Source organism: Phasianus colchicus, chromosome 6 (assembly GCF_987193195.1).
Source record: "Phasianus colchicus chromosome 6, bPhaCol1.hap1.1, whole genome shotgun sequence".
In the NCBI taxonomy this organism is placed as follows: Eukaryota; Metazoa; Chordata; class Aves; order Galliformes; family Phasianidae; genus Phasianus; species Phasianus colchicus.
The window spans coordinates 4,630,841-4,865,287 of record NC_143441.1 but is presented as its reverse complement, the minus strand read 5'-3'; the positions used below and the strand labels follow the sequence as shown (position 1 = coordinate 4,865,287).

At 40.9% G+C, this 234,447-nt stretch overlaps 6 protein-coding genes, 1 long non-coding RNA gene, 1 pseudogene and 1 gene segment (V, D, J or C); 5 read left to right on the top strand and 4 right to left on the bottom strand.

The window, feature by feature from the left end:
- The first annotated feature begins 7,351 nt into the window (after positions 1-7,351).
- Positions 7,352-20,290, top strand: LOC149917374 (uncharacterized). Of its 3 annotated transcripts, XR_016467605.1 has the most exons (9): positions 7,352-7,589; positions 8,395-8,508; positions 8,873-8,961; positions 9,449-9,487; positions 11,479-11,637; positions 12,715-12,845; positions 13,790-13,873; positions 15,124-15,186; positions 18,888-20,290. It is a non-coding gene; the product is annotated as an uncharacterized LOC149917374 (long non-coding RNA). The 3 variants fall into 3 exon arrangements; XR_016467606.1 differs by lacking the exon at positions 8,873-8,961; XR_016467607.1 differs by lacking the exons at positions 8,873-8,961; positions 11,479-11,637.
- On the top strand, positions 15,193-18,080 carry LOC149917375 (uncharacterized; annotated as a pseudogene).
- LOC116241249 (rho GTPase-activating protein 32-like) lies at positions 15,901-24,747 on the top strand. Its single transcript, XM_090142238.1, has 6 exons — positions 15,901-15,971; positions 20,265-20,410; positions 22,568-22,811; positions 23,811-23,879; positions 24,021-24,092; positions 24,185-24,747. Exons 2-3 carry the CDS (start codon positions 20,323-20,325, stop codon positions 22,771-22,773), a joined length of 294 nt encoding a protein of 97 aa, XP_089998364.1. The 5' UTR covers positions 15,901-15,971; positions 20,265-20,322; the 3' UTR covers positions 22,774-22,811; positions 23,811-23,879; positions 24,021-24,092; positions 24,185-24,747.
- Positions 24,748-36,141: 11,394 nt separating this feature from the next.
- LOC149917373 (uncharacterized) lies at positions 36,142-38,432 on the top strand. The gene is made up of 3 exons (XM_090142124.1): positions 36,142-36,283; positions 36,377-38,248; positions 38,374-38,432. Exons 1-3 carry the CDS (start codon positions 36,166-36,168, stop codon positions 38,430-38,432), a joined length of 2,049 nt encoding a protein of 682 aa, XP_089998250.1. The 5' UTR covers positions 36,142-36,165.
- Positions 38,382-43,166, top strand: LOC149917372 (uncharacterized). Its single transcript, XM_090142236.1, has 6 exons — positions 38,382-40,112; positions 40,494-40,588; positions 40,919-40,995; positions 41,606-41,692; positions 42,163-42,247; positions 42,381-43,166. The coding sequence occupies exons 1-6, from the start codon at positions 38,443-38,445 to the stop codon at positions 42,890-42,892; spliced, it is 2,526 nt and encodes an 841-aa protein (XP_089998362.1). The 5' UTR covers positions 38,382-38,442; the 3' UTR covers positions 42,893-43,166.
- Positions 43,167-47,965: 4,799 nt separating this feature from the next.
- LOC149917371 (T cell receptor gamma variable 9-like) lies at positions 47,966-48,653 on the bottom strand. The segment is given in 1 exon segment: positions 47,966-48,653. A coding segment is annotated over 1 exon segment (621 nt).
- Positions 48,654-57,178: 8,525 nt separating this feature from the next.
- LOC116232797 (amphiphysin) lies at positions 57,179-160,699 on the bottom strand. 2 transcript variants are annotated; one of them, XM_031599409.2, is made up of 22 exons: positions 160,422-160,696; positions 118,780-118,860; positions 107,298-107,352; positions 100,898-100,992; positions 98,352-98,447; positions 96,937-97,044; positions 96,430-96,515; positions 94,546-94,621; positions 93,568-93,650; positions 90,641-90,779; positions 89,066-89,194; positions 84,944-85,051; positions 81,781-81,804; positions 80,212-80,235; positions 77,557-77,589; positions 76,127-76,177; positions 73,795-73,911; positions 68,057-68,113; positions 63,886-64,035; positions 62,639-62,896; positions 60,932-61,033; positions 57,182-58,350 (listed from the first exon to the last, which is right to left on the bottom strand). In XM_031599409.2, the coding sequence occupies exons 1-22, from the start codon at positions 160,488-160,490 to the stop codon at positions 58,243-58,245; spliced, it is 2,049 nt and encodes a 682-aa protein (XP_031455269.1). In that variant the 5' UTR covers positions 160,491-160,696; the 3' UTR covers positions 57,182-58,242. The 2 variants fall into 2 exon arrangements, with proteins under 2 accessions (XP_031455267.1, XP_031455269.1); XM_031599407.2 differs by lacking the exons at positions 68,057-68,113; positions 73,795-73,911 and having other exon boundaries at positions 57,179-58,350; positions 160,422-160,699.
- LOC149917370 (uncharacterized) lies at positions 77,813-80,201 on the bottom strand. The gene has a single exon (XM_090142234.1). The coding sequence runs from the start codon at positions 79,881-79,883 to the stop codon at positions 78,108-78,110; it is 1,776 nt and encodes a 591-aa protein (XP_089998360.1). The 5' UTR covers positions 79,884-80,201; the 3' UTR covers positions 77,813-78,107.
- A 26,773-nt stretch (positions 160,700-187,472) lies between the features above and the next one.
- VPS41 (VPS41 subunit of HOPS complex) overlaps positions 187,473-234,447 on the bottom strand; it is a 107,899-nt gene continuing 60,924 nt past the window's right edge. For both annotated transcript variants that reach the window (XM_031599405.2, XM_090142228.1), the window contains 21 exons: positions 234,282-234,428; positions 233,033-233,099; positions 225,218-225,315; positions 222,897-223,026; positions 221,079-221,194; positions 219,738-219,794; positions 217,888-217,949; positions 217,109-217,190; positions 210,160-210,252; positions 209,544-209,671; positions 208,552-208,696; positions 207,280-207,321; positions 207,102-207,152; positions 205,322-205,459; positions 202,622-202,676; positions 201,484-201,624; positions 199,738-199,874; positions 190,542-190,641; positions 189,747-189,791; positions 188,349-188,428; positions 187,473-187,834 (listed from right to left, as the gene is read on the bottom strand). In XM_031599405.2, the coding sequence (XP_031455265.1) occupies positions 187,754-187,834; positions 188,349-188,428; positions 189,747-189,791; positions 190,542-190,641; positions 199,738-199,874; positions 201,484-201,624; positions 202,622-202,676; positions 205,322-205,459; positions 207,102-207,152; positions 207,280-207,321; positions 208,552-208,696; positions 209,544-209,671; positions 210,160-210,252; positions 217,109-217,190; positions 217,888-217,949; positions 219,738-219,794; positions 221,079-221,194; positions 222,897-223,026; positions 225,218-225,315; positions 233,033-233,099; positions 234,282-234,428 (1,995 nt within the window). In that variant the 3' untranslated portion in view covers positions 187,473-187,753. The remainder of the gene's footprint in view (positions 187,835-188,348; positions 188,429-189,746; positions 189,792-190,541; positions 190,642-199,737; positions 199,875-201,483; positions 201,625-202,621; positions 202,677-205,321; positions 205,460-207,101; positions 207,153-207,279; positions 207,322-208,551; positions 208,697-209,543; positions 209,672-210,159; positions 210,253-217,108; positions 217,191-217,887; positions 217,950-219,737; positions 219,795-221,078; positions 221,195-222,896; positions 223,027-225,217; positions 225,316-233,032; positions 233,100-234,281; positions 234,429-234,447) is intronic.

The following is a 234,447-nucleotide window of genomic DNA, read 5'->3' as shown; positions in this document are numbered from 1 at the left end:
GAGTCAAGAGCGGCCACCTGAAGAGCAGTACCCACTCCTAGCCTGAAGCCTCCACACCAAAGGTCAGCTGTTTGAAATACTTACATAGTATCCAGTGTTCTCTCGTGCACTGCAGTTGTAATACCCCAGGCGCACCTCCTCAGGGGAGAACTCTGGAAAGCCTGCAGGGAGGCAACCAATCAGCATGCTCCAAAGGAAATACAACAAAAATACAAAATTGCCCTCTAGAGTTACACAAGAAACTGCCCTTGCTACACCATCTGGGACAAGCCAGGTCTACTTGGAGACACAAAAAGGACTCCTGGTGCAACTTCGGGGGTGCAAAACCACCAAGGAAATACCGTAATCCAATATCCCAGCCTGTTGCATCGCAAGGCAAGTCTTCACCTTGCAAGTGCTTCCATTGAGGCATAGCAGTGTGGACAAGTATAGAAATGCAGTCTAAACAATAGCAGCACTCTGCACTCAGCAAGGCTAAAAATGGTACCGACCTAAGACATTAGGCTTGCCCGTCACAGGAGAGTAACACGAAAACATCCACTGTCCAGAAGATTCCCAGCTTGCCATGTCTTTCGCTACACAGTCACTAGAAAACAGAACAGAACAGTCAGAAGCCAAACGGCGAAAAGCAAAGTCAAACTCAAACAGCCAAAGCCATCCCCATTAATTCCAAAGGACGCTGCTCAGAGGGAACAACTGAAGAATACTACAATTATCTGTGAAAGACACAACAGTCACTCTGCTGGACGCACAGATGTCCCAACAAAGCGTTTTACCGTATCATCGAACCGCAAGTAAATCACATCAGGTCTGTAAGAGAAACAAAACCCCAGTGCTTTCTATGGTTCCCCCCACACGTCCCAGCTTCCATCCTCCAGAACATGTCCTCTCCGTTATCCAGAGGAAGCCAGTAAGCACTTAAGCAGCTCCTTGCGAGCGCTTCCCAGGGGACAGGGTCATCACTTACGAAACTCTCCGCTGTCCATCTCTGTGGCCATCACCCGGGTCTGCACTGCTTAACGCAGAGCGCGCCTTCTGTTTCTGCGTGGAGACTGTGCTTTTCTTGCCTGCTGGTCCAATACCAGAGGCACCAGAGGGTCCTGCTCCATCACGGCTGCCACCTGATGTGCTCTTTGTAAGCACAGGAGGCTGGATAACGGCTGCGGGAGCGCCCCGTTCTCCTGCAGCTCCTCCCTTGTGCTGGAGCAAGTCTGGCCGGAGAAGGTTTATCTTTCTCAGGGCAGGAGCAACACGTCCTCCTCCATCACCTCCCATGTACTGGATCACGGGTGGCTGGCTAAGATTTGTGTCTATCTGGGTAGCAGCATTTGATCCTTCTACAGCTCCTTCCTTGTGCTGGATCACCAAAGGCTGGCTAAGATCTGTGTCTATCTCGGTAGCAGCATTTGATCCTTCTACAGCTCCTTCCGTGTGCTGGATCACCAAAGGCTGGCTAAGATTTGTGTCTATCTGGATTGCAGCATTTGATCCTTCTACAGCCCCTTCCGTGTGCTGGATCACCAAAGGCTGGCTAAGATTTGTGTCTGTCTGGGTAGCAGCATTTGATCTTCCTACAGCTCCTTCCTTGTGCTGGATCACTAGAGGCTGGCTAAGATTTGTGTCTGTCTGGGTAGCAGCATCTGATCTTCCTACAGCTCCTTCCTTGTGCTGGATCACTGGAGGCTGGCTAAGATTTGTGTCTGTCTGGGTAGCAGCATTTGATCTTCCCAAAGCTCCTTCTTTGTACTGGAACACAGCTGGCCCGATAAGATCTGTGTTTCTCTGGGTTGCAGCACCCAATCCTCCTTCAGCTCCATCCTTCTGCTGGAATACTGGTGGCTGGCTAAGGCTAATGGCACCCAATCTCCCTACAGCTCTTCCCATGTGCTGGATCATGGGTGTCTGGCTAAGGTTTCTGTCTATCTGGGTAGAAGCATTTGATCCTCCTACAGCTCCTCCCTTGTACTGGAACACGGCTGGCCGAATAAGATTTCTGTTCCTTGGGATACCAGCACCCCGTTCTGCTACAACTCCTCTCTTGTCCTGAATCACGGGTAGCTGGCTAAGATTTGTAGTTGTCTGAGTAGTGTCTCCCGATCCTGCTACAGCTCCTCCCATGTGTGGGAGCACAGGTGGATGGATAAGTATTGTATTTGTCTGAGTAGTGTCCCCTGATCCTCCTGCAGCTCCTCCCATGAGCTGGATCATGGGGGGCTGGCTAGCAATTGTGGTTGTCTGAGTTGTGGTAACCTGTCCTCCTACAGCTCCTCCCGTCTGCTGGAGCACAGCTGGATGGATCAGGTTTGTGTTTGTCTGACTAGTGTCTCCCCATCCTCCTACAGTTCCTCCCTTGTGCTGGATCATGGGGGGCTGTCTATGGTTTGTCTTTGTCTGAGGAGTATCTCCCCATCCTCCAACAGCTCCTCCCATCTGCTGGATCATGGGGGGCTGGCTAGCAATTGTGGTTGTCTGGGTAGTGGCTCCTGATCCCCCTACAGCTCCTTGCATGTGCTGTATCACAGCTGGATGTATGAGGATTGTATTTGTCTGACTAGTGTCTCCCCATCCTCCTACAGCTCCTCCCGTCTGCTGGATCATGGGGGGCTGGCTAAGGTTTCTATTTGTCTGACTAGTGTCTCCTGATCCTCCTACCGCCCCTCTCTTGTAATTGAACATGGCTCCTCTCTTGTACTTTAACGGGGCTGGCCGCATAATGTGTGTGTTTCTGAAGGTAGCAGAACCCCATCCTCCTACAGCTCCTCCCGTCTGCTGACACACAGGTGGCTGAATAAGGGTTGTATTTGTCTGACTAGTGTCTCCCCATCCTCCTACAGCTCCTCTCATGTGCTGATGCACAGGTGGCTGTCTAAGATTTTTATTTGTCTGAACGTGGGCTCCCCATCCTCCTACAGCTCCTCCCGTCTGCTGGATCATGGGCGGCTGGCTAGGGATTGTGTTTATCTGAGTAGTGTCTCCTGATCCTCCTACAGCTCCTCCTGTGTGCTGGACCATGGAGGGCTGGCTAGGGATTGTGTTTGTCAGGGTCCTGGTACTCCATCCTCCTACAGCTCCTCCCGTCTGCTGGATCATGGAGGGCTGGCTAAGGTTTGTATTTGTCTGACTAGTGTCTCCTGATCCTCCTACAGGTCCTCCTGTGTGCTGGAGCACAGGTGGATGAATAAGGGTTGTATTTGTCTGACTAGTGTCTCCCCATCCTCCTACAGCTCCTCTCATGTGCTGATGCACAGGTGGCTGGCTAAGATTTTTATTTGTCTGAACGTTGGCTCCCCATCCCCCTACAGCTCCTCCCGTCTGCTGGATCATGGGGGGCTGGCTAGGGATTGTGTTTATCTGGGTCCTGGTACTCCATCCTCCTACACCTCCTCCCGTCTGCTGGATCACGAAGGGCTGGCTAAGGTTTGTATTTGTCTGACTTGTGTCTCCTGATCCTCCTACAGCTCCTCCCGTCTGCTGGAGCACAGGTAGATGAATAAGGATTGTATTTGTCTGACTAGTGTCTCCCCATCCTCCTACAGCTCCTCTCTTGTAGTTGAACATGTCTCCTCTCTTGTTCTTAAACAGGGCTGGCCGCATAATGTGTGTGTTTCTGAAGGTAGAAGAACCCCATCCTCCTACAGCTCCTCCCATCTGTTGGATCATGGGGGGCTGGCTAGGGATTGTGTTTGTCTGGGTCCTGGTACTCCATCCTCCTACAGCTCCTCCCATCTGCTGGATCATGGGGGGCTGGCTTGCAATTGTGGTTGTCTGGGTAGTGGCAACCCATCCTCCTACAGCTCTTCCTATCTGCTGGATCATGGGGGGCTGGCTTGCAATTGTGGTTGTCTGGGTAGTGGCAACCCATCCTCCTACAGCTCCTCCCATCTGCTGGATCATGGGGGGCTGGCTAGCAATTGTGGTTGTCTGGGTAGTGGCAACCCATCCTCCTACAGCTCTTCCCATCTGCTGGATCATTGGGGGCTGGCTTGCAATTGTGGTTGTCTGGGTAGTGGCAACCCATCCTCCTACAGCTCTTCCCATCTGCTGGATCATGGGGGGCTGGCTTGCAATTGTGGTTGTCTGGGTAGTGGCAACCCATCCTCCTACAGCTCTTCCCATCTGCTGGATCATGGGGGGCTGGCTTGCAATTGTGGTTGTCTGGGTAGTGGCAACCCATCCTCCTACAGCTCTTCCCATCTGCTGGATCATGGGGGGCTGGCTTGCAATTGTGGTTGTCTGGGTATTGGCAACCCATCCTCCTACAGCTCCTCCCATCTGCTGGATCATGGGGGGCTGGCTTGCAATTGTGGTTGTCTGGGTAGTGGCAACCCATCCTCCTACAGCTCCTCCCATCTGCTGGATCATGGGGGGCTGGCTAGCAATTGTGGTTGTCTGGGTAGTGGCAACCCATCCTCCTACAGCTCCTCCCATCTGCTGGATCATGGGGGGCTGGCTTGCAATTGTGGTTGTCTGGGTAGTGGCAACCCATCCTCCTACAGCTCTTCCCATCTGCTGGATCATGGGGGGCTGGCTTGCAATTGTGGTTGTCTGGGTAGTGGCAACCCATCCTCCTACAGCTCTTCCCATCTGCTGGATCATGGGGGGCTGGCTTGCAATTGTGGTTGTCTGGGTATTGGCAACCCATCCTCCTACAGCTCCTCCCATCTGCTGGATCATGGGGGGCTGGCTTGCAATTGTGGTTGTCTGGGTAGTGGCAACCCATCCTCCTACAGCTCCTCCCATCTGCTGGATCATGGGGGGCTGGCTTGCAATTGTGGTTGTCTGGGTAGTGGCAACCCATCCTCCTACAGCTCCTCCCATCTGCTGGATCATGGGGGGCTGGCTAGCAATTGTGGTTGTCTGGGTAGTGGCAACCCATCCTCCTACAGCTCCTCCCATCTGCTGGATCATGGGGGGCTGGCTTGCAATTGTGGTTGTCTGGGTAGTAGCAACCCATCCTCCTACAGCTCCTCCCATCTGCTGGATCATGGGGGGCTGGCTACTGACTGTGTTTGTCTGGGTGCTGTTACCCTGTCTTCCTCCATGTCGTCTCAAGCGCTGGAGCACGGATGCCCGGGCAGCGTTTGCGTATCTCTGGGTAGCGGCACGCCGTCGTGCTGCGGCTCCTCTGATGGGACCTGCTAACGAAGAAGAAGGGACGCTAAGCATTGCAGACGGCACGCGATTCGCACAGCGCCGCCCGAGGCAGCAAGAAGTGGGAACAAAACATACTTGGGTAGGGGCGCCCCCAGCGGCCGCTGGCACGCACGTTCTGGCACCTGTCGGCGAAGTGGCAGCGACCCCGAAGGGTGGGCTGCGAAGCGGGCATGGCTGCACTGCCTGCCGGCATCAACCACCACCTGCAACTGACAGCCGCCAGGTGACGTCAAACCCCTCAGTGACGTCATCCCCTCAGTGTTCCAAATGCCTGCGGGAGCAAAGTGCTCGGTCCTTGTATTTCTGGACTTGTCAATTTTTCCGAGCGGATCTTGCTCCGCAGACATCACTCACCTCATCTCCTCATTCATCTTCTCAGGAGGCTTTGGGTAACAGAACTGCACCCAAAGCACTGTGTTACTGGCTGCTTTAGTGGGTTGTGTATGTCCTTCACTGCTTTTTTCCTTGCCACTTTGACTTGAAGGACTGAAGATGACTTGTTAGTCCTTAGTATAAGAAAACCATTACCAAAATTAACATGTAGAGGTATATTAACAGATAATCATCATCCAGCTACTCATCTGGAAAATTGAACTCGTTGTATTTTCTCACTTCAGAGAAATCCTAAGTACAAATGCATCAGTTTTACAAGTACCTTAAATATCAAAGTGATAATGAGCGTTGGAAGTTAATTGCATAGTCAATTAGCTTCTAGTTCAGTAAGTCACCTTACTGGCGGTGGACTGTTGGCAGCCAAAGAGCCAAAGCAGTTCCTAGCCATACTTGAAAACTTGCACTTTGCCAGCTGGGTCTTGCCTGGAACTTGCCACTGATCTACTCCTAAGATACAGAAACGTAATGTAGAATGCTGAACTTAGGTAGAGTTTATTCCAGCAATCCCCAGAAATCCTCGATGACTTTCTCTTCTTTTTACACTTTTATTTGCTTTTTATTAAAAACAAAACAAAACAAAAGCCTAAGGAAAAAAGGGAGAGGCTTTTTTTTTTTCTTGTCGTCTTTTAAGAATCCTTCCTGCAGTATAGACTTGGGAGAAGTTGCAGTTGTACCGCACAGTTCTCTGATAAATTGAAAGGAAGATGTCTACATTTTTATGTTCACAATTTCCTAAATCTTCTGTAATTAACATATGGTAATGAAACGCTTTCTGGTAATGCAGTGTCTGTGCTGTCCACTCCATGTTCCTGTGACTACTGAAAAGTGTATGTCAAAATCAGGAAGGAAGAAGAGCATCTGTAAATATTGCCGCAGGCACAGACATTGAGATTTGCTGGAGTATCTCACAGATACCATTTTAGGATGATATTGTTCTATGAAATGTGATGTTCTAGTCTTGAGTGCAGGGGCTGATTTCTACCCACTTCCACATTTAGCTCACAGATGCTGAAATAAAAGCAGGAACTGGTGCTGTGTGAGTGAGCTGGAGATCCTGGAATATGTCTTTCCCATTCTACAGAGACAGCAATCAAATGAACCCTGTTTTTCTAAAGCGTTGTGGAGTTACTGCTGTGTTACTGCTAAGCCCACAAAACAGGTTACAGTGTCTTAAATTCTGTTGTTTCATACTGCTCCTTAAGAACTTACCTCTCCAGTGATGTATACTAAGTCAAATCCAATACAAGAAATGTCAGCTCCTGCCCAGTCTTTTTTGTTTGGTGAAACACTCAAAGCATTTAAAAACCAAGGAGCCATTCTCTGTTGTTTGAATGACAATGCTCAGTTTGTAATGAAGTGCAAGGCCATGGACCTTTACTCATGGAAATCAGTTTCAGGTCCCCCCCAAAACATGAAAAGCAGAAGAAGCATTTTCTTTCAGCCCCAGCCTGGAATCTAAAGAGCATCACCAATTCTGAGGCCAGCTTTGTGCATAACCTTGAAAGCATGAGACTTCCCTGGTGTTTTGATTCGCTCCTCTTACAAAAAGGAGTACAGCACGTCCCCTCTTCCATCTTTCATTTTCACAATCAATTTACATTTGAATACGTGCATTTTGATTAAAAAGCGGCATCTTTTACACACGGGTATTTCCCAAAGTGCTTTTTTTTTTTTTTTTTTTTTTTTTAATATTTGCACCCGCGCTGCAAACAGCCGCCTCCGCCCGGCAGCGTTCCCACACCCAACATGGCTCCTCGACGGCTTCACCCGCTCTTCAGCGCCCCCCTGCCGCTCTGAACTTGCCGTGCCCTTTCTCAAAATGGCGGCCGCCAGCTTCACCCCGCGGCCGCCCTGCCCAGGGGGCGGCCGGGTCGCGCGGTCACGTGGCGGGCGGCGCGCCGTGATGGCGGCGCGGTGCCGGGCGGCGCGCCGGGTTTGTCCGTTCCTGCTGGCTGTGTCGTGCGGTCGGCTCCTGCGGGCTCCGGGCCTCCCGGGGTCGGTGCCGCTTACGGTGCCGGAGGGCCGGGATCGGCGGCAGCGGGGTGAGCGGGGCCGGTGGGCGCGGGCGGGGAGGGAGAGCTGTGGGGGGGGGGGAGGACGGAGTGGGGGGGGGAGAGCGAGCGTCCTCCGAACGGCGTTACGGCGTCCGTGTTCCCTTCACTGAGATGTGCAGCCTCACACAGCCACACGCGTGGCACAAGAGATATCGCGGCTGGTGTCTGCAGACTCGTGAAGGAAATTTACGCTCGCGTTCCGAAGGCGGTGCTCTCGTCCCCCCCCCCCCCCCATCCCGTGATGTAAAAGTGCGTCTGTGATCGCTGTGAGCAAAATCTGAGAAGGAACTGGATTTCAATTCATGCTGCTTTTTTTCTCCCTTACTCTCTCTGCCCCCGTACGTCACCACGTGGACGTTATCTGCTAATTATACTTTCAATGGTGATTATTTTTCTTATGGTCCTAATGCTGTGAATTTCTCAGTGGTTGCTGGGACAAAAACCTGTCATAAATACAGGTTTTAGCATTACTGTATTTAGGAATAGAAAATGCCCAACAGCTGATCACATTCTGCTGCAAAAAAAAGAAAGTGTAGTCCATTTTTAAAATAGCAAGGGACAGAGTTCTTCCCCTCCCCCAAAAAAGGGAAAAATCCCCAAACGTTTATGCTAAGTTAACACGCTGAGAATGAAGAGTGGCAGCTTTGCTTCTTCCCTTCGCTGCTCGTTTTGGTTTGAAGTACAGAGGAAAGGATGTGTGAGCCACCTGGAGCGGTGTGCCTGCCTGCATAGTGTGGCAGTGAGCAACACAGAGAATTTTATAATGTCTTTAAAAGGTCTGTCTCCTTCCTAGATGGCACTGAGTTCTCTGAGATGGGCTATGGAGATGATGAGAACGACTTCTGAGGCCGTGGGCAGTGGCTGATGAGAGAAGCTAAAGAGAGGAACCTCAAAATTGAACCGATTGGTAAATCGAAGCCTTAGGGTTTATATGCTCTTTGTTCTAACAAACACGTCTGACCCTTAATTACTTTAACGGACCGATGTTTTTATGTCGCACTAGACAAGGTAGGGAAGCTCTAGGACTTGGTATGCTTGCATTGATGCTTCTCGCAGACTGTTTGTGCTTTTCTGAAGTCGCATAGCATCCTAGGCAGTGGCTTTGCGATGATCTTCTCATGTCAAACGATGTTAATGCTTAGACCTGATCACAGTGGTGAATATAAATGATTTATTGTTAGGGCTGCATTTCTGAATTTTCACTGTCTGCAGTGAAGCTTCTCAAGTTACGGTTCCCATCCCACTGAGAAAGTCTGCCCTTTCTGTTGCAGAGTGGGAAGGTACATACAAAGTCCATCACTTCTGGAGTGTTTCCCTTCCTGTTGCTGACTGTTTCAGTCAGTGTCACTCTTGCTCTCTGGTAAGGCATGATGCTTGAGATGCTTGAGAAATGGACCTTGGAGGGGTGGGGTGGGAGGTGTGTGTCTGACACGAGTTTTTGCTTTGCTGTGCTTTTAGAGTAGAATATAAGTTCTGCATGTGAAGTATTGAAGTAATGTCTTGTTTTCATGTTGTTACTGACATTCTGTATGACCACGTCTTGAAGTGAAATTGTGGTGAAAAGCGTTGTCTGCCAAGCTGTAGAGACAATGTTAATAGCATACAACGTGTGACAAGCCAAGCGTTGTAGAGAGCTCTGACAGCATGAGTATTCTTTTCAGTAAGGCTGCAGGCTGTGGGCTGAAGGATGAGAGAAATAAGCACCTGCCTTGAATTTTCATACAGATTATTTCCCTGGAGGGCTGATAAAAAAGTTCAGTAGTGAAGGTGAAATATTTATTTATGTGTATGCACTACTACTTTGTATATCAGCAGATACTGACTTCTGTTTACTTTTTGCTTTATAGATATGGAATGAAGGGGCATTTCATAGCAAATGGATGAAGGTATGTCTGTTTTTCCTTCTTAAAAGTGAAATGTGCTTCTGAAGTTCCCTTGTCTGATTTTTCTCTAGAGAAGAAACCTTCATCCTGATGACTTCTTTGCTTCCTGACCTCTCATGGTAGCTGCAGGCATGAAGTGCTAACAGGAACACAGGATCCTTGGATTTTTTTTTTTCTGAAGCTTTTATTTTGAACTTTGTAAGTCAGTGTATGCTAAGGAGGGCATTTTAAAGGAAGCTGCAGTTGAACCGTATGAATTCATCTTCTTACTGTCTGGAAAGCAGCTTATTTTATAAGTCAGAGGTCCAGAATTCCTTCAGATTCTCAAGTGAAGTTCCAGTGGATATGATGCCCTTTAATTATTGATGTATGGCTCCAGGTTATCGTTTCATGGTCTGATTTACTTTTTCCATAAAGTAAGAGCTCTGTATTTTAACTGTGCAAAAGTCAATACCTCATTTAGAACATGAGTTGGAAAGAGACAGTACTTCACATCAGGTAACACTGTGCTGTCACTGTTTCCTTCCCTGCACACCCCTCTTTGGAAGCTCACTTCTCTTTGAGTTATGTTATGCTGAAGTGGAATCTTAATATAAGTTCTACTGTATTCATTATTCGTGTCCTTGTTGCTGCTGTGAGGCTAAGAAGGAAATGCATTTCTTCTCAAAAGAAAATAAGGGTTAAGCTGAGTGTGAAGAAAACTGCTGATTCTTTTTTTCCTCTCCACGCACAACTTTGCAGAAATTGGGTCCCTTCTGCTTAAAATCAGTCAGTCAGCGGCTATTAGAGAATTCTTTTAGGTTTTGAATGCTGTATAAGGTCAGCTGTGTTATTTGTCCTTGGCAGCATCTGTAACTATTTCATTCAGTGGTTAGTTGTAGCAGAATAATTCAGAAAATGGTGTACAAGAGTTAAATGTGATGTGACGCTAGGAGGGAAAAACCCTTTGTAACTGAAGTGTCTTTCACGAGGCTGGCATAGATAACATTCTGCCTGCTCCTGAAAAGTGGGAGTGCTCTCCTCTGAAACACTTTATCCTCATTTATATGTAAGGGTGTGTGATCAGTCTATTAAACTGATCTATGGTCAAAGTTTATAGCAGGACAGCTAAGCAGGAATTGTATAAAGAAACTTCCTTAGGCATTGAGCTCTCCGTTTTCAGAGAAACTGGTGAGATCCAGAAGCTCACTGGGGCTTTGATTACTTTTTTGTTATGATAATGTCTGGATTCTCAGTTCCCATTTAGTTATGATAGCAGTGCAGTGTTTGGGAAGTGTGCAGCCAGCTGACTTAATCTTCTTGTTGTGGGTTTTGTCACACAGCAGTCATGTTTTGCAGAGGTAGACTACATCTGATTACTGACTTCTGGATAGAAATGTGTACGATGTGCTCGTTACCTTTGTATTATCAGCGGTCTTCATTAGGGAGGAGGTCTTGTGAAGGAAATGAGCTTTGCTTCTGTGTTGGTTACTGTCAGTGAATTGTTCTGCAGCTCTTGCAGCCCACCCAGCGTGCCTTTTGCAGCTGAGCTTGTTGTCAAGGTGTGCAAAAGAGCTGAATTGGGTGCTGAGCCGTAAATGCAGCTGCATGTTTCAGTTGGGACCTTGTGCTGTATCTTGCTGTTGATAATAAATATTTAAAGCTTGGCCTAAGGCAGTACAAGACTGCGCTGCTTCACCTTTAGCACGTTAAGGTTGCTGCTACAGGTCACCAAGGTCAATATCAGAATGAAGCTTTGCTTTAGCAAGCTGTGGAGGTGGTGTGACGTACATAAAGCTAGGTTTACTTATGCTGCTGTGTTCTGAAGAAATAATCTTGTACTCCTGCGAATGCTGTAGTATATTACAGATTGATCTGTAATGCAAGCTTTTCTGTTCTACTGGTATTATTCTACAGCAAGCGTGCTTTTCACTTTCAGTTTGGAGGAATTACTGCAGCTGTTTGTACTTCTAGGCTTTGAGTTTTCTTTTTGTGATAAGTGCTCCTTTTAATAGGTAGGCCTCTCTATCCTGGGACAAAACCAATGCCAAAAGCCTGACTAATTCAGCAGGAACTGTGGGCTGTGGGATACTGCAGTACCTTCAGCGATGGAGCAGTGCAGGATGTTGGGCTCAGATCCAAAAGCAAACCAGCGTGAGCAGAAACGTGAGCTTGTAAGTGTTGTGCACTGCTGATAGCTTTTAAAGCTGTGTGCGTAAGGGATGTGTTGTACAGTACCTTAGACAGTCATCTGTTGCATCAGGACAAGAGAGGAACTGCAGCTCTCCTCTGTCAGTCTGAACTCAGAAATGCTGAAGTGTGAGGACAGCTGTCCTTAACTGCTATGAGAAAAAGGTTGTGGAAGTTGTAGGGCATTTTTAGTTACGTTTTCACCTTGGCATATGCAGCTGAGTTCAGATATCGTTCAGATTCTGAAGATATATTCAAAAAGGGGCTGTTCTTCAGAACTAGCATGAAAAACACAGGAGGAAAAGAACATAATAAAGTTAACCTAGCTGTATGTTTCTTAAGGTCTCTCTCAGGTTGTTTGTCTCCAGTTACAAAGAATAGGTGTGAAGGTTTTGTTATCTATACAACTTTCTGAGACTCCAGTCTAAAAAACAGACTAGCAAACAGACTTTTTTTTAACTTTTTCTTCCAGCTGCTTTGGTTAGGAGGTACAGCTGGAGGCTGTAACCCTCAGTTACTTGTTTCATCTAATGTGCAGCTTTTTGTGGTGATACAGGCAGAGAATGTATTGTTTTTTCTTTATTAAGTTCTCAACACTGGGAGTTGTTTCAGGAAGTGGATTTGCTGTCTTTTCCTTTCCTGTGGGTTTGTTCTGTCTGTTCTGTGGGGGGAAGGATGGTGGGTTGAGGGGAAGGAGGGAGGTTGCTTGTTGGATTGTTTTCCCTTGTTTTATCTGGGAAAATTCTTTTTGCATTGCAAGATATTTTTATTTTTAGCCAGAAAGCTGTTTGTTTCTCTACGGTGTGGTGGAGAGAAAGAGGTGTAGATAGTTGTACTAACTTGATGTAGTGCTATGCATATGAACAACAAACACAACAAACCATTTTCCCAGAATGACTGTGTAACACAGCAGCTGATTGCTATGAAGGATTCCCCTTTGTCAGTGTGTGCCAGTGACAGCACAAGAGCCTCAAGGTGGGCGCTGCACCTGTTTGTGTGACAGGTAGGAAGTTTGCATCCCTGTATTGTCACAGACCTTTATTGAGTCTTTTTTTTTCTAGGTGTGTTATTTTTTGTAAAACGTGAAAGCAGTTCTGTGGAAAGTCTGATGAATACCTTGAAGAAGAAGAAGAAGAAGGCTTAGTTCAATAGGAAGCAGAAAGATCTAATAGCAAGCAAATTTGACCACTAGGTATGTGCAGAAATAAGCTACTGCCTGCTATAGTTACTGCTATTAGAGCATTTTGATCTGAAGTGCCTGCCAAGGTTAGTGTGCTTTCCATGTTCTTTTTTGCTCATTTTATTTTATCCTTAAGCAGACATTTGATACCTTTCAGTTTGAGAAAATAGAATGAAGTACCTCCGTATTCTTATCCCTCTTGAGATTGTTGCCTGAGTCAGCATTTCTTTGTGCATGGGAAAAGGGAAATATTTCATCATGCTGTCTTCTGAAAACGTGGATTGGCAATTGTTCTTCAGTAGCCTTGTGCTGTTTGTGCCGCAGTTCTGCAGAGAGGTGGCACATACAGTGCCATTAAGATGAAGGCAAATGCCTTAATTTTCATTCTGCTCGTTACTGCATATGTAACAGCATTGAAGAAAATGGCTGCCACATCATCTGAACAGTTCAGAACACCTGGGCAGCTCTTCCCATTTCCGTGTTACTGAAGACTTTCCTGAGGTCACATCCCTCTTCTCTGCTCACTCACACTAAAAACCCCAACAAACAGCTCTACCTCCTGTAGTTAATTATTCCTCAGGGAGGAGCCCTTTTGTACTTTCTCTTTCTGGTCTCTTTACTCTGTCTGTCACAGAACTGATGTTTTAAAATGTGCTTTAGTATAATTCTGTAATCTTCCATGGGTAGAATTTGTTTTGGAAATGTGGTTACTTCATGTTGGAAATAATTTTTGTATGTGAAATTAATTTGCTCAGACTAGAAATCACAGATATTTTTACTAAGATGCAATTATTCTCTTCTGATTTCTGTTTATTTCATCTCAGCACACTCAGCCAGGCTGGTTATACTTGTGAGTGTAGAATGTTTTGTTGTGAGTACAGTATGTTTTTCAAATGAATATTGGTGTCTGATAGATTCTAACAACGTCTATTCCTTCTGTTCCTTTCTTTATTCAGACAATCACTCTCAATCTGTCAGGCTTCCCCTGCCTCATTTCTGATCTTCACCTCAGCAAGCAGCTTTCTACCTCAGAGTCTTTTGTAAGTATGCCTTGAATACACTTGGTTGCTCTTGTAAAGTGAGTTGCACTGTTTCTTGTGCATGCACACAAATTATGACAAGACACTGAGAATTCAGAATTGCTCACCTCCAGTGCTGGAGGTTCTGTGCCTGACAAAGTCTTAAACATCCTGCTTTTCTTCTTACCATAAGACACAATGGTATAATTGAATTTGTAGGATTAGTACCTCCCAGTCTATTCATGTATATTGAAGAAAAAAATTGCTGGAACAGAGATGCAATTTGGTTTATTCTTAGGGTTTATTCCAAGGCTGCATGCTCTGAAATGCTGGTATAGTTTGAGTGTTGGAAGTGGGCACGACCTTTCTACTGGCATCAGTTCATTCCTGGGGGAATAACTGCAGCTGACTGCAGTGTTGGTTTTGTTGTTCCATCCCCACAAAAGAGATTCTGAGCATCTGTTTTTTTTCTGTTCCTACTATTAGTATTACTGCATTATTAGGATGATGGCTCATTGATGTACGTAGATTGCTCTGAAAGGAATGACTCCTGTTTATTTCCACAGGAATGACAACAGATACATAGAGTGAATTCTCAGCTACAAAACTCTGTTATTCAACATGGTCCACCACCATTAGCTATGCTTTTTTTTCCAGTGTTGAACGAGAGCCTGCATGCTGTGCTTGTTTAAAAAGAAAACAAAGTTAAATCTGGCTGTTTGGGTGGCTTGTCTTTTGCATTGCTGTTGCCACTGCTGAAACGCACCACCCACCACCTCACTGTGCTCACATCCACGTGTTGGTCTTCATAAATGTTCTGCAGGAACTGATGAATGTCAGTGGGTGCAATTTTTTGCACTGTGGAGGAGTTCAGTGACACCCCTGTGCTTCATGTGCACTTCCATGTCAGGTGCTGTGCTGTCATTCTGGAAGTCTGCTGCCATCTGTCACATGGCTACGAAATGTAACTGAATGCTGGCAGGAAGGTTCAACCTCTGCTGTCATCCCACCAGTGCCCACCTGTGATGTTGTGGGCCCGCATTATAAAATAGGAGGCATTCCTTTTGGATCAGCCCTTGTATAGTTATGAAAAATTAAGGTTTATAATGGCTGGCTGAGTAAATTGGTGGCTGCTAAAGAGATCCACAAGTCTAAAATAACAGTAGTTAGACACTGATAGCTTTCAAGGTCAATTTAAATTATGTGACTGTGTTGGGTTATTTATTTATTAATGTTATCTTTTATTGTTGTATTTCCTGAAAACTCTTCAGGTGTGGCATTCGAGGCTTGATTTTGAATCTGCAAACTCTAGTATTCTTGAGCAACTCCATCCTGTAAGTGGATTAGTTTTCATACTCCATTGTAAAACTGCTTTTAAGAATTGGTATTGCAAGAAAAATGTTGTTCTTTGTTTTACAATACAGAATTACAAAGTAAGAAGTAGTGAATGTGAAAGTAATCTAAGGGACCTTGTACTCATCTCTTCAGAGAGGAACTTTGTGGTCTTTCATGTGTATTCATGCGTGCTGATTAGTCTGGTAGTGCAAATCGTTTTGTAGGTCTCAAACACTGCAGCTTTTTAGTTGATGCACGCTTTGAGAGTAATGACTGACATGGTTGCAGTGTGATATTGCAGTAGTGGATGTCCTTCTCTATCTCTGGGCCCACCTTGCTGCCTTTTCAACCTGGAGGTGTTCAAGTCCAGGTTGGATGGGCAGCCTGGGCTGGTATTAAATGTGGAGGTTGGTGGCCCTGCCTGTGGCAGGGGGCTTGGAGATTCATGATTCTTAAGGTTCCTTCCAACCTAGACCTTGATTCTGTGATTCCGTGACTAGGAAAGGCATTGCAAGAGAGGTGTGATGATGGAGCTGCCGCCTGTTATGTGTACGCCCTGCCCCCACGACCCTTCTTTCGGGAGAGTTCTGCCCGCCCGCCCCTTGGTCTCTGCGGAGCCAATTGGCTGCCCTGGCTGTCACTTAAAGCTTGGGAGGATGGATGATTGGACGACCGAGGCCACGCGGGGTGCCCGCTCCGCGCGTGCGCGGTCCGAGCGAGGGCGAGTCAGGGTACCGGGCGCGCGGAGGCGTGACGTCATCCGGCGCGACGCGCAGCGGCCGTGGTGAGCGTCACGTGAGGCGGGGAGCCGGCGGTGCGGGGCTGAGGAAACGCGGGTCCTCGCGGGGCTGGGCGGTGGGTCTGTCGTGTTATTGGGGCGTGGGGGGTCACGTAGGGCTGGGAAGGGAATCCGAGGCGTCCTCCTGGAGCTGCGGGTGCCGGGCCGTGTTCTGGGGGCTCCGTGGGGCTGGGAAGGGGGTGGGGAAGCGGGGCTCTCACGAGGCCCGGGGGGCACGGGCCTGTTGTGCGGGGTATTGCCCTGGGACTCGGGAGAAGGGGCCGGCGGTCTCCGTGCCCGGTGGGGCCGTTCTCCTCCCTTTTGTTCCCCTCTCGCAGACCGTGGCCGTGCCCCTTCCCCCCACGCTGGTGCTGGGCGCGGCCGCGGAGAGCGGCTCAGAGCCGGAGACGGGCGGGAGCGCGGCCGGGACCCCCGCAACGGGGCTGAAGGTCCCGGGGGAGGCGTCGGAGACCGAGGAGGAGGAGGAAGAGGACAGTGCGGCCCGAGTGCCGCTGCCAGGGGTGTCCCGGGGGGCCCCTCGCTGCTGCAGCAGCGGCTGGGGGCGGGCGAGGGGCGGCTGCGGGGCGCGATGGCTGAGGCACTGGGGCGCAGTTTCGGTGGGGCTGCGCGGCTGCTGGAAGGCCTGGGGGGCCTCTGGGCCAAGCCCAAGCTGAGGCAGCTGCCACCGTGCGCTGCCTGTGCCTGGTGTGCCGTGAGCTGCGTGCTGTGTCTGCCACCGTGGCCACCATCACCGCCTGCTGCCCGACATCCACGGGAGCTGTGAGAGTGGGAACACTGGTGGGGCAGTTCTGGCAGCCGTGGGGAGCTCCTGGCGTCGTTGTTGCAGTGTCACTGTCTCTAACCTCCAGCACTGCGTCCAATGGACTTGAGGGTTGTGGTTGTCGCTGATGGTGTTCTCACTGTTGCTGCATTTCCAGTGCTGTGTCCCCTTGAGCTGATGCTGCCATCAGCAGCGCTGCCACTGATCACTCGGTGTCTCAGCGGGGTCACCTGGCCTGTGGGGACCTTGGCCTCACAGTGACGTTGTCACCAAATGGAAGCTCCTGACAATTGCTTGGTCTGGAATTCTGTGGTTTTGCCCTGTTTAGGGGATCTGAGGTTTGTGGCACCAAATAAAGCCCTTTGGGGACACAGCTGCAGCAAGGACATGACTTTCACTAGGCGGGTGGCAGCGTGTTCACGCGTGGCACTGTTGTCCCAGTGGTCTGAGCAAAGTCCCTTTTGTTGCCGCTCGTATCCCCAGGCTGTGGTTGTGTCCTGCCATTTGAAAGTCTCCAGCACCTGGCCAGTGTCCCCAAGCTGTGGCTTCATTCTGTCACCCTGGGTGCCTCTTGGCCATGTCCACAGCCTGGGGGCTCCCAGTGTCTCCAGGAGGGTCCCACATATCCCCGGGACTGACCTGAGGGGTGGTGGAAAGCCAGGATGAAGGTTCCCTTTCCCCATTCCCCTGTGTTGTGGAAAGGGGAGAGGTTTTGTGAAGGGCACAGTGGTATTGGATTCCTTTCATAAAGAGTCTGGGCCTCAGTTCCCTGCCCGTATCCAAATTAGAATGAAAAACAGTGTTAAAAGTTCATCTTTTGAGGAAGAACCTCTGAGCACTTGTGACTGGCGGTGGTTTGATATTCTAGATAACCCGTTCCATAAGGAGTGCTGGGTGATGCTGACTGACAGCATCAGTTGTGAGGTTGCTCTATAGAAAGTTTCCCTGTGTGGGAGTGAGGAAACAAAATGTGATTCAATACTGTGGGGTTATTATGGGGTTAGTAGAGTCTAGGATTCTGGAGTTTGAGGATTGTATGAGGATGCTATGAGGATATTAGCTCCTGTGAGTGTAAGTTGTGTTATTTCAGATTCTGTGATTGTTTCCCAATTCTAGATTCTTTGATTCTGTGATGATTCTGGGCTTCAAATGTGTGGTGATTCTGTTTTCTCACTAAGAGTACAGACTCCCAGATTTGTAGCTACGCAATACGATGCATTTCCATATCCACCCCTGTGCACAGTGTGTGGCACAGTTCTGAGTGCCTGGCACAAACCCAAGCAAAATCAATATCTGTAGGTTATTAAAAAGAAGTAAATAAATCTTTGTTGTTGTTTCTGCTTCCTGTACCATTCATTTACGTTCTCCCTTACTTCATATGTAACAGATAATACCATTTTCCCTCTTTTATCCCTTGCTGGCTCCTGACGGTCCCTTGTTTCTTAATTATAATGGGCTCTCAGTCTCATGAGCCCATTCATGTAAGAATTTGGGAGTGGCATTCACTCCATGAATCTTATAATAGTTAGTGTCCCTAGTTGCTATCATGCAGCCTTCACCAATTGATAACAGATAGATACAGCTACAATATACACTCCTAAGGGGGAAGCAGGAATGTATTTATTGATGAACATAGACATGCTGTAGTAGATATAAAGTGACTTAACAAGAGTGGAGATGGCTGGATACACTTAGTTGTTTTCCATATAGTGGACAGGGTTACACACACACCTACAGGACGCTCTCCTGCTGTGTCATGGGGATCAGAGCAAACCCCATTGCTGTCTGAACTCTTCAAACCACAGAGGTAAGGTTCCTCAGCACAGCTGGATCCACTCCTAGTCCCAGACGCGTTCAGGAGTTTGTGTCTAAGGGATCCTATGTGCACAATCAAAGATATAACCTTAGTGAAGCTGATAAAGCTCAAACTTTTAGTCACTTACTGAGGATCTGTACCAGCAAGGTGTCTTGACATCAAGGTGGAAAGCATCTCTGTGCAGGCGTGATCTTAAGAGGCATCCCTGCTCAAGGGGAGAGCTCGTCCTGCAGCCTGCTGCTGTGCAGGAGAGCTTAAGAGGTGCTTGTGCTGCTCTCTATTTTGGTGGTAAGATGATTGACTCATTGCTGTACTTTGTTTTTAGGCATGTGCTCAGTTGACCCTCAGCTGTTGAGCCAGAGGTCTGCTGTGAGTTCTTTCAGACTCCCAGTGTGAGACAGTTTTGTGATCACTAATCTGAATTAACCAGGAGTGTTGCTCACTGTCTTCCTGTGCCAGACTGAGGGAGGAAGGAAGGAAGAAAGGGCGAGGGGGGAGTGCACCATAATCTGGCTTTGCTGGGAAGGAAGCCTGGTAAGAGCAGTGCTGCTGGTCTGAGTCCCAGCTGGCTTTTGCCCCGAGGCAATGCCCTGCAGGTGGGCTGGTGAGGGTGGGGGTTGGGCAGGGATTGCTGCATTCCCTCACACCTCTCCTGCCTATTGTTTCTCTTGTCCCAGCAGGCTCCAGTTTAACATCTGCCTGCAGCAGCGCAGAGCAGCAACTGGCCACAGCATGTCCATCTCAGGCAGGGGCTTGGGGAAGGAGCCAGGAGAGGGCAAGGAGCAGGAGATGGGAGAGCAGGGTGAGAGAGAGTGAGGTGTCCTCAGCCAGCATTTGTGTGCTGGGAAGAGAGAAGCCGCTGGGACGGGAGTTTCTCTCCTCTCCAAGCTGCCTTGGCTGTGCCCAGCAAGGAGCACTTGCAGGAGCCTGTGCCCTTTGCAGAGGTGGCCCTGTATGTCAGCAGGGAGGAAGGGGCGCTGCTGTACCGGGCTGTGATGCTGGAGATGTACCAGTGCGTGGCCTCAGTGGGTGGCCTTTGCTGCTGCTGCTTCTTGTTAGGGCAGCTCTGCCTGAATGAGCCTCTGCAAGCAGGGTGTAGAATAAATGCAGTGCAGTTACTTACTGACCAAGGCAACAGCAACAGAAGAAACACAGAGAAGCATGAGTTGCAAAATTAGTGTGCTCAGTCCCCTGTGAAAAGCCCCAGAGTCACTGCTGACACAGAGGCGTCAGCCTGGAGGGGTTGGATCAGCTCCCTGCAAACAGCCCTTGTGCTGCTGCTCTGCATGGTGCCACCAGCTCCAGCACCCAGATGTCACACAGATCACTCCCTTAGATTCTGTACTTTTCTGTTCATTACCCATAAACCTTGTTGAAGCGTTGGTAAACAAAGCATCCTTAAGGGAATGTTGAAGAAAATGTCCCTGCATCATTTTCAGAGACGCAAAAGGCGTGCTGGGCTCCAAAAGAAGTCAGTATGTGTTGGGCCAGTGTCATTCAGAATTGAAACAGGGGCACGCTGATGTGCACCAGAGTGGGCTCGTGCTTGATATCTTGTAAACAGTGCTGAAAAGAAACCTCAAAATAAACACATGCAGCCTTTGTAGACCCTCCCCTCCAAAATCAACACATTTTGCACAGCCAGAGGTGTTTTCCCAGTCTTCTGTCTGTTGTCAGTTTTACTTCATCTATTTTTTTTCAGGTCACAGCAGAGTGAGTCTGCCTGCATCAGCGGAAGAGCTGCCTTTGTGGAGGTGCAGATGCAGTCAGCTGTTGTGGAATTCATCTTGAACCACTCAGATGTCCTCTTCTGCTCCAAATCCAGCCCGCTCATTGGAGATGGAGCAGGTGAGTGTCTTCCTCCATTAGCTTTACCTTGATCAGACACCTTGATCAAATTCAGATCTCCACCAAGAGATCATACTTGACATATGCTTCTACTGTCGAGGAGACAACAGACTTCTGGGCTGATGTAAGAATATGGCAAATGTGGCTACCAGTATCTTTCTGGGAAGCCCTACGAGAATATACAGCTGAAAGTTTGGCTGCTGCTGTTATGTCCTCACACTGACAGTCTGTACAGAGTAACTTAATCTTTCTCCCTACTCTCTCTTTTCTTTCTAAAATCACTTTCTTCAATGCTTCTGTGTGCTTTCCCACTTGAGAGCTGTCTTGCAGTATGACTCAATGTTGATCCTTACAAGCATCTTAGAAGACAAATAGCAATCAGCAGATTTAAAGAAAGCTCTTGGTATTCATTAGCATTGATGCTGAGAAACAGAAGTCTTGCTCTTAATGTGAGATATTCTGACAGCTGCTTTCCTGGATGTTTCTTCTGCACAGTCTCTATCGGTTAATCAGCAGGGCTGTCCAGTTGCATGGCAACGACTGCACGGGCCGTGCAGCTGTTTCCCACTTCTCTGCCTGCACTGCAGAGTTGTGGCTTTCAGATGAGCCACAGCTTAGGTGCTAAGAGTGAGGAAATAACTGCAACATGTTTGTGCCCAGCCCCAGAACCTACAGCTTTCCTTGAGTAACTGCTAAGACCAGAAGTGCACATGGTCCAGTAGAAAGAAACAGATTTGCACCAGGAAGAAAGTTTCCTCTGTACGTTAGATGAGTAAGTGTGAAGAGCACAAGCAATTATTATTCCAAAGCAGTGCTAAGTTTGTTCCATCTACTTTGATACCCTGACCTTCCAATGAAATTTGCACAGTCACTGCAATTATTGCCACTGGTGGAGTCTAGATAGGTGCTTTTTGAGAATATTTGCTGCTTCCCATTTTATACAAGTGTTGCTCTTCTTTGGATAGCACAGTTGCTGTAAGTGCAGCTTTTGTTCCTACTGGAAGGCAGTTTTTATGTCAGCAGGATGTAGGGGTTAGCTTGGCTAAATAGGAACAGCCCACAGCAGGCTGAGCTCTGCCAGGGGAAAATTGACATGCAAAGCACCTGAGCCATACAATGATCCAGGCTGTAGAATGGAGCATATCAGCTTGACTAGTTGTTTAGTGATTCAGACATTCACATTGTCGGCTTCCCCACAAGCAGAAGGGTCAGGGAATGTCACAGTGTATCAGCTGAGCTTGGCAATACTGCTTTGGCAAGGCTGCTCTGAGCACAGCATCTCAACCTGGACCAGCCTTCAAGAGGGGACAGCATTCCCCAGCCTGCTTTAAGGCACCCCAAGTTAGTCTAGTTGGATGTCTGTATACCGTTTGGCCCAAAGCCTGGCTACTCAGGTACAGCTGACAAACACGTGAGGCTGTGCACACATTACCCAGGAGCTGTGATGTTAAAGAGAGAAGTGGTAGGAATGGATCCAACCAGGATATTGATGTGAGGGGGATGATACACTTCCCTCCCTCACCTCTTATCGCATGGGAATGGCCATATAAATGCTTGCTGTGTAAGCAGTAGCAAAGAAGGACAGCTCTTAGAGCAGACTCCTCATGCTCACCTGCACTGCCCTGCACTGAGAGGCTTCAGAGATCCTAGCAGCTGGCACTGTGAGCTACTTTGGTAGAAGTTTAAAAGTTTGTCTCCAAAAACAAGCAGGCCAAGAGCAAGACACAGCCAGATTCAGTTCTCTGTTCAGGTCTCCACCTGCACACTGGGTTGTAGCTGCTGCACTCGTTTGCAGTGTTTCCTGTTGCTGGATGCTGAGAGCGACCAAACCCAGACCTCATAAGAAGAAAACTGTCACTATCATGACAATATTTTGCATGCAGACAAAGCTTGATACAAGTAAGGCAGTGAAGGTTTCTGACTGACCTGTCCTCACTTCTTAGGAGTTTCGCTTGCTTGCTTAAATACAGTAAGTTGCTCTCAATTATGAGTATGTCCTTTGCCATAAACATACCTGTGACAAAATGGTTATTTTGACATCATCCTCCAGTGACTAGGATAACCAAGTCTTAGAAAAATATAGCACCTCCCCCAGAGCGGTGTTGGCCGTGCTGCTGCTTGCTGATCCTCCATCTTTTCTGTGGTTTTCCTTTACAGGACACAGTTCTGAATTGTGGCCCAAGTCCCTGTGGGTTTCTTCTCCTCCCACCAAGCTGCTCACCCTGGAGGAGGCACAGGCACGGACACGAGGCCACAGCAGCTCTCCCGTTGTGTCAGACAGCAGAGACATTGAAGTGGAAGAAGGCCCTGCAGCTTTCCAGGGGAAATTCCACACAGTCATTGACTTTCCATCCAAAAGATGAAGAGGAGTTTCTTTTGCAGCACCTATCATAATTGTTTGGTGGGTTTTTTTCCGTTGTTACTAATGCAAAACTTGCTGAAACTAAGTTACCTTAACCAGGCATGAAGTGTTGTAGCAAACTTCCACTCACTTTGGACTCTGAGGACTCCACTAACTTATGACTGCCTGATGGGCTCAGTTTAGCCACACAATGGCACCGTTCCTTTCCTGTCAGGCAGGTCACGAGGTGTATAGAGCCATCTGATGTCTCTGCTTGCCAGTACTACCTGCACCTGGAAACATCAGGGTTTTCCAGATTTCAGGACCACGTGCCTGAAATAAATTCTGGTTCTACTCTAAGCAGAGCTGTTGGACTGACTTGCTGTTTGCTAAGACTGGGAAGAGGCAGGCCTGCTGCAGCCCCAGCCCCACCTGACAGGGGTCTCTGAAGGGACAGGCTGCTGGCTTTGTTCCGCACACTGCAGTGCTCTGTGACCAAAAATTACCAACAGGAGCTGTTCTACTGGCTGTGCCCACACCTTGCTGGCATCTGTGGCTGAGAAGCCCCTGCACGTGGCCACCAGGAGCTGCTGCCCTTCTGACCACCTCACTCAGTAACTGCTCTCTGCTTGGGTGCACGTGCTGGAAGCTATTACTCAACAAATAATACAAATATAAGAAATAAACACTAAACAGGGCTTATTGTCACAAGGTAGCCAGACAAAAGGAGTGAGAAGATGCATAAGCATTGGGCATGTAAGTTGTGTCTGTTTCCTTGGAGGCAGAAGTGCTCATGCTCTCCCAGTTTACTTGGATGCAATTTTACTTAAGATCCTCTCAAGACCTTCTGAGCCTGTTTGAGCCTTGAAGGGCATGCACAGTCGAGCCATGAGTATTTCTTTACTGGGAGAGCTGCCACATTTCAGTGGGAAGGTTACCTTCCTGTGTGGAAGGGAGAGAATAGTGTTGTGAAGGAATCCCTGGCTTTAATTGCATCCTCTGTCATTCTGCCTGGAAGGATGTTTAATGGGGGTTGCTCTGTCCTGCGTTTGTTTGCAGATGTGACTGGAGCAGGTGATCCAGGATCCGCTCTGAGCTCTGGGACCAAAACTCTGGCGGAAGGCATGGGTAAGTCATGGCTTTGTAATTCCTGCGAGAGCTTTCACTGCCCATTTCAGTGCCATTTCATGGCACAATTCCCTCTAATGCTCTCCTCTTCAGTGATGCTGTGGTGTATAAGTGAAACTTTTCATGGGTCTTTGGTTGCAGAAGTGCCCCCGTGGCTGTCTTTGCCCAGTCGTTCGTTTCCTCCTGTGCTGGAGCCCAGCTGGAATCCCAGCAGTGAGTAGTTTGTCTTTACTGACTCCGCTGACTCACCACTGGTCTCCAAAACTTCATGCACGTTGATATTTGACTTCATACATTCTGTACAGGTCAGGAAAGAGGAAAGGATGAACCCAAAGGAGGAAGAAACTCCCAGGCTCGTCCCATCTCCTAAAGGAACTGCTGAAGGAAATGGAGAAGGCAGCGTGTGGTAGGCATACTTCAGTCTGTTCACCGTGAGACATGGGAAGCTGAGGTCTGATGTTCATGTGTGGACAAGCCGTAGCCTGCACAGCAGGAAGGGGTCACTCAGAGCCGTGCTGCGGTGGTTCCATGTAACGCCTGGCAGGCACCCAAGTATTTGACAGACTGCACATCCTTATCACCGACTACTGGGAGACGCTGCTGGGGTACAGCAGATGTGAGATGAGGCTGACAGAGCCGTGCCTCAGTCCAACACTCACAACAACACAGACTGGGTGCCGTGGAATGGCACCAGAGGGACGAGCCCAGCTCCCGTGCCATCTACATCAGGGCAGGAAGGAAGATCCAGCACTGCCAAATATGGCGAGAGGGTCACGTTTCATAAGGCACTTGACCAAGTACACATTGTTAAAGTTCATCACCCGCAATAAAAGGTCTTTTTTTGTTCTGCACCAACAACAGAGTCCATGTCTAATTGCCACAGTTAAGCCTTCCTCATATTTGTCTTCCTCAACCTGTATGAGGACCTTTGGACAGGATTTCAAAAGGGCATAGAGGGGCTTTAGCAGTATTCCATGGCTGTAGGCAGCACCACCTTGTCATCCTTAGGAAAATCTGTAGCTCCTCAGCTGTTTGAGGTTCCAGTCTGGCTGTTTCCTTTCTTGCTGTTTCCTAGGGTTGGGGATCCCGCAGCGATTCCATACTGCAAATCGGTTACTTGTGGCTGTGCCACTTGGGCTTTCTGTGGAGAAAGTCAATAGCCATTAAGCCTGAGGAAGTTTAGTAAGCTAATTGTCCATGTTACACATTACCTCCTTTGTTTTGGTAGCTATCAGGTCATCCATGTCTTTGGATTTGAGAGAGTACTGCTTGATCCGAACCAGCTGAGCTCCCTGCTTTATTCTGAATCCTTTTGGTGCTGCATTCTTGGTCCAACCTGGGGATTCTACTACCCACAGCCCAGGATAAACTTCATCCCTTACTTCTTCTGTGTTCTGGTCCCAGCAGGGGTAATGATTAATGCTAAACTAAGCACCTTCATTAACTGCTCTTTTTTACCTCAAATTCCAGTTTTCCTTTAAACTTTATTTCAGTTTGCAGTTCTTTTAGTAAATCATGCCCTAGTAAAGGTTTTGATGAATTTGGCACGTGCAAAGATTTGTGTATGCCTACCTGTTTACCTAGACTAGATTGTAAACCCATTAAGAAAAGGCTCTTAGGCACCCAGAAGCATGGAATGACACTTTCACTCTAAATTACAGCAGGCTGACATTCCACTTTGCACGCTGGTTGGAGGTGCCCTGTAGTAAGGGAATGTAGGGAGACTCTATGACTGCCCTACTGCTGTTGGAGAAACAGGTCTGAGAGGGCTGCGTCATTCGTAGCTTTTGTTTGGAGGTGGTAGAAAAAGAGGCCATGGGTTTTGCTTTATTTGCAGGCATACAGGATTAATTTGTCTCATAAATGCCGATGTCAACTGCTCTCACAAAGAGTGTTGAGCATGCTGAGGCAGGCAGTTCCCTCAGCTGCATTATAGGCACCTGGATTGCCAATGTGCTGGGCACTGAGCTGGGTGCTCAGTGAATGTGCAAGGAAGAAATCCTGTTTTCTGGAGTAACCAACCCAGTAGTGTCCACACACAGGGCCCATAGTAACAACAGTGTTCCCTGTCAGTGTGTGGGTCATAGCACTGGCTGCAGATCCCCCACTATAGGTGGATTCAGGGAAATCCATGAGCATTATGTGCCTTCACTTTCTCGCACAGTGAGAGATGCTGGGAGCCTGATATTATCAAGGTCCTCTGAAATACTGAACACCTAGGTGAGCTCTTGCCATCTGGAGGCATCGTGGTAGTGACTGTTTCTGTGTTTCTTGCACAGTCTTTCTCTGATGGCCACAAGATAAGTTCAGATGCAGAGCAGGTGTTCTTGGATTTCTGAGAGCTGTGATTCACAGCAGCTTCTCTCATGTCCAAGGACACTACAGCTAACCAGTGAACTAAGCACCTCGAGTAGTAGCTATTATCACAGTATCAATCAGAGTTTTATGTAGGACTGGGAATAGGAGTGATCTCTCTTGCAGTGCCCTGGGGAGTAAACAGCTTCTGATAGCTCCCTGTCTGTCTCCGTCAGCTAATCACAAGTGCTGTGTGTGATGCTGCCTTTATTTACCGAGATTAAATGTCAGCCTCCTAATTCATCAGGATATTGTCACCTCCCTGGGAGATGGAGGACACCTGCACTGAGTCATCTGCATCCTGGCTGGGCGAGGAGAGCTTGTTCTCCCCACCTCTGCAGGCAACGTGCTTCTGACATCAAATTCAATTGCTCTGCCTCCCTTCCCTCTCCTTCCTGTTCCTGCCCTAATGAAGGAGATTAGGTACTGCCTGTATTCTCTAAACCCAAAAGACAACTCATTTGCCAGGTCTTTTAGCAGCCTGGCTTAGGAGGAAGTGAGCTCCTCCTTAGCTCCTTTTAGGCAGTGTCCTCCTTTACTTCGTTTCTGTGCAGGAGGGCTGTGTATATCACTGCATACATCAGTGCCTAAGGTGGGATCCCGTCAGTCATAGGAGGGCAGAGACAAGGTCAGAAGGCAAGTCAGAGGTCTGAGTAAAACTCCTTCGCTGAACCACCTCATGCATTTTATTTGCTGGTGATGAAGGGAGATCCCTAACTTCAGCATCTGCCCCAGCTGCCAGCTGCATGCTTTTTTTCCATACTTACCAAGAACAATTACATTGCTGTACTTGATGGCTTTCACTTTAGCTCTGGATATGAACTCAGAACTGGTGCCTAGTGATGCTGAGGGTGAGCAGGAAACTGTGAGACAGGAAACACTGTGGTGGGCTTGTGCTCAAGTGCTGAGCAGTTTTAATTGCTGCAGCAGCCAGCAGCTAGGAGATTCTGCCAGGCTGCCTGGTGAAGAATGGCAGTTCAAGGATCAAGAATAGGAGCTCAAGCAAATTTGTGTTCCTGCTTACACCTGGCTTATGGGCTCCTCGACAGACAGGGAGAGCTGGTCTTTTATTTAAGCAGTACTGTTGACTGCTGTTGGTCAGTTGGCACACTGGTCATACACATCTTCTCAAAATGGTGAAATATTTATGTATTGCCTTCTGTTGTAACTTCTCAGCTTCTTCTCTTTGAGCTTGCAATCTTCACATTTTTTAATGATTTGGTTGGTTGGTGCCTCATAGAGCAGAAGTGCTGGGATTAAAAAGTATATATAGTAGATGAAGTTCTTCTCCATCTTGCAATTTCTGTGGTCAATTATGTATTTGCAAAGTGAGTATGAAATATTTAACTGTCCCAGTTTATCTTGTTAGAAGCCTTTAAGAATGCAGCTTCTTTCAAATGTTTTTTTAATATAACTCGTGGTTAGGAATTAAGCATATAATTAAAAAAATGAAGTACAAATTGTTTGACATTTTCTAAAGAACATGTTTGACCTTATTTTTTTTTTCCAAAATAATATTTTCAAGGCCACAGGTGAACGTAATGTTTGAAACTCGAGACTCACCAGGGGAGATTCAGGCTGGACGTTAGGAAATACTACTTCTCTGAAGAGTGGTCAGGCACTGGAATGGGCTGCCCAGGGAGGTGGTGGAGTCACCGACCCTGGAGGTGTTCAAAGAACGTTTGGATTTTGTGCAGAGGGACATGATTTAGTGAGTACTGTTGGTGATAGGTGGATGGTTGGACTGGGTGATCCCGTGGGTCTTTTCCAACCTTGGTGATTCTGTGATTCTGTGAAAAGGGTAAATAACTCATTTGTTTCTTGACTGAATGGTTTTGGGGGATGAGCATTGCACTCTGAAAAGAAACAACACGTGCTACTTGCCACTGATTCACTCAGAGCTGTTTTGACAGTTTCTGGGTCATCACCAGTGACAAAGTTTTGTAAATCATTTTGTTCTTCTACAAGATTCCTATGAGCTGCACACAGGAAAGCTCTGCCAGGAACAGCTAAGTGCAAAAGGTTGATGTATGCATGTATGTATTCCAGGAAGTTTCTGTGATGAACACGCCTTCTTAGGCATTCTTATGAATTTACCACTGCCTCCTTTTTCCATTGAACATACACAACTGGTTACACGATTTTGGCTCCATGAAAGACATCTGTCCATGGCACCAGCCCTGCTGGAAGCAGGTGGTGCTCACCAGGGTGCTCATCAAGATGAGCATGCCAGTCTTAGAAAAGCATCCTGAACCACTTGGGCTTCAGTAAATGTGATGAGGGGAAACAGATGTAGTCCTTCAGCCATCCCAGACTCCTTATACCTGTGTTATACAATGAACTGCAGCTCAGCGTCTGGCCATCCTGTGTTGAGTGGTGGAGGAATGCTGTGCTTCTGCACACTGTAGGACAGATGAGGGCTAACATGCATTGCGGTGGAGAAGGATGAGTACTGAGATCTCTTAGGACTGAGATATTCTGCACCCCACCAAGTGCAGGAAGAGTTTAAAGGAGCCTGCATCACATAAAAGAAAACACTCTTCCCGTGAGAATAAAAAAAATATTGCATACAATTTGTTCTTAAACTAGCAAATTTTCCATGGCAACAAAAAAAGAAAAGCACTTATAGAGTTGTTGTTGTTGTTGTTGTTGTTACAACCTCTTTGCTAAGCCCAGGAGGTGCTGTAAAGAAGAAATGCCATTGGGCTGCTTGGCTCCAGGTGGTTTGGGAACCCCAGGCTGGTGGGAGCTGCAGCATGCAATGCACACCCAAAAGCCTGCTCATAAAAGCTTGGTAGCAATCCTCCCACTCTGAAGAAGCCAGCCTGCATGCTGGGGGATGTTGGGCTGAACCTCACACAATCATTTGAAGCTTTCAGGCTTTAACATCTGTCAAGGGTGCAACACTGCCTGGGTTGTGATGGATTCACAGATTTTAAGGCCAAAGTTGGTATTGAGGATCAGCTTAGCTGATATATTACCCTAAACCCCAGCATCCTGATTAATGCTAGTGTCTTCAGTTCTCCCCACTGAGCTGGGGGCTTGCATGTTAGGTTCCAGTGTTCTTTCACTGATGTTTTGTTTCCAGGCCAAATGACACCAACCTCTTTCCTGAAAACACCACTTATCAACCTTTGTTCATAACCACACCCTAGCTTGTCATTGCCTTTGATATTTTAATACCTTTTTAACCAGGATGTATTCTGTGTGCTGCATTTCTTCACCTGTATTGCTAGGCAACTGTGTGACTACAGGTTCATTTAATTCTTCAGAAAGAATAGTAGAAAAATCAATTAATTACTTACATTCATTTTTGATAGAAAATTTAAAAAATAAATGCAATCATGTGATTGCGTGATCCAATAGTACACTCAGCAATGATACAAAAAATCATTCTTGGTTAAGGAGAAGACAGAAGCACTAATATGATAGGAGCACTAACAGTTTGCTTTTTTGTTGTTTCAGGGGTCGGCCCACCAGCAGCAGGTTGAATTCACAATCTCAGCGCAAAGTGACCCCTAGCATGCTAAAAACATACAGGTAATAGTCTTTTCCCAACATCCTGCTTCTCTTCCTGACCAAAGTGGTCTGAGTGTGATGGAGATGAATATCCAGAAAGTTGGGTTCTCCCTGCAGGTCATTCAATGAGACTGACGAGCACAGAGAGTGTAAACCAACAACACAATTCAAAAGCAAAATCAGTTTACTTGTGCCTTTTCCACATCTTCCTAGTGCCATCCTGGAAAAGTTCCACTGGAATCTGAATGATTTCTGCAGTAGTGAATATAATTTGAACTTTCATATTTAGCTACAATTCACAGAATTGTATGGTCAACCAAGGAGAGATGTGAACATTGTTAGGCACCTACTAAAAGTAAAAAGACATAACATAAGCAACAGAGCGTATCAGTTCAGCAAGCCAGTGAATTTATAAAGTCACTCTCTTTTTGAAAAACTTTTCTGCAAAGTATGAAAAGGGTTGTGGATGCATCACCTGCTGAAAGTGACGTTAACCTGAGAAAGTACTGATTTGAAAATGCAATGGTGTATTAATGAGTGAGTGTTTAAGAATTTGGAAATATGATTGAAAATACACAATGGTATCTTGCAAGAGCAGGCAGTCCATTTGTTTGTGACATTTCAGGGTGATCAACTTAGTCCTGAGCAAGAGGGAAATTGTTTTTAATGTTGCTCACACATACTGAGGTCCAATAAAAGAACTCATAAATGTTTCCTTTTGCAGATCCTTTCACATTTATGGCGACATTATAAAGCAAATAAGAGTTAGTTATTAGCATACCTTCAAGGGGTATTGTTTCGGAAGCATTGCTTTGGGACAAGGCTCTTTTGTTTTATTTCTGTTTTGATGGATCCTGTTGAATCGATTTTTTCCAGCCTATTTGTATTGGCTGTGCAGATTGTTCACAGAAATGCAATTGTGTGTTGTAAATTCACTTTGATCACAGTCATTTTCTCCCTTGCATTGTCCAAGCAGTCTTCTAAGAAATACAGCAGCAGTGGTATGCAGCGGTGGATACTGAACTGCTTGCAAATCACTCAGGCAGCTCATAAAAACATTATTAAAAGGCAAATGCCCTTTGTGCTCCTAAACTACGCACACTGAGGTGCTGTAATACATCTGACGCACTGTAATATATTGAGACGTGCTCTGCTGGAGTCAGCATCACTGCTTTCCAGCTGACAGCTTGTCTGCACCTGTCAGTCACCAGCTTGATCTGATTCTCACTCCGGTTCACAGTCAGATGTCTGAGCATGGTTTGCTGGGGACTTTGGTGCCAGGCAGGTGGCACACAGAGTCTTACCCACCAACTGGGCACATCACTTTAACACATGGATGTGTTGAAGAGCCGTTCTCCCACCTTCCACGGTTACTGTTTGTTCAGCAGTGCCCACAAACACGATGTTCAAACCTTGTTTGAGTTTAATCCTTTAGCTGAAGAACTGGGATTAGGTCTGAGGACTTGCATTCTCCCCAGTCCAGACCCTGTGCAGGTGGCGTGTAGCTTTCCCCACGTAAAGGAGAGCAGCAATAATTTATTGCCGTAGCTTGTTGTCTGAATGAGCTTTGCCAGACATCATAGCATGCTGGAGACCCTTTCCATCTGCCATGGGTTCAGTGTAGTTGTTTCCTTTTGTGTGCTTGTAGGGAGTGAGGAAGCTTCTCCTTGTCTGAAGGACTTCATATTTCTTCCCCTAAAGATCCTGCTTGCTGGGCATATAGTGCTTCCTCAGAATATGAAGTTGACATCATTTTTCAGGCTGATGTTGATATCCAAGGGGGCTGTCAATACCTATGTGAAAGAGCTGAGCGCATTTCTTAAACCACACAGCTTTCCAAAGCAAGCAGCTTTTTATCTGGAAGGTCACAGCACTGAATGAAAGCATGCTGGAAATTTCAGTAACAACCCTAATTCCCAACCCTAATTTCACCTTTTTTTGTCTTGCCTACTTCTGTTCCAAGCTAAGAAAAAGATTTATACTGTCTATAGGGTGCAGGTTTTGTAGCCTAAGAAGTTTGCATTTGTAAAGGTTGCAGAAGACATCCTAGTTTAGGCTGGATATCAGGAAAAACTTCTTTACACAAAGGGTTGTTAAGCACTGGAATAGGCTCCCCAGGGAGGTGGTTGAGTCACCATCCCTGGGTGTGTTTACAAACCATTTGTGGTGCTCAGGGGCATGATTTAGCAGTGGGTTGTTAGAGTTAGGGTAGGGTGGTTAGCCTGTGGTTGGACTTGATGATCTTTTCCAATCTGAGCAATTCTATGACTCTTTGATTCAGAATATGGTGAAGATCTAAGACTGTAAGGACTAATCTAGCTAGTATCAAATTATCAACTTTTTTTTTTTTTTCCCATTTAGCCTCAAGAGCTTCATCCCAAATAATAATTTCTCTATTTACATATCATTTCTCCTCACTGGCAAATCATTTTTTTTTCTTTTGCTTTCGTTTTTTTTTAGTGGAAAACACTTTCGCTTTTGTAATGAGTAAATTGTACCTGCCTTTAGATATGGTAAATGCACTTACAGAAGACTAGTCCCTGGAGCAATACGTGTTTGTCATGCTGCTGCTGACAGAAAATCCACACTTGAAGTAGCACGCTCTTACACTGCACCCTAGACACCGTGCAGAACAATTTCATGTTGATTACTGTCAACCACCCGTGTATTCCAAGGCCTCAGAAGATGACTGGTGACACTGACCCACCCACTCACATCCAGATCCTTGGTACATAATGAGCTTCGTACCCACACGACTCAAAACTTCTGTTCTAACAAGTGTTCAGCACTTTGGGAAATACCTGACTGTAAATTAAGTGAACATTAAAAACCCAGAGGATAATAAGCTGTCCTAGCACATCCAGTGATGGCTTCTAATTTTTGCTTTGACCTTTATTTCCTAATTCATTAATGGCAATTAAGTCATAAATGGCTTCATAAAAATACTTTCACACACCTGCAAAATAATGATTTTCAATATCTATATATATATTTGCACTTTTGTCTTTGTCGTGTTTCTTCAGGTTCAGAGAGCTACAAAGCAATTCCCATGTGTTGATCCCCTCCTAGTAAACTATTCTAGTCTACAGGCTTTGGTCATGCTTGGATAATAGCTTGTCCATTGCTCTCTTTTGCTACTTTACAAAAAAAGTACAAATATCTGTGAAGGAAAACCTGTATCATTATCAGTAACCTCCTCAGCTAAGAAATCAGTATGATCAACCAATCACTTCTGCTTCTTAGTGCTGTTAGCCTTGTTTCTTAAGAAGCAGCAAAAATTCTGTTGTGAAAGTGAAAACTTGGGGGGTTTGTCCAGGTGTAATTTCCATCCAGTTCTGAACATCCCTGTTCTTGTTAAGCAGATCTTCACCCTTTTCTCTCTCTAGCTACCACCTGCCTAGTTATGCCCTCATACTGAAGAAGTCAAGTAGATGTGGATAAATAAAAAATACATGACCTACGTGCAAGTTTCTTCTACATTTTGAATTTTGTACTGTGAGCCTCAGTTGAACGCTGTCAGGTTTGTTTGTTTGTTTGTTTTCCTCTTGGTGTGCATTAATGTGTGCAGAAATAGGCTGAGCTGCTAAAATATGTCCATATCCACATCGCAGCCTTTAGTAATTCCATGTGTTCTTACTGCTTAGTGCACCAGAGCACAGCAGCTGTTTTCTGCATCTGTCTGTCTGCAGACAGGTTAGTTGTGCAGCCACAACGTTAAATTGCCCTTTGGTAAGAGGTCAGAAAAGTCTGGAAAAATTCCAGGTGGCTATTTAGAAATACAGATCAGCTGAAAATGATGTGTTTTCCTCCAGATAACATGTTGATATGCATTTCTGTGCATTAAAAAAAGAAAAAAAAAAAAAAAGATGACAAAAATACTTTCTCTTGAAAGCTTTATATTTGCTGATGGGGTTTGAATGAATGAATTTTCCCTACCTGTATCTGTATCTATGTCTAGATCTATATCCATATCTATCTTTCCCTGCATAATTCCTTGCCCATGTATGTAGAAGGCAAATGCAATCCAGCTGTCTTGCACATCAGGATTACTGTGAGTTCTCCAAGACTACAGCCAGTCCACCAAGATTAATGTCAGCTCTCCAAAGCCACATTTTCTCCTGCAGCCCAAGCCATGTGAGAGCACAGCTTTACCTTTTCAGGGGGAAAAGTTTTCATTCTGCATCAAAGGCAGATTCTTTACAGCTGCAAGGAAGCTGTGTAACTAGCCTTTCATGTGCATTTCTCCATTTCATTGTTTTTCTGATACTAGATTAGAGCCACAAGTTTTCAGGATGCCAGGCTCTCTCCGTTACATCTCCAGTGTCACAATTTCACCTGTGAAACATGAAATCATCTTGATTTTCCTTGACCATTTTCCTTTGGTTGTGTGACCAAGCACTGTGGAATGGAGGTCCATATCCCCCCAAAGAGACAATGTTCCTCCTTCACACAAAGCTGCTTTCTGTCTCTCAGCATTGGTGTTAAAGATCACTCTTGGTTTCCTCTCCCAGCTTCTACGTGTATTCCACTTTTTACCTCATCTAAATCAGGTTTGGAGACATCAGAATAGATGCACCTCAGAAACGTTGCTGGCTGTCCACGCAAGATCTGATAGTATAGTAAAACTGGAATTATATCACATCAGTGCCTGAGTGATTTATGATGATCTGGGGTACTGTGACTCATCTTGGACGAGAGTGAGAGTTCAAAGGAGAATTTTGGATTTTACAAGGTGGCATTAAATGGCCAGGAATGGCAATGGGTATCAAATCTGGCTTGCCATGTGCTACCATGAGGTAATGCAGATGGTGACATCACCACATTTATCTTGTCCTGACTTATGTCTCAGTCTGGGAGAGTTACTCTAAGTCAGTCTCTCGTAGCTTTCCACTTACTGAATTAGTCCTCTTGGCAGCATCAGGATGGAAAACGATTGCTTCTTCTCCAGGCATCTACTGCAACCATGCAATGAATTTTCTTATTCACTCCCAGTCCAGAAAACTCAACACGGTTCCACAGGATGCACTGAATAAATAATATTAATATTGCTGTTCTTATTCCCTGAGATCGTTTTTGCTCTTGGTTAATTGATTCTCGTTTGCTCTGTGAATACAACACGAGTAGTTCTGTTCAACCTCATAGTTGCTCTAATCTGCAGAGAAAAGGTTGGTGTAACCCATTTCTTTCCCTGTTTTTCGAGACGCACACAGATGATTTGCAGAGTCACTGGACTTCAAACTAGGTGTCTGATAAACAATCTGCTTCTGAACTGGTGGAATTCAGCTGCTTTTGCATACTCCAGCAAATCTCAATGTCAGTGCCCGTGGCAATATTTACAGATGCTCTTCTTCCTTCCTGATTTTGACATACACTTTTCAGTAGTCACAGCAACATGGAGTGGAGAACACAGACACTGCATTACCAGAAAGCGTTTCATTACCATATGTTAATTACAGAAGATTTAGGAAATTGTGAACATAAAAATGTAGACACCTTCCTTTCAATTTATCAGAGAACTGTGCGGTACAACTGCAACTTCTCCCAAGTCTATACTGCAGGAAGGATTCTTAAAAGAAGACAAAAAAAAAAAAAGCCTCTCCATTTTTTTCCTTAGGCTTTTGTTTTGTTTTGTTTTGTTTTGTTTTGTTTTAAATAAAAAGCAAATAAAAGTGTAAAAAGAAGAGAAAGTCATCGAGGATTTCTGGGGATTGCTGGAATAAACTCTACCTAAGTTCAGCATTCTACATTACGTTTCTGTATCTTAGGAGTAAATCAGTGGCAAGTTCCAGGCAAGACCCAGCTGGCAAAGTGCAAGTTTTCAAGTATGGCTAGGAACTGCTTTGGCTCTTTGGCTGCCAACAGTCCACCGCCAGTAAGGTGACTTACTGAACTAGAAGCTAATTGACTATGCAATTAACTTCCAACGCTCATTATCACTTTGATATTTAAGGTACTTGTAAAACTGATGCATTTGTACTTAGGATTTCTCTGAAGTGAGAAAATACAACGAGTTCAATTTTCCAGATGAGTAGCTGGATGATGATTATCTGTTAATATAGTTCTACATGTTAATTTTGGTAATGGTTTTCTTATACTAAGGACTAACAAGTCATCTTCAGTCCTTCAAGTCAAAGTGGCAAGGAAAAAAGCAGTGAAGGACATACACGACCCACTAAAGCAGCCAGTAACACAGTGCTTTGGGTGCAGTTCTGTTACCCAAAGCCTCCTGAGAAGATGAATCAGGAGATGAGGTGAGTGATGTCTGCGGAGCAAGATCCGCTCGGAAAAATTAACAAGTCCAGAAATACAAGGACCGAGCACTTTGCTCCCGCAGGCATTTGGAACACTGAGGGGATGACGTCACTGAGGGGTTTGACGTCACCTGGCGGCTGTCAGTTGCAGGTGGTGGTTGATGCCGGCAGGCAGTGCAGCCATGCCCGCTTCGCAGCCCGCCCTTCGGGGTCGCTGCCACTTCACCGACAGGCGCCAGAACGTGCGTGCCAGCGGCCGCTGGGGGCGCCCCTACCCAAGTATGTTTTTTGTTCCCACTTCTTGCTGCCTCGGGCGGCGCTGTGCGAATCGCGTGCCGTCTGCAATGCTTAGCGTCCCTTCCTCTTCGTTAGCAGGGCCCATCAGAGGAGCCGCAGCACGACGGCGTGCCGCTACCCAGAGATACGCAAACGCTGCCCGGGCATCCGTGCTCCAGCGCTTGAGACGACATGGAGGAAGACAGGGTAACAGCACCCAGACAAACACAGTCAGTAGCCAGCCCCCCATGATCCAGCAGATGGGAGGAGCTGTAGGAGGATGGGTTGCCACTACCCAGACAACCACAATTGCTAGACAGCCCCCCATGATCCAGCAGATGGGAGGAGCTGTAGGACGATGGGTTGCTACTACCCAGACAACCACAATTGCTAGCCAGCCCCCCATGATCCAGCAGATGGGAGGAGCTGTAGGAGGATGGGTTGCCACTACCCAGACAATCACAATTGCTAGCCAGCCCCCCATGATCCAGCAGATGGGAGGAGCTGTAGGAGGATGGGTTGCCACTACCCAGAGAACCACAATTGCTAGCCAGCCCCCCACGATCCAGCAGATGGGAGGAGCTGTAGGAGGATGGGTTGCCACTAACCAGACAACCACAATTGCTAGCCAGCCCCCCACGATCCAGCAGATGGGAGGAGCTGTAGGAGGATGGGGTGCAGCTTCCGTGAGAAACACATACATTATGTGGCGATCATTGTCAAAAAACAGGAGAGGAGCCATGTTCAACTACAAGAGGGGAGCTGTGTTCAAGTATAAGAGAGGAGCTGTAGGAGGATGGGTTGCCACTACCCAGACAATCACAATTGCTAGCCAGCCCCCCACGATCCAGCAGATGGGAAGAGCTGTAGGAGGATGGGTTGCCACTACCCAGAGAACCACAATTGCAAGCCAGCCCCCCATGATCCAGCAGATGGGAGGAGCTGTAGGAGGATGGGTTGCCACTACCCAGACAACCACAATTGCTAGCCAGCCCCCTACGATCCAGCAGATGGGAGGAGCTGTAAGAGGATGGGGTGCTGCTTCTGCGAGAAACACATACATTATGCGGCAATCCTTGTTAAAAAACAAGAGAGGAGCCATGTTCAAGTACAAGAGAGGAGCTGTAGGAGGATGGGGTACCAGCACACAGACAAACACAATCCCTAGCCGGCCACCCATGATCCAGCAGGCGGGAGGAGCTGTAGGAGGATGGGGTACCACTACCCATACAAACACAAACTCTAGCCAGCCCCCCATGATCCAGCAGACAGGAGGAGCTGTAGGAGGATGCGGAGCCAACGCTCAGACAAATACAATCCATGGCCATCCACCTGTGCTCCAGCACACGGGAGGAGCTGTAGGAGCATCAGGATCCACTAGTCAGACAAATACAAACCTTAGCCAGCCCCCCATGATCCAGCAGACGGGAGGAGCTGTAGGAGGATGGGGTGCTGCTACCTTCAGAAACACACACATTATGCGGCCAGCCCTGTTTAAGTACAAGCGAGGAGACATATTCAACTACAAGAGAGGAGCTGTAGGAGGATGGGGAGCCACTGGTCAGACAAATACAAATCTTAGCCAGCCACCTGTGCATCAGCAGACGGGAGGAGCTGTAGGAGGATGGGGAGGTACTACTCAGACATATGCAAACCTTAGCCATCCACCTGTGCTCCAGCACACGGGAGGAGCTGTAGGAGCATCAGGATCCACTAGTCAGACAAATACAAACCTTAGCCAGCCCCCCATGATCCAGCAGACGGGAGGAGCTGTAGGAGGATGGGGTGCTGCTACCTTCAGAAACACACACATTATGCGGCCAGCCCTGTTTAAGTACAAGCGAGGAGACATATTCAACTACAAGAGAGGAGCTGTAGGAGGATGGGGAGCCACTGGTCAGACAAATACAAATCTTAGCCAGCCACCTGTGCATCAGCAGACGGGAGGAGCTGTAGGAGGATGGGGAGGTACTACTCAGACAAATGCAAACCATGGCCTCCCACCTGTGCTCCAGCACACGGGAGGAGCTGTAGGAGGATCAGGATCCACTAGTCAGACAAATACAAACCTTAGCCAGCCCCCCATGATCCAGCAGACGGGAGGAGCTGTAGGAGGATGGGGTACCAGCACCCAGGCAAACACAATCCCTAGCCAGTCCCCCATGATCCAGCAGACGGGAGGAGCTGTAGGAGGATGGAGTGCTGCTACCTTCAGAAACACACACATTATGCGGCCAGCCCTGTTTAAGTACAAGAGAGGCGACATGTTCAACTACAAGAGAGGAGCTGTAGGAGGATCAGGAGGTACTACTCAGACAAATACAAATCTTAGCCAGCCACCTGTGCTCCAGCACAGAGGAGGACCTGTAGGAGGATCAGGAGCCACTAGTCAGAGAAATACAAACCTTAGCCAGACACCCATGACCCAGCAGACGGGAGGAGCTGTAGGAGGATGGGGAGCCACTGGTCAGACAAATACAAATCTTAGCCAGCCACCTGTGCTCCCACATACGGGAGGAGCTGTAGCAGGATTGGGAGACGGTACTCAAACAAATACAAACCTTAGCCCGCTACCCGTGATCCAGGACAAGAGAGGAGCTGTAGCAGCACGGGGTGCTGGTATCCCAAGGAACAGAAATCTTATTCGACCAGCCGTGCTCCAGCACACGGGAGGAGCTGTAGGAGGATCGAATGCTTCTACCCAGATAGACAGAAACCTTAGCCAGACACCCATGATCCAGCACATGGGAGGAGCTGTAGGGAGATTGGGTGCCATTAGCCAGATAAATGAAAACCTTAGCCAGCCACGAGTATTCCAGGAGAAGGGTGGAGCTGGAGGAGGATTGGGTGTTGCAACCCAGACAGACACAAATCTTAGCCAGCCTCCAGTGATCCAGCACAAGGAAGGAGCTGTAGGAAGATCAGATGCTGCTACCCAGACAGACACAAATCTTAGCCAGCCTCCAGTGATCCAGCACAAGGAAGGAGCTGTAGGAAGATCAGATGCTGCTACCCAGACAGACACAAATCTTAGCCAGCCTTTGGTGATCCAGCACACGGAAGGGGCTGTAGAAGGATCAAATGCTGCTACCGAGATAGACACAGATCTTAGCCAGCCTCCGGTGATCCAGCACACGGAAGGGGCCGTAGAAGGATCAAATGCTGCAATCCAGATGGACACAAATCTTAGCCAGTCTCCAGTGATCCAGCACAAGGAAGGAGCTGTAGAGGGATCAAATGCTGCTACCGAGATAGACACAAATCTTAGCCAGCCTCCGGTGATCCAGCACACGGAAGGGGCCGTAGAAGGATCAAATGCTGCAATCCAGATGGACACAAATCTTAGCCAGCCTCCGGTGATCCAGCACACGGAAGAGGCTGTAGAAGGATCAAATGCTGCATCCGAGATGGACACAAATCTTAGCCAGCCACCCGTGATCCAGCACACAGGAGGAGCTGTAGAAGAATCAAATGCTGCTACTCAGGGAAACATAAACCTTAGTCAGCCACCCGTGATCGAGCACACAGGAGGTGATGGAGGAGGACGTGTTGCTCCTGCCCTGAGAAAGATAAACCTTCTCCAGCCAGACTTGCTCCAGCGCAAGGGAGGAGCTGCAGGAGAACGGGGCGCTCCCGCAGCCGTTATCCAGCCTCCTGTGCTTACAAAGAGCACATCAGGTGGCAGCCGTGATGGAGCAGGACCCTCTGGTGCCTCTGGTATTGGACCAGCAGGCAAGAAAAGCACAGTCTCCACGCAGAAACAGAAGGCGCGCTCTGCGTTAAGCAGTGCAGACCCGGGTGATGGCCACAGAGATGGACAGCGGAGAGTTTCGTAAGTGATGACCCTGTCCCCTGGGAAGCGCTCGCAAGGAGCTGCTTAAGTGCTTACTGGCTTCCTCTGGATAACGGAGAGGACATGTTCTGGAGGATGGAAGCTGGGACGTGTGGGGGGAACCATAGAAAGCACTGGGGTTTTGTTTCTCTTACAGACCTGATGTGATTTACTTGCGGTTCGATGATACGGTAAAATGCTTTGTTGGGACATCTGTGCGTCCAGCAGAGTGACTGTTGTGTCTTTCACAGATAATTGTAGTATTCTTCTGTTGTTCCCTCTGAGCAGCGTCCTTTGGAATTAATGGGGATGGCTTTGGCTGTTTGAGTTTGACTTTGCTTTTCGCCGTTTGGCTTCTGACTGTTCTGTTCTGTTTTCTAGTGACTGTGTAGCGAAAGACATGGCAAGCTGGGAATCTTCTGGACAGTGGATGTTTTCGTGTTACTCTCCTGTGACGGGCAAGCCTAATGTCTTAGGTCAGTACCATTTTTAGCCTTGCTGAGTGCAGAGTGCTGCTATTGTTTAGACTGCATTTCTATACTTGTCCACACTGCTATGCCTCAATGGAAGCACTTGCAAGGTGAAGACTTGCCTTGCGATGCAACAGGCTGGGATATTGGATTACGGTATTTCCTTGGTGGTTTTGCACCCCCGAAGTTGCACCAGGAGTCCTTTTTGTGTCTCCAAGTAGACCTGGCTTGTCCCAGATGGTGTAGCAAGGGCAGTTTCTTGTGTAACTCTAGAGGGCAATTTTGTATTTTTGTTGTATTTCCTTTGGAGCATGCTGATTGGTTGCCTCCCTGCAGGCTTTCCAGAGTTCTCCCCTGAGGAGGTGCGCCTGGGGTATTACAACTGCAGTGCACAAGAGAACACTGGATACTATGTAAGTATTTCAAACAGCTGAGCTTTGGTGTGGAGGCTTCAGGCTAGGAGTGGGTACTGCTCTTCAGGTGGCCGCTCTTGACTCAGCGAATACCAAACTCGAGGGGAACGTAAGAATGCCCTCATACGTTCAGTTTTCTGTGCACTGAGTAGAAAACAACAGGAGCTGCTGGCCTGAAGGTTTTGCCGTAACTGAGCAACCTGACCTGGCTGTAGGTGTCCCTGTTCATTGCGGGGCAGTTGGGTCAGATGGCTTTACAGTGCCTTCTGACTCAAACAGGTCTATGATTCTCCCTTCTTCTTTTTGATAACTGCATGACACAGGCCTCACCAATTATGCAGGTACAAAATGTATTATCCAAAGCATGAGTTTCTGTTCATAAAGTGGGCAAAACCTGAATTGCCCAATCTGAAATTTCCTTTCCGTAGGTCAGATCACTCTTGTTCCCTCTTTAAAACAAAACAAAACAAAACAAAACAAAACAAAAAAACAAAAACAAAAAAAAAGAAAGAAAGAAAAAAGGAAGAAAGAAAGAAAGAAAGAAAAAGACAAAAAGAAAAACCCAAAAGCCATGCCTCTTAAAAGCATGTTTGTGTCTTCCCACATTTAGATAAATACTTTCAGTCAGCACATGCGAGAATGGAGAAGCAGGCTGAAGGAGCTGAAGGCTTCAAATGCCTTGAAAAAAGCGCCGAAGGTAAGTGTTAAGAAAAGGTAAAATATTTCTGTTCCTGATATTTGCTTTTCTCTTAACTCTTGAGTGAAGGTTTTTCTTAGGATTCACATTTAGACAGAGCTCAGGGTTCAGGCTTCAGCACAGGCAATGATTGTTCCTCGCTCAGAGAGCAGACTGAGCCATAGCAGTGATACAGATAGAGTCATGCAACAAACCAGAACAAGTGAGAGGAGAATGAGAGCTCCAAGAGGATTTGGGGATTGCAATTACTTTTTGCCCGTCACTCAGCAGATTTCTGCTTCTAGGGTGCTTGCAGACAGTAGCCTGGGAGCGTTTTGTTTAAAGCTGCAACTGCTTGTGGCCAGCGTTTAAGTTCCTCAGAGTTGCGTTCAGCTGGGTGGCACACATAGGTTTTTGCTTTAAGTGTGCATTGAAAGATACTTGCCTGTGTTGGAATGTAGTTCTCATGGATGTATTTGGAACTTTTTCAGCTGTCTCGGAGCAAGAATGCGGTCACTCAGCCATTGCCTTCTCTTGGATCGGGAGGACAGCAAGCCCCAAGCACTGGGTCCCCAAGTAAGTTTCTACATAAAGAACCAGCCATTAAACAGGCGTTGATAAGTGTTCTTCTGCAGTACTGAAATGCAGCAGTGTTTCAGTATGGCAGGTGTACCCATTCTGAGCGTTCTGACCCATTTCCTCACTGCAGGCTTTCCAGAGAGCAGCAGCAGTGGTGCTGCCGGTTCGTCCTCGAACGCAAATCCCAGCGTCCCATCTGGAAGCGCTGCAGCTGTGGGGAGCTCTGCTGCTGCCTCCAGTCCTCCTGCACTCGGGGTGACGTCCTCCCACAGCGTTCCCCATCCCGTTGGGACTGGCGCCTCTTCAGCTCCATCTGCAGCCCCCTTCTCACTTAACGCTTCTGCAACGACCAGTGGTTCTGGAACTTCTGGGCTTCCCGGCCCTGAACGTTCTGCTGCTGCAAACTCTTCCAGCACCGCTCCGCTGACAGCTGCTGGAACTCCCCAGGCAGCGACAGGAACTTCTCACTCGGGTGCAAGCAGTGCTTCTGCTGCACAGACTGCCGGTGCCTCTGGACACAACATCACGTCCGCGCCTTCTGCATTCCCAAACGATATCAGACCAGGACAGTTAAATACACCGAGGAGTGAATTAACAGCCAAAGGGTCGAAGAAGATTAAAGCCAAAAAGTTCAATCCATGAAGGGTCCCTCTGAAACCACCACCTTCAGGCCATTTACATGATAAGGATTTAAGATAATTCTGAAGTTACATGTCTTAGTTGTTATTCTGTGATTCTTCCAATAAACAACATTGTGATGGAGCAATGAGTTGGAATGCTTTCTTCTGACTTACGTTTTCATTTAATCTCTTCAGTCTTCTGTATAATCAACGATTATACAGGTGTTATAATTAAGAAATCTACAAGAGAGTTTGGCTAAGCAGGTTATTACACCAAAAAGAATAATAAAGGGCTTACCCTTGCCCTGGGCTCACTGGAAAACTCCAAAAGGAGGTATCTCCAGAAAGAGATCCTTCCTTCCCCACTGGTAGTCAGCTCTTAAATGGGACCAAGCTCCATCCCTTCCTGCAGCACAGGTGAATTGCCTTCCCTTGTGCTCCCAGGGCTGACCCATTGCTCACCTCAAGTGGTCAATCAGAGGTTCAGGCCGTGATTCAGCAGTTCCCATACAGTCTTCACAGTAAGATACCTTGTGGTATCAGCTTTCCACTACAACAGTCTAGGCTCATAGATCCTTGTGTACTGGCCAACCAGGTGGCTTCTGCCAAATGCTTCTCCCACTGCTTAAACGTTCCACCCCCCATTGCCTTCCACATAGTTTTCAACAACCCACTGTACTGTTTGATTTTACCAGAAGTTGGTGCATGCAAGGGAATATGATAAGTCCACTCGATGCCAAGATCTTTGGCCCAAGTGTTTGCAAGGGAATTTTCAAAATGTGTCCCGCCATCTGACCCAATTCTTTCTGGGGTGCCATGTCGCCACAGGACTTGTTTCTCCAGACCCAATATGGTGTTTTGGGTTGTAGCATGGAGTACTGCATATGTTTCAAGGCACCCAGTGGTTACCTCCAGCATGGTGAGCACATAATGCTTACTATCGTGAGTTCGTGGCAAGCTGATTTAATCAACCTGCCACACCTCCCCATATTTCAACTTTTGCCATCACCATTCCTCCCAGCGAGTTTTCGTCCTTTGACATGGTCCCCCACCACATCCGTACCTCCAAATTGGAGGGATGTGAAATTGATGGGTGGACCACTCGATGGATAAGAAACTGGTTGAAAGGCCACAGACAGAGGGTGGTCGTCAATGTCTCCATGTCCAGGAGGAGGCCGGTAACGAGCTGAGTCCCCCAGGGGTCTGTCTTGGGACCGGTGATTAGGGGAATGGAGCACCTGCCTTATGAGGAAAGGCTGAAGGACCTGGGACTACTCAGCCTGGAGGAGACGGAGAGGGGATCTTATCAACGCTTGTAAATATCTTAAGGGTGGGAGTCAGATGGGTGGGCCAGGCTCCTTCAGTGTTGCCCAGCAACAGGACAAGGGGCAAGATGTGCTACAAACTGGAACACGGGTGGCTCCATCTGAACTTGAGGAAAAACTTCTTTTCTTTGAAGGTGTCAGAGCAAAGGAGCTGGCTGCCCAGAGACGGTGGGAGTGTCCTCTGGTGACACTCAGGACCTTCTTGGACTCTTTGGTGTGTAACCTGCTCTAGGGAATCTGCTTTAGCAGGGAGGATGGACTGGATGATGTCCAGAGGTCCCTTCCAGCCCTTTATTGTTTGTGATTCTCTGCATCCATGCAGTATTTGCTCTGGGTAGCAGCTGATAGCAGATGGAGTGAGAAGGCTGGGGCAGTGAGGCAGTAACAGTCCTGTGGTTCAGACTGAAGGTGAAGTTGAGTGGTTGAAGGAGTTTTGTGGCTTGATGGTCTCTGAGCATCTATCCAGGTGTGGGTCCCAGTAGGCACAGTAGTATGTAGCAGCATACTGTAGCAGCATCTGGACTTACATCGTTTATTGTAAGAATGAACAGTTTCTGACTAGAAACTTCATTAACCACGTACTTGTTTCCTTGAAAGCCACTTTCAACTGCAGTTTTCCCTGATGCAAAGAAGACTAGCCTCTCTGGAGGTTTATTCTCCTTTTGTTGATACCAGTGTATGACGGTGTCATCAAAATGTCCAAACAAGTCTCCAAAATGACATTGCAGACGCACAATTCCTTGTGACTTGGTGATGGATAGAGGGCTCTGAATGGGAACTTTCCATGCAAATTCATTTAGGAAATAAGAAAAAAAGAGGAGAAATTGTTATTCAGTGACAGTCAGGGATGTGGAAAGATATCTTTGAACTCATCCATGGGTTGCTGTGAGGAAAAGGAAGCTTAAGAAAGCAGAATGTACAAGACAGAGTGGTTGTGGTCATAAGAGCTGCCAGCAGCTGCATGTTTGCTGCTTCCACTTTGCTGCTGTGGAGGAGCAGAATGAATGGGGCCTTGGATGGAGACAGCACCAAGTGGGAGTCTGTGGTGATGGAAGTTCTGCGGGGGAAAAAACAAACAAATAAGAAAAAGAAAGGTAAAAGAAGTAATCATGTAATTCAGTGGCAACATTGCACTTGGGAAGATATCTGTTATGTCACCCATGGGAACCCGTGAGGAAAAAGAAGCTGAAGCACTTACAAGACCATGCAGTTGCAAGCATCAGAGCTGCCAGCAGCAGCATGTCTGCTGCTCCTGCTCAGCTGCTGTTGAGACTGAGAGATGTGTGAGTGGGGCCCCAGGTGGGGACACACTGAGTGGGAGGAGAAGTCTCCAGTGATGTTTTTTCTGTGCCTAACAACATGGGGCTGCGGTAACATATCACCTTGGGATCAGCAAACATTCATTCTGTTTGGTGAGAAGTTTATCATCACATCTGCTTCTCAGAGAAATGCAAGAGCTATTGCTCAAGCCAAGGACTTGAATTTGCATAAGAGCTACTGAGAAAGGACTGCACGTCCGGCAGGAGCAGTGTTCTGAGCCACACGAAAACACCACTGTCCAAATCTTTGTGGGTGAAGTTCCAGATGCTGTAGTGGAATATCTCACAGGATATTGGGCATGTGTATGCTGTTTGAATTTGATACACAGGTTTTGGAGCTAAGTGGCAAATGCCAGCATTCCTAGCATGGTGAAAAAAGGCTGAAATGTAAAGGAAGGCAGCAGAAAATAATATGAAGGAGGATTTGAAGATCATGTAGTTTTTTCTCATTGTTTCACATGTGTGCCCCCTTTCAACTGAGAGCCTCCAGGAGATAGAGATATGTTTCTCCGAATGCTCCACGGATTTTAATAAAGAAGGGAAATCTACAACTACTCGTTGTCCACAGGCACAGACAGTCTGTGCTCACTGTCAGGTGAGTGCTCTGAGTACAGTCAGTTCTTGGCCATAACTGCCTATTTTTATCTTTAAGTGACTGAGACTGTTCAGTTTCTGCATGGTACAGGTATGTGTAAGTACAGAAGAAATATTCTGAGAATTAGTTGAGATAATTCATTTAGCATTTGCCATGTTAATCTTTTGCTCTCCTGCTGCAGAAAATCACCAGAGAAAGGTGGCATAAAGAAGAATCTGCATCTGGCAGGAGTTGAGAGCTTGAGGTTCACAGTGCCAAGTGCCTTTTTGTACAGCTTACCTTTGCCCATCTAATGCTGTGAAGCCTTGATAATACCAATATGCACAGTAGTAAGTTCCAGTATCCCTCCGGGTTGCTTTCCTTATTGTCAGAACACTGTTGGAAGGATTTTTCTGCACTTGAAACTTCGCTCTGTCATTGTTGTCATCGAAAGTAGGTGCAGATCCAGACATGTACAGTATCCTCTTGGGTGGCTCCCCGGGAAGCTGCCTGTACCAGTGCACAACGTTTTCACTGCTCAGGCATGTCATGGTGACTGAGCTGCCCTCCAACAGCCCGCGCTCTGCCGGGCTTTGCACCGGTACAGCCTGTGCATCTCCACCTGCAAGGGAACAGGGAGGAGCTGCATGTAGGCCAGGACCCACCAAGCTTGGAGCAGGGACTGTGTTCTCCATGCACAGGATGCAGAGGAGAAAGGAAACGGCACTTACGGGACCAAAATGAAGTCACAGCGAGTAAGGGAAGCAAGAACATGCTGTGTGCAAGAATGAAATGTAGAGCTGAGGCAGTGGAGAAGTGTTATAAAGCCATCCAGGTGGAGAAAGCATCAGCAGCTGGGAGGAGGAGATGACTCATGGCTCATCCAATGGAAGCTCTTCAGCTCATTGCCAGGGAGGGCGTATTTGTGTGCGGGAAATTCACCAGCAAATGAAACCCCATCAGTAACACTGTAGAGAGGACCTAAAATGTTCAATCCAGTAACTGTTTTGTGTGCACCTATCTATCTATCTATCTGCTACGTTCCATTTAATCTTACCCACAAATCTTGTTAAGCACACGCGTAGAAAGCAGGGTTGTTCAGTTGTGCACTTCCCCAGGTCTCTCTACTCCCCTCAGACCCCCAGGGCTGTCCAAGAAGCATCTTTCATCAGCCCTTCCTAGAAAGTGCTGCCTGCTTTTGTAGCACAAACTGACTAGTTCATGGTGAACTCCTGACTTCTTCATGCTTGGGAAAACTCAGTGGGCTTCCTCAGCTGTCTGCACCAACCCTGGATGTTGTTTGTCTCCAGGAACAGCACCCCAACCACTGCATGTTCTTTCCAGGGTTATGTTTCCCCTTCTCTGACTAAGAGAGTGAATCTGCTCTGGATCTCCTCCAGGTCTTTGTCAACTGCAGCATGCACTACAAACCTCATTGCAGGGCTTGTATTGTAAACTCCTACTGTCATTTTTCTTGTGAGAGATCCATCATTTTTTTATGATGGATTCTTTTTTATTGTTGCCATGCCTGTGGTGAATATGAGAAAAAAAGATGGTAAGTACACAGTTTTCTTTCTTGAGGACACCCTTACTGATACGAGTTTTAATGTTAGTCCACTAAGAGTGTTGAAGTTTTAAATAAAAAAGTGTCTTGCAAGGCCAGCAGGAAGAACCAGCAGAAATGTTGGTTTCAGCCTGTCCACCAGCCTGAGCCTGGAGGAATTTAGGCAGTGAACATTAGATAGAGGACAGCTGTCACTGGGGAGCAGTAACAAAAGACTCAGGCTGCACAGAAGAGTCACATGGACAGTGAGTTGTGACTATAATTGCTATGGTTTTTGTGTCTTGGTTTTCGTCGTCTATTTCCTTCCTCTGCTTCAGCTTGTGGGGATGTCTAGAAGGCTGAGAGATGGGAGCAGGAAGGCAGCTGTGGCTCTCGACACTTGTATGAAAGTGTGCTGCTCAGGTTGCAGCCAGCTTTCTGTAAGGGCTGCCTGCAGGCTGCTCCTGCTGTGGGACACCCAGTAGGCACAGTAGTAGGTACCTTCATCTCTATCCTCTATGTTCTTAACCGACAGAGTGCAGATTTTATTCTCACTTTTATACGACAAATATTTGTTCCTATAGGATTCCAAATCATAGGAAACTTGTGATTTTGCTGTCACAGAAAGGAGCCATTCAGGAGCTCTGGCAGGCAGTTGTCGGTACCAGTGGATGTAGGCCTCCTGAAAGTCATCTATGCCCTCGGCTTTGCACTTAATAGTCACAGTTCTGGATCTCGGTTTGGTAACAGATGGTGGACTCTGTTGCAGCAGCACTTGTGCATGTCCCTGTATCAGAAGGAGAGAAAAGGCAGCAAGCACTGCCAGCCTGCTGCCCGCAGGCGTACGCAGGACAGCCTTCTGCTGCTGCTGCAAGTGGAGCCTCCACAGGGAGGGGAATGGATGCAAGCAGGCTTCAGCCAGGGCCAGCAGTGGCAGCAGCAGCAGCAGCAGCATTCTTCTCGTGGTGCCTGCTTGCCTGTGCCCCAGAGAAAGCCCCCAGCTCTGTGGCAGGGACAGGGGCTGTGCCTGAGGGCAGGATGTGACTCACTAGTGGCCACCCAGAGAGGGGCCCTGCGCAGCCAGCAGGTGATGCTGTGAGAAAGCAGCCATCCATAACCTTCAGATTTTTGTAAACCTTGGTGTTGGTGTCCTGTCTTAATGGCAGAACAGTCAGAAGTGAAAGACCACTTCTGTTGGCCAAAATGCATGTGGTTTGCTGGGGGGGGGGGGAAATACGTAAGTTTAATTTAACGGTGTCCAAAGAGCTGGAAGATGAACAGGAGTGCTGTGCTGGCCTTGGGCCTGCCCATTGCTGCTTCAGGGCATACAGGCACCAGGAGCTTGGAGGAAGTTGGACTGCTGCAGTGCAGGTTCAGGTTTTCCTTCCTGCTGTGTCTGGAAGGTGCAGACAAACACAGGGTAAACCTGGAGTAGTTGCTATTCCAAGTCTTAACAATATCCGCCTTCTGACACAAAGAGTGTTACCTGGAAGAGTAAGTAACTTCACTGTTAGTAGCCCTTTCTGGTAAATCATACTGGGGCTGTTAATCAAGATCGTGTCCTGATCTTGAAATAAACCAAGCCTGTCATTTCTACTTCAAGATTGTTACTGTTCCATCTTGAGAATTGCTAAATATAAATTATCACAGAAACATATAAGAAATTGTCCTACATGGAGAAGTTGGATTGCACTTCTGACAGATGTCTGGAAGTTTCCCTTCTCTTGACAAAACCTTTGACATAACTTCAGAAACTCTGCTGAGAGTGTACATTTAAATACCACGTTTCTGTAATTATCTCCTGTTTGAGCTTGAGTTTTACCTGATAAATATATGACAGCTTAGCAGCACCTCCCAGCTGCTCATGAGCAGCATGACACAGCTTACATCACCCAGGAGCCCAGGGAGGAAGAGTCTGTGGCTGAGAAAGGAAGGGCAAAGATCTGTGTGTCATGCACAGGGAGCTACTTCTCATTAGTTCTCCTGAGGACTGCACTTATGTCCATTTTCTCCGGAGTAACAAGAGAGAGCTGCAGCAAACAGTGCTGCGTGGCTCCTATGGTGGCCCCTCAGAAAGCACAGGCTGCCCTTCCTGTTGCCTCCCCGGATCTTTAGCTGATAGACGAGGAGGGCATGAAGATGGACATTTTTTCATCCTGTAACAATTCCCCAGTCTTGAATGAGCCTTTTCATCATTCGGGATTTTGTCTCCTGAGGTGAAACTTGAAAATCATTCAAGATGCAAACTCAGTGACTTAATTCTTTATGCCCTTCTGTGTCCTAGCTACCTACCATGCCACTTCTCCCTTCCTTGCTCTCTTTCTCTTGGACAACTCTAGTTCCCTATCAAGCATCTCCTAGACATTCTTTGTTTCGTAACACCATCACTAATTCTATACTAAAGGCAAAGACCCTGCGTCTGGCAGTCAGTGTGGGCAGCCCCCTGACCGCCTCTCAGAAGATTGGCTGAACTGGAGAAGGAGCTGGGAGGGAACAAAATCAGGACAGCCGTCTAAAAGTGGCCAAAGGGCTATTCCATACCATATGACATCATACAGAAGGAGAGTTTTGAAGGGGGAGTGAGTAGTTCTGCTTGTTCTTTTCCACTGCTCAGGGAGCTAGCTGGACATTCATTGGTGGGTGGCGAGCAACTGCTTGTGCATCACTTGTTATATACATTTGTATACATATAGTCGTTACTGTAACTCTTTGTATACATATAGTCATAACTGTAACTCTTTTCCTTTTCTCTATCATAGTAAATAGTTTTATCTCAAGGAAAAAAGGGAGAGGAGACAGCAGCTAGAGACATGCCCCTGTGCTCAGACATCAGTGCCTGCTGGGTCTGGAAGCCTGATGTGCCTCTGCTGCGGCTGCTCCTCAGGAGACAGAAGCAGTGCTCCCAGCAATACGTACTCTGGGACTGAAAGAGCAAGAGGAGACAGGCTCCAAAGGCCTCTGATACAAATAGGTGATTTACCAGCTGTTGATGCTTCAGACCTCTTTGAAAGTTTCAGGTTTTGACAGTGAGAGAAAGGGGACGCAGAGGTACATACAAGTGCGGAGAGGGGAACGTGACATACCATGTCATCATGGCATGAAACCTGTGGAGTACATGAAACCTACATAAGCACATCCCCACACCCACTCTTTACCTCCTTTTCTGTTTTCACAGAACCACAGAATCACAGAATGGCCAGGGTTGGAAGTGACCTCAAGGATCATGAACCTCCAACCCTCCTGCCACATGCAGGGCCACCAAAACCTCTCCATTTAATGCTAGACCAGGCTGCCCAGGGCCCCATCCAACCTGGCCTTGAACACCTCCAGGGATGGATGGTGCATCCACAGCCTCTCTGGGCAGCTGTTCCAGCACCTCACCACTCTCTCTGCAAAGAACTTCCCCCTGACGTCCAACCTAAACCTTCCCTCCCTCAACTTAAAACCATTTCCCCTTGTCCTGCAGTTATCTACCCTTTCAAAGAGTTGATTCCCCTCCTGTTTGTAGGCTCCCTTTAGGTACTGGAAGGCTGCAATGAGGTCACCCCGCAGCCTTCTTTTCTCCCTCAGCCTGTCTACATAGGGAAGGTGCTCCAGTCCCCTGATCATCTTTGTGGCTCTCCTCTGGAGCCTCTCCAACAGGTCTCTGTCTTTCTTGTACTGGGGGATCTTGTGCTCTCAGGAAGGCAACCTTGAAGAGTAACCAGCTCTCCTCAACATCTTTGTCTTTAAAGACAGCATCCCAGTGGCCAGCAGTCCATTGAACAACTTAAAGTTCACTCTTCCAAAGTTCAGGGTCCTGACACCACTCTTTGCCAGACCCACATCCCTCAAGATCATGAACTCAGCCAGGGCTGAGTTTTGAGGACTTTGCTTAAGAGGAAAGGGGCAGGATTTTTGGAGTCTCAAGAGCCAAGGGCAGCAACTGAGCACAGTCCCCTAAAGGAACTGGCTTGTTGGCTATGGGCACTCAGCATGAAAAGACTGCTAACGTTCATTTAGTTCTGGTGTTTTAGCTGAAATGAAATACCAAGGTACTGCAAATGCAGAGGAACAACACTTATCCCAGTGAAACCTGAGCTAAGCACAGGTAAGTGAACTGAGAGAGATGGAGGCAGAGGATCACAGAATCATAGAATGGCTTGAGTTGGAAAGGACCTTGAGGATCACCAAGTTCCAACCCCCCTGCCACCAGCCTCCATATCTAATACTAGTCCAGGTTGCCCACAGGAATAGATATGTAAGAAAATTGTGAGGGATGTTGGCTTGATAGGATCAAAGTAGTGCCAAGGAGCTAGAACATGAGACCACTTAAAGGTTTTCAAATCTTCTCATTTTTAGTAATTTAGCTGTTTATTTAAACACAGATGAACTATCAAGTTGCTTTAAGCAGAGGCAGCATAGAAAATTACTTTCTTCTCTTAACTCAACATTGTCTTTTTGAATTGAATCAGCCAAATATCTCATTACATGGTGCAGATTTCCCATGAGCAGCTGCTCCAGTTTGATCTATATTGTAAGTTTTAACATGCGTGAAACACAAAGATGTGTTGCAGCAATGAGAGAACAGCTCGGCAATGTGCTGCTCTATCTTCATTTGCCAGCATGCTGAAGTAGCCAGTTACAACTGTAACTGTATGTAAGACTCATTTCATTTGCCCTGTGTGTCTGTAGCTGTGAGCCAACTTTAGATGCTAAGAGGTCATTGCAAAAAAAAAAATCGTATCTGAAGGCTGAATCAAGTGGTATCTCCAATCCCTTAAATACAAATTCTAGTCTCTACCACCCTCTGCTGGGAGAAAAGGAGTAAACTTTTTGAGCAGCTGTGTAATGAGTGCGGGCGGATGCTGAGAATTCCCATAGCATGCTGACATTTTCAAGCAGAACAATAGTGCACCAATCCCTTTTATTTTGAAGAGTACTTTTCTAAATGGACGGGAGTATGATGTTCACTCCTGCACCAGGAGATACTCAAAGACTCAGAATTTTTAATAGCTTCTCCAGTAAAACGTTTATCACACATAGACTTTATTTTAAGTGTTCTGAATCCCTGTGAATGACTACAGGCAGTTTCTACTTTCAGTTATTTCTCTACCAGACCTGTGGGGTCACAGCATTTTCTCAGGTCTGGGGTCTGTCTGATTTTGGCCAGTGAGAGAATTTTGTATCACCTTCACATTCAGCAATGTTACCTTGACACACAGATCATTCTTCAAGATTACATGGTTGTGATGGTTTCCTGTTTTGTTTTTCTTTCTTTCTTTCTTTCTTTCTTTTTTTTTCACTCACTGATACACAGCTTCCTTCCATTGCAGCTCAACATGTTTAAATTAAAGAAAAGAAACAAACAAAACTTGTATATAGAATCTGTCCTGAAATGCACACAGTACAGGAAGTCTGAAAAACGCTCACCTCCTCCTCTGAAGCATGTATCTTGGAAATTTAATAATCTAAACTTACAAAGACACTGTTCTGGGGTTTTGATGTCCTGTTACGTGGTGTGTTAGGAACAGTCCACCTACCAACCACACAGGCACAATTAGACACCTATGGTTAGCCTGTGCCACAGCAAACTGAGTGCCACAGCAGCACCAAAAGGGAGAGACTCCAGTTTGTTTTCTGGTCTAAAGCCATGCTTGGGATATACCCAGGACTTTTGTGCTTGTTATTAGCTACAAAGGGGCAGTGCTTTATTCCAGAAGAGCCACCCAGCTTCAAGTTGTGCCTACTTTTCTGACAGCTCATGGAGAACCTTTGAACCCTGGGCTATTAGGACCAGCAGTGCCCAGCAGTGTAGATGCATGCCTTGCTCGAGTGCATGGCAGATGGTGGCCTTGCACAATGGTACTTCAGCACACACCCACCAGGGTGGAGGAGGCCGATGCTCTTTGGCACATGTGAGTCTCTGACTCCTGCAGACCATATTTCCAATGGCTACATGCTGCTTTGCTCTTCTCTGCGTTGCATTTATTGTCTGTGGCTGGGCAGAAGTCCTGTCTGTACATGGAGTGGTACTTCCACTATTTTCTAAGCGTTTTCTTTCAGCAAAGTTTCTGTTAACTGCTACTAAGCACACTGTGCTACGAAGCACAGTTCCCTTTCAGCTTTGATTGATTTCAGCTTTGCTAGAATAATGTTAATTATGAAGTCTTCCTGTCGATTTACAGGAGGAGGTGTTTGGAAAGTGCTGTGGTTTTCCCCATGTGATGCTGATGGATCAGAGTGAAGACGTCCACACAAGAGTAACACAGGTGTGTTTGAAATGTTGCTGGAGGCAGCTACATGCAAAGACAGCATCAGAGCTGAAATCAGTGGGTGGAGATATGAGAGAGGAATGCTTGAAAAGTGGCTATCTTATCGTGTATCTATACATTTGGGGAGATGCTCAGTTTAAAACCACACCCCACTTTGTATTCTCTGATTCTATACATGGACTAAGATCACATTACCTCAAATTCCTCCCCCTGAATAGTGACAAACCTTTACTCTCACAAAGCAGCTGGCTCTCAGCCCCATGGAATCCGATCTGCAGCAAACTTTCTGCTGCCAGAGAACACATCAGAGCCGGCTCTGCTCATTACAGCAGACAGAAAAACATCTCCATGCTCTTTTGCACTGCTTTAAGAAATGTGACCTTAATTAACTGGGCTAACTACTTTTCGTAGACAGGAATTGGCTTATCAAATGGTGAGTCATCACCTGTGACGTATTGTTTCAAATAAAAAAGATCTTTTACATCTGTTTTGCAAACTAACAATAAAATCCTGTTTGAGCTTTTGTACAGTGCTTGTGCTCTGCCTGCCCACTCTTGCAAACTGCACCTACACCCACCACCTCATCCACTTACCTTACCCACCATAGCAACATTGTTCAATGCCTTTTTCCCTCGAGTCAGAAAGATACTTAAAGACGTTCATTAAGCATGAGCTTAATGAGACTGTGGTTTACTTTGTGTTTTCCTGGTGCTAGGGCATCAGTAACCAGAGCACCGTGCAAACAAGTCCCACGCAGTTCGAGCAAAATGGTACCCACAGCACACTTTCTCTCCTGGTGGCAGGGACAGATGCACCCAGGTGGGAGACAGGGGAGGGATGGAACAAGGGGCAGGGGGAGGGAGAGGAGGAGGAAAAGGAGGAATGGGACAAAAGTGCCATTCATCTTGCACACTTGCCATTATTCATGAAAGGCTGTAAACTGGATAGACAAGCTGCAAATACACAATTTATCAGCTCACTCTCATGAAACACTCCTCCATTTCAGTCACTCTGTCTTACTTCCAAGGCCACACCGTCCACAACCCACAGGAACAGGACATCGGGGCCCTAAATATTCTGAGTGTTCATTCAGTGTAGAAATAGAAATGATAGCTGCTGTATGTCAGCAGTGTGTGCTGTCCTAGGCATAAATAAATCTCTAGAGAAATCAAGACACAATGGGCTATTGCTTTACAATCACCTGGAAAGCATAACATTTGGTAATTCACCAAGTCCAATATAGTGTGTTAAACAGAGAAATGCAAGAGTGGGAAATAGTTCTGGGCTAATACAGGTCTGGAGAGGAGGGTATCACTTGAATGCAACAGAAAAAACAAACAAACAAACAAACAAAAGAATAAAATAGAAAAATTTCCCTTGCTTGCCCATGAATAAGCTTATATAAATCACCAAGAAATACATTTATTTTATACCATGCATCTCAGGAGCTGCAGAAATAAATGTGTCTGAGAGAGAAGTATGATTGTCTTATGAAACACGAGTAAGAAGAAATCAAATCTGAGAAACAGCTCTAAATTCCAAATGATAAATCCTTCTATTCACCAGCTCCATATTTCAGAGGGAAAATTAGGACAAATAATATTTTGGCTAGTCTATCAACATCCTTCCTTTTGCATCTATCATCTTGTTATACGAATTTTTGCAAGGACTTTTAAGGATAACATTAATAATTCTCCTCATCCTTCCCACAAGAAGCCTATTTGCTTTGTGGATCTGAGGTGTGGATGTGAGATGCAAGATGTACTTCATGCCAGCACGGTGTCGTGTCCACGGGAACCTGCAGCACATCAATCACACATGCATCATGTGCAATAGCATGGCTGCTTGGACATTATCTGTACATCTTTGTACTTTCAGCAAATCATGACAGTGCTTGCAGCGAGAGGCAGACATTAGATGGTTCTTGAAATTATATTTTTCTTTATGCTGAGGAGATTTTTAGAAACACAGAACAGGAGTAAGAAGTATTGCTGAAGAGCATTTCAGAGGAAGGCATGACAATTCTTTGCTGTAGATTAGGCACCTTTCCCATCCAAGTACACATCACATGTGTACCTCAAACCCCCTGTCAGTGAATTTGGCACATACACCTATACCAAGGTTTTAGGAGTAGCAAGGTCAAGAGTGTTAAATTTGACTTGGGTACTTCTAGCAAGAAGAGGGCACAAAGATAACTGCACACAGACATCACTGGGTAAAGAGATTTCCTGGGGATCTCACACCATTCCTTGCTTCTTTAGCAATATGGCTGTAACGATGGTCCTGCTTGACTGTCTGAGAAGTGACAACACAGACTGCACAGGGAAATGGAGGCTCCCTTGTGGGTCATCTGCAGTGATCTGCAGAACAGCTATTGCTGAAAAGCAAATGTTGAGATCTAGGTAAGCAGGAAACTGTGGCCTGGAGGTTATCAGAGTTGCACCATAGATGAGGTTTAACAGGACATTACAACAACCCAGTGCACGGGAGTCTGGAATTTACTGTAATATCAAAAACAAATGAAAATGGAGAAACTGTTGGTGCTGGATCACTATCAATTTCCAAGCCTGTTAAAGGTTTGAAAAGAAAACCAAAGAGCTTTCCACGACATCCCAAGACTCCAGTTGCTCACTGTAACATTTTAAAGCCAAAATCCCAGCTACCCAGTCGAGCTACTCCACTTCTCCACAAAATACAGCTACCATCAAAGTTCCTTTTGAAAGCTACTGAATTCAGTAGATACCAAGAAAGCAACTTCCCTTCTCTTTCAGAGGAACAATGAAATTCTATTTCTTCAACTGAAGTCTGACAAATTAGAGTAGAAAGAACTTATACACACACACAAAAAAAGCTTACGACCAAAATATCACAAAAAATAACTGAACTGCTAGGAAAATGTGGGTGTTCCTAAATATTTGTAGCTTCCATGCATCAGCAAACAGAACAGAGCAGTCTGACAGAGAGTTTTCTTTTCACACAAGATAAATGGACAAGCAAGAAACGAATAAGAGGTAGCAGTCTGAGTGACAGTTGGGCACAGACAAGTTCCCTTGTTGCTGCTGGTGGCCAGAGCCCATTTCCAGGAGGAGCAGTCAGGAGATGTGCTGAGCTGGGAATCAGACCTGTTGGAATCCTGAGGTTGAAAGCAAGAGTTTAGATGGTGCACCAGTTGCGCTGTGCTTCTTTGGAAAAAGAGTTATTAAATTAAAATTACATTCCCTAATAGAACACATGAACCACGTGAAATTCATTGTAACAAAACTTCAAAAGCATCACAGATTAAACGTCTTTGGATCAAAGGTTTATTTTTAATGACACAGCACTGGAAAACATAAGTTACAGATGACTTTTTGATACAGGATACATTACATATCTTAATTTAAAAGGATTTGTGAAGGTATGCTGCATAAATACTTATTGTGAAAATATATTAAGTTTATTTCTCAGAGATTAATTTTGTTGTGTTTTTTTTTTTTTTTATTCAGCCAATTAAATAAAAAAGTATAGATGAGCATCATAACAGTTCCCCTTCCAGATTATCTCACTGTAACTACTGCAGCTGGAAGAGGAAACTGAGCCATGCCTTCTCAAAAGTTTAGCAGCTTTGAAAATGATGTTATTCATCATCTCAGAATGAAAATTTCACATTACTAACACGGATACTGTTCAATGTTTTGGCAATGGAGCAGCTAGTTTTGCTTTGGAACAAAACTGTTTCCTGTAATGCCAGACAGTGAGAGAGCAATGCATGTACTGATGACACTACACAGTCAAAGAACTACAATGAAATTGTTAAAATGCATATATACCCATATGCACTTATATATACACATTCAAGTTCCTGTGTATATATATTATGCATGTCCAAAAGTAACACTGAAAAACGTTGCAGCAGTTAATTATATCTTTTAAACACATGAAACTTATAATAGTTTGACCTCATTACTACAGGATTACTAATTAAATTTTCTGCAGTGCAACTCAATACAATACACTTAGTGCAGAGAAGTTAAGGTTTTGGTATCAAGGAGGCTAATTTTGGATTTCATGGGAAAGGACCAAATACAGGATCACCATAGCTCTGACAAAGCACAAACAAACCTGTTGCCACGTACATGTGAACAAATAAGGACATTTCTGTTTTTATTTGATTTTTTTTTTCACGCACTGCTTCAGAAATTGCTAGCTTAACTGTTTGCACTCATGCTCATTTTGATATGCTTCAGCAAGCTTTGTCTGGCACCAATCTGTAAACCATTAGCAGCCTGAACTACAAAAAAGTGGGCTCCTGTGTTTCAAAGAGGTTAAAAACCTACTGACTGAGCTTCATACCACATTCGTGTGCCTGAGAGAAGAACTATTCCAGATGGCGTGTGAAGTTCTCTGGGAAAAGTCCTTTATAACTATTTGCATCTCTGTACTGAAGCCACTCAGATTCCTTAATGCCTGTCAACCAGCCAGCCTCCTGAAAGAAAAAAGACAGAGCATCTTCAGTTTCAGGTCTCTCCCATTCCTTTCTGCATACTCCAGGCCCGGAGAAGTTTTAGAGTCATATGACTAAAAGAAGTGGTGATTTGGTTAAATAGTGTACTATGATTTTGCACAGATTGTTTTCTCTGTTCTGCCAGACCATGGTTTTGTGAGACTGACTGTGAGCATATTATATGGCCTTTATCCCACCTAACCTCCAACTGAATCAGTAATCAGCCTCTGGAGTCATCCAGTATTATAGCAAACCTGCACTTGTGCAAATGCATGTGGAGATGTTTTCAAAGTTCTCACAGTAATATTGGGATACTTACATAGTAAGAGCATAGCAGTGTGCTAGAATCATTATAGAATGTCACAGATGAGGGGAAAAAAATCAATCTTTTTATCTGATTATTTTTTTCCGAGCATTCTTTTCTCTCATTCCTCTATTGACAGTCAGAAGAAATAACAATTCTTGTTTTCTCTGCTGTCATAATTTCTAGAAACTAAAACTCAGTTGATATTCAACTACCTTTTTCAAAAATTCCTGGAAACTTTAGCCTAAGCCAGATCTTGACATGCAATACTGCAATCCAAATCCTCAGCAGCACAATCAATCAGAAGGAAGATTTCTTATTGGAAAATGCTGGGTTCTCTTAAGTGCTATCCATTTTACCTGGAATAAAATCCATTCAGTATTTTTTGCAGTGATCAGCCTATTTTCATCTCACAAATGACTAACTCTGTGCTTTGTTCCTTTTAAGAACAGGAGTCAGAGTAAAGTGATGATTAACAGGGAATTTCTAATGCTGATTCATTATTGTTCTACAGAAAGTACAAAAAGAGATGGAGTAACTGGCAGCATGTTTTTGAAGCTCGTGTTTTGGAAAAGCTGAGATGGGGGAACTGAAGTTTTCTACTATGGACAGAGTAGATTCTACTAAGGACTGAAGTTTTAATGGATAATAACTTCAACTCAATAATTATGGAAAAAAATTGAAGTCACTGGGTGGGATTAGTTGGCTTTGAACAGTGAACGCAGGCTGACAGCACTAGGTATAGCAGAATGATGGATTTAGATCAATTTTGCAGGAGAAAAAAGAACCAAGAAAAATACTCTCTATAAATCAACAAAGTATCTGGTAAAAGAGAAAAATTAAGTTTTACGGTGATGTTAAACATGAAAGGCAAATATGCACTGAGTGATAAAGATATGAGCAGAATGATCTCAGAAATATGAATACATGAAGCTTTATTTTCTCCATCACTGCACACAATTTACTCCAATTAATGCTAATGGGATTTGGATGCACAGCACAAGAGAAAAGTAATTAATTGATTCACCAAGTGAAGGTTATATATATTTAATATAAAACATTGTAAGAAAAAATAACTGAAGACAACCTCTTTTTATATCCTTAGAGTAGTATTCTGCAAATACTGACAATAAAATCACTTGAACAGCCCAAGAGGTATGACGCAGCACAGTTTGAGTAAGTATAGGAGAATCTGTCCCTACAAAAATAATGAAGTGTCCTAGTGAAAAGGAAAATAAAAATAATCTTTTATTCAGAAATAATAATAAAAAAGAATCAAAAACCAAAATAATTACATGTCTCTTGTATTAAGAGAGAATTCAGCTTAGATAGTGAACAGTCTCTGGCTCTCCAAATATGCACTACACAGTATCTGGGCATATTTTAAGAAATGTTCTTCATTCAGAGCAGAGCACCTGGCTATCTCACTGTGTAGGATCCAGACCCCAACCTCCCAGCCCCTAGTTCAGTGGGATACTTTTCATCAACACTTTCTGCCACTACAGCCACAAAGTGGCTCGTAGTAATTGTACAAGATGGTCTTCTCTTAAAGAAGTAGTCAAAAATTAATTCACTTGACGGCAATTCAATATAACGTGTGGAATTAAATTGTTTAAAAATTAACCTGAAACACGCTGTTAAAACAAAATAAAATATCTTAAGTGACATTGGACTGTTGGGTCCTCGCATCAAAGACGAAGTGATTGCTGGTGCAGTTCAAGAGCTCTGCTGTGTGAGGCTCAGGTTCCCAGAGGCACACAGAACATGTAGAAATACCTCTGTGACATTTAGCTGCAGGACAGAACTGTTTGTGTGTAGTCTCAGTGCTCCCTCTGGGCAAATGTATATTTCTCCAGATCTCCATGTAGAACTCTGAAGACGTGGGGAACATACAATCAGTTCTGACTCAATGTTACAACAAAATGATAGCAACAGGATGCACAATTTGTAAGCCATCATCTTCTGTATTAAGCCTGTGTATGTATGTAAGCCTGTATAAAATTCACTACAAAGTAACATAAAAGTGCCCTAGAAAAATGTACTGAAGCTGGATCCTGTTGGTAGTGTATACCTGGGACTTCAGCTTAGTTAACTGTGCTGTTTGGTCACAAATTAAACCAAGTAAAAGGACAAATTAAGAATGTTGGTGTTTTCTAACAGTAAAGACGTTTTGAATCAACATTTCAAATTAATTATAAACAGTGAGAAGAAAACTGAGACAAAGGGAAACATTAACAAAAGAAATAATCATGTTGTTACCTGATCAGCTGTGGTCTCAGAAGGAATTACTAGTACAATATCCCCTCGTTTTAAATTAAGCTCATCACTGTTAGCTGCCTCAAAATCATGCAGAACTTCAACCTAAAGGAAATACCAAATATACAGAAATGATCAAAACAGAGACATTGTGAAAAAAGAAAAACATACTTTTTCACTTCTTTCTTTATGGAAATATATGGCCATACATACGTACATTCAAGTTGTTAATGCTCACATCAAAGCTTCTATTTATAGTTTATGAAACAGGTATAGTTTTAGTAAATCTTCCTGAAACTACTGAAAGAAACCAGACATCCTTTCCCAAGGTTGCAGAATCCCACAAGTGCTGCCTCTTGGACAAGTCCTGTTACATTATTCCTACCGTGCAAGGAACTTGCTTTCATTTCACACTATCATTACTAGACCTGAGGAGAGGGATGGCAGGATTTTGCTAATAAGCTTGGAAAAGAATCACAGGAAATGTGACCCTTATGCTGTCTGCTAGATACTATTATTGGTGTAGACATCTCTGGAAATCAGAGTGAGAGGTACAGCACCAGTTTCAATATAAGATAAAAGAAGTTAATAATGGGAACCATAGCTCCTGTTTGTCCTGGAAAGAACTCCCATTTACTGGCAGATAGGAATGCCAAAAACATCCCCCTTTCAAAAAGGTGATTATTCAAACATTTGTGGGGTTAGTACATTGTCATGATCAGATCATTTTAACTAAATAGCTCTTCCTCCTTAAGAGAGATACTATCCTAGCTTTCTCAAAGGCACAGACAGTTCCATGGTAACTGCAATAATGAAAAAATACAGCATCAGGAACCAGATGGCAGTCATATATTCTGCTGCTTCTTATTTATGTTCAACTCAAGGAAGCGTGACAAAAAACAAAAGATGAACCGTGGCAGCATGTCTGCATCAAAACTGCACAATACTGGTCATTCTAACCTTAATGTTATTCTCACTGTTTGCTGAAAATATTGACCAATGAAAATGGATCAGAAAGAATGGCATATTTATGGAGTGCTATGGGACTAATTAGTCTGAAGTATGCAAATTAAAGTAGGAAGCATATAAAGTTCATCTATCCTCAAGGAGCGTTTCTCCTGCTCAGTGATTCTGAAGTGAAAAGAACCTTGTGAACCAGGAATCTCTGTGGGTCTTAGCAGCCAAGGAGAGAATTTCCCTCAAGCTTCATTAAACTTTTCTGTCTGAATTCCCTAACAGTTTGTAAGTATAGTAATACTAAGGACACAAAATGACACTTTAACTTCATTACAGTGAATTGTTGAAGTCCCATAGATTTCAATAGGGCTGGAACTTCCTCTACAGACTCTCAGGCCAGAAAAATGCCTTTTTGATATTGTTAGCAAACAATCGTACAATAGTGCTGACTAAATCGCTGGCAATGGAATTTTACTTAAAAGATTCACTGTCAGTACTGATTTGGTGAGATGAAAGGAGAACTTTAAGGATTCTTACAGCTACAACGGGATATAACCAACAAAATCCAAGTGCAGAAAACATATTCCTCAAAATTCATGTATGGAGAAAAAACACAACCAAAGGTTGGGTGAGTGTATGATGTGAAACTAGGCATCCTTTGGCCTCAAGAAACCATCATAATGACTCTATTTTCAGACACATTCACAGAAGCTAGATCTGAAAAGATGTCTAAAAAAGCCCAAACAAGCAGACCTTAAAGAGAAAGCCCGGTGGCATGTCAGAAGCTGTGTCTCCTGCTGATGCAGGCTGATCTTGAGAAGGTGCAGTCTGGATTTCTTCAGTGGGTTTCTGCTCACTTCCAACTTGGGAAGTTTCAATGTCAGAGCCCTGAGTGCCCACCTCTGCTGCAGCATCTTTGGACTCATTCACGATGACATCATGTTCTTCTCCTTCCCCTTCGTTGTTCGATGCTGGCTCTATTACTACTGAAGGGATGCTGCTGACTTTTTCCTAGGAAAAGAAATAAAATACAACAAAAGCACCACAAGAGCATTTAGTACTTTATTTCAAGTTGAAAAACACGTTTCTTTACTTCTGCTGAAGGTGGGATTCTTATATCAAGACAGAGAACAATAATTGTGCAGAAAAGTAAAAGTTCTAAGAGCTTAGAGGAACACAAGGTGTGAAAGCAGAAGTGACCTGGACCTCTTTCAGAGCTGTCCCAGTGTCCAGGTGTGAAATCCATCATGCCCTACAGCACTTTCAGGACTGAGGGAGGTTGTTGCCAAGAGCCATGGGACACGTTATTGTACAAGACTTAATATGGGATGTTTAAGGGAGAAACCAAAAGCAGTGGGTGGATTGAGGCAATTTGGGGAGGAACAAGTGTGGGACAACAAAGGCATAGATAAGGATAAATGGACTGGTTGCATGTAAGTAGAGGATAGTTCAAGTGATTATCTGGCCATGTCCTGCACCTGATGAGTGTGGTCTGTCCTATCTTCTCATTAAATTGTTTGCTAACTCATCTCCAGGGTGAGGGCTGTCTATTGTTCTTGCCCATGTATGTACTAGGGGCAGGTCATGGATTGGAGGGCCCGTGTGCCCATCTGCCAGCCACATGAGAGATCCAGGTCCAGCCACTGGAGACACTCAGGTGAGTGGACTTGAGTGACATCAGCATGTATATAAGAATATATATATTGTCACTAGTAGATCTCTACCCTGCTCAGCCAGAGAGGAGAACGTGATGAGGCTGCTGGTAATGCCTGTGTTTGTGCGAGTACCCCGTGTGTCCGTCTATGATTTCCATGGCTGTCTGTGTATGTACAAATATCATGTCTATGTGTGCTCTGTGTGTGCATTAACTGAGAATACATGCTCATCCTCACTGCTTGTTAGACCCTGGGGTACGGAGCTGCATCAGCCTTGCCTGTGCTGGGAACTGCTGGATCTGACTGGACTCCTCTAATGCTCCCCCACACAACAACATGAGGTACCTGAGAAACATCAACCTCCTTTTCTTCTCCCTGAGGTTTGTCACCTTCAGCAGCAGCCTCCTGTTCAGTGGGAGCAGCACCCTCACCAGCTCCTGCTGCCACCACCACGCTGTCCTCCACTGTCACTGCCCCATCTGCAGCACTCACCACCTACAGAACAAAAGGAAAAACTTTTCAGGACATGAGCTGTGAATATCAGCTGGAGATATCCTGTGCTCTGTGATCTCCTTAGGTGCTGCCAGCCCCTGGCTTTGTTTCATTGGGGTTTCTCCTGACCCAAGGGGGAAAGCAGCACAGAGGCTGCCATCCTATGCCTGAAGCACCATGTAGGGAACACATGGGTAGGCTTGGACAACAAAGCTGATTAACAGGCAGGAGAGGGACATTTACTTCCTGTGAACATGTAGTAGAGTTTCAGATGGGTATTGCTGGTGTAGGAAAAATTTCTCAAGGCTCATGTGTTTTTCATTGTCTCTTCTTTCTCACGCATATACAATGGCATCCTCCCACTGCTCTCTGAAACAGTTATGTGACTGATTCTCAGGGCTGATTTGCCTCCAAACTGTTTGGTGTGAGAAATTCCCTGCAGGTCCATGGTGAGTTGAAGCTTGGCAAACTGTCCTGAGGTCCACTGTGCTGGTGAAAGTCTGTTCTTGGGAACAGGCTACAAGTCTTCTCCATCTGCTGTCTCCAATCTCTAGACCTGGACTGCCTTCAAGAGCATTGCCTTAATTAAACTCCTTATGAACAGAGATGTGCAACTTGGGCTATATTAGCTGAAGCAAATATACTCTACAGCTAGATAAAGGTTAGAAATATTCAGATGTCATCAGGTATCAGAAAATGTTAGCCTATAGCTAGGCCAATTTTGAAAGAAACATAAATAAAGACCCAAGTACATTTGATATGACTGAATCATTTGTCATTAGTCTGTGTTGAAAAGTCAGTATGCACTTTATTTCAGTTATTGAAAGGCAGATAGAAAAGTACCTTCCTAAAGGCCATTGTTAAATCCTTCCTCCAGCAGAGATAATTTACGTATCACTCTAACATTTGTGTTGGTATTACTGGTATTTGTTTACAGTAATATACTTGATTTAAGTTTACTGTAGATTCATCTTAAGGCTTGATGGTGAAGGCAAATAAAAAAATTCAATTAACTTTGGGAAGTTTCTAACACTAAAGAAAAGCTATTTTCTAGGTACCAACATCAAGCTAAGTTTAGCAGAAATTCAGTTAACAGCCTGATGCTCTGTTTTCTCAGATTGATTTTCCATCCATGAATGAGACTAATTCAGCTATCTGAGCTCAACTTGAACTACCTGCATTTCTTCATGATCATTCTTCAGTCATTGTTTTTTGGCTGTATCTATCCCTAGTGACTGATATTAACTGATGTGATAAATAAATTCTTCTGCAATCCTTGAAAGCAAAAAATACTCTAGTGTTTTGCAGAAATCACTGGAGAAGTTTTAGCTTGAACTGAAAATTCTGCTAGGGAAGGATACTCTGTCACAAATAGAAGTAATATCAAAAGACATGGATGAATGCTGAAATCTTCTCCTGTGACTTGTAAGGCACGCAAACCTGTCTCTCACAGTATTACCAATTTAGCAGTCTTGACCCAGGTTAGCATTCAAATAAATGGTGGATGAAAAAGCCTTGGAAGAGACCAGTATGAAAGGAGGGGAACAGAATGCATATCAGATTGATTTTATAACATGTGCTTCTAACAGCATGCTGCAGAAATTGATCTTGCTGTCTGTTGTGATTAGGATCAACATTTATTTTCTATTTATTGGATTTGTATAGCCAATTTTCTTTTACTGTGGAGGAGAATTTTAATTTACATGAGTCAGCTCTCAAATAGTCAGCACTGAAAGGGTGATGCTCTCTCAGCCTGTAGCTGTAACTCACTGAATGTACAGCACAGATTACAACTGTATATTTTCCATGTCTTAGAATACAAAACCAAAGCAAGATAGATAATTAAAAAATGGCTTTTACAAAAGCATGTGTGCTAGTGCTGAATGAATTTCACTATTAGTATAAAAAAAAACCCTAAACTAAATTAAAAAGAGGGAGGCTCAATTCCACTGGAATCAGAACAGCAAGAATCCCGCACCTAGCTATAACGGGCCACGTACCTGCAGGTATTTCCTGTCTTCATTTTGAGAACCAATTCTACAGACCTGTTTTCCATAACATTACACAGACTAAGAGTATCCTAAACTAGCTATCTACAGAAGTGTTACTGAAATTTGCACAGCCACACAGGAGAAAAAACAAGGGCCATCCAATATAATGCAGGCTGTGATAAAAGAGCCATGTGACTTTTAGTTGCAGTTAAAGTGAATGCTTCTTTACCCAGGATGCAGCCGATCCACACGGTTGGATTATCCTCTAATTAACACCACTGTCAGCTCAGTGCAACGCCACAGATTCAGCAGCAGCAAGAATGAGGACATGAAGAGGAGGAGAGCTACCAAGTCTGCAGCTGGGGGTCTGGGAGGAGCTCACTCAACTCTCCCCATTTTCCAGAGCTGAAGATCTTGCTCCACGGCTTAATTTAGAAAAGGACTGGGTAATTTTTATGACAGTTAGTCATAATTACAGCTAAACTGTCTAATACAAGATCAAGAACTAATTATCATGCTTTAGTGAGCACACCAATTGCTTGCAAAGTCTTGGAAGGCTTTTGGATAATACTGAAAGTACTGGTTATGAAAATTGCATCAGAAGGACAATCCTCCACTGGAGCCAGGATATCATCTTAGCAAACAGCTTGATGCCTGACAGCATCTCTTCTGCATGCAGTAATACTGCTCCTCTACACAGGTTAAACTTACCAGAGAGTAACTTTACAAGGGCAGGTAGTTTGGAAAACAGAGGAAAGATGCATTTCAAAGGCCTAGCCTTTGTGCTCAGCAGATAGCAAGGTGTTTCTTGGCCCAGACTTGGTAGTGGTAAGACAATGCCAGAGAAGCAGTGCAACTCACATTTGCAGCGCATCAACACCAGCAGCTATAGAAACTGGGTTTGATCTACCTCTCCCATTCTGTAAATTCTTTTTAGTATAATTCCCCTGGCTTCTACACAGTGAGGAGTATGGCACCAGTGAGTCAGGGCTACAGGTCACAGGAAGAAAGCAGCCCATGGTAGTGGGACCATATCCTGGCTCAGCCATGCTGCCCAGCAAGGACAACTGCTGGCTGCAAATCTTGCTTCCATGCAACACGGGATACCCTGTGCAGCCATAGAGCATAGACATATCCCAGATTCCAGGAGGGCTAATGCATGTTTACATCAGTGTAACAAAACCAAGCCTGGACAGCTGAGCCAAAACCAAAGCAAGTAGAAAGCAGTTTATAATCTGTTCGTATATGCTGTGGCACTAAGATAAATAACATAACTAAACAGTTCATCAGCTCTTCAAGATACAGATTCTAAGCAATTAGCAATGAGGAATAACAATTTCTTTCTCATTCCCTACTTCTCTTCCCGCATTTAATAGGTAGCTCTTCTTCCTGTGCTGCTCTCCATGCACACTCGAAAACATTGCAGTTTCAATTCTGTACAAAAGGATTCATAGTGTCTTGCTTTCTATAAGCAAAATACAACCATACCACCCTTAGATTTCAACATGCCCACCTAAAGAGAAATTAAGTATGTCACTGAGTTTTTCAGTTGCTTTGTAATTTACCTAATTCAATGCCAGATTTGTATTTTAAAAAATGAACTTGTAGCATGATTATTTTCAGCTGTGCTGGGAAAAACAAATGATGAATCAAAATTCCTTTTCTTTTTTTAAAGATGTTTAGAGGAAGGCTAGACAAACAAATTCAAGGAAAATGTAAAAGCTACTGTGAATCTATGCAGCATATTCTCTCTTTACCACAAAATGTCAATAGAAACAGCATTATACCACTTTCTGTTTGTGGATCTGTATTGTTTTTTGTCCCAAAATATTTATCAGTCTGTACTGCTGCAACAGTCAGTTTCTAAGGTAGGTCTTTCATTGAATGAGAAATGTTCTGGTACCACAGCTGGGTCACAGTCATATTGTATTGTCTGCATATTGATAACATGCAAATGACATATATATATATTTGCCACGCTCCTCTTGAAGATGTTAAAGCAAAATCATATTCCTGAGGCTGTTCATATGTACCTCGCTCTCTTTCTCAGCAATTCCAGTTGTCTCCTTATCCCCTGCCTCGATACTCTCCTGTATAAAGAGGAAATATGGTCATCATCTTACTCATGCTGAGGGAATGACTGCAGAGAAATTGGCATTAATCAAGCTTAGTGGAAGGATGGCATGAATGGGATGCAATGAAATGCACGGTGGGAATTAATGGGATAGTATACAGTGAGTGGACAGATTCTCGCTGCTATATGTCTGAAATAAAAGCAGCTATAAGATAAAAACAAAACAAAAACACAACAAAAAACCACGAGAAATAAAGCCTGTTAATTATATAATGATCACCACACTGGAAGTGCTAATGTCAATTTCATTTACTTTTGCTATCAGCATTCTCATTATAGCACCATACCGGATGAATTTTTTATTAAGCAACAACCCAGAACACTGCTGACCTTACAGTTTTCCAGCTACCTCAAATTTCTCCCACCCAAGGCTCAGAACGTTCCCATTATAACCTGCTGCTGCCCCTGTAACTCACCAGTTTCCAGGAAAACTTTCTAAAACACTTCTTCCACACACGTTGGGCTGAAACACATTTAAGGGGATTGTTCAAAGAGGTGGGTCACAAAGTTCATCAGTTTTTGCAGAATCACTTTTCTCTAGATCCATACTCAGTTGTACATGCAGTGGGTGCCTGACATTTAAAACATTAGACATGTGTCAGTGGCTTTCTAAATCTGGCACCCATGAAGATGTTCAAGGGATCAATTGCTCTGAACAGAAATGGGCTCACCCCAAACAATACTTTTTACATCACAGATGATATCTAACACAAGATCCTTTTTTACACAAGCTGTAAAACTGCATGAGTTCCAGGTTTTGGAAGAGGAAAAAACGTACAATTTCCTAAACTCTGTGGGACAGTTGTGCCCCTGCTGGTTTCCAATTCACTGCAGCATTTTGGGATTCAGTCAGCAACATCCCTTCTGCTTGAGCTTGGATTCAGTTTTGGCTATTGCTCAGCCTAGATCAAGAGGTTCAGGTCTAGCTTAGTTCAAAAAACAGTCAAAATGGCTATAATTCATGTCTTGTTTGGAATACTTGGAAGTGCTTTTCTCTTCTGTTCAGTCTTGGCTTCCTGCAGATTGCAGGATATTTCTAAAGATGCTTTTCAGAGGAAAAGTAAATCTAAGTCCCCTAATAGAAATCTCTTTCACTAATGTTGAGGCTGCTTTGCAAACATACACACGTCAGATTTTTCAAAAGTCCTGTAAGGGTGAAGACAAGTCATGCAAATCTATCTGAGTGCATGGGAGATCAGATTGCCATCTTTAGCAATCGTGATAAGACCTCAAGTCTCCAGCTAACTGCCTCCACACACCTGCCACACCAAAATTTCTACAGATTTCATCTGAAATGCTTGCATGTTATTTTTTTAATAAAAGGATGCTGAATTATATCCAAACTTCACATCACTCATGTGTTTTCTAATCTAATCTTCCAGTATTGCCTGCAGTCACCTCATAAGACCCAGACGTGTCCAGATGCCAGGGCAAGGCAGTTGCTGACAGCAGTGTTACCATGGAAACCCCTCATAGCTTTATCCTGTTAAAACTGCAATGTTACATAACCTTTTCTTTTACATATATAGGATTAATTCTTATTTCAAGCTGCCAAACCATGCTGTGAAGTCCTGATTTTTACGTTAATTTTAAAAGAGACTGTAGAGGATCTTAAAAATCCCACGAGCTTCAACTGCAAAATATAATAATTTCTTACTCTAGCAAAGCATGCATGCTTGCTACAGCATGTTGCACTTTTTTTTTTAACAGGAGAGGTAAACAAATATTTCTATTGCCTCATAAAAGCTATGTGTCTAATGGCAATGGCAAGTTGCTACACAAACACTTTTCTGACTTTTAATATTAAAAAGTGCTGAATTTCTTCAATAAGCTGTATTTAGAAGACAATTTGCCTTCAGAAATGAGCACTGTTCTATGTTGGGAATGTGTTTGTCCCTACCCTTCTCTTATCAGTAACCTGGAAATTCTCTCCCATAAGAATTCCATCAATCAAGCTTACAGCTTGGGACTCATTACAAAATTTGATGCATTCATACATATACTTTTAAATGAGGGCTCTTTTCAAGTAACTGGAAGCAGATTTTGTGGGAAAGAGAAAAGTAAGGAGAGTTGCCCTTTCTTCTTAAGGATTATTTTGTACTAATAACATTAGCAGCACTGATCTTTTGATTAGTTAGGAGTTGGGATGGTAAGGATGACTGAGTTTTAGAAGGGAAGCATGGCAGTGCAATTTTTATTTTTATGCCATATTAGGCATAAACATCTAGTAAATAGGATTACTAAAATAATGCCTAAGTAATGCTGCAATTCCATGAACAGAGTGAAATCTGCTTCTGCTGACATAGAACAGAAGAACACTATTCTACACTAGTTCTCTCCCATCTTTGAAAGAAATATTTCAGTCTTTAAATGGCCTCATACTCCAATGTTGTACCTATACTTGGCTCCATGCTCAGCTTTTGGACACAGCTGACCACTCTTCTATACCTGACCATTGGACTGCTCTCCCAGATTATATTATCTGCAGTTTGGGTGCCATGAATTGTACCTACAGTGGGATTCAACCATAATTAGACGCCTCTAAGCTGAAGGCTCTTTCTTGGCCTCTGTCATTGTTCAGTGTCTGAAAGAGCTTCCAGCTGGTAGTTTCATATGTGCCTACACAAAGCTTTGAAAGTCACTGTGTTTAGCTGAGTGTCTGGCTGATTTAATGAGAGAATATGAAAGTCCAGGCAAGCATCAGACTCAAAGCACAAAAAGGCTCTTTCCAAACCAATGAGCATACTGGAAGCCAAAAAAGCTGATCTCTGAGTAATGCTGTGAACTCTGGGTGCAGCATTTCACAGATAGGAGAACAAAATAACAAGACTTCCTAAGATTTCTCTTTGTTCTGTACACTTGTCATCTTTGCCTGAATTTGAAAAATTGATGTGGTAAGAGGGGTATTATTATTTGAAACTGAAATCAATCAGTGGTTAATAAAGTATATCTTTTAGACTGCATCCTTTGGATTTTACATACTACGGAAATAAGGAAACAAAACAGTTTCTGTGGGTGACAGTCCATGCAAGAAGGACTTTTTACCATGGTTCGCTTCAGCTCTTCAGGTGCATGTGGTAATTCTGTCCCTTTGATTGTGAAAAATTTTGTTCCCTGCAACCAAAATAAGAATCAGTGGCTGCCAGCATCTGATAGAAATTTTATTTGTTCTGTGGCACCGATGGATCTAGACAAGAACATGTAATAAGATTCCATGTAGAAAACTAAGATGAGCTCTTGGAATGAAGTGCTTGGCAATACACTTCAGGCAGATTATGAATCTATAAGTAACAGAACCCAAAACTCCTGAGCAGGGAATTGTACCCTATCCTCTGGATTACCCTCTCCTCAGTTTAAATGAAGGCCCCACCAGAAAATGTACTCAAAGCTCCTGCAACAACTAATGAATGCCATACATTCTACGAATTAATGTGGTTTGACAGTAAATTCACCGCAGAAAAACTGTGCTGATTAGTGGCTGTCACCACAAACTTGAAATTACTAAAATCAATGAAAGATTCCTATCAGAAAGATATTATTAATATTTTACCACTCCGCTTTTAAGTAACTCATCACTCATAAAGTGAATGAATGCTGAACTGCTGCTGAGAAATGACATGCTTTCGTATTTTGCATCTCAGTGAAATCTTCCTTAGCTTTGATCACGGTTGTTGTTAATCCTGATGCTCGAGACTCTCCTTTGCAAGTCCTGGAAAGCAATTCCTGAAATAATAGCCCCCTCAGAGCCAAATGAAGAATAATTCTACTTCTGAATTTTTAAGAAATCAACACTTAGCTTATTTTCCTAGACATCTCTTCCAAATTGGTGAAGACAACTTTGTATTCTAAAGGTAATAAAAAATAAAAATAAACCTAGTCAGAACCATCTAACTTCTATGTAATGCCTATGATCTTCCTCCTGGATTGCCACTAACTTGCCCATCTCTCACACTGTCTTTCTCTCCCTGCTCCCAATAGCTCTGCAGCCATTTGGAGCATGAAATAACATGGACTGAGAATGCCTCAGTGACGGTCAGGCAGCAAAACAGGTCACAGGAAAGGGCCAATGAACGGATGAGTGGTGCTGCACCCCAGCCCGTCATCTAATTAGCATCTCAGACACTGAAGATTTTAGAACTTTGTCTTAGCACAAGAAAAGGAGTTGGCTTCCTTTTAGAAAAAAATATTTCCACCACAATTTTTCTTTCCTTCATGAAATCCTTACGGAAAAAAACAAACTCAAACCATACAGAAACAACCTTTTAAGCTTCTTTGATATCTTCACTTTATCTACTGCCACTCAGTTACTAGAAGAGACCTCCTGACCAATGACTGATGTCCCATCCTTCCTCTACTCACCATCCTTTCTTTCTTCTTTATTCCAAACCAACAAATTTATTCTGCCTAGCCATGAAGGATTTTCGACAACAGTCTGTCGGAACAACGTGCTTCAGATAGACAGTTTCATTGCTTGCTTTACTATAGAGTTGACAAGTTATTACAGTGATTTATATCAACTCAAAAGAAAACATGCATAGGGGAAAAGCCTGATCTCTGCAGACCATGGCACCTTTGTTTGTGTATGTTATTATAAGAGAATGATGCTGAGGTCACTCGCTCTAGTGTTTACTACAGACGTGAACAAGAAGTAAATTATAATTAAATATACTCAATATTCACGTTTTAATTAGAATCAAGTCCAATCCATAATTCTAGGGAACACATTGGGATTGCTTTCTTCTACTGTTATGATGCTGCTCATGCAGGTAGGAATCCACAGCAAATAGCAAGGATTAGACAGAGACAGGGATCATCCTCCCTCTCCCTCAAAGTCCTCCAGAACAGCACACCAAAAACTATCCCCATTTCCACTGCAACATATTCTTTTTACTTTGTTAGGACGATAGGAGCAAGGGAGAAATGATAACTAGGCAGGTGCTGCAACTAAAACTCAGCCTGCCTTTTCATTTCATTTCATTCATATTTGATACCTGTTTTTAATCCAGTGACATAGTTGGAACTATTCAGGCAACATCATCTATCTGTCTTTGAGAAGTTCTTTAAACTACAGCTGTACTCCAGAGCCTTCTGCTGAAGACAGTTTGCGTGGTATCATGAATGGCTTTTGCAGTGGTCCAACAGCACCAGCAAACACCCAACCTGACACTGGTTGAGTAGAGCTTCACACCATTTTCAAGCCACTCCTTGGTTCTGTTTGTATGCTTTCCTAATGCTGTTCCCCTATGTTAATAAATGTCACAATCAGGCTTGTAGAGCCTGAGCCATTGCCACTAGCAGGAATGTGAAACACAATCAGCTCCACAGACAGATCCACGCAATGCTATAGTATCTGCATATCTGATAAGCCTTTTGTTGATGCTCTGCACTGACCTCTGACTGCCTGTAAGACCATTCAGGTGAACTTCCAGCTAAAATGCCAGTCTTAAAAGGAATGACATTTTAGGACCAAAAGGAGCAAACGTTGCTGGAGAGGCATGCTGTGACACAGCTGGATGCTGAAAAAACTAGCCATGATGAGGAACGGAGAGGATGGCTGAAATACAGCAGGCACATTCACTGTGATGAGAGATGGCTCAGATGAGGCTAGGAGATGGACATGGGGGACAGATCACTCACCGCAGCCTGCTCTGTTGGCTCATCTGGCTCAGCAGGGATGGCCTCCTTTTCCACAACAGCAGCAGTAGGGGTTTCCTCGACCTTGAGTTCCCCAGGTGGAGCTTCTTCAGCATCAGTCTTTTGTTTTATTGATTTTTAAGTAAACAGTGGAAAATTTGTTGAGGAGCACATGATAGTGGGGAGGGAAGAAGGGAATGGGAGCTCTGACTGGCATTACAGTGCTGCTTCACTCCTAGCAGACTCAGTCCCACATGGCTTTGCCGGGAAGAGGGCAGCCTTACATTACTAATTAACATCTACAGAGCATCTTCATTCTCAGTGTCCTGTATACAAACTGAGTCAGTCCTACATCCCTCCCTTGCAAGGAAAGAGAGTGCTAGCTTCCTGAGTTATTGAAAGCAGCAGCAAAAATGGGGGAGAAGTAATCAGGTTGCTCAGAAATGCTCTAGAAAGTGACAGCAAAGTGAGGAGTGTCCCAAATTATGATTTCAAATATGATTTTTTAAAATTATCCCCAATCTCCCTAATTTCACTAGTTCTCAGACAAAATGGCTCCTTCTCTGTTGAAAGTAAGAAACATTCTGCAGACTCTGTTTTCACATAGGCAAGTACTAACTGCATGAATTCCGACATTGAAAATCATAGAATCATAGAATGGCTTGAATTGGAAGGGACCTTAAAGACCGTTCAGTTCTAATCCGCCTGCTATGAGCCACCCTTTAGACCCAGAGGCATCCAGAACTTCTCTGGGCAGCCTGTTCCAGTACCTCACCACCTTCTGAGTAAAAAAAAAGTTATCCCTAGTTTCTTTTTAATGCTTATTTCATCCTGAGATCTCAATCACCTACAAAGCTTCCATTTATCAGCCATGCTTCTGGAATTCCTACCCTCTAAAATTCTGGCCTATGCTTCCTCTTTAGGAAGTGCATCTAGTAAACATCACCAGTCCTGCAAGATGTTTGGTCCTGTAGCAAAACAGCTCCCAGCAAAAGTACTATTTCTGCTAGGGACAAAACCTTGCAAACACATACATGCTGAAGGAGAGAGCTGCAAGCTGTGCTCAGCATATTCCATTTATAAAGATGGCTGACTCAACCAGATAAAATAACCCCAGTAGATTAATTTGCCATGAACAAATTGCTCAGCATAATATGAACCTCAAAAGCTATTTAGCTGCTTTGCAGTTGATAAGATGCAGCTGGTTAGAAGGTCTTCTGTAACGAAGAGACATCTTCCATGAAATTCTTAAAAATACTAAAATCTTCTCCCTGATGTTTTTCAGAAAACAACAAAACAAAACCAAACAGAAAAACCAACCACCAAACCAAACATATCCTTTCAATTCTTTTCTCATATATTCCTTTAGCAGGCTTATTTTTAATGAGGTATAGAGAAGTCTGCCTAAGCAACACTTTTAGGATTTGGCAAAGAATAAAGAAACATTCATTATATTATTCCACACTGTGCAGAAGTCTGTCTTGTGTGATAATACCAGTTCCAAGGAATTTCACAAAGAAAAAACATGATTGTAATGAGAAACAAAAGACAGATTTATCCCAGGTAAGATGGCTAATGAGTTTCCTGGGGTTTAATACTGGAAGAAACTTTCAGGCTTAAAATCAGAGGTAATATGTTATAATGCAGATTGTGCTGATGTGCTTTTGAATCACTTATGGACAAGCAGTCTTTAGACTACTTGCCACATTTGAACTACAAATAAAAATACTAAAAATGCTCTCATGGTATTCAGTAACCGAAGTCACACTAAAAAATAGTATCACTCTTCTGTCCTTAAGTAATGGTAGCATTCACCCAACAATGCTGCTATTCCATATCCTTAATTCAGGCTAACTGAAGACAGTAAGAGGAACTAAGAAACCACCAAAGTATGATTACTTTCAACAATATTCCTGTCCCTTAAAAGATGGTACCTACTAAAATGTGGAAGATAAAGCTATACTAATATTAGAGGTATGTATACCGACATTACACGTAAGCACTTTCTTGCCGTACACTGGACCATAGTGCCCATTCTTGCTGTTTCTTAAGTGCAATAAATAAGTACACTGACTACACCTTCAAAAATTAAAAGTATCTAGGGCATCCTGTTTTTCTTTTTTTGCAGTGCTATCCTTGTGAAAGACTTTCGGAAAGTAAAGATTTACAGCTGCAATAGTACACCCACCTATTCTTTCAGGTTAAGATTTAATGAATTAGAGGATGGAAAACACCCATGTTTTTGTACAAAGGAGCAAATATTTTCGTACAAAGAAAAAAACAGTACCCTTTTTTTTACACAACATTTAGAAAAGAAGCAAAATCCACCACTTACCAGAGTCTCTGTCACATTCTCATTTGATTGCACTGTAAATGCAGCGGTATCCTGCATATAGAAAATAAAAAAAACGAAGCAACAATATTTGACATGGGATGTATCAATTAAAGATCTGATTTTTTATGGCTTACTCAGGCATAACCATCAATAACTGAGCTTAGATGGAAAAACGATAATCTAAATAGGTATGGATATTAATATTAAAGACCTTCCTTTTTCAAACGTGTTCCATGATTCTAAAATGTTTGAAGTTATTCAAATCAGTGAAGAATCCTTCGCTGAAAGTGAATTGCAAGGACTTTGCTTCAGGCACACTGCACTTTTTAGTGAATGGCAAAATTTTATTTTGCCAGACTGACTGCATGTGCATAGGGAGTACACTAGCTCTAAGTTACTTACACATCCTCTGGATTCTGGGCTTTTATTTGAATAGCACATACACTACTAAGTAATTAGAGATGTGAAACTTCATATGAATTAATAAGGCACAGAAGCTGAGAACAAATTTTCCAACGTCTTACTCAGAAACAATCCATTTGGAAAATGCTAATGTTTGTTCCTACTGTGAGGGTGAGAAGGATCAAATTTTTATTTCAACCCCAGGTGAACATTTTCCCTTAGAGAAAGTGGTGGCAGCTTTGTATTTTAGCCCTTCCTTCCTTTTAGCCCTTCCTGAATACTTTACTAATGTAAAAGGCCTGTAGCAAAATTAATAAGCACTGAAAGACTCATTTTCAGCCTTGCAGATGCCCAGCTTTTTTTGTGTGCAAATCTAAAAAATAGTGTGCAGAGTATGCTGTGGGTAAGCCAGACTCTGAAAGGCTGCTGGAATTTAAGAAGGCCCCAAATTATCTGCATTATCCCTTGGGATGGTGGCCCTGGAATTTGAGAGCATGAACGTGTACTGCCCTGCTGCAGTGCCTCATGCAGATTCTCAGCATTAGGACAGCAGTAAATAAACAGCTCAGATTTAATTCCCAGACTAAAACGTATTTTAAATGAAAACAAAATTGCAGAAAGAAATAAAACTCATTTCATAAATACATAAATACATAGAGTCACTGAACATGTGTGAAAGCTGTGAGGAAGCCATGCTTTACAGGATTTTGAGATTGTTAGAAAAACCCAAAAAAGAGAGCAATAAAAATACTAATCCAGTTCTTTCATATGGAAAATAAGAAGACAGTTCTGCTAAGCTAGTGGGAGTCTTCCAATTAAATTCAGTTGGGCCAAGAGTGCCAAGAATATTAGCAACTTCTAGGAACATCCAGGAATACTTTCTGAGGCCAGACAAGTTCAGGATTTGTGTCAGCATGACATTATTGTGCAGCTGGTCTGTAAAGCAGAGTTTTCAAAACTGTGCAGCTAGTCTTAATCTCTTCCCAACAAAACAGAAAAAAACTTCTCAAAATTTGCTTGTTTCTCACCTGTGCAAATCCATTAAATGCTGTGCTGGATGCCTAAGTAGAAGTGAAGATCAGGACAAATTATCATTTGTTTACCAAATGAGAACATGGATAAAACATTTCTATTTGCAAAATAAAAATAGGCCAGACATAAAACAAAGTAAATAAATAACAAAAGGAAGGGCAAGGCAGAAAGATACTTGATGACAGTGCTATTCGATAACAGATTTCACGGGCTTACAGAGAGCACCAAAACGAATAAAAAAAGCAGAGTGACTCAAGTATTTTTATAAAAACAAAAAGAAAAGACTGGAGATACATTTAAAATTATACATATAAAGTACAAAAGCTGTGAGACACCACGTGCCTTCACAGTGTGAAGCTTCATTCACCTTTCTGAAATGCATTTTTGTCAGCCTGCTTCATTACATGGCTGAAGGGCACCACACTATGAACAGTTGCGTGACAATTTTTCGAAAAAGAATTGCAAGGGTTTAGGAGGGGTAGCAGGAAACACACAGATGGATTGGTTTTAAACGACAAGGTTATGCATGACCTAAGGAACTCTTTGTCTAGACTAGGCTACACACTGGGGTAGGTACCTCTTCTTTATCAGCCTCAATTTCCTGGTACAACAATCCATATCTCCGGTTAGCAATTTCATCTTCAGATAAATCTGAGTTGTTGGTCTCATTGTCTTTAGGACTAGTTGAACTCTCGGTGCTAGCATTTCGGGAATTTCCCATTTGAAACAGAGCCAAGGGTCTAACTGCCTCATTGCTAAGTCCAGTATTGCTAACACTTGCCTGCTCCCCAGGCAAACCTTGTTTTATTGGTTCCTCCTGACTTTTATTGCTTGTGCTTACACTTACTTCTCCCCAGATGCTATCAGTCCCTCCCAGGTCCTGTGTAGACCACTTATCACTAATGCCTAACCAAGGATTTTCCATGTTACCTTCCTCTGAGTCTTGCTGCCTGGGGAAAAAGGGCCAATTATCCAGTCCATTGGCTTGGCCATCTGACATATTTGAAAACCCCCAGGAATCATTAGTAACTGTTGGATCCCAGTTTGCCAGCCAGGGGTCCATTTCCAAGGTTTCAGAAACACCACTGCTATGAGGATGCTCTTCAGTGGCTGCTGCTGCTGCCCTACCTGTCATTTGGTCTTCTCTATTATCTAGGCAAGGATTACCACAGATTGTGCTAGCAGCATGAGGAGTTTCAGGCATCAATTCTTGTGGACACTCTTTGCCAGCAGCAGCTTGACTTCCATTGGTAGCACTACCATTTGGGAGGATGCTGATGCTACTGTCTTCAGCTTCTTTACCAGACTCTTCTGCACTGAGTAATTCAGCATCACAAAGAATGTTTCCAGTATTTGTATGGCTCTTTTCTGCGTGGTCAGTGACCATCACATTTATACCCTCTGTGGATGTATTCTGTCCAGTAACACTGTCAGCTTGGTTTAAACCATCCTCAAATATTGTTTCATGGTCCTGATTCCAGATACCAAAGACTCTCTCAGGCTCATTGCCAGTGCTTTCTGTATTTTCACAGCTGTCCACTACTACTTTGTTCCCATCTTCCAACCCTGTGCTCAGTAATGTTTTTTCTGAATTTGTCTCCTCAATTACATTTACTCCTTTGAATTCTTTTTCCCAAGGGATATCTAGGATATCAACACTAGCTCTTCCAGCTTCCCCACTAGTAACTTCCAACTCATGTAAATTCTCTACTTCAGTGCTGACTGAAGTTTCACACTCTGACTTAGCTAAGCACCTACGAAGCTCTGCCTCACTATTTCCTTCCATTTCACCACCTCTCTCTTCCATTTCCTCTGTACCTTCTACCTCCTTGTAGTTAACAGCTCCATTCTCTACCTTTTCACTTGGCTTGACACCTGCCCACAGAGATTCTTCTTCCTCATGCTTTTCCTCTTCCTTTTGCACATCACATGGGAGGGGTTTATCCAATAAGCTATCAGTTCCCAGGATGGGGGTCTCAAAACCAGTTATGTTCTCTAAACGCTGACTGGTTGCCACATCTTCCCATGGCACATTCTTAGTATCCAACAGGTTCTCCAGCGAAGTCCTCTGGTTTTCATTTTCTGAAGCAGACCCTGGTGCAGCATCCTCCTGCTGACCTACAGCAGGCCAAACACTAGCAGGTAGAGTACCCATGGATTCGCTTGAGGTTTGCTCTGCCCCAGGGAAAAGCAAAGAACCGCCTGTAGTAATTTCCTGGCTGACACTGGGTGTGCTAACATCTAGGCCCCAGTTGAGTGAACCTAGATCAGTTTGGGATCTGTTAACATCTTCTGATGACCCACTGTTTGGGATTTCCTCCATGACCAGGTTACACAGGGAAAGACTTTTTGAAGAATCAGGCTTTAAGCAGACAGAAAAGCAAAGAAAAAACACAAGATGAAAAAGATAAAGGCGGACTTGATGAGAAAACACAAGATTTATATTTTACTAGAGCAATTTTAATCTAAAGAATGAAAGTGACTAAATTAAGCAGTTTAAGGAAAAGCTATGTGGCTTGCAACATTTGGAGGCAGTAGACTGCAATCTAGAAGAGCAGCACTGATAGACAGAACAAAAAACTATATATTAAATCACGTTGATTAAAGCATGCATATAGAGCAGCTGCAATGTTGGGTGGAAGTTTGCTTACCGGCTGCACCAATTCGCTTGTTGTCTGTATAGAAAAAAAAAAACATTTAAAACACAGAAAACAAGAATACAAGTTTTGTTGTTGTTGTTACTAGAGCAACAGTTCATTAATTATCTCTAACTAGCAGCAGTTAGCAAATTGCTGTAGGGAAGCAGCAAAGGGTTCTTTCCTGCCACTCCAATGAAGGCTAAAGACAGCCTCCTGAATTTAAGCCTTCTAGCCTTCTAGACTGGACTACATCAGAAAAGAAGTTCAACAGATACTGAAAATTTATCACACCTTGCTTTCCTGAGACCCACTGACTTTTTTATCACAGGTACTCTCAATAGAAAGGAGGAATCATTCCATTACACAATGAAGAACTAAGGAGGCAACACAAGTGGTGTCAGTGGACAGCTTTGATACTCCATCACTGTGCCGTGAAGAAGAATTTACAGTCTCACACACACTGTGGAATCAAACTATACAGCCAGCTATCTACAGCACCACTTTGAAGAGATACAAATACTGCAAGGAAGATCAACAACTATTCTGCATTCAAAATTATGAGAAAAACTGTAAAGGTTGAGTAGCCTTAACTTCAAATATTTAGCTGTGAAGCTTGATAGTTCCTTTTTTGGTTTTAACTAGAGGAAATATGAAAATAATTATAACATAGAATACATATATAATATTAACATACTATAGGTAAATCTGTGAAAGGAAGAAATTGACAGAGATATGTAATATTAATTTAAAGTTATACATTTGAAACACTTCTGGGTTATTTTAGCTGGTCTAGATTTTGGCAACCTTGAAATTCTGGCTAGACTGCACACATGACTCTTTTTTTCAGACTTCTTTTAAACCATCCCAATAGAAAGAGATGAGTGCTTAATACACATCACATATGCTGTATGTTCACAAGACAGTGCTGCAAATCTGAATGCATGAGAAGCATCCACAGATTTCTGTGCTAGATGAATTTGCAAAAGGTCAAAAAAGAGTCTTGAAGGCTTTCTGTCAGGTCAACCCAACTACCTTCACGACACAAAGGCAGAAGAAAGCTCACAAAAATTAGCTGTTTTCTTCCTGCTGATTATTGTATTTGATTAGACACCAGGAGGTGGAAGGAAGTATTTCTGCAGTTTCCTAAAGCAGCAGCTGCTTTTGTGAGCAACTCCACTGTAGGCAAACTATGAAAAGAACAAGTCAAATTCTCTCTTCACTCCCAAACTGTGAAAAAAATAGTTGCCCACTGGGTTAAAATCCTACTGTTAAAGGAATTATGTCTTCAGATAATTAAGAGAGGTAGCTAGCACACATTCCTACACCTTAAAAACTATATAAGAATTTTGTTAGCCTAGATTTCAAACATGATTTAGGTTTTGTAGACCAAGCAACAGTGATTCTTTTTTTCTGCTTGTTTTAATAGATCCCAGGTGGCTTCATATACTTTAAAGTACTTGTTATAGTCTGTAAATTCTTTATCTTGGCTTTTGGGAGAAGCGTTATAAATCTGAGTTCAGAGTATTACAAAATCAGATGCACAAAAATATCCCAGTTCACAGTGATAAATGTCAGTCTTACCGTCCACAGATCCCATGGCAATGTCTGAAACAAGGAGAAGAAAAAAGATACTTTTAGAAAAATACTGTTCATATATTGTGTGTTTGATATGCTACATAACTAACATGAGAGAAGAACATATAAGTACACATATTTATAATATATATATTTTAGATTTGAGTGCATGTTTGCAGAATATGATTTTTGGCTAAGTAGGATGAGCAGTATGTGGTGGATTGTGGTATTTTCCACTTCAAAGCAGTAGTTGTTTTCCAGTAGACTCATACCACTGGGTATTTGAATAATAAATGCATTCTGAATGATTCTGTATGACGTTCAACAGGTACAGGAGTGCCCACAAGGTATAAGCTTTAAGAAGCTTACATAGATCAGCATTTTTAGCCAGTAAAGAAAAGATTCTGCTATCCACTGAGAACAATTTATTCAAGTTCTTATATTCAAACACAAGGAAGGAAAACCGCAAACTTTTTGGGGAAAGAAAACAAGAGTGTTGATCAATCCTTTCATTTTCTTGTCCAGTCTGTTAAATATTCAGTATTAATGACTTTTCAACAGAAGAGCTGAATGGACAGACGAAAGCAGAAAATAGGTGAAAGGTCTGTTTTTTGAATGGTCCGAGATACTTTGAAACACATCTATTACATTCATATCTAAGTTAAAGTCCATGAAAGATAAAAACTAGTAATATTCATAAAGTAAAATGTAAAATTGTTCCTGAAACATTTCCATATGTTAAATATTACACCTATCACTCATTAAGAGAAAGGATTGCTGCATATACCTTCTTTTTTTTCTTTTAATGACTACAGAATGGCTCTCTGAACAACCTCTGCTTTCACTTCCACAAATAAAAGACACAGTAATAAATCATTACTCAGATTTACAACAAATTAACATCAACATCCATTTCTCATTCCCTTTAAGTCCAGGTGTGTGCTTCCTCTGTGTTGGTGTAATTCATAAGTGTACCTGCTTACTCTGGCATAACCTTGTTAGATGAACATTCAAACTTTAAGGCAAAAGAACAGCTCTTTTCTAATAGCCTTAACTGTTGCAAACCTCAGACATCCTACTGACTCTCAGGGAAGGATACTGCTCATTTTCATTTCTTCATTTTCTTTCAGAGCTCACAAGACAAGAGGGAGGGAATATACTGAAGGAAAGGTGAAACAGACCACAGCTAGCAAAAGGAGGTGAGTGTCAGCCACGTTTACAAAGGACACTTCTGAAGCATACACAGAACCAGAAAGCAAGTGAGGAAGGGCAGGCTAAGGCTCTCTTACTGTGATCTGATCACAGTAGCAGAGTAGAGGAGGGAAGTAGTTAAATGATCAGTAGGGAAGTCAAGCTTGTCCTCCAAAGGCATCATGGCACAGACAACTCCTGCCTTCAGTTCACTGCTTCAGCACAGTTTTCTGAAGGGAAAATAACCACAACTGAGGCAAAACCAGTATACATATAGAAAGAACACTTCAGGCTGACTTAATCTCCCTGCACAGGGTTCTCCAAACACTGCAGTCATAGACGTCAATCTGTCTGTGATCCCACTGCAATGATGCTGTCATATCCAGTAGGACTGATATTAGACAGTAGGGCTATCCTCTCTTTGCTTAAAGATGTGGTGCTCTGACTCATCCACGCGTGCTTGTGGTTGTTAACCACTTTTTCTCGTGTGTATTTGTAGAGATGAAAGGTGAAAGAAGAGATGGAAGGTGCTCAGTGAATGCTTCCTGTGTACCCAGATAAAACCTTATAATGTACTTTTCTACATTTAATTATATTCAGTATTTCAAGGCACAGACGAACTTAAAACAATTTTTTTTTTCATTAAAACAATAAACTGCAATCTATATAGTATGATGTCAAGACAAACTGTCACAACAGTTAATTTTCTGGGAGGTTTAATTATTCAATTATTATTCAAGACAAGCTGAAATGGCAGAGTTAGCAAAGGCAAAGCTAGAATTTTCTGTCACTGCTGAGTGCCAAGAGATCATTTCCTTTCTTTTCTTGTTTCCAAAAAGCAAGAAAAATAACAAGATGCACAAAGCCTCTATTACAATTAAATACTCATAGCAAAGAACAATGAGAAACTTCCATTGATGTTTGCAGTGCTGACAGAGCACTGTTTTTCTAACAGTGCATAACCCATTAGAGATCAGTACAGATCTCATTATATAACTAGGACTGTATACCAAATAAGAAATTAATTAACCGAGATCAAGGGCTTCCTCAGCCTTAAAGCTCCTTGTCTGCTCACTCCTTTCCTAGTGCTGCATTACTGAACAGCTTATTAGTCTTCCCATGTCTTGGAGTACAAGCTAGGTTAGTGATAGCCACAGGGATAATAGGTTTTGCTAACAGTGTGTTAAAATTGCTTCCTTGTCTGTGTACAATGCAGAGCTCCAGCTCTGCTGGCCAGGGAAACTACCATAACACCAGCCCTAAGGATAGTGATTGTGAGTTCTAGATTGTAAAATAGCAGATGCCAGGTGCTTTAGGGCAAATCAAAGCAACTTTCATATGTTCTTTTTTTTTTTTTTTTTTTTTAATATATTGCAGAGAGAAACTACCATGGCAAATATTATTGTAGAACAAAGAATTCTTTAACACAGCATCCTTCAATGGAACATGCTATTTCATTCTTTCACTTTCCATGAGATTAGGTCTGAAAAAGATTTATGGAAGCAAAACACTTAGATCATACCCCTTGCTTGGTAAAGAAACTCCATCACAGCAAGCAATTGCATGTTGACTCCATAAGACCTAGGTCCCTGACATCTCTCTTTCCAGACATGAAATGTCAAAGCTGGGTCAGACAAAATCTCAGGAAAAAAGGCATCAGAGGGTTATAATATTAGCATTAATAGTTGTTCTAAAGATGGAGAGTAACAGCATGCCAAATGCTGTTGTACCAGCAACCATTCTCACTGGCAGAAATCTCATTTTATCACTTGACTATTTCTTCTTCTTTCAGTACATTATCACGTACAGGGTTAGTGAAGGAGAAAGATATATGGCTGACGAGAGCTTCTCAGGAAGGTCAAGTGTTTCAGACACTATAGACGTATATACTGCTCTTTAGTACATCACGCAAACCTTTGCTAACAAACACAGGGCTCTGCATTTTTATGCTGTGCCTGTCTCAAAAGCAAAGAGATACCTGAGACATGGGTGAATGAGTTACTCCCGTTGATACAGCCTCTGGCTTGAAAGGGTCGAAGTCCAGATCTAGCAAAGATTCTTCTTTCTTAGTTTCAGGAATTTCATTCTGTTAGAAGAGAAAAATAACCCTTGAAAAAAAAAAAACCCTCTCCAAAGTGGTCCCAGGAAATACAATATTGAATGGTCAAAGAAAAACAAAAAACAAAAAGCAAAAAAACAAACAAACAAATTTTCAAGCTGCAAGCAAGGATGGGAGGAAGCTCTGAACACTTTCCTGAACTTTTAACCTTATTTTTATGAGCTTCATTTTTATGATGCCTTTGTTTTCTGCATAGTGAACCCTTGCCTTTTCAGCCCAAACAAATTTTAGCCCTCTTGAAAAAGTGCCTAGTGTTCACTGTTTGACTGTGAAGGCCATTTTAAGTGCCCTGAGTCAGACACCAAAATTAAGAAGCTGCATAAATTGTATCCAGTGTCCTTACATTTTAACACGTGAATGTCTTCGCAATTACAAATACTACTCATAAGTCAATACAGGAGGACATAAATGCATTTGAATTAAATTTCAGTTCTGAACATAAATAAGAATTCGAATCTATTGGTGCACTTAGCAATAAACTATAGGAAACATCTTACGTAACTAAATAAATCTTGGTACCTTGATCTGCTCTTACAAAACTGGATTACACAATAGAACCTTTTTTTTGTTTACAATTAATGAATTAACCAAGGCCTCTGAGGTCAGTGTAAATACTTATATTGGTTCCATGGACTACAGATCTTTCCCTCTGAAAATTAACATAAGCAAATAATTACCACGCATCAATGCAAAATATTATTTTTCATCAGTCTGAAACGATAGCTGAGATGAAATTATCACTAATGATCAATATTCTGGGCACACATCTTAGTAACAAGGCTAATTCTGCCTGCTGATAGTTGTTCAGTGTTTATTCAGTTCAGTTATTATTATTGCTCTCTCACAAGCAGTGAGAGAAGCTTGCCTTCGATGTATAGAATACGTAGGCCATAATGAGTTAGAGTGCTATTATGAAAAAATTGGAAATGGTATCAGTGGATATAATTTGTACACATGCATTCATATGTAATCTCACAAGAGAAAGGTAAACAGTCAGACCAAAAGGGCACACAGTCCAAACTTCTGCCCCTGAAGGAGGAGAAGGCTGCAAGAATAGACCAGTCATAAGAACAGCAATGCCAAGAAATAATTGGACTCCAATTACTCCATTCTGAGCTGAAAATGGCTGTAGGGTGGGAAATTTGGGATTAAGGCAGGAGAGCAGCCCCATGGAAAGGGATCTGGGGGTGCTGTTGATGGCAAATGGAATCTGAGCCAGCAGCGTGCCCTGGCAGCCCAAAGGGCCAACCGTACCCAGGGGCTGTGCATCAGGGCTACTGCCAGCCCAGCGAGGGAAGGGCCTCACCTCCAGCAATGTGGGCAGTTTGGTGTCACAATATGAGAAGGACAAGAAACTGTTAAGAGAGCATCCAAAGGAGGGCTACAAAGATGGAGATGGGTCTGGAGGACAGAGTGTGTGAGGAGGAGCTGAGGGGAGGCCTGATGGCGGCTGCAGCTCCTCACAGGGAGCGGAGGGCAGCGCTGAGCTCTGCTCTGTGTGACAGCGACAGGGCTGAGGGAACGGCATGGAGCTGTGTCAGGGGAGGGCAGCTGGGAGTGAGGGAAAGGTTCTTTACTGAGATAGTGGTTGGGCACTGGAACAGGCTTATCAGGGCAGTGATAATGGCACCACGTTGCCAAAGATAAAGGAGCTTTTGAACTGTGCTCTTAGACACAGAGTTTGAATTTTGGGTGATGCTGTGTGGAGCCAGGAGCTGGACTCCAGAATATCCCTCCACCTCAGGATATTCTATGATTCTATGAGACTTTAGGAGAAGGGAATATAACTTTGCATGCATTATTTTATATTCTTCCCTTGGCCTCTGTCCTTGTATACTGGCGATGACAGAAAACTGGTATGACCCCATTGATGCTGGTGCTATGTTCTCACACTTTGAAAGGTCAAAACCAAAACAACCCTCCCCACCAGTAGCCTGTGCTGTATTCATTCTCCTATGTCTTTCATCCAATGTGTTCAGATTTCATCACAACCGTCCTTGAGGCATTAGAATCATAGAATTGTTAGGGAACCTAAATCGTAGAATTGTTTTAGGGACCCCTTAAAGATCACCCAGTCCAACTCCCCTGCAATGAACAGAGACATCTACAACTAGATTATGTTGCTTACAGCCCCATCCAGCCTGGCCTTGAATGTATCCAAGGACAAGGCATCCACCACATGTCTGGGCAACCTGTTCCAGTGCCTCACCACCCTTACCATTACAACCTTTTTCCTTATATTCAATCTAAATCTTGAAAGGAAGAAGTCAAACTTGATTTTATTTACTTTGTGGCTGCTCTCAGCTGAGCATTTAAGGACAAACTGAAGTACATTTTGTTTACAAACAGCTTTCAGTCAACTCTGCTGTTTCTCAGTACTGTCACACTACTAGCATAAGGCTTCAATATTTGGTTTGCAGATAGCATGGTAAGAACGTTTCTTTAAGGTAACTTTTGCCTCTTGATTATACCAAGATAACTCAGAACATGCGAAATTTCATGTGTTTTTCTAATTAAAATTTCTAATTAAAATTTCTAATTGAAATTAAAACTTCAAATCATTCTCCATTTATTATGAGCTACATTCTCCTTAAAAATAAATCTTTTATTTTGAAGCCATTTCCCGTTGTCCTGTCACAACAGACCCCGCTGAAGAATCTGCCCCCTTCATTCTTCTAGCCACCCTTTAGATACTGAAAAGCTGCTTTCATGTCTCCCCAGAGCTTCTCTTCTCCAGAAAGAACAGCTCCAACTCTCTCAGCCTGTCCTCACAGGGGAGGTGTTCCATCCCCTGGGTCATTTTCATGGCCCCAGTGATGTTGAGGCTTACGCTGCCAACACTGTAACTCCTAAGATAATGATGAAACCAGACTGCAGCCCCCTTCCACAAGGGCCCAGCAGTGGCTGGGTACGTGCTTCCCAGTATGGGAGCTGCCCATTAATTTGTTAATTGCGTGGGAACTAACTCGTAAATAACTCTTTGTTCTTCCAAATATATACCTGTGGAATAGATGGCAGTGACTTTTTGTCCTCTCAAAATCAAACGCTCAAATTCTCTGAAATTTTTCTTTCATTGCTATGCCTATATTTTTGTGTGCTGTACAAAGAATTTGTACAAAAACCATAATTCCTGGGAAAATAAAAATTTGTAAACATTCAGCATAAGTTCTAGATCTGCATATTTCTTCACAGTCTGTCAGACATAGGCTAGGATTTCTAGTTGTAATTACCAAAATATAAATGGTCCATTATTAAACAACCATCAGTTACCATAACTGCATGAAGGCTGAATAACTAAATGCAGATTATACAGACTTATTTTACACAACTCTGGGTTTTGTTTGTTCTATGCAATTATTTTAAATTTCCTAGTTTAAAAATAATAAAATAAAAGTAATTCTGATCACTTTTTAGTTGCGTAGCTAATGTTCCTATTAATCAAAACCAAACAAATGATATATGTAGTTGGCATAGCCTTTTACACCTGCAAAGAGTTGATTAAAAGAGCAAAGCTCTTTCTTTAAAAAAAAGCACACCCCAAGTAGGTATATATTTAATAATTTTTATGGAAGAAACAGAAACAGACAAAAGCAAGATGTTTGGGATTTAAAAAAAAAGGCATCTTAGGTTAACTTTCCCTTTGTGATGAAACCTGAATTTAGTTAAATATCAACTGTAGTTGCAATTCATAACATTTTAGTCAAATATCTCATCAGGAAATATCATTTCTCATTTGAAAAATCTTTTTTTTTTTCCATACACTAGCAATTCTATGCCTTTAGAATGGTTATTCAAGACCTGTTCAAAGATAAAATACTATGTTTGTGAACCTTCAAAGACAGTACTAAAGGATCATTGTGTCCCTGCCTTCTACCCGAACTCTTTGCCTCCATCTCTGCTGAGGTCAGCCATACATCCTTAGTGTTTGAGAACTTCAGGTGATTGCAAGGTTGGACCCATAAACCATCCTCTGAAGCTTACCTGTGATGGAGTTGTCACGTTGATTTCTGGGACAAAGTTGTCATCAAAGAGGTTAATGATGTTCTCCTGTTGCAACTCCTTTGTGGGTGTGAGCTTAGGCAGTGGTGGAACTGGAGGACCTTTCCTCAGCTAGACAGACAACAAAAATATCACAGACTAGTTCAGGGATAAATGAGAGATTTAAGATAAATCTAAACAGCTTGAGTTAGATTTTTGTCTCTGCTACTTCCCCTTAAATGTAGTAAAAAAACACATGGAATCAAATGAACCTTTTGGCTGCTCATCATCAAGTGCCTTGAAGGAAACACTGCATGAAAAGAAAACCAACTCTATTTTTCAAACTCAAGTTTTAAGAATTCACACAAAAGCATTTATTAGATTAAATTTTTCTGCTCTGACGGGAATACAATGCTGTGCACTTTATTTCCTATGCAGCAGACCATTGGATGAGCAATACTGCACAGAACCAGGTCTTTTCAGCTTTTTTGCTTCTTAAAATCATTTCAGTATATCTTTGGGATTTCTCCCTGCCTACCTGTTGCTATCTTGTAAAGCCTACTTAATGCTAAGAATATATCACCCCTGTGAACCACTGCACCTCAAAGTGCTTAGGTCACTAATTCCCTCTGCTCTCCAGAGATTCATGTAACTATGACAAATGTATTGCTTGGATTAATATTGATCACTGGATATTTTTAAAATTATGTTAAAAAAAAAAAAAAAAGAAAATCCAAAAAAATTCCTCAGATGATGCAACATCAGTAAGAATAAATTGAGTTTTATTCAATAAATGTTCAGCAATTACAACATCACAGTTTACAAGACGAAAGAAAACAGGTGTGCTCACATGTTTTCTAAATGCATAAAAATCAACACAGAAACTATGCCCAATTTTGAAAACATCAGCAACATCAAGTCTTGTCTTTGATGTTTTCATAAAGTATCACATACAATTCTCATGGTACAGAGGATGCCCTTCATGAAATTGACAATTTCACTGATACTGGGAATAACAGACTCCTGCATCATAAAACTTCTCAATTTAGTATTGGTAACAACTAATAAGCCTCTAATTATCAGTAATTATATCACAGCAGTATTTAAACTAGCTCTGTTATTTACTGTTTCAGAGGGAAATCCATGTTGGCAGACCAGCAATACTCCCTGGCTAGGTGTTTTTTTTTTTTAAGTATGAATTTGAACAAGACTGATGGGGTATGTATTGAAATGTATTGAAATTCATGGGAGTTCTAGAAATGGATTTTTCAAGTTATGATTGCTGGGTCTTCAGAGACTATGCAAGTTTTTGAAATGTGTATTGCTTAGGCACAGCAAATGCCTCCAGTTCACCAGCTACCTTAAATTGTCCTCATTCTCCTTTATTAAAAAAACCCATTTTCTACCCATGCTTGAGGCACAGAGATGAACACCCACCCGATGACCCATATAGAGCACAATGGAGCCAGTGGTCTCCCCACTGTTTCTCAGTCTATGCCTAGACTGAAAACACCACTTTATACATTATCTCAGCTTACTTCACAACAGGCCAGTCTCTTCTGTTGAGTTTCCACTTACCTGTGTGGGTGATTTAGGCCGGGCTGGTGCTGGAGATGCTGGTGCCAGCATGTGATTGGGACTAGCAGTAGGGCTAGGAAGGGGAGAGACCTCCTCTGGTGGTGATGGTGTTTTTGCAATGCGGAGTGGACCTGAATCACTGGGCAAGAATCAAAGTAATGGTCAGGACATACACATCATGCTACTTTATTACCTTGACAATTTGAATGGTTGAAAGCCAGTGACCACAAAAGGCGATACACAGTGGAGATGAACCAAATCATTATATAATCACTAAAATTAAAACTGCAATTATATATAATCAAAATTCGGTGATCTATAGTTTCAAACAATGTTTTAATTTTTGAGTGACCTTTATTTTTGGAACATCTGCTGCATCTGTTTACCTGATCATTATAACTTGATGGAAACTCGATTCCTGTTTTTTTTTTTTTTTCTTTTTTTTTTCTAAATTTGAAATGATGTTTTACATATAAGTTTGTAACCATCATAAAATGGGAGCTGGAATTACTGCCTTCATTTTACACAGTTCTCAAAATAAAAGGCTTTAAAGATAAAAAATTCCAGAAGATGATATGCCAATGAATAATGCAAATAACATTAAAAGCTCAGCAACTTCAGGAAGCTTTCAATAAACCAAAACACAAACAAGATTACTATATAGCTGTAACTATTTAGATGGGCAACTCACCACAACTATAAACAAGCAGTAGTCAAGAGACTTCAGCAGAGCTCTGCTGATACTAAGAAAAGATCTGATGAAGTCCTGTCCTGTAAAAGGATTTGTTCTTTCTGTGAAAGGACCTGGTGCAAACACTGGGACATAGTCAGCTACTTAGAAATGCTGAAAGCTTACAACTCAGGGAGGCTATAATCTACAGCATTCAACAGTCACAGTACTTGGTAAGAGAAGAGCGAGTCCTACACATATTTAGCAAGAACAGAAGCACTACATGATGGAGGGAACCACACCATAAACATGTTCCTAACACAGGTGCAAGAAAAAATAATTCCTTGGAAAGGGCAAAGTTCACACTCACCACCTCTTTCTGTGGAAATATTAAAGAAGAAAAAATAAGCAGTTATTAAGAAATTTCTTTCCTAAGTACAATATTTGTCTTCAGTAGCATACAAATTTTTAAGATGGTACTCTATTTTTATATTTTATCCTTTCTAAAGGAAAGATAATGTACTTGTCTAGTATCTATTTCTCACATATTTAAAAAGGAAAACTGTTTCATCTCAAAAAGGCTCATTCCTGAGTAATGTTGTAGAGCACTATAAAAATAATAAAATTCAAAATTTGTCTTGAACTTCACGTAAGGCTCTGTGAACAGTGTACCAAAAAGACTACACTGTGTTGATGAGCTGTTAATCTTACAGAAGTCTGAAGCAAAAAAAGCAAACACAACAAACCACCACTTAGAGCTGATGACCTGTAACTAAAACTTTCTCACTTGGGATGCAGCAGAGCTCAAATAAAAGAGTAACACAGTAAGGAAAAATATTTGTAAAAAGCATTTTTAAATAAGGATATCACAAAGCATTAATCTATGCCTAGTCATTTGCAGCTAGAATTGTACTATTTTTCTCTCACTGATAGGAAGAAAAATTCAGTGGTAACAAGAATGTGTGCATGCTGGGCGCAGCCTAAGAGACACATGTGGCCAAATACTTGTTTATTACAAAAACTACTTTAAGTTTTCCAATATTGTATTATTTTTTTATCCAATAACAGTATTTTACAAATGCTCTATAGGAAATGTAGCCATCCTACAGGGACTGGAAATGGTGCTAAATGAGCTGTCAGCTCAGGGAGTAAGTGTGTATGATCACAGCTTAACACTGAACTAATCCAATACAAAAATTTTGGACACATCCTTAATATCATAGTTCTAAATTCTGCAGTGGGTTGGAAGCTCAAATATTTTCCGTCCTTTTAAAATGAGATCAAAAGAAATATAGAAATGTCAGCCATATGTATGAGGCAGATGTTGTACTCTTGGACAGTCTTAATTGTTGCTAATGTGAGCCTGGCTTGAGGGCAAATTAACAGTAGCCATAACATTGTTCTGACTGCTTCTGGATGAGCTAGGATTGGCTTGAAATTTGGGACTTATGCATCCACTCTAATTATCATTATGTTTTGACAAGCACCACTTTTATAATTACAATCTTTTCTGCCTATCATTATTACGGTACTGAGATCAAATTCTGGCAGAAAGGCTTTGTTCTTTGCAAGTAAAAAAATCAGAAATAGTGCACTGGCTTCCAATGACCTCAAAAAAGCAATATCTGATTTTAAGCTTTCTTGGTTTTGCTTTTATTTTAAGGCAAGATTGCTCTTGGAAGTCATTAAAAATACGGCATTTCGTGACATTCATTTTACTTTGGCTTTTCAGCTTTCATGATATACTCAGATCACATTTCCTGACTTTTCTCCATGAGCAGAGGAGATAAAGCATCACATAGAAAGGTCAAGATTCTCACCTAATCACATGCCTTTAGGTGCTAAAAACACATCTAATATTTCAAGGCTTTAAAAGTATTCTGAGACTTGAACTCAGAGTATTACTCAGAATAAACTCACTGAAGACTAAACACTTAAGAGTAAATGGTCTACCTACTAAGCTGGTGCAAACTGGTATTCTGTGCTACAGTGAAATAGGGTAAATTGCAACAGCAGAAAATATTGCCCTTTTTCTTTTTTAGAATGGAAAATAAGTAGGTAATGAAGAAAGTTCTGCAGCTTTACTTATGTTGAAAACAGTTTCAACTAAAGGTACCTTCATCTACCCTCTTGAATGAAGAAACCCAGTAACTGGGTTGTATGGCAAACACTATATATTATGTAGGTGCTTACTTCACGTGCTGAAATCCACAAATCTTATTGCAATGCAATTCACTAAAATAAGAAACAAAGTCACCTTGGTGCCCCTTGAATGGTGAAGGCCTTGTCTGCATGCTGATCTCCCAGCTTCGTCATCACTTCATACAGTTTGTGACATAGCTGAGAGAATAAAACACTTGTCTGAGTTTAGATGAAGCATTATAGCCTGTGATTTAAAACATAGCTGATAAATCTGGTCTGGTTACCGCTCTGAATTCTTTAAAATTGTAAATAGTTCCTTCCAAAAAATAAGCAGTGCTATACATAACAAAAGTCTAAGTGGAAACCTATTGAAATGCATAGAAATGTTCTCAAAGATAACAGTTTTTCAAAAAAGCTGATTTTCAGAGAACAAGTTTATAAATGTGACTTAGTGCTGTCAGCTTTCTGGTAGAGAAATGTGTAGCAGAGATGATTCCTGCTCTCCCCTCAAAAGTCTGATCTCAACTCGCGTGGGACTTTGGTCAAACAAGTTTTCCATGCCACTTGGCTTCCTGTAAGCTAATAGGTTATTACAGATAATACGCTACCAATGAGTAAGGTATTTAATGCATTCAAAAGACCCTTACTGAAATTGTTGCATTTGCCTGATAGTGACAGATCTAATGTTGCATATGTGACAATGTATGTAATGGTCCTGAAGGGTATAACTGACACATTCCTCCTGCACTGATTAAAGCAATGAGATGCTTAGCAATTGGGAAAAATGCTGTAGGCAAAGTGTGCTCGGAAGAATGGAGAAGATATTACAATAAAAATGTATTTAAATGTTGCAGTAATAGCATTATCATTGCTACTATATTATGGACCATTTTCTAAGATTGCATGGGTTATCTTTTTCTTAAGGAGAGTACAAAAAAGGCAAGTAGGAACCAATACGAAGATGATAGTACAAATCTGGATCTAGGGCAACTTTTGATCTGTGCTGCTGCTAGTTTTTTATTGCTGTGTTACATTTGTTTGCTGTTATGCATAGCACATACTCCATTATACATGAGGCATTCATTTTACTTACTAAAGCTATTTCCTTGTGAAACTTGGCTTCAAGGCTGGATACATTTTTGAAGGTGTTCACATAAAAGCCAACTCGCCTATAGAGGATGGCACAGGGAAAAGAGAAAGAGAATAAAGGATGGGGATAGCAGAGACACAAAAGAAAGTGAATTATTTTTTTCCAGACCACAAGCAGAATCCTTGATTACTATTCTCAGCAAAGCATAACACTGGGTTGAATATCAAGACTTCAAACTTATTTGTTCCTTACTATTTCTGTTTGTGTTTCACACTGCATAGAGCAATCAAGTCGCAAGTAGCCCACAGCAGGGGACTTCAGCTTGCTTAAGTGCATCTATGTGATGCTGGGTGTGTTTTGGGACAGCTATAAGGAATACTGCCCAGGGGTAAATGTCTCATGCTCAGTCCACCCTAATGAAACCAATCCAGAAATATATGCAGATGAAAGAAATTACTTTCTAATACAGACATTTTTCCACGTGCATTCAAAAATCTGCCTTCTCATGGTGTTTGCATGTCCCCCATACATTTTAAAAGTAAGGGGCGCTGTCTTAGGGTATGGATATTCTTTCTCCTATTTAAAACCTTCAAGCACAATTTCTCCAAGCTTTTTAGTAGCCAAAATTGTCTTTGGCATAAGAATAAGCTTGCAGTACGTCAACACAGTGAATCTTTTTCTTCCTGAATTAAGTGTGATATCTAAAAATAGGACCATGAAAGCATTTGCTACCTAAAGCACGGTTTCTAAACTATGCATATTACTCAAGTAAAATTTTATCTTTCTGAGACAAGTCAGTGAGCAACATATATTGAAATAAGAGGGCCCTTACTAAATAAATAATAATAATAGTAATTACTAAATAATATGCAGTTTTATCTTTCACAAGCCCATAAAACAAGTATCTCAAAGTACAAAGAAGTTTTTCAGCCTGAACTAGACAGAAACACAGCAGGAGAACTCTCTAGTGATCTCAAATTTACCAGGAATTAATTTAGAAGGCACAGAAGACAAAGTATACTTCAGTAATTCACAACATACTTTCACTCCAGACTGCCATTTGTTAAAGAACGCAGTGCATTAATGAGATGCTTATTTCCATATTGTCTTTGTTCTCCTGCTCATTTTGTGTGCATTTTCTGTATAAATACAGTCCATAGTTACACATCCCAAACGAATGATCAATCCCATCAGGTGCCTTTCTATCAAGAACATAGTCAGAGTCAAACTATCAAACTATGAAATGAGTATTCTAAAGTAATTATATTTAAATATTATTTTTCCTTTCTTATACTGCTTCGGTAGTATTTTATAGAAGACTGAAAACAACAACTGCCATTAAATCTTTATACCTTTGTAAATGTCTTTGCTTTGACACATTTTACAGAAAAAAATGACCTATGAATAAACCAATTGCAAATCTTCTGGAACAGTGCATGACTGCTCTATATGGTTGCTCTTAACAGTGGATATATTTGATCCTTTATCAACAAGTGGCTCTTTTTTGTTTGTTTGTTTCTTGAAGGGATCAGGTATCTAGCATCACAGTTTCTGAGAAGGGTGATGGAAGCAGTGGATTTGAGTCATGATCTGCCATTTTGTGCTCTGCCACAGTTCTTTATCCAGAAAAAATGAAATACATTTGCACCTTATAACAAAACTGTATAACAAAGAATTTTAAGTGCTGAGATATACTGAAAGAAATAAGCATAAATACTTTTACAATAAATGTAGTAATTTTCAATCATTATAAAGCATTTTCCCTGTAACGATTTCAAAAGATGACAGACAGGATTTCAAGGACTTTCTATCAGCTTGTTAAAATCCCCCTATTCCCTTTCCTTAGTCTCCCTTTAGGCCTCTAAGGCAATATCTGCCTAGGCTTACCGTGACCACAGAGATGGCAATTCTTCTTGCAAATCAGTGTTAAACTCTTCAAACACTTTCTGTGCTTTTTGAAACTCTTCTTCTGCCTAAAACAAAAAAAGGGTGACTTCTCCTATCACTATAATACAGAGTAAAACCTGGAAAAACTGTTTCTGTCACAAGGTGGGATATTTCTTTTAATTTATTCTTTTTTTTTTTGGTGACTCGATTTGAATTTTTATTGACAAAGTATGTGACTTAGTCATAAACAGCAAAGGCCAACACAGGGCTTGCTGTCTCCTAAATCGCATCAAAAGATAAAGTTAGAGCACAAACAGGACTCACTCCTAAAATTGCCTGTGTTCCCTCCCCATCCACCAAAATACTTAAAATGCTTCTATCCTTAAGGATAATCTCTCACTAGTTCTAATTCTGAAAGAGGGAAAAAGAAGAGAAACTTTGTGATAAGTCTCTGCACAGAACTGGAGCTCTCAAAGTCATCAGCCAGCATCCTTTCCAGTGCATTACCTTGGTAATCCTGCCTTCATCTTTTCTTTTGGAGCTCTGCAGGGCTTCTAGATGATGCCTTGCACTGTCGTAGTCCACTAGCTTTCTGCTTCGTTTTGCAATACGTGTCTGTACAGAGGTAAAAATGAAAGTCAGTACAATTCACTTCTTTTTTAAGTTATTTTACCTATGTAGTCATTTAAACATGTTTGCATTCTCCTTCATCTGCCATTCAATACCAGCTTACTATAATGTCACTAAAGAACACCGGCATGCAAAAAGAGAGAAACTAACAATCTTATTTTAAATAAGAGATATGTATACAGATGGTTTGAAAGGCTGTTCTGTGGGTGTGGTGAGGTAACAATGTTATGCAAGACTCATCTCATTCTCCAGAATAAGTGGACCTGTTAAACTCATGGTAACACTGTCCTTTTACCTTATATATAGTGTGCAAATTTAATGAATAGTTAACATAGTGTTTTTAGAGTAGGAAAGATGCTTAAAATGTAGTTCTCAATACAGTTGCTCTGATACAGAAGTTGGACATAACATAGAAGGAACTTTTAACATATAATAGGAATTTTAATTTAACTGCTGTAATTCTCTTGCAACTAAGCAAATGTCCTCCATTATAAGCTGACTTTACAAAGTTCCACATTACAAGTGAATTCTACAGGCTGAGAAGACGTATAAGCACAGTTTGATGTAACAGCAAGTCTGAAACTGAGTATTGGTAATATAGGGATTTTTTTTCCTGATGTAAATGGCAAAAGAGAAGGCTGTAGGATAACTGATTCTAAATCCCCATAAAGAATTTCCAGTTTTGTCCATATAGTGACATGAAAATACAAACGCTTCTACCTCACACTTTTAATGACTCTTTATCCTCATTTAACAACCATCTCCTTGATGGGAATGATCGGTGAGAAGCTAGAATCTGCATTAACAGTCTCTCCTCACATGTACCACAAAATCTTACTGCAACTAATTACAAGCCAAGAACCATAATTTAGTTAAGAGAAAGATATTTAGATACCTACAGGTGCATCTAGTCAATAACAAAAGGCCTACTTTTCATGTTATAATTTGTCTTTTTAACATTTTAACAGCTGAAGAGCTTGATTTGTCCCTGTGAAAGTCAGTGAGAATTGTCTCATACCAAATAAAAATGGAACAGGAAAAAACATCATAAATTTTTGTTTGTATAAAGGTTAATTTACATACAAGTACTACAGCATGAAAATTATTTTGGAAAATCAGTACAGCCTGATGCCAAAGATAGCATACATAACAAGACTGTGTTCACTGCTGAAACGAATGACCCTCCCCATTTTTTGTGTGTGTGTGTGAAATCTAATTTTATGTTTAGTTTATGACCCAACAGTGACTGGTGGTATTTACAAATTCTCCTTTGAAGGTAAGCATTACTGTACTTTGATATCAGGAAATTGTCCTAGATATGTATCCAAAGTCAACAACGACCCATCCACAAGTTTTTGATGGAAGTCCTCCCAAAGTTCATCACATTTCTGTAAAGACATATTGAAAGAGAAAAAAAAAAATGCACTTAATAGTTTAATTCCATTTCAAAAGTAGGGGAAATACACACATAAATGGTAAATATTAATATTTCTGAAGTTTTAAAGTGTTCTTTTTATGGCAATTCTTCAGAATGCAGCTATAAAGTAAATAAAAAATTGCACCTCGGTGTTGCAAGCTTTAATTAATAACAAAAAAGAAGTTTTAGTTCAAAAATTAGGGTGTTTTATCCCCATTTTTTTCAGATAGTAAATGTTTTATGAAAATAAGGGTATCATGTATTCAAGGTCTTCCTCAGGATTTCAGATTCCTGAGGATTAACACTGCCGAATCTGAAATGGCCGTAGCATTGACTATGCTCACTGATGATAAACTTTCCTTACAGAGAAAGGAAGGACAACAAAAAAATTAAAAAGTAAATAAAAGAAAAAGAAAAAAGTGAGATTCTGATCAACAAGTTTTTGTAAGCTTAGTTTGGGGTTTGAAATTTGGGTTGTTCTGTGTGGAGCAGGGAGACGGACTCAATGATCCTTGTGGGTCCCTTCCAACTTGGGATATGATTTTTTTAATGATTTTTAAAATAAAACTTGTGGAGATTCACCCTAAGAAAGGTCCATTCTTCTACCCCATAACTTTTGTGCCATTAAAGTACATCTGATGAAATGTCTGGTTTACAGACTGAACTCTACCTCCCACTGCTAGAAAACTGGGATTACAGATCTGAAACTTGCCAATAAGCAAAACAAACAAATCAATCCCAGAAGCTATAGCAATTTTTCCCAGTCCTCTCTACAGCTTCTGGGCAGCTCCCCTTGGTAGCTTTCAGTTTTTTGAGAACATGTTAGTGCAGCTGATGTGACAAGGAACCCAGGGATAGTTGGGTGCAATTCCTTGCCAAAAGCAAAATCCTATTACATAATTACATAGGTCTCCAGGTCCTGGATTCTCAGTTAAGCAAGTCATTAGCATGTGTGAAACATCTTGTTCCCCTTCTCTCTTTGCACATTTCAAAATGACTGAATTTCCCTTTGGTGGGAGGGAGGCTAAAGGGGGGCTATTATCCTCAAGTCAAGTCCTAAATCTATTCCCTGGTGTTTACTTTATCGTGAGCCACCACAGGGCACATTGCAAATGCTGTGTGATGTCAGCATTTCGTTCATTCATTTTCTACCCTAATAAAGACTCTAAGGGATTATCACAATCTATTAATCATACTTATAAAATACCTCATTTATTAAGGCAACATTTAATCATGGTGGTCTGCAGAGCAGCACAGCATTAGGTGGTAGAAAGCAACCGCGAGTTCTGTGCGTTTGCATCTTGTTGATACTTATGTTAGACAAATTAGGATCATGGAGGTTTTCTGAAAGCTAATGGGACCAAAAACATTGCTCAAGAGTCCTTTTGGCCATCATCTTTCCTGCCAGGCAGAACTAGATCATTTTGATGGACCCCTCTTTGAATAATCATTTATATCTCGGACTGCATAAATAAACCATTCATATTCCAGGTTGAGAGATGCATAAATTTACACTTGTGATCATACTGGGAGAAAACTAGAAGTAACAATTTCGTAACACTGCCCACATGAGTCCCTTATTAAGATGATAGATTCGTCATTTATCCTTATACTTAATAGAGACAATACAAAATTTTGGTCCTTGCATGTGCAATTACAAATTTCCAAGTGTAAAATCTAATAGTCTGCAGACACACAGTGAAGTGCTACAGCAAGATGCAGCAGCAAATCATCCAGCCATTTAACCTAAGAGGATGTAAATGGCGTGGTATCTCTTCTTACATGTTTGGACATTGATGCTTTTAAAATCAAAAATATGTCATGCCTTCAGCAGCAGGGAAAGGTAGAAGAGGGCAGCCACAAAGAAGAAAGCAATCATTCAGCTGATTTAGGAAGACTGCTTTATCTTCCAGTTTCTTGATTATTATATTATCCAGGAGGCCTTGCACACTGAACATTACATGATTTAAAGTTACTTTGGTAATGTTTAGCACTTTCTTGTCACCACCAGCACTTCTGCTGACAGAATTCCCTCAGAACTAAGGATTTTCACTTAAGCAATTGAGAGTACCTCAAGTTAGACTCCCCCATGTCTTCTAGAAAAGCCTGTATTTCTGTAATCACTGGATTAGACAAGGCTGTAAAGAGTAGCACAAACTGGTCCATCAGATGCAATGAGGACCAATTCTGATCTGGCTGACCTCAGAAGGAGCTTATGCCAACTACTTTGTAAAACTGACAATGCAAATAGGGCTCCTAGTCAGGTGCAGGTACGCTTCACAAGACCTATAATTTCTATGCTCAGAAAATTTGATTTCTCACACAATATAGAAGTAAGGGAAATTTCAGATGTACTTGATAGCTCAGATGAATGAATTTGCAGCCAAAATACTATTTATTTCATCTTTCTACATGTCTTACCTCACCAATCATTTTCACATCTTCTCGTCCATACCAGTCTGGCTCATACACTTCGTGGAGAGACTCTGTAAGCTTCTTTGAGGCATCTTGCATCCCTGTAATCAAACAGAAAAAGGAATATGGAGGTGCAAACTATATGAAATAGCTGATAAATAGCTTCATTTTAAACTATGTGCACTCACTATACTATTCCCTCTGGCATGTTTAGAATGCAATTTTCAAGAGCTGAAACAAAACCTGTATGATCAACCAGCTTACCCAGGCTAAGGAGAGAAATTTCCTTCATATCAGAATTATCCCATATTTATGAATGAAAAAAAATCCTGTTAGATTAGGAATTTCATTTGCTGTTCTGAAGTAAATCTATTGGAAGATGAAAACAAGATGGAGGGTTGTCCTGCCCCCTGAAGACATTTAATACCTACTTGAAAGTCCATCACAGAGAAGCCAAACAAATAGCAGCATGTCTGACTATTCTCAGCTCTTCCATCCTATAGGATAGTTTCCAAGCTTGTCCACTACAAGTCCATGCCTGCCTGCATGCAAGGTGAAGCATTTCCAGGGTTGGGTGATTAAATGGCAGAGATTTATGGGAACTGCTGTACCTGATCTCATATAAGACACTAAGTTCAGGATCAGTAACTTTAAAATGACAATTTTATTTCAACTTCTTTGCAAAATCTAAACAGTGACTACTGAATATTTTTCACAGAATCACAGAATGTCAGGGTTTGGAAGGGACCTCAAAAGATCATCTAGTCCAATCCCCCTGCTGAAGCAGGAACACCAAGATTAGGTCATCCAGCAACGTGTCCAGCTCAGCTGGGTTTTAAATGTTTCCAGAACCCCTTTGGGCAGCCTGTAAATTTTTCTCTTACCTTTAAACAAAAACTAAAAATTACTCAAAGTCTGTTTGGTGCAGCACATCTGTGCTTTCTTGAAAATATCTCAACTGTGATTCATAGAATTGCTCGCTCAGGTTGGAGAAGAACTTAAAGATCATCAAGTCCAACTGCAACAGCAGTTTTTTAATCCGATTTTCAGATTAAACTGCTAAGTGGCAAGATTTAGCATCAATAGCTCTGTTTGCTTCATGAATAAATATTTAGGAGCAGAAGATAGTTCACTTGGAACTTGTATGTCTAGAGGAGCAGTTTTGACGTTGTCTGTTGCTATTCCAACAAGCACTCCAAAACACACATTCAGGATATGAGAGGAAAGTAAATGCAAGACTGCACACTTGCTAATGTAGAAATAGTAGGAAAAAAAAGTATGGAAAAAGTTGCAAGTAAATGGCTGTCCCTCAAGAGAGAAAAGGGGGGAGAATACTTACAAAAAAAAAGAACCATGAGTTCAGATGGTACAGGTTTTCGCCCCTTAAACAAAAGTTGCTCTGCCAAAGTGGAGTACTTAATTTTTTTCAGGGGTTTTGGTGAATGACAGAACTCAGCTTGAAGAATTTGTGTAGCATAAGGATTTAAGACACATTTCTTCCTCCTCTTCTTTGTGGTAAATATTAAGAATAATTTGTCACGAGCTCAGAAAGAATTACTGAATAGAGGTTTTTTGTTTGTTTGTTTGTTTTGTTTTTTCTCTTTTGTATGGCAGATTACACTAAAATACAGATGATATATATTTTTTTCCAGGGAGCACTCATAAAAAAATCTTTTTTAATGTCACTATGAATTAACAAACTCAGGAGATGAGGCAAAACCAGCACAGTCTTGCCATGCTTAGGAGGGCTGTGCTCCGTCCACTCAGGGCAAACACACACTAGGAAGGTCTGCACATCCCTGCTCACACCTGATCCTTTCTGATACCTGAACTTCTGCCCTTCAGGACGCTGCACTCTAAATCTGCAGCTTACGTTCTGGTGGCAGCCTGCTGGCACAGCTTTCCCCTAATCTCTCCTGCAATCTGCATTCAGCTCAGACATGGGCTTGCCTTGCGCAGAGCACCTGTACAAACACAGACTTTGTTAAATACTTCGTTATTTGTTAAATATTACAGAACTGGAGCATGTATCTCTTAAGAGAGCAAGTAAAAGACACTTCACAGCCCTTTCTTGAGGGACATCAGCTTACACCAACTTCTACATTTCCTTCACTTCTGCAGTCTTTCAGTCAAGCATATTCCCTGCAAAAAGCATCAAGCAAATCCAGCTGCAGAGTGAAGCAGATGCACATAATAACATTTGGCTCTCTTGGTCAGAAAGCTTCAGTATGAAATTCCCAAAGGACAAGATCACCCAGGCTACTATTTTCCTTCCTGTGCTTACTGCAATATCTCAAAGGAATGCAGAGGTAAGTACTAACTCAGTGCCTTCTCATTCTTTTTTTTGTGCCTACAGGTATAAACTTACAATGTTCAAAGATTTTTTTCATTTTGGCTGAATTTCACACTGAATATTTCTTACGCACAGATACCTTTCATGTATTAATCACCACTAAAGTTAAGAGGATTAGTGTCATCCATAGACTGCAGGCTGTCTCTGTCTGCTGTTTTCAGCTGCTGTCACTGAGAAAGATAATTGTTTAGAGCAAGTCATGAAGGCACTATGAAATGTGAAAATGTTTTTTACTGCTGGTGAACATTTAGAATTTTATATTTAATATCAACTGTTTCATTAAGTACCACTTCTTGATAATTAAATCGCTTAATAACCAGAAATAATTGAATCATTCAGGAAAAATGATGCTAAATAATTCCGTTACTGAAGTTTGAGACACTCGCATGAAATATTCTCTTTTTCTTTGGGAAAGAGCCTCTGTCCCTAGACTCCTAGAGGCACAGTATTCAGTAGGGATTCTCATAGGATGTATGTACAGATGTTCCCATCACAGTGCCCTAGGGATGGCAGAGGGCAGGTGACTCTTTCCTATCACAGTTTCAGTGTACTCGAGCTCCCATGGAGACTGAGATAGGTCCTGAAATTAGCAGGGGTTCCCAGGCCAATATACTGTGGCATCTCCTCATGTCCTGGCAGGGAAATCTAGGCAGAATTAAGGAGAAAATTCCATTTTCCTAACTAAACAAAGCACCTTAGTCTGGCTTTATATTTTAATATGTTATTATTTGAGTGGAGAAGAGAACTTTATGTAAGGTTCTCCAAGGAAATGGTCTTGCCACATAAGTTGCATTCATTTTTGCCCATTTCTCATTAGAATTTTCACTAGAACAACTCAATCACTTCATAATTCATTGCTAAACTTCGCAGAAAGATGATGAATAGTTTTATTGCTTCGCAGGAAAAAAAAATGATTGATTTTAAGATTTATTTGTCTGAAGGATATCTGTAATTCTGTCAGCTACAGACTGACAACTAGGCAGAAAAACTGCTTACAGTCCTTCAGAATCTCCACTTCTCTCCCTATAAACCAGTTTCTACTTTACACTACATCAAGCTACTTGAAAAATACTCTGTTTTATGAAGCAGGTTTCCTTTCCACCTCCGTCAGCTTGTTACCTTCAGGCAAATCACAGGATGTATCTACTCATCTGCACTTGTACTTGCAAAGAGCTTATGGTAGAAACTGGGAGGCTGATTTAGGGTTTCTTTGACTACAAGCCCATAAAACCTTTGAAATCTCCTACAGCTCTAAAAAGCACAAAAAAGTATCATGGAGTAGAGATCCAGATGCACGTTGCCAAGGAGATGGGAAGAGGCAGAGACTGAGGCATGAGATGACTACAGCTATGGGAGGTAGCACACAGCTTTGTCAGTACAAACACAACTGATGCGTAGCAGACATGAAACTACCATGCAGGTTAAATAAAGTAGCACATATAAACCATTCAGATTTACAACAGCTTCATTATATGCTTCCACTGGGTCCTTAAGTAACTAGTAGTAAAGGCAAGACTGAGCTGAGACTAAGAAGCACATCTGATTTAGGGATGGAGTCCCTTTAAGAATGTGCGCTAATAAACCTCAGAAAATGTGAGATAAATTAGAACAAAGGGGTAAAGGGCTCTAAGAAGGCTCCTTTGCTTAAATTTTTGACAGATCTTATACTTTCAGTTTCCAATATTCAGTCACTCAAAACTCACGCTGCAAAATGGCAATTTCTACTAGAGCTGACAACATTCCAGCTTCATAAAAAGCATTTAATTGGAGAATGGTTAGCTATTTTGCCATTCCTTGAAACACTCTAAAATGAACCCTATAAAGTGAACTGCTTTTCTTCCACCTGTAAGAATGCAAAGATATCAAATGCATTTATATGATCAACCTTCTTCCTGCAAATGTCCTTTATACTGAAATACAACTCAGCACCTGAATATCTGTAGTGGAGGTTCCTATGCTTTCCTGAGTAGACACCTCAAATTTTTTGATGGTGTCTGTTCTTGAAAGAATAACAATTGTAGATATTTTCTGATGATTTCTGCCACCCAAAATCTGGAGGGGTTTTCACCACTGCTGACCTCATCAGCTTTGAGGATGCCCCAGAGCTGTGCGTCAAGGAGTGCTGCCCTGGGCTGTTGTCCCACTTTCCAGCAGAAATGTGTTCCAGCATATGTGCCAAGGATGATCACCAGTGGCTTGTTGGCTTTGGAGAATAACATTTTTAGGCTGTTATGAGCTGCTTATGACTGGGTCTTTTTTAGGACAGAAAGATAACAAGGTGTTAGCAAACACTTTGCATTCCCAGGAAGAAAGCCATTCCAAGTTATTTTCACATATGGACTTAGAGGCTGTGAGAAGAGAAAGATGGGGAACAGAAAAGCACAGCTAAAAAGGCAAAACTTGCACAGTGAAAAAATTCACATGAAGTTAAAAGTAAAACTCAGTGGAAAGAATAGCCTACTAGATAGTAAGCCAGCAAAAGGATCACTAATGCACAAAGTGCGAGGACAAGAAGAGAGTCAGAGAGAAAGAAAATGAAACATGGGGAGGAGGGTTGTCACCAACACGGAAATCAAAGCAGCATGTAAACAGTCAGCCTACATGACAGAGAAGCCATCTGGCCCAACAGCCTCATCACACTGCTTCTGGCTATGCATACATCTGATATGTGTGTGGGGAATGGAATGACAGAAAAATCAGAATATAAAATCAGTGTCCAATGGATCCCAAATAAATGAAGAATGTTGAAATTCCTTACAACCTCCTATATGCTTCCACTGGGTCCTTAAGTAACTAGTAGTAAAGGCAAGACTGATCTGAGACTAAGAAGACACATCTGAGTTAGGAATGGAGTCTGAATAGAGCAAAAATTCCCTTTAAGAATGTGTGCTAATAAACCTCAGAAAATGTGAGATAAATTAGAACAAAGGGGTAAAGGGCTCTAAGAAGGCTCCTTTGCTTAAATTTTTGACAGATCTTATACTTTGTTTCCAATATTCAGTCACTCAAAAATCACGCTGCAAAATGGCAATAAAGAAAAAAAAAAATAACCCAAACACTGTGCAAATCCCTAGAAGGAGAATTACCTCTTGTCTGGTATAGGATTTCCCTTTTCCAGCCCATTCAGCAAATAATAGAAAATCAAAGATAGTAAGCTACTGCTTTGCTCTCCATCCTACACTTCCCATTGAAAGGAGCTTTTCTGCTTGTTAATGGCTTCCAGAGATGTCAGAATTGGTTTATAACATTTTTCCTGCAGGACTGGAGTCAGGTTAAAAATATGTATGCGTACAGATTTTCTTTATTTATCTCAAGAAGTTATTAATGAATCTACAAATGTCACAAACTCTTATTCCCTTTCATTTAGGACCTTGCCTCCATCTCCTCTGAAAATTAGTGGGATGACAGAGAATAATTGCTGTATATAGTTCTAAATTGAGTATGCTGGATTTATGAGCAACCACTAAGATTTAAACAGCTCTTTACTTATTCTCTGATATTTAATCACTGAGCTTCTGCTACTTGGATCTTTATTATTAAGGGATCACATCCTATTTTCAATTTAAAAAAATAATTTTGAAAAAAAAAAAAAATAGATCCATCAGTCAGAAGCTAACAGGAAATCACAACATCTTAGGGAACACGATTTCAGAAGGAGAAGACCTATCATCCAAATAGTAACACCAGGAAACCTGGAAACCCGGAAACCTGTGAGGGATCTCTTGCCTTGCATGGAGTATTTTGTATTATAGCATTTAAAAGATGAGTAATGCACAGATTTTGTTGGTGCTCTGGGCAGCACATTTGCACACAAAGGGCAGTTGAGAATAAGCCATGCATGCAAGACTATGTATGCACATGAGTTGTCATCAGAAGAAGCAGAAACTCTATCACCAGATTAAAGACCCATGCCAGATCCAAAACAGAAAAGTATATTATTAATGACTGAAGCAGCTGTACTGGTCCTTCTCTTTGTACATCTTAAATAAGAAAATTTATCTCACTTTTTATCAAATTTGCTTTTTGAAAGCAACTTAAAACATAAAAAATCACCTTTGATGGCTGCTAAATATCCTCTCAGCTCTCTCTGGAGCCTGGAACCCTCTGCCTGGAAAAGAAAACAAACAGACAAGAAAGACAACTAGTAAGTAAAAAAAGACATAGTTATGTTATTGCAAACAAGTTTCAATTACATTTTACATTATGCCAGACTTACCAAAAAAGAGCAATTCCACGAGCTTCCTGATGAATAGTGTTACATGATGTAAACATGTAAGATGAACTAATAGGCCACAAAATGTACTCTCTATGCTAAAATTTCTGGTTTTGTTTTATCAGTTACTTGGATGGAGAAGAAATCCAGTCAAAGAACAACAGATATATTTTACAGCTACAGTCTAGTTCAAGTCAACCTGGCTAATGTCCTCAGAAGGACAAAGAAGTATAGCCAAGAACACTGTCCTCCCTTTTGAAACCAATCAAAATGAGGCCACACTAGACTTACAGAAAGTCCATGCCCTTACATACATGGCTTATTATTTTTTGAACAGTATTCCAAATGTCATAATGCTTTGCAAGCATATAGTTCTTAAAAAACCCAGTAGTATTAGTAATTACATTTAGTTTGGCTACAGCAGTTTGCTGTGAAGTCTCAACTGTTTCTTTGGCAAATGCAAAAAAGGCTTTTACTTTATCTTATACCAATAGTCTTTTAAAAACCCAAGACTAAAGAGGAGAAAGCAGACTGCTTTACTTTATCTCTGACTGTATCACAATTTGGACTTCACAACTCGTAGGATTTACAGTAAAATCTGTACTAAACTATAGCACATAACTTCATTGCCACAAAGCTGCTCTCCAGGACACTCTCAATAGCCTGAAGTTTTGGAAACCCTCTGTGTTTATTACCTACCAATATCCTTAAAAGAGCTCATTGAAGTGCTTGGAATCTATAAGCACATCATCCACAGTCACATTTTCTCACATACAGCTACGCCATATGGAATCAGCTGCAAAATATGAGTGATGGTTTGGGAATTTTTCTCATGTTTTTTATGTGAGAGTTAGACCTCAAAAGCATGTGTGTGTGAATACATCAGGAGGCAGAATCTCAACTGGTATGAACTGTTGTAACTGTACTGAAGCCAAATCTGATGACAGTAAAGGACTTACCATTAGTGCCAGCAATGGTCAGGGCATTCAGAGGCAGAGAATCATAAAAAACTCAGATTGAAAGGGATCATCTTGGTCTTTCTCAAAAAATATTCACTTGCACAGACTGCACACACATTGCAACACACAGCTTATATGTGCCAAACTCACTTGCCCGTCCCTGTTTACAGGGAATTGAAGGCCTTTATATCTGAGAATCAAATGTCCCTAGCTTCCAATGTACCAGAAGAAGTGAGCACATGATTTACAGCCTTGGAAATACTAGATCAGAAAAAGGCACTTATGGATTTTACAAAATGAAGGTGGCTTTCACACTAATTTTAAAGTTTTTAGCAAAACTTTTTGAACCTAAATTCATTAATCAGTTAAATTCCGAACACAGGAAAAGACCCATCAGGATGATGTTAGAGAAGATGTAGAGTGATGGTAAAAGCAAGGAGTGCCTAGCCCACTCATCTGCCTTTGGTTTAGGACTACTTTTGGTGCTCTAAGGAAAGGCAAACCCTTCCCTTGCTTCAGGGCTGGAGTTGCACATCAAGGAAGGGGTCAGACAGGTACCGGTTGCAGTAATCAGGGAATTAAACTTCAGATTTAATGGTTTACAACACAACAAAGAGTAAGTTTTAAGAGCAGTGGTATCTTGATATTGTGTCCCTCATGAAAATATACAGACATACATCTTCATATCGGTTAGTAAAAAGTACCATCCAAACAAGCAGCAGCACATTTTGTTGCCCTATGTAACACTGTCCTAACGCACTGCAGAGGCAATCTTTTCTCTGCTTCTTTCCATGCCAGAGACAGAAGTCGAACAACGCTGAGAGGGAGGAAAGGAGATAACTGAGTTTCTCACTGGAAGCTCTGAAGATGCGTATCTGTAAGCACACAACAGAAGGAAGAGGGAAGCTCTCCTTTCCTACACGTCGTTCTCCTTCTGGGAAGATACCTTGTGTTTTGAAGTCATGCAAAGGTACAGAAATTATCTTTCTAATTTGTATGTTCTCTAGCATGAATGCTTTTATAGCCTCTTAGCTTGTGAAGAGAATGGGAAGTAGGTTCAGATTCTTCATCGTGGTTCACCTGAACATGTACACTGATGGTAACAATTTCTTAGTTATTAAAGATTTCTGATGCTTTGGAACAAGTAAACAGCAGCTAGAACATTCTGAACTCTGTTATCAGCCTCTAATTCTGTTATCTGCCTTTAATTCCACTAAAAGCCCTGCACTTACTCATACACATGACATTGTGTCACTAAGAGTTATTCTATAGTAAGCTAGTTAGTTTACAACAAATGGCATGCAATGGCCACAGATTACTCAAATACTGTTTATAACTGGACTGCAGTAGCATTCTACTCCTGCTGTCCTAAATTACTGTGAGATCTTTTGGGCTTCGTTAGTGTTAGGAGTCATCAGCAACCACTGCTTAGGAGAATGTTGAAGAAGAAGTCAAGAAGCAGTAAAACATGATGCAAATATTGTTCAATAAGTGCTGCTGCAAATTCTGGCAATTCATTCAAAAGAACAGTTTTGAACATGGGTCTCCATAAGCCTATCTTATTAATAAGTCACAAAGCTGTTCAAATATACAGGCTAGACAGAGCCACATGAAATTTCCTTCATCAGCAAATATTGTATGACACGTGACATTGAAGCACCCACAGGCAAGGGCCAGCTTTCATTGAATTTGAAAGCAAACCTCTCAATTGCAGTGGTAACAAAATTATACCTTCCTATTAAAAAAAAAAACAAACAACCAATAAACAAATATAAGTTTGCATAAGAAATCCTCGGCCCTGAGAATCCTGCAAAATGTGTTTCTGTTCTACACATTCTGCAACAGTAAGCTCCCTGTTAGTAAAGGTCATGTACTTTTATCACCTAACAGAATAATTATTGATCACAGAATGAAAATACTGCATTGATGGCTTTGCATCCCTTGCAAACCATCATATACAGATCATAAAAAACACTGATTTTAAGACTGTGCATATGCAATGCAATTTCTAAGTTTCCTACATATTCAATTTTCCCCCTTATGATACAATCTTTCTCCTTGTTTTTGGTCTATCAGATGAAGGCATGTGGTGGCTCTGAAACCACAGCCTGAAATTTCTTCATTAAAGCCATCACTTTCATTAATGGAGATGAAGCATTGTGAAGGAGAATGAAAAATAGATGTCATTCTGCAGATGTTGTATTCCTCTGAAATGAGATTTCCCAAGACAGCACTGTAGCTTCACTTATTATTTTAAAATTTGTTTTATTTGTTTTACATGATGAAGCAAAATGAGTCAGCGTATCATAATATGCAAGAAAAGTCCAGGGAGGTATCTTGATAGTGTACATAATAGCAAATTTCTCATGTTTGAGAACAGCAGACATTTCTCACCAGATGCCAGCAACATAAATCAAGAGTTCCTAGCTCACCTGGTCAAATTCAATATGCAGATTCCCAAAAGTCTGTCAAGCAATCCAGGAAGTCTTTATAAATGAGTGGTGGGGTGTGCTGACCACCCAAAGACATCTCTTACTAGAAAAATCAGCAGAGCTCTCTCCAGGCAACAATTTCTTATTTTCAACATTATAGCACAGAGTCAGATGCTCTTTTCTACTGTCTGCTCTTACTCTGTGGTCAGTACTATGTAGCTGGTAGAGACATGGGTACCCAGTGAGATAAGGAGGCTCAGCATTTCAGAAGCATCTGTTGTCTGCAGTCACAGCCCTTACAGACTTTTACAGAAGCATTAAGCATTTTCAGCAACACTGATTTCTCAGAATATATATTTTTGGTGTTATTTTATTAAAGAACAGTATTTAGGTATGTCTTAGTACTGGAATTAAGACATTTATAGCACAGTCACCATAGGTTGAAAGAGTTAAAAGACCTGTTAAAACTTTGAAATACTAACACCATTAAAACAAGGTTTGTGTCTTTACTAGCTTATGCATCAGAAAAATTGTTTCCACTCAGAAATTAATGGCCATGTTGTCTGCACATAAGCTGGAATCAGACAACCTATTGGGAGGCTCATTCATTCACAGCTTTCCAGGCAGAACAGAAGGGTATGATTTTTCCATCATGTCACGTACAGGATGTAAACACAATACATCTTTAATGGAAAGGTCAAAACAGTGTGTGCTTGATACCAAAATCAAATAAATCCCTACACTTTAGCTGAAAGCTGATGCTGAGGCTGAAGCACTAACTTGTCCCATAGAAATGCAGAACAGGTAATTATTAATGCAGCTCAGAGTCTAGTACTGGAATTTCAGCACTAACACACCAGGGAAACTGTTCATATGGAAGCATTATCTGTATCACCTGTCAGAAACCCTCTAGTGTAATGTGCAGTTATTAGCTGCAATGTACAGCATGGCTGTCACTCTGTCTGCAAATAGATATGTAGTATACACTTGATGGGCCCTATAAGGAAAAGTATAAATGCAAAGGTCTGTGTAATTAAGTGAAGCTTGACAATAAAAGAGACAACTCAGATGCTTCCATAATTCAGTATGAAATAGAACTGCGTACCACTGTACCCAATTTAATTGTTTTTCTCCCCTCTATAGTTCCTAGAACTGTCTTCCAAATTTAACCTTTTTTTTTTTCTCTCAAGTAAATATATTTCTTCTTTTCTCTTTCTACCAGCTGAGAAAGAACTGGCATTTGAACTGCTGGTCTAGTGCATTGAAAATGGAGTTTTTTTGGTATACCAGGACAGCATCAAATTTGTGGTCACCCACCACAAAGGTTCAAGATAAGAATTTAATCATTCTAGTAATGAAGTGACAACATGAATCGAAGGAAACTGCATCAAATCAATCAAGCTCCTCAAAGAGCTTGGACTAATCCAAAAAGTATCAACTTTGCAGATAAACGTCAACATCCCCTGCCTCACAACAGCAGTGGTACCCAACAGACCAAGTAAGAAAGCTTACTACCTGCTGCAATGCTCTAACTACCATTTTAATTTTGACTCCTGCTGCTAAAACCAATTCTCACTGCTTCAGATGAAGACAGAGCAGAGAATTCCTGGTGCCCTCCCTAAACAAATGCCCAAACCTTTTGCTTTCTATTTCCAGTGCCTCACAACTAAGCATCTCCTTTCCCGAGCTAGGATTCTGTCTTCATATCTATTACATCACCCTACAATCATACTCACGTTCCCTAATTAGAGCTCAAACTAATGTTTTCAATGGATATTTCAGGCATTAGGGTCAGCAGGTGTAGTCTACAAGAATATGGGTAAAAGTATTGTATTCATACAGACTTTCTGTTTACAGATTTTCTATACATACGCATATTTTCTGAAAACAGCACTTTCAGCATAGATCGCAGCCTACAGAAGCATATTAATAACTGTATTTACAAATGACATATATATAAGCTATGTATTAACAGGTCTAGTAGAAAACTGTTCAGAACCAGTTGACTGGATCGTGCTCTGTTGGTGCACTGAATTACAGAGCTCAGCTGTGTCAACTTTCTCCAGGGCCAGTTATTTCAAAGGGTTCCATCTACCAGTCTGCTTCAAAAATACTCAGAAAGAACTTGATCATTCAACCTCACATCCTGGGAGAAAACAATTGTCACATTTACCACAGCTGCAGAGGCATAATTGATTAAATCCAAGGGGCAATCGGAAGCAGCCCAGCGTGACTGCAGTTTAGACTTTAGATTTGGAGCAATCAATAGGCAGAATTTAAGAAGCATAACATCAGATCAGCCACTCTGTCCTTTCAAGTGAAGAATTACTTGGAAGAGATCTGGGCTGCTCCTGCAGAGATAATTTGGTAGCATAGAACAGAGTGTTTCACCTTCCTGAGAATCCTGTCTGACTGGAAATTAGTGAGGTTGAGATTTAACTGCATGCTATCTCTCTTTTTGTTCTGGGAAAAATACCCTTTCATTTGTAAGATAATTATTAAACATTATTAAACTATTAAATGCATTTCAGAATGAAATAGTAATCAGTGTAGAACATCCTCCCACAGACCCAGAATAATCTGCACATTGTTTTGATGGTATTTGGCTTTGTGGTCATCTAGTATCTGAAGTGGACCTTAGGATGGCCCCTGAAAAGAAGTCAGTCAGATGAAGTCCCTCAAAATACAGTTTGCAAATACTTCTAGGCCTACAGAAATAAAAGCTCCTTTCCACTAGTCCAGATGGAGTTTTCACGTGTCCAGTTTATTTTGGGGCATCAGGGACATCATTTGGCATCAATTCTGTTTAGCAATGGAGCCTTCCAGGGAGAGAGGTGAATTGATCCACCTTAAGTTGTAGATAAGCGATTATTAAAAATCCCCTACAGTTTAGTGTGGGACTCCACAGACAACTAACAAAACCTGCATATGAGCTAAGGGAAAACAGACTCTTCCAGTGAGAGTAATTTTAAAACTTGCACTTTTCATTTATTGCCCAGATTAATTTTTCTAAAGCCTATGCACAAGATCAGTAAAACGAGGGGTTTGAATGAGGGGTAGACATGAAGTGCATAAGATGATTAATAGATATATGGGATGCATATAGCTTCCAAAAGAAAGAAGGGTTTGCAGAACAGGTTGAATTTCTTGTGAAATGTTTTCATCGTGCTGTTCATTCAACCCCAGATCAAGACACCTGTGACTGCCTACACATGAGTTGAGTGCCTCTCCTCCTCTTAGAGCTAATACAGATCTCTTTGCTGCAGTCTATGGAGTCAGAAGGACAATTAAATCCTAAAGTCAAGACCACTCACTCAGCACAGCTGCCTAGTGTCTTTTGGGACACCTTGCAACACATCCACAAACACAACTGATCCTAAAGGAGACTCTTAGCTTTGTGGGATGGTGTTGAGGAGCCAGGGAGGGACCTCACAGATGGCAGTGGGTGCTGACATTTAGAGAACTGACTCACACTCCTTATGGCAACCACGAAGAGGGCTATGTCAGGAGCCACAAGTGACAGGAGGGTTCACTAATGTACCTCCAACCAAGAAGGGGATGAGTCAGATCCAGATGCTGCCCAGGAGATCCAGCTGGCAGCAGCAGGAGACACAGCTGGGATGTATGTCCACAGTCCTTGTGGGAAGCAGGACTGGGGACTGCATTTCTACAATATGGCTCAGGGGTATGAGCTAAAATAGGACTTCTGGGCCCAAGTGAAGGGCTGTGTGTCCTGAGTGGGACTGATCAGGGCCATTAAGGCTATGGTTGCCCCCAGAAACATGATGGGTTGCTATCTTGACCATTCTGATGACACTGCCTGGTTCAACACAAATGAAGTCAAATACAGATACTTACATTCAAGTATTGCAATCTGAGAATGGGTGAGCCTCCAGTGACAGAGTTCAGCTACCAAAACATGTCCCTGGAGATGCCAAGATGTGCTTGAGAGGATCGCAGAGGCACGTCTGGTGCCTGTGTGTAGGCCATGAATGTCATCTTTGCTGTCTTAGGTCATTAATGAATTATCAAAAGTTAGTGATATGTCTGACATGAAAAGAATACTTCAGCATCTGTTAACTGCCCCACCAAAGAGCTTTAAGTCAATGTCATGCCATAGCTATTAGGCAGCTAAGCACGCTTTCATGAAATGAAGGACACAGCATTGGAATTGTTACCAATTCCACCCACAGAGCAGCTCCTACTGTGAGGTGCACATTAAGTAAAGCAGGCTACACTTCTGCTCAAACAAAAAAAACTCTTCATTTTCACCAAATTCCATAAACCACTAAAAGCAGCACTCGACATTTTGCTTTATTCTGACAATATTTCATGGGCAGATGCCTTTTTTTATAGCAGCAACTGGTGTATCTCTGTGTGTACATATACAATATATAATGTTAATAGTTTAAACACTAAAACATTTTAAACTGTAGTCTATAAAATAAAAGAAATCTCATAACTATGTAGGGAAAAATGATGAGAGTAAATATTCACAGATACGAAAGAGAATATTGATGCTTTACAAGTGCTGAGTCATTAAAATATAGCAGGAAATAAGAAAATTCCTACTGAACTTCCTGACAAAAAAAAAAAGTGTAAGATGCAGTTGCTTGAATGATGATATCTATAGTTATACATAGAGAGAAATTTTGGACTTGATGATATTTTCACAGAGTAGAGAATTTTGCAGGAACTGTCTTTTTTTTTTTTTTCTCCCTGAACTTCAAGGTCAGTTAAGGGGCTGAGAACATCCACAATTAGCTGTGGAGAAAAAAACACAGAAGTCTCAAGTAAATTCTTGCAATATACTGAAAATCTGTGCCACACAAGTTGATATAAGGCCCACGAGTTTTGTTTTAAAGTGACAATTTCCTGTTCACAAGTTAAGTGGAAGGTGAATCGCGGTTTTACTCACTGCTAAAAATCAAATCTTGTTGGTGTTTTTTTTTTTAGTTGCAGTAGCTTACTGCTTCTGACAGGAAAATCTGGAGGCTCTCTAGAGCCACTGTTCTCTCCAGACATGGGATGACTCAGTTTCTCCATGGTGATTCATCTGGTAATTCAGCTCTGAGTTTCACGCCGAAAGGGGGCCTCTTATCCAGCTGTACTCAAATAGAGGTGGGAATGGACCACAGGGCAGCTTAAATGATGCTATCCTAAATAAAGTTATATTGATCTTCTGGATGTACCCTTATATTGAGCATCCTGCTGAGTATGGTAAACACTTATCATCCAACCTGCTCTTCAGGCAAGGAATTGCTTATTAAGATCTCAGTTTTTGCATTATCTGTTTCCTGGATAATAAGTGCTTTGCTCTTTTTCTGTCCTTTCCCTGAGCTAAACTGGGAGTCCTTATTTATTATCCTTGGAGAGTATCAAAACAGGATAATTCTACCCATAAAACCAGTTGACCTCCCAAGTGACATCAGGTCAATGAGGTGGAGAAATAAGACAAATAGACCATTTTAAAACCTTTCAATTTACCCACAGCCCACATGTCACTAGCTGTGACAGCCTTCCTCAAAACCAAATGTAAGAAAGTGATATAGCCAGGAAATTGAGCCAAATCACTGTTAAATGAGATTGCAAGAAATGAAGTTAAGCCCGAACTTTCTCTCAAGCTGCCTCTGTCACAGGAAGGACTACTATAACAAGCAACCATCATAGAGAAAAATAATCCTGGAGGGAACTGGAAAAGATGGTGCAGTCTCTAGTAGGAGGTGGTTCTGCTTGGAAGCCCACACCAACTATTCTGTGGATCTCAACACAATGATCCATCACCCCATCTGCCTTTTAACTCTTTAACACTTTGAGTATGATTTTTCTTTTTCTAAGGGCTCTAGAATTGCAGAGGTAACCTTGAAAGCAGGACTGAATGTAAAGCAAGAAGAGATGGCTGCTTGAACCCACAGAAGACAGCAGTTCTGCAAAGTGCTGATCACTAGGAGTGATAATTCAGGTGCACAATGTAATCCTTTGAATCTTTGCATTGGAAATCAAAGCATAGGTAGAACTATGAAAACTTAAGCAATTTATTTGGTGTACCTGGTAGAAACAGTGTTCTTACAGCATTTTTCCCCCTTTGTATTGGAGGAATTGAGCAAAACAGGATTATTTGAGAGCAAGACAAGCAGAACACAGCAGCATGCATGATTTGGTTAATAAATGTACACATAATCTTTCATTTGTTATGCTGCTGAATCTAACCTTTACTGCATGTTTCACTCAAATGAGTCGTAGTATTTCCTTCAGCACTCATTCCTTGCCCATTTCCTCCCGTGGCCCAAAGTCATATCTGCATTCAAATTTAACATCAATTCAGTTCCTGTGGAGTCCTTGACTGCTTATTACTGTCTCTCAGTACATCAAAGAAGGAAGAAATAAAAATGAAGAAATGCTAAGTTCCTCCTTAGCCCTTGGCAAGAGTTTCAGCTGAAAAACAACATTACAGAAAATTCTTGGTAGAGAACAGAAGAAACACACACTTGAAACATAATTATGCTGATAACGATTTTTTTTCTCTTTCATCTCTTCTTTTTTAATTGACTCATAAGCTGCATCTAAAAATACATCCCACAGAATTCTATTTTTTTCATGGGGATACTCCAGCTGCTCCTCTCCTATCCAATAAGAGCCTTACAGATGCACCTTATTTCTAGTAACAGAGTTACTAGCTGTGCAAACATCTGTGTTATTGAAAACAGTGATAAGCTACAAGATAAGAAAAATCAGAAAGAAAGAAAGAAATCCTCTATTGACATCTCAGCAGATTTGGAAAAGAAGAAAGTGAAGAAAAGGGAAAATATGACATCTCTACAGGGCTTCAAAGCTTCTGAATGCTTTTTCAGCCTTATTAAATCCCAGTATCTACCGGACCTTGGCAAAACTGAGGAAAGAATGACTCTCCTCAGAGAAACAGCTTCTTTTCCTTCCCATTATCATCATTTCAGAGAAAGAAAGAGCTACATAGCCCAGTTACTCCTAGAGCCTCCCCGTCTTTCTAGAGATTGGAAAATAACTGTAAGTCACTGTAAGATGCAGAAGACTTAATCAGAGTCTGAGCAGTGAGATTTCAGGATTTGTGTTTATATAAAAAGGACAGAAAGGCATGTGGAAAATAGGACTGAGTCAGTGTAGGTATTGCAAACACTAATAGGAACCAACTTTTATGTCATGTAATTTTTGTGGGAGTAGTTCTCTCGCCCTTCAATGGCTTTTACATGTGAGCTCTGAAAGATAGCTCTTGAAAGCTATTGATACCTCTGTATATACTTGCTTAGCAAGATTATTCTCTTGGTGACATTAACACCTTGGAACTAAAAACCCCATCCAAAAAAAGTGAGGAATAATTGAAGTTAGACTTCAGGACTGCATTGGGAGCAAATTATCAACTATTCAGGGAAACTCAATTAGTATGTATGCATTTACAACATTAAGAGCAATCTTGCTGCCCTGTAGTGCATCATCAACACTGCCACCACAGCTCTCATCATCCCTGCAGTAGTGGGGAGTATGACAACACACAGCAGTCTAAAACTGTTCAGCTATTCGCTTAATATAAAACCAGTTTTACTACATACCACTGATTAAAATAATCCACAACACGAAACCAAGGAAACAAATCACTTCCTTTGTCAGAAGCTGTATCAAGTTGAGGTTGGGTTCCGTTCTAAATTACACTGTTGAAAACATGCTGACACTCCAATGATCCCGACGGCGTGATGGGATTATGAATTATTAGAATACGCCTATTTAATATGAATGTATTACATGTTTGTATGCACAAAATTTCAAATTTCAAAACAAAATCTTACACTCATACGATTGAAAGCATTTTCTTTCACCTGTTATCCTTCACCATCTTCTTCAAAATCAGCACGTTAAAATACACTGCATCCTTCTTAACAGAAACCAAAGAAGCAACTGACCTCTTGCCGTTTGAAGTTTTGAACGTATTCTTCAAACTGTTCATCCTTTGTTTCATCTGCTTTTCCTAGTTTTTGAAGTACCTATGTTGGGAAAGACAAAAACAGGTCAATATTAGTGTCCCAAAACAGAAATGCTGTTACATTCAACACTTTTGTTCTTTCTGTGAGGCTGAAATGGCGTTTCGTTTTGTTGAAGTGCTACATGCACCACTGTTTACAAAGTTCACCTGGGAGACCACAGTCAAAAATCAAAAACGGTGACTACAGACAAAGCAAAATATTTTGTGTGCACGAGCAGAAATATACTTCGTGAGGGCAGGTATGTGTTAATGTTGGAAATGTCCAAATAATTTTTGTCAGGACGGTAAAAAAAAGTATTATCCAATTCTAATGCAGAAACAACATTTAATTCCCACATTAATATACTTCAAAGTATGGAGTTTCTTGGAGGAGGGTATGTGTTGTTTTTGTTTCTTTCCTTTTCCTTTATTATTTTGTATAATAAACCTACTTTTCCTTCAGCAAAAAATCCCAGGGTCTCAAAGCAAGGAAGAATTAGACAAATTTGCTGGCACTGCAAGTTCTCTTCCCCTCCAGTTAGACTAAAAAATCAAGTCATATTTTTCAGCTGTTTATGGCTCATTATGTCCAGTGGTATTAGTGCTGTCCTTAGCTGCAGGATTTTCAGCATTAAATGAGAATAAAGAATTGCAAGGCATGTTTAAAACTTCTTTGTTTTATATTTACCATCCTCATTTATTCAGGTTATTATTTGACTGTCATCTGTTAAATAATAAATATATTGCAGTATGTCAGCAACAAAGGTTATTCATGTGATAGCAATCTCAAAAATAAATTGAACTGCTAAACTTTGTATTGTGTTAAACTACAAAAAATATGTTATTAAATCACACCATTGCAAAGCCATTTTAACACTGAGGATTTGCATATAAAAGAAAATAGATTTTACTCTTGTAAAAAAAACCAAACAACATCCAAGCTTCATAGAACACTGCTAGAGGAATAAACCATCTCAGAGAGTGATATTGAGTTTGCTCTCCCACGACAAAGCAACCAACTTTTCTATTTTCACAGAAAAAGCAAGCAAACAAACAAACAAACCAAAACAAACAACAAAAATCAACATAAAAAATCCACACTAGCTGATACCATGAATAAACACATAAACAGCCCCAGTCCTGGCATACTTTGTCTCATTTCATTTGAATTGAAACTCCAGTCTGCCTGGAGCCATCAAAGCCAGAATGCACAAAGGTGCAGAGAGCATTGCTACAATGGAAACCAGAGCTGAAGATGATCAAACAACTGATGCAATGTGACCTGTGCACCTGGCATGTGGGAAGTTTTGATGTATTTACAGCAGAAAGAAAGAATGACATCATAAAAAGAAAAAAAACAAAGACTTTTTTTGACCATAGTCATGTTTTCGACCATAGTCATGTTTTAAGTTTTCATTCCCATGGCTCATTTGGGCATTTTGGTTTGCTTTTAAGTCCCCAAGATCTCATGTGTGCTCATCACCAATCTTTTTATAAAACATTAACAAGTATAACAGACGGCTTTACAGAGGAATCATTTAATTTAACATTTCAGATAATCACAGGAGTACCCATAGCTCGCTGTCACCAATGAGTCCAACACCATGCCCCCAGCTGCGGCGTGGCTTTGATCTGCACCAAATGGCTCCCTGAAAATTGCATGTTTTCTTACAAAGTGCTGGCTGCCAGGTAAACCCCCTCACTGAACCCAGACGTTCAAGCTGTGCACGCAGGAACAAGTAGCAGGCACATTAATTAGAGTCAGAGAGATTCATAACATATGTAACAAACCAGGGCAAAAAAACTTGTCGTGATAAATTCTTTTATCTTTCCCAAAATATTCACAGCACACATTTATGTCTCTAAATGGATTCTCAGGTCCAATAGCACAAGGCTTAGAGGAAACAACCGACCTCTTACAGAATTTCTACGTTGTTTTAATCTCATCTCCGACTTTTAAATTCTTCCTATTTTCAGCTATAGCTGAACTGGGAGAGGTGATGCTAGAAGCTGGCTTCTGCAAACAAGCAGAAGAACCAAACCTGTTGCTGAGAATCTCATGGCCCAGAAGGGCTAGAATGAGACATGGAGTCAGAGAGTCCAGGGATGATAGCTAATGCACTTTTTTTATTAGCATGCCCACACAGAGAAATAATGTTTAGGACTAGGTTTCAGAATATCCATCAATGAACAGCCTATATTATTGAAGAATTTTACAGATTGTATGGAAAAAAATAAAAGTTGAAGAAGCAGACATGAACTGGAGATGTTCAAGAAACACTGAGATGTTGTACCGAGGGACATGGGTTAGTGGGAAATGTTGGTGACAGGTGGGTGGTTGGACTGGATGATCTTAGAGGTCTTTTCCAATCTTGGTGGTTCTATGATTCTATGAATCTCATGAAACATTCTACAGTCAACTATTCTACGGTTTTCTGAAGAATGCATAAAATATTTGGTAAACTTTACCCTATCTAAAAAGAAATTAGGCAAAAATGTTCCATGTATTTCATTTAATTAGCAGAACTTGAAACAGTTGCTCTATTTTTTTCCTGGTTTAAATGCAATTTCCAAATGTGATACTATACGGTCCACATAATGCACTGAATTATGCTAAGGATCTAGAATGTATTAGTATTGGTATTGAGAATGAAGGTAAAAACTAAATTTGGTCTGATGGCAAACCTTGATTCTGTTGAATGAATACATGTACTGATTAATGGTCTGGTAATACAGTATTGAGATAGATAAATGATAGATTCAAAACACACACAAAATTTGTGTAAGTACATCAATCATATCTGATATCATTTATTAATATTTTCATCTGCATATCTCCATGTGAGGATGTTGCATCTTCAGTTACCATTTTGGAAAACATGAGATTCAACAGTTCCCCTTTTAGGTCATTTAAGCACCTCCATTACCAAAATTAATACATTTCAGAACTATGAAGATCTGAACTGCTAGAAAGAAAGCATCAATAATTGGCTGATTTGAATTAAAGAGATGAGTTGTGTAAGGACCGTGAAGTAAATATTGCTAAATGTCTCCAACATGTCAAAGAAAGGAAATGAATATAATAAAAAACTTACAAATAGGGTTGAGTACACTTGATTATATTGAAAAGTCATATTGTGTGGCAAGGATGACAGTGTTATAATAGCTGCTGAGAAAGTCATCCTGAAGGACTTATCCATCCTTCTTTACAGAAGTTTCCCAAACTATGGTACTTCAGAGAGAGGGGCAGGGAGGGAAATAGTGATTTTCAGATCTGAACCTGAACAGCTAATAAGGAGCTGTGATATTCTTAAAGAACAAGCAACATGTTCCAAACCACTTAAGGCATAAAGACAGGTTTGCTCAGATAGGAATACCCAGGATAGGTCTTTATCAGAAATTCACAGGCCTTCTAAGCTTGAAAACATTAAGATAATCTAACTTGCCATAAGTACTATTAAGTAAGGATATCACAGAACAGCCCCAGTATGAATACCAAGTAATTGTTCAATATAAAAACCAAAATTTTGAAGGAAGTGTCTAATGAGTCACATGATAAGAACACTTGTCTGAAGTGGAATAAAAAAAGAAATGCAAAAGTTTGAAGTAAACGTGACCATATTTCAACTTACTCAACAACAAACAGAGAATTATAGAATGGCTTATGTTGGAAGGGAACTTAAAGACTGTCCAGTTTCCAATACCTGCCATAGGCAGGGACACCTCCCACCAGATCATGCTGCCCAGGACCCCATCTATGCTGGTCTTGAACATCTCTAGCAATGAGGCATCCATAGCTTCTATGGGCAGCCAGTTCTAGTGCCTCACTGTGCTCATAGTGAAGAATTTCTTCCTAATATCTGAGTTAAATCTTCTCTCTTTCAGTTTAAACCCAATGCCCCTTGCCCTATTTCTACCCTCTTTGATAAAGAATCTTTCCTTTAGGCCCCTTTGGGTACTAGCAGGCCACAACGAGCTCTCCCCTGAGCCTTTTCTTCTCCATACAGAACAATCCTCACCCTTCTTTGATCACTCTCTTTCCTTCCTCCGTTACCTGCAGTCTGGATCATTATCGTTACTTACTGTAAGAAATGATGACACTTAGTTCAGGTTTTCAGGTCAATGCTAGCTGATCTGTAGTTATCACTCTATTTGTCCATGCACGCTTGCAGTATTTATGATGCAGAGAATTCCTGATCATTCAACATTCTGCAGTCAATTCTCATTGCTATGCAATGTATGTTGTATCTCTATATTGTATCTCTATATAAATATATTCCCAGTCTCCCGTTCAGGGCTTATCTTATACTGGGTATAATAACCCTTATTTACCCACCAGCTCCAGTTGAATTTTACTGCTGAAGTCTGGACGTGGTGGATCACATACTAGAAGATAAGCCTCAAAGCAAACTGCAATTTGGGAAAATATATTTAGTGGAGGAATGCAACTTCACCGCTGCTGTCCTAATAGATGACAATTTCTGCTGCGTGGAGACAAAAAGAAAAGACATATACTGAACATGATTAATACATGAGATATGGCCTAAGAGATGGAAGTGGAACCTAGTCCTCACCAGGATGCAAGAGCACAAGAAGTGCTGTACAGGTCAGACTAAGTACCTGTATGACCTACCAACCTCTCTCCGGCCTTCCCAGGAGAAGATACTTAGGGAGGATACAAAGCATTTGTGCAGTGGCAATTCTGAGCATCCTTGTAGAACCTAGCAAACTGTTCCAATGATATCCTGGTGTGGTGTCTTCAGGTTTTAAATCCCTGCTGGATTTTTCCTGATGACAGTCCTGCCCTTGTTAAAGTCAGGTTAGGTATTTGCTGTTTGCACGAATATTCACTTTCTCAAAGCTGTTTTGCTAATTTTATCTCAGATTTTGTTTGCTGGTGCTTTGAGTGATGTAAAATACTACGATATATAGAAGTAATTATGTAACAAATGGGAAGAGTCCTAAATAATAACCAGACAAGCATAAAATACTATGATAAGATACATTCTCTTAAATGAAATTGAAAGAGGGAAGTGTGATCTTTCTACACAGCCTAAATGACAAACGTGAACATTATGCTATGAGAGATGATTATAACAATTTTTCTGCAAGTTCCAGAATCTAACTGTACATCATTGACCAGATGATGTTAAAAAGCTCTAGGGAGGGCTGCAAAATAAACATTATAATTCTTTTCACAGTAACACCACAGACAGACTTCTACATCAGCCCTGGGTCATTATGTTTAAAGCCAGAAAGTGCCTTACAGAGAGCAAAGACCTGCACATTGCAGTGCAGCACAATGCTAGACCATTTCTCACTGCTCTTTCCTTCTTGCACTCAGAAAACTGGACTGTAACTAGGCACCTTTGCAACATTTAACATGATAGGTGGCTATTGCTCTGCCTCAGTGGATTCTGTGAGGTTGAGCAGTACAGCTTTGCTGGTGAGTAGGAATTTAAGGAGACTTAACGACAAACTTTGGAGTTCTGGAGGCTTATTTTGCTGCTGAGAAAAGAAGAAATGTTAAGAGCAGTGGCAAAGTGTTGCTAAGGACTTTTTCCTGCTTGCCTCTGGGGACTTGCATGGAGTTTAATGCTATAAGACCTTCCCACCTGGAAAGGTGGGTCATCACTTTCCACATCTGTTCTGAAAGGTATGCATACCTATTAAAAGTGAAAGCCTAGCACAGCTTCAAAGACCTGCAGTGTACTTCAAAAGTTAAACTCTGGTGAGGCAAGCCATGGAACTAGTTTTCCCCAGTGTGCTCCATGCAACCAGCCTGTATAACAGAGAAGGGCATCCAGGTAGAGAACCTAGGAAGGGGCATGGTTGATGACCTTCATGGGAGGCAGTTTAAAGAGAAAAACAAAATGGAAAGAAAGGTTAAAAATGACATGGGGAGAAAAAAAAGCGAGAAACTAAATGAAGAATTAAAAGGAAAGCATTACATTAAAAGTAACCTAAAACAAAAAAACAAATGTTGAGAAGCTGTGAGTTTGGTATTTCATTTAGTGCTCACTTTACCACTGAGGGACCAAAGTACAGTAACAGCAAGTAACTTCTTCACCAACTTCAGAGAAAGTTAGTTAGAGCAGGGTACCAAATTCAGACTAGCATCTTAACTTCTGGGCATTCCTCCTGTGGAAAGGAGTTTCTTACTACAGAAATTTGCTGTGTTTAGACCTATACAGAATAAAAAAAGGAAGAGAGAACAAAAAGACAATATGTTTGCCCTTCTCTAGCTATTGATGTTTGTATTTCTTGAAAAGATTGATCCCTTCTTTGGTTGAACGGGAGCTAAATTTACCTGTCTGCACAATTAGCAATAATATCCTTGGCTGAATTTCCACATCCTTTACTGAATCCCAAATAAATAAAAGTACTGCTCTGCTGAATTAATAAAAAATCCTGTCAGTTGCTATTACTTCTGCCTAAACTTACTTGTCCTAGCTGAAAGTACTTGGTCCAATATTTCAGACTTGTAGGTCCTATTTGTACATCCAACTCATCACATTTTATTTCCCTCTTCCTTACCAGCTCCTTCTCTTCCCTATTCCCTTATCCTCTACACTTTCTATTGAGCAGATATTTTCCTTTAGTGCACACACTACAATAAGTACTAACAAGAGACTTCCCACTCTGACAACTATTCACATCAGTTTATGTTATAACTTCATTTTGTCAGTCCTCTATTCACTTTTTCCCCCTTTTGGACTGCAAACTTTTCAAAGCAGAGTATCTGATACTTTCCTTTCACTGTATTGAAGACAAAGCAGTTACTTATCTTGATTTGCTTGAAAATCCTACCCAAAAACACATGATTTTACAACTTATCTTCTAATTTAAATTTACCCAGTGACCAGCTAGTTATTTCACTATTTACTTGAAAATCCTGGTCCTCAGAAACTGTAAAAGAAAAGTTAAAGCAGCCATTCAACACCTCTTTTCATCGTATTTTCAAAGCACAAGAAGTAGCACCAAACCAATTGTGGAAGAATTACTATTCACAACAATGTAATGATCCAAATATGTTAAAAAAAGGAGTTGATTTTTTTTTTTTCCCCCAAAAACTAATTTTTGAGCTCCTGGAAATAGAACATTGAAATCAACTACAGTGACATTGAGTGAAAAATTATTTAATCTGGAAAAAGCTGCAATACGATTATAAAAACTGTCTTCTGTACAACAGTGCTACTGAAGCTCACCCTTGCACATGGAAATTTATTTACCCTACTGCAGCCCTCAGCAGCAGCATTCTGTTATCTCTAAATTAAGCTTTTCCTGGGTCAAGAAGAAAGATTTCAAAGATAAAATTGCAATTTATCTGTGGTTAGCTTAGTTCTGCTTTCATATTTATGCATTTAAATTCTACCTTGAAAAAGACAACTTTGTTCTTTACAGACTCGGAACTGTTGTTCTGGATTCACTGTAGCAAGGATTCAATGATGTTTCATCTGTCTGTCTGATGGCAGTCAAATAAAAAATAATCAAGCAAAAAGCTTTTCAGTAACAAAGCCAAAATAGAGGTCACATTCAATATAACAGACCTTGAATTTAAAAATGCACAGGCATTCTTCCCCTGTCTAGTTCAACAGGATATATATATAGCAGATCCCTATTTTATTCTTTTTAGCTCTGATGGTGTGCTTTCAGTGAGGCAAAGAATTCATAAAGAAACTTGCCTTTCACTTTAAGTAATGATGCTTTTCAGGTTATTTCCCATTCTATTTGCATTGCAGTACCTGATTTTCTGTACTTATTTCCAAGATTCAGGGACAACAATTTCTACTGGTTTTGATTAAACTTGCCAAACAGAACCAATTTATAACAAGAGAAATGGATAAAAAGTTAGTATTAAAATATAATGTCTCCACAGCAGGTAGATTAAGTCAGTAAATTCCATTCAGTAACTTTATAGGCATCTCTAGGTTAATTATAATTAAAAAAAAAAAAAAGGCAAATAAAGGTCAATTTACAAAAGAATGCAACTTCTAAAATCTGAACAAAGGGCCAGAGAAAAAAATTCAAAAATTAATAAATTTTCTGCAAAGGGAAAGGAAAAAAATATATATTTAAAAGAGATACTTCAATTTGACATAATGTGCTTTTCTATCCGCTGCCTGTGAGATCAGGAGAAATGGCTCCATTTCCTACTCTGCAGTAAGACTGCAATCCACATTCCTAGGCCTCGAATGACAAAAACATCCCTAACCACAGCAATGATGGCAGAAGCAAATTCCTCACATGGGTAATAATGGAGCTCACACATTTCTCATTGTGCAGCCTCAGCTAGTTAACAGGTGAACTTACTTTCCTTTCACATATGCAAGGCTAGTAATGTTTTTGTGTCTTAACCATTTGGCTGCTAAATTAATCCATATGCTGAACGCAGCAATACAGCTGCCTAATCTTGACTGCCTCCTCCAGTCTGAGCTGTGACATTTCCACAGGTATTCTTACTCCTTGATAAATAAGTTGTCTGAGGCTAAACAGAATGCTACCATTTGGTCCAGCACCGAGGTGCAGTTATTGTCTACCCAGAGGCTCCTTGATGCCCAGTCAAGACAGGATTTCCTTGTTGAAGGCTCAGGGCAATCTTCATTACAGAATAAAACCCTTTGGAAGCAAAATCAAGAGTTTTCACTGTGGTTTGGTGGCTTGCCAACAGAATATCTCACCACCTGTTAGACAGTTTCGTGTCATGCCACACGTAGCAATGAAGAACATGGAGAACATTTCACCTCATGCTTTGCAAAACATTTGCCAGGTTGATGTTCATCTGTGGAGGAATTTACTGTTTCTTCAGGAAGCATGAATATATTGCAAGCTAAATGCCAGTGAAGTGCCTGAGATGGCAGCATTTGCTAATGAGTTACTTTTCATCCATGTGCCAAAGCTTTCTCCTCTACCCTCATCCAAAGGAAGAGGAACTGACCTGACACTTCCAAGTGAATTTACTCCCCTGTAGGTGGAATGATAATTAGGTCTCCATTTCCAATAATTGAGAAAATTACATCCCAGATATATGAAAAATTAGGTAGATCCCATATACTTATTCAACTAACTTGAACACTCAGGAAATCATTTATGTTTCCCAGGCATTTCTTTCATTCTTTCTTTTTTTTCAAAATAGCTTTTTCTAAAACTCACTGATTCATGAGAGAATTATTTTACTTATTGGAAAAATCTGAGGGCATTACATAACAATCACAAATTCCCCAAGACAAGCTTTAGAAATGAACAACTAGCATAACACAGTAGCTTTGACTAGCACGTAGTACTAGTCAATACTTCTGAAAAGTTACCAGCTTCCCATCTCATGGTTTTTTAGAATTACCCAACATTTTTGCATTACTCGTGGTCAAAAACCTAAAGTATTCTGAAGAAGCTCATCTTACATAGCATATTTCTACATTTCTCATTGATAGCTGCTAAGGATAAGCTTGTTCTCAGGAGTTTATGTGCATCATTTCTTCACACTCACCCCAGGTCATGGTCAGCGGGTACTTGAAATGATTTAGACATTATTTCAGTACCAAGGAAGAAAATAACCACACTGATGCAGATAACTGAGGTTGGAGAAATAATACAAATTAAACAGGACTTTAAAATGACAGGCAAAAGCTAAAGAAGGCTCTAAATTAATGCCAGTGTTAGCAAGGTCTATCAGCCACGGTAGCATCAAATGCCCGCATTTTGACATCTAGATTTTGCTTGAGATGCTGCAAGCAAACACGGCCCCACTCTCTCCTGCAAGGTTTAGGGATGAGACCTCAGAATTAACCTGTTCCCTGGCAACTGCCCTGGACATAGCTCAGAGCTGCTGAGTGTGGAAATTGGTGTGTTTTGCTTGGATCCACAGCACCCAGAGCACAGCTAGGGCCCACTTTGCAATGATGTTCTTTCTTTGCCAAGCAAACAGCAGTCCTGTGCTATTCTACTTCACAAAATCAACACATTTAAGAGCTCTCTAATAGATACAGTTTCCACACAAAAAGCTGTCAGGAAAAGTGAGCATATCCCCTAATGACAGAAAAGAACTGGCAGAAAATAACACTATTTTTCCAAAGCCCTCACAGTGAGAGATGCTATGTCCTCCTGAAGTCCCCACTCAACAGGAGTCACATTCTTTTATCTTTTAGTGGTCTTTATTTGTATAAACAACGAGTCAGAGGAAAATGCCAGCATGATCAACATGAATGAACTCAAGATTTGGTAAAAATAAATTTTTGATAAATTGAGAGGGATTTAAAAAAATATCACAAAGTGATAGGAAATACAGAAAAATACACTTCCAGAGCTCCAGAGCTCCCATGTATACTATTCTCCCTCAGCAACAACAACTGAACAACACAAAGAGCTGGAAAAGCACGTGTGAGAGTCTACAGATACATAAAAAGGGCCAATCTTGATTATTTCACTGACGTGATTAGACTTGGGAATATGAATATGTGAGAGAAAGAGGTAGGATTAGTTTCTCTATCACTTCCAAAAATATAATGATGCATATGGCAGTGACTGCTTAATACTGTCTATCATAGCTACTCAAGCTGTCATAGTTCTTATAGCAAGAAATTAAAATTCAGTTTAAAGATCCTGGAGCAAAATAAGGAAATCAGAACTTGCTGTGGATAATTCTGTAAGTGTTTGCCATGATTAGATTTATTGACTCATTTCTTAATCAAATACTATCCTTGAAATTTTCAGCTGTGTAAAATAGCTTCTGCAGTATGTAATTTCTTAACAAAGACATTTTTTAAATGATTTTTCTTACATTCTTCCATGAGGAATGCTTTTCACAAATTGAACCATAATGGCAAGCAGAACTATAGGCATTTATAAAAATAGATGTAACCTCTGGCTGAAGCTAACAGATGAGAAATGCACCACATCTGTAACATTTTGTTCAGGTGTATAAAGAGTATGTCTAGGAATACAGATGTATTTATCACCCAAAGGTAATGAAAGAGGTTAGAAGTACTTCAAGAAACACATAATACTCTTGGGTGTCTTTAAAAAAAAAAAAATCCTGTTACTTAATTTAAATGTATAGAAACATTGTTTATGACTAAGGAAGATCAGGCCATGCATAGTAATAGCAGAGGAGCTTGTTTAATGGAATAACTGAAATTATAAGGCCAAATATCTCACAGGCTGCTGGGATATATATTTCAGATAACTTCAAGATTCACCTGACTGAGCAAGATCATAGGTTTAATCATACAATACCCTTCAGTGTCTGTGGGATTTAACAGTAGAAGATACTGACTACTGGCTACCAAACTACACAGAAGAGATGGCTATAAAAAGACAAAAGAGAGAGGACATGCACCTGTCCTATGTTGGGCAAATTCTTCTTCTGCACATGATGCTAAATTATTATAATAAAGGAGCATGATAGACCTCCTCCAGATCCAAAATACCTATGAAAGCACCTGTGTTTCCATCCATGTCTCAGCTCTTTCTCGCAGCTGAATTCTACTGTCCAGCTCATTTCATACAAGATGGTACTTGAAGAGAGCAGCTCCCAGAAAGACTACGGTTTCCAGGGAAATAAATGATCATGTTAAGAACCTTCTCATCTATCATTGCAGTAAAAAAAATATGCTAACTGAAAGATTTAATACACTCCACAGCACAAGGTCCAAAACGGCTGACAATTAGAAGCTGTAAAAGTTGTTCAATTGTTTTCCTCTTTTATAATTTACCTGAGTAAAATTATAAAATTTATATTATATTATGACTTACTATATTGTAAGATTCAGTCTATTAAATTTTTCCTAATGCTCCTCTCAGAGTACAGACAGTGAGATTGCTAAAACTGTTTTAAAAAAAACAGTTTGTTGTGGGGATTAGGGGGAGGGGGGAAGAAAATAAAGAAAATAATGCTATCAGTCAATGGGATCATCACATACCCTTTATCCAATTGTGTTTAAGGGGCAAAGTCCCTTCATGTACTTGGAAACTTGCAAGTTGCTTATTCTGCAGCTGGTTTGTATCCTTAAACTGTGGAGAAGAGATTTTAAGAAGTTGTCAGTTGAGCTTTTTCTCCATGAGGGAAAATGTACTCAATCGTTAGTGTTATAATTAGTTTGGGCTTCACCAAATTAACTAATCCTGACCTTGTTCATGAATTGTAACTACTGCTGCAGTACTCTGGCTCCCACTTTCCTTCTAAATAAGCAGCATCTGCTGCCTTTCGGCAGGGAATGTCTTTTCCACTCAGAAGAACAACAAGTATTCTAGCAATAATAAAATGTTTGTCCTTGCAAATATTGGAGTGGAGCCACTGCACTGACTTTCAGTCACAGGAAAAGTTTATCATTAAACAGCTTACTTTTACAAGATTAAACTTTACTGTAAGTCATCATTCTAGAGCAAGCTATTTGTATCACCACTTTTCTGACCTCGCGTGTATGTGATGCTCACTTGAACTGCAGTGCTCCAAGCCTGCAAGGAATGCAGGAAATGAGGCATCCACGGACAATATACGTACACAGACACAAAAATATGTGTATATATTTGGGTGTGTATATGTATTTTTGTAAAGATACAAATACATGTACATGCATGATATATATGTAGCTGAGATGAGGATGGAATTTCTGCAGTAGATCTCCTATCAACTTCACTGATGGTGCTTATGGATGAAACAAAACTGTGAGAGTGCTCTGGGAGCACAACTCCCAGCCTCACACAGGTGTTCAGTTCATGGGGTTAGAGTTAATCTAAATTTAAAACAAACAAAAACTCCAGACCTCTTCCTCCCCACTGCCTTAAAAAACTCAAACCAAACCAAAAAAACACAAAACAAACAGAGCGGAGAGTTTTTCAGTCTGAAAACATGAAAAGCTTAATTAGTCAGCTTAATCTGTATGGATTCAACCCGTACTGCCCCAATTGCACCTGCAGTTCTCACCAGACACATGCAGGGGATGGACCAGCACCCTAGAATGGGACGCACTGCAGAGAAAGCAGGGACAGCAGCACCAGTTACAGGTTAATAAACTGAAAGGTCATAGATAGATAGTCTGCAAAGATGTTTGAGTAATAAACATTTTCTGTTGTTGTCAGGTCCTTTTATTTATTTAACAATTCTGCAAATAAAGTGTTTGAATAATAAACTAGGCAGATTTTATGTAATGTGGAGTGATAAAGTTTTAGTAAAAAGAAGACATCTGTATCAGTGTTCTTGGTCTTTCAATGCCCCCTCCCTTGTAATGTCAATATGACTCATACTAATTCATCCACATGATGTTCATCACTGTTATGATTCCTACAGCACTGCAGGAAAGCTGAGGAAAATGAAAGGAGGTGGTTTTTTGAGGCATTCCCAGGCTGTGAAACAGTGCTAAGGCAAAGAAAGCTCATAAAATGAACCTAAATGAAAGGTTGCCTAAATAATGATGCTACTCCTACAAGGATAGCTCTTTTGTTAGGTAACCCCCTTGCTTCTGTTTATGAAGACTATAGGCTCTACAAGAAAATTTCATAATACGCAAATTAGTAACAGGACAGAGGAAATATTAAAAGGAACAAAGCTAAGAATAAAAATTATATATATATATATATATATTTGTCTTTGAATGTTGAATTTTATGCACTACACATCTACCATGATTGATAACTGCAATGGAAATCCTGGATGCTGCAAGAAATTATATTAGCTATTCAGTAGATACCATTGTTTCCTCAAATTTAAATTAATCCTAGTACTTCAGCTGGTTGCTAGGAGCCCATTCGAGATGCTACATTTTCATAGAAGTACCAAAGCTAAATCTTGTTAGTCTCAGGCATTGATCACAGCATGTTTTTTCCTAGGAAGAAGAACAATTTCAAGTTCTTACATTCTACCTTTCCTAACTTTCTTCTCCATTTACCAGTTGATATATTCTTCTCTCCCCGTTCTCAGCTGTTGTCAGTGTTGCTGTGCATTGGGAAACCCTTGCTACATCCCTCAAAAGGAAACTGCATTTCAGTGGTGCCTGAAATGCATGAAACATAGTGGTCCTCACGGATGATAAAACAATATAAACGCAGAGTTACGTGATTAATGCAAAACTGTGTGATTAAGTGCAAGGCAGTGTGATTAACAGAGCTGCAGCACATTAGTCCTCTGCTTTCTCTTTCCATAATTAACTTAATTGATTCTAAATTTGTTTCAAAATATGGATGACACTATTTAAAGCCTTTTTCAGACTCAAAGTACCATGTTGGTACAGCATTTCTTTTTCTAATCTCCAGCTATTTACTATTTTGCTTCAAAATAAATGTGCACCCATGAATGCTTAAAGATCTCTCACAGTGACACAACAGCTGATTCCAGGGGAAAACATTGTGTATGGGTTACAACATTTGGCTAAATATAAATGTTTCAGAGATCCTGGGTCACGTTAAGAGAAAAATTAGATTTAGCAGAGTGATACAACATCCCTTATGAATATGGACGAGGAAGGATTTTTATTATCAAGTATGACAGTGGCATTTCTAAGCACATGAAATGCATTAAAAATCTGCAAAACAGATGAAAAAAATTCTCAAACCCTGGAGCCAGATGGGAGAGAATCCAGCTTGGTTGTTCAGAAATCAAGTAGTTAGACATGTTCTGCTCAGAGAAAAAAAACCTCTAAAAATCACTTATCCCAAGGAGGACTCAGGCTCGGTTGCCCAAAGCACTGTTGTTTCTTATGGCCACCTTCCTCTGTTCATCAGTGGGAAAACATGGACAGGTCACAAAAAGGTTACAAAAAGCCAGGCTACTGCAGGCAATAGAGAGCACAGCCCTGCCTTCCTTACTCACGTAGCTTGAGTCAGAGCTCGCTCTGTTTCTCAAAACCGCTGCAGGCTCCAGACATTGTATAACAGCCCCAGCAACCTTCCTGTGCTGCAACCCGCTCCTCTGAATGGCAGCACCTGATGATGAATATTAATAGCCTGAAATAACACATAGGTTCTGTGGAGATAACACCAGAAATAAAAGGGAGATCCCAAGAGCTGTCTTTTTTCTTTTCTTTCTTTTTTTTTTTTTTAAACACTGTCAGACTACTGAAAAAATGAAGAACTCACGACTGTGCAACTGCACAGCATCTCAACAAATAAATCACAGTAATGAAAGACATGCAGGTGAGAATGATATACTGCAGAATGCAAGAACCTTGCTTCCTTGGCAGCATCAAGAAGCATTAAATGCATGAGGAGTCACAGTAAGATTTTGCAAAAATACAGGCTTTACCACAAGAATGTGTACTTCAAATAAAGTAGAATTAATGCAAAGATTTTCATAATTATAGATAGTCTTTGCATTTGGGTACACAATAGCTGCAGATTGAAGCCTGTCCCCAGAGGATCCCTTTTTGGAAGAAACAGCTCCCATGCTGTCCTACCTGCAGGCTAGCTGCTGGCCATGAGCTGCTGTGAAGTGCACTACATGTGCAAGGATGTGCTGAATAACCCTTGGGAAATCTGCTAGGCTTTGCCCAGGGCGGATTCCCCACGACTCCCACATCTCCACATGCCATGAAATAAACATATTTGGATTTTCGTAGCTTTAAGTCCATTGGTTCTTTTAAAGAACAAGATCAACAATAATAATCTCAAAAATAATTGTGTGTAAACTTGAATGAAAAAAATACAAACACTTAATTTCTGGCATAGATTGGAGGCTGGAAAAATCAGGAACAACTGACTGTAAGTCAGGACAACTTGAAAAGCCAGCACAGTAAAATCAAATGGTTATCAGAAAAGAATCAATCAAGTAATCAAGAAATAAAAATGCAGCATCTAACTCCCCTGCCAGGATAACTTAGATGAGAATTTGAATCAGGCATAGGGGAATTTTTCCTGTTGCCTAGTTCAAGACAAAAAAAAAAAAAAAGGAAGCACAGGGAGAAGTCTTACACAAATTCAAGAGAAGCATGTCACGTAGTTTCCATTACGTGCCATATACATAGCCATTAACTTAACAACATTGTACCCATAAACCTAAGAAATATAATTTCTACCCACGCAATCATACAATTACTACCCATTAATTGCATTGAAATTATTTCTCTTCTGAGCAGATATTACTTTCCAAAAAGATGTCAGTAAAGATGACAAAAGAGATGAACTCTGAAAGACAAACAGATGCTCACAGAGCCAAAGCTTAATGGCTCTGAAGTTAAGTTACAGTAACAAATATTTAGGAATGAAATTGAGCATCACATGGATGAAAGTACCTAGGTATAGGCAGAAAAATCTCACCTTTGGATAAGCTGGAATCCTTTATCAGATCCAAAACCTATAAAACCTTTTGCCAGTTTCCTAGGTCATGAGACAAATTACCCTCAAAAGGATCTCAGAATCTGCTGCATTAAAATTTACTGGAGATAACCAGTAACAAAAGTAAATAAATAAATAGCCCATGAGCACAGGTTTTTTAAAAAGATCACCCAGCAAACCCATTATGTCCATTTAAACACTTTCTTCTGAAAAGAAAACCACCAAGCATTTTACTGTGAGAAACCACCTTCCCTCTGCGCCGTATCACTCAACATAACAAGCTTTTCACTGTGTATGAGATTCAGCTTTAGATAAAGAGCCTTAGCAACCTCTGTGATACGAAAGGTAATGAGTATTCAGCTTTTCCAAGTTAATGCTTTGTACCCTGCATAACTTGAAGGATTAGGTATTCCTAAATATTGCAGATAAGCTCTATATCAGGAGAGGTGCTGCATTTGTGTGGCAAGGGACACACCACCAGAAGCTCTAGCTCCCACTTTCTGCGTGCACAGTGCTGAGATTTCTTACTTGCTTGCAGGTCCTAGTTTTCCTTTTGCAGTCATAATTCCCCATTTCTCATTTTGTGAAGGACTACTGAGCACCACAGATCAACTATAAATACACTAGCACTCATTAAGGAAATAATAGCAAAAAAAAATTCCCCTGTCCCTAAAACACAAGGATGAAACAATTATCATTAAGTGCAAGAGACACGATGGACGTGGTTCTGCCCTGCAGTTCCAACCCACACTGCTTCAGTGCAGTTATTACTCATCTTTCTTCTGCAGGATCCAGAGAGTCTGATCACTGGATGCTGCACAAAGAGGTCATTACATTGACACCTTCAAATTTTAGCTGGAAATTGAGGTGAGAGCTGAGTAATTCCAGGATGAACATTTTCTGAGAAGAACTAATCTGCTCAACTCACCTTTTTATGCAAGAAACTGAGCAAAAAGTTTCTACCATCAAGGAAAAATCAAAATTCACCAATCAAACCCAGGGATTGCTTTTTCTTGTTTGTCTGAAATGATTGCTCTTTTGAAGAGCAATTCTCTGTCAGCTGACCTTCTATTCAGTAAATCTTGCTACCATGTGATTAAAACCCATTATAAAAATATCTCCTTACTTAGCAGAACAATTTCCGATGCATTTCAAGAAGTGTGTCTATTTACATCGAGCTTTAGAACACAATTATTACACCTACCTTTGTTAGATCTGCTGTGCCAAGAGAATTGGGTTATATTTTACATTAAAGTTACCCATAGACCTTAAGAAAAAGATCCTGTTTTATCATCAATGACAGCAAGAACTTGTTTTAATTCTTACTTTTTGGGTTGTGTATGCCAAGCTATCAGACCAGGGTGGGTTGTTTTTTTTTTTTTTTGATTGTAAATTGAAAAGCTTTATTCGTGAGAAGTCTGGCAAACAACTGTGCATCTGTTCAGTTGTTTTTTCCCTCTTGAACAAAAAGGGCTTTTAGTAAATGAATATTTTTCACAAGCACGGGTTTGCAGCTTTGCTTCTGTTCCTCTGCAAGACGCTTTGCTGACTCACCAAGTCCCTGAGCAAGGTGAGTCCTGCCAGTGCCAGCTCAAGGAATGGCTGAGCATGAGAATGAAAATGCTTGTTTATTGTCATCGCCTGAGGAAACTGTGGGAAGGAGCAGGCTGCCAGAAAGTAAATGTATGAGCAGCTGGGCTTAGCTGGATGTCCCCACTGGAGGTTACCTGCTTCTTAGTTTTAGTATTGCCCAGGGGAGCACTAGGAAGCACATTTATGCAGAGCCTCCACACACATATGTACACCAGTGACCTACAGGGTGGAACAAGTACACTGGTTTTTGGCAAGAACACAGAGTATTTTCTTCCTGGGGGGGTGAAAAAAAAAAAAAAAAAAAAGTACAGACAGTACTGTTGGCATATGCAGCGTTCAATTTATGCTCACCCATTATCTGAGTGCTGGGTCTTCATGTTTAAAAAAATAATAAAATAAATTCATTTTTGCTATTGCAAGGCCAGATTGGTGCAGAAAATTACAGTCCAAGAATATCTCAATTCTGAAAAACCTTCATATAGTTTGATATTTTAATTATCATGCTGTCAAATGTCTAAAGTTGTTTGACTTAAAGGATCTGGAAGCTGTTGTAGCAAAGGAAGGAGGCAGATACAAAAGCTAAATGAATACCAGATGGTTTATCACAAAACATAAGTGTAGGGGTGTGCAGAGACACCAGGCTGGGTGGGTTTGCATAGCTTTGCAAGAGCAGCAGCTCCATCCTAGTTAAATCTCAGCTCTGGGCATGCTCCCATGGCCTCATAGGTCTTGGAGCTGTAGCTTTGGTATCTCTACATAGTGCTGTGTCTTTTTTCCCCACACAATTGATAACCAATTTTGTTGAATTTGCTATAGAAGCACTTGAAGAAATGAAGGGCGACTTTGAAAACAGAGGTAACCTTAGCCAGATACAAACTATGTGGGGAAACTCATGGTGGTTTGAGGAAATAATGATGGGCTTTTAGCTAAGTAACCTTTGCTAACCCAGGAAGTCATCTTTCAGAAAGCCCTTCAGAGTAAAACGCAGTCAGATTTCTTCTGCGCATCATGCTTTTAGTGCTGGAAATCCCACTGACAACAAACAGGCAGTGTGCAGGGTTACATCAGGATTTTCCATCCTATTATAAATCCTCCTGAGCAAAACTGCATCAAGTCCCCAAGGTATATCATGAGAGAAAACAAGATTAGTCAGCGCTTTTGAGAGAAAACAACAGAGTTTCAGTCTCTTTTGTTTGTCTGTTATTCTGTTACAGCATCTCCATGATTTTTGGTCCTTAGTCCAACTCTTTCTTTCCTGTCTCTCTCGAGGACTTTTCTCCCTAGATCACCATCTCAGCCATCTTTTCTGACCTCCAACTAAAACCTTACCACACAGTCTGTCTTAACACTATGCTCAGGACTAGATGCTCCATTTTTTACCTCTTAGACTTGGTTTAAATTCTAAGGAAAATTTCATCAATACGAATATATAAAGATCTGCTTTTTACTAATAATTTATTTAAATTACATGATAATTATAACTGTGTGACTAGTTCAAATACATGAAAACAAACAAGTAAATCGGTTTTAAAGATCTGGTTATGGACAAGCTAGTAAGTGACCATGTAATAAATAACTTGAAGAAATTGAAATCTGTTCAAAATTGCAATACAAGAAGATAACCAGATTACATTCAGAAACACGACTGCCACCAGAATAGTTAATTTCACTGCAATGAGACACCTGCTCACATTTTGGTGTTGCCTTTCCCACCTACTCAGAGGGCTGCTCACAGTCACAGCAGTGCTGACCAGCCTCTTAGAACAGAGAATTGCTCCTGTGCTTACACAGCAGAGGTAGGTTGGTTCATATTCATAAGCCTTTCCAGCAAATAAATACCAGGAAGCTCTTATTTTTGCAAGAATAATGTTCAATCTGGTTTTCTTTCAGAAGGAAGATCGAGTTTTACTGCTTTTCTTGCAGTGCATCTCTTGCCATAGGGCCAAACAACCCCTATATTTTTGGACAGGATGACTATACAACTATAAAAGAAAATGGCTTCAAATGCCTCCACACTGTACACAGTATTGTTGATATTGCTACCAGCAGCAAATAATAGTAACAAATCCGGAAATCGCTTTAAAAACTGCGATGAAAAATTTCAACAAAAATTTATTTGCATTATTTTTTTATATTTCATACATCATTCCTTTTTTTTCCCCCAGCTCGGATTAAATAAGATCATATCTCAGAGCTCTTTATCTGAACTAATCAGACCTCAAAAGGTCAAGTCTGCCTGTTTATTGCACTTCCAAATCCTCAGTAGCAAGATACAGCTTCTACTCTTCATTAACAAGTTATGAAGCACTAATTGCTAGTTAACCATGTGAAATGCTTATTAGCAGTGTACAAATCAGTAGCAGCTAGGAAAAAAAACACTCATTATTTAAAAATGCTTTAATTTAGTGGTATCAGTTCTCCTTGTCTGTCTCAAGATTTTATGCTATTAAACGGGGAGGCAGTAAATTGGTCCTCAAAAAATATTTTTTCCTTAAATGTAACCGCAACCTAAATACATAAGAACATCTAAGCCTATTTAGAATAACATATAAAAATACTGCTGTTCTTTTAAGTTTGTACTATGAACAGTTTGTATACTATATTTTAACGAACATTTAACATATAATTACATTTACAATATGAGAAATGAATCTTTTATGAGGAATTTATATGCAGTGCCTTGACATGCTTACTCCACGTAAGCAAAAATTATTCAACAGGAGCACAGCAAGGTGAGAAGAATGCATCTCTCAACTCTGAAGATGTGAGGTAGCATGGAGAAGAGGGTACAGAAAGCAATCCAACCTATCATTCACATTTATGTATTTTCAGATGATTGCTTTTCTCTCTGAGAATTTATACACAGTGTGAGCCAACAGTATAGAAATGCAAGCTTTTTCTCAGTAGAGAAGGATTATACTAACCAGAATCATCAAAAACCAATGCAACTCAGGACTGATCTGCTCAGTCCCAAACAGGAAGAAGTTTTCAAAAAGAGGAATTTCAGTTTGTGTTTTCTTATTTGCCTAACAGTGTTTTTCCTCTGTGTGAACAAAGGGTACAGCTGTCACTGAATCACAGAATGGCCAGGGTTGGAAGGGACCTCAAGGATCATGAATCTCCAACCCCCTGCCACATGCAGGGCCACCAACCTCCACATCTAATACTACACCAGGCTGCCCAGGGCCCCATCCAACCTGGCCCTGAACTCCTCCAGGGGTGGTCAGGGTATCCACAACCTCTCTGGGCAGCTGATCCAGCACCTCACCACTCTCTCTGTGAAGAACTTCCCCCTGACATCCAGTCAGGCACAATGCAGAGGCATGCAGATCTACTTCAGCATACCCATAGACGAGAAGCATGGAGCCCCATCACCACCGCTTATGGCCAACTCAAATATCACCCCTTTTGGAATGAGAAACAAAACAAAAGTGAAATGCAAACCCAAGTAGATAGTAGGAAGGTGTTCCTGGAAATACCACCCTTGGACTCCTGTGCTTGGTGTGCACCAAGAACCACCCGTTCTTCTGAAAACAAGTAAGAACAAGAGTACTGAACATTAAATTATGCCATGAACTTATCTCAAGACAGTTACAAAAAATGTATTTATAATGTAAACCTGCTAGGGATTCTTCCATGCATGCAGAACCTTGGATGCTTGAAAGCACTTGGAAAAACACTGATGGCAAGGGGCCAGATGTTTCAGTGTTGTGATGCCAGGTGGAGAGAGCATATGACATGGAGAAGGCTTGGAAGGTGACCCTCCCCTCTTCTGTTTGTCTCCACAGACAACCAGCTGGTGTTTTTATACCCCTGGTTTCAGACACCAGAGAGCCACAACAACACAGGTAGAGAACACCTGAGATAGCACTCACTGAACGGCTGTGCTGATACAATATCTGTACCTTAAAAAGGATCTACTACTCCTGTTTCTATTGACATCTGAATAGTTTTGATTAAGAATGGAAAGAAAACACAGATGAACCAGATCAATAAATATCTGAAACATTTGAACAGACATACAGCATTCCCCAAACTTCTGGCATATTCTCACGACTTAGCAGAGAAAGAATTCCATTGTGCTATTCTGATGATAACAAATCTTAATTTGAAAATATCCATATAGATGGTTGTTTCAAGATTTCAATTATTCATCTTGTTTAAATTCCTTTTGATATTAAGAAGAAAAGAGCTGAAGAGAAAGCAAGAAGTGCTGCATTCTATGCTGTAAATTAACACTTCTGATTATGTTTCACTCCACAGCAACACAAGACTCAGTGTTTCCATACAAACCATTGCTTTATACCTACACTACTCAGAGTGATTTTTCTAGTTATGCTAACTATTTCCATCTGATTTTTATCATGGCATTTTTATTCAATCTCATTTCCCATTCGGGAAGATGTCAGTAGAATTACAGGAACGCCAGAAGGATTTCATAATAGGTATGTGAGAATTGAGCCTCACTCGGAGGGTGCGTGAATTAGCAAGACCATAAGGCAGCAGTTAGCATACCAAGCCCATATGCAAGCTGGAACTGGGAAAACATTTTAGTTCAGTGCTGGAGCAGTTTTGCTAGTGGAGATCACAATTGCTTACCATCTTCCAGCATGAAGTTTGCCAGGCTGATCACCTGTAACCACATAACTCCACTCTGGTTCAACAAAGAGGTGTAGGTACTTCAGAGGCTCATTGCAGGCATGTGTTTAGTTATCCATCACAGCTTTCCTCGGTTTGTTTCATGGCCTTTACAACACAGGAAGTATTTGATCAATAGATGTCTCACTCAGCTGTCTGTGTCTACAGCTCACACTAGTAGGTGCATCCTGTTCCTGATGACTACACATCTGGATTCATCAAAACTAAAACATGTTCCCTGGGTTCCTAACTTCACAACTGAAGATTAAGGACAACACTGTGAGCAATCAACACATTAATTCATTCCAGCCTTGGCAGAAGATGATAGTTTTCAGTACTGAAAGTCAAGAAAAATAAATAATTAAGAACTCTCTTGGGCTTTTGAGATGGAGCCTGACTCTAGGAGTAATTCCTGGATGCACCACCAAGCCTGGTGCCTTCTGCACATTCAAAAGACTGTTAGAGCAGGGCAGTACAACATCAGGCTTGAGGTAATTTCTTTGCATTTTTCTCCCCTTGCAATTAAGCCACAGCTAGAATCTGACTCACAGTCCAGATACTGCAAACAGATTGCTACTAGCAGAGCAACACTTGCTTTGCTTTGTGAAAAAGGAACCCAACTGCGTGACACCTACAAACTCCTCAGCCTGGTTTGTAAGTGGAGAAATTGCTTCTGGCATATAACATCTTCAGGTTGAAAATTTCCTTTTGGAACCTCCCAGTGCCCTGAAGAGGTCCTGAAAGTCAAACCTTGAGACCAATATTTTTTGCTGTGCCACAACAGATCAACTTCTCTAGCTTGCATAGCGACAAGTACTGAGACACATTAATACTGTTAGCAGAGCAAAATCTAGAAAGAAATACATGTTTCTACACTGTCTCTAAATGACAGAGATCCTAAATGACAGAATATTTTATGTTGTATTTTTTCCTTTTTTATTTTTTTCATAGAAGTGAAAGCTACCCGTATTTGTTCACAAATCTTCTCTAACAGGAGACAACAAAAGAAATACTGTAAGCTCAGGAAAAGCCAGAGAAGTTAAAAAATATTTAACTAAGTTTCCAGTAGGCATTAATGATTCCAATGGCTCACATTTTATCTAAAATAGCAAAAATTATAAATATATAAATATTTATAGACTAGCTTTCGCAACTTGTCATGTTCTAGTGCAGACCTTCATTAACAAACCACAACAGAGGTTTAAGGAAAGAAAATAAACAAAGATGCAGAAACACAGAAGATACTGTCCTCCTTCCATGCTCTATTTTGCATTTTAAATATGCCCAACTAGCAGGATTTTATTTCTTCCCTTATAAAACCATCTTAATGAACTCAAATCATATCTAGATACCCTTCAAGTCAAATCACATCTCATAAACGAAAATTTTAAAGTTGTGTGACAGTGAAATTTCACATATATGCTCTTAATGAATTGACAGTCTAGAAAAGAGTTCCCATTAGTTAAACAGACCCCAGTCTGGTAATGGTAAATAGTTTCACATAGAAGACATCACCTCTGCACTTAGTGTTTTCTGTTCTAGACTAAGGAAAGTCAACTTCTTCAACACTTTGTTGCATTTCATTTTTTCCTCCTTGATCTCTGTATATTTTTTACTCATCTCTCAAGTAATTCTTGCCCCAAACTACACAAGTCATCAACTGAACTGTTAACATTTAACTGATAACATTATTATTATTATTATTATTATTATTATTATTATTATTATTATTATTATTATTTTACCTTTTGCCTTTTCATAAATGTTACTCCACTAGCTCTGATCACTCCTAAGTGAAATTTTGGACTGGCCTTATACTGTTGACATTTGTTCATTTTTACCAAATTTCAGCTTGTTGGTTCTGTTTGTCACATTAATGTGGATTATCATTTCATTTGTCATTCTGCCTAGGGCTTGCTGCACAGTCTGAAGTCAGTCAAATGCATCATCCATTCCATCAATTAGCAATATTTGCAGGGCCAACATTGTGTGACGATGGGGACATTCGCCAGAATCTCTTCTACCTGCACCTTATCAGAAGTGATAATTTTAAGGGCAAACAATCCTTTCTGTATATACATGTGTGTATATATTTATACATGCATAAAGATGCCCTCCTTGATTCTGCTTAACCTGTCTCCACTAAAAAAAAAGGATCTGCTGACATCCCTGGATTTAGTCTCCTTCCTCTAACACATTTGATGTCTTCTCTACAAGTATTTACACAAACTCAAATTCTTAGTAAGCTGTTTTGATAAGTTTTCAACACTTCTATGCACATATGGACTTTAGAGATGCTGGGCAGATTATTTTAAATATTGTTCCCTACCACCATCCCACCTGTCTTTACAGTAACTCAAACTTGAAGTCATTCAAGCTATCTTCTGCTCATTCATGATGACATCCTCTAGAAATACGTGTATTTGCCCTAGGTACCTTATCTAAGATATATGCCATTCAATCCAGCACATGTTAAATCATTTATCTAATTTTCGATGCATTTGGTTATCATCTTTTTTTTTTTTTTTCTGCTTGAAACATTTGCATCATATCTACAATTTTTATGAACTTTCCTGGATGTTCAAGCTGCACCCGTCCATAGGACATCTGAACAAGTTTTCTGTCTGAACACAATTATATATAATCATCTCCAAAGCTAAGCACTCCACGCTACCATCTCTTCTCTCCCTCTCCTCCCCCTAAAAAAAGAGCAAGAAAAATAATGACATCTGTAGGTTCAGAATTGCAGACCAACTTCACAGTATCATCTGAGATTGCAAAGAAGGTAGAAAAGATCTGCTTATGTTCTGAAGCAGTCAGATGTTGTGCTTCTACTAATATTTATCTTATTAAAATTAAAAAAAAAAAAAAAAGCTTTTCCCAAAAATTAACTTAATAAGGAAAGATAGTCTTTTCATCAGTTTTGAATACAGCAGTTTTTCTGGTTGTATGGCAATGAACACTGCCAAAGTATTTTGCTTAGCTCACACAAGTTAAATGGAAAATGAACTTCTGACAGGAAAGTTTTATAACAGTGAAGAAAACTAGATGACCTGACTTCATGCTGAAGTCTCTAACATTTTAATAAGAGGCTTTTGGAACAGTAATAGCAAGAAGTAATTGTTTTGTTTTGTTATGAATTAAGTGAAAATAATTTAAAGGCATAATGAAAGTAATCAACAAACATGACACACTCAATTGTTTAACACACTATGGGGCATTTTTCAGTAGAAACTTCTGTTCTCAGCTCAGAGAAGAATTTCAGTGGGAAAACTCTTACCAGCTGTAATAAGTGTATTCATTTTCTTCACAATTTATACCAGAGGAATCACTTGTACTATATTCAAATTGCTTTGTCACTGTGCTTTGATTTGCAGATGCAATTAAAAATAATAAACAGGTAAGTTTCCCACACTCCCAAAGATGACCTAACAGAACACTGCAACAAAAAGCTCAGTACTAGAAAAATCTGAGAAGTGTTACGATGAAAATCTTTTTAAAGTTGATGAGATTTAAAAGGATTTCTTGACATCATTCCACTGTGAGGGCAAAACTGCTGGCATGAGCTTTTTATCATCTGGGCTCTTTCAGGTTAATTGATTTCTGTAGCCCCTTTTGTTCTGTCCACAGAGAAAAACAATGACCTCTAATGAAAAATGCATGCATGCACTCAATATCAGAGGTATTTTCTAACTGTCACTGGACTCAACCTGAGCTTATCAAATCAAGTTTCAGTGAAGTATTGATGGCGTTATATAACAGGAGAGATGAAAGAAATCTGAAACATTGTGTTCTGAGCTGCCCAGGCATTAACAGTCTTCTGCCCACACCTTTCCCATTCTCTCCCATCTCTACCTAATTCAAGGGTGAGAGGTGGGGGATGTTTCTTAAAAGTAGAAAACTTTTTTGTTGTTGTTGTTTAAAGAATATGACCTATCAGGAAAAAGGAAAACGGATGCTACATTCTGTTTTGTGCTTTAATCAAAGGAGGGACAAAAGACAAGTCAAATCCATTTAATATGGCAAAATACACCAGCACTTCAAAAATCTTTGGAAGGGCTTCAGAGATGACGCAGATGTTTTATTTGTCCATTTCCAAAAGATGAAAGGATGCTACAGAGCGCAAAACATAGATTTCTAGATCTCTAGTCTCCAACAAAACAGAGTTTTATCACTGGATTTACATTTGCTCTGCATTTTAGCTTTCAGTATGCCAACTGCACGTTAAACACAGACTGGAAACTAAACACTGCCTGCAAAATCAGGTAGCAAAAAAAAAAAAAAATCAGGTGTTAGGAATAGGATATTAGAGGTCTAACCCCTTCTCCAAAGCTTCTGCTTTATCAGAAAAATTAAAATAAAGGAATACGACAGAACTGAGAGCAAAACAGGTTGCAGAAGTATGAATATATTCAAAATCTAAATATATATGTAGTTGAAAATCTATGAAGAGCTATTAAAAATGAAGTTATAGTTTTTGGCAAAGGGGAACCGTGGAAATAATATTGCAGGTTCTACTGCCCTTAGCAAACCCTCCAAAAACACAAATACTACCATACAGTCTCGATCCAGACAAAGACTGAGGGTGGCACAAAGTTTTCCATAGCAAGGACATTAAAATTAATGTAGGTAGAATCACCAGATGTCAGCCAGATTTGCATCTGGCCTTAAAGTCAGTCAGGTCAACAGGCTGATGTGAGCTGATACAGCACCTGAGAATACAGCCCTGTATTTTCACTGCAGAGAACAATAAGTTATCTTCAAATTACTTGTTTTGATATATATATATCAAACACAAGATGTTTCCATACCACAGATACGGCATCACAAGAGGTAATGTGAAAATCTGAAGGAACACTCCTATGCCTTCCAGGACTACCATACCAAGTTCCAGTTTCAAGGCAGAAAGATGTATATACTCCTGCAGTGACTGCATTGTGTACACTTACGAAACAACCATACAGCACACATGCAAAACACACTAGCCTGAGACTACTTCTAAACAGTAAATGCATTCAGGAAACATTAAATGAAATGCAAACTCAAACTCTCTACATGAAGCATATCTGCATGGCAAAATGTGAGGGTCTTTCCTCTCTGCTATGAGAAATAAGAACAATCCCACCTGGTGCATCATGTGCAGAAGGATGATATTTATTGTTTTCGGACTCCACAGAGGAACATGTTAGAAGCAAAGCACAGATACTGCAAAGCTGTTAGGTACTGCAGTTATGATTCTGATGAAGTTATGATATTTTGGATGCTGCTGTACACATGAAGTTTACTGAAACATAATGGAACTCTAAGATTATTGCATAGATAGTTTGGAGTTAAATATCTATAAGGTAGGGCTTCTACATTTACCCACTCCCTGTGGTCCCTGCCATCAGGGATTTCATTCATAGGCTAACTAACAGGCCATCTGAGCCTGAATCTTGAACTTCTGCACAGAGACATTGCCATTCTTTTTCAAGGCCATGAAGTAAAGCGATAGGGAGCACTCCAAGTCTTGATTAAGCAAAAGCATTTGTGGAGATGAATCAACATGTTTTTTTGTTTGTTTGTTTGTTTGTTTGTTTTTTAAATGCTCTCAGCTACGCCAGATACATTTCCATTGATTCCAGAGAACTCAACCTACACGAGCCAAAGGTTGGCTGTGATCCAGAGTCTAACTTATCCACGTGGCAGAAGCTGGTTTCCACTTCAGGGTAGGCAGTACCTTGCTCCTGCCACACTCAACGCAACTCCCTGTCTCTGTACAGGCTGACAAAACACTAGAGTGGCAAAAGAGGATGAATACTTGTTTAATTTCATCAGCTCATTCCAGTAAGTCTCACAAAACCATCATGAAAAGCATGAATGACAGGAGTTATCAGGGACCACAGGGATGCACAGGGGTCTGGAGCATTCAGGGTAAGAAAAAGAGCTGGACCTGTTCAACCAGGAGAAGACTAAAGGAAGGAAATCTGTTTTCAGTCTCTGAATATTTAACTGGCCATTATAAAAAAGAGACAGGCTTCTCAGTGGTGTTTTTAAAGGAAAAAGAAAAATGAAAGTTCATCATGAGATGGTGCAGCACTCTGGGCAATCTCTGTCCTTGAAGAGATGCTACACACAAGTGCACACAGCACTGAGCATCCCGACCCAGCTTTGAGGGTGTCTCTGTCTTGAGCTGGAGATGGACTATATGGCACCCACAGGTCTCTTCCAACCTCAATTATTCTACACTTCTAAATTCAAACTTACATGAAGTCTTACACACTGATTTTCCTGATGGAAATAGAGAGAGAAGCAGTGATGGGTACTGAAAGGGTTGTGCATGTGATTAAAAATTAAAGTGAAAAATGCTAATCAAAGGGAATGAGGGGAATAATTATTTGCTCTCATTTTCAGTAAATTCATGCCACGTCCTAAATAAGATGAAAGGGAAAACAGAAATTCCTATTATTCTTTCAAATATGAAGAAACCAGCCTGTCACTGTCCTTCCCTGTTTCTTGGAACAGTGTTGGCTTATTTCTTTTTTCACTATTTTAAACAGAACAACAAAACGTTGGAATTTACTCTGCAAAAGCAAAGGAGGTGATGAAAAAAACATCTTTCAGGTCAATAATTCTTTGGGTTCAGATTAAACATTTTGCACCTTCAGGCCTCAAACGAAGTGAAACAAAATACATTGTTGGTGTGTACAAAACGAAAAGGGAGCAATCAAACTGCATGTACATTCCAACTGATGGGTACAAATAGGCAAGGAAAAATTAGCAGGATTAAAAACAGTGACAGACGGTCCCAGACTCTTCTGTTAAGTCCTCTGTATTTGTGTGTAGGCGTTTGTTGCAAAGGTAGCAAGCAAAAGGCTTGAGGGAATGAACGTGCACATTCCCTTGCTAAATCTTAGCACAATGTCAGTGTCAGGCACTTGCTCTGTTGGACACTGTAGGTAGTACAATATATAAATATATATATATATATATATATATATATATATATATATATATAATATAAATAGTTACAATTAGCCACAAAACTTGCAGTATCAGCAAAACAGAAGTATCAGCTTGTGCAGACGACAGCTAGGTCAAGCCAGGAATTTTATAGAATCATAGAATCTAGGAATTTTATGATCACAGGTCAGATTTGTTGCCGGATTCCCTCAAAACAAGAAGAAAAATAGCTTCTGATACTGAAGTAAAAGTTCCTCTTACATCAGAATACACATATACAGACAACCAGCTGTCATTTGCAGAAAACCATGCAACTAGATACGGCTAAATTCAGCCCCATGTTGAACTGGGTCACATTAAACCAGCAGAGCCACATTCTGCTGCCAGTAAAATCAACACAAGCAGGAAAGCCTATGTATGACAAGCGTTAAGAGTCATTTGATAACAAGTTCATCACAATTTGTAATAGAAATGAAGGTTAAATGCTGTGATGGATGTAATCTCTGTTTCTCAATGTGCGGCTCCGATCTGAATTCTTTTATACAGACTGAACTCCTACACGATTCAACTCAGGATCAGGTTTTGTATTAAAACAACTCAAAACGTTTAGAAGAAATAAATAAAAAAGACAATGGGAGGAAGCGTAACCCAGGTGGGAAGCTGGCTGACACTGATTTGTGTGCATTTCTTCCTGCTATATGGCAGTCCACTCCATGTCAGTGAGATTAATAATAGAGTAAAATAACTCTTGGTGTGTGTATGAATCACATAAATGCTTGTGCTGGGGAAGGACCTTTCTTCTGGTTTATCCAACACATATAAATCACTGGCTTTTTTGATGCAGGCAGTGAGAAAGGAAGAGTTCTGTTATTCCTACGCTTGTCAAAGACTAAAGGATCAGTAAGATCCCAAGTGGGAGTACAGGCATTTTCATGTGTCTCTGGTAAAATTAGCTACTGCAGATTTTATGGACCAAGCAACAATACGCGTTTACGTGTCCTGAGTTAGAAAACAACCCATTGTTTTGAAACTAAGCTCTTTACTACAAGTCAGGTTTACATGACGCAAATAGCAACTGGATTTTATATTTGACAGCACATACACTCTTCTAGCAGATATAAAATATTAACTGTAAATCCTAGACATTTGTCATTTTTGTAACACTTCTATAAAAACATTGTATAACTGAGTGTTGATTTTTCTCCGTATTTGAACCCTTATTCTTTTCTTATTTTTCAGTATATGCAAAGAAATTAAGAAATTATTGATTTCCCCTTTAATCCTAAATAGGTAGCCCCATTAAGGTCAGCTCCTCTAGATGAGAATTTGACTCTCAATCAACCGTAGCATCACTTTAGTCCTATACCAGCATTATCTCATGGGTACTGGACCCAGCTACTTTCTTGTTTACTAAAATGCCAGTGCTTTAAGACTGAGCTATTTAATTTTCATGGAATCATAGATTATATAAAAGTAACGCAGCCATCTGTTTGGGTTCAATTTATATTAACATGGGTGTGTTTTCTCGCCTTATTGACATGAAGTTATGACAAAATTCTCTTCAGACTGCATATGTGAAAGACTTTTTTTTTTTAATCTTACTTCCTAACTAACACAGAAAAGGACATTGCAGAGAAGACGTGACGTTTTCCTAACATTTGCATTTCATTGTGAGAAAACATCTACAAAGAAAATCTACATGTACTCCATTTTGGACAGATAGACTCCTACAGCAAATGTAGTACAGCAAAGGAACTTAGCTAGCGCTTTTTTTATTTTGAACAAACACTGGTTGTCTATCAGATTTCCATTTTTACCAGCATCCCATTGCATTTAGATGTTCAATTAAGTGAATGCAAGGTTTCCCACTGGTTATTCTCATTCACTGCAATGGATGTTCCATCTGAGTGTGTGTCACTGTCAAAGTGAATGTCTTATACATGTCTCTATTTTAAAACTGTTCAGCAACTCTGCTGATGCGCAGAAAGTATTAGGATAGGGATAAAAAAAACCCAGCGTGTTCTCCCTATTTATTTTGCTAACATTGTAAGAACCAGACAAACCGTGTTTAGGATGCAGACCCCATTTTTTCCTGGGCCACTGTAAACACAAATGCAATCTTTCTTTTCTGCAATGCACAGAGATACGCCCCTGCCCAGGTGGAAGGCTTTACACTTTGCATTGTGCATCACTGAGTAAGGGCTTGGAGAGTTCTTATTTTACTAGGGCTGACACTGGATGAGGATGCAGACAACACAATACGTCTTCATGGAGTAATCTAAAAGGTTACTCTCAGGTCCTGCCTGGAGTCTCATATCTAGGCAGCTGGGGAATGCAGAGCAGAAACCTGCACCGCAGTCAGCCAAGCATTAGCTGCACAAAAGGGTACTTCAGGAGTAAGGAATTCAGAACCAACAACCCTAAATTAAATGAGGAAGGTAAGTGAGAGCCAAGCTCTTTTGGAAATCCCAGGGGTAAAGACCTTGAATGAAATATGGTCTTTATTTAACACTTCTCAGTAGTACAGCAGCTAATTTTGACTCCATAGGATAGCATTTGTTCACTACTGCTACAGATAAAGCTGGTTTTAATGAAGGTGTAACCTGTTAGTATTTAGAAAACATTTAGTTTTACTGATACTCTACACTGCAGAACACAAAAGACTTTGTGACACTTTCCAAAAAGCCTTTCCTCACTTTTCTGCTATTTCCACTTATTTTCCTTTTGCAGATTTGTAAAAACTAATTTAAAAAAAAAAAAAATGCAGAAATTCATCACAGCTCCCCAGAAGTGTTTCTTTTTTTTTTTTTTTTGTCAACACTTAATGATAATATCTTGCCAGAAGTGGAACTGAAAATACACTGAATTGCAGAGAGAGAAAAGGAGGAAATTAAGTGATCTGCATGTGAGACTGATTTTTTAATGCCTTTTTTCCAGATCCATTAAACGTGCAAATATTTCAAGACCCATTAATCTGTAATAAAGTTTGCTTGATTGGTGACTGTTTTCGTGCAAGTAAAGAATCTTTCTATATCAAGTGTAAAAAAATAAATAAATGAAATCCTTTTAGCAGGTGGAGGGAGAAAGTCTGTGCTGGGTTTATATTACAATTTCAATCCTACAAACACTTCTGGTACCACATATTAAAGAGCAATCCAACAACATTATTAGGCAGCAGATGTCAGCATAAGCCTTTGACAGGATGGGCATGTACCAATGGACATTAACAAACAGATATTGGTACAACAGCTTTGAGTCAAACTTGAAATTGGATTGTAGTGGGGGAAAGACACCCTAAATTTACTGCTCATGGAAATAGATCCTTCTGAAAAGCAACTTAGCAGCCTTGGTACTGCATAGGGACTCCTTTCAAATATACTTTTCAGTGGGGTACAATTTCTTAAATTATCCTTCAGAGCGGCCCTCTCAGTAGAAGCCAGATCTAAACGTCACAATTCAAGTTGAAACATCAATAAAAATACTCCATACTCAAGTTTGCCATACATTCTGCAGTCTGTAAACATGTGCACTTGACTCCAAATATTTCTCAGAGTTTCCCCCCCTCTGTACTGCCATATTGCTCTTCTGACTCCTGGAGATGTGACTAGGTGAGACAACACACGAATGGCAGGAGTTTGTCAGCTCACAGTTGCTTTCATGCCCTCCCAGTTTGTTTTTCAGTTTGGATGTCAAATCAACCCCTATTTTTGACCAATTTGTGAATTACCATTTATTTTTACCTTAAGGTGCAACTTTGCACAAAAGATGCTGGCTCTGCTTCAAACAAATATAATCTTGGATTGGTGCTACAAGCAAACAACACCAGGGTGGTGTTAAGAATAAAACCCTCTTCAGCTCTGCAAAACATCAGCAAGGCTTGCCTTCTCTGAAACATGCTTTTCAGATCCTTCAGGTGCAGATATCATAGGAACTTTTTCTGTTGTTTTTTGTTTGTTTTTAATATAAGCAGGAGCAGAGAGCAGAAGTAAGTGCAAAAGTTCTAGGGTACACACAGCACCTTGACTTCACTGCACTGGGAGTAGCAGCACTGCTGGGCTACGTTCTAAGGCAATCATTTGGGTGAAATTTCTCTGGATCGAGCTGGAGCTTCCTACAAAAGTAATGCTTGTGAACGTAGCCCACCACAGAATGCTTCAGCTTACACATTTGGTTTTTATGCACTGGCATCTTTAACTACTAGATAAATGTACTGCCTATGCGGTATTGTGTCACTCTATTCTCAGCTTCCCATCAATGGGAAGGCCTTGCTCTGCCCATCAGACCCTAAATTTATAGCCCGGTTCCACCTGACCCACCTCTAATGCAGAACAGAAGGCAAATTAAAAGCAAGGAAAGGATGATGGGAGAAGAAAACAAAAAAGGAAGATGGGAGGTGAGCAAACGTGAAAGATAAAGCAACTGATAGGATGAATTCTGTCCATATTTTAACTGAGAATTAAGTAGGGCAACTCTTAGAGATGAGCTATCAACCAGGCACTTTTTAGCAGTCTGCAAGACTGTCACATCATAAGGAATACGTTCACTTCTTTACTAATTAACCCAACAGACATTTCACAGAACAGAGAGGGAAGAGCGTAGTATTTTTTTAAATCCAAAGGAACTTCCTTGCACTGTTATACACTGCTATCCAAATTCCATACTTTGAATTCCTATCACAAAACGCCAGATTCATTTTTGGATCTCATCCAGACATCTCACCTGAAAACTGACCTCATTCTCTTGTGGTTGTTTCTCCCTTGCTGTTTCCTCATAGAATGAATCTGCTCCTTTAATGCTTCCTAAATGTGACAGTGCTGTGGCTGCAGCATCTTGCTGTGCCTGCTCTGGAGTTCCTTTTGTCTTGCATCGCATGCTCTTCTCCCTGTGTGCTTCTCCCCTTAGCAAGGTCAGCTTTGGAGACCACTGCCCCAACCTGCTTCTGAACTGAGCCTTTTCTCTCTTCAGACCTGAGTATACCACTAATTTTTTTTTTCCTTTGTTCTGCCTTTGATCCTAGTATTTCTGTTGTTCTTGTGATACCAGTGTGTTTAGTAGAGATTTGAGCAACGTGAAACAATCAGTTAATTTTGTCTTCAATTAGGCCTATTTTTACATATGGAAAGGTTAATGAGGCTAATATTTGTCCTGTACCTAAAGTTACTGATAATTTTATTTTGACAAAATGATTTCATGCTCTCAGCATACGCCTCATGTATTTAAAAAATCATCCATAGTGTGTAGATCAGTGTGAAAGAAACTGTTTCATCCACATAAAACTATCTGGAAGGTTATTTACCTGATAATGGCACCCACACCGAGCTCTACAAGTGCAACAAACATACCACATTTTTATTTACTCCTCTACATGCCCTACATGGAAACAAAATATTAACTCTCTGAATCTAAACCTATCATATGCATTTGATGTCAAGTCTTCTCAGATCTCAAGTACTGATTATTTTTCCACAGAAAATGCATCATCTTTACTCAGTTAAACTTATCTGAATGAAGCTTTTTATCTGGCTGTACTTTGTGCTTCTGCATACTAATCCTCATGCAGGTGGACCACTTCTGATACAGCTGTGCTCCTCTAGCACCACACACCATCACCTACCTCTGCCACACACCACCAAACCCTTCTACTTCTGTAAAAGCAAGTGTTTGCTGATGCTCACGCCCTAGAAAAGAAATTCAGATTCTGTGTTCCTTAGGCAATTTTTATTTCTTCAAATAGAATTTTGTTAAAAAGCAAAAACAAACCCCACAGAGTGACATCAGGCTATTTTTACAGTGTTCTTCAATTTGAAACCTGGAAAAATAGGACTGCAACTCTTCTCATCCTCTGTGTGTAGATGTGTGTGTGTGAGTGCTGTAACGATGGCATTTTTTGAGATGTTTCTGGAAAAATGAGGGTTTCTGTTTGTTAACTTAGACTATAAATTATTTTTCAAATGGCTTGTTTTAGTGACAACCCAAGACTTTGGCAAGCCTCCTCTCCTCTGTTGTATCATAGATAAAGAGAATTGATTGCAGCTCATGGACTGCATCACTGGGCTCTGTATCACTATAAACGACAGATTTAAGTCTTCTAGGTGGAAAAAAAAGAAAGAATGAGGTGATAGAGACTCCAAGCTGAGAACTCAAGTAAGCATCAAAAGAATTAATCAGCTACAGAGGCAAGGAGAATGAAACAGGAGAACCTATCTGAGAGGACTAGGAGTAAGCAGGAGCTTTTTAATCAGAAAAAAATAGAAGGTGGTTTGAAAACAAGAGAAACAACTGAGAAGTAGTAGCAGGGTGCTGGGAATTAGAGACTTGAGCCCCTTACTTCTCTCTGTCTCTGCCCAAAGAAAGGCCTCTGAACTCTCCCATTGCCCTACCACCATTCTTAGTTGGTACAGTGCTGTTTAGATGTTTTCAAAGTGCTTGTCCTCACCAGTCCTCAATTTCACAGCATCTTAAAGATGCTCCTCTGCTACAGATACAGAAGAATATTACTGAGAAAACAAAGGTAGAGCAGCCAAGAAGAGGGACAGGCTACTTCCCACATTAGCTTTCTTGTTGCACAAATGGAACTCGAGAAATATGCCACATGTATCTTTATCATAGGACCATGTTTTACGCAACTCTCAGATGGATAAACTCCAATTAGCATTACAAAACTATTCATCTGCTTTTCCAAGTCAGCCATTGGTTTAAGATTCTGGCAACTATTGACTAACCAGCTATTCATCAGGTCAGGATCAAACAAGCTCATATTCAAGAACAGCACAGGCTCAGCACCACACAGCATGGATGCTGGAGAATTTTCCCTAACCTCTCCAGAACCCCAATGTTTGAAACATTCAGGACTGGAAACTCCACACAGCTGACCTTGCAGCTGAGCCCAATGAACTAAACCAGGAAAAAGTTCCCCAGGGAAAACACTCTCCATCCTGAAGCAGTAGAGCCATCTGCTACCTTTCTCCCCCACTACTCTTCAATTCCTGAAGCGAGTAGGACTGGCATTGTAATCAGTGACTTCTGCCATAGGTTTTGGTAGGGATGAACTCTACTGTGCATGTTTTAGGCAGGTGGAAGAATCCAGTTGCTATCTCTAAGTGAGTTCAGAGAGCCACAGCTGTCTTCCTGGAGGAAGCTGCATGGGTGAATTGGAGGCTTCAAATCTATTTGGTGCTTGGAAACATGGCAAAACATTCCCTCATTTCTTTGCAAGATTAGTTAAGCAGAAGGAGATGCCAAAGCTACTTGGGACGGTTGCTGATACCCCAACATCTCTCCTATACACACCGTTTAAGTCTCACTTTCAGTTTGTCACAGTATGAAGGCAGCACTGTGCTGCAGAGCAGCTGTGGACCACTCATGGTAGCCCCACCAAACACCAGTCATGGGCAGACCTTGGTTCAGGAGCATTAGTTCTTTGATGATACAAAAAGGCAAGAGAAAGGATCTGTTGGAGGGCAAGACACAGCAAAGAAAGAGTTGAGTTCCAAGCCCAAGAAGTAGCAACAGATACTTTTCTCTTTTTTACTTCTCAGTGAAAGCTCTGAAGAGACAGACAGTTCTCAGGAAACCACTTTCACAGATAATAGTTGAGGAACAGGCATGTACCCAAGAACTAAAAAAAGGAGATGGGCAAAAAATAAAAGTGAGAAGATGAAACTGTCAAGCAAGAATAGAGGAACAGGTCACCTTGGTATTGATGATACTTTGGTCAGTGAATGTGGCAATATTGATTCCCATAAAACTGAGGAAACAGCACTTTTATGCTGTTTCTGATGATCCGATGGAAGCTAAAGGGGAAGACATGGTGACTTACAGCATCATGGCTGTTATTGCATATGGGGAGAAAACTGGAAATGAGGATTTCCTTGCTTCACGTAACAAGAAAATCTTCAAAAGGAATATAAAAGGAAAGAGCTTTGGCCATTTCCTCTTCCATTTCTTACACATTTGGCAGCCAGACTACTGCAGTCTACCTCTATGTTTTACACTTCGTATTAGAAACCAAAAGGATCAAAAGCAATTAACATTTTAAAAACAGCTACTCTTTGGGCTGGTTGGAAGGGTCATGCAGTAGCTTCAGTCAGATCAAAGGGCACACAGACAGTATATGTCTGAAAATCACTTGTAAATTTTGAGACAAAAAGGGAACACACCCTCGATATCAAGGAAAGATGGGGAATAAGGGGCTTAAATTGCAAATAAAGATTTTATTAAGTGAGAATAGAACTTTCTGACTGGAGTTACCCTAAAATGAGCTGTACAATTTCTTAGGTAAGTGCAAAATCTCCAACATTAGCTATTTTCAAAAGCAGGCAAGAAAAGCATTGCTATGGAATAATTTAAGTACAGCTGATTCTGCTTTGCTTTAGAAAAATGGGCCAGATGACCACTTGTGCTCCCTCTTTTCTGCAATTTCTGTGACAGAGAGAAAAAAAGAAAGGTAAGTAAGTTCAAGTTTATATACTACACCCTGAAGCTAGAAACAAATCAGGTCTGCAGAGTTTAAACCATTGCATTCACATAAGAATTTAGTGACTTCTGACTGGTTTTGTTTGCCAACAAACAAACAGCTTAGCAAACAGCTCTTCACAAATGGAAGTGCCTCTTCCAATAAAGACTCAGATGTTGGAGTCTGTCATAACACTTTAATGGGTTCAGTGTGCTACATTTGAGCATAACATATGAGGGGCCAAAGTTTTAAACCACTGGACAGTGATTTTCTTTCAAGAGCCTGAGGTTTCTAGAGCTACATCATCACACTTGCAGGCAGGCGGAGTACACATGACATGTCTTTCATGAATGCATTCCAATTCCCCATTCAGTTCTTCAGAGCCATTGTTTCAGTTACAGCAGAGCACATGGTGGGCCTAGAATTGTCAAATTGCCTTCTTGGGAGTTATCTTCCAATTTATGGCAACTCCTCCCTTGCAATAACTTTAATCACTAGTTACTCCTCCAAAGGTCCTAAAGCATTTACTACTTGAACTTCTGGTGTAACCATGTAGTCAGCTAACAGAAAGCTGAACATCTAGTAGCACACCAGTTGGAATTTCAAAAGCTACTTCAGCTCCCAGGAGCGGGCCTTACTGAATTCAGATGTGTTGTGACAACTCTCAGTCTGTGCAGCTAAAGGTGTTAGGTTATGATGGGGAGGTATGAGTGGTAACCAGTGTTTCAAATTGGGTTGGCAGTTTTAGTTCAAGCTTTCAGAGGAATCCAGGGACACAAACTCAGTGTTTTCATCCAAGTCAACTTGTCCTCAGGATTGACTGAGCCAGCTTCAGTTACAAACACATCTGCTCAGTTTTCAGTATAAGCAGACGTTGAAACACATCAGTGTTTCATTTACTTTTATGACTAGCATGTAGGCTCCTGAATTGCTCTGATGCTTTTAAAACTCTAAACCAGATCCTTCAGCTGACTGTTGGCAGCAGCCAGCAGATGCTGCAAGCTCAGCACATCTATGCTTCCCAAACAGTGGGGGAAAAGTCATTGAAGAAATGCAGGGCAGAACAGTGTAGTGTAGAACTACTAAAGTCTGTGGGGCATTCTTGCATAAAAATAAGGCTGCCATGGCACACATGCTACTGAAAGTACTGCATTCCAGTTGTCATGAAAAAAATGGAGTGACCAATAATTATTTCTGGTTGTTCAAATCCTGTCTCTTTTTGAGAAATGGCTTGGTCCAGCCCAGTATGAACAATCACCTTCTTCCTCTCATTAGCACTCTAAGCTCATGATTTCATCCTTTCTTTAATTTAGGCTATTTTGTAATGTCACTAACATATCAAGACATCGCTACACTTATCTCACTCATTTCCACAGTGTAAAGGAATCTACAAATTTTGTGGAATCCTACAAGGAAAAAAGAACATTACTGACATTACCAAGTCTAACATGAAAAATACCAGAAGTCTACTGTATCACAGATGAATAGCACTTGTTTTTGTAACTAGGAAAATAACATCAAATGACACAATTGTGGAACTGTCAGATTAAGCACTTCTAATGCAAGACAGCTAGACATGTCCAATAGGATCTGTTTCTCCATCAGTTACTCAGCTTTTTTCATATAAATAGTAAGCAGTCAGGTATACAGATGTGTACACTACCTAGACCACACAACTAAAATTTCTCCTAGATGACAAAGAAATGAAGATAACGGGTGCATCATTACAAAAACAGTTACCATAGATAAAGGCTCACATATCGTAGCCATTCCATATTTTTAATATAGCTACCACGCAATAACAAATAATAGAAACTATTTATAAATGCGTTATAAACCCAGTTGACTGTAAGAACACACTAAGAAAACTGCAGGTGCTCAAATCCAATATAAGTAACAAGATAAAACAACTCAGAATGTGTCTGAAATCTCTTTAAGCCAGCACGGTATTACGTACTCGTCACAGAGCCATCCTGTTCACACCATCAAATAGCAGACTTTTAATTCCTAGACTTCTAAGTCCTGAAATTTAATCTATCCAATAACAAGTTACTCTCTATATAAACAAATATATATATATATATATATATATATATATATATATTTAAAGGGGGAAGGGGGTAATGGAAGGCAACATAATACGAGCTGAATTTGCCCCCAACACCAGAACCTCAGGTATTCAAGTCAAGGTGTGCTTTGTGTGTTTCTACAGATGTCCTGTAGCTGAACACCCGGGAGCAGTACATATGATTTTAAGACCTAAACCTATGATTTACCAGATACAGCAACAATACCAGCAAACGACACCGACAAAGCCTGCAGGAAACAAATGGCATTTGCAGATCTCTGCTCCAACTACTGTCCCAGCTGAGCTTACATAATAAAATCTCCAGATCTGATAAAAAAAAAAAATAAAGAATTTGTGTTTTATCTGAAAACAGACACAATTGATACCCTCAAGAAAGACAATGCATCACAACTTCGGTATTGAAAAGTCCAGTACTTTATGACCTTGTAATCTAGGCAGGAGCATTGGAAAGAGAAAGTCCATCACCTGACTGTAACAGTCTCAACAATTAGATTCATAAATAACGGTATGACTACATAGGAGTGTTTTTAACATATAAATTGTGATTTTTATTCCCTAAGAGCACCTCAGAGCTCAGCGCACAGCACGGAGGCAGCAAGCGATTTCTGGTCAGGGAGATCTGAAAAACACTGGTCATAAAGTCATCTCTTCTAATTCTGCAGAGCCCTGTGACAGCAACACACAACAACAACGACACAGAATGCCGGCTAGAGGGGCACCGAGGCTTCATCAGCCCACAGAAAGGCTGGCAGGCCACTCGCTGGCTGCTTTGAGGCCGAGAACAGCTTCGTAACATAACAACCTTGCTGGTACAGATGCTGCACGCAGTCACATGCGGATGCTTTCCTGCGTGGTTTGATGCCTGTGTCCATGGTCCTGTCTGAGGCACACAGCAGCTGAGCAAGCATTGAAGCGGAACGCTTACAGCTATTGCCTTCCATTAGCAAAGATCTTTCCTCAGAAACTTGGAAAACCCTCCCGACTTCGCTTCTCGCTCGGCTCCTAGAGAGAGCGCTGCAAGAAGAACCGGCACCGAGCTTCCTAAGCAATAAACCCGGTCTGGCTAACCGACGCTTCGGCCAACGCCAGGGCGTTCAGAAGAGATGTCCACAACTCCAGCAATCGCTGCGGAAGGCTGCGGGCCGCCCCAGCCCTTCTCCGCTTCCCACGGCGTGCCACCGGAGGGGCGGCCAGGCCGGGAGAGCGGGGTTTTAACCCGAGATGAGCCGGCGTGGATATTAAAGGAAAGGCAATCCTCTTAGGCGGCGTGTCTGCGGCGGAGAGAGGAGGCGAACCTTTCGTGTAACAGCGGAGGGCTGCAGCCCTGAGCCCGCTCGGCCTGTACCCGCGGGGAGCCCCGATGGACGCGGAGGGGACGCACGGACGGCGGTGCGGGCCGGACCGAGCCGGGCAGCCGCTACCTGGACCCGGTTCGGTGCCCGGGCTCCGAGCGTTGCTGCGGCGCGGTGGGAACAGGGCCGGTTATGTAACCGCGGTTCCGGCCGCCCGTTGCAGGGGGACACCGGAGCTGCTCCGCTCCGCTCCGCCCGCCCCTCGCTCAGGCTGCCTCTCCCCGGCACCCCCCTCCCTCCCCGCCCCGCACCTTCTCCTGGGCGCGGTTGAGGCGTTTCTGGACGTTTTTGGCGAAGATGCCCGTCTTCATGTCGGCCATGGCTGGCGGCGGGGGGAGCGGGGTGGGGGAAGGCGGGCGAGGCAGAGCCCGGCGGCGGAGAGCGGCGGAGAGCGGGGATGGATGGAGGGAGGGAGGGCGAGGAAGAGGAGGAGGAGGAGGAGGAGGAGGGCCTTAAAGACGGGGCCGGGAGAGGCGGGGCTGCCGGCGCCTCAGGTGAGCGCTGGCCCCGGGAGGCGGCCGTTGGCCCCTCGGGACGGGCGGCATCCCGTCGTTGGGGTTTTTCCGCAACGTAACAAAAAATACAGAAAGGAAAGGTCCGAGGACACGCAGCGGTTTTCAGAAGCCGACCGGTGCCGCCCTGCTGGGGGACTGCCGGCCTCCAAGCATTCCAGCATCCGTCTGGGGGACGAGAGGAAATGGTTTCAAACTAACAGGGGAGATTTAGACTGGATATACAGGGATGTATATATATGATAAAGGTGGTGAGGCACTAGAACGGGTTGCCACAGAGATGTGGTGGATGCCCTGGAGATACTCATGGTCAGGCTGGAGGGGGCTGTGAGCAACCTGAGCTGGCTGTAAGTGTCCCTGCCCATGGAAAGGGAGTTGAACTAAATGGCCTTCCAACTCAAATGGTTCTATGATTCTATGATAGTGGGGTGACCCACACCCAGGGCTGGGCCACACGCAGATGAAAACAGCTCAAAATCAGCCTTACTTGCTACTGTGGTGCCAAATTCCCTGCTGGCATTTATTGCTGTTGTCTGGCCAGGCACGGGAGTTCCCTGAACCAGAGAGCAGAATGCAGTGACAAACACTGCAAATCAAAACACTGAGGAGCTCCAGGCTCCGAGTCTGTGCCTGTTTTCTTCTGTAGAGCTGTTCTATATTTGCAATACTTCCCATTGATTTTTCAGATAGGTGCAAAACACAAGCCAGGAGGTCATTCCCTGTGCCCACCAAAAGACAACATCTCCTATAGCCAGAAAGTCAAACTATATTTAATGAAACCTTGTCCTTCTGACTCTGGTCCAGTCACAGACCTGCATCACACATTTTCCTGCAATATTAGGAAGGAGAATTAACATACCAACTGCAGCAGTAAAAACATTTAGTACAAACTTGTGACCCAAGGTACTTCATTCTTATGTAAGAAACTTTTAAAAACAGAAAACATTCACAAAACAAAAGCAGAAATGCAAGGAAAACGCATCATTGCAACCAAGGAAAGCTTTTTTTTTTTTTTTTTTTCCTAAAAAGTCTCTTACAACATTGTTAGACTGGTGAAAGATCAGAACAAAACCCCAGCATACCTGTGGCTCTCCAGTTCTTTGTAGTAATGTTTGACATTTTCTTTAGTGTTTGTCTTTCTGGCCGGTATAAACTCCAAAAGGATCATACCACTTTAATGCTAAAAAGCCCTTCAGAAGAAGTGCCCTAACTTTGTGTACTCATGCATTTTCCTCAACAAAAGATGGTTAACATGATACATATCACCAGCAGAGTATATCTGGTTGTGGGGCTGCATGCAGGCTACTGGGGGAATAAAGACATTCTCCCATGCCTTTTAGTCCCCAGATGTCTGATCTAGCAATAGTAGATCCCACAGTGCCAAGCCCAAAAATGCTTTTTCATGCTGGCAAACGAGGAGCATGGAGATATCAGCTGTACTCTGTCATAGATCCAGTCTTTTCCTACTTAGTCAGTCGACCTGCACTGGCTTTGCCCATTTAATGGGTTTGGACAAAAGCCAGGAATGGCTTTTTCACTGCTGTGTTTATGAATGTGCGTGGTGCTCTAGATTTTGGAAAGCAATTATCTGCAGATGATCAGGCTGATAGATCCGTATTCCCTGTGCTAGCAAAATCTCTGCCTGCCATGTATGATGTTTATCATAAATCTCTCTTAAGAGAAAACTTCCTGTTAAGATATGTGCGAAAGCATTTTTTTTTCCTCTGTGTTACTTATAGCTCAGTCTGAAAGAGATAATGTTTAAAAATGAGAATCACTTCCTACAACACACCCTGCTTGTTTTTTTTCCTTATAGTTGTTACAGTACTGTTTATTATTGGTGTTACTTGAAAATGAGATCTGTTGTTTCAGTTTCGCCCTTGAATAGCAAAGATGATAATCATTCACAGGAAAGTGGGGTGGCTATTTTTAAACAGAAAATTTCTGAGGTGAATGGAGGAGATGCATGTTTTGCATCTCTTTTGCCAGGTGACAACCCCACTTCATGTTAGGGGAAAAAAACCCATGTCTTCACCTCTCCTGGCTCATCCACAATGGTTTTAATTGGTTTTAATTACGTCTATTTTTCTGAGCGCTCTTTGTTCATCTAAAACAATAAAATGAGAAGATGCTGGTCCATAGCAGTCAATTCTACGGTGTCACTAAGAGAAAAAAGTTGGCAAGTGTCTTGCAACCATCTCCATTGGAATGATAATTACAGTATAAGTATCAATAGCTTTGGAATAACAGAGCTGTTCCTCAGATATTGTAGGTAAAAGACATCACCATCATAAGCAAATCACTTAACAGGTCAGAGCAGTGGGGAAATAATGAAGATTTTCCAGCTAAAAGTACAGGACAGCCTGAGAGCCAAAATCATTCTGTAATTGGGGATTTCAGAGAGCAGAAGTCCTGTACCCAAGTTCATCACCAGTCAGGACATACAGATTAGAATTCATGGGAAAGCAACGTGAGAAATTCAATGACTTAAAATGTGGTGGGCCTGCATTTAAAACATTTTTTTTACAAACAGCATCTCCTTTATAGTATGCCAGCAGCATAATCAGGATACAATGGGCAGAAAAAGACCCACAAAGTCATCAGGGCAGTTTCTGTATGTCTTACTGCTCTTGGGATGTGGATCACAGTGAGGAGAATTGTCTGACAGAATCATAAGAACAGGAAGGAAAGGAACACTGTCAAAAGAAAAGACAAATGCCATGCCAAACTCTAAAAATCCATGGGAAGATTTTAATAAAAGTATGAATTTAAAAAAAAAGAAATATGTTCTACATTTAATGACTTAACCATTTGCTTTTAATTACAGTTGTTATCATTCAAGCTAAATGCAAGGTGGTTTTTTCCCCCCGCATTTTTTTTCACTGCCATAACTTCAGATTAACACTTGTCTCTGAGCCATTAGCATGCTAACATGCATTGAACCTGCACTTGCATTTTGGCACAGAACAGCAGTTCATCACTTGAAAGCATTTATCTGAGAGGTGCAAAAGTGCCCTTTGGCTTCAGCTAGATTGAATCTACCTCGCTTCACAGAGCTACACACAGGTAGGCTGTGCCTGGCAATCACCTCACTTTGTTCCCCTGGAGCAAAGTCCAATCCTGACCCTAATTTCTGTCAGCAAACAGCTGGGTGCCTCCTCAGCCTTCCAAACCTCTGCACATGATCTGGACAACAGCGCTAACGAGGGGCCTGCAGAGATCCCTCTCAAACTGAGCACCTGTAAGATTCCTGCACAGCACCCATGGTACACAGATGCTCATGCTATACTTTAGGATGCGAGCGTTCCTTGCCCCTTCCAAGTCCTCTTCCTGGGAAAAAAAGGTATTAGAGAAATGAGTCTCAAAAAAAGCACTTAATACAGTGATACTGAGTGAATACTGATGCCTTGAGGAGAATCTTTCCAGGTTTGAGACTGCTTTTGGACAAGACATCCAAAATCCTTTTGGTTTAGGAGGTGGGGGTAGGAATAAGGAATAATCACTCATTTAGTGTTAGGCATTGTTTCTTTGTACACAGTGTCAATAATATACACATTTCAAGAAAAAAGTAGGATGGTGAGAAGGAAAATCCTTGAGATCCATGATGAATTTCTCCATTGCTAGAGCTCCTGGGATCCACAGCTCCCTCCCCTACCCAGGGTTACGGTCAATATGGATTCCATTGCAGAAGGGGCTGCATGACAAAATTGGCTTTATATTTTCTTATTTAGATGGGAAGAGTATCTTGATCAGCTGTAAGTACATTGTCAATTCAAGCATTAGGAACTAATCGTGAGAAAGATATTCATGGTTTAGTAAGCCTTATCCTGGCATGTCAGGTTTTAAATGAAAAATGGAGTCGTACAGAAAAAGGATTTTGGAAAATAGTGAGTACAACTTATGAGCTCCCACACCTAAGCAGAAGAGATTCCAGAACAGAAAGAAAGAAAGAAAGAAAGAAAGAAAGAAAGAAAGAAAGAAAGAAAGAAAGAAAGAAAGAAAGAAAGAAAGAAGCTGCCAAACTAAGGAGTCTTTAGATGTGTGTGATTTTATTGAAAATACCAACCCCCCATGCCCTAAATTCAGGCTCCCTTAGTCTGTGAGCTCAGCATTCAGAAATCATTCAAAACTGCTTTTGAAAAATCTTGGCATAGATGTGCTTGACACATTTCATCTTCTCATTCATAAGGTCACAGGCCAGAACCAGAAATATCTGCCTTTTAACTGGCAGCTGAAAAGGACAGATAGGCTTTCTGTCAAGACACCCTTCGTATGTCTCCTGAAAGATAAAAACAACCTTTTTGCTTAAATAGTGTGCTCCCCCATTACACAGTTTCCCTTAGACCTCCTGTTCTCTTTTCCATCAAATATATTTCTGATATTCCTTTATCTTTAAAGTGAAAATCTAGAAAAATCACACTTTCATTTGCAGCAGCAATGAATATTGTGAAGTTTAATGTCTCTGTTGTTTAAAATCACTTTCACCACAGATCTTACTTTCTCTGGTGAATCCTTCATTGGTGGGAAGTTCCTCACTTAAACTAGGCACTTGGAAAGGGGACAGCTGCACAACATCAGTTTGATTCCCTAAATGACTCTTTGCTCATGAACTGGAGGATAATTACATCAGGAACACACGATAGGATCACCTATCCATTTTGTATTCCTAGCACTAATGCACATTTACACAGTGCCATCACTTCCACCATTCACACTGTCTAAGGGGAGGAATGGCCTGAAAGATTTATAATCCTAATCCAGAAAAGTTTAAAATTCGATATGAGGAGAAAGACAACGAAAGAGACGTAACTATTCTGATTGCATCTGCCTTTATTTGAAAAGGCCGTGAAATGTAAGGGACAAGTTCATTTTATTATAAAGATCACAGGACTTTTTTTTTCCTGATGAAAAACACATGTATGTAAACAACTGTGGGGTAATCGTTCTGGTTCAGCATCTCACACAGCGTTCTGTAAACATCAGAATATTGTTCCTCCTAGTCCCCTGCAGCCACGCTATGGAGGCTGATAATCTTCTCTCAAGCATCAGTTCTTGTTTGGACTCTCAGTGATTTCAAGGAAACAGTTAAGGAGGAGATGCCTTTCCATTGCTACTAGGGTGAGACCACGTCCCCCCCAAAAAACCCCACATCTGGGCACAAAGAAGGCACTCTGGCAGTGAAATTCATAGAACACAACAAAAGATTAACCCAAATTTCAGAAAACCATATCCCTTCCCAGGACTCAGTCAAATTCTAGCATCTGTTGCTTTTAACTGTGCAGTCATATTTCAGGTCGAAGGAACCATGGACTCTGAAGATCACACTGCCAGCTTTTGGTTAAAAAGGATCCTTATTCACATCTTCATTCTTCTTTCTTTTTGCATAACTTGTTCTTGATTGAGCTCGACTGGTCCTCGCTTCTCTTTAGTTTCTTACAGTGCGTTGTTCCAAGGAATCCCAAATTGAACGTCATGCCTGCATACTGCATCAGAGCTTCAGGAATGTCAGCAGTTTTCCCATCGAAATTAGTAATAGCAGCATGCTGGGAAGTTACAACATACATTTCTATTTGCACGAGGAAAATCTTTCATTCACAATGGCTTCCATTACCATTATTCCTCCCAAAGTTCTCCTGGACAGGCTCAGGGGAAAGCAGTCCCTGGAGTGAGTTAAAGCAGTCCTAAGCCTGACTGACTTAAGAGACAATTATTTAACTGTGGCCCATGTGTTCTTCAGCATATTTGAAAATATGAGATCCAAGTTTATTTTCTATTTTTTTTTTTTTATTATTATTATTTTTTCCCCCACACTGTGATGTATCTGTGCAGCATTTAGAAGAGCTATAAGCAAAGAACAGGGACTGGAAAACAGCCTATATCCAGACCAACAGCAAAACTTTCTTGGACCTTTCCCTGAAAGTCATTTCTGATCTGTGTCACCTTGTTATGGACGTGTACAAGATAATGAAAGCTGCACTCTAAGTCTCTGGAAGGAGATTTTCTGAAGTATTTCAAAAACTAGATGAAAAGATAATTTATGTGCTAGGAGTTGCTGTAACAGTCACTATAGGAACCAAACTGCGACTGTTGCAGGCTTCCTAGTCCTTGGCATGCCAGACAGTGATTTTTCTCACACCGTGGGGAAGTAAAAAAGTAGAAGCCTCTAGCTAATAATGTTATGCTAGTTTTATTTTAGAAGCATATTTTTGCAGTTTTTTTTTGCATCTTTCATCTGCGGCAGCCTTGGTAAAAGTTTAAGTTATACATCATCCAATTAAATTTTAACACCTTCTCCCTTCCTTTCCCCCTCCTCAGAACGGTATTGAGAAATGTTCACACATTGCTACTGTTCTCCCTGTTGTGAAGTGACACAGTGAGAGAACAGTGCTAACTATGCAGAGATATTTTATAGCTTTACGTCTGTTAAAAGCAGTGTTTGTATTTTATTGTAAAAGAAAAAAAAACCTATAGTAATGAATTACTATTACATATCAATTAACTAAAAAACAAGAAGCAAAAAAAAAACAAACAAACACAAACTGCAAATGCCTTTAGACCAGCACACCCTGTATAATCAATAATGAATGCTTTGCTCTGTAGAGAGAGGTCGTGGACTTATTATACTGCTCTGTATTCCCAGTACACCTGTAAAACAGGCAGATAAAATACAATCTGCCATGATAAGGAAATTGAAGAACAGGGTCAGAGAGCAGCGTTGTGGCAGGCTGATGGTTCAGGCCCCTTGGTGCAACACCAGAATAAAAAATTTTCCTTTTATGGGGCTTTGCAGAAAAGGAGTGAGTAGAATCTCGTGAGTGTTCTTCACTGTGCACTTATTTCTCATCACCTGAATACAGCGTTGTTAAGAAAAAAAAAAACAGTATTTTCAGTTACCCCACTATTTTTGTTTAAATCTGGCGAAGGGTAGTGAAATATAAGTTGAACATCAGATAAATTTAAGTGTTGGTATCATAAGTGCTAGTGTCGAAAGTTTCACACTGCCAGAGAACAAACAGGATGCTAACCAGCCAATACTCAGCTTAACAAGGAGCTCAACAGGGCAGCTAGGAAATGGTACAGAGGCATGAGTTGGAACAGTGATATGCACAACACTAATTATCAGTGTAGCTGATATCCACCCATGAACAAGTCTGTGAAGCTTACACTGCTTCCACACATCAAGTGCAAAAAATGATTTTTCTGATCCTTCCCTTCGTGTCTCTCAAAAAGACTTTTTTCCCCATAAGTCAGTATCTTCTAACGTGGTTCTAAAATCCAAAACCGAGATGAAAATATTTGGGCATTTTAAGGGAGGAAGGAGAGGAGAATCTTTTTTTCCTGTTGCAATACCTGAGACACAGGGAGAAATTGACATAGTCTCACCCTGCCTCACTGGCATTAGGGAAAGCTGAAGTGAGGCATCTTGAGCTCCACCTCGCAAGTGGGAGCACAGTTCTGCATATTAAACTGCCCTGACACCCATATTAGAGGCACTCATGGGATGGTCCCTCAAACAAGGGCAGGCATATGGCTTTTCCCCTTGAGTTTAACTCCCACAGCAGGAATAGGATGAAAAATCAAAAGGAGATGTCATGATATGTGCAGAATTCCTGGAGAAATTAAAGATAAGCTGGTTTTGTTTCATGAGGATCAGATCTATTAATCATTCACATCAAGTTCCCCCTCAAATGATATCTCCATCCCTTATCAAAAAGTCTGGGCTGCCAACAGAATCAGATCTCTCAGGCAGACCATGATATCTGAGTGAATCCAGTGTGGCCACATATCTTTGGTCCATTTTTAGGATTCTACTGGGAGTGGAGGGAATTAAGGAACATCTCATGCCAGGAGACTCCTTTGTAGCTTCCATGGTAGCCTCATGCATAGGTCTCACCCTGCGTTGCTGCAGAGCCATTCCCAAACACTACTTGGAGCAGCCCCATATGGGCAGGTGCCCATCAGAGCAGCTGCTATCTCTGAGCACATGATCTCTGGCCCCAGGGTCACAGCACTCTCATGGAGAGAGAGAGGTGAATCTTTTTGTAAAGTGCAAAAAATCCCCAGCATCTCCCTTTGCAGAGTAGATGCTCTGAACGACAGATTCTTACTAGACAAGAGGATGGTAACAATCTCACCTCCTACCCTTCCTATCCGTAGAAGAAAACTCATGATTTAAGGCACTTAACATCATCAGGTGCTGAGTCTCACTTTCACAAACATGCCTCGTTACACCTACATTCACATGAGAAAAATATCCTCATCTTCGGTATTTCATCGCTGCTGGCAGAGGCATCCCTGCAGTCGGTGATGTGAGCCAAGGGCTGGTTTGGATACACACACAGCCCAGCTCAGGCTCCTGAGACAGTGGCTAAGATGTGAGGAGAAGCTGTGAGGAGGCACAGCCATGTGAAGCGTGGAAAGAAAAACTGCAGGCTGTTTGTTGAGGCTGAGATAGTCAGCAAATGGAGGATTTCAGAGGAAGAGCAGTAACATGGAAAGGTGTTAACATGTAAGGGAAGAACAAGCAGACAGAAGAGCAATGAGAAGGTTCAGCTCTGTAGCAAAGAGGAATGAAGGGCAGATATTGGTCTGTCAAGACTCACTCAGCGCCTTGCTGCGATGGTGGTGTATTAGCCTAGTGTATCACCAGCCTTAGCAAGAGAGGCAGTGTGTACGGTGATACACTGTGCAAACCCTGCTTTTAGCTTCCATCTGCACACACACATGGTAAATGTTATCTGAACAAAGTGACAGAGCCTGGATCAGACAGTCAAGGAGACCTTGCTCCCTCTCCCTCCCCTCAGAGCTCAAGAAACTTTGGAAACTGTCTAGATGCACTTTGCAGTGCAGTTTAGGCATCTGCAGGACTGAGTTGCTGAGCTCAGTATTTGCATGTATGTCTCATGACCCAGGTAGGAGAGGAGAAGCAACAGCAACATATGGGGTGAATAGATCAGCAGAAGCAGACTGAACCAGATTGTTGTAGTGGAGATGTGAAATGATATTTGAAGGCACGATTTATATTACATGACTCATCAAAATATTGCTTAACACGAAGAGTTTACATGACAAGTTTCCCACATGCATTGAGATAAAATTCAAAACATCGATTCAAAAGAGCAGTGATACCAATTCCTGGGCTCCAAAATTAGTCTGCAGGAGTCAGAAGGGCAATTACATGGGATCACTCAACAGTACAAGCCAACAAGACCCTTCTGTCTTAACTGCTTTTTAAAACTCCTTTATATAAAGACTTTGGAAGTGGTAAACAGCACTAAGTAAGAGAGAGGAAAAGGTTGTCTATGCTCTTACTGAAATGTATCACGATGCAAATGAACAGAATTTGCTTTCCATACTGATTACCATCTTTGACACTATGATATAACATATCTAACTTAGGTGTACCATGAAAATAGAATTATGGAATTGCTCAGGTTGGAAAAGACCTTTAAGATCATCGAGTCCAACCACAATCTAACCATCCTACCCTAACTCTAACATCCCAACACTGAATCAAGTCCCTGAGCACCACATCCAAATGGTTTTTAAACACATCCAGGGATGGTGACTCAACCACCTCCCTGGGGAGCCTATTCCAGTGCTTAACAGCCCTTTCTGTAAAGAAGTGTTTCCTGATATCCAACCTAATCCTCCCCTGGTGCAACTTGAGGCCATTTCCCCTCATCCTGTCACCAGTGAGAAGAGACCAACCCCACTCTCACTGCAATCAGCTTTCAGGTATTGGAAGAGAGCAGTAAGGTCTCCCCTCAACCTCCTTTTCCCCAGACTAAACAGCCCCAGTTCCTTCAGTCTCTCCTCATAGGCCATATTCTCCAAGCCCTTCACCAGCCTTGTTGCCCTTCTCTGGACCTGCTCCAGCACCTCCATGTCCTTTCTGTACTGAGGTGCCCAAAGCTGAGCACAGCACTCGAGGTGAGGCCTCACCAGTGCCGAGTACAGGGCAGGATGACTTCCCTGGTCCTGCTCACCACACCATTCCTGATCCAAGCCAGGATGCCATTGGCCTTCTTGGCCACCTGGGCACACTGCTGGCTCACATTCAGCCCACTGTCCATCAGTACACCAAGGTCCTTTTCCACCAGGCAGCTTCCCAGCCACTCCTCCCCAAGCCTGCAGGGTTGCCTGGGGTTGTTGTGACCAAAATGCAGGACCTGACACTTGGCCCTATTGAAACTCACTCAGTTAACCTTGGCCCATTGATCCAGTCTATCCAGGTCCCTCTGTAGTGCCTTTCTGCCCTCTGGCAGATCAATACTCCCTCCCAACCTGGTGTCATGTACAAACTTACTGAGGGTGCACTCAATCCCCTCATCAGGATGGTTAATAAAGATGTTAAATAGAAGTGGCCCCAGGATGGAGCCCTGGGGGACACCACTTGTGACTGGTTGCCAACTGGATTTAACTCCACTTAACTGACAACTCTTTGGGCCCAGCCATCCGTCCAGCATTTCACCCAGTGAAGCATATGTCCTTCCAAACCATGGGCAGCCACCTTTTCCACAGGTATGTTGTGGGAGACAGCGTCAAAGGCTTTACTGAAGTCCAGATAGACCACATCAACAGTCTTACCTTCATCCACTAAGCAGGTCACCTTGTCATAGAATGAAACCAGGTTTGTCAAACAATATCTACCATTTGTAAACCCATGCTGACTGGGCCTGATCCCCTGGTTGACCTTTAATTGGTCCATGATGGCTCCCCAGATTATCTGTTTCATAACCTTCCCTGGCACCAAGGTGAGACCAATAGGTCTGTAGCTACCAGGATCATCTTTCTGGCCCTTTCTGAAGATGGGTGTCACATTTGCCAGTCTACCATCCACCAGGACATCCCTAGTTAGCCAGGATTGCCAAAGGATGATGGATAATGGCTTGGCAACCACATCTGCCAAGTCCCTCAGCACTCTAGGGTGCAATCCATCTGGCCCCATGAACTTGTGAGCATCCAGCTTTCAGAGCAGGTTCAAAACCATCTCATCATGGATCATGCAGAGCCTATTCTGCTCCCCATCCCTACCTACCAGTGCACGGGGCTGTGTGCCCAGGGAGTAACAAGTCTTACTATTAAAAAATGAGGCAAAGAAGGCATTAAGTACCTCAGCCTTATCCAGTTCCTTGGTCACCAAGTTGCCCTCAGTGTCCAACAAGGGATGATGATTCTCCCTAGCCCTCCTCTTGCTGTTGCTATATTTTTAGAAATATTTATTGTTGTCCTTTGCCTTACTGGCCAAGTTCAGTTCTAGCTTTGGCTTTTCTAATTTTCTCCCTGCACAGCATCACTATATACCTGTAATCATCATAAGTAGCTCACCCACTCTTTCAGATATCATAAACTTTCCTTTTGTTCTTGAGTTTCAGCCAAAGGTCTCTTTCAGGCTGGACTACACCTTTAAAATAACTTCTTTAAAGCATTCCCAGCCTTCCTGGGCTCCCATGCCCTCCAAAACTACCTCCCAAGGGATCCTCTCAATCATGGCTCTGAAGTCCTTTTTCATAGTCTTTAGGGAAGTTCTTCTTATATCATCACTGCCTACCTGAAACAACAATTGGGGATTTATGCTCCTCAGCCTCTCCACCTCCTCCTTCTGGTCAACCACAAGGCTGAGTAAGTCATTTAGCTATAGTTATAGAAGAAGCTTTAGTTATAGAAGAAAGCAAAAAAATGGGAAGAAGAACTTGGACAAAAGCTTTCAGTCTTCTACTGGGAGTGAGAAATAAAAGTCTACAGAAATGTATGTAATTGTGTCAAGCCCATTGCCCAGTTCCCTCAAGCTGATCAGTGCCAAATTAATGTCATCTGATGTGATGAAGAAACAACCCTTAGTAGAAGACCAGGTGGAATTCCTTGCATTTTTCATGGATTTTTAGTTACAGTTATAGAGAACTACAAAGATCCTTTGAAGTACTAGGCCTTCAAGGCTTGTCCTATCAAAGTCAATTAAAAAAATTCTGTTTGACTTTAATAAGTTTGGTTTAGGATTTCTTACTCCAAGGCAGAGGATGCATACATCCACATATTTTGCCTTTGCACAACACAGTACAACATTAATTGCAACATAGGCTTTGGTAATACCCAAGTTTAATATGCAGTTGCCTATTAGGCTCTATTTAGAAAAATGTATGGAAGCACTCTCCTCATAAGGCAGACGACAGCAATTACTTATAGCCCACACACTACGAACTTTAGAGTTAACATTTTAACATGGATAAAGTTTGGATTGATGAACCAAAGTCATCATCAAAAAAGAGAGAAGGAAAATTAAAATAAAGGTCTAACCAAATAGATAAGAGATTAGTGCCCGAGAGGCCAGAGCCTGGAAAAGGGGAAAGGAGAATAGGTCAGGATGCATATCAAATGATGCTGAGGTATCTAGTTCAGCCAGCCTGGTTCAGACAGAAGGCTGCAATAAATATTTAAAGACGTGGCAGACAAATTGTAATGGAAGAAGAAGTGATGCTGGTGTCATCAAGAAACCATACAAAGGTTGGTAAAAGCCATCAGCTGAGAAGTTTACATTTTCTTATAATGTATTTTTCCTGTCCCACCTAACCAGATCACGATGTTATTTTGTTGCCATAATTTTTACATCAGTGATTTATCATGTACAGGACATTTACACTGCTACATGCATAAATTCCAGATGTGCATCCCTTGTGAGGCATTCATAGAAGCATTCACAATATTTTACTGTAATATCTTAATAAATCAGGCCATACACTTTACGACTCTATGGGAACGTTTGTCATGAGAGGAACATATTAGGAACAGTCATTTATTAATCCTAAGAGATGCTGTGCATAACTCATCACAGAGCATGGAAAGGCAGCTGCCTGAGAGCTGACATAACCTGAAACCAGACAAGACAACAAAGGGCAGCAAGCAGAACAGCAATACTTTTTCCTACACCTACAGAAATCCTTCTAAAGCACATAATTAACTTCATTAGGAAAATCTTCTTACTGGTCTTTGCTAATGCATCTGCCTATGCAAGAAATTGAAAAGCTGAACCATCACACAGGTTTTATGTCAGCTATCTAGAACTGTGTGAATTTGGTCTAATTCAAATTTATTGAGGGCAGAGAGACTCTTTCAACTGCATTGTAGGAGCTGTGCATCAAAGTCCATAATCCAGTGAGTTTTTTGAGTAATGAGCAGATAAGGACACAGTGCATGTGGTGAGAAGGGCTAGTGATGAAAATATCCATAGTGCAGTTGCCCTCAGCCTCTGGTAGCAGAGAAGGAACGGCTAACGACAGGATAAGCTCAAGAAAGCAGGCCCAGCTGGTAACAAACAGAGTTATCTTAAAAGAGCATGTTGCACACTCATCAATGCTAGCAGCTAAAACTGCAGAAGCTGGAAGTGTCACTTCAGAGGGGTTCTGTTTGGTGTGATGCTGGAGGATCGGGGTGTCTGGGCAAGGAAATAAGGATCGTGACGTGCCATGGATTGTTTCCTCACATATTCCTGCTTCCCTGGAGAGGTTAGAAATTGATTAAATGCAAAATGGATTTATGTGCAAATCAAAGCGCATCATGCGAAAGAAGTCTAACTGAAACATTTTTCCTTCGACTCTTTTCCTCCGAGGTTCTCTCTAAAAATGCAAGTGAAACTCATTCAGTTTGCAAAGCAGGAAGATTGCCACAGTCTGAGAGTGCTTACCAGCAACCCGAGTCTACTGCTGACATAAAGAAGAAATCTTATTTACAAACTAATGCAACAGTAAGAGGAGGTGCGTAGCTGATTATATAGCACTCTTGTTTCTTAAAACACGTGATTGAAAACAATCAGAATACCGGTTAAATAAGATATGACACCATTTTTTGGTGTTGTTCTTCACAGTTTACTTAGACTTAAATGCCACATTGCAAAGAATGGTGAATGCTTGAGGTATTTAAAATCACTGCAGTGATTTTGACTGTCATTGTACCGTGATTCTGCCTTTATAATTCTTGCTTTACACAGTTGATCCCAATGTAGTCCAAAATAACAAAAGATCGTGGACATAAAAATGAATATGTCAGAGAGACAGTGTCTGTGAAAGCCAGATGAACTATGTTGTCCCATATAAGGTAAGAACAACTCCTACTTTTTTGCTCATGAATGCTATCAAGAATCCGACGGAGCAAATTTGCATGCAACTCATTAGGGTATTGTTACTCTGTTCTCACAAACAGATAACAGCCCCAGAGTACCAGCTACCTGCATTAGCCTTGTCGTTTGGACTACTCCTGACTCATCCCCACTTGCTGGGCTTTTATTTACACCCAGAGCAGCCACTATGCTGGAAACATCCCAGCAGAATAGATGGCAGCAGCAGGTGTCAGGACCAAACTGGCTCTGTCTGAAGCAGAGCAGTGTAATCACACGATAGAAATATCCACAACAAATAAAAGATGCAAAGAGCTACGCTTGCTTCTTTGCAAAAACCTTGTGAAAATGACATGAAGAGGGAAAAGAAGAAATTCTATGAGGACCAATTGAACCTTTGCATGGAGCCATTCCTGGCACGATTGTTTTCTGCAGCTTGTATTAAAGGCAGCAGAAGGTTTTTTGTGGGAAGCAGCAGTGGAGAGAAGTGCTGGGATAAAATTGGTTACAGTTGGAAGCAATAAACCCTGTCCACAGCAATTCCAGCATGCACAGCTCAACCTTTGGAACAACTATTTCTGTAGTGGGCAAGAAGTAAAAGGAGGTAGAAGAAATTCACAGGCTCAGTGCAGTTTGTAGTGGCAGATTCTACTCAATCTTACAAGGACCTGGAGAATGTGGTGTTACTTGGAAATACATAAAGCTGGATTGGACAGACCCATAGACAGCATCCTATCCTGTGGGGAGCAAGTGGCAGGAGGAGGTATTAAGTGACAGTGCTTCTTCATCTCTAAATTGCTGTAAGTTTTGGTAAATAAACACAATCTATTTGGAAAGATGCTTCCCACATCTCACAAAATGCCATTACAAATAGCAAAAACGAGTTTGGAAGCTGTCATATGCTTTCCCAAAAGTATTGGCCATATTCCAATTTAGTCTGCAAGTATTTGTTTGTGAGTTCCCCAAATACTTTTTATTTCTTTCCCTTTCCTTCATAAGCTAACTTAGAACACTGAATGGAGCCTGAGGTCCGTGAAGCCTCGTTAGAATTTGTTAAGGCCTTTTGAGATGAAAGTGCTGGTTATTGGGATTTCTCATGGAATTAAGAAGTGAAGAAGCCAAGGAAACGCAGACCTTTTTGCTAATGCAGTCGGCTATTCCTAATAATCCCCACAAGCTGCTTGACTTTTGACTGCCACCAGTTGTGGTGACATGTTTGTAGGGTTAAACATAGTGGCTCCTGGGTCTCTATCCTCAGTCACAATCTCTAATTTAAAATTCTTCATTGTCCTTGCACTTTTATTTTCTCTTGTGTTAAAGAACTCAGGTGATAATTAACTAAAAAATTGCCCAGTCAAGATCTGGTAGGACATGTTCTCAGTCAGCGTTAAGTTTTCATTCTGGATTGCTAACAAATACTTTTCTTTTCCCCTTTTCCAGACTGTCTTGCTCCAATTTATAGGAGGGAGATGAGGTTCTTTTAATATCCATATACCCGGTGTGAGCTTAAAAAACGACATTTCAAATGTTGGTCCAACCAGTTTATCATAAATCCTACTCAGGGAGACGGGGAAGGGAAGGAGGGCGATAGAAAAGACAGGAAAGAAGCAAGAGTTGTGTAAAGCAGGGATAGTCACCACCAGAATCCAGCAGCGGTCCAGTTTGGAAGGTCCAAAGCAAAAGCAGCAAGGGGGAGAGCAGCAGCGTGGCCGGCCTTGGGCAGCAAACAGATGGCAGCAAGAAGTCGCAGAGCCAATTGGGGGAAGCAGCAGGACTCAGGTAGCGGGCCAGGAGAGTCCGTCAGCATGCAGGAAATCTGTAGTGAGGAATCTGCTGGCAGGCACCTTTGCTCTTCTTCAGCATCGTGGTAGAGCGCAGAGCAAGTCCAGCAGGGAGAGAGGCAGGTTGTGAGGCTTCTCATGGCAGAAACCTCTGCTTCTTGAGGAATCTGTTGCCAGAAAAACCTAGACCTCGTGATTGTAGGTCCCCATTTTATCCTTCTTCTTTTCCTGCCTACGTGACATCCCTGGGTGCTTGAGCAAGAGTCATGTGTACCCCTTGAGATGGCCATCTTCCTCGAGATAAGCCCACACAAAAGACCAATTCACAGCCATATCTCTCTCTTGTTGCCCTTGTCCATCTGTGTCCCTCAAACAAAAGATTTCACAACCCTTGCCCAGGACTTGTCCATCAAAGTTCTCCAGACAAAGGATTTCTCAACTCTTGCCCAGGACTTGCTTGGAGTTGTTCATCTGTGTCCTCAGCAAGCTTTGAGACAACGATGTAAAAGAATAATCTCTTACACAGACCACCACTAATTATGTTGAAAAGATGGAGTCCTGGTGCTTATCCCTGTGGATAAAGATCATCCGACAGCATTTCTCAGTTTTAAACAGATATCAAGCCATTAGAAACCCTTTGGTTCTTATCTCTTTCTTTTTTTTCTTTTTGTAAGTACCTGCAGAAAGACTTTAACATGAGCTTGATTTGTCTATTTCTCAAATCGAAAATCACAATTACCATCTGAATCAATTACTGACAGCTTAATCACATGCTTCCAGAAACTCAGATAAACATGAGGTGTAACTTCCATCTCCATAGTCTGTGCTCATTTTTTCCCAATATGTGATACAAAATAGACACCTTCATGTTTCTCTGTTTTAATAGCACTTGTACTGATTTATCCACTAAAGAAGTGAGATTTACTGGTCTGTTTTCCTATGGATTTCTCTTGAAGCCTTTTAGAAAATGTTAGCAGCATATTTACTGCTTTCCATTCACCTAGCACTAGGACTTAGTTTGAAGACAGCTTACACAGAGCAGTAGCAATATCCTGTCTTAAGATCCATCAGTTTTTGGTGAATACATACTGATGCTCATGGTTTCATACTACTCATTGATTTTTTTCCTACCTATTTTATAGCTTAATTTCAGAAGTTGCCCTGTTAATAAACGCTTGAGTATTCTGACAATAAATAATACTTGAAATAACTCCTTTGATTTTTCCTAGTGGGGTCTGTCTTTGCTGAAATCCTTCTTTGCACCAGTTTTCTATATGTCGCCTCATCCCTCTGCAGCTTGCTGATGAGGTTTACATTGCAGGCTCTTAGTTTCAGCATGGTTTGGGGGGTTGGAGATTCGTGATCCTTGAGGTCCCTTCCAACCCTGGCCATTCTGTGATTCTGTGATAAGGTGCTTCTCGCTGACCCTTGGCCCATGTAATTGTGGTTAGGTACAAGTGAGCTGCCAGAATGCAGTGCTCCTTCCCTGTGTCCCTTGACACTGCACACGTATTTTGAAGGAGATCTGTTAATGTCTAAAATGTCTCTTCACTTGGCTGCCTATCTGAACTTGCTTTGGGAAGACAGGATTCTTTTAAAAGCCCACTATGATGAATTCAGCATTTTTTTGTATCACTTATGTATACTTTACAGCTTTTAATTTACTACTTTATTTATTTATTTGTTTGTTTGTTTGATTATTTAGCATTTACTGTGACAGATTACTATTTTCCTTCCACACCTCACAAGGATATTGACTTTTTTCCTATTAAGGACTCTCTTACCAAGTGTCTCTTCAGTTGTAACGTTCAGGTGCTGTGCAGTTCCCGGGGCTAAAATCAAGGCTCAGTTCCCCTTTCGTGCTCTCTGATCAGGTGTTTTGAGAGGCAGTCATTCGTAGCACAGAAGATGTAGTTATCTCACAATACCTAAGCCTGACTTTCACAGAGTCAACTTGGGGATGGAAAGCTCTCTGGGCAATCTACATTATAAGTAGGCATTATATATACCTATATTATATATATATATACACACACACACCTATACCTATATATACCTATACCTATATATACCTATACCTATATATACCTATACCTATATATACCTATAGGTATATAGGTATATATAGGTATAGGTGTGTGTGTGTGTATATATATATATATGTATATATATGTATATATAGGGGTATAGGGGGGGGTATAGGGGGGGGTATAGGGGGGGGGTATAGGGGGGGGGTATAGGGGGGGGTATAGGGGGGGGGTATAGGGGGGGGGTATAGGGGGGGGGTATAGGGGGGGGGTATAGGGGGGGGGTATAGGGGGGGGGTATAGGGGGGGGGTATAGGGGGGGGGTATAGGGGGGGGGTAGGGGGGGGGTAGGGGGGGGTAGGGGGGGGTGGGGGGGGGATAGGGGGGGGGATAGGGGGGGGGATAGGGGGGGGGATAGGGGGGGGGGTAGGGGGGGGGGTAGGGGGGGGGTAGGGGGGGGGTAGGGGGGGGGTAGGGGGGGGGTAGGGGGGGGGGTGGGGGGGGGGGTAGGGGGGGGGTAGGGGGGGGGGTAGGGGGGGGGGTAGGGGGGGGGGTAGGGGGGGGGGTAGGGGGGGGGGTAGGGGGGGGTAGGGGGGGGGGTATGGGGGGGGGTATGGGGGGGGTATGGGGGGGTATGGGGGGGTATGGGGGGGTATGGGGGGGTATGGGGGGGTATGGGGGGGTATGGGGGGGGTATGGGGGGGGTATGGGGGGGGGTATGGGGGGGGGTATAATGCCTACTTATAAAGTAGATTGCCCAGAGAGCTTTCCATATATTTGCATATATATATACACACCTATATATAGGTGTATATACACCTATATATAGGTGTATATACACCTATATATACACCTATGTATATACCTATATACATATATATATAGGTATATATAGGTATATATATATACCTATGTATATACCTATATACTTATATAGGTATATATAGGTATATATATATATATACCTATGTATATAGGTATATACAGGTATATACAGGTATACACAGGTATATACACAGGTATACCTACATATACCTATATATAGGTATATATAGGTATAGATATATATAGATATATATACCTATATATGTGTGTGTATATATATATAAGTATAACATTTCAAATCATTAACAATTCTGCATTACCTGTTGATGGTTTCAATTATTTACCTCCTTTGGTTCAATTTTTTTCTTTAAATACGTAGGGCCTGCTTTGCCTCATAAGGTTTTCTCTGATACTTCTACAGACACTGAGCTAGGTACCAAGGTGTCTCAGCAATACCTTCTCAGCAAACCCTCATGCAGGAACCTGGATTAGATGACTGAAGATCTCTTCCAAACAGCATTTTTTATGGCACACGATAGGTCTTGCTCTGAATTTTTATGTTCCCTGATTACAGGTTTTGGGGTTTCCTCCTGTTAAGACTTCTTATTTATTTTTTTCAACACTTTTGTACTTCAGATATATATATTACAATGTCTTTTTGTTTTATTGAATAGTTTTTCGTAACTTTGGAGTCTTCTGGACAGAATTAACAAACTTCCTTCTTAGGGGTATTTTAGACCAAAAACTAACTTCTTATTTCAGTGTTAGAAACTCCATTCCATACTGATTCAGATGGAACCCATTCCTTTTTCACAACACTATTTACTTATATGTATTTTGGGACTCTGCCTTTTTATGTTTCGTGCTTCTGTGATTACCAACATCCCAAAGTGTTACCACGAGGATTTTAATTTTAACTTTTAACACTTTCAACTGTTTAACATTCTTAGCCTATTTTAGGTTATTTCCCTTACACGATCACGTGCTGACAACAGTTGCTATGAATATTCTGGAAACAATGCAATCACAGTGGACAAAAAAGCTTTTTTTTTTTTCCCCACACAAAAAAGAGAGACTTGGAAATTTGCATTAGGCCAGAGTTAAAGAAGAGCAATGTCACAACAGAAATCTGAGGTTCATCTTTGGCAAAACATAAAAAAGCATCTCAGCTCCCGCCACTGCATGGATTGTAGGACAGCCCACTCAGAAGCACCATTTAAGAGCTGGCTGCACTCATGAAAGAACAGGTTGTAGTGAGGCAGAGGAGGAGAGAAGAAGAATTTAACATCCAGAAAAATCAGCTGAAGAAAGCCTGATAATTTCACTCCTGTACCTAATCTCGTTGTGCAACAAAACTAGATTTTCATTCTTCAGATCCCAAAGCATTTGCCTTTCCATGCAGCATATGAAAAGAAAGATGCAAAACAACATCAACACGCTCATAGTTCATAGGAGCAGCTGAAGGTATCATCTCTTTTAATGCTCTTGTAATTTTGTTTTAACTTGGTTTTCTGAGTAGACATTAATTAAAATGGTTTTCACTGTTTCCTAGAATAATAAACAATACTCATAAATCCCTTCTGCAGTGAATGCTATAGATGACCATAAAGTTCTACTATTAATGTGATTTCCTATTCCATGTTTCTAGGCTGTTACAGACTATCACAAGCAGCTCTAGAGGAAAGGTTCCATATGTAAGCAATTTTATGGCATACATAATACAAAGTACTACGTAAGGAGGGTCAGATTCTGTCCCCAGTAAATCAAGGGAAATTTGTCACTGATTTCAGCAGGAACAAAACTGTTCTCATTTGTACAAAGTTTAACACAGGCTTCATCTATCAAAGGTCCTCCAGACATCAGTGTTTCTCACCGTAGAGCCTGCAGCTGCCAGGAGCTATAGCTGGCAGAGGATCATTGAGAGGTCTGAGTTGGAAGGGACTGTTAAAGGCCGTCTAGACCAACTCCTCTGCAATGAACAGGAACATCTACAGTAGGTCAGGTTGCTCAGAGCCCTGTCCTGCCTGACCTCAGATGTCTCCAAAGACAGGGCATCCACCACATCTCTGGGGAACCTGTTCCAGTGCCTCACCGCCCTAATCTAAATCTCCTCTATCACCACAGACCGTGCTAAAGTCTATCCCCCTGTTTCTTATAACCCCCTATAGGTACTGAGGGGCCTCTATCAGAGCCTTCTCCAGGCTGAACACTCCCACCTCTCAGCCTGTTCTCACAGGAGAGGTGTTTCATTCTTTGGATAATTTTTGTGGCCCTCTTCTGGACACACACCAACAGGTCCACATCTCTCCTGTACTGAGGGCTCCACATCTGGATGCAGTGCTGCAGGTGAGGCCTCATCAGCACACAGCAGAGGGGCAGGATCACCTCCCTCGACCTACTGACTGCACTTCTTTTGGTGTAGCTCAGAATATGGTTGGCTTTCTGGACCTCGAGGGCACACTGCTGGCCCATGTCCAGCCATCCACCAGTACCCCCAGGTCCTTTTTGGCAGTGCTGTGCTCTGTCTCCCAGCTTATATTGATAGTGGGGGTTGCTATAACCCAGGTGCAGTGCCTTCCTTACACTTGGAAGGGCAATACTGAGCAAGGAGAGTGCACACCCAGGCTGCCTGTTTTTCAGCCTGTTAGAGGACAGTGGAAAATCACTGCATAGGCACATATTTAGGTGAGAAGGGATGGGATAATGGAAGCAGGACACAACCTCCACAGTGCATCACCAGGAAGCTTCTAGACACCACAGAGAATGAAAAACTACATAGCATAGAACTGAATTATGCCAGAAAGATATTCTTGGCTCAGCTTTACAGGTTCCACAGACAATGAGAACGCTGCCCAACACTGGGTTTCCTTTTAACTAAAAATCACCATTACTTTGAAGAAATTTCAGATGAGGACTCTTAGTAGCTGGTGATAGACACTGTCAAGAGCTTCAGTGGTGCTTGTTCTAGCACGTGCAAAGAGCTGCTATTGAACAGATCCTGCAGAGTAAAACATTATTGCCACCTCCACCTTTCAGCACTACTACTTTACTGTGTATATATATATATATACATGGTATGTGTGGGTGGTTGCTCATTTTTTGAAAACATTTCCCCAGAGCTGTTTATTGGGTGTCTCATCCCTCCTGCGACCAGAAACAGAGAAACCTGCATCTTGTATGAACCATATTTGGAACACGCCATCCAGCTAAAACCTTGTTAAAAGCAACTTTGCAGCCATCGCACACCATCACCTTATCAGCCTCACTAAACTTAAGTCCTACCAGGACAACACTAAAACCAAAGGGGGAAGAATAACAAATTAACAGCCCTCTGCAGCTCCTCCTGCTTCCTAGCCCTGAATTAATCTGCTGCATCTCTCTTCAGGCCAGCTTGCCCTGGCCACAGCAGAGCCCAGCTCTCCTGGCAGACTCGTGCTGCTGCAGCACTTGCTGGCAGCTCTGTCCATTCAGACTGCAAATGCTTTTGTAGGAAAGCTGCAGACTGAACACGGAACGGCCCCCAAGAAAGACCTGCTTCACTGCAAAAGGTTAATTTAAGACTCAGTTTGAGTTATTTTAGAGCTTCTCACACACCCTGTTTTCCTGTGTGTTTGATATCTCGAGACACCCCAGCTGTCCTCTTTTCAGCATAATTTAATGTTTGATTATATTAAAAGAAAGCATGCATTGTCTTGAAGAACAGAAAAAGCATCACCTAGGGATTTCTCTAATGCTGAGAGAAAATAAATATTTCATGGCACAGCAGAGTAAAAAGTCAGTCCCCAAAGTATATAATTGACAAGTAATTCTCTAGATTTGGTGCCTTCTCAGTTTTAAGTTGTTCCAACAATACAGCAATTGCCTCAGAGCTAGAGTTTGGCAAAGGGAGGAGTTATGGAGAGGAAGACACAATGATGTTGTCTCCAGTAAATATGGGTAAAAGCTGCACTGATCTCAAGTCAAAGCATACAGCAGATCATGAGAGGGGAAAAATGGCACCCATTGATACTCACTGACACTTGCTGACCATTTATGGAGACCAAACAGTGGATGTGCAAATGTCTACAAGCACAGCATGCAGGCTCCTGTTCACTGTTGGCAAAAACACACAGCTAACGGTGGTGACTGTGCTGAAAAACAGTGTTTAGTAGATGAAATGAAATGCTCTGTGAAATAAGTGTTACTGCACTTTTTGTACCTGTTGTAGTTTCCGTGGAAATAAATAAGAGGCATTACATTCAAAGCAATGTACATAGGAAAAGGTGCAGCAGCATAGTCTCCTAATAAAATCACTAGTTGCCAAACAGCAGAAGTATTTCTTGTTTTCTGCATTAGAGTAATCCTTGACATATCTGCAGTCAAGCCAGTGGCAGGAACTGCTCATGAAAACATCTATTTCAAACAGAAACATGATGTGGATCTAAAAATGCACAAACAGCTCTGTAACACAAGATTGTTCCTGCATTCCTGTGTCTTGGCAGTTTTATAGAATCATAGAATCACCAAGGTTGGAAAAGACCTAAAAAATCATCAAGTCCAACCGTTCACCTATTACCAATAGCTCCCACTAAACCGGGTCCCTCAACACCACATCCAGTCTTTCCTTGAACACCCCCAGGGTTGGTGACAACCACTGCCTTCAGCAGTACAGAATAACCAGTCCGACGTTTGTCCTTTCACCACTGTGGCCCAAAAGAACAGAACACGACTTCCTTCTTGCACGGTGACAAGAGTTGTGTGTAAGGTTAAAGTCTGAAGGGTTTACCTAAGGTGTACAATAAGCAGAGTTACCCAAAGGTCATACATACCTTCATTTTTATCGTGGAATGGAACAGTTTGTAGAGGGCAGAGCTGGCAGCTACCAAACCAGCAGTTTTTGATGTGATACCAGCAATGTTGCTGCAGAAATCTGTCCTGCTGCTACTGCTCTACAGCCAAGCATCATCCAAGCTTCAATTCAGCAGTGAAACCCTGCTCCTACTGAATCTGATGACAAAACCTGTGTAAGATCCTTAGCTCCCCAGCACAGCCAAGGGCTAAGCATGTTAAAGAGCTGACAACTTATTCTGTTCCACCACTTAGAGATCCCCTGCCCAAAGGTTTCCCAGAGGTCAGCACCTGACAGATGCACCTGGGACACAGCATGGCTCCTTGAAGCATTAACCGACCCACTGGTACTTGTAACAAGGAACAGCAGGTTCTTATCCCCTCACCACACGCAGCTGATTTCAGTACATCACTGCTCAGGTGAAAGAGCTGAGCCCACTGAGACACAAGTACTAACCTGCAAACACAGCTGTAGGAGATGCAGAAGCCCATCATGCATCTCCCAAATTCAGTGACCCCAGAAAGATCTGCAGAGGCTTTCCCAGCCCCTTCTGGCAGGTCTATTAGCCATAAAAAGAGCATTCAAGAAAACCCCCCAAACAGGAAAATTATCACATCCACCCTATACTCACCCCACAAATTAACATCTTAAATGAGCTCTGGTGAGGCTAAGTATCATGCTTTTCTGCAGCATTATGCAACTTCCAAGTTACTTTTTAGGCAGAACTCTTCTCCAGAAGAAAAGCTCTTAGGTGAGTGAATATTTTAGACTCCAACCCCAGACTTTCTGTGATGCAAAGGCTTCTTAGGAAGAAAAGTGAATCAAAGCCAGGATGTGAGCCTCTTGCTGAATCTTAATAAGCAGATTTGGAATTGAAGAACATGAAAAGGGTAGTCCCTGAAGCCCAAATGAAAGAAGCTTTGGATTTAGAGGAGATTTTGATTAGGTTTTCATAAAGTGATTTAAAATTACCTGCATAATGCAAAGAATATGCCAAGGTATAAATGCAACATGATTGCCATTGATGGCAAACTAGCAAACTGAGCCACTGAACACACAAATGTCTTAGGGAATTTAAGGTCAAGCTGAAGTAAACAACATACTTGCTTTAAATTGTCACACAAGCAAGCCACAGAACACCTTGTGGCATAACAGTGTAAGAGGAATTCGACTTTTCTCCTCCTGCAAGCTGACAGCATATGATATTGCACAGACAATTTTTAGGGTATGACATAGAAAAGCTGCTTAGAGTTACTGACAAAAAGATTTAAAAAGTTTTTAAACTTCTCTTCTGACGTGCAAGAGCTCAAAATCCATGATGAAACAACCCTTGAGCTTACTGGAGCATTTCACTTACAGGGAATCAAAGCAACTTTTCTAATTAGTGAAACAAAGAAGGGATAAGAGAACAATATAGCTGAGAATGTGTACTAGCCATTGAAAATGAACTGCTACAGACCCAGACAGTGATTCTTACAGGGGCTTTGATGTATGAAGATGATGCTTTGTGCTACGAAGTTCACAATGTTCTGTTACATAGAATCATGGAATCTCTCAGGTTGGAAAAGACCTTAAATTTCATCAAGTCCAACCACAACCCAACCATACTGCCTTAACTCTAACAACCTAAATCTGCTAAATCACGTCCCTGAGCACCACATCCAAATGGTTTTTAAACACATCCAGGGATGGTGACTCAACCACCTCCCTGGGGAGCCCATTCCAGTGCTTAACAACACTTTCTGTAAAGAAGTTCTTTCTGATATCCAGCCTAAACTTACCCTGGTGCAACTTGAGGCCATTTCCCCTCATCCTGTCACCAGTGAGAAGAGACCAGCCCCACTAAGCACCTTTCAGGTACTGGAAGAGAGCAATAAGGTCTCCCCTCAGCCTCCTCTTCCCCAGACTAAACAGCCCCAGTTCCTTCAGTTGCTCCTCACAGGGATTGTCCTCCAAGCCCTTCACAAGCCTTATTGCCCTTCTTTGCTCAACAATTACATCTACTGCATATTCACAAATAGTCTGCACCATTTTTTCCCCCTCAGATAACTGTATTTTTGTGACAGAGTATTACTGCTATTTTTAAAGAGATCTATTCTGTAACCATAAAAAGTAGATCATAGCATTTCTAATACACCTAAATTTGGGTAGACAGACACATGGACAACAAAAGCACACATCGGATCAGGAGAGCAGCTCAGTCAGCAGCCTGGGGGATATCAAGAGTATCATGAATTTACATAAATTGGAAATCCAGCTTTTTATAATGTGCTATTTTAAAGTGCACCTGCATGGGAGTAAGGTAAAGAAGAACTGTTACATTTTCCAGTTTTCCAGTTCTGTATTAATATAGCATCATTTCAAAACTTAAAACATAGAATCATAGAATTGTTCAGGTTGGAAAAGACCTTAAAGATCAAATCCAAACACAACCCAACCATACTGCCCTAACTCTAACAACCCTCCACTAAATCATGTCCCTGAGCACCACATCCAAATAGTTTTTAAGTACCTGTTTGAACATCAGAACCCAGTGGTGACATAACGTATTTCCACAGAGACTGAAAAATTGCATTTGGAGTTTTGAAAAGTAACTTTTCATAGGGTTGCCTGTATCTATTGCATTTAATCAGGGAACATTCTGAAGAGACTACACTCTGTGATAATGTTTTCTGAAAGATCAGCTTTGGATGATGAAGTTAAAAATAAAGGTGTTTTTGTTAACATCTGAAGAGACTTATTTAACTTATCTCTTTTCTGAGAACAAAAGAAAATCTTGAAGGCCTCATTTTTGGAAGGCCATATTTTTTTCTGTACTTCTGAGAAGCCAAACAACACAACTACACTTATTTTATAAGTATTAAGGTCTACTGCTAAAACTTAAAAGTCTCTGTATGGGTTCAACCAAAAAAAAAACCTAGCTGCATAAAATACTGCATTGTGAAGACTGAGAAAATGACCATTTTCTAACAAACAAGGAATGTGTAGCCACACAAGCAAGGTATGATCTGGAAGTATGGAGTTAAAATTTAACACGTTTGTTAATCTAATATGTAATTCAGAACACAAGCACTTTCAAATCCTCAAGTAATCCCATGTAAAGAAGTCAGATTCCTCATGGATCTCAAGACAAACAGTTTGCTAGTAAGAATTCAAATTACTTAATTTTTCTTTACACGATCATGATATGTTGCCAATCTGTGAAATAACTGACATCAAACACAAAATCTTCAGACTTGTTTCCTGTCTTTTTATTTTCCTTTTCAGTTCCAGAGTTAAGTAAAGAATAAGCTGAGCACAGGAACAGTGAAATATGAAAGCTCTACTAAGCAAAGATTTTCACATCTTCTCTTTCCAGAAAGTGTTCAAGAAGCAGGATAACTTATAGAAATCAGTTTTAAATCACATTCAGAATTATTTACAGAAATGTGACTAACAGAAACTACAGTGGCTCCTAACAGACTTGGTGTCACAGACTGGTATGGAGAGCTAGGGGACTGCTATTTCTTCATCTCCAAGATTGCACTTCCTGGTCCTCTGTGTTTGGCACTGCATATGTTGCAGAACTGGACAGAAGATACCTGGAAATTAAAAAGAAAACAAGTGTCTTAGACAAATATATTCAAGTTAGAACATGAGAAGATGAGTGAAAATTGCTACTGCTCATCCCGGTGTTACTATTCACATTCAGGCTGTTGCCTATAGACAAAGTCATGGATAGGTTTAGGAATGTGACATTGCTGAATAGAATAAAGCAGGTTGTTCTGGAGTCAAAGGGCAGAATTAAGAAAATTCAAACAGGTCATATTCCCTGCTATTCAAAGTTGCATAGTATATTGAAAATTTAGACTGAAAAAGGTTATAAAATACTTCTCAAACAGCAGTAGTTTCTTTCTAAACTGAATACATTCTGCTTGCAGCAGTCCGAAATATCCTTTCCCTAGTCACATACTATTAGAAAGTACCATCAAAAATAATAACTGCAATCACAAAACAATTCCTGATAGAACCATGCCCTTCCCCAAAGATGTGATAAAGAAATTATTTGTCTTCTTGTCTTTGGCAAAAGTGACAGAGATTAAGCTGGTTCCTTACTGTGTTAGATACTGGGAGACATTCTTTGTGAAACATGTGTCTGCAGTGGAACACTACCACGTTGAAGGATTTGGATGCATCTGGGAAAGAGAAAGGTAAATCCGTTACAAAAGAACAATGGAACAAAGGATTTGGGGGCTGGTTGTAGCCCTGTTTGATTACACACACACACAAACATCAAGTCATACCTTCATCACATTAATTTTACAAGTTATCCTGTCTTATTTATAGAAATCACACAGAATGATGCTATCAGGTAATGTGTCCTAGTGGTGAAGTTACAAGATGATTTTATTCTGAGGCTTAAATGATGTACACATTTTCAACTGAATTTTTCAGGTTAATACGTGCCACATGTTAAATTTAGGGAGGGCAAAGAATAATCTACCTCCAAATAATTCAGCCATTTTGAGGAAACATTAACAAAACCCACTCTTGTATGAGTAAAGAGAGAACCAAAATACTGAGTACTACTAGATTCTATGCTTTCAGGACATAAGCTTTAAATGTGGCAATAAGCTGTGTAAGTCCTTGATTCAGGAATATTTAGCCCAATTAGAAACCTCCATACAATATTCACATACTCAAAGAACCTCACTTATCAGCATATACCCATCTCTCAGGGCACTTGCATGTCCAACTCTGTCAGGTTTCCTAGCACTAAGTATCTGTTCTGGTCTGTATGATGGTGCATGCAATCACAGTACAACTGTATTTATTATTTTTTTCCTTTTTTTCAGCAAAAGATGGTAGAAACAAGATTAGATAACTGGAAAAGATTTTATTCAGCTATGCACGGCTGGCAAACAAAGAATAGTTGCATCCAGATAATTTGTCTTATGTTTTCTTGTTTGAGGATGCTGGGACAGACACTCTCCCATTTCTTAAGATGCCTAGCAACTATATTGATATTCCTGAAATTAGTTCCTTTGCAGAATGTACATCTTCAAAAATGATATACCGAATTTCCAGTTTTAAGACTAACTTCTGAAATGTTTGAAAGTGTTGGAAGAAGTATAACCCATACAAGTTTATAGTCTGCAAGTTCAGTCTAAATCGCAGTACAAATTAAAACAAAATTTGACTGGATCTGTTTTGTTTCATGATTCTGATATCTCTGGGAATATGCACGTTGATTGATTAAAGTTGCCTTCTGTTCTACAATTTCAAAACAGGAAATAAAAAGAAGAAGAAAGTAAGTCTGGGTTTACTACAATTAAAAGGTTCAGATTAGTCTCCATTCCCAAATTAGAATTCATAAGCAAGCTTTGCACAGGAGACTAAAATTTATTCAGCGATTATCAAGGGAGAATATTACACATTTCTATGAACAGCAGCAAAAAGTAGTTCCTCTAAAAACAAAAAATAGCCTCTTTTTCTTCCAGAAAAGCATCCTACCTGCAGGAAGTATTGGTGACAGGCATGATTCACAGATATTTTCCTCTGGAAAAAAATAAAGGGAAACAAATCTCTAACATTTTGTTAACAAACTCCCTGTTTACTTTTTTTTTTTTTTTTTAATAAAACAGGTATTTACACATTGCAAACACAGAAATTGATCTCGATCTTAGAGTATTTACTTAAGATACTCACCACAGACTACTGGAAATTAGAGAGAAACTCTAAAGCAGCATTTCTATTAGCAGCAGGGAAAATGTACAGATTCTCTGATTTTGGTGCAGGAAGAACTGCAGGAGCTATATCAATATCAGAGCAGTAGAGGCATAAGGCAAACTCAAAAAAGGAAGCATAAAATGGGTTCCTGACTTCTCTGCTGTATTTTTCCAGCAGAAGCTCAGATCTTCTATTTTTCCATCAGCTCCTGGTATAAACACACATCTCGCATAAATCACAGACCTGCTCATGCACATCAGTAGAGCCTCACAAAATATTTTCAACCATTTTTAAAAACAACCTTGTTGCAGAGTATTATTACTTAACTATCTGTTTTGGCACTGAAAAACATTTTCCACCTTTACAGACAAACTGCAAGATGCAACATATTACCAGCTATGCAGAGATTGAACAAACAAAAAGCTGCATGATGGATCTTGTCTCTACAAATAAGATTTACACTCTACAAAAAAGAAGTAATACTCAGGTTTTCTAGCAGCTTTCAAAATGGACTGTCACATGGCTTAGGTCTATAACAACAGGTAAGACTTCAAGTCACCACGTTTCTGCTGTACCCACCATCTACTAGAACACCCTTCATCTGAGTTCGATGCATTTTCTTCAGCAGAGAAAGAGAGTCAGCAACAAGAATCTTCTTGCAACCTTCCCGCAGCAAGATCTGTTATGAAAAAGCACAAAGTACAGCAGCTGTTAAATAGGTGGGCATAACCATCATCCCAGCAAGACACTTCTGGTTTCTGCTGCTACAGAGAGAACAACAAATGTTTAAGCCTTTCCAAGATATCAGACCTTCAAACAGCGAGGGAAAAAAAGGATAAGAGGGAAGGAATCTCTACTTAACTGGAAAAAAACTATTAAAAAAAAATGAAAGACCTCAGAAAAATCAAATCCTTTGCAAATATATTATTGTCATAAATAAAGATCATCTTCCTGTAAGCTTCTCTTAACAAAATACAACAGAGGTTTTTCTTTACACTGCCTCTAACAGTTGGATTCTAAACCACTTCAAAACTTCCTCCATTCGTATCTTCCCTGTCTATGTTAGGAAATAGATATGGTCATCCTAAAACCTTTCAAAACCCAACAATTTAAAATTTATTTTGTTCATATGCATTTCCTGCTCAGATGCCATTCAGCAAGCTGTGTTTAAAAGCCCTTGCAACTAACTGAAGGTTAGACCTTGTTCATCCTTAGCAAAAATTCTTAAGATTGCTTTTTTAACTTTAGTATTTTATGTTATTGTCTGCCAGTGTTGTGAAACACAAAGAGAGATCTTTGGCATCAAAATTATATACAGTACTATTTTCCAATGCTTACTGAAGAAGGTTTATGTCAATATGACAAACCCAAACAAAGGGTTATAAGTTTTCTTGCTCCCACCCCATATTCAACCAATGCTTGGAAATTTGCTTTCCAAGACCAGAATTCTTCTGAAAAGTCTTTTGAGAGAGGGAGATTCATGATGAATTTTAAGCTGAACAAACCAACAAACCAAGGAAAGTGTTACAAGAAGGCACTGCCTATTTGTTTCTCCAGATTATTTGCACTACAGGAGATAATGAGCACTCTAAACCAGACCAAGATGCTGCTAAAGCAAGTCTCTAAAAGAAGTATAACAATAGGTTTTACAGCCAGGTAAACACTGTCCAAAACCTCATCTTCTTAAATGTGAACTAAACATGACATGCTGCCAGAGTCATTATGCAATTAAGACTGTGTATCTGAAATACAGAAATTAAAAAAAAAATTGATTAACATTAAAGATTTTAAACTGGGCATGCCAGTGGGTAAATGACATTCTCCAGTACTGGACACAACAAGCTACAAAACACTTCAGAGCTCAAGAAACTGAATGTAAAATAAACACTTAGAAAATTAATCAATTTTATGTGTGATAATCTCAGGAGCTATCTAAATATGCTCTTCTCCTTCTAACTTTGCCCAAGGGCAACACAGAAAGGCAAATTTTGTGTTAAGTGTAGGAAAAACGTCACTAGATTAAGAAAAAAAAATACTTAGAAACTTTTTACAGCAGCAACTGGATAAGACCACCTTTCAGGATGAGTGCTCTGACCAATCTGGAATATTTTCAATCAGCAAACTGTATGGCAAGGATAGGTAACTAATGCAAAATGGATGTGGTCTTCTTTGGCTATTTACTGGAGTTTTTGCTGACTGCACTCAGCACATGCAGATAAAAAATTGCATGCTTAAGTAAAAGGAACAAAGAAAACACTGCAAATGGTGGAATTGAGATACAGTGATTTACTCCTTTCTACTTGAAATACAGAGTGCCAAAAGGAAGACTTCACTTACAAAAAAAGATTGAAATAAAAAAGTACCAAAACATCAGTTAAGTCACATGAAAGCCTCAATGCTACTTGATCCTTTGAAAACAGCACAGAAGAAACAGAATTATGTTACAAGACACATGCAGCACCTTCTCTGCGACAGTTAAACTCCACTAAGATTTTGCACACAATATTCAATGACTGATTGCCAGACTTTATTTTTATTAGAAGTGGAAAACAAAGTGCAGCTACCATAATGTAGAAGGAACTTGGAATGAAGGAGGTGAAATATAAAATGTCAAGATAATAAATCAACTTTCTTCTATAGAAACACATTTGAAGAGCTCAAGGAAGAGATGGATAACGTAAGAATTGTAGAAAGAGAAGTAAGAGAGGGATTTTGGAGATGAGACAGAGGGAGAAAGTATGCTTGAATGAACTTCTTCATATTAAAAGCAGGGAGAAGTATTTATCTGTGCCTGAAGATTAGAACAAACTTGACATCAGATGTAAAGCTGTGATGAAACCATTCTCTAAAGAGATGCAATAAGAAAGAAAAAGTCTTATGAAACAGAATTTTTTTACCCTTTAAAAAGCTCAGCACTGTAAACACAATCAAGACAACATGGTAAGTTTAGAGAAAGAAGTTTTAAATGGATCTGGTGCTTCACCAAATGAATGAAACTGTCGGGAACCAAAATATTTATTGCAAAAAAAAAGAAAAATAAAGAACAGGAGTTCATTTTCTGACTACACTAGAAAAGGTGCAACTGCATAATGAAAATCAAAGCAATGGAAACTGCTATTTATGCAGGTCACTCCAAAAGTAATGCCTCCTATTTATTTCCACGGAAACGACAACAGATACAATGAGCACAGTAACACTATTTGATAAATTCTCAGCTACAGAACACTACTTTTCAACACAGTCATTACCATTAGCTATGCATTTTTGCCAGCGATGAACAAGAGCCTGAGTACTGCACTACTAAAAATCTGCACCAGTGGAGGTGACCTCACCTGCTACTAATGATAGTGTAATTGCTGGTGTGTTGCCCACACAGTCCATCTTTCAACAGACTGAACAGATGGAAGTCAGAAGGTGCCAAATCCAGACTATATGGTGGACAGTCTAGCCAAGACTGGCCATGTGCTCCACTGTCTTCCAAGTGGGATGGGGTCTGCTGTTATCATGTTGCAAAAGAAAGGCTGTCTTCTTCTCTGGCCTGACCCTGTAAGCTTGAGCCTTCAGCTCAGTCAGTGCCATGATTCAGTGGTCAGAGTTGATGGTCTGTCTGAGTTCCTGAAAAGTCCATAGTGATCACCCCTTTCCCATCCCTAAAGACAGTGCACATAACTTTACCTGCTAAGAGCTGCATCTTGAACTTTTTCTTTGATGGGATTCCCATGTCACCACTCCATGGACTGCTGTTTTGATTCTGGCTAATAGTGGTGGCATCATGTCTGCACACCAGTAATGATGTGATCCAGAAAACTGTCACCTTAAGTTTCATTCAACACATCCTGAGAAACCTGTATCTGGTGCTCTTTCTGTTCCTGTGTGAGCATTCGTTGGATCCACCTGTGCCAACTTTGCAATATTCCAATGTTGTCACCATTGTTTCTAATGTACTGCAGCCAATATTCAGCTCTGTACACAGTTCCCTGTTTGTAATCTGCTGATTCGTGTGGTTTAGCTGATAGAGATGCTCTTCTTTTTGTGTTATGACAGCTGTGCATGGCTGTCTGGAACGTGGGTTATCTTTCAAATTGCTGTTCCTACTGCTGAAATGCATCACACATCACCTCACTGTGCCAACATTCAGTGTTTGGTCTCCAAAAATATTCAGCAAGTGTTGATGAATGTCTGTGGGTGCAATTTTTTCCACATGGAGGAATTCAATTCCACACCTTTGTTTCAGATGCACTTTTACGTCAGAAATCATTTTGTTGCTGTGCTACAGATGGTCCCTCTGCTGCCATCTGTAGCATAGCAACAAAATGTAATGGAATATTAGTGGGAAGGTTCAACCTTTATTGCCACACCAACATCTGCCTCCAGTGCTGTGGGACAGGGCCATAAAAAGGCATTACTTTTGGAGCATTCTTCGTAATTAATAAAGTCCTGATTTGCATATGCTTAACATGACTTTTGAAGGAAAACACTGCAGTATGCAGTTAATTTGAAGGTTATACTCAAAGCATGAGGAATACATTTGGGTCTTGACTCAGGTTAGCACTCAACAAAGCCCAAGTTTTTCCAGGACAATTACCCCAAAATCTCCAAAATGCATCATAACTTTAATTAAAGGTATGTTACGTTTAGTCACAGAATCACAGAATGGCCAGGGTTGGAAGGGACCTCAAGGATCATGAATCTCCAACCCCTCTGCCACATGCAGGGCCACCAACCTCCACATTTAATGCTAGACCAGGCTGCCCAGGGCCCCATCCAACCTGGTCTTGAACACCTCCAGGGATGGGGCATCCACAGCCTCTCTGGGCAGCTGTTCCAGCACCTCACCACTCTCTCCATAAAGAACTTCCCCCTGACATCCAACCTAAATCTTCCCTCCCTGAACTTAAAGTTAAAACTATTTCCCCTTGCCCTGCTGTTATCTGTCCTTTCAAAGAGTTGAAAAAGAGTCACTACAACCAAGTGGTGACTGTCTCACTATGCAAGCTGCCACCTGTCCCCTAGTGACTCCAAGATGTCTGAACAGCTGCATATCCACATCCAGGAGGAAAACCCTAACAGCTCCTGCAGTTGCTTTCAATCAGCATTCATCATTACCACTGGTGTCTGCTGGTTCACAGCAGAATGCTTTGAATGGGAGAATTATGGATGGACAGCCTCCATCAGAGATACTGCAGGTTCAATCAAAGTTTAAACCAATAACTCATCATCTGAGTACAATGGCTAATTCACAGAACCTAGAGATACTGAATCTAACCAATTTGCTTTTAAATTCTAAGACCACTGAGAATATGTGGGGAGAACAATGTAAGAATACCAAAATCTTTTGAAATCTTTTACTAAAAACTGTCAAAAAGAGGTCAAAAAATTAGGCTATTCTGAAATAAAAAACAAAACACAAGCATTTCTTGTATTTCACTTAGGCAGACTCTTATTTTATAAATTCAGAAAATGTAACAGACATAACTAACACAGAAGTACACAAATAAGGGACATTTAAGATCAGCCTTCTCTGTGAGAATTAAGTGTGACATAACAACTATAGAAGACACAGGCTGTAATTATATGATTTAAGAATTGTCTTAAGAAATGCTACCAGACTCCTAAGTTAAGGCCACTGTGTTATCAGTTACCAGAGACTCAAACTCACAAGACTTCATATTTCTTTTCAATTTAATTCCCAGGGAACTGAATATTGAAGGCAAATATAAAGTCCAAATACACATTACAGAGAGAATAATGGTCCAGAGATGATGTATTAAAAAAAAGCCCCAAGAAACTAATTAGCATCAGTTTCATTAGAAAAAAATATATATACATTGCACAGAATGGTAAATGTCCATTTTGCTATGTTTTTCAAACAAAAGCAGTACTGGCCTCATACTGTTTGCTAAGAGATATTTTAAAAATTTGCACTGCAAAAGCCCTAATGGGAACAGAAGACCCACATGGGTCTCAGAAGAGACCTATATCAGAAACAACATCTGCAGTGTGTAAAATAAATTACCTAAGAATGACAGTATTTTCTGATGCAAAACAAATCTAAACTGTTTGTATCCACTTAAGGGGCTCAAAACAGGCGAACTCCATGCTTACTTTTAAGTAGCACATTATTTGCATTTTTAGAATGGTCTTCAAACAACCACAGCCTTTGGCTGAGAGGGTATGAAGCTGGTGTCCAAAAAGCCTAAACGAGTGTCAGCAGCCATTGACCTGTTTTTAGTCCTGTTACCCTGAAATGTGAAGCAGATGCATCAGATGGAAAAATCTGTGTTAGGAAGTGTCTTATGATAGGAGTTTATACATTACTGACTGAAGACAGGCTGGACATCATAGGAGAAAACATTCTCACACAGTCAAACATTTCACTATTGCTGAAGAGTACTGAAACTTCCCCAGGTTCAGAACTGATTTTTTTCTTGTTCTTAGAGTGAAGAAGATGTTCTTGTAGAGGAGCTCCAGTTAAATACAGTTTGTCTCCAGAAGATTATAAAAAAAGCTTTTATTCCAACTGAATCCTAACTTTCAGCAGAAAAACATACTTGTAGTTTTAAGAATTTAAAAGGACTGTTGGATGAAACAAAGGTCATGTAGCTGGCAGGTGCTCTTATCTACGTAAATATAACATCAGTTTGTAAAGTCACAGTGACAACAACTTTTCAGTTATATGGAGACAGCTATGTTTTGATTCTGTGTTTTTGAACATGCAAGCAGTAGAACTGAAAGCCATTAAGCTTTTCTCAGGATATCAATGTGACTTAGGCCAATTTGGTTAGCCTGCCATGGATTTGAATGATAATTAGTTACATTGAAAACGTTGACTGGAGAAAGGTGATTTATTTGCTGTTGAATAGAAGATGTGCTAGGAACATGTCAGTTTAATAAACTGCAGGTTCTCTTTAAGACAGCTTATCTTCAGGACTTTATAAATTCAAATGAAGTAGCTTGTGGTCTATTTCATTTATAAATTTATGGCACTGAAGAATTAGATTTCAGGAGTTAGATATAAAAAAATGTTTTAGACTACGCTTACTTGATAAATATTGTTAAAATGCAAACAGTTATAACTTTATCTTTACAGGCCATGTCATCATAACTTTGTCTATGAATGTTACGGTATATAAATACTAAAATTGCTACTATGGTTATGGTTTTAATACATTAACGTTGATAATGACAAGCAGAACAGAACAGAACAGAAAATGTTTCTCAAAGGGAAGGAAAACAAAAAAAGGCAATAACCACTTGGAGTTTGAATCCCAATTCAGAAAAGCACTTACATCTTATACTGCTTAGGTAAATTCTGAAGCCTGTACTCAGCTATAGGTCATGCAAAATTGCATTTCCAGAAATGGGAAAATAATAATAATTAAAAAAAAAAGATAATTCTTATAAGAATAATAAGGTAGCTGAATAGATTCTGAACTGTAAAGTACAGCTGTAAAACCATAAAGAAATCAATTAGTAATACATTTTTGAATGGATTGTCTAAGAGATAAGTCTCACATTATCTGCATTTTTATAGAAAAACTAATACCTCTTTTGGTATCATTTTTGTTTGGCTGGCAGCAAATGTACTAATCCCTTCACAGAATTGTGAATTATTCACTTTACTTTAAAGCTGAGGTGAGCTTAGGGTAGCACATACAATGGTTGCAGCATTCATCTAATAGATGGTAATAAGTTAAAATGAAGTAATCAATCTACAACATGCCAGCTTTGATAAAAACTTACATTATTCAGGGAAGATGTCAGATTAGAAAGAAGTTAAAACAAATTTTGTTACATTAATAGACTTGTTTGCTGGATTCACTAACACACACTGTAAGCTACATATGGCATGCTTTGGCAGCCATTCAATTTAATTCACTTGATTTTGTTGGGATGTTAAGAATTTTTTTCAAAGAGAAAAAGTCTAAGAAGGCTTTTAAATTCTGGACATACATAAAATCACATCTCGTGAAAAGGAAATTTAGGAATATAGTAGGAAATCTGTACCTGTTTAAGTACTAAAATAATCTTATGAAGGCTTGCAAATGAGGTCAGTCAAATAATACAAAGGCCCATGTGCAATACCTTTTGGGGGAGCTGATGTTATAAAAAGCATGGTTTTCCTTTTTGGCAGTGACTTGCAAGTGAAGCAATGGGTTATAAGTTCATGTATGCTCGACCGTTGTGGATCTAGAAACAAGATTTCCTTTTTTGTCTTTGAAAATGGGAATAGTAAGACTTACGCACATACAGATCTGGTGATCTGAAGGGATGAAATCACAAAGTGCTAACCAAAGGAATCTGGATTGCTGTACAAGTTTCAAGTGTCTGGTACATTATGTGATGCAAATCAGTTTTTTACCAAAATGAACAGAGTTATCTCAGGCCAGAATAGAGAACATGGATTTCAAACCATGAAGCTACACAATGTGAAGAAAAGGTGTGACCAGGCGTCATACAAGCAGAGCAGAGACTAGCTCTGAAGAGGCTAATGACATAGTAGTCATGATGAAGCTAGGACAGGACTGCCCTCAGCTAGGAACAGCCACTTAAAACATCTACTTGAAGTCCTAGCTGTATCCTGAAGTATGTGCTGAATGCAGAAACAGATCTGCTAACAAAACTGACCGTGCCAAATTAAAGCTGCTTAGGTGAGCGTGCACCCAAGAGCTGCGATCACATCTCTGAATTTCAGTGCAGAGACACCATCTGTTTATAATGGTGCACTTTACATCACCTGTACTACTTCAGCAGCAGCCTTATTTTAAGCTATAGCTCATAATTCTCAAAAAAAACCCCAGTCTCTTAAGTAGTCCTCTTAATTTTCTTTTTTTTTTTGGTATGTTGTCTTGCTATAGTGCCAGAAAGCCAAGCACAAGTTACATTAAGCCTCCTAATTTCTACTCCTCAGAGATATAAATTTTAGCCCTTGAGCTATCCAGATCTACTTCAAAATGAATTAACTTAAAATCCATGAAGCATTTCAATTATAAGCACAAAAAACATTTAGATACTGGTCTAGAAGTAAAATATATCCTTTTAATAGCAAAGTAATTTTGTTAAAAGCCATCTGAAGACAAAATGATTCTTCCATCCACAAACTGTGACCAAATGATTTTGTCAGCTTTATCTGAATCCACTAACACACACTGCATACATGCAAACAGCACTTTATCACTCTCTGTGCAGAGGTACAAAATGTTCCATTTTGATTTCAACAGAATGCAGGAACAGTGAGATCAGCAGTCCAAGCAGCAGGGAACTGACAGAAACAAGATCAATATGCAACTGCTTAAAAGATGCTATTTTACTAGCATTATTTTGGAAAGATAGTAATATCTAATGAAGTCAATTAAAAACCTGCAAGTAATGCTACAACCTGCAGTACATGCAAACGTGTACCTATCTGTTGGGGGTAATTCCTTCCAAAAACAGAGGTATACAGGAACAAGACACTTATTCTCTTAGAAATCCTGAAAGTCACGATCTAAAAGAAATACCTAAATTATCCAAGTCTTTCAAAAATTCTACTTACTCACCATGCTTATGACAGTATGGGAGAGATTCAGAAGAGGCAGAAGCTATCCAGAGAAAAAAAGTATTCATCTGGACAAATTTCTACCCTTTCTGTCAAGGTTTCATCCTGAGTCACTACGATAATGACGTCCTAACAAGATGAACAAACCTAGGTGACAAGCATTTCTTGTGCTGCTCACTGGTGAAATGGTCTTTGATGTCTTTCTGAAAATCTTCAGAGGAAGAACACAGCATTTACCTGCAAGTTGTAGTCCTGAAGAATTTTCACTAGCGAGTCTCTCAAATTAGGAATTTCCATGCCTTCCTTAATACGATGAATCAAAAGAATGGGGTCAACATGAGTTCCAATATTGTTCAACAAACCAGTAATAAAAGCTGTGAAAAACAAGAAACAAGTAAATTAAGAAAAGAATCCATCCACCTTATAAAGGATGCTTCAGTGGCAGACAGGCTTTGGCTGTTTCTATGACAGCTCTTTACAGAGAGAGCACTGAAACACTTTTACATAGCCTTCACATCTTTCTTACAGTTGCATTTACTTGAAAATAGGCCTTTAGGGAAGATAAAGACACAGTTTGCCTATTTACAGAACTCCAGAGGTATCTGGAAAACAGATACCAGAGTAGCCAGAGCAAGTCATCAAAACCACAAGTGAATAACACATTTCAATTTAATAAAAAAGTACTTGTACAAATAGAAGTAGAAAATTCACTTCATTATTTGAATATTTTATTCTAAATTGCAGGATTAAGAAGTGTATTTGCAAGCACTTAACTTCAAGGAAACATGTTTCTCGACAGTGACAAGATGGATACAAATGTCCAACTTCCTGAAATGCAACTGGCTAAATGAAATAGAAGGATGAACTTCAAGTAAGACTGAGAGCTGACCTCAGTGCTCAATAACATGCTTTAACTCGGTCAGCACTGAAGTTAGCAGGAAGTTGGACACAGTGATCTTTTAAGGTCCTTCAGTCCTTCCAACTGAACTGTTCTGAATGTTTTTCTTCAAAGCCCAAAAATAAGGAACACCACTGGAGTTGCTCTGCTTAACGGCAGATGGAATGGAGATAACTGTATATGCTTTGAGTTCCTTTTCCTCTAAAGTTGTCAATAACTGGAGCAGTGTTTTTAGCGAGGAATTACATTTAGATAGGGATTTCTGTTGGTAAGATAACTTGACAACATCATAATTCCAAATTAGTAACAGATTTTGGTTGCGGCTGCTTGTCAGAATTAGTGGACAAGTGATGAAAATACATTTATTCTGATGTTAATTCTATGAGACATTCAATCCTTTGGAAAAAGAGATCCCCACAGAGATTTTTGAGTCTTGATTTAAAGCACCAAAAGAGATTGCAAAACTAACAAAATTTGTAGTTAAAATAATTCTGTATTTTCCCAGTTATATGAACTCCTCTGAGTTTGCTTCCTGAACAAAACTGATGCTGTTAAGAAAATTCTGACAGCTTCTGATTCCATCTGAACTTTAAACTTGAGCAGATGTTCATATTGTGGATAAAGAGCAAAAATGCTCTTGTTATTATAGATCATGCATTGATGACACAGAAATAAAACAACAACTGAGGGACAGATAGGTGAAGACTCTCCATTTTCAAAATTTCCAAGGGAAGCAGCTGTAGTAAACATCAGGGCTTATTATGAGGGTGCCTAAAAATAAAGCTTCATACAGTGCCAAATTAAAAGTACCATTCTGTTCTTACTTTGTCATTAAGGACATAACTGCCTAGAGCTTTGTCAAGTGTTAAATCTCTATGTACTCATCCTATAGCATGCCCACATGTTGCCTTGTGGGAAGCTTCTATGCTCAGAAGGAGGAGATAAGGCATGCTCTACAAACCAGAACATCTCCCTGATGATCCAAAAATGCCTTTGCTAACATGCATGTGGATAATTCAATCCTTTACCTGTAATAGCATTCCACAAAAAATACACAGGAAAGGCTAAGAAACTATCCTGCTTACGTGGTTTGTCAATAGAATATAAGATGAGGTCTTCCCAAAGTTCTCCATCATCTTGTTCCTTGGCAAATTCAATAGCTTTATCTACATCTTGCAGTTCTTCCATTATCATCTTCAAAGCACTGCGGCTGTTACCCATTCTGCCTAGAAGGATAAAATAAAGAGTTTATAAAACCTAAAGCACTGAGTACTGATAAGCATTTAAGAAGCTCTTGTTGCTTTTTCCTTATGAATTTTCTAAGTGATAAGTTCCCCCACATTAAAAACCTAATCTAATCAACTTGATGAAAGGAAAGGTTATTCCAGAGCTATCAGTATCACCTGAACATGTGCACAGAGTACTTTGCTGGACTGGGACCCAGATTCATTCTTACAGACTTGGTGGGTCACACTGGGGGCTCTAAACTGCAGCAACATCTGACATAAGGTGAAGTGTGCTCATGTGTACGTATGTTTGCATGCATATGAACTTTGAGATGATTTACCTCTTGTTAAGAATTTTTATGAACACACTTAACTTGCTCTAAGTATAGTTCAGCTTACATTCATGGAAAATAAGAGGGAGGAAGCAGTAGCTTTGAACTGTTCTTTAAGTAAATCCATGAGTAAACTCTACTCTGCTCTCAAATGCTCCACAAAATGTTCTTATTAAAAAAAAAAGATCAATTATATCAGTAATAAACACTTTCCATTCTGATTATGATTAATACATGAACACACATACAAATCTTAGAGTCATACAACGGCTCCCATTCAGAGGTGGGGAAGTTAATTTATGTTTGAATAGTTTAAAATTATTTTTTTAAATAAGAAAAAGCCAGCACTAGCAAACCTTCTGCCTAAGCAAAAGGTAACATTAAGCTCCTGGAATGTGCTCGGAGTAAGACCTGTTTTATTTCTTCCTTGTCCTCAAACAGAGAGAATAACTCTTCTCTTGGAGGTTCTCTCAAAATCATATCATATGAATAATCAATTCCTTTATTTTCCAAATCATGTTATTTGGTCTTACTGACTGCATACCAACTTTGTCTTTGGGAAGTGTGTTAAAAGCCAGTAGACAATACATCACACGTTTTTGCAGCATAAACTTCATGACAAGATTAAAAGCATGTTGTAATTTATCACAGTGAGAGATACTTACTCAGAAGATAAACTGTCTCTTCTACAAAGTTTCTCTGTTGGCAGATCTCTAGAGCCTTGAATTAAGACAAGAGAAGAAAGAAAGAGAATACAGGGAACCATGTAACAAGATATTTTATTGATCACAAATGCTACAAGAAACTAAAGGATACTTTTCCATGAAGTCGCATTACTCATTTTGACAGGAATACAGCTTCCTTAACATGCACCATCAGGTCCTCTGGCATTAATTAAAAGTGGCAGTTTTCGCTTTTTTCTCTAAGATCAAATAATTTTAGTAACTGGGATGTTCTTCAGCTACACAGAGATTCTGTAATTGCCCATGACATTAGCTCTCAGCAGTCACAGAACCTGTGCACAGTTGAAAAACACCCCAGTTACTACAATTACCAAACTGATTACCAGTAAGTTCTTAGCAATGCAAATCAGGCAGGACTGGGTGTGCCATAAATGATGCCACATCTGTTTACAACCTAGAAGCAGAAAGCAAACTCAAGACTCACTGAATTGAAATTAATTGTTCACCAAATAAATATTTTCATACTTGGAAATCAAAACTATATCTTCATAAAGATATACATAAGATATACATATACATAAGATAGAGGTAGGAATGAACTCTTCCTTCTATTCTCAAATTGTTTCAGATGGGTTACTACGAAGTCTAAATATATACACAATGAATTTCAGGGGCAGTGTAGTGATTTCACAACCAGATACTTTGGGTACTTGAAGGTATAAATAATTAGCAATGAACATATTATAAACAGAGCTGATAACCTTTTTTCTCTCCACTTAGAAATTAAAGTACAAATTACCAAGTTTTCAGTATTTCTGGAAGCTGCACATTTAGTGACTGCCATGCTCCCTCTAGAGGAAAAGAGGGAACAGTCATATTCTTTTCTTCAGTTTGTTTTACATGAGCTTTGCTAAACTGCACTTGAAAGCAGTGGCTTAGTTTTAGAGAAATAGAATGACTTCTTGCATTGTTTATCATTTATTTATGGCAGCAGTAAGTATGAGTTTGTTCAAATTGTTTTTTTCTTTCAATTTTCACACAGCACTGGAATCAGCTTAACAGAAACTGAAGACCTGGGAAATTATGGTTCTCCCTTTTATGTCCTTGGAGCAAATTTACGTATGTAGCAAAAAGCATTGCTCTAGGGCATTTATGGTAAAAAGTACAAAGCCTGATCCAAAGGTAACGTGTTCTGTTTTTCAGTGTTGGCCCACAACATCAGAGACAGATGGTGGTGGTACAGCAGAAGGGGTTGAACCTTCCCACCAATATTCCATTATATTTTGTGGTTGTGCAACAGATGGCAGCAGAGGGGCAGTCTGACCAAATGGTGCCTGACATGGAAGTGTGTATGAAGCAAAGGGCTGGGTTGGATCTCTGACATGTTCTTGTTTACAGACTAAAGCAGTGCCAACAATGTGGTTGCATCAATGCTTTTCTGCACCAGCAACCACGGAACATAGACAGCTGGACCTGAAATAACTACAGTTATTTTGCATCGAAAGAAAAAAATGTGCAAGTAAGGTTTGACACATAAAACCCTGATCATGCAAATAATACATATGTCAAAATACTAGATTTTGAGATAATAAATAAAAAATACTAGATTTTAGAGAATCACAGTCAAAAAAGTAAACATCATTGATTAAAGTCTCTGTCTGGCAGCCCTACCAAGCTCACTGCCTAAAAACATCACTGAAATAATGTAGTTTTTGGAACAATTGGGACAATTTTAACAAAGACGAAGGCTGCAGTCTTAACACTGTTTTATTTTCCTGTGTTGCACAGAAAAGTTGACTGACAATTGAAAAAAGCAAGCAAAATAAGAGAGGTGCTATGAATGGTTCTGTTTAAAGTGTCAACCACATAAACTACAGTATTTGATATTACTTTTAAACTGTTCCACAAGTGTCATCACTACATCTGCATCCAGAGAGGCAAACTTTCAGCTTGGCTGAGCAGATTAGACCTTAACAGCAAAAACACCTTTAATAAAATACTGACCCAAATGAAGAGTAAAACTCAAATTTCCATTCCATTCACTTTAATTCAGAAGTGTTAAATTAAAAAAAAAAAAAACAACAAAAAACCACGAGCTTCATTAGTCCGTTATATTTGATGAGACAAAGTAAGGAGGGGGGAAATGTAAAAAGGATAAAGAAGATGGCAACACAGTACACTGTAAAATTCCCAGTCTGCTAGCAAAAGTACAAAGTCAAAATATTTCTGGCTCTGTTAGTTTACTGGCTGTTAAATTGTGTAAGTTACTTGAAAACAACTCAGAACCTTAGAATATAAAGCTAGAAAACATACAGTTAAGGTGATCTATTTTTCAAGATCTAACACTGACTATGCTTAGATTTTTCAAAACAATTGTTTATTTACTGCAACCACAAGCCACTGCCTTAGTCAGGCACTGATGAATAAAGATGCTTCAGGCATGCATCAAGTGTGAATTTTGAACTTCTGCCTTAAAAACCATCTCAGATTCCTGCATTCTGAGCTACAAGAGAAAGGTCTTTGCTACCAGCCAGGAGAAGGTGCATCACTTCTGCAGGTAATGATCACAAAGCCAAAGGATTCCTCCTTTTGGCAGTAGAGGGCAGTACCAGACATATTTACAAATGTACAATTCTACAAGCATGAGATGTAAAAATCCGTGACTTGTGTTATGGAGCTTACCTTCTCTAGTGGACAGTGTGTGCTGTCTCTGAGAAATGGCAGTAAATTTGGACGATCATATTCAGCATAAAGACTGATCTGTTTTTCATGATACCGTTGTCCTTTATGGTGGTCTCTTTTGAAAAGCTTGTGCAAATACTAAGAATCAAAAAAAGAAATGAAATTCAGAAACTCTCTCATAACATTATTTGGACTGTATACAAAACCCTTCATCAATTCCTCAGGAATATACTAACACATACTAAAAGGCACAAAGATTAAATCCTGATTCAAAAGGCTAATTTTTTTTTCCCCATAGTAGTCTAATCACAGCGTTCTCCATTAACTCCATTAACTCTGTAAAACACATTTTTAGCAACATTTGAGTACATGTCCTTTAATCTTCACAGATTTTGAATTTTATAGAAAACTTTGGAGAAATACATCAAGTGAAACATTTATTTATCTAGATATGCTTGGCCACTGTGGGTAAGTTTAAATGATGAACATTTTAACCAAAGTACTGGTACTATAAATAGAGAGCTGAAGGCCATTCTTCCTCTATGAGCAAAAAAAAAAAAAAAGACTTAAGAATAATCTGGAGGGTCACTTGTATCCAAAGGGAAGCAGACTCCACACTTTGAAACAAATGCATGCCCTCCATAAACTGAGGGCATCTTCTTCGAAAAGCTCTTGGGCTGCAGGCTGCACACTTCATAGAGTTGTTTGCTATAATCAGATCTCTAACTCATAAACTCACTCTCTCCAGCAGATCGATCGATGCCTTGAGCCCCAACACAGCAGCAAGTTAAAACTTCCCTCCCTAATACAGCCCAAGATCACAGTTACATGTTAAGCATTCTACCAACAGCACGCTCCAACTGAAGAGTTGCTCTCAGAATAGCAATTTGGAGCCACAGTTGTTCTGATGCATTGTAATTCTGCACAAAGCAGAACAGTCTTGCAGAGTATGGGAGTTATTGCTCTAGAAAGATAAGGAGTTCATTGTCTTTATGGAACAGCAAAATGTGTTTCAGAGTTGCATCCAACATCCAACCCCACTTCTATGTATTGAAAGAGGAAGTGAGAAGCAAGCAAGAAGGAAATGACCAGAGAGGACAAGCATCTGCAATGCTAATAAGGAATACCTCAGAGGATGTTAACCAAAAAGCAGTACATTACCAAGTTCTCACATGTATATATTTCAAGATTATTACTATTGTAAAAATGCTATGACTGTGGTAAAAAGTGGCTGAGCAGAAGTAGCCACTTTGGTTGTGATGATTTATGGAATTTCAGTATCACGTGCACATTGACAGCATACACACATGGGATCACAGAATCCTTAGAGTTGAAAGGGACCTCTGAAGCTCATCTAGGTCCAACTCCCCTGCAATGAACATGGACACCACAGACAGATCAGGTTGCCCAGGTCCTTAACCAGCCTCACACTGATAGTCTCCAGGGACAGGGCATCAACCACATCTCTGGGCAACCTGTTTCAGTGCCACAACACTCTCATTGTAAAAGAGTGTAAAAAAACCTACATCTAACCTCTTTGAGCTTGAAACCATTTCCCCTTGTTCTATCACCACAGACCCTGCTAGAGAGCCTGTCTCCTCTCCTGTAGCTCCCCTTAAATACTGAAAGGCCACTATAAGGTCACCTCGTGGACTTCTCCTTGCTAAAGAGCCCCAGCTCTCTCAGCCTGTCCTCGAAGGAAAGGTGATCTATAAGAGATGTGTCCTGCAAATATCTTATCCAGTTCAAAGTGAAACTAGTAGAATATAGAAGTTTTTACCACATGCTGTAGTTCAGGTCTGTTTTCTAGCTCTTCAACAACTCTGTCAATCTGCAAGAAAACAAACAAAAACCAAGAGATTAGCAAATCTCTGTGAACATCACATTCACAGGATTGAAAAGAGGATGAAAAATGCAAGCAGCACTGGATCACCGTATCATGAACTTGTCATACTCACAGAAATTTTATCTTCATTATCCAAAAGCATGTCTACTGCTTTCTAAAGTAAAGAAAAAATCCAGGTAAGAAAAAGGTATGCACATTTTGTCAGTCTTGATTACAGCATTATGTTTGTTCACTGATGGGTATCGGATGGACAATGCAGACTTATTCTTTTCAGCAGCATTAATTCAGAAAGCAGTTTGCATAACAACAGCACTCTCCAACAGCAGAGCATTACAGGTAAACAAACACATAATGTACTTTTCCAGAATACCTGTCCAAAGTTTAGACACTAACAGTAATCAATTCTGTGCACTTACACTGCAGGTAAAATACGCCCATTGAATCATGGCCCATAAAAGGCCATAGGCAAATACTGAAGAAATACAATTTGTCCCAATGCAAAAGTCAGCTGCAGGGTGATGGCTGTAAAGGAAACACACAGCTCAACTTGCCTTACAATTGGATTCCTCCAGCCTATCTGCACACTGCTACTGTAACAGGAGCAGCCAAGATCATGTAAACAATAGTAGTCATCAGGGTGCCTGCTCTGCTTCCACTTTTAAGATCAAATTTTGGTTCAATAAAATAAACTCACAGATGCTTGATACAACTTACTATATTTATTTTTTTTAAATGATACACTATACCAAATTATCATCTTTGGTATAGATTGCTCCATATTTTAGTTCCAGTGCTGAAACAACAGCTGCACAGAAACTGATGATCTACTTGTTTTCTCCCAAGGATCATAGAGACTGTTTCCCCAAGTACCAAACAGATTCTTTTCCCAGCACGCTCATTTGCTGAGGTTTTAGACAACTGGGAAGAAAGAAGACTGAATTTGGCACCATATGCACACTTCTGGATTTTTGAGATTTAAGTTAATGACTACACAAACTTCCAGAAACAGAGTAATTAATTACAATGAAAAAAAGTGCAAAATACATTCAAAATATGCCTCACAACAGATTAACTGCTTGCTAAATTTGGCTCCTCAGCAGTGTGAACTGATGAGAAACGCAGAAAAATATCATTGTGTAAGTCTACCTACAAAAATGATCTCAGAACTGGCACTCTTCTCACTGTGAGTGATACTCAAATGGAAATATAAAAGAAAAATTTCATCCTTGGATTAATCACTATGCAATCCAGGCAAACATCTCCTTGTCTCAGAATGTATCCAGACACAGAAAAAAACTCTACGCCTCACTGCTATCTTTAAACTAATTTATTCACAATTTGTTAAGATATCTCTAGCTGAAAGTGAATGTTAAAAGCACCATACCTCTGAATCAAAATCCATGAGCAGAACAATTTTATCTTTGATGGAACCGAACAGATTGTGCTTGTGGATCAACTGGAAGACGTCTTTGTGTCTCAGAGTTAGGTAAATTTCTAGGGCTCTGCCATAGCGCTGATCATAAGTATACCTGCCAAAAAGCAACCTTATAATTTATGTGACCTAAGTGAAAGAAAATCACCTCTGAGGGGAAAAAAAATAAGTATATGTCAGAATACAAAACATATTAGGTTGCTACTTGATTTTATGAATATTTGAATAGTTGCCAGTTTTTTTAATGATGAGGAATAGCACTGTGCAACTCCATTTATGTAACAGTCACAGTATTTATGTTCTGCGGTTCCTGCATTTTCACTATCTCCTGCTTTAAAACCACAAGGAAAGCTACACAAAAACATTAGCTTTTCTAATTTTGGAAGCCACATGAAAACCACTTCAGAGCAAAATAAAATTACAAAAAAAAAAAAACCGAACACACAAAAAAACAACCCATATTGTTCTCTTAAAACTTTGGGACAAACAGTAACAGAGCAGCAGACAGTAGCTCTGCCTTCTTCAAAAGAGGGTGTATGAAGATAACTTAATATAGGTGGGCATCAGGCTGATTGTAACCTTGTAAGAAGTACTTTAGAACCAGATCAGTTTTAACACATTTTCTAGTCACATATTTCCAGCCATGCAGTAAACTCAAATATACTATTTTTGAAACAGAGGGGAAAAAAAAAAAACAGATTATCTTCCTGCTATTTTTCTCTTCCCAAAAAAGACTTCCTCAGGCAGCACAGAGAGAAACGTAAGCTATTTGTTTTGGAAAGTGAAGTAGCAAATCCAATCTCATACTAAACTCTTTGCCTTCAAACACCGCAACACTGCAACACAGCAAGTATCTCTGTTAAGAGAGTTAGACAAATATTTATAACCTACTGCATCCTATCTCAAGCACACTTGCTGTAATAGGAGTTTTAAATTGTACTCACAGTTCTGCAAGGGTTCTTAACAATGTCCTGTTTTGTGGATCTTTCTTCAGGTGATCTACTACAGCTTGAACTATGATTGTGTTGTTGTAGAGATCTCCAGGCCACTCTTTTATCAGGGTTGCAAACCCCTAAAAGTGTAAGAGATTGTAACAGAAACAGAAGTAAATGCCTAAGGAACATTTCAAAACATCAAAGCCCCAGCTAAGCCTCTGAGATGATACACGCTGTGCTACACCTCTAAGCCACTTCTACATGCCCACAAACATGCACAGTGTATAGATTTTCCTTCTTAGGGCAACGTTATCAAGATTCATGAAGCTGGGTCTCTTTCAGGTGTTGCTTGCTTCGTGAGGCAGGTGGACTACTTGTTTTACATTAAACAACTAAAAATAAAAGTATTCCTAATAAGTAAACAATCCCAAAATACTAGTGTTCTCTGAAAAACATTTTACTTATTCTTCTGTAAGCAAACTAAATGTGTCTTTTCTTGCTATCATGGAATTGTTCATCGACAACCTGTTTGAACAAAATGGAGAATCTGTCATTGGAATTCTACACTGCTGAGTGTGTTTTGCTTGCAACTGCTGCTACATGTGGACATGTCTGGCTGTAGTACCTCATAGTCACTCTCCAAAAACTCATGCAGGACCATCTCGTAGATAAGAGGTTTCAAAACTGGATCCCGTCTGGGCAAGTAACGACTAATTGCCTGTAGGAACAAAAAGAAGACAGAGTAAGAAGGGGTATGATATATAACATCCTAGTATTTTAATGACAGAACAAGGAGTTGTTGGGAAACAAACAACAAAGCCATGCACAAAACATGGCTTTTAGTCAACACTGGAAACACTGTATGCTCTGATTTGTAAGTAGCATCCTAGTATTACTTGCTTTAAGACGACACACATCAGAATCATATAACTTACCTGAAAGAAATGTCATTAGATAGATAGTGGTAAGATACTAGTTGGAATGGGAAAATGAGCCACTGGACTAAACCAAGGTGTACTGACCTGCAGTCATTAGAGAATAAAACATACACAAAAGACCCCTCAGAAAAAGTTCTCAAAACCCATTTTGCCTAGTCTTTCCATTATATCTTGTAAAAAAGTATGAGCACTCATTAGTTGAAAAATGCCTACTTTTAATTTGTGACTTACTGTGAAGCCATTACAGTTTTGAAGAGTTTTGTTTCACTAGCTATTTTTACACATCCGAACAAAAATTAATTTGAGAATATACCTCTCCAAGGAAATTCTGAATGAATGTGACCTGTTGCTCTATAGAAGGTGTTAAGAAACTGCATGCTGACTGCAGGGAGACAGGAATCTGCCCGAATTAATTAGCTCATGCCATGGAATTTCAGCACAGCTTCTTATTTACCACTACTATTCCACACAAAAAGAGGCCAAGGTTATTACAGCCTGCCAAAACAAACCCTACCACTGCTTGCCATGCTGGGACTCTGGGGTTTATGGCTGAAAGCCCAGCACCAATGAAATTCCTCCAAACACTCGGAGACGTTGCCTGTTGCTCACTAACAGAACACGTTGAGGAGCATTTCATTACTGAGGCTGTTTAAACAAAGCAGAAAAAATAACATTACACTACAACACAGGTTGGTGTGGTTTTACAAACAATGACTATTCACAACCAATTCTCCCAGTATTTGACTTTGAAGTGCAGCGTGCTGCCAACACCAGCTCTCACCATCTGTCACAGAATTTAACAGCTACCTTGGGGCACAGAATTTAACAGCTACCTTGGGGCACAGCCCTGCCAGCTGCCCCAGGGAAGCAAACCACAAAGAAAGCAAGCTGGATGTCAGCCAGAGACTCGAAGAAGAGGATTCCCAAAATGTTCTCATACCCCCTTTCTGCTTTACTGTCACCTCCTAAGCAAACAGCTTCAGTGGAAAGGCTTTGCTGCAGTTTCTGACTCTGGTTTGCTAGCACCACTCACTGAGGAGCAAAGGCAGCTGCCTCTTCACGTAGGGCCAGAGAAACACAGAAAGGAAACCACTCTGGCCCCACGTCCCACTGTTTCAAAGGGAAATCACAACCACCTCCTGCAACCTGGCTCCTGCGCCCAGCGAAGACAGGAAAGTATCCAAATAATTTTTGAGCCAAGGCACAAAGCTGAACTAAAACCTATGCTGGAGGTTGCAAACTCTCCCTATTTTATCTTTAAGCAGTAGTTAAAGAGTGAGGTCAGACAGACAAAAAAGCTACAGAATTGGGATGCCTTTATATCAATTCCTGAGCCACACAGGGAAACTGACTTAAAGTGAAAAGAAGATGCTACATACAGAAGCATTTTCTTTCTTCTTTCTTCTTCACACATGCTTTCAGACTTCTGATCAATAAAAGCTGGATATACACAAGAAATCACATATAGAAGGTGACATGAGATAGCCTAAAACATCTCACCAATAAGCCCAAACCACAGATATGTATCCCTCAGAGAATACTTCTGAGATGAAACAAGCTGTCTTGATAATGCTGCTCACTGCTAAGCCCACCAAGTCAGGTGAAGTCTTTGAAGTGTCCTCTAGCCAACATTTTGGTCATTAAAACATCCCTGCTGCCACTTGATCATCCTGCACCCCCGCTGAAAGTCACTGCTGCCACAGCAGAATCAACAGCACGGAACATATCCCCCATGCCACAATCAACAGCACTCACAGTTTGACTTCCTCCAACAAATCCACCTCAATCCAGGCTGAAGGAACCCTGGACCTAATGCTGCAGTGATTCACGCACAAGCTCAAGACTCCATCAGGGTAACACTGCTAGAGGAGCAGAGGAGCAGACTTGAGAATCACCAAGATGCAGCCTTGATAGCCAAATAGGATTTTTTAATATAGTACACTCAAAAAACCCTAAACCCACAAGCTATACTGCAACCATCAGGTTTCGGGCAACAGCTTGCAGATGAAGGGAAAAATCCTTAAGAAAATTTGCTTTTGAAATGCACAAATAATTCCAGAGAATGACAGTGTAATACAACCATTCCACAGCTAAGAGCTAAACTTCAAAAGTTCATGTAATTTTATTTCTTGGTCCTAGAAAACACTTTGTCTCCTCATCAAGACTAAAAGCCTTTATAGCTCAATTGTATTATTGTGTTTCATAGCTGCTGGTTGGATAAATACGTAAAAAATTCAAATAATGTAATACAAGAAATCACAAACATTACAAGAACTTAGATCTGGTTAAACTTACTTCACGTACCCTTAGTAACCTGGGAAAACCTGGATGAAATTGCAATAGTAAAATAAGAAAGGCAACTTGTAGAACTGCAACCTGAAGCTGAATGACGTAACATACTATACTTTATGTTTTCCCAAGTCCATTTCCAAGGGATCTGAAAACAACCAACCCCTTAGAAAGGCAGTAATTTAGTAGAGATTTTTTTGCAGCAAACGTGCAAATATTTTTATATTTTACAGTCTGTTGGATGACATAAGTGGAATCAAGAAAAACATCCATTCCAGACACTTGTATCTACAGACAAAATAAAACCAATAGAACTAAGAAGCAGTGTATCAAAATTTCACCCGTACCTGCACTCAAGTCCTTTACTGGATTGAAATAAAAAGACAGAAGCAGGTGATTTCATCTTCCAGTGTGGCAAAGAGTGCACCGAACCACTAAGAACTCATCTAAAAGGCAAGGCTGTTCTTGCACTGGTGTGACTAACAAAAAAGCCATGCATTTCTAAAAACCATAACGCTGAAACACTTCCACTCTTTGAGCAGAATTAAACAGCTTAAAACCAGCAAGGGACTGCACACAGTGACATCTTAATAATATGTCGTTTTTGGCTCATTGAGTTTGAATAGGAAGACATCAAATTCAGAAATAAACCTACGTGCATCACCAAAGGGGGACTGCATACTATTTTCTATGGGTTTGGCAGTGACAGCAGTGTATAGTCTTATATCCCAAGGCAATTTATTAACTGAGAATCTCACATTAAACATATACCATCATGGTAGCTGGCTTCCTACCAGTACAAACATGAGACAGGGCAGACTGCTCCTCTGCCACCATTTCTAGCAAGGAACAAACGGAGATCATCTGGTACCATGTTAGCACAGGGAGAGCAATTCACCACCAGAAACAGGAATACAACTGGCTCAAATCTTAGTTCAACAACAGCCTGTTGATTCTCTTGGCACGATTTATAATTTAGACACTGCAAAGGAAACAAACACCTCCCTTTCCTCTTCACCTGATGGTAGGATATGAACACTTCCGGGTGCTTGAGGTACACAGGGGTCAACCTGCACATCTGCATCCACCTGCACACCTGTATCCCTATCCTTAAGCTTCCTAAGACCGCTATTCCAGAAACCACAGAGATCAAATCTGTCCAAACTACATCTAGAGGCATGACTGATATCCAGCTATCCTCTGTGTGCTGTAGTGGAGGGCCTGGTTTCACCTTCAATCACCCACTCTGTAGCCACGGAGAGTGCATGCTGAGGACTGCCATCTCTTATCAGCCTTCTCATCCACAGGCCAATTCTCAGGCCAAGACCAGGCCCTACAGACCTCATAGGCCCTCTAGCAGACCCCCCTTCTGTCCCAGTATGGTCGTGCAGAGGATGCCAGGCCCTCTTCTCCCCACCTCTCTCCTCCAGGATCAGGGCAGAAGAGGTGCCACCTTATTCAGAGGTGAGGGATGGGAAAGGACAGCTGATACAACCCTAGAAACTCAACAGTTTTTAACGACTACATGTCCCTTGTGGTGTATCAGATGCCTGTGGGTATCAGTATGCTCTGCCCCCTCTGCTGCTGCAGGCTGCTCAAGAACCCCCTGCCCTGACCCTCTTGGTACGTTCCAGGCAGCTGCAGGGTGGTTGAGAACCCCCAGCACTGCCCCCCCCCTCCCCCCAACTCTCTTGGTACATTCTTGCAACCATCTCCCAACTGCCGTGTTTTGGTTTCCACGGGACACTCAGAACCTCTGAGAGGAGAGAGCGAGAGGTGCTTGCACACCAGAAAGTTTCTCCTGTCTGAGATGGAGCAACCACCACTTAAGAAGAGGCGGCTGATGGGCAATGTCATCGAGCCCATGGAGGTGGACCCGCCTGGCAGTGACACGGAGCCAATGGAGGTGGATCCGCCTCCGGAGGATGACATGATGGAGGTGGATCCACCTCTGCTGCTGCAGACCGGCCACCACCCCACCACTGCCAGGCCGATTGGAAAGAGGTCGCGCCCCAGGGATCGCCGGGGCGCCAGGACCCGTCTGCCTCCATCCAAACGGCCGCCTCGACGCCGGTGCTGATGCTCCCATCCCGTAAGTTTGCCCTCATCCCGGAGAGCCCCAGCTCAGGGCCACCCTGTGGGTTACACAGAGCCTCCATTTCCTGGTCGTTCTTCTTTTCACAGCCGAGGCTCCTATGAGTCAATCCTTCCCATCCCCCTCCCTTGTCCCTTCCCAAGTCCTCTCATCTCTTCTTCACTGAATCCTGAGGAAGAGAGCAGGGCGGGGACTGCCATCCTCTGAGCTGCTGTGCTGGGGCAGGGGAACGAGTCCAGCAGAGGGACCATAACTACTGGGGGCCTCAAACATCACACAGGCACGAGTAAGTTTACCGTTAGCTGGGAGGGAGGGCCCCAACTCAGGGCCACCCCATGGGCTCACATGGAGCCTCCATTTCCTGGTAATTCATCTTTTCACAGCCAAGGCCTCCATGAGCCCATCCTGTCCCACTCCCTCATCCCTCCCCAGGATGGGAGGAGGAGCCAGAAGTGACAGAGGCAGCTGCTGGTGTGGAGAAACAGACTTTGTTTTGGACTGGAAGAAGTCCTGAGCTTCAGCAGGAAGATCCAGCCCAGATGCTTCACTTGGATTTTTTTCTTCAAGAATCAACAGTTAATCAACAATCAATTTAAAGACAGAAATACAAAATAATAAAAAGGTCAAAAAACACAAAATAAACAAATTTTCTTTTTTAAAAAGAAAAATAATAATAGCTGTCTGTCTTTTTATTTATTTATTTATTTATTTTTGGAATTTTAGAGTTTGTATGCAGATTCCCATGCCCCCTTCTTTTTCCCCCCATATAGGAATGCACACTGGAGCAAGACATGCTGCCCTCATTTCCAGCCCCAGGAACCAGAACTGCACAGACCATGGGTGTCCCTTTGCCCTGTCTGATCACCCTCTGCTATGTGGAGGGGATAGTTTACATACACATCATCAAGAAAAGAGTAAAGAACCCACTTTGACTGTAGAAAAGATAATCTGACAGAATCATACAGATCACATCACAACTTAGCTTTCCTGACAAACAAAACCTATAAATAGCTGGCAGTGTTACTACTTTATTAGCTGTAAAAGAGCAAAATCAAAGGATGTTTATAGAGAAAAATCAGCTAACAGCTGTATAAGGAATCAAGTTTTTAATTCTGCAGCAGGATACATATCTCTGAAGAAATGTTTCAAATGGCTGTTTTATTTTCCTTTAACTCATACATTCATCCAGAATGAAATTGGTAACCTATTTCCTTCACCTATTTTGGTTAAAAATTAAGCCAAAACACTAATATGTGAAAGAATACATTTTAAATGGGAAACATTTTGCAAAGAAAAAGAAAAAAAAAAAGAGGGAGAGAGGAAAAAAGAGAGAGAAAGAGAAAAAAGAGTGGAAAAGAGGAAAAAAGAGAGCAAAAGAGGAAATGAAAAGCCTGGAGAAGGCTCCAGGGAGACCTCATTGCTGACTTCCAGTACTTAAAGGGAGCTTATAAAGAGGAGGGAAATCAACTTTTTTACAAGGGTAGATAGTTATAGGACAAGGAGGAATGACTTTAAACAAAAAGAGGGGATATTAGGTTAGATGTCAGGGGGAAACTGTTCAGTGGGAGGATAGTGAGGTGCTGGAACAGGCTGCTCAGAGGAGCTGTGGATGTCCCATCACTGGAGGCATTCCAGGCCCTGGGTGACCTGATCTAGTGCCTGATTTAGTGGTTGGCAACCCTGCCCACAAGCAGGGGGTTGGAACTGGATGATCTCTGAGGTCCCATCCAACCCAAGCCATTCTATGATTCTGTAATTTTTCCCTAAATTACTTGGCTATCTAACTACTTTTTGGCAATTAAAGCTGTTGTGACTCTGCTGTAAGGGTCTTGGATTTTCAGGAAAGGCTGGCACTCACAGAGGCTTTTCTGTGTAAAAGCTGAGGTAGGATTTTTGAGGACATACTTGAAGGAAGTGAAAATGAAATGGGAATGATGTATTTAACTGTAAGCATCTGTGAACGTAAAGGCCCTGGGGGTGTGTCTTCTACTTGTGGGCTGTCAACAAGTTAAAAATAGGTAGCTGAGTACCTGGGGTATGCTCTGCCTCCAACCCTGTTTGGAGGCTTGTTAACATACACCTATCAACCTGAGTGACAACTGTACAACTCAGGATCTGGTGCAGGGATTTCAAAGGCAGTGTCTTGTGCTAACACATTAGTCATTAAATGTCAATTCTTTAGATACTTGCTCAAAACATGAAGGAAATAGAGCATGCCAATTACCTCAGCTGAGAGATACAAATAAACTTACCTTAAGTTGACCTATTTCTTTGAACTTGTAAACTTCAAATTCCCAGAGTTCTGTGTTTTTGCCAAGAATTTTCTGGCACTTTCTAGGAAAAAAATAAAAGGGGAGAGAACAAAAGTTCATACACAGAATAACACAAATGTGACAGCATAACTGCAAGGATTTATTTTCCCTACCAGACTCTTTCAAATTTCACTAATTTTGGTGAGCAACTGCTTCAAGCAATTTCATCACATTCAAAAGAACTTGACAGCTTATTATGCATTCATCCTTACTGATTAGGGTTGTATTAGAGATTTAAAAATTTCACTCACAAAGTAAAATTAAGCACTTAAAGATATACATACACATAAGTACATATTAAAATACAAATCTTAGGCCATTTCTTATCTTTTAGGTAATCAAATCTGTCTTTTTGGTTACACCCACTGAACCACAAATTATCTTCTGATGGCCTCACATGCAACTGACACACTAATAAGATTATCAACATCTAAAGGAAACCTCAATGTTGAAAATTTAGTGTAATTTTGAAAAAATCACAGGTTACTTTCTCAAAAATATGTCTCAATTTCAATTAAACTTAAGAAAGATTCCAATAACTTTCAGGTCCCTACAGGCAAGAAAACAAAGGACACAGTAATACGTCTGTATGTTTTGAAACTTCAGAAACTCCAGAACACACAGAAAACAACAGCACAAAATACTTCAGAATCAGTAATTGCTCTCACTGTTTCTCACAGACACACTCCAGCCAGCAAAGAAAGTCTTTAATATGTTACCGAGCAGCCAGGTCATGCTCTCCTTTCTCCACTAGGTGATTTATATAGGCTAAGCCTATGTCCTAAAGGAAATAAAAATAAGTAATTAGTTATAAAAGTTTGGAAGTCAAGTACTTTACTGTTACAGTAAGTACTGCTTCAGCTATGTCACTATGTCAAGCACCAGGCCCTACCTGGAAACTCTCAGTTCTACTTTAGATGTAGGACAGAACAGTCAATACGAAATATTAGCCTAGATACCCCAAGAACTCAAATTAAGATGCTCTTTTACATCATTATCATAATCTTGTTGACACTAGGAAGACTGTACCACCTCTATATGCTAAAGATTGTTCAAAACACACAGCTGAGCATTCAGTGCTTGCATTAGTTACCTCAAAAATAAGACCATCAACCACTGTATGAAAAATCTTCTCTACCAATATGAAGTTTGCAACAGACAAAAATCTTGGCTGAGAATATAAGCCCCGGGGATGCTTCATAAAGTAAAGGAATTATCAATAATTTTTTAGGAGTATGAAATATAATTGCACATTAAATTCAACTTCTCAAGAGTTTGTCAGACATTTCAGCTGCAAAATAATTTGGTAGGCACGTAATACTAGAATTCTGTCAAACTGCTTGCCTTCTGTTGTAACCTCAATGCTACCATTAAGGTCAGTATAGACTAGTGTACCCACTGCATAACTTAAGAGTCCTATCACTCAAAACACTTTGTTTCAAACTGCAAAGAGGGTTATAAAATAAGAAGGTGCAGAGAGGTGGTGATTATAATTGCAGCCTAAAAACAACCCAAGACAACCACAACACCTGTCAGGTGGTACAAGTGGGATGCCATTGGTCTGACCGCTGACAGGCAGTGAGAGCATGAATAGTTTTAAATCCCTGTACCTCTAAGTCTTCACTTAAGGCTTGATATCAACTTTTATTTTTTTCCATTAATGGCTTTTGCAGGTTTTACAACAACGCTCAACAACTATCCTTGTATATGCCCACAGTGAATTTCATTCTAGGGGAGGAAATTCTTGCAAATCAAGAGAAAAGCATACTTTTTTTTTCTAATATATTGTCAAGTTGACTCTTAAGAAATCTCTGTATCTTTTGCAAGGGTCACAAAGCAGCTAAATCATGCAAACTCTCGACAGGTAATCCATCAGGTCCATTAGGTCTTGGCTCAACTTCTGGACAGCATAAGAAGAAAAGAATTTATAAGATGTATGGATACTCAGTGTTCAAATTATAGAAATGTTACACAATCTACGTCCCACTTTTTATTTGGTCTTTAACACCAATACTCTTTGTTGCTCTTAGAAGGAACTATACAGGTGGGAAATAACTATACAAGAGAAAAGGAGCTTAGCTATCTGAAATAATGAGAATTGCAAAGCAACATGAGAGCTAGATGTGAAACTGCAACAGAATTTCAGCAGCATTTAAAAGGTCGTCCAATTGCACCTTGGAAACTTCTGCCAAAACCCTGTCACACACACAGGGTAAAAGTTAGAGAAATGTGTCACTCCATGCTCTATCTCTAATATTGCAATAATGTGTGTTTCTTGAACCACAGTAAATTTACCGCAAAAGTAGAAGCAAACAAAAACCCTATCAGCAGTCAGAGAAGTGAAATTCTTTTTCATGTCAATAGCACCTTTATAAAATCCGCATCCTTTCATGTTTCATGCGCTAACATCCCTGTTCTGCAGCTGAAACCAGGAAATCGAATGCTAGTCAGAGTATGCCTAACAGCTATTGTCTGGTGCTACACAGAACAGGGAAATGTATTTGTAGCACCTCATCGTGCTCTAAAGGAAATCAGATATTTTGTTTTGAATAGAAGTTTTCAGACTTACCAAAATCTTGTGCTTTTTTATGGTTTTCTGACTGATCTCAGCTGCCATCAAAGCCTCCTATATTCAAAAAGTAGAAAACAGAGATACTAGCCACATATACAAACTTTCAATATAGAAAGCTCTAGAACTGCATAAATCAACTTTTTTTTTTTTTTCTTTTTCAGAGCAGGGTGTTTGAAGCAGTAGAATTTTTAATGCCATGGTTGAATGAGCAGCTTTGAATTCATACCCAAACAAAAGCAGTCAACCAAAGAGAAAACTACTTTTGTTTCCATCTGGGTTCACTCCACATTACTGTATTAGGATCAGATCTCAAGATTACAAGAAGAAAGACAATGCAATCCCATTGGATCATTTTCAAATGAGAACTCTTCCCTACCAAAACGTGAAAAAAACCATCAGTATGGCAGTGGGGGAGGGGTATACTCCTCCCTACCCCAAAAGCCTTCTCCAGTCAGTATGATTTATATTTAAGCATCATTTTTGCTTCCTTCCTCTACTTCAAATGCACAGAAACAAAGCTGGCACTTGTACAAACAAAACGAAACCTCTAACGTACATTCTAACACTCATGCTATCTACTACCTTGAATAGCTTTCACAAAGGCACATGCACAGCTGTCATTTGCAAATTGCTGGAGTCTTCAGGGACCAGATGCTGTGATTTACATAAACAGCAAAACTGCACTCATCATATGAGTTTGTTCTTCAGATGCAAAAGCATCTGCAAAGATTCAAACAAACCTGCATGACAAGTACCATGACTGCATTAACAAAAGGTGTGAGTGCTGAGTGGCACTTCTTTTTCTTATAACGGGCATCCAACAAGCAGCATATAAACAAGCATCTGTGTGTTCTTAATCACTAGCTGCAGGAAATCAGAATCTAGAACAGTGAGACAGTCTTTAAGGATTTAATATTGATTTAGATGTTGAGATACACATGCTCGAAACTGCCAATATTTACAAAACAATCTAAGAAAGATCCAGGAAAGTGTCCACACAGATCAGTAGTTAACTGTTCTGCTGATTTAGAGCCAAGAAACAGCTTTAATAATTTTTAGTGACAGCAAACACATTTTATATCTGATGCTGATGGCAGTATTTGCAGTGTTTAGTTCATCTATCTAATTTGAGTGTCATTTAGATGAGTTGCTCCACTAAAAGTCTAGCTCTCCAGAGACATGACGCAGAGATGCATGGTCAGCACCTGCCCTCACAGTGATTTAGATAATGACTTGAGGAACAGAAACTATTCAGTTCAAGTGATCTAGCTAAGTTCACTGTACCACCACAACTTCAAAATCGGAAAAGTCTGAAGGAAAGAATGTTGTAAAAATTACTTCGTATTTCTTCTTCTCAAGAAGCCAGTCAATGTGGTCATCCTGGTCCCGTTCTTTAGCTACAACCACGTCTCTTGGGCTGATGATATAAAACAGTGATTCACCTTCCGAATACTCTGCAAGTGCATACACAATTTTATTATTATTATATTTTCCTTAAGTAAAGCTTTTTAGTACACCCTAGAGGGGAATTTAAAGAGGAAATGCAAGGAAGGAAGCAAGGCTATTCCTGCAGAACATGCTTGTTCAGAAAGCTATATTCTCCAATGAATTAAAACTGGCTTAAATGGTAAAATAGCTTTCCAAAAAAAAAAAAAAAATCACTACAGCTTATTGCAAATTCTGATTCATTCACTATGTGTAAACTTTATGACGGTTTAGAACACATTATTGTACTTTTAGAGGACTATTACACTCCATAGCCTGCAATAAACTTATCCTCCCCATCAAGGTCAAGGCCATCAAAAGCATAAATGATGGATGCCATAACCTCTGGGGACACAGCACATCATTACAGCAATGCATTTGCAACGCTATAAGTTAAGGTTATATGTATAATGCATTTGCCTATACCATAAGCCTTTATTTTTGAGTATACTTAAAGTAAAAATGTACTTAAAGGTAAAATCAAGCAGAGAAGATGACTACTCAGAATAATTACTATTTGCAGAGAACCCATGAAGAATCACTACCAATATTTAGTGGGTATGGGGAAAAAAGAGCATTCCCCATCCCATATCTGGAATATCTGGGATATCACATATCACTCCTGAGCCTATAAGCAATCCACAAAATACTGCTTGCTTTAAAGCCATCCAAAATTTTTAGACTTGTCAGGTTAAGCAGAATATTTATTAAGCATAAAAGTACAACTGTGGGCATCAGTGTTCTGCTTAGGGACAGGTATAAAGCAATCACAATTCCACTGATAGCTGCAGAGATGTTTTGGAGATCAGGAGGAGATATAGTTTATTTCTTTCTAGTGGCTTAAGGGCATTGATGAACACAAAGAGGCCTGCCAAGCCTATGATTTGAAACATGCTGCCAGGGAAGGTGTTTAAAAATCAGATTCATGGATTTTAAAAGCCAGAAGGAATGTTTCTGTTTAACGCTCCGTATATAATCTTCACCAAGGAATTCTGCATCAGCTTTGCCATGCATCTTCTTGAATTACAACATGTATATCAGAAAATCCCACCATCTTATTTAAAAGACTGGTATATACTACACTAGAGTTCTTTCTCCCTGCCTGTTACATAATTAAATCCATCTTCAAGGCTGAAGTTGTCAAACTCCAGTTCCTACTCATTTCAACACTCCGAGGTCTGTTAAATGCTGACAGCTTTGCCAGTACTGGGAAGCTAAGTAGTAATGTGCCCCTTTTAATCTGATCCAGGGGCATCTTACTGTTGAAATGACATCTATTCCATCTTTGGCTCTAAACAACTTTTCCAGACACTGTATCATTCATTCATCACTACTCCCGAAGCCCTTCTACCCAAAGATTCACAAGAGCTTCATGTACAGATCTCTATCAGAGATACTTTTCCCCAAGATACTGGGCATTACGCGAGATCAAGACTTATCCATTTCCCAGCAAATCTGACTTACAAATGGCATTGCAAATCACAATGTTTAATTATGTCCCTCTTTGTAAGCAAAGCATATTTGTGTGTTTTCATCTGACTGCTTCTTACATTTCAGCGTCACATGGATTAACAGAGATGAGAAAAATTAAGAAGGCTCTGAGCACTTCCAAATTAAATAATTTTTAATCCAATTAAGAAAACAAAACAAAACAATACTAAGAACACCCACCTAAATGATAGTCTCTACATTCATTCTCCTGAAATCCTCGTACTGTTAGTGCATCAGAAGAGATCTCTTCACAAGACTCAGGCAGAGGTTGTACGATGTCCAGTCTGGGCCTGGCACAACACTCCACCTCCTAGAAAAATGAAGACATCTTAGCTGCATCCTGCACGGCTTCCTCAGCAGTATCAGCTGATGGTCACCTGCAGGTAAAGTCGATACCAACAACTACAGCACCGGATACAGTACCAGAATTCACTTTGCAATGGGTATTCAGCTATGAACCACACAGGGAAGGAGATGCAGAGATGACACAGGCCTAACCTCATTGGGAATTTGGTCATTATTTTTCTGCTCTTCTTTTTCACAGAAGTTTTCAGAGCTAGAACAGATGATGATCAATCACTGCATCCAAAAAGTAATGCAAGTTTCAGACACATTCTCAGCTGGGCTTAGGCCCCAGAGGACAAAGTTCTACAAATCAATGTTATTCTGGTACCAAGATCAACTTCTTTTAAGCTGGTGTTTAAGTCTGTGCTTCTAAGCATCCAGCAGCATTAGAAGTAAAATTAAATTAAGAGTAATCTAAACCTTTACTGTGCTGGTGCTCTTCAGAAAGGTGAACTTAGGCAGTGAAATGCAGATGTTTATTGTAAGATGACATCATGGAGAAAACACTGGCTCAACTAGCTTATTTTAATTAAGTCAAAGCCCAAGACAAAGCATTATTTTATATTTCAGAGCATCAATTTTAACAAAATACAGAATGAAAGAACATCGTGACGTAAGAAGTAGATTTTCACATCTCCAACCAACGTAGTCAGTAGCAGAACCACTCAAGTCTTTTCCTGATCTAACTGTTCCAGCAGAAGTGAAAAATGAAGCACAGCCATGAGTTCAATTCCAATGCAATTTGTAACAAGTAAGAAGTTGTCATCTGAAAGCTGTGAAATGAAGCATAGGAAGAACATGTTCTTCACCACCCAACAGCATCTGCAGTGAGCTGTGAGTTCAGGCAGAGGGGCCCTGAGATGCTGGCAGAGGGCTCCCACCAGGCCAGAGCACAGCCACAGCACCAGGATGGGAGTCCTTCTGTTTCCTTCCCAGAGAACCCAGAGAACTGGGAGGCTATGAATGTCCAGCTTGCAGAGATTTTATTGTCTGTTTACATAGAAGGGTAATTAAAAGCAAATACAAGTGAAATCTCTTTCTTATGTTTTATTACAATTGGACTACCTGATTTTTTTTTCATTTTTCTTCCCTGCAGCAGCCAGAATGAGTTTCATCTCAGTTTCTACCTGCATCCATAGCTTTCTTCTTCATTAACGATGGCTTCCTAATTTCCTTGCTCCCTTGAATTCCAATTCACCTTTCCCTCCCCCTTTCCATCCAATTTGCTTGCCGTCTTTTCTTTCACCTACTCTCACACACTGGAGGACTACCACACCGGCTCTCTTGGGAACCAATGCTGTGACATTATTTTTCTCCTCCATATAAATAAAGAAATAATAATCTGACATCCTGCAGCAAAGCTGGAAGCTAACCCTATTGATTTCAGCCAGCTCGAGCATTCATTTGAACCTACAGTGTTGCATTGCCTAGCAACTTGTGCACCCAGTTGCTTAAGGTTTCTATGGTGATGCTTGGCTAATGCAGGCCTACTATCAAAGAGATGATCAAGAGCATCTGCCACTCGCACACTGCAACTTCAAGGATTTCCTCCACTACCTTGCCTTTTATTTGGCAATATGAAATAAATGCTGGAGACAGACACCATACGCGCCTGCTCGCAGTAGAAGTGGCTGACATGAATTCTGATTTCTAACTATCTACACACATACCTTGGTGCACACAACCAAGGTCTGAGGAATGACAATGCCATGCACTTGCAATAATGCATCCCACCCCTGCTACAGTGACCAATCAACTTCACTAATCTCTTTTCTTCTCAGATGTAGGTTCGGCACGGCGCTCCTCTAGTTAGAGAGATCCTTCATTTCTTCTGGTGCAGAAATAGCCAAAATAATGAGAGAAACGGAGAGAAACAGTAAGAGGTAGGAAGGAAGAAATAAGAGAAAGACTACCTAGAGACCTTCTCTGCTTCCTGCAGGAAACAAAGGACAGAGCTTTTAAAAGGTAAATTCATTAGTGTTCAGCATTATCCTTGCTGCCCTTATTTGCTAGGTCAGAGAAGTCTCAGGCTCTGCTCACTACAAGCTGGTTGCAACTCTTTCACAGGTAATCAGATCTGCCTGACTAGTTTAAGTAAGTTCTAACTCCCAGGAGAGTTCAGTGATGTGGTGAAATCGTAACAGAAAAATAATTACCGTCTTTTCAGAGATCTCCTTTACGTATGAAAGTATAACAAGTTGGTCACAGAGAGGTGCAAGCCCACTGATATAGAACTCTGTATCAAACTGGAACACTGAAACACAGAAACGGAAACAGATTATTAAGTAAATAAATGTATGAACTGCTTCCTAAGAAAAACACACAGCTTATTTTAAGGGGGCAACCAACAACACAGAGTATCAGTTCAGAGAAAAGTAGACTCAATACATATAGCAAACCTACAGACTTCCCAGTTGGATCAGCAAGATGATGAAAAATTACATTTAACAGATTCAATTCCATTAAGACTTGCAAGAAGAAATGTTTGTGCTCCAGGACATGCTAGAGATGAAACATTTGAAATGAATGGTCAGCTAGACTTCCAGTAATCACACTGGAGAGGGGGAAAAAAAAAAAAAAAGGAAAAAAGCCAAGCTCAGTAAAATAGGTAGTGTACAAAAGATCTCTGTAGGTTTGCATATTTGCAGAAAGTCGTGTAACCTTAAGAGAATCACACCTGATACATCTGTTGGTATGATATATGAAAACACAAAGGTCATTATTAATTTATTATCACAAGAAGATGTACAGATACACTCATCACTAAGAAAAGATACAGTTAAATAGTGGCCTTTCTTGTTCTTGAAACTGAAAATATAATTTCCTAAACTGTCTTGCTTTTAAGACCAATTTAAGTGTTGACTATTGACTATTTTGAGGAATAAAAAAAAAAGAGAGCTGAAAAGTAGTTATAAAAGGGCTTGTTGTAGCTGGCCTCTTAGCAGAAAGAATTATTTAGCTTTTTACTCCTGGGTTTACAGCACTGGCATTAAACATCTGCAGATCTTAGTGTTTGTACTAGCAAACTAATTTTTGTTAAACAGAGTATATTAGATCCATCATAATTTTCTCTCAAGACAGTTTCAGGAAAATATAAGTAGAAAATAAATGTTTCCTTCTTTCCAGTCAGCAAGCTACACTACCACTATCTTCTGTTCACTGAAATAGGTAATTATTTCAGTAAAGCAAATAGAAAATGCAGCATAAATATAATTTTCTTTAGCCAAGGCAATACGAAGAAACAGGATAAATAATTGTCCTCCCGATAAAGGAGGAAAAAAAAATACTGCCAAATAAAATACGTATTTGACATCTGTCTCTCACTGAATAAGCAAATGCTGTTTTTCTCTTAATGACGGCTGACACTTTGACATCACTGGGAGGCCAAAGCATGGCACAAGGGTAAAACAATCTATTCTAGCAGAGAACAGGTTCACACGGGTAATCCTGTATGTCATTATTTTGTTCTATACTGCAAGACTGATGAGATTACTTGGATTGTGTCATACATTGCTCTGAGCGATGACTTTAAAAACAACCATGTTAATAATGTCTACATAATAAATCTTTTTCCCAGTTTACAATTTAGTATTTGGCATTTGAGGAGAATGTGGAAGATAGGAGCAAGTACATGGAAAAGAAAAAAGTAACATCTAGAGCACAGGGTAGAAGGACAGCAAAGAAACTTTTGTTGACAGCTTAAAAAGTGACAAGCGAAGGCTCTCGGAGGCATATAAAATACTGTCATATGAATTTGGAAAGGACAACAGAGTGATGAATGGTATCTTTATAAAGATTATGGGGACAGTTTTGAAAAATCACATGTGTTTGGCCTGCACTGGGGCTTCATTTTCCTTAGTGAGGCACTCCTAAAGTTGTTCGTAACACCCACAGAATCTATTTTGGATAAGGCATTGAGAAAAGATATAAAAGGAAACCACTTGGAGATTTGTTTCTAAATAGAGTTCAGCTTCCTCGGTTTCACTTCCAGCCTTCTCTCAGCTCTTCTTCCTCAAGATACCTTGTGGAAACACAATGCTGCAGCACAGCTGTGACAGCCCTGAACAAAGGCTGCCTGGCACAGGCCGCGCTCCGTGACCTGACAGAAACCTTTGATACAGCTCTCAGGAAAAGTTTTACTGAAGAACTGCAACAGTTATTAAGAGCTTAATCTGAATTACTCTGGACAGTTTGCCGTGGTCAAGGGGAAAAACATCCTACAAGGAGGTATTCCAGAAGTGCTGTTAATTTGAAGAGGATCCAAAACAATTAAAGCCAACACAGCACCGAAGTAAATGGGAATGATCATCGTATGACCGCGTGTCGTACATGTTTATGCCTATCATACAAGCGGATGGAAGATATGTTGACAGTGCATCTACTTTATGCTCATCATCTACGTACAGCTGTCAGACAAATTACCAAGGAAGCAGAGATGAAACCTGTAAATCATCTTGTTCATTAAGCGACATATACGAAATATATCACGCCACAGAAATAAAACAACATATGTTACGTTATTTATCCAAACTCTATAAAAACAACTTTCCCACAGGCAGTGCACTGAATTTTTATTTTTATTTATTCCCACACAGTGATAACACTGTGTTGACATCAATTTCAATGAGGCCAAGATTTTGACATCATTACTTTTGGGAAAGTGGGCAGGAAGGTGCAGAGAATGAACATGAAACTTAATATCTAGATGAAAAGAAGCCTTTTTGTTGATACTTTTTGGTTTTTAATTCCATATGGTGTACAAAAGAAATGGAGAAGCACTCAGGGTTGTTTATAGTTAACTCATTCATATATCAACAGCAGGAGAGCCATAAAGCAAGGTGACCCTGGCCAGCCCAGAGAATTCTGCTGCACTGCTAGCTGCTGGGGTGATGTCTCTACCTTTTCACTATCTATGTAAGGAACACCTACAAAATCTGCAGAATAGCATCCCCTGAAGTGTTCCCAAGATGGCATCTCCAGTACCAGTGCTTTGCTAAGTTAATTATGTAAAACAAAATGCTGTAGAAAACAGTGTGCTTTGATTAGCTATTAACAGGTTCAGGAAGTTGCATTTGATATAAAATGTACTTTTTGCCCCATATGTGCTTTCAGTTCCAGCTACAGGACCACAAAAGGCTTTTGTCCTACATAAGTACTGCTTAAAGTGTCTTGAAATGGATATAAGCAAATCACAAAGCACACACACACATATAAATAGTTTACTTTAAAAGAAGTTGAACAATACTTTCAAATGTACCATCCAGCATAAGCCTTGAAGAAAATATAAATCTCAATTTTTCTAACATTGACATTGAAAATCTTTATATACAACACCTGCCTCAGCATTTAAGTATTTTCATACTTACAAATTGTTCCTATCTCCCACTAAACTCCACAAAGGTGTTCATAAATTCAAATTCCCAGGACAGACCTGCTTCTGACTAGGAATCTGAGCAGGAAGCTCAAGATGTGCTCAGTTAAAGAAATGTCAACTGCAACACTGAAGGAACTGGAAATTTCTGAGGAGGACCACTGAAGTAAGTAAGCCACTTGAGCATAATTTATCTGTGCTTGAGGATCCTTACAATTCTTTGCAGTTCTCTCCTTAATACTATACATGAAAATTAAGCAAACTATTTACTTAGTCATGTACATGTTGTGATAGCATTTTTACAGACTACCCGTTTCCTTCAATTTCAGTAGGAAGCACAGTAAGGTAAGGCTCAAATAGGTCCCTACACAGTACTGATTAGGAAAACAGAATTTATTTCATGCTTCTAAAATCAGAATTCATAACCTCCATATTCACTTACAAAGAAAATGGTTGGAAAAGTCATCTTCAAATTTATTTTTGTTTGAATGCTGGAAGTTTAGAAAGGCTTTAAGAGAGTATTTAACAATGATCAGTCAATCATTCTTAATATAACCTCAAATGCCACACAGCAGATGATGAGCATTTTCAATGAAATAAAGTAGAGGAATGTTAATAATACTGCTAATTCAACATGATCGCAGGAAAAAAAATAAAAGCTTAAAATCAGTCAAAACTCTGTAAAGCTTCTATGCTCTAAAGCTTTTGCCTTGCTTGCTACCAGCACAGAACGGAAATAAACAAGAATTTTGCTACTAAGAGTAATTTCTCTCAATTATAAGAATACACTCATCAGAAACATCAGGAAAAAAAAAAAAAAAAAACAACTGCTTATTCATTCCAGCAAACATCTTCCTGTTGCATTCTACTCTTTCTATTAAATTAGGACTTGTTTTGTGTACAGTAAACATTGTCACAACCTACTGCCTTACTTGCAGTCGTGCTTTGTGAAATGAAGTGCTACAGTGGCACTAAAATCCTCTTCCTCCTATTCTCTCCCATACTTCAAGAAAATCATCTTTAAAAATAAGACAACTGTCTGTACAGTTCTCTGGATATAGACACACACAGCCCTTAAGCAAATCATCAGGAGTTTTAAATTTTAAAGCTTCCAAGCTGATTTTCTATAAAATTCCCTCAAATCTGATCAACCGACAGGGCAAATATTCAGTAGATAGTTGATAGTGTGGGTTAATTTTTGTTAAGGAATTTCTGAACGATTAAATTGTCTTGTGACAGAACATGGTGAGCAAAAGTCTGAGGGGAATCAGGTACACAGATGGGGATTTTTCTTTCTTTTTCTTTTTTTGACTATTTCCTCTTCCTAAAGTAGACAGATTCGCTGCAATTAAGTAGTTGCATAATTTAGCATAAAGGTGATCACATTTTTTCACTTTTAGTTTACTGCTCATTATATTTATTAGGAAGCTTTAAGTTCTCTTTATATAAAGAAAAATATGCTGCTACAACAGATCACATTATCTCACTTTATAAAAGCAAAAAATAAATAGTCCCACATTTTCTTTCAGCTAAAAATATGATGCTCTCAGTATTCAGTGACAACTTTCTACGTGGAGATACAGCTATTCCTCTTCGAAACACAAGGATGTGTTGTTACATCATATCCACATGCAATTCTTATGCCAGAAGTCTGCTTTGTGGGGAAAGTGGGGGAATGCCCAGGGGAAACAAATGCTGGAGGCATTGCTGGCAGGCTGGCACCTGGAATTAAGCTGAGATTCCTCAACTAAAATCTAGGCTAAAATGAATAGAATGGGAAGTCTCTAATCAACTTCCAGTCTTTTACTGACTTTCATGTTAAATACTTCATAAGCTACCTGACCAGACCAGTCGAAGATTATTTCCCACTATCACCCAGTTTCACTTTGCAAAGGCACTGCATTAAGTGCAAAGTGCTAATTAGTTCCTTAGTAAGCAGCCTACCAGCAGACCACAGTTGAGGAAGGGCTGCCCGTTGAGAAGCTGTCTAGCATTACAGCTTTTGTACACGTATCAGAAGTGAGCACAGGGGTCAAGCACTCTTTAAGAAGAATCACAATGGCATTTAGTCCATGTTAAGCCTGTAATTCAATACCAATACTTTCTAATCAATACACTACTTCACTGTGGTAGCAGGCAGCTATAAACTGATAGCATCTGCACAGCTAACATACATTTAAACCTAAATAGAAACATTTTGCTTGAGTTTATCTCTGACAGTGAATGAAGTCTCACGTACACAACGAAGCGTGACATGTAACCACAAACAGGAATGATTAACAAAGAAAAGCACCATTAATATACTGGAAGATGTAAATAAAATTAAGTGATGCCATGCAGACCTTACTGCATGAGAACAACTCCGTGTTACTTCTCCTGCATGTAGCCACAGCATTATCTTCTCTGAAATACAACAGCCAAAACAGTTCAGTGGTGTTACCTTCCTACAAAACAGACCACCTGGTTTAGGATCAGGGTAGATACCATATTTATTTCCTTCCACACCTCGAGCATGGCTGTGCATCAATCCTTCTTACACAGGATCCTATATACCTAACTTACAAAGCAGGAAATGGCTTGTTTCCTGGGCTCCAAGCCACTGGAAAAACATCTACTGTCTACTGATGCCACCATAGTTTGCTATGATATTGTAGAACTTCGAGGCCCTCCGAATGGCTCTAAAAAACATAGATCTGAAACTGCTGAGATATGGATCCTATGACAATACAGTGTTTTCTCATGTGTATTATCCCAATGAGATGATGCCATAAAAGCTATAAGCCAAAAGAATATCTCAAAGATATTAAGCTATCACTGGGCTATATTCTTGTCTTGTGTAAATTCTTTACATTACAGGAGTATATCAACCAATGCATCCATTTAGAATATGGATTTTCTTGCCAAAAAACATATTGGTTGCTGGTCAGTCTGTCCATTAATAACACCAATTTTCCAGCTATGCACCTGAAAAGTAAAGTTTAAACTACAATTAAATTGAAATAGATGCTATGGCACGATGATACACAACTCTCAAAGAGTTTCTATGTGATTAAATCAAAAGCTACTGTAATTTCTGTTCAGACTTCAACAAATAATTTCACCTTTTTTTCCCTCTAAGTCTAATATCCACATTCCAATGAGTGCTGCTGGCAGCCTTTGGCAGAGCTGTTCCAGTGCTCTGATGTGAAACCAGGAAGAAAAACTTCAAGCACATCATCAACAGGTTGAGTGAGATAAAACAGCAGTCCTCAAGAATACAGAGAAGACTTTATGCTCAAGTTTAAAATGTGAAAAAATTACTTCCACAGAACTCTCTAACCTTCAGATTTGCAGCTAAACAGTTTTATGACAGCCTTTTATTATTTTTAAAATGAAATTCCAATAGACAGGTTAGCTCCCACAACAAAGTCATACTATAAGTGTAGGATATGCTCTTGTTTGCTTGTTACTATTTAAAATCACCCTATTTAATTATTTCCTAAAAGCTACTTAGAAAAGGGACTTACAGGCACAGAATATAAAATATCTAAATCTTTATAAAAGATAGGAAGGTAAAATTCAAGACTGAATTTTTTATTGATATAATTCTCTCAAAAATCCTAGAATCTCATGCTTAATTATTCTTTTGGGGGTATATAATCTTAACCAACAAATAGCATTCAAATATCAGTTTAATAGTCAAGCATGATTTCTCTTAGTATCCAGAATTCCTACAATGTTTAACATCCATTTTCTAGTTGATTCCAAGAAGCTATTTTAAAACTCTTTTTTTTTTCTGACATCATAAAAATGTACACATCTATGGCACGTATCTCCCTGGTCAGTATGCTGACATGAGTCAGGATTTTGTTGGAACGCCCTTGTTTGCAATCTCATCTCATTACAGTCATGACAAGGAAGCACAAAACTCCATAGTTGTCCTCTCTGGACTACAGAGTCCCTGTTTATCTTGTCAGTGTTACCTCTTCATAGACCCTTCCTTATCAAAAGCTTCTTCTGAGAACAGTTGAGCTTTTGTTTACCACTCCCCACCAAACACTGTCAAATTCCATTTGAATTCCCCTTTGTGCTTTACTACATACACGCATGCTGTCAACACCACTTCCATTAATCAGCAACAATGAAATTATTCACATCACCTACAGAAACAGGAAAGCAACGAGCAAAAAAAGGGAACAAAAAGAAATTCCAATTTTCTAGAGCTATTCCAAACTCAGAATAAGCAGTGTAGTTAAACAATAAATAACTAAGATAGTGTCTGTTTGTTCCTTATTAGTGTACTGATCATCATTTAAGAAAGACAGAAGGCCAAAATCTCTGTAAAAATCTGCATGAAAGGCAAGTTAGGACATCCACTTTTCCCTCACACGATAGTCTGATCTTAGAAGAGAAGAAGACCTTAGAAGAAGAATTTAAGACTCTCAGATTGCAAAAAACTACGCAGGACATCGTAACAACCTCATCAGGTGAAAGTGAGGAGACATTTATGTTATGACTGCAAGTTGCTTCTGAACTGTAACAACTTTTCCAGGCTCAGTGTCAAAACAGGCCTCTCAAAGCTTATCTAATCCCAAGAAAGCACACACTCATACGACCGTACCTATTTCCACATAGCGGTTTGGAAGGTCGCGCATTTCACTGGCATGCCGCTCCTTCACTGAGCAAATCTAGGAAAGAGATATTTGGATCATTATGATGAACAAACTGTGATTCTTAAAATGATGCTAACTTTTCCCGGAAACTCCTTTTCTCACTGAGGTGTTCTTGAAGATGCACTTCTGGACTTTGGAAAACACAGGCAGTGAAACAGTGATGATGAATCACTGAGGAAGAAAATTCAAAAGGAGATTTCTGATCGTAGCCCTCAGACTTATAAATATGGTGAGAGAGGAGAAGGCAGATGGACCAGCAGAGACATCTGAAAGCATCTTCTCACTATGATTTCTTCATACTAGCATGTGGGAGTTTGATTTTGGTATTTTCTCATGCTTAATGTCTCATTACCTCACTATTTCAGTAAGCGTATGCTACTGCAACTCCAAGTAACAGGAGAGTACATACATATAAAGAAATGAAAATACCCAAATGTCAGGAAGCACACACAATACAATGGGAATGTCAGGTGCCAAACTTAGGACAAACTTCTTCATCTGTAAAATTTTAAGCTTAATGCTCCAAAAGCTTTTTATGCTTCACCTACATTACTGTACTTTCCCACCAAGTGCTTTTAATTTCCCACTGTGCAATGATGTAGCAAGCTGTTATAAGAAAACATCTACCAGGCTCTAACAAACTCCTTTCAGGTACTGCTCTGCACAAATCACAGACAGCTTGCAGTACATGAGTTCAAAATACCAGTTCCCTAGTGAAAGCAAAGCAAAACTCTAAGCAGCCAGCCCTCCATCCCAGCTCCTTTTTTTTTTTTTTACCCCATGGTTGGCTCAAAATACATGTCTTCCATTAGCAATCAAAGTCCTCAGACCCCAAACTAAGTCCCTCCAAAAATAACTCACTGCTAAGTTGTTCTTCCTTAATGCTAATGAAAAGAAATGAATTCAAAAGCCCCTCTGAAAGCCTTCAAAAGAGGAAATCTCTCAAAGGCACAGAGAAGTGTCCCTGAGGATTACACTCACTGCATGCTCACACACAGAAATCTGTCTGACCGCTGGGTGTCTATCACTCCTCCTCCTCATGAGGGTCAGTCCAATGACATTTCTATGGCAGCAGGAGTTCTGCAGACTGTAGTCAAACCAAACTCTATTTTTTTCGATTGTCTTTGCTTTTCAGAAATAATCCTCTGTTTGTCTGTGATAACAGCAAGCATTTATTACAAAGACAGGTAATTGCACCTTTACTGAATTTCCCCAGCCAATAATCAGTGTTAAATTATCCTTCCAGCAAAGGCTACAGGGATACATGTCTGGGCGAAGGCTTATGTCATCCCGAGGCACATTGGTAATTCTTTGCTTGGAGATCATGTCAAGTATCTTCACGCCCTGAAAGTTTAAACAGAAG

Coding starts and splice junctions, on each gene's coding strand:
- LOC116241249 (XM_090142238.1), top strand. CDS start 20,323: ATGCAGTCAGCTGTTGTGGAATTCATCTTGAACCACTCAGATGTCCTC. Junction 20,411..22,567: donor GCTCATTGGAGATGGAGCAG/GTGAGTGTCTTC, acceptor TTTCCTTTACAG/GACACAGTTCTGAATTGTGG.
- LOC149917373 (XM_090142124.1), top strand. CDS start 36,166: ATGCCGGCAGGCAGTGCAGCCATGCCCGCTTCGCAGCCCGCCCTTCGG. Junction 36,284..36,376: donor CTGGGGGCGCCCCTACCCAA/GTATGTTTTTTG, acceptor CCTCTTCGTTAG/CAGGGCCCATCAGAGGAGCC. Junction 38,249..38,373: donor AGCTGTAGGAGGATGGGGAG/GTACTACTCAGA, acceptor CCCATGATCCAG/CAGACGGGAGGAGCTGTAGG.
- LOC149917372 (XM_090142236.1), top strand. CDS start 38,443: ATGATCCAGCAGACGGGAGGAGCTGTAGGAGGATGGAGTGCTGCTACC. Junction 41,693..42,162: donor CCTTGAAAAAAGCGCCGAAG/GTAAGTGTTAAG, acceptor GAACTTTTTCAG/CTGTCTCGGAGCAAGAATGC. Junction 42,248..42,380: donor CCCAAGCACTGGGTCCCCAA/GTAAGTTTCTAC, acceptor TCCTCACTGCAG/GCTTTCCAGAGAGCAGCAGC.
- LOC149917370 (XM_090142234.1), bottom strand. CDS start 79,883: ATGGAGGAAATCCCAAACAGTGGGTCATCAGAAGATGTTAACAGATCC.
- LOC116232797 (XM_031599409.2), bottom strand. CDS start 160,490: ATGGCCGACATGAAGACGGGCATCTTCGCCAAAAACGTCCAGAAACGC. Junction 100,993..107,297: donor ATATTTAGCAGCCATCAAAG/GTGATTTTTTAT, acceptor GTTTGATTACAG/GGATGCAAGATGCCTCAAAG. Junction 62,897..63,885: donor AGGAGGTTGATGTTTCTCAG/GTACCTCATGTT, acceptor TTCTTTTCCTAG/GAAAAAGTCAGCAGCATCCC.